Source organism: Malus sylvestris, chromosome 15 (assembly GCF_916048215.2).
Source record: "Malus sylvestris chromosome 15, drMalSylv7.2, whole genome shotgun sequence".
NCBI classification, from domain to species: domain Eukaryota; kingdom Viridiplantae; phylum Streptophyta; class Magnoliopsida; order Rosales; family Rosaceae; genus Malus; species Malus sylvestris.
Window position 1 is genome coordinate 3,848,254 of NC_062274.1, and position 242,648 is coordinate 4,090,901.

General features: G+C 37.4%; 21 protein-coding genes, 10 long non-coding RNA genes and 2 pseudogenes across 75 annotated transcripts; 14 read left to right on the forward strand and 19 right to left on the reverse strand.

Moving 5' to 3' along the window:
• Positions 1 to 2,667: 2,667 nt before the first annotated feature.
• LOC126601585 (glutaredoxin-C6-like) lies at positions 2,668 to 3,898 on the forward strand. The gene is made up of 2 exons (XM_050268313.1): positions 2,668 to 3,240; positions 3,388 to 3,898. The coding sequence occupies exons 1-2, from the start codon at positions 2,794 to 2,796 to the stop codon at positions 3,394 to 3,396; spliced, it is 456 nt and encodes a 151-aa protein (XP_050124270.1). The 5' UTR covers positions 2,668 to 2,793; the 3' UTR covers positions 3,397 to 3,898.
• Positions 3,899 to 8,122: 4,224 nt separating this feature from the next.
• On the reverse strand, positions 8,123 to 11,824 carry LOC126605671 (probable ADP,ATP carrier protein At5g56450). Its single transcript, XM_050273089.1, has 3 exons — positions 11,677 to 11,824; positions 11,086 to 11,446; positions 8,123 to 9,054 (listed from the first exon to the last, which is right to left on the reverse strand). The coding sequence occupies exons 1-3, from the start codon at positions 11,721 to 11,723 to the stop codon at positions 8,422 to 8,424; spliced, it is 1,041 nt and encodes a 346-aa protein (XP_050129046.1). The 5' UTR covers positions 11,724 to 11,824; the 3' UTR covers positions 8,123 to 8,421.
• LOC126605672 (uncharacterized) lies at positions 10,602 to 12,810 on the forward strand. Of its 2 annotated transcripts, none has more exons than XR_007617022.1 (2): positions 10,602 to 10,820; positions 11,647 to 12,810. It is a non-coding gene; the product is annotated as an uncharacterized LOC126605672 (long non-coding RNA). The 2 variants fall into 2 exon arrangements; XR_007617023.1 differs by lacking the exon at positions 10,602 to 10,820 and adding an exon at positions 11,336 to 11,474.
• A 1,666-nt stretch (positions 12,811 to 14,476) lies between these two features.
• On the forward strand, positions 14,477 to 17,876 carry LOC126604991 (protein indeterminate-domain 7-like). Its single transcript, XM_050272339.1, has 4 exons — positions 14,477 to 14,814; positions 14,951 to 15,412; positions 15,704 to 16,100; positions 16,669 to 17,876. The coding sequence occupies exons 2-4, from the start codon at positions 15,208 to 15,210 to the stop codon at positions 17,663 to 17,665; spliced, it is 1,599 nt and encodes a 532-aa protein (XP_050128296.1). The 5' UTR covers positions 14,477 to 14,814; positions 14,951 to 15,207; the 3' UTR covers positions 17,666 to 17,876.
• A 5,540-nt stretch (positions 17,877 to 23,416) lies between these two features.
• On the forward strand, positions 23,417 to 38,982 carry LOC126601711 (ATP-dependent zinc metalloprotease FTSH 4, mitochondrial-like). 4 transcript variants are annotated; one of them, XM_050268460.1, is made up of 8 exons: positions 23,441 to 23,517; positions 34,598 to 34,718; positions 35,535 to 35,625; positions 35,793 to 36,056; positions 36,370 to 36,606; positions 36,711 to 36,835; positions 37,241 to 37,717; positions 37,848 to 38,982. In XM_050268460.1, exons 2-8 carry the CDS (start codon positions 34,692 to 34,694, stop codon positions 38,775 to 38,777), a joined length of 2,151 nt encoding a protein of 716 aa, XP_050124417.1. In that variant the 5' UTR covers positions 23,441 to 23,517; positions 34,598 to 34,691; the 3' UTR covers positions 38,778 to 38,982. The 4 variants fall into 4 exon arrangements, with proteins under 4 accessions (XP_050124414.1, XP_050124416.1, XP_050124415.1 ...); XM_050268457.1 differs by lacking the exons at positions 34,598 to 34,718; positions 35,535 to 35,625; positions 35,793 to 36,056; ... (2 more) ...; positions 37,241 to 37,717; positions 37,848 to 38,982 and adding exons at positions 24,396 to 24,486; positions 24,689 to 24,952; positions 25,270 to 25,506; ... (1 more) ...; positions 26,124 to 26,600; positions 26,915 to 28,154 and having other exon boundaries at positions 23,417 to 23,637; XM_050268459.1 differs by lacking the exons at positions 34,598 to 34,718; positions 35,535 to 35,625 and adding an exon at positions 24,396 to 24,486 and having other exon boundaries at positions 23,421 to 23,637.
• LOC126601715 (uncharacterized) lies at positions 28,432 to 30,507 on the forward strand. Of its 2 annotated transcripts, none has more exons than XM_050268463.1 (7): positions 28,432 to 28,590; positions 28,878 to 28,996; positions 29,244 to 29,326; positions 29,412 to 29,533; positions 29,635 to 29,799; positions 29,951 to 30,044; positions 30,142 to 30,507. In XM_050268463.1, exons 1-7 carry the CDS (start codon positions 28,551 to 28,553, stop codon positions 30,389 to 30,391), a joined length of 873 nt encoding a protein of 290 aa, XP_050124420.1. In that variant the 5' UTR covers positions 28,432 to 28,550; the 3' UTR covers positions 30,392 to 30,507. The 2 variants fall into 2 exon arrangements, with proteins under 2 accessions (XP_050124420.1, XP_050124419.1); XM_050268462.1 differs by having other exon boundaries at positions 28,442 to 28,590; positions 28,858 to 28,996.
• On the reverse strand, positions 30,491 to 32,801 carry LOC126601713 (UDP-sulfoquinovose synthase, chloroplastic). The gene is made up of 3 exons (XM_050268461.1): positions 32,672 to 32,801; positions 31,171 to 32,250; positions 30,491 to 31,064 (listed from the first exon to the last, which is right to left on the reverse strand). The coding sequence occupies exons 2-3, from the start codon at positions 32,218 to 32,220 to the stop codon at positions 30,663 to 30,665; spliced, it is 1,452 nt and encodes a 483-aa protein (XP_050124418.1). The 5' UTR covers positions 32,221 to 32,250; positions 32,672 to 32,801; the 3' UTR covers positions 30,491 to 30,662.
• A 295-nt stretch (positions 38,983 to 39,277) lies between the features above and the next one.
• On the forward strand, positions 39,278 to 41,464 carry LOC126601714 (acyl-lipid (9-3)-desaturase-like; annotated as a pseudogene).
• A 5,068-nt stretch (positions 41,465 to 46,532) lies between these two features.
• On the reverse strand, positions 46,533 to 48,964 carry LOC126601143 (uncharacterized). The gene is made up of 3 exons (XM_050267807.1): positions 48,362 to 48,964; positions 46,952 to 47,548; positions 46,533 to 46,536 (listed from the first exon to the last, which is right to left on the reverse strand). The coding sequence occupies exons 2-3, from the start codon at positions 47,542 to 47,544 to the stop codon at positions 46,533 to 46,535; spliced, it is 597 nt and encodes a 198-aa protein (XP_050123764.1). The 5' UTR covers positions 47,545 to 47,548; positions 48,362 to 48,964.
• An 8,362-nt stretch (positions 48,965 to 57,326) lies between these two features.
• Positions 57,327 to 59,346, forward strand: LOC126604842 (LOB domain-containing protein 22-like). Of its 2 annotated transcripts, none has more exons than XM_050272158.1 (2): positions 57,327 to 57,988; positions 58,443 to 59,346. In XM_050272158.1, exons 1-2 carry the CDS (start codon positions 57,450 to 57,452, stop codon positions 58,486 to 58,488), a joined length of 585 nt encoding a protein of 194 aa, XP_050128115.1. In that variant the 5' UTR covers positions 57,327 to 57,449; the 3' UTR covers positions 58,489 to 59,346. The 2 variants fall into 2 exon arrangements, with proteins under 2 accessions (XP_050128115.1, XP_050128116.1); XM_050272159.1 differs by having other exon boundaries at positions 58,855 to 59,346.
• Positions 59,347 to 59,371: 25 nt separating this feature from the next.
• Positions 59,372 to 61,713, reverse strand: LOC126604841 (probable leucine-rich repeat receptor-like protein kinase At1g68400). The gene has a single exon (XM_050272156.1). The coding sequence runs from the start codon at positions 61,462 to 61,464 to the stop codon at positions 59,500 to 59,502; it is 1,965 nt and encodes a 654-aa protein (XP_050128113.1). The 5' UTR covers positions 61,465 to 61,713; the 3' UTR covers positions 59,372 to 59,499.
• Positions 61,714 to 65,388: 3,675 nt separating this feature from the next.
• On the reverse strand, positions 65,389 to 66,575 carry LOC126605670 (NDR1/HIN1-like protein 13). Its single transcript, XM_050273088.1, has one exon. It carries the CDS (start codon positions 66,445 to 66,447, stop codon positions 65,653 to 65,655), a length of 795 nt encoding a protein of 264 aa, XP_050129045.1. The 5' UTR covers positions 66,448 to 66,575; the 3' UTR covers positions 65,389 to 65,652.
• A 2,785-nt stretch (positions 66,576 to 69,360) lies between these two features.
• Positions 69,361 to 71,749, reverse strand: LOC126606048 (uncharacterized). The gene is made up of 7 exons (XM_050273515.1): positions 71,454 to 71,749; positions 71,276 to 71,375; positions 71,043 to 71,163; positions 70,531 to 70,652; positions 70,320 to 70,441; positions 69,788 to 69,947; positions 69,361 to 69,618 (listed from the first exon to the last, which is right to left on the reverse strand). Exons 1-7 carry the CDS (start codon positions 71,608 to 71,610, stop codon positions 69,591 to 69,593), a joined length of 810 nt encoding a protein of 269 aa, XP_050129472.1. The 5' UTR covers positions 71,611 to 71,749; the 3' UTR covers positions 69,361 to 69,590.
• A 5,198-nt stretch (positions 71,750 to 76,947) lies between these two features.
• Positions 76,948 to 78,236, reverse strand: LOC126604401 (pathogen-associated molecular patterns-induced protein A70-like). Its single transcript, XM_050271645.1, has one exon. It carries the CDS (start codon positions 78,083 to 78,085, stop codon positions 77,165 to 77,167), a length of 921 nt encoding a protein of 306 aa, XP_050127602.1. The 5' UTR covers positions 78,086 to 78,236; the 3' UTR covers positions 76,948 to 77,164.
• Positions 78,237 to 80,324: 2,088 nt separating this feature from the next.
• On the reverse strand, positions 80,325 to 80,975 carry LOC126601163 (uncharacterized; annotated as a pseudogene).
• A 3,041-nt stretch (positions 80,976 to 84,016) lies between these two features.
• Positions 84,017 to 88,541, reverse strand: LOC126603742 (glutamate receptor 2.7-like). The gene is made up of 5 exons (XM_050270700.1): positions 88,244 to 88,541; positions 85,864 to 87,194; positions 85,454 to 85,769; positions 84,912 to 85,318; positions 84,017 to 84,820 (listed from the first exon to the last, which is right to left on the reverse strand). The coding sequence occupies exons 1-5, from the start codon at positions 88,539 to 88,541 to the stop codon at positions 84,209 to 84,211; spliced, it is 2,964 nt and encodes a 987-aa protein (XP_050126657.1). The 3' UTR covers positions 84,017 to 84,208.
• Positions 88,542 to 91,467: 2,926 nt separating this feature from the next.
• LOC126603753 (uncharacterized) lies at positions 91,468 to 93,449 on the reverse strand. Its single transcript, XR_007616393.1, has 3 exons — positions 92,900 to 93,449; positions 91,856 to 92,360; positions 91,468 to 91,686 (listed from the first exon to the last, which is right to left on the reverse strand). It is a non-coding gene; the product is annotated as an uncharacterized LOC126603753 (long non-coding RNA).
• A 2,812-nt stretch (positions 93,450 to 96,261) lies between these two features.
• LOC126601167 (glutamate receptor 2.7-like) lies at positions 96,262 to 97,957 on the reverse strand. The gene is made up of 3 exons (XM_050267840.1): positions 97,502 to 97,957; positions 96,764 to 97,384; positions 96,262 to 96,546 (listed from the first exon to the last, which is right to left on the reverse strand). Exons 1-3 carry the CDS (start codon positions 97,955 to 97,957, stop codon positions 96,262 to 96,264), a joined length of 1,362 nt encoding a protein of 453 aa, XP_050123797.1.
• Positions 97,958 to 110,373: 12,416 nt separating this feature from the next.
• On the reverse strand, positions 110,374 to 115,572 carry LOC126603747 (uncharacterized). 7 transcript variants are annotated; one of them, XM_050270710.1, is made up of 10 exons: positions 115,358 to 115,571; positions 114,987 to 115,105; positions 114,847 to 114,869; positions 114,529 to 114,644; positions 113,861 to 113,956; positions 113,235 to 113,313; positions 112,198 to 112,270; positions 111,553 to 111,737; positions 110,977 to 111,040; positions 110,374 to 110,421 (listed from the first exon to the last, which is right to left on the reverse strand). In XM_050270710.1, the coding sequence occupies exons 4-9, from the start codon at positions 114,553 to 114,555 to the stop codon at positions 111,003 to 111,005; spliced, it is 498 nt and encodes a 165-aa protein (XP_050126667.1). In that variant the 5' UTR covers positions 114,556 to 114,644; positions 114,847 to 114,869; positions 114,987 to 115,105; positions 115,358 to 115,571; the 3' UTR covers positions 110,374 to 110,421; positions 110,977 to 111,002. The 7 variants fall into 7 exon arrangements, 5 of the variants coding, with proteins under 5 accessions (XP_050126667.1, XP_050126666.1, XP_050126668.1 ...); XR_007616366.1 differs by having other exon boundaries at positions 110,380 to 110,421; positions 111,530 to 111,737; positions 115,358 to 115,572; XM_050270709.1 differs by lacking the exon at positions 110,374 to 110,421 and adding an exon at positions 110,428 to 110,508.
• Positions 115,573 to 115,926: 354 nt separating this feature from the next.
• Positions 115,927 to 119,170, reverse strand: LOC126603748 (uncharacterized). Of its 3 annotated transcripts, none has more exons than XR_007616370.1 (6): positions 118,766 to 119,170; positions 118,584 to 118,632; positions 117,945 to 117,993; positions 116,969 to 117,031; positions 116,594 to 116,751; positions 115,927 to 116,205 (listed from the first exon to the last, which is right to left on the reverse strand). It is a non-coding gene; the product is annotated as an uncharacterized LOC126603748 (long non-coding RNA). The 3 variants fall into 3 exon arrangements; XR_007616369.1 differs by having other exon boundaries at positions 118,728 to 119,145; XR_007616368.1 differs by having other exon boundaries at positions 118,724 to 119,145.
• An 881-nt stretch (positions 119,171 to 120,051) lies between these two features.
• Positions 120,052 to 176,932, reverse strand: LOC126603741 (glutamate receptor 2.8-like). Of its 6 annotated transcripts, none has more exons than XM_050270697.1 (6): positions 176,635 to 176,764; positions 124,296 to 124,428; positions 121,979 to 123,309; positions 121,562 to 121,877; positions 121,003 to 121,421; positions 120,052 to 120,911 (listed from the first exon to the last, which is right to left on the reverse strand). In XM_050270697.1, the coding sequence occupies exons 3-6, from the start codon at positions 123,251 to 123,253 to the stop codon at positions 120,303 to 120,305; spliced, it is 2,619 nt and encodes an 872-aa protein (XP_050126654.1). In that variant the 5' UTR covers positions 123,254 to 123,309; positions 124,296 to 124,428; positions 176,635 to 176,764; the 3' UTR covers positions 120,052 to 120,302. The 6 variants fall into 6 exon arrangements, with proteins under 6 accessions (XP_050126654.1, XP_050126653.1, XP_050126649.1 ...); XM_050270699.1 differs by lacking the exons at positions 120,052 to 120,911; positions 121,003 to 121,421; positions 121,562 to 121,877; positions 121,979 to 123,309; positions 124,296 to 124,428 and adding exons at positions 172,177 to 173,036; positions 173,128 to 173,546; positions 173,687 to 174,002; positions 174,104 to 175,434; positions 176,421 to 176,563 and having other exon boundaries at positions 176,635 to 176,780; XM_050270698.1 differs by lacking the exons at positions 120,052 to 120,911; positions 121,003 to 121,421; positions 121,562 to 121,877; positions 121,979 to 123,309; positions 124,296 to 124,428 and adding exons at positions 172,177 to 173,036; positions 173,128 to 173,546; positions 173,687 to 174,002; positions 174,104 to 175,434; positions 176,421 to 176,553 and having other exon boundaries at positions 176,635 to 176,773.
• Positions 124,651 to 132,092, forward strand: LOC126603756 (uncharacterized). Its single transcript, XR_007616395.1, has 2 exons — positions 124,651 to 124,794; positions 131,331 to 132,092. It is a non-coding gene; the product is annotated as an uncharacterized LOC126603756 (long non-coding RNA).
• On the reverse strand, positions 126,804 to 129,459 carry LOC126603757 (uncharacterized). Its single transcript, XR_007616396.1, has 2 exons — positions 129,390 to 129,459; positions 126,804 to 127,704 (listed from the first exon to the last, which is right to left on the reverse strand). It is a non-coding gene; the product is annotated as an uncharacterized LOC126603757 (long non-coding RNA).
• Positions 137,227 to 142,487, reverse strand: LOC126603751 (uncharacterized). 3 transcript variants are annotated; one of them, XR_007616377.1, is made up of 10 exons: positions 141,977 to 142,487; positions 141,477 to 141,502; positions 141,318 to 141,347; positions 141,045 to 141,096; positions 140,800 to 140,947; positions 139,882 to 139,980; positions 139,658 to 139,726; positions 138,745 to 138,834; positions 138,303 to 138,370; positions 137,227 to 137,451 (listed from the first exon to the last, which is right to left on the reverse strand). It is a non-coding gene; the product is annotated as an uncharacterized LOC126603751 (long non-coding RNA). The 3 variants fall into 3 exon arrangements; XR_007616376.1 differs by having other exon boundaries at positions 141,318 to 141,362; XR_007616375.1 differs by lacking the exons at positions 140,800 to 140,947; positions 141,045 to 141,096 and having other exon boundaries at positions 141,318 to 141,362; positions 141,977 to 142,485.
• On the forward strand, positions 151,325 to 154,378 carry LOC126603743 (zinc transporter 4, chloroplastic-like). 2 transcript variants are annotated; one of them, XM_050270702.1, is made up of 4 exons: positions 151,325 to 151,616; positions 151,688 to 151,745; positions 151,908 to 152,638; positions 153,633 to 154,378. In XM_050270702.1, exons 1-4 carry the CDS (start codon positions 151,602 to 151,604, stop codon positions 154,086 to 154,088), a joined length of 1,260 nt encoding a protein of 419 aa, XP_050126659.1. In that variant the 5' UTR covers positions 151,325 to 151,601; the 3' UTR covers positions 154,089 to 154,378. The 2 variants fall into 2 exon arrangements, with proteins under 2 accessions (XP_050126659.1, XP_050126658.1); XM_050270701.1 differs by having other exon boundaries at positions 151,325 to 151,745; positions 151,922 to 152,638.
• On the forward strand, positions 155,025 to 211,716 carry LOC126603745 (probable beta-1,3-galactosyltransferase 12). Of its 4 annotated transcripts, none has more exons than XM_050270705.1 (8): positions 155,025 to 155,363; positions 207,477 to 207,863; positions 208,135 to 208,287; positions 208,386 to 208,468; positions 208,555 to 208,654; positions 208,762 to 208,875; positions 209,051 to 209,193; positions 209,811 to 211,716. In XM_050270705.1, the coding sequence occupies exons 1-8, from the start codon at positions 155,314 to 155,316 to the stop codon at positions 209,897 to 209,899; spliced, it is 1,119 nt and encodes a 372-aa protein (XP_050126662.1). In that variant the 5' UTR covers positions 155,025 to 155,313; the 3' UTR covers positions 209,900 to 211,716. The 4 variants fall into 4 exon arrangements, 3 of the variants coding, with proteins under 3 accessions (XP_050126662.1, XP_050126663.1, XP_050126664.1); XM_050270706.1 differs by having other exon boundaries at positions 207,483 to 207,863; XR_007616365.1 differs by lacking the exons at positions 207,477 to 207,863; positions 208,135 to 208,287; positions 208,386 to 208,468; ... (1 more) ...; positions 208,762 to 208,875; positions 209,051 to 209,193 and adding exons at positions 156,010 to 156,162; positions 156,261 to 156,343; positions 156,430 to 156,529; ... (1 more) ...; positions 156,926 to 157,068; positions 157,686 to 157,904 and having other exon boundaries at positions 155,026 to 155,738; positions 210,031 to 211,716.
• On the reverse strand, positions 168,078 to 171,295 carry LOC126603750 (uncharacterized). 4 transcript variants are annotated; one of them, XR_007616374.1, is made up of 6 exons: positions 170,891 to 171,295; positions 170,709 to 170,757; positions 170,070 to 170,118; positions 169,094 to 169,156; positions 168,719 to 168,876; positions 168,078 to 168,330 (listed from the first exon to the last, which is right to left on the reverse strand). It is a non-coding gene; the product is annotated as an uncharacterized LOC126603750 (long non-coding RNA). The 4 variants fall into 4 exon arrangements; XR_007616373.1 differs by having other exon boundaries at positions 170,853 to 171,270; XR_007616372.1 differs by having other exon boundaries at positions 168,719 to 168,858; positions 170,849 to 171,270.
• Positions 176,776 to 184,217, forward strand: LOC126603754 (uncharacterized). Its single transcript, XR_007616394.1, has 2 exons — positions 176,776 to 176,919; positions 183,456 to 184,217. It is a non-coding gene; the product is annotated as an uncharacterized LOC126603754 (long non-coding RNA).
• LOC126603758 (uncharacterized) lies at positions 178,929 to 181,584 on the reverse strand. The gene is made up of 2 exons (XR_007616397.1): positions 181,515 to 181,584; positions 178,929 to 179,829 (listed from the first exon to the last, which is right to left on the reverse strand). It is a non-coding gene; the product is annotated as an uncharacterized LOC126603758 (long non-coding RNA).
• On the reverse strand, positions 188,059 to 194,615 carry LOC126603752 (uncharacterized). Of its 15 annotated transcripts, none has more exons than XR_007616388.1 (12): positions 194,102 to 194,615; positions 193,602 to 193,627; positions 193,443 to 193,487; positions 193,170 to 193,221; positions 192,925 to 193,072; positions 192,007 to 192,105; positions 191,783 to 191,851; positions 190,870 to 190,959; positions 190,428 to 190,495; positions 189,520 to 189,576; positions 188,916 to 189,043; positions 188,059 to 188,314 (listed from the first exon to the last, which is right to left on the reverse strand). It is a non-coding gene; the product is annotated as an uncharacterized LOC126603752 (long non-coding RNA). The 15 variants fall into 15 exon arrangements; XR_007616384.1 differs by having other exon boundaries at positions 188,059 to 188,585; XR_007616386.1 differs by lacking the exon at positions 188,916 to 189,043 and having other exon boundaries at positions 194,102 to 194,613.
• Positions 203,450 to 206,503, forward strand: LOC126603744 (zinc transporter 4, chloroplastic-like). Of its 2 annotated transcripts, XM_050270704.1 has the most exons (4): positions 203,450 to 203,741; positions 203,813 to 203,870; positions 204,033 to 204,763; positions 205,758 to 206,503. In XM_050270704.1, the coding sequence occupies exons 1-4, from the start codon at positions 203,727 to 203,729 to the stop codon at positions 206,211 to 206,213; spliced, it is 1,260 nt and encodes a 419-aa protein (XP_050126661.1). In that variant the 5' UTR covers positions 203,450 to 203,726; the 3' UTR covers positions 206,214 to 206,503. The 2 variants fall into 2 exon arrangements, with proteins under 2 accessions (XP_050126661.1, XP_050126660.1); XM_050270703.1 differs by having other exon boundaries at positions 203,450 to 203,870; positions 204,047 to 204,763.
• Positions 211,717 to 220,718: 9,002 nt separating the features above from the next.
• On the forward strand, positions 220,719 to 222,976 carry LOC126603746 (putative GATA transcription factor 22). The gene is made up of 3 exons (XM_050270708.1): positions 220,719 to 221,249; positions 221,704 to 222,165; positions 222,373 to 222,976. The coding sequence occupies exons 1-3, from the start codon at positions 221,004 to 221,006 to the stop codon at positions 222,733 to 222,735; spliced, it is 1,071 nt and encodes a 356-aa protein (XP_050126665.1). The 5' UTR covers positions 220,719 to 221,003; the 3' UTR covers positions 222,736 to 222,976.
• Positions 222,977 to 225,393: 2,417 nt separating this feature from the next.
• LOC126603740 (glycine dehydrogenase (decarboxylating), mitochondrial) lies at positions 225,394 to 240,692 on the forward strand. 2 transcript variants are annotated; one of them, XM_050270691.1, is made up of 15 exons: positions 225,394 to 227,194; positions 227,346 to 227,591; positions 227,703 to 227,780; positions 227,870 to 227,970; positions 228,057 to 228,252; positions 228,385 to 228,510; positions 228,665 to 228,850; positions 228,955 to 229,068; positions 229,198 to 229,350; positions 229,503 to 229,691; positions 229,799 to 229,876; positions 229,961 to 230,086; positions 230,172 to 230,270; positions 230,359 to 230,476; positions 240,589 to 240,692. In XM_050270691.1, exons 1-15 carry the CDS (start codon positions 225,944 to 225,946, stop codon positions 240,675 to 240,677), a joined length of 3,150 nt encoding a protein of 1,049 aa, XP_050126648.1. In that variant the 5' UTR covers positions 225,394 to 225,943; the 3' UTR covers positions 240,678 to 240,692. The 2 variants fall into 2 exon arrangements, with proteins under 2 accessions (XP_050126648.1, XP_050126647.1); XM_050270690.1 differs by lacking the exon at positions 240,589 to 240,692 and adding an exon at positions 230,606 to 230,908 and having other exon boundaries at positions 225,398 to 227,194.
• Positions 240,693 to 242,648: the final 1,956 nt, after the last annotated feature.

Here is a 242,648-nt window from a genome sequence, read left to right on the forward strand (position 1 = left end):
TACATATCATACCATGTCAATAATAGAATAACAATGTGAAAATCGTATCCCTAAGTATTTATGTCTAGTTGATGAACCCCATACTGCCATGCATGCGTCATTAAGAATCATTCCATAAAAGATTTTGTGAACCACACCCGAACATATATTTCTCTTCAAGCCTCTTAATCACATGGCCAAATATTTATTAACCTGTAATCTTAATTATCTTTTACCAAAATATATCTTTTAAGGTATATATAGGAAGTGAATTGTTATTAGCACTCCAAAAATCTCATTCTACACTCCAAACTTTCTATATTTGGAAAGAAAAATACGCTTGTGAGGAGTGTAAAATGAGATTTTTGGAGTGCCAATAACACTTCTCTATAGGAAAACTCCATTAAGATAGTCAATGGTTGGTTTCCATCCTTTGTAATTTTGGTTTCAATGTGACATTATTTATATAATTAATTACATGGAGCCCCTTGTTTTATTCAGAGAAAATTTCATCGCGAATAACCCGAGAAGAGTTGAATTCTCCCTTGTTTTATTTAAGAGAAAATCTTACAATAGATGAAAAGAGAGAAGCTAAATTCCTTGTTATAACTTGACTTTTAAGGGAATTTGCTACTCAGTTAAAGTCCAATAATTTAGAATACTGGGTAGTCTAGTTTTATATCCATTCAATTGACAAATAAGCAAAAATATTATTTACTCAATTTTTTGAACCGTTCATTTTATGTATCTAACTTATTGAAGGGCTGAGGATTATCTCCGGATCCTCTTTGTAAGGAACTAGAAATCTTCACATCATGTCCGTTCATCGTACATCGTACGATTAGTTTTTGTTAGATACTATTTGTGTTTAATTTTAAATAATAAAATTAAAAAAGATTTATGACTGCATAATACATAATAAACGGTTAAGATGTAAGGATCCCTATAATTCTTACAATTTGAATTCGGATTGGATCCAAATCCTTATTGAAGAAAATCATTGTTACTCACCTAGTTGAGAGGGGAATCTACTTCATCAACCTGCCAGTTTTCTGTTTAATCAAACCTCAAAATAAAGTGATAAAGAATCTCTCAAACACTTAATTTATACATTATATAACTAATCACTTTAATGTATTATATTATTTCACAAACCGCCCTAGAAAAGTCGGATCTTCTTGGTCGAACTTGCGTTTAGGGTTTAAGAAAAGAGAGAGTGGGCCCTTGCAACTTGAGATGCATCCCTTAACTCAATCTTGAAAACCATATGGCAGACACCATAGTTATTACCACCATCAACGGTGCACCTCTCACAACTCCAAGATCTCACGATTCATTTATGGGTGGGTCCCCTGTTCCACAACATAGCCACCCCCGCATTAGCTACACACCACGTGGATCCCCACCATTGGCCGGGGCCATGCAACCCAAAAGTAGCATAGGCCCTGCCCGTCTATCTCAACAAAGCCCACAATCTCCATGCCTGAAGGAAATTAAAAGACGACGCCACGTGTCCGCAGGGGAACGTCACGATGACGACGAAAGTGTGGTCCGGATCCGATGATTATGTCATGGGGGAGCGGGTCCCGCCCCACTACCCTCTCGCTCACATTAGTCCACGTCGGCTGACCCGGCCCTTTTATCGCTAGGGTAGGGCCCTGCCGGGAAGGGAAGGGAGGGGCTTTAGCTCTTTGTTACGTCAAGGTTCAATCTTTACCGTTCCACGTCGAAGTCAATGTGACGTCACCATCATTTACTACGATGACCATCTGATTACCCCCCCCCCCCCCATGTGACTGCTCCCACGCATTCCACCGGCAAATATCCAGTATTTCCGAGCTACCGTATTTTTTCGTTTAAAGATTCCCACGCGCTTGCTAACCTCGTGCACCAAAGCCTTCCAATCATTCATTCACTCTTCCTCTTTTCGGTTCATTTTTCTAATCATGTTGGATCTCTTTCAAGCCCAACTCAACATTAGTTGGTTTTGAGTTCGGTTTGGTCATAAGTAGTAACAATTACGCTTATGAAAAATCGTTTAGCTGCATTTGTAGTGCATTTAATTAATAATACAATATCTTTTATGAATCGTCGACTTATTTTTCAACAAGCATGCTGTCAGAGTTTTGAGACACTTCCCCTATCTGAGAGCTTACAATTTGATGCCCACCCGATGGATTGATAGGATTGTTTCACACCCTTGGTTATGAATAAAACAAAATAAATATGCGAATGTCATGATCAATAATAGGAGAACATCACCATGGCAACTATATCAAAACAACGATAAAATGCTTCTTCACTTAAATACTTTATTTATAAATTAAGATTATGAAGTGAAAATTAAGACTTAAACGAAGGAGAGAATTGGATTAGGGATTACAAATTTTGAGTTTTAACGATAAGGACAAAATAAAGGATAAAGTGAATAGTAATATGATTAACTTTTTAATGTAAAAATATGATTTTTCTTTAAAATGAATAGTACAAGGAGTTTTTCGTTAAAATTATCTAGAAATAATGAAAGTGTAGAAGAGCGCGTGGGTGTGAAAATGTTCACAACCTTCGATCCCAAAGAACCTATGTAACACAGTACTTTGTGATGTAAGCAAGCACACCTCCTAGGCTCCCTCCCCCCCCCCCCCCCCTCTCTCTCCTTTTATATTTATAAAACCCCCCTCTCTCTCACACCCACCACTTACCCTTCCCACCTCAATTTTCCCTTTGCCCCCCGTTGACATCATATTTCCTCACCACCTCTCTCCATTTCTCCCTCAATTCACCACCGCTCATATTCCTCTGGATTCCCCGGAGATGCAAGGCCTACGGCGTTGCTCCAACGACGTCGTCCACCTCGGCCTATCCCCCGCCCCGACCCCGCCCTCCCCACCCCCTCCCCCTCCCCCTCCCCCAAACCATTCTTCTTCCACCCTCTCCATCGACGTCGCCGAGTCCGCTGAGACCCGCATCCGCCGCCTCATCTCTGAGCACCCCGTCATCATCTTCAGCCGAAACTCCTGCTGCATGTGCCATGTCATGAAGAAGCTCCTCGCCACCATTGGCGTCCACCCCACCGTCATCGAATTGGACGATGACGAGATCGCTGCTCTCCCCCACGACGACCAAGAACAACAACAGGCTTGTAATACTCCGCCCGCCGTCTTCATCGGAGGCACGTGCGTCGGCGGCCTCGAGTCCCTAGTCGCCCTCCACCTCAGCGGCCACCTCGTCCCTAAACTCGTCCAAGTCGGTGCCCTCTGGGTATGACTACTCCTCCCACTACATAAAAAAACAAAAACAAAAATGAAAATCTCCATCTCTATCAGTCTCTGTTTTATAATTTTATTATTGTAATTATTGGCCATGAACATGTGCTAATTACTATTATCAATATTTTTCCAAAATTAGGAGAAATAGAGAGCTTGTTTTCAAGATTTGTAGTAGGATGAAGCACAAGATCTCGATGTGACAGTATTCACACAAATATGTTATATCAGAACATGATTAGTTTGAAATAACGTCACAATAACTTCATTCAGAAGGAAGTTGATAATCTCTCTTTCAGTGTCGTATACGGGAGATGTTTACTAAATTACGTACATCGATCGCTTCTGATCCACGTTCGACGACTTCTATCTGGATTCTAAACAGTCTCTCTCTAGCCAGTAGCCTGGTCCCAGTGTGGGGTCTTTGATGATAAATTAGCAATTATTGGAGCATCAGGACCGTCCGATGTGTGGACTTCCTGGTTAGGTATGTAGCTCTCTCGATCTCTGTCTAGCTCATAGCTCTCTGTGGGTTCTGGCAATGGAATGTGATTGTATAATTGTTGTCGTTTCTTAATATTATAGATTGTAAATTTTGTCGTTTTTTTTACTTAAGATAAAAAAGGAGGTTAATTAATTTAAGAGATTTTATATTTGGTTTGTGGGTCCTCACTTGCGATTATTGAGCAATCCTGGCCGTTGAATTTTAGTATATTCTTTTGTTCCCAAGTGAAAAGTAGTCGGATCTAGACGACTGGTCGTAGTAGTAGTTGTTGTTTTGGGCATCAATGTCATGATCTTAACCAAGAGATTTTTATACTACTTGTAGAGTGTGACAATAGGCTCTGGCAATCAGTATTTTAAATTATAATTTTAGGGAAATTTGTGTTTTTTCTTCTCGAGTAACTGAATGATTCACTAAACTGTGATAAGAAGATTCAAACTCGGAACGAGGGGGTAAAATATTGTTCTAATTAAAGACTAAATGAACCATACTTGGGGAAGTTAATGTTAATTTTGATAAAATAAGTAAAAGAAATAGATCTTAAACCGGAAAAGTAACATTAAAACGCATGTTGTTCAGTTCTGTTAAAAGTATTGAATCGTAAACTGATATTTTAGTTCAATTCTTTCTCTTCTAAAATATTTCTCGTTTGAGAAAGAGAAAAAAAAAAAAGACAGCTAAATTTCACCTGAGATCGAAGGCAAGGACAAATGATAATTTGTCACCATGCACGAGGCAGTGTTCAATTTGGCGGTGTCATCGTGGTTGCTTCTTCAACCACCCGACAACCCATTTCACCATCACTGCACACATCATAATAAATACCTATTTAGCTCAGCATACGTACCGACTCCTTTGTTACCATGCAATTATATGTTATAAAATTGCATTTTAATTTAGATTGTAATTGTTGCAAGTACATATCACACATCATAATTTTATACATTTTGGTACGAACCCAACTTCTTGAAAGCATCGTAAGAGATTAAGATGAGTGAACTCGTAAATCTAGCAGCTACATCTGCGATTGCGTACAAAGAGAATACGCATTATTAGAAAAAAATTGTTTGTATTTTGTTTAGCATATAGTTAGATTAGTTTATAATGCGTATTCTCTTAATATTCCCTTTTACAATGTTATTTTGTACTGACATTGAATTTAGAGCTATTTTGAGAATTCTCTAAGAGCAGTTCCTCCGAATACCCAATTGCAAATTATTGCCTAAAAAAAAGAAGGGAGTTTCACAACCCATATGAAAAGGTCAGGCAATTGGTGAGCTCAATTGTGCCGGACTACCCAGTTCGGCAATTCTTGCCCAACCGCGTGTGCCCGAGTTGGATCTGATGTCATGCTGACGTTAGCCACAATAAATATCTAAACTCGTCGTAGCCCGCCATTGTACCTATTCTAGGGGCTCCTCGTCGCCCTAGCTTGCCATTGATTCCCACTTGTCATCGTCAATCAAATAGAGAAAATAATTTTTTTAAAACCAATTGCTTGAACGATACATTTAACGGGACGAAGATGCACTCAGTCAATCACTATCTCTAAAACAATAATTGCCTATTGTCCAATTACCTGAGCAATTATTGCACGAAGGGGTAGAACTGCTTTATAGTGAAAACCAAGGAAAATGAATTTTTCTCTCTCCTTACAAGGCGAAGAGAGACTTTTATACAATATAAATATTACTAATGATAATAGTCTAAATGCACTGCTATGTAAAAATAAAAATTATGCTATATACTCATTTCTTTTTACTTTTTATACATTTTTTTATAATTTTTGGATATCAGATTGAATGAATTTAAGAGAATAAAAAAACATAAATCAATGAGAGGATGTGTATAAAGTAAAATGCATTTGTAAAATAACACCACCCTAAAACAATAATGAGACATGATTGACTTAAGATATCGCTCCAATTGCCATATATTCACATTTCGATAATGAGAGCACATTCTGAAAATAAGTAGGAGATGCACCAATACCTGTTTTAAGAGCATCTCCATGAGAGATGCAAAAGAATTTGAAATATAAAATCTCCATCTTAGACGGAAAATATAAACAAAAACCTAACTTCACATCTTTTATTTGACAGTGAATCCACCAACCAAATAAAGAAAATAATAAAATATCAAATTTACATACTTCCTATTAGAGTAAAACTTGTGGATAAAGCTATAAAAAATATAAAATGGGATAGCAAATATAAAACTTCCATCTCCCTATCAGAGATGCTCTGAATCATTAACAACACACCAGCACAAGAAAATATTACCAAAAAATGCGTGTGATTATCATAATTAAGCAACATAATTGATTCTAATTTGATGAAGAGCTTGTGGTTACCACGAGAGGCTCGTCAATCTTTTCCAAATTTAGGAAAGAATGATGAGATGTTGAACGGTGATAAATTAAGGGTTAGAAACCCAACCCCACGTCGCATCAACCCACCTGGGACCCGGTTTCTCCTTTGTCTTTGGAAAAGACAAGTAGTATTAGTGACGGTGATGAGAGCAAAACCATTAGCTACCACAAAACCCACAATTGCCACAGTCCAAGTGTGCGTGTCCACCTCTTATTCCTTCTATTAATCGTTGATACTACGTGGCAGACATGCAGTGGGCTTCATTGACTCCATTGGCATGGCTGGACCCCCCTCCGTGTAGAATCTTACAGCCTCACGTCACAAGAATCTCCCTTGTGATTCCCTTATAAATTTAAACGCTAAGGAACTCTCAACTCTTTATCGTAAATTTTTATGTCTAAATTAAAAAATATTGTGAAAAAAAAAGAGTTTGTGAGTACGAAGAGTTTCATTTAAAAAAAATCTTCATAGCATTGCTTGAAATACATGAGGGAAAAAAAATTATAAACATAAATTTTTAATGGAATTATTGGGCAACATAGAGTGATAGTTCCTTGTTGGTAGGGTATTAAGTTACACTTTGCCCTAGTTTAAAGTGGCAAAAGTCACTTTAGTGCAACACTTTAGTTTTATGATTCATTTTTCGACAATTAGCATGAATGATTAATTTTTAAAATTTCAGTTACTTGAATAATTATTTTTAGCAATGATGATATATTAATAGTATATTGATGATTCAACGATGATATAATAACACGTAATGATGATAAAATGATAAAATAATGAACACCGATCATTTATGTAACCAATGTCCAAAATTGATCATTTATGCTAATTGCCCTTCATTTTTCTGTAATTGTGATTTCGTACTTGCACTCAAAAAAACTTCGGGGCGTCTCTATGACTATGATAACTTTCACACTGAATATAATTAACGATAACCATATATGAACCTAAGCGTGACTTTAAAGTTTACTTTGAAATCAATTGGGTGCCTTTATATAAGTTTTTTTTTTCTTTATATTTCGACTTCATTTCCTAAACCCTTCCCTTGGTATAAAAATATCAATGTATTAAAAAAATAAGTTTTTATTTATTTATTTAAAACAAATGATATTATCTAGGGGGATGGGTTAAGCCTCACACAATGGGCTACCAATGATGTGGTTCAATTTTGCTTTTGACGAGAATCAAACTTAAGATCTCTTGTAAATGAAGAAGAATACCTCTAGACCGTTATATTAAGTGGCAATATTTTAAAAGAAGTTAAAGATGCATAAAATAAATGAATTGGTGATATAAAATTCAGATTAAAAGTCAAATAATATCAAAATATACAGAAAATCTGTTTTGGAGAGGCCCACTGAGTAGGACCTGCCCTCTATTTCCGATGCCCTCTCCGTGCCCTCATGTTTTGTGTGGTCACGGTTAAGCCACATCAACGTTTTATATTGTTTTTTTTTTATAGATATAATAAGACAAAAATAAATAGTAATATAAAATGTTGACGTGGCTTAACCGTGACCACATAAATAGGAGGGTACAAGAAGGACACCGGAAGTGAAGGGACAATCCTTGTCCCACTGAGTAAGCCTCGTACTGTCCCACAGGTAAAGCCTCCACCAGACAGTTTAGTGAGTGGTGACGCCAACATCAGGCATTACCTACCTACTAATTAGTTCTTAATTATCGTTTTTAATAATTTATCGAAGTCTTTCATTTGATTTCATTGAACATCAAAAGGAAGTACACTTACTGCAAGGGAATCACAAGGAAATGAACACAAAAAGTTCGAGCATATGAGTTTTACCTAGTGAATGACTGCTCGTCATTAAAAGCTGTTAAAGAGTTTGGATCTCATTGGGAGATTCAACTCTCATTTACGAAAGCCGTCAATGAGTCCGGACCTCAATGTGAGATCAAACGCTCATGTACGATGGCTATGAGGCATCAAGTAGAGCATATGCTGATTGTCCTTGTGGATATTCGCAATAAAAATGTAAGAAGGCAACACCAACAAAAGTTGATGATGTCGAAATACTTTTGGATCCAGGCATTTGCCAACATTCCCACCCTTCTATTTTTTCAACAAAAAAAAATCAGTGAGTAAATTGCCAGAGCCTCAAAAAGCTTAGGTGGCAAAGATGAATGTCATCACTGCGTGTTAAAAAATGACAATATCGAACTCATCTGTACTTTACAAAATATTTCCTGCTGTAATTTCCCATTTTGCTGTCGTTCTAGTCCTAAATCTCTAATCTTTTGTTAAAGAGTGAGCGACGGGAAAAGTGATTTGGTGCTATAAACCACCCCAATTCATGAACTTCTTGACCTCGTCGTACAAAACCAAGATGGCAGCAGCGCCGGTACTCCTAAACACATTCGAAACTGCACCACGATAAAATGAAGTCACCCCTTCTCTCCTATATATCTTCCTCCAGCAGTCCAAAGTGTTATCATACATCCGCTGTTCCAGTCCAGACTGCATCATCATCCGCCTCCGAACTGTGTCAAGTGGATATGACAACAACCCAGCAGATGTTGTGACTGCCTGAGCCACTACCCAACGCTGCCACAATGGCAAATCACGTCGAGAGTCTTCTGATAAAATTTCCTTCATCGTATCAAAGCCTCCAAAGTAAAGCCCCCGGTGAATGACCATTCCCTGTAAAGAGGCTGGAAGCCCTCTGTAAACCCCTTGAATCCCGTCCTTTTGGCGAATGGTAGACAAGAAATGGTATATTCCTCGAAATTGACGGATTTCAGTTCTTCCAATGTCAGCAGCCAGGCGGGTATGTGCAATATCAAGCGGGTATATTATGATCAATGTTGTACAACCAGCAGCAGCTCCAGCCATGAAATTTGCAGATGGACCAGCCAAAAAATGACCATCTTGAGAGTGTCCACTTCTTAATACGTTCCTATAAAGGTCCTGTTACAGAAATTAATTATATGGATAATGCCCTGGGATATCATAATGAAAACTTAAGAACTATTCCATCAACCACCGTAGCAAGTAACAACTAGAACGGCAGACATCAACTTTATTGTGTTAAATTCAAAATGTTGTTGGGAGCTTTATTCATCGACTTTGATTTAAAATAACTCATTTAAATGAACATTTGGATAAAATATTAACTTTTAACAAGTAGGTACGGACTGACTAATCCAAAGATAACCACATCTTTCATATCTACTGATGCTACTTATACCATCTGATCAGGGCATAATGCTTATCTATGTTACTCTCCTATAATCAACTGTGTCAATACTTTCTGCTTTCCTCTCTTTACATATGACAATAATATTACCAAGACACATACTATGCCATTGGGGACGTGGGTCAAGAAATCCAGACAGATGGGTTTAGTGTGGTTAAGCTTCTAAACTTCATGATTTCTTCGGGTTACATTTCAGACACACTTTTCCTTTTATAATTTCCCTTTTCAGGCTAAACAAGTTATGGCAAACTACAACCCAAGATCACAGCACTTACAGTGTCATAAGTTGAGACCACTTCTTAGCGGGGGGCCAGCTTCCTTGTATTCTTATTTACCACATCAAAGAGAATCCCACATTTTTAGGCTTTCTGCTATAAATCTTGGTTATTGTTGACAACCCTTTTCAGACGCTTACAAACACTTGCTGCATGGTCATGTCATATAATTTTAAACATTTTTCAAAAGGCCTAGTGCCTTGATCTCTCTTTCTTCAATGCTATCTTCACCTCCCTGTTATTGTCAATCTCTCTAATTTCCTTACAAACTAATGCAACCTAAAATTCTACTTTTCTTTCCTCTTTTCTAAATAATGCAACCAAAATCTACTTTCTTTTTCCTCTAAACCTGTTTTGACGATTAAATTTCTACCAACAAAGGCCCGGTACAATCCTTGGCAACAACCCACATTCTGCTCGTCATCCAATATGGATGTGTTAGCATCTCAAAATATATTAACCGTGTCACTCAAATGGTTTTGTAAGGTCCGTGCATTTTAGTTCTATCTAGCTCACCCTGCACAGTGTTAGTTACTAGTTCAACTAGTTGTTCGGTTCTTGGAATGAAATTCCACCATTATCAATGTTGACATGCTAATTCTGATCCCAGAACTAATTAAACCATGCTAAACAGTGACCTAAAGATCATCCATAAAGTAGGTGAACCAGAAAGACACCGGAAGCATCCATGCTTAGTGAACAAAATCCCACATCTACACTCGGCTTACTCTCAATCAGATGTCTCCAAACATTATCTCATAAAACAAACGAAACCATAATGTAATATTCCACACCCGACAAAAAGCATCTCGGCAATGGTTTAGTGGTTGCTTAGCAGGCACACGCTTATAACAATCAAGGAATCAGGTTCTCCCCTTTTCTCTCTCCCCCTTTCTTTCTCCACTTAAAAATTCCACCTAATAACTAGCAGCAAAGTATACAAAGGAAGCGCTGCAACAATATGGATTCTTTTGAGAAAAAAAACAGATATTTGAACGCTGCATTTGCTAACAAGCTCAATCACTCACCTAATGAGCTTCAGGAATAAAATCTTGTTTCCTATAACTGCAAACAAAGCCTATTCAAGTTCATACAGCCCGAAAACAAGCTGCATTACCGCTCAACATGAAATATCAACGAATTTCCCAAGTACTTCATCGTAACATACTAGCGAATGGAGCCAAAGGTAAATCAATCCAAAGGTAATCTTGCATACAGAACTTTAAAATGTTCCGATAAGAACACTATTTCTTTCATCCTTACTATTATTTTCGCTTTTTCGTACTAAAACTGGGTTAGATTCTAACCAATCCAAAGATAAATCAAACCCATTGGCAACAAACAGTTCCCAACCAATTAAGAGAAAAATCCAACCTTTTAAGAGAACAATCCAAAGGGACCAAAACCCAGAACACAAACATCCAAATATTGAAAGCAGAAGAAATCAAAGAACTGAAAGAACATTACCTTGAGGGAGAAATTGAGAGCGACCGAAGGGTAGTATCGGAGGACGCTGCTGCCGTTGCCTCTCCAAAGAGACAGTATGCCTTCTTCCCTGACCGTCCGGGCGATGCAATCCACCATCCCCTTGAACTTCGTCCTTCCACCGCCGAGAATGGCCAGGTTGCTCTCCTGGGTCTGCAGCAAAAGCTTGGCTCTCTCGATTGGGGCCACAATCGTGTGCACGACGCTGCCCATCACTGCCCCGGCCATCAGATCACGGTGGAAGTTGGTCAGCCAATCCGGCGGCTGTGACTTCGACGCTTTCGCTTCTGGGTCGTCGTCATCTTTGCTCATTCTCTGCGGGAAACCCCTCCTCTCCCTATCTCTGCGGAAAATGGAAGAAGATGGAAATGGTGGGAAATTGAGTAGACCGATTACCCATTTAATACATATATTAATCAATGAATCAAAGAGATTAAATTAAACCCAAATCCCAATTTCCCCAAAAGATCAAAGCTTTATTGTTGATTAAACAGATTAATCAGATAATTAATTAAAGATTGCTTCTTTGTTTCTGCTTATTAGATGCTGGAGAAAACGGAATACGCGCTGCACCTTCCGAAGTATCGACGAGGGCTTTGGAGGTTGGATACATCATACATGCACCCCAGGATTGATCGTTAAGTATGAATTTTGTTTTGCCACGTATGCTCTGACCTCTGATGATCAATGCTTGTTTTTTTTATTATCATTTGCCGCCCATCTTTCATCGTTAGAGTCCCATGCCGAGTCAGAGCTGCAAAGTTCAATACGTAAGAGAAACAAAAACTAAAAGAGAGATTGAATCCGAATAAGACTTACATGAAACGAAAACGTTGTTCGACATACTCATTTAATATAAGCTATGTCTTGGATGCATTGGATAGGCGGACAAGTTTATCAATTCGGTTACAACTTTGACATTTCCAGTTAAGAAGAAGATTTTAGTCAAAAGAGGTACAAGATGGTGTTTCACTTTTTCAAGATTGTTTAAATTTGTGTGTCATTTGCGTGAAAGAAAATGCAAGTTGGCCATTTACAAACCGTGCATTTTGCGAAAGCTTGTGGTCCTTTTCTTTTGAGAAAAAAAGCTTGTGCACGTAGACACAAGTAATTTCTCAGTGTGATGTCACATTGATAGACTATTTAATACTGTAAAATTCATAAAACATCATATGTCGTTTGTACATAATATATCAGTTATATCGTCTATTTCTACTAACACGTGAATAATAAACATCAGGAGTCAATAACGCTCTCTCAAAAGCTAATCCATGTACATGACACAACTTAGGAATTAAAGCCCAAGTATAAGCTAACCCATGATCGATAAGGCCCATTTGAATTTGTTTCCTTCATGGACTTTTAACTTGGATGAACTAAGAGGGCCATTAAGTCTTGGCACCAAGTTAACTAGGCCGACCTCCAACCCGACCCATGTGATTAAAACCCAAATCCGAAATTTTCCCATTTTTTTCCAACAAAAACAGTAAGAACTGAAGCGCGTTATTTGTCTGAATTGAAACCAGCAGAGCTGCAGGAGGGACAGGATTACATGTAGGGAATCTTGAAGGAAGACCCCTACCAAAAAGTGGACGGTGAAGTTGAAACTGACAAATGAATGCAAACAAACTTATCTTAATTTACTCTGCAAATCCAAATTTGGATGTTCCCACATGAAATGAAGAAATATCTATTCGTTTGAAGCTTGTTCTTCTTCCTCTTTCTAATAAAGTGTTCTTATATTAACTCTGTGTTCCAAGGAAAATGTGAGGTCGACACCATCTGACCTTAAAATTGTTAATCTACATGTAGCTAAATTCATGTTCGTGGAACTAACAAAGCAACAGGGATTCGAATTAATCTACATCTATCTATTCTACGTAAGATCTTAGAACTCTTAACATTGTAAAATATAGAGTAGAACCTTAACATTCAAGTCATTCATGTTTATGGAACCAACAAAGTAGCGACAACTAGAATCGGTTCATATTTGTGTGTACAATAAACCTAACACTTATAGCATTGTTAACCGTAGATCATGATACTAACATACCAGTTATTTATGTTTGTGGAACTAACAAAGCAGGAACGACCGGAGTTAGCCCAAATCTATTTGCACAAGGGGTGTGATATCCACACACCCTATTTTACTTCTCACACATCTTTTTAATTTTTGACCGTCGGATCGGATGAATTGAAGAAGATCAACGGACAAAAATTACCAAGGGGTGTGTGAGAAGTAAAATGAGGTGTGTGAATAGCACACCACTTTGCACAATCATCCTATTCCTATCACTCCTAATATATTATATTATAAAACATAACGACAACGTACGAGTCATCTAGCTAGCCATCTACATGTATATTACTGAGCTGCGCGCGCGCACACAAAATAAACTATTAAACGATGGTGGGTTGTGTTGTGCGAGCACTTGGGACCGGCCAACATATACCCTTTCTTAATTTGTTGCCCTATTCATTTTGCAGGCCAACAAAATGTCAGAATAAAACTAGCTAGCAATAAGCTATAAATAATATTTTAATATTGGAATTGGATTACTAAAATAATAATAGGTTAGGGGATAGTATAAGAATGAGGACTGTTTTCCCATAAGCATGTCTCTGCTCGGGAGGTGGATTGTTTGCCCTCCCATTTTCATACTTTTTATATCCCTTCTTATTTTGTGTGGTCACGGTTAAGTTACTTAAATATTTTATATTCTTATTATTTTTTGTTTTATTATTTTTATAAAAAAATAAATATAAAATGTTGACGTGATTTAACCGTGATCATACAAACAGAAAAAGATGAAAAAAAGTATGAAAATTGGATGACAGACAATCCACCTCCCTCTGCTGGAATGAATATCCAATCCCTCTGCTGGAATGAATATCCAATCATGCTTATATATTTAAATGATGTGGTCGCAGATGCACAGATCAAAGTTAAAAAGGTTTTGCATTATTTTTCCTTTCTCTTTTACCCATGATGTTAAAAGGGCATAATCAACTTCTTATCATCTCTCTCTCTCTCTCTCTCTCTCTCTCTCTCTAGTGTGCTGTGTGAAATCTAGCTCTCTTTTCACTTGGTTGCTTTATTTCTACTCTTTATGGGAAGGGAAAGGTTGGGTTATTTGAATAAAAAGAAACTTAAAAAGCTTATAAAATACAATTTAATTTGTAATGATGATTTTATTTGTACACACAAAATTGACATCCTTTTTAGCTAGTTGGCAGCCTGAAACATTTTTGAATATATAGGTGAATCTTATACATGTGTGTTGTTAAAGTGTCAGTTTTGTATTTTCAAATATTGATTTTGAAAAGATGGATAAAATTAAATTATTAAAGAAGTAATTTGAGGGACTGGGAAGAGAACAAAGGAAAAGACAGAAAGTGCACGTCAGAACAAGCCTGTGGTTGGGCTGTGGTGGTGGATGGGTGGAGAGCTCCAAAGGGAATCCCTTCTCATCCCTCTCTCTCTCTCTCTCACTATTCTTCTCTCCCTCTCTCTCTCTCTCTCTCTCTCTCTCTCTCATGCAAGACATACACATGTCTTACAATTAAGCTTTCTGTTTATGACACAAAATTACTTGTTCCAAATTACCACATAGGGTTTTTTCTTGAATTTTTCTTGGTGTTTGTCTGCAACTCCACTCTCACCAGCAAACCGAAGTGGCTCTTGCAGACATAAATTTAATCAAGAGAAAGGTTGGTGCTAATATTCTATGCTAGCTAGCTACTGGAAAAGTTCATGATTCTGATTTTCCTTTAAACTTAATTTATATGTAGCTCCTTTTTTTCTTATTAATTCTGTCTTTTGATTACTGCTTGAATTTTCTTGAAGGGTTTGAAGTTAGAGAGAAGATAAATCATGAAGGCTAGCTAGGGAAAACAGAATATTGGTGGGATTTGTGTGAAGCTGAATTCATCTGTTCACATTCTTTTACATATATATAATTCTTTTCTGAACTAGGGTTTGCAGTCAGATCTAAATCCTGTCACAGATGCGAAAGTTGAGATCTGTTGCTCAATTCGTTCATGAAACTGTATACAAACAATTGATGTCATCATATCCTATAATTTAAAGCAAAGGGTGTTTTAATGATGAATAAAGGTTTGATGGTGGATGAGAATATGTCAAATCTGACTTGTGCTTCTGGTGATTTAAGCGCTTCTAACTCAAGCATCAGAAATGAGTCATCTTCTGCTGGCACAGTCTACCCTCATCCCGCATCCTCAGCACAAATTCAGCAGCAGCAAGCACCGCCACCGCCAAAGAAGAAGAGAAATCTCCCAGGCAACCCAGGTCTCACCAAATCAAAATTAATTAATAACCAACATTGACACAGAGAAATGATATGACTTCTGCACACCTATTTTCTCCCTTCTACACATCTTTCTGCACATCCTGTTTATTCATGTCCCTTGAGAATTGTGTAATTCAAACACCAACTATGAATAAACATGAGTGTACAAGAGGATTAAAGGGTGTGAGAAAATCACATCCTTCTATGTACTTACATATCATGCATGTTAATTTAATTGGTTTTTCTTGTTTAATTTTGGTTTTATATTTTAAAATTTTAATTTTGAGCAGACCCCGATGCTGAAGTAATAGCCTTGTCTCCAAAATCACTGATGGCAACGAATAGATTCGTGTGTGAGATTTGCAACAAAGGGTTTCAAAGAGAGCAAAACCTTCAGCTTCATAGAAGAGGGCACAATCTGCCATGGAAGCTAAAGCAAAGGACGGGCAAGGAGGTGAGGAAGAAGGTGTACCTGTGCCCGGAACCAACATGTGTCCACCATGAACCATCAAGGGCTCTTGGGGACTTGACTGGGATCAAGAAGCACTTCTCTAGAAAGCACGGTGAGAAAAAGTGGAAGTGTGAGAAATGCTCAAAGCGGTATGCAGTTCAGTCGGACTGGAAAGCTCACTCCAAAGTCTGTGGCACAAGGGAGTATAGATGTGATTGTGGAACCCTTTTCTCTAGGTAAGAGCATTATAGGTAATTAATTATTAAAATAGCACTACCAGAGAAAGATTATAACTACATTAACTAGTTTTTAAGAATCAACAACTTAGGATTAATATACTTTAGAATTAATATCCATACGTAAGTTATTAATCGATCGGGTATCAATTGATATATATTGTCATTTAAATTATGAGTTACATGTTCAAGAATATCAAATACTGTAGATTAATAGTCAGTACCTAACAATCCATAACCTTGATACTGCACAACCTTTGTGAAATGAGGAGGAGAGAGAAAATCATATGGTAATTAGCTTTTGATGAGTTGTGTTGGTTTACATATATAAAGCGATTAGTGTAAGAACCTTTAATGTGTTTCACGCTTACACACATCTGCTACTGTCTTTTGTCCTCAAAAAACAAAAAGAACGAAAATACAAAAAGGTCCATATGTGAGAGAGAGAGAGAGAGAGAGAGAGAGAGGACAACACTGTTTAGGTTACTTTTTTATGGTTGTTTTTTCCTTGCTCTTTTTGTTTTCTTGTGGTTTTTTTTTATTTATGATGGGGTAACTCTGCACACAGGAGGGACAGTTTCATCACACACAGAGCCTTTTGTGATGCTTTAGCACAAGAGAACAATACAAGCTCTGCAGCTGCCAGATCGGTAATGCCCGCCTCAATAAACCCACTTCTCTCCTCACTCCCCCAACTCCATAGCCATGGCCTCCAAGTTCAATCAGCTGTCAAGAGAGAACAGGATCAGCATCAGCAGCAGCTCCTTCCTCCGTGGCTTTCATTCTTGCCAGAAGGCGGCGAAGCGGCCAGCCTCCCTACTATGAACCTCTCCGCCTCGCCATTATTCTCCACCTCTTCATTCCAGCAATATTATTCTTTTGACCAAAACCCTAACCCTAGCAGCTCTTCTACTGCCCTACTCCCTGATAACTTCCAACTTCAACAAAACACCGCTTCCCCTCACATGTCAGCCACTGCCTTGCTTCAGAAGGCATCGGAAATGGGTGCGACCATCAGCAAAACCTCCCCTTCCCCATATTTTCTCAAACCACCCACCCACCAATCCTACCTAGCTCACCAAGCTCACATGTCCAACGAAACTTCGCGTGACCAAGCAATACTATTGGATGATGGGTTTGGAAACAATGAGAGTAAATCTTCACTCTTCCATGATATGATGATGATGAGTAGCTCTCATGGTTTTGGTCATGATCATCATCAAGTCTCGTCGTCGTCGTTTGGAGATCATCAGCAGCAGCAGCAGGCTTTCAATGGAATTATGGTCGACGGTAATTTTGTCGAGATTAATAATAATAATCCTCCAAATAATTATAATAAACCGAGAAGTACTGACAACAACAACAACAACGAGGGTTTGACGAGAGATTTCTTGGGACTTAGAGCGCCATTTTCATCAGCAGCAGCATCGCATGGCGGCCATGGTGATTTATTCAGTATTGATATGGCGGGGCTCGACCATCACCACCATGTGAGTACTTCTTCTCCAGCTGCTTATAACAATGGACAGCAAAATGATCAGAACCAAAAATCGTGGCAAGGTTAGTTTGGTCATTTTCAGCATGTAGTCATTAATTTTCCTTCCCTGTAGAGAGAGAGAGACAGCAGTTACAAACTTACCATGTCTGAGGAATTCTTGAATATTCTGGTTAATAGGCTGTTTGAATGGTGCTCCAATCTTGCACTATTCACCTTCCTTTTTCTTGCTTTATTATTTTGAATATTTGGTCTTTTTATAATAGTTTTCTGCTTTTTTATATTTTACTTTGCAATCAGTATGGTTACAAGCCACCGACAATGATATATTCCAACTTCGAGCAAATAATTGATTGTAGTGTGACGTGGTGGTCTACAATGATACGTGAGATTATTTTTGCTCAAGATGATTTAAGATTCTGATCACGATTGAAAACTCATTTAAAATAAGTAAAAGTGTTTAGGATCATCAAAAGTGTATTTGATCATGTTTGAGAAAAAAAATTAAAATTGTTTTTGTATTAAAAAACACTTTGAAATGCATTCTGAATGAAACACCTTCTATGTTCGTCTTTAATAAAACACTTCGAGTGTTTGTTCAAGAAGCACATGCACTTTAAAAATAAAATAAAAAGATTTGCAGTTCTGAGTTTTTTTTATTTTTTTATTTAACAAATCCGGTTCTAAGTTTTAAAGAATCACTTTCAAAGTTTTAAAGAGTAATTCTCTGATTCACCGTTTGTAACTATGTCAATTTTCACGATGAACTTTTTATTTTGAGCAATACCTCATTGAACTTATAAATAGCTAAATCTCTCCTTACTCCTAAATTTCCTTACATCTCTTTATTTTTCCGTCCATATTTGCCATGGGGCTAGCAAGTGAGCCACTAACGAGATGATCACATGCTTGCCGCATGGCAAATATTAACAGAGACACGGATACAATGTAGAAAAATTAAAAGTAGGGGAATAATTGGCTACTGATAAAACGTTTTGGAAGTAATTAGTTAAATTAAAAGTTCAAAGTAGAGATTGACAACGGGTTACAAATTTTCAAGAATAAATCGGCGAATTACTCTATTCCAAATTACTTTAATTTATTAGAGGCAAATTGATCAAACTTGAGTGCAAATGTTATCAACTAACAAAATCCGCATAGCTGATTGCATTGAGCGACTAAGTACTCTAACTTTTAATGTATATATCTGATCAAGGCGTAACAAAACCTAATCAATAATTACTGTTATTAGTTACCTTTTCGTATCCGTAATCACAACCTATATATGCACGCACACATGCACACGAATTTGTTTCAGAATTTGTGATGTATCCAGATCATTGACTCAAGGAAGTATAAACTTAATTACTGACCAGACAAAGTATTTGATGTCTCAGAAATTATAATAATTAAAAGCCTATGAAGGCGCGGAGAGAAAGATTCGAGAGTACAGTACTGCTTCACTGAACATTGATGTGGTCGTATCATATACATCAAAGCTTTTTCTTTCTGTAATATGCTATATCTGATTTATATGTGGATGTTCAACGCAAAAAGTAGATGCTTTGTGCACAATGTGCAGTGCAGCTGCTCCATAGCTCTCTCGTGTTCGTTTCAATCCCGAGGCGGTGACTGTGAGAAAATAAAAGCAACGTTGAAACCCCACCCAGGTAGCGTCGACCATGTTCATGCTACGACTAAGTTTAATAGAAAAGCTTAATAATACTTATGCATGGTACTTCATGTTCTTTTTGGAAAAGCACCCACTCATGAAGTACTTGTCGGGTGCGTTTGTTGCATCGGACTGTTTCGGACTGGACTAGCTGCAGGGACTAAGCTGGACTGGCTTAAACTAGACTAAGCTGGACTAACTTAGTGAAGCGTTTGGTGCAGTGTCGGACTAAGAAGCAGGATAATGAAAATAGTATTGTTCACCAGATTTGTGTTTGCTTATACTAGAACTACATTATTGTTCTATTTTAATAGCTCAAAAACCTATGCCCAACGCCCTAAAATTTTTGCCATTGTGTAATAGAGTAATGCTACAAATCTCATGATCTGGGTTAATTGGAGCATATTTTTGCCATGTATATTATGAATCTTAAAAAAAGAGGACAATTGTTTTGTTTTTAATACCTGCTAATATAAATGAAAAGATAAATACATATCCTAATTCAAATGAAATTGGGCTTGGTGTATAAAACGGTTTTACCACTTATTTTCCCTCCAATATTTTGTCTAGTTACAAAAACAATCTCAATTCTGTTAGAACACAGAGCAGGCTCCACAAGTATTCCAAGTTTAAACAAGAAAACAAGAAACAAATCAAGAGGTACAAAAAGGGCCAAAAAATTTCATCGAGCTACATGTGTTTTTATTTTTGTTTTTCTTTTACAAAAGTCATATTACGGGAGGGAGATACACAAACAAAGAACCTCGAATGTGAGGGTAAACTGGCTTAACCACTATTAACGGAGGCAGTACAACTAGAAGTCCCTTGCATCTCCATTTTCTTTAGATTGAAATGTTTTTGGGATTAACCCAAAAAACTCACATGGATTTCTACCCATATGTTATTTTAAACGGAATTTTTTTTGGGGATTGGACCAAATTAATATTGTTATAAATATTTGTTACAGGGGGACAAAGCATCAATTGTTGGGGGTGCCATAAACTTTGTGAAGGAGTTAGAGCAGATTTTTTAGTCCATGAACAGCAACAAGAGGAGCAAGCAACAGCCTTTGGCTGACTTCTTCACTTTCTCACAATTTTCACCTTCCCACCATGTTATTCTTTCTATTTGAATGAAATCCCTTATCAAGTAAACATGTTCTTGTACTGTCAACACAACAACATCGTAAATACGCCAATCCTTTGTCAACTTCACAACATCAACTATGGAAATGGTACATTAAATTGCAATCTTAAGGTAGCAATCATAATGCATATAGACTTCACTATGAACAAACAGTTTGTATGATAAAAACCACAAGAAGACCGCCTCCTTTATTGAAATTGCTATCTAGGAAAAAAAACTTGTAGTTCAAACTTATTCATCGGAAACATAGCATTCAATAGGAAAAGAAGCTATTGTCATCCAATTAAACATAGTTCAAACTTGTAGTACACTCCTTTGAAGATATTGTCATCCAATTAAACACGTAGGACACTGGAATTGGGGATCTTTACCACCTAATTAAAGAAGTGTATTTCTAAAGTTAAATTAAATTCATACGATCAAATATCAAACAACCATGAAGTTTTACAAAATGGTGGGTCCTTTTTTATATTGCCTAAACAGTTTGGTTTTTCTATAATATCACAGAAGTCATATTCACAGAGATGCAACGCAAACTTTCACACATCCAAGGACTACATTCAATAGATCCATGTCGAAAATTGATCTATGGGTTTAGGAATTATACCTTCTTCTAGACTTGAGGGTTTTCAGTCGTTTGTTACTTGTTTTCCCTTGGGTTCTAAGCACTGGCCACTTCCGTTTATGCTCCTCTTCTCTGCAACCAACAACCACAGAATATTGCAGTTCAGCATCAACCCCACACGGTACAAAACATTCACATTGTAATATCATGGTTGGGCATTGACAGGACATATGGAATTTCTTCCTGCCTATCTCCAATGCCATTCAAACAAGGTGGTCAGAGGAGGGTAAAAGGAAATCAAAAAATGCAGAAACAAAACCAAACAGAGGATACGACTTCGAACATAACCACAAACCAGATTCTTTCATCACTTGTCACGTGAGATATAGCAAGGCTTAGTTGTAAAGCCATGGTCGCAAGGCTTAATTATAAAGCCATCATAGTTAACATGTAGTATTTTCCTGTGAATTAACAGGGTTGTGAGTGTTTTTTATTCACTTTAAAAGGAGGGGTGGGCGGGAAGTGGGTATATGAATCCAAATGCATTTAGGATGCATGCTAGTTAACCCTTCTGCCATATAGAAAGTCCAAAGTATGAAAGGACACGAAATTTTCAGATTAGCTGCTTATAAGAACAACTATGGAAATTCATTGGGTGCACGTTATAACTCGACTTGTATGCAATTGCTCTCACTTTCACATACTTCCCAGTGGCACAAAAGTAGAGTAAATTTTATGCCAATTAAAAATGTCTAATTCATGGCCCATGCACCAGCAAAGACAATCCTTTCACTAGTCATCTCTCCTTGTTATTAGAAGAAATCTTTACGCCTCTCCCAAAGAATCAAACAAACAAATAAAATGAGACCAAAGACGAAAATTCTTGCAAAAGTTTCTCTAAAAGCTGAATGAAGATATTCAGATTTTCCACTGTAATCCAAACTCCATAAGCCCTATAAAATAGGTCAGGATTTTAATGTCAAACATGCCTGGTAATACAGATCTCCTTATATATGCCTTTAGATTAACACCTAATTTTCTCATAATCTCATATAAAGAGTGCATAACAAAAATTTCTTCAGCTCACATAAATTCTCATCCAAACAATTCACAAACATCCAACCCTACATGAAATTTAATAAAATAAAAAAGAGAAACTAGTAAAGATTCGTGAACCAAGAACATAAAAACGAAAAACCACACAGATTTATGCTAACATAACAGAGATAGAAGTATGTGTTCCTTCTGCAAAAGAAACTTGTCGATTTTATGGCCAAGCATGGTTTCTGAGTTTGGATTTGAAAGAAAAGTTGAAATATGAAAACCCCAAATTCTAATTTCAATTTGACCCAAACATCAAAACCCTAATTTGTTCAAGTGCAGAGGTCTATGATTGAAAATTTCTCAAACCCAAAACAACAAAATCAAATAAAGCTCAATAACATCACGATCTGCAAAACAAATTGAAGAAATAAATCGAAGTTTCGAAGTTTACCTGACAACTCCGAGCATATAAGGGCGAGCAGATGCGGATGAGGGAAAGACGCAGAGATGATGGTGAGGACGACGACGATGAAGGAGCAAGCAAGGATGACGATGAGGGAAGACGCAGACGCAGATAAGACCAGTGACTCTCTCGCGGTTCTCTCTATCAGAACGACGAAAGGCTTACGAGTCCGCCCGAAATTGTGGATCCCCGTTAAGAACGCATAAGGAGGTCTTTAATCCGAGCGAGTCCGACCTAAGCTCATTAAACCTAATCCTGGAGCAGACCAAACAACGTGCTACAGTCTAGTCCAATCCAATCCTGCCTAATCCGGTCAAACAAACGGGCCCCTCAAGTGTTTCTTCAAAAAAGCACTTTCAAAATGCTTGGTACAGGAGAAGGCCATTGTTGTGGGTTCTTTTCTTCCTTTTCCTTCCCCTTGGGCCTTGGCCGCATGTTACTTGATGACTGATGATTTGAGTTGGGCCGACGCAATTGACCCATTTATATTGGGCCGTTGGTTCAATCACTATTAGATAACATGTAGTGTCACTGTCAATCACAACAAAAATAACCTAATGTAGATTGGCCTATGACATTTTGGATTCTAGACTCCCATAATGTATAGTGTTAAAAAGCCGAATGCTCTTAATAACTCGAACTATAAATACTTTGTCCTAAGCTCGTTATGCGTATGTAAAGCAAGAATAAAATGATCAACTTAACCCAGTCACACTTCTTGAGCTTGTTGTTTGTTAAATTGAGAGTCCTCAGATTCAACTATTATAAATGACGAGTTATTATAATAATTAACTCGTTATGTGACTTAATCGGAGTACTTTCCATACCTTCAAGTCCACTCTTCCAAGGGTAAAATGGGGATCTAGATATCCGTTCCACCGAGGACAATATGGACAGTTTATCTCTAATCATGCTCCTGGGACCTTCGTAATCTCTCTCCTGAAACCTCTATCTTCCAAAGCTCCGCGCTTTCCCCCGTTTTCCTTCTCATTTTCTTGCCATCAAAACACCACCGCGAGCTTACGGACCGACCTATCAACGCCTCCGGAGTTTTGAGTTAGAGAGAAAAAGGCGCGGTGGATTTAGAGAGAGGAACAATCAGACATTTTGGCCTTCGAGCAAGAGATGGCTTTGAGGCGCCTGATCACTCAGGTCGGTTGAATCTCTCGGCTGGGGTTCCAAGTGTGTGAATTTATGCAGTTTTCAGCTTTTTATATGCGATAGAATGGTTTTCCCAATGAAATAGTTTGTTTCTTTTAACTCGATCCCGAAAACCCTTATTCCTGTATTTTGATTGCTTAGGAATTTGATCGTTAGGTTAATTTCTGTAACCATTTTGTTCATATTTGCGGCGTTGCGGTATACGGTTTTGTTTCGGTTTGAGTTTTATGGGTTTACACCAAGGAGATGCTTACATTGTCAAGACGTTGGAAACTTGTAATTTAGATGTTAAAATCTGTACCAATTGGGAACCCAATGCGAGATGGACCTTTTGAGCTCATTACGAAAATTTGATGTTATCTGAATTTTTGGTTTTGTCTTAGTTTGTTTCTTGTTTCGGCAAATGAACGGAGAGTTATTTGAAAGGTCCTTCTAGGCGGTTCAAAGGCGGATTATTAGCGGTCGAGGTTGCGTTGCTTCTTTTTGATAGGAGTGTGTGTAGTTGTATTTTAAGGGTTGGGAGGAGGAAAATGGGTATACTATTATCAAAATCCCTCCCTTACCATTGTTGAGAACTTGCAATCAATGCCTTAATGAATGCTGTGCTCGAGGTTGTTTTTCCAATTAAGTTTTAATTTCCTATCTCAAAGAGAAAAAGGATGCAACCAAGTTAAATTTTAATTGCCTTCTTAGACATACTTCTGTTGTTTCGTTGGGCTCTTTTTAACTCCATGTTATTTCTTCAACAGGTTTCAAGGCATCGATCAGAGTTGGGACAACTGACAAAAGTGGTTGCCAGAACTTATCATCCAACCAACAGGTTCGGAGGAGGTGCCGGAGGTATCACAAATTAAAAATGGTTTGATTTGTATATATTTTTTTCGTTCATTTCAAACTTCCAAAGAAATATGTTTCTTGTTTATTATCTTGTCAATTTGTTCCTTTAGGTACCTCATTGTTTAGGCTATGAATGAAAGACAGAATACTCTTCTCCATTATCTTCACTTATAGAAATGATCGCTTACTTTTAAACCTTATGCAGGGAACAAGTTTTTCAGTGCTCAAGAAAGGTTCAAGTCGAGCTATGTTGGCAATTTCGCTCGTAGAGTACGCGATACCGATGAAGCTAGTGAAATTTCCTATCTAAAAGAACTTTACAATCGGAGTGATTATGAAGCAGTGATAAGAGCATTTGAAAGTCAACCATCATTACATTCTAACCCTTCAGCACTTTCTGAATATGTGAAAGCATTAGTAAGAGTTGGCAGGCTGGACGAGAGTGAGTTACTCAAGACATTGCAGAGAGGTGGGTAATGGAACATGGTTATGTTTCCTTTTTAATTGTTTATACCAAAATTATACCATATTTCGTCTTTATCTTGTAGACTTGTCTAAAGTGTGCTAAGCTTATGGATGAAGTAGAGTTTATAAAAGTGGATTGGATGATGGTGTTTTAGTACCCTGCTTTTTTACAATTAAATTCCCTTTCTTTTTGTGTTATAGGGATCCTGAACTTCTGTTGTATTTTCTGTATGAATAATGTTATGCTTACTACATATTTTTTAGAGTTTTTTCACCTTGATCTGACTTATAAATTTGAGCTCTATTCTACAAGTTTTGTAGGTGTTGCTAACTCTGCAAGGGAGGAAGAAAGCATTGCCGGCTTCTCAGTTCTCAGGAATTTTGGAAAATCAACAAAAGAAGGTATTCTTGGAACTGCAAGTGCTCCTATTCATATGGTGGCTACAGAAGGAGGTCAGTTTAAAGAGCAGCTGTGGCGTACAATTCGCACAATCGCACTGGCCTTCCTTATGATATCTGGTATTGGAGCACTCATTGAGGATAAAGGAATAAGCAAAGGTATTACGATCTCCTGGTGCTTTAGACTCCCCTGCCCATTGATACATGCATTCTAAATGATGAATGTTTTCCTTTTAATTTTCCATTTCCACTTTTCAGGACTCGGACTAAATGAGGAGGTTCAACCTAGCATGGAATCAAACACAAAATTTAGCGATGTTAAGGGTGTTGATGAGGCTAAATCCGAGTTAGAGGAAATTGTTCACTATCTTCGGGATCCTAAGGTTGTATCAACATTATGTATGGAAGAATATGTAATATGAAGACCTTTTACTATCACCCTATGCCCCCTGATTTCTGGGATGGGGGCAATATCATTACTATTTAATCCAAAATAAGGTGATGATTTTGGAGGTGACCTATTAGCGCAAAGGGCTTGAAAAGGTCTCGATTCACTCGACAAAATTTCCCTGTCATTTGCATTGTGTTCCTTTAAATCAATCCAAGAATACAATCTTGAATACCTTGATCCTGTGGAGAACTAACATTAGTTTAGCTGGAGATGGATGATATGCCAAATCCATCCTTAATAGTGCCATTTGTGTCCCATGCTTGCACTCTCTTTATCTCTTTGTAATTGTAGGGCATGCCCCTTAATGCGATTTCCCTTGGTGCAGCGTTTTACTCGTCTAGGTGGAAAGCTCCCAAAAGGTGTTTTACTTGTTGGTCCACCTGGCACAGGAAAAACCATGTTAGCAAGAGCCATTGCTGGAGAAGCAGGGGTTCCTTTCTTTTCATGCAGTGGCAGTGAGTTTGAAGAGATGTATGTTGGTGTTGGGGCTCGAAGGGTGAGGGATCTTTTCTCAGCTGCAAAGAAGCGGTCACCTTGTATAATATTCATTGATGAGATAGACGCAATAGGAGGAAGCCGAAATCCAAAGGATATGCAGTACATGAAAATGACCCTTAATCAGTTACTTGTTGAACTTGATGGTTTTAAACAAAATGAAGGGATTATTGTCATTGCTGCTACTAATTTCCCAGAGTCTCTGGACAAGGCATTGGTGAGACCTGGACGGTTTGATCGGCATATTGTTGTTCCTAATCCTGACGTTGAAGGGCGAAGGCAGATTATGGAAGCCCACATGTCGAAGGTAATCCTTTTATGATGGTTTTTTGTAACTCCACCTTGAATTGGAAGGGTCTTTGGTCACAACCATCTTCTGCAATGGCTTCTTCCATTACACATCAAATGGAACATAATATGTTTGGGCCTTATGGTGTATGGGCATATTTTGGCTGTCATTGTTTTTGTTCTTCTTTTATATATCTTACATTATACGACTTTGTTCTGTAAGTTGTATTTTAGATTATACGACTTTGTTTTGTAAGTTGTATTTTAGATTGATGCAGCAGATTCTTTAGAACTAGAAGTCACTCCAAGACTAATCAAGATGTTCTTTGACAGGTTCTGAAGGCCAATGACGTCGATTTGAGTATTATTGCTAGAGGAACTCCAGGGTTCTCCGGAGCTGATCTTGCGAACTTGATCAACGTTGCTGCTCTGAAGGCTGCCATGGACGGTTCTAAAGCAGTGAATATGGCTGATCTTGAATATGCAAAAGACAAGATTATGATGGGAAGCGAACGCAAGTCAGCCGTTATATCTGATGAGTCAAGAAAGCTAACAGCTTTTCATGAGGGTGGGCATGCACTTGTAGCAATCCACACTGATGGTGCTCTTCCAGTTCACAAGGCAACAATAGTTCCTAGGGGTATGGCGCTTGGCATGGTTGCCCTGCTGCCCGAGAAGGACCAGACAAGTGTCTCGCGGAAACAGATGCTTGCAGAGCTCGACGTTTGTATGGGGGGGCGTGTTGCAGAAGAGCTCATCTTTGGAGAAAGTGAAGTCACTTCCGGTGCATCAAATGATCTCTGGAAAGCAACTTCGGTGGCTAGAGCAATGGTTACAAAGTACGGTATGAGCAAACAAGTTGGTCTCGTCAGTCATGATTACGACGACAACGGTAGTAGCATGAGCACAGAAACTAGGTTGCTCATCGAAGAAGAAGTGAAGTACTTATTGGAAAGGGCATACAACAATGCAAAAACCATCCTCACCGAACACAGCAAGGAACACCACGCCCTTGCTAATGCTTTAATAGAGAAGGAAACACTCACCGGAACCCAGATAAAGTCCTTGCTTGCACAAGTAAACTCCCAGCAGCAGCAGCAGCAGCAGCAACCGCAGCAACCGCACCAGCAAGTAGTTGCAGCGAAGAGCGACTCACAGTCTAAGCCAGTACCGCCCTCCACCCCCAACGCGGCTGCTTCTGCCGCAGCCGCTGCATCCGCTGCTGCAGCTGCCGCAACTGCTGCAGCCAAGTCCACAGGTATTGCACCCGTCGGATCCTAGCACGGGCCAGGTTGATGAGTCGCTTTATCCGTGTCAATGTTAGTAAAGTTTTACTGTCACCAGGCTCTCTGTTCGGGTACCGAATTACGCTGCTGCCACTGGGGTACAATTTGTGCATCTCCGTAGTCAGATTGACTGGGAATTTAGAAGAGTTTGAAATGCGATGAGTCAGTGTAGGAGTAATAATTAGAAGGCACGGGAGAACGTCCCTTTGCCTATTTTTTATTTTTCATCCTCTCGGATGGTTGTTGTTTATACGATAAACAATAATGGATTCCTGAATTTTTCTCAATTTTTATTCCAACTTTTCATTATTAATTCTAAGACGCTGGCAAACCGATAAAAAACCGTGAGCGTCGTCACACACCCCATTTTACTTTTCATATATCATTATAATTTTCGACCGTCAAATCGAATGAATTGAAGAAAATCAACAGATAGAAATTAACAAGACGCACCCCTTTTTTTTTACTTGACATTATTTTAATGTACAATAATTATAATCGAAATCATTTATTATTTTTACCAACTTGAGAAAAATTCTTTCAATTTAAAAGTAAGGTAGTTCTGTTAATCATCAAAATGTTATTTTGAGTTGCACCGAGTTAGGTCCCCTATGCATAAAGATTGTCGTCGCACTTCTCGATGGTCGGTCCGAAACCTGAATCGTCCTCCGCCTCTCTAATCCATGTCGGTAGCTCGCCCGCCTCCGCATCAGAAGCAACCAGGTAAATCTGATAAATTTCCCTTCCCAGAATTTAAGTCCCTTCTTTTTGCAGAGATTTTCCAAAATTTCCTGGCCATAGATGCTAAAAGAAACAATCTTTTTGCAAACCCAGTTCATAAAATTCTCAAATTTATCGTCTTTTGAGTGATCAAAACTAATTTATTTTAATCTCCATAATATACTAATTTTTATGTTCTGTTTTATGGTCTGGATGTCGATATGTTCTAGCTTAATTATGTTCATAACAGGTTCCGTGTGTTCCTTTAAGTTTTCGAATTCTGTCGGCAGTTATTCGACAGCGCAGGGTTGTTGTAGAAAACAATCATGGGGAGAAGCTTGTCGGGATATTACATGAGACGGGTTCGAAGGAGCTCGTTGTGGTGTGCCATGGCATACACTCTTCAAAGGTTGTTATTGGCTACGACAAACAAACTATGTCTTGGTAAATTGTATGGCTGAAAGATCCGGAAATTTGAAACATTTATTCATTAGTCACTCGATTAAGAACAGGTTTTAACCAGTCGGAATCTATCTGTTTTGTGTTACCTTCGCGACTGTAAGCATGTGTATTATCTTGTTTGTGCACTAAATGTTATCTGTTCGAAGATGGTGGGATGGATGGTTGAATTTACAGTCTTTTTGTGTTATCTCTAGGAACGCATTCCTATGGTGAACATTGCCGCTGTGTTAGAAAACGATGGTATAAGCGCTTTCCGCTTTGACTTCGCTGGAAATGGGTAAGCTGTTTACTGATTGTTATGCCATACCTCGTAGGGGCAACATATGTAGTTATAAGAAGTTTATATTTATTCATACCTCTAGGGAAAGTGAAGGTTTTTTTCAATATGGTCACTATCGAAGAGAAGCTGATGATATACGCGCTGTAGTTCAATACTTTCGTGGGAAGGATTATGTAGTAACTGCAGTTGTTGGTCACAGTAAAGGTCTGTCTATAATTTTGCTCTTTTAGAACCAAACTGTGACTTGAGAAACAAAAGGAGGAATGGAAAGATGTTTGAAGTTACTGCTGACATGTTTCTTGCAGGGGGGAATGCAGTGATCTTGTATGCTGCAAAATACAGTGATGTTCATGCAGTTGTAAATATTTCTGGCCGATTTGATCTGGAAAGAGGCATGGAAGGTCGCTTAGGTAAAGATTTTCAACAGAGAATCAAGCAAGATGGATTTATTGACGTTAAGAACAGAAGAGGTAAGCTATCATATGCAGTTATTCTTGTTTTCCATAAACATCAGCTGTCCTGCATTAGTCGTTCTTTCAACAGTGTGGAATTTACAAGTCCTTCGTTTACAAACTCATTTGTCTATTTAAAGTTTGCATCTGCGTATCTACTTGTTAATAGGTACATTTCAGTATCGTGTCACCGAAGAAAGTTTGATAGAGCGTCTAACAACTGATATGCGTGCAGCCTGCCAATCGATTAATCAAAATTGCTGGTCAGTGATTGCAATTTGCCTCATAGATTACTTCTCCAATCTTATGCTAATGATTATCCATAAAAATTCATTTGATTACACTTTGCATTATCTGCAGGGTTTTGACAGTTCATGGATCAAATGATAAAATTGTTCCTTTTGAAGATGCTTTTGAGTTTGACAAGATTATACCTAATCACAAAGTATCGATCGTGGAAGGAGCTGATCACGAATACACTTTACACCAAAACGAGCTGGCTTCGATCGTGTTGGACTTCATTAAGGAAGATTTTCACCAGGACATGGATCTGTCTAAGCAATCACCATCTAGCACAAGAGCCGATAAATCTCTCGATTCACGATTGTGATCTTAACCTCATTGTCGTAAGTTGTAAATCTTTCTGGTTTAGAATGTCAAAATCTTCTGACAAATTGGCGAATCGTTATCAAAGTAATACAAGTATCAATGTTTAAACATCGAAAATTTATTATTTGTTAGCAATTGAAAGTGACTGCAACGAGCAATCATTGACAAGTAGTAGCAGAAGTAACCTACTAACTAACAACAGAGGTGATACAGATCGATAACGTCCTCATTACTTATACAACTACTAATCACATATACACTAAACCACTCAACTATGCTGTGACAGTCTTCGGCTTGGCCCCCATTTTTCTCCAAGATACACTGGGCATTATCTGCTTTGTGTCGACGCGATCCTTGTACCTAACAGCAAAATTGAGCAATGAATCCAAAAGAGAGTCCGAAAGAAGGTGCGGTTTCAGTCCCAATTCAATAAGTTTAGTGTGTTTAGCGTTGTAGTAGTGCGCCTCGGCTTCAACTCTAGGGTTTGGGACAGAGGTGGTTAGCACATCAATTCCGAGCTTCTCTCCAGCTTTGGTAACAAGTGCGGCAAGTTGATTGACGGAAAACTGCTCAGTAAATTGATTGAAGACCCTAAACTCACCGGCCTTTGCTGGGTTTGCGATGGCAATTTCAACACACTGAACTGTGTCTCGTATGTCAAGATATCCCCTGGTCTGGAAGATCAAAGTTCATAAATATTAGTACATGGGAATTGGGAAGTAATGCAATGCGACTTCTTTGATGCACTCGAAAAGAAAGCTTTGTATTGAACGATTTTACCTGACCCCCTTTGCCATACACGGTAAGTGGATGACCGACAGCAGCCTGCACGCAGAACCGGTTTAATGCAGTTCCAAAAACTCCATCATAATCAAACCTGTTATTGAGCTCTTCATGCATCTCGGTTTCATCCGTTCTCACTCCATATACCACTCCTTGATTTAGATCAGTGGCTCTAATCCCCCAAGCCTTGCAAGTGAAGGCTATATTATTCGAATCGTGAACCTTGCTCAAATGGTAGAAAGAGCTCGCTTGCTTCGGGTAGGGCAAAGTATCTGTTCTCCCGTTATGAGTAATTGTAATGAAACCCTCCTCAATGTCAATATTTGGAGTCCCATATTCTCCCATGGTCCCGAGCTTCACGAGATGACACTCCTCTCTGAACTCTTTTATAGCAAAGAGAACATTCAGAGTTCCAATCACGTTGTTATTCTGCGTGAATACTGCTCTGGACCGATCAATCATGGAGTAAGGGGCAGACCGCTGTTCCCCGAAATGAACAACAGAATCAGGTTCAAATGACTTGAAGGCTTCTGACAAGAACTCGAAATCACAAACATCACCAATGTAGAGCTCAATGGACTTTCCAGTGAGAGCTTTCCAACAACGGATACGATCATGGATAGAGGCGATTGGAGTCAGGGAACCAAGACCGAGCTGGTGGTCAAAGAGACGGCGCACAAGGCTATCAACAATGGCAACCTCATAACCTTTCTTGGATAGGTGAAGGGCTGTGGCCCAACCACAGTAGCCATCTCCACCAATGACCATCACCCGCTGTGGTTTGGAAGCTCCGCCTGAACTCTCATTAGCGCCGTAGCTCGGTTCATTTGGGGCTTCCCTACTTGCAGAGAGTGTGGTTGCACGCACCGTGCAAGTACCACTCTGTGACCTCTCCCCTTGCAGGATGATCCTCCCAAATGGGGTTTTGGAAGTCTGAAAAGTTAAAGAGGAAGGAAATGCGACCGAGTGTTGGATCAATGGTTTGGTGTATGGTTTGCCACCAGAGGAGAATTTTAGAGAGCAGGAAGTTGAAAGCAAATGAGCCATCAATGTTCGCTTCCTCTTACTCACAAATACCTGCAAAGAACGATCCAAAATGTTCAAATCCTTCATTTGTTTTTTCAGACAAGACGATATATATTCGAAACTCCTCTAATCTACGGGAGAAGGATTCGAACTTGGGTGCATACCGCGACATTAAAAAGTCCGTCCATTTAAATCCTTAGTAAGTTTCATGTAGTGATTTCATAACAGCAAAACAAAGAACATATTTCCAATGAAGCAAACACCCAATAATCTTTTGCGGAAAATATTCACACAGAAAGCAGATTTCTTTAGACACCCAATACACTTCTAACAAATTTAAACTCTAAAGCTTTCTCTTCAGATAAAGAACCAAATTAAACCAGCTTAAAACTCAGGGGAAACACAGAAGAAATACAACAGCAGATAAAATAAAAAATAAAAAAGAAAAAGAAATATTAGAGTGAGTTCTTACTGTGACAGGATCAGCAGAGAGTGCAGGAAATAAGCGATGAAAGAAAGAGTGAAGACTTTGTGTTTGGTGTGTTGGGGGATTTAGGGCGAGGAAGGAGAAGAATCAAAAGCAGTAGGCAGAGGAATATCCCTCTTATCCATTCTCCAAAATGGGCTCGCCTGACCCGAAATACAAACCAGTCCATAACAAGAAAAGCCCATTTCAATGCTTAAGTGAGCTCATCCATTTGTTTACAAGGGTTGATTTGAATGCAAACCATAAACCATAAACATTGGGTTTATCTTCCACGAGGCTACTATCTTTCAAGACTTAGTGAAAAATTTCATCTTCAATGAGCCAGAAAATGAGACTAGATCCACCACTTGGGTCAACATCTTTCTTTCTTGGGTAGAATAAAATTGGGTTACATCTAGCCCAAAAAAACAATAGATCCCACAAAAAAAAAAAAAAAGTAGCAACTCATGTGAGCAAAATATCATCACTCTTCATCCACTTGCGGATACACTTATACTTTTTTTTTATCCCTTTTTTATATTGTTTTTGCTTACGTATTTTTCTTGCTATTTGGCTAACTAATGGTTGCTTTAAATTTAATAAGAATTCAAATTTCAAATCGATTTAATGTTCACGGGCATTGGTGGGTGAAAATTTAAAATAATTTTTTTCAAAATTGTATGATACTAGTTTACCAATTGGTGCTATGTAAATTGTTGCGTTGTACGTGAAATTTTTTTTATTTCAGATGGCAACAGATGAGATTGAGATAAAAGAATCTAATCCAACAAACAGTTCATAAGTGATGAAATCTAATTTGTCCAAATCTGAACTTTTTTAGGTTGAAAGGTTTATAAAAAAATTTTAAGATAACATGTCCAAAAATCAAATTAAGAAAATTTAACACACAAAAAAATTTATCGCATAATCAAATTACCACATAAATAAATATATATAGCCCCATACAAGTAGGCCTGGCATTTTGGACCCAACCCGTTAACCCGACCCGACCCAACCCGTTAATATTTGTATTGGGTGGATGCTTAACGGGTCGGGTCACTAACGGGTGAACCCGTTAACAACCCGTTAAATAACGGGTCACTTTGGGTCAACCCGTTAGACCCGTTAGGACCCGTTAACACCCGTTAGCACCCGTTAGTTGAGGATATTTTAGTAATTTTAGTAAAGTCTTAATAACAAAAAATAAACTTTATACAAAAAAAAAAAAATAATAATTGTTAACGGGTGTTAACGGGTGAAACGGGTGACCCGTTAGCTTAACGGGTCGGGTTCGGGTGACCCGTTAGCTTAACGGGTTGGGTTCGGGTGATCCGTTAACTTAACGGGTCGGATTCAACCCGACCCAAACCCAATAAACCCGACCCGTTTACAGGTCTACATACAAGGTCTGAAAAAAATAACCTCTCATTTAAAAAAAAATTCTTTTATAAAACCTAAAAAATTCCTCAAAATATAAATGCCTATATCCACCATTTTTCTAATTCCATGTAAAACCCGTCACAGGAGCTGCTCTTTCATTTCTTTTATTTTTATGTGCAGATTTGCCACGGGGCTAGCAAGTGAGAACTAACGAGAGTGATCACGTGCTTGTCGCGTGACAAGTACGAACGGACTATGAATTCCCAGGCAAAAGGTTCGGTGTCCATCCATGGAACTCGCAAAATATCCATCCCTCCAAGGGCAATGTGGAACTCCAAATATTAATATCCACCCCTCCAAGGGTAAAAGCGGGCTGTAGATATCCGTCACGCCGAGGGCAATATGGACGTTTCACCTCTAATCATGCTCCTAGGAGGCTAGGACGCCAGTAATCTCTCTCCTCAAACCTCTATCTTCCAAAGCTCCGGTCTTTCCCCCGTTTTCCTTCTCATTTCTCGCCATCCAAACACCACCGCGAGCTTACGGACCGACCCATCAACGCCTCCGGAGTTTTCAGTTAGAGAGAGAAAGGCGCGGTGGATTTAGAGCGAGAATCAATCAGACATTGTTGGTCTTCGAGCAAGAGATGGCTTTGAGGCACCTGATCACTCAGGTCGGTTGAATCTCTCAGCTGGGGGTTCCCAAGTCTGGGAATTTATGCAGTTTTCAGCTTTTTATATGCGATAGAATTGTTTTCCCAGTGAAATAGTGTGTTTCTTTTAACTTGATCTCGAAAACCTTAATTCCTTGATCTCGAAAACCTTAATTCCTGTGTTTTGATTGCTTAGGAATTTGGTCGTTAGGTTAATTTCTGTAACCATTTTGTTCATATTTGCGGTGTTGCGGTATATGGGTTTGTTTCGCTCTGAGTTTTATGGGTTTACATTACAACAAGGAGATGCTTACATTGCGAAGACGTTGGAAATTTGTAATTTAGATGTTAGAATCCGTACCAATTGGGAACCCAATTGGAGATGGACCTGTTGAGCTCGTTATGAAAATTATCTGAATTTTCGTTTTCTCTTAGTTTGTTTCTTGTATCCGCAAATGAACGGAGAGTTAGTTGAAAGCTCCTCGTAGGTGGTCCAAAGGCCGATTATGATCGGTCGAGGTTGCGTTGTTTCTTTTCAATAGGACCATTTGTAGTTGTATTTTAAGGGTTGGAAGTTGGGTCACCTCTTTTGGTCTTAAAAAGAAAGGAGTTTGATATTTTTGTTGGAAGGAGGAAAATGGGTATACTATTATCCAAGTCTCTCCCTTTTCACTGTTGATAGCTTGCAGTCGATGCCTTAATGAATGCTGTGCTCGAGGTTGTTTTTCCAATTACGTTTTAGTTTTCTATGGAACCATTTAAATTTTAATTGCGTTCTTAGACATACTTCTGTTGTTTCTTTGGGTTATTTTTAACTCCATGTTCTTTCTTTAACAGGTTTCAAGGCATCGATCAGAGTTGGGACAACTGACAAAAGTGGTTACCAGAACTTATCATCCTACCAACAGGTTAGGAGGAGGTGCCGGAGGTATGACGTATTCAAAACTTGATTTTTATATATCTTTTGTTCTTCATTTCGAACTTGCAAAGAAATATGTTCCTTTAGGTACTTCATTGTTTAGGCTTTAAGACAGAATACTCTTCTCCATTATCTTCACTTATAGAAATGATTGCTTTCTTTTAAACCTTATGCAGGGAATAAGTTTTTAAGTACTCAAGAAAGATTCAAGTCCAGTTATGTTGCCAATTTCGGCCGTAGAGTACGCGATACCGATGAAGCGAGTGAAATTTCCTATCTAAAAGAACTTTACCATCGGAGTGATTATGAAGCAGTGATAAGAGCATTTGAAAGTCAACCTTCATTACATTCTAACCCTTCAGCACTTTCTGAATATGTGAAAGCATTAGTGAGAGTTGGCAGGCTGGATGACAGTGGGTTACTCAAGACATTGCAGAGAGGTGGGTAATGGAACAGGGTTATGTTTCTTTTTTAATTGTTTCTACAAAATTACACCCTAGTTGGTCTTTATCTTGTAGACTTGTCTAATTTGTGCTAAGGTTATGGTTGAAGTAGGGTTTATAAAAGTTTAATTGGATGACCGGTTCTTTAGTACCCTGCTTTTTACAATTAAATTCCCTTTTTGTTGTGTTATAGGGATCCTGAACTTCTGTTGAATTTTCTGCAAACAATGTTATGCTTGGTAAATATTTTTTTAGTTTTTTCACCTTGACCTGGCTTATAAATTTGAGCTATCCTCTACAAATTCTGTAGGTGTTGCTAACTCTGCAAGGGAAGAAGAAAGCATTGCCAGCTTCTCAGTTCTCAAGAATTTTGGAAAAACAACGAAAGAAGGTATTCTTGGAACTGCAAGTGCTCCTATTCATATGGTGGCTACAGAAGGAGGTCAGTTTAAAGAGCAGCTGTGGCGTACAATTCGCTCTATCGCACTGGCCTTTCTTTTGATATCTGGTATAGGAGCACTCATTGAGGATAAAGGAATAAGCAAAGGTATTAGTATCTCTTGGTGCTTTAGACTCTTCTGTCAATTGATTAAGATGCTTTCTAAAAATGATGAAAGTTTTTCCTTTTAATTTTCTATTTCCACATTTCAGGACTCGGACTAAATGAGGAGGTTCAACCTATTGTGGAATCAAGCACAAAATTTAGTGATGTAAAGGGTGTTGATGAGGCTAAATCTGAGTTAGAGGAAATTGTTCACTATCTTCGAGATCCTAAGGTAAATGCATCAACCTTATGTATAGAAGAATATGGAATATGAAGACCTTTTAGTCATCACCCTATACCCCCTGATTTCTGGAATGGGGGAAATATAATTGCTATTTCATCCAACATAAGGTGGTGATTTTGGAAGTAAACTGTTAGCGTAAAGGGCTTGAAATGGTCTCAATTCACTCGAAAAAATTTCCCCTCGTTGCATTGTGTTCCTTTAAATCAATTCGAGAGTACAATCTTGATTACCTTGATCTTGTGGTGTACTAACTATAGTTTAGCTGGAGATGGATGATCTTCCAAATCCATCCTGATTGGTGCCATTTGTTTCCCGTGCTTGCACTTTTTTTATCTTTTATTAATCTATTCTAATTGTAGGGCATGCGCCTTAATGCGATTTCCCTCGGTGCAGCGTTTCACTCGTCTAGGTGGCAAGCTCCCAAAAGGTGTTTTGCTTGTTGGTCCACCTGGCACTGGGAAAACCATGTTAGCAAGAGCCATTGCTGGAGAAGCTGGGGTACCTTTCTTTTCATGCAGCGGCAGTGAGTTTGAAGAGATGTTTGTTGGTGTAGGGGCTCGAAGGGTGAGGGATCTTTTCTCGGCTGCAAAGAAGCAATCACCTTGTATAATATTCATTGATGAGATAGACGTAATAGGAGGAAGCCGAAACCCAATGGATCAGAAGTACATGAAGATGACCCTCAATCAGTTACTTGTCGAACTTGATGGTTTTAAACAAAATGAAGGGATTATTGTCATTGCTGCTACTAATTTCCCAGAGTCTCTGGACAAGGCATTGGTGAGACCTGGGCGGTTTGATCGGCACATTGTTGTCCCTAATCCTGATGTTGAAGGGCGAAGGCAGATTATGGAAGCCCACATGTCGAAGGTAATCTTTGTATGATAGATTTTATTAGACTCCACCAAGAATTGTACTGTAAGTTGTATTTTAGATTGGTGCAGCAGATTCTTTAGAACTAGAAGTCACTCCAAGACTAAATAATACGTTCTTTCGACAGGTTCTGAAGGCCAATGACGTTGATTTGAGTATTATTGCCAGAGGAACTCCGGGGTTCTCCGGAGCTGATCTTGCGAACTTGATCAACATTGCTGCTCTGAAAGCTGCCATGGACGGTGCTAAAGCAGTGAACATGGCTGATCTTGAATATGCAAAAGACAAAATTATGATGGGAAGCGAACGCAAGTCAGCTGTTATATCTGATGAGTCAAGAAAGGTAACAGCTTTTCATGAGGGTGGCCATGCACTTGTAGCAATCCACACTGATGGTGCTCATCCAGTTCACAAGGCAACAATAGTTCCTAGGGGTATGGCACTTGGCATGGTTATGCAGCTACCCGACAAGGACCAGACAAGTGTCTCCCGGAAACAGATGCTTGCACGGCTCGACGTTTGTATGGGGGGGCGTGTTGCAGAAGAGCTCATTTTTGGAGAAAGTGAAGTTACTTCGGGTGCATCAAATGATCTCCAGCAAGCAACTTCGCTTGCTAGAGCAATGGTTACAAAGTACGGCATGAGCAAACAAGTTGGGCTCGTCAGTCACAATTACGACGACAATGGTAAGAGCATGAGCACAGAAACTAGGCTGCTCATCGAAGAAGAAGTGAAGTACTTATTGGAAAGGGCATACGACAATGCAAAAACCATCCTCACCGAACACAGCAAGGAACATCACGCCCTTGCTAATGCTTTACTGGAGGAGGAAACACTCACCGGAACTCAGATCAAATCCTTGCTCGCACAAGTAAGCTCCCAGCAACAGCAGCAACCGTACCAGCAAGTAGTTGCAGCGAAGAGCAACTCGCAGTCTAAGCCAGTGCCACCCTCCACCCCCAACGCAGCTGCATCTGCTGCTGCGGCTGCATCCGCCGCTGCTGCTGCCGCAACTGCTGCGGCCAAGTCAACAGGTATTGCTCCAGTTGGATCTTAGAACGGGACAGGTTGATGAGTCGCGGGCATCTATTTATCCGTGTCAATGTTCATATAGTAAAATTTTACTCTCAGCAGCCTTTTTGTTCGGGTACCGTATTACGTTGCTGCATTGAGGTATAATTTGTGTATCTCCGTAGTCAGAATAACCGGGAATGTAGACGAGTTCGAAATGCAATGAGTCAGTGTAGGAGTAATAACTCAAAGGCACTGGGGAACATCCCTTGTCTATTTTTTATTTTCACCCTCTCTGATGGGCTTTGAGTTTGACAAGATAATATACCTAATCGGATTAGGGTTTAGGAGAAGTGAAAAGATTTCGAAACTTTTACAATAATTTAAGGAGTTTGAACTTAGAGCGCATGAGCAGAAACTCATACTCTATTCACTAGGAGATTAGAGCACATGCCTATTATTTCTCCCTGTTCTTTCTCACTTGTATCCCAAGTCGCATCTACAAGCTCTCCCAGACTCCCTCACCAACCTCTCCCTCCGGGGCTCCTTCTCCTCCTTCCTTGCCGCCAGCCGCACCGCCCAAGAGGTACGCCACCCGAAATCCTCCTATGAACTCTCACACTTTCCTTTCCCGTCCATTTGCAGTGGTTCTCGACTCTCCTAAGCTCATTCCCAAAGGAGGAATGTAAGCATTATCTAAGATTTCTTTTCAATGTTACAGTCAAACAATCGAGTCGACTCAACACCGCCATTTATATTATGAATTAGTAATATATATATAAAATCATATCCGTATTAGAACATGATTCACTGAGTAAAATTACATGATGGTGTGCCCGACAGATTGCAAGATCTCTCTATTTTAATTATCTCATGTAAAGTTACATAGTGGTTTCAAGATACTGTTAATTTGACATTTCCGTTTCATCCGATAAACAAAAGATTTATACTTTTGTAAGTGTCTTCATAAATTACAGAGCAGCATCGGAAAATTTAAACCCCAACATGCAGTAATCATCGATCATAGAAAAGTCTCTTCCTTTGGGAAAACCCAGAAAGGAAGAGTTCAGTGGGGAAGTGAAGAATTCGAATCGAAAAACCTCTGTTTTTTCCTCTCATATCTCTCCAATGGCGGCATAGTCAAAGAAGTACATTTCCCAGGATAAACTCAGCACCCACAACAAGCCTGGAGATCTATGGATCTCAATACAGGGCAAGATCTACAACGTCTCCGATTGGACCAACCACCATCCCGGCGGCGAGCCCGTTGCTCAGCCTCGCCGGCCAAGACGTCAAGGACGCGTTCGTCGCTTACCACCCCGGGTCGGCGTTGCAGCACCTCGACCAGTTCTTCACCGGATTCCAGCTCGAAAGCTATTCTGTTTCCGAATGGGGCTTTTCGAAAACAGGGTACACGGCGTTCATTTCTCTGTGTTTCTGGTGGCAATGCTGTTTACTCTGAGAGTCTACGGCGTCTTGTGCTCTGATAGCTGTTGGGTTCATCTGGGTTCCGGTAGATTGATGGGTTTTCTCTGGATTCAAAGCGGGTGGCTCGGCCACGATTCTGGTCACTACCAGATCATCAGCAGCAAAAGGCTCAACAGATTCGCCCAGATCCTCACCGGAAACTGCCTTGCCGGCATCAGCATTGCGTGCTGGAAGCGCAACCACAACGCCCACCACATTGCTATCAACAGCCTCGAACTCGATCCGGATCTCCAGCACATGCCGTTTTTCGCTGTGAATTCGAAACTGTTCACCTCCCTCACCTCTTATTACTACGACAGGAAGATGAGTTTCGATGCTTTTACCAGGTTCTTGGTTAGTTACCAGCACTGGACTTTTTACCCTGTCATGTGTCTTGCTAGATTTAACCTTTTTGCTCAGTCATTTTTACTTTTATCTTCCAAAAGATTGAGGGTAAATAATAGAATTCTAGAAATTTTGGGCTTTTGGTATTTTGGATTTGGTATCCTCTGCTGGTTTCTTACCTGCCCAATAGGAGGGAGAGAGTAATGTTCGTTGTGGCAAGCTTTTCTGTCACTGGAGTCCAACATGTTCAGTTCTGCTTGAACCATTTCTCTTCAAGTGTTTATGTCGGTACGCCAACGGGGAACGATTGGTGCGAAACCCAGACGAATGGTTCGCTCAAAATAGTCTGCCCGTCGTGGATGGACTGGTTCCACGGCGGATTGCAGTTTCAGATCGAGCACCATTTGTTTCCGCGGTTGCCGTTGCCCCGAGGCAACCTTAGGAAAATTGCCCCCCTTGTCAAGGCACTCTGCGAGAAGCACAACCTGCCTTACACAAGTGTGTCATTCTACAAGGCCAATGAACTCACCGTCGGGACACTGCGCACGGCAGCGTTGCAGGCTCGCGATCTAGCTAGCCCGGTTCCGAAGAACCTAGTTTGGGAAGCTATGCACTCTGTTGGCTGAGATGAGATGAAGATCTGTGAATGTGATGCTTTTTTCGGAGGTTTCTGATGGTGTGGTTATTTGTGCCTAATGACAATGATGTTGGTGTTGTTAGAGGGGTATGGTAACTTAATTTTGATTGATATCTATGGGGGTGTTGTGCCTAAGGACAACAATAATGTGATGCCTTGTGTGTGTGTGTCATAAAGTGCCTTGATTTCAGTTGGAACAAAATAATCATCATTTTAGGTTTGCTTCCAAAATTCTTGTTTATATATTGATTCAAAAATGTTATTTTACACTCTTTTTAAACGCATATGATATTTATGTTGTCAAACTATAAATCTAAATAATGATTTAGCGTTCTCATTTCACGATTGACTGCATCCTTAGCACTAGTCATGCATCTTTGATAGAATCAAGTTCAAACAATCAGGAAGGAAAAATAATCACTTGATTTATTTAATCTGACAACATAAGTATGGCAAAAGAACTTTTTCAAACCTACCCGAAATACAAAATAAACAAACGCACTAACAAAAAAGGGCTTTATTCATCCATGTAAAATTCAAGAAATGAACTTCCATTTTCCAAATTCATATGTTTTTTGGGGTCTAATTTCATAATTCAAAAAATGCCACAACCACGCTCCACGTAGACTATAACTAACTCCCACGTTTCTGGATTTTCTCCCAACACCGACAAACCCTACTCTCTCTCTCTCTCTCTCTCTCTCTCTCTCTCTCTCTCTCTCTCTCTCTCTCTACTGAAATTTCTCTTCCCTCCCTCAAAATTCTCCGATCACTTCTCAAACCGATAAAAGAGCCTAAAAAAATCCCGATGAAGAAGTCCCCAAGTTGCGCCGCTTGTAAACACCAGCGTAAAAAATGCCCAGAGGAATGTGTGTGTTGTGGTCTATTTTATCTGACAGAGGGACTAGGGCCGGCGGCAGAGACAGAGAGGAGAGAGATGTGTGTTTGTAGAATTGTAGGGGAATGTGTGTGTTGTTATCCCTCCTACATTGTGCCTTTATTTATAGTAGTAAAGGGAGAGAAGATATTCCTTATTCTCCAAGTAATACAAGTTGTAATAGGAAAGGATAACTAGAATCAAATCTTATCTAGGATTTACACAATCATACTTAAACTAGGAATGTTTACAACACTCCCCCTTGAGTGGGTAAATACTCAAGGTAGATTCAGCATCATGCAGAAGTTGAGGAAGTCGACTCGTTGGCACTGATTCCAAGGAACAACGCTTATTCTCAATAAGGTAGGAACTTGCATAAGTAGTAAGTCTCACTAAAAAACCCTAAGGCTATGGCAAAAACCCAAGTAGGGACAAAATCCATAGTCTAAGGAAAAATGCGTGAGAAATGCAAAGTCAAAAGAAACGTCTACAGGACGTCATCAGGGATATGACCAGCCCAAGGTGGGTGCCTCGTTAAAACCTAGTTAGGTAGCAAAAACCCAGTGGGAAAAATGCTCCTAATCGTAGGGAAAAAGAGTACATTAAGATCAAGCAAGTATCTAGAAGATACTCCCCCTGAGTTTGACATAATTCCACAGAGAAATAGCAAAGTTACAACTCAGAAAGTTTACGCATACCAATTCCATGAACAAGCTTCTGAAACGTCGCCTTCGGTAGTGATTTGGTGAAGAGGTCGGCCAGATTGTCTTGTGATCGGATTTGCGTGACTTCAATCTTCTGATGCTCTTGTTGTTGATGTGTAAAGAAGAACTTCGGCGCAATATGCTTGGTGTTGTCTCCTTTGATGTAACCCTTCTTGAGTTGTTCGATGCAAGCTGCGTTGTCTTCAAAAATCATCGTCGGGGCATTAACGGCGGGATGAAGATCACAGGAGCTTCGAATATGGCCCACTACTGCTCTCAACCAAAAGCATTCCCGAGTTGCTTCATGTAAGGCGAGAATTTCAGCATGGTTAGACGAAGTGGCAACTAAGGTCTGTTTAGTTGACCTCCAAGATATTGCGGTGCCTCCAACGGTAAAGACATAACCCGTTTGAGAACGCGCCTTGTGCGGATCAGATAAGTATCCAGCGTCGGCATAACCAACAAGGCGAGAATCAACCCGATGAGCATAGGGTGCGGCATCACTCGAGGATTCGTAGGGATAGAATAAGCCCAAATCCGTAGTACCCTTAAGGTAACGGAAGATGTCTTTCACGCCAGTCCAATGTCTGCGTGTTGGTGCATTGCTGTATCTTGCCAAAAGATTAACAGCGAAGGAGATGTCGGGTCTAGTGCATTGAGCTAAGTACAATAAAGCGCCTATCGCACTTAGATAAGGAACTTCAGGCTCCAAAATCTCTTCATCATCCTCCTTCGGACGGAAGGGATCTCGCTTTGCATCTAGCGTACGAACGACCATAGGAGTACTCGAAGGCTTCGCTTTATCCTCATTAAAACGGCGCAACACCTTCTGGGTGTAGTTCGATTGATGTACTAGGATTTCATCCGAACAATGCTCTATCTCGAGGCCGAGACAATATCGAGTCTTACCTAGATCTTTCATCTCAAATTCCGACTTCAGGTGCGAAGCAGTTCTCGCGAGCTCTTCAGGAGTTCCGATGAGATTCATGTCATCGACATATACTGCAACAATCGCAAATCCGGAATATGACTTCTTAATGAACACACAAGGGCATAGTTCGTTATTCACATATCCCTGACTAGTCAAATACTCACTTAAACGGTTATACCACATTCTTCCGGATTGTTTCAAACCGTATAGTGAACGCCTCAGCCGAATTGAGAGCGTGTTCCGGGGTTTGGAAATATTTGAACCAGTCAATGTAAGTCCTTCGGGAACTTTCATATAAATTTCCGTATCAAGATCCCCATAGAGATACGCGGTTACTACGTCCATCAGCTGCATATCCAGTTTTTCGGAAACTACCAAACTGATAAGGTATCGAAAAGTAATCACATCCATAACGGGTGAGTAAGTTTCGTCATAGTCAATCCCGGGGCGTTGTGAGAAACCTTGTGCTACAAGACGAGCTTTGTAACGCACAATTTCGTTCTTCTCATTAGGCTTCCGAACGAAAACCCACTTGTAGCCAACGGGCTTCACATGTGGAGGAGTAGGAACTACAGGTCCAAACACCTTACGTTTCGCAAGTGAATCAAGTTCGACTTGGATTGCTTGTTTCCAGTTTGACCAATCAGCTCTACGTCGACATTCATCAACGGAACGCGGTTCAATGTCATCGCTCAACATGATCTCAGTAGCTACTGCAAATGCTAATGCATCGTCGACAATCATCTCATTTCTACGCCACACATCATCTAAGCTAGCATAATAGACCGAAATCTCATGATTCTCGGGAGGAGGATTCGTCTCTTCAAGGACGCTTCCATAATCTAGAATTTCCTCATGAGTTGGGTAAAATGAGTAAGCGATAGTCGGATTCACGGTAGGCTCTTCAGGACCTTGTGCCGTGGTTTTCCTCTTCCGGGGGTGTGAATCCTTTGAACCAAGGGGTCTGCCACGCTTTTGTGTAGGGGCAGATGATTGGCTAGCCGCTAATGTACGTGGATCACCAGAATTGGCGTCCCGGGCTTCCAGGAGGGTAGTCCGTCGTACATTTGGTACATCCATCTTTGCAGGCATATTCGCAGCTGGAATATGTGATCTTGTCACGCGCGCTAGATCGGTGAAAGCATCTGGCATGCTCTGAGCTATGCTCTGGAGATCTAATATGCGCTGCACTTCAGCTTCAGACTGAGCGGTGCGGGGATCTAAATGAGACAAAGTGGGAGTCGTCCACGATAATTCGCGTCGTTCATTAGGAACGTTGACGTTCTTATCTCCCCCTAACGACGGGAAGACTGTCTCATAGAAGTGACAATCCGCGAAACGAGCGGTAAACAGATCGCCTGTCAAAGGTTCTAAGTAACGAATAATCGAAGGAGAATCATATCCGACATAGATTCCCATCCTTCGCTGAGGCCCCATTTTTGTACGTAAGGGCGGCGAGATCGGCACATAGACCGCACAACCAAAAACGCGCAGATGCGATATGTCGGGTTCGCATCCGGTGACCAACTGAAGGGCACTAAATGGTTGTGTCGCAACAGGCCTCAGGCGGACCAACTTTGCTGCGTGCAATATTGCATGGCCCCAAGCAGCGATCGGGAGCTTGGTACGTATGACCAACGATCGAGCAATCATTTGTAAACGCTTAATGAAAGCCTCTGCCAGGCCGTTCTGGGTGTGAACATGGGGTACAGGATGTTCAACTTCAACCCCAACCGACATGCAATAGTCATCAAAAGTTTTAGATGTGAATTCTCCAGCATTATCCAATCGAATAGATTTGATCGGATAATCAGGGTGGTGAGCCCTGAGCTTGATAACCTGAGCCAACAGTTTGGAGAATGCAGCGTTCCTTGTGGACAACAAGCACACGTGTGACCAACGTGTAGAAGCGTCAACCAAAACCATAAAATATCTAAATGGTCCGCAGGGAGGTTGAATCGGTCCACAAATGTCCCCCTGAATTCGTTGTAGAAAGATGAGAGGATTCGAACGAATCTTGTCATAAGAAGGCTTAGTAATAAGCTTTCCCATAGAACATGTTTGGCATGCAATTTCATGGATCGAACCTAAGCTTCGGGTTAGTGGATGCCCGTGTGAAGTTTTGAGGATACGGCGCATCGCTATTCGTCCAGGATGTCCCAAACGATCATGCCAAAGTGTAATTTCGTGCGCGGTCCCTGTGGTAGGGCCGGCCACATAGTGGCATTCTATGGGGCGTATGGTCGTAGTATACAGACCACTCGGGTTACGCTCCATCTTCTCTAGAATACGCTTCTGGCCATATTCGTAGGAAGTTACGCACAGAAATTGAACTCCGTTTTCTACGTGGGTTTCAGCGTGGTAATTGTTATCTCTAATGTCCTTGAAACTTAGTAACGTTCTTCCGGAACGTGGAGAATAGAGTGCCTCAGCAATGGTCAAGATTGTACCATTGGACAACATTATACGTGCCTTACCGTATCCTTCGATCAGGTTGGATGGGCCTGAGAGGGTTGTCAGAGGTGCATTCTTAGGTACGAAGTTAGTGAAATAGATGCGTTCACGCAAAACAGTATGCGTGGTTGCACTATCTGCCAGACAACTAACTTTCCCACTAGTCATACCTAGAATGAAAAATTAATTTGAATCGGTCACATGCATAAAAGTTTATAAAAACAAGTATCAATTCAAAATAATTTCATTTATTCAAGGAAAAAACTTAATATCCAAAATAAATCGCCAACTAATAATCCAAAACATAAAGGAAAATTGTTCAAAATCAACCAAAAAACAAGGTGGGGTTCGGCCACAAGGTGGAATTTGGCCCCAATTATCTTATTTTAACTGAAAAATAAGTCTATGTCTAAGATTCTAATCTTCCATAGGAGTGGTATCCTCCTGAAAGTCAGAAACCTCCATCTTTGTAGTCTCCGGTTCGTCCACTTGCAGGAAGTTTGATTCAAACTTCGTACGACGAGAATGATATGCATCCACAACCTTCTTGGGAGCACGGCAAATACGGGACCAATGGTCCTTGGAACCACAACGATAGCACATATCGTCATTCATTGTGGCATGTGCTTTGCCCTTATTCTTGAAGTTCGGGGCCTTGAGAGCGAGGTTTGGGCGCTTCTGGGCTTTGTTTCCTCCCATGGATGGGCCTTGGCTCTGTTGACCTTGGTGGGATGGCTTCTGGCCGCCCTTACCACGCGTCTTTTGGCGTTTTGGGTGCTGATTTGTGCTATAATGTGCTTCAGGCACAGCAGTAGCCCCAGTAGGTCGAGCTTGATGATTCTTCATCAACAGCTGGTTCTGCTTTTCAGCAAGAAGTAAAACAGAGATCAAATCCGAGAACTTAGTGAACTTCTGAGCTCTATATTGTTGCTGCAGGACAATATTAGAAGCAGAGAAGGTCGAGTAGGTCTTCTCCAGGAGATCCTCTTCAGTTAAAGTTTCATTGCAAAACTTGAGAAGTGATCGGATTCGACAAACTTCAGAATTATATTCATTCACAGACTTAAAGTCTTGGAAGCGCAAGTGCTGCCAGTCGTGTCTTGCTTCAGGCAAGAATATGTCCTTTTGGTGATCGAAACGATCAGCCAAAACGACCCATAATGCACGTGGATCCTCCTCAGCAAGGTACTCAGTTTGTAGAGCGTCATGGATATGTCTTCGGATGAAGATCATAGCAGTGGCTTTTTCAGCTTCGCCAACAGGTGCATCCGTTGCTTCTTCAATAGCAGGACGCAAGTTCTTTGCAGTGAGGTGGAGTTTCACATCTTGAACCCACTTGAGGTAGTTCCTTCCAGAAACCTCCAAAGCGGTGAAGTCGAGTTTGTTCAAATTCGACATGTTCCTATCACAAAATGGATGAACAAGATGTGGTTAGTGTAATGGAGAAAAATCAATCCATTCATATAGGAGTAGAACATACAGGTTCTAATAGACATGTATTGGTTTAATTTTGCATGAAAAACTTCGGGTTTTCATGGGTGATATATTTAAGTGAAAACTTCGGGTTTTCTAACAAGGCATGTTTAGAAGAAACTTCGGGTTTCAAAGTAATTATGAACTTCAGGTTCATATATTCCTGCAGGCAAACACAAATATATATGCAAACAAATATGCAAAGAATATATGCAGAGATATTGTATAATGATAAGTGAATTAATTTATTTTTGGTCTTCGGGGCCAAGTTAAAGTGTGGGTGAAAATATAAAAACCCATATTTAAAAAAAAAATATTAAATAATAAAATCTCGGGGCCTAAAAATATAGGCCAAGAACCCTCGGGTGGGATTACAGGCCCACGGGGTGAGAAGAGGGGAATGGGCTGCTGTGTTCAGCCCTAAAATATTTTTTTTTTTTCGTTTTTTTTTTTTTTTTTTTTTTTGTATTCAATTATATTATATGCATGTATAATTTTAATGAATCACATATTTACGTTGATGCATATGCAAATAATAGTTTCAATGCATGTACATATGTAGGATTCAATTCATGACAAATATCAAATTCACATAATTGTAGCAATTTTGATTATGAAGCATACACAATTTATGTAGAATCTAAAATACGTTAAACGTAAAGTTGGGTCATGCATCATGGTGAATGTTCATGCTATCAGGGCTTGCAAAATATCGAGTTAAAAGCCGTTGTTTGGAAAGAACCTGATTGCGTGATGATATGGATGAACTGGTTTGATGCAGAAAAAATCTCCAACGTCAGATTCCTAAACGCAGCGGTAGGAGCGTGCTGATAACGTGTTGTGGTCTATTTTATCTGACAGAGGGACTAGGGCCGGCGGCAGAGAGAGAGAGGAGAGAGATGTGTGTTTGTAGAATTGTAGGGGAATGTGTGTGTTGTTATCCCTCTTACATTGTGCCTTTATTTATAGTAGTAAAGGGAGAGAAGATATTCCTTCTTCTCCAAGTAATACAAGTTGTAATAGGAAAGGATAACTAGAATCAAATCTTATCTAGGATTTACACAATCATACTTAAACTAGGAATGTTTACAACACTCCCCCTTGAGTGTGTAAATACTCAAGGTAGATTCAGCATCATGCAGAAGTTGAGGAAGTCGACTCGTTGGCACTGATTCCAAGGAACAACGCTTATTCTCAATAAGGTAGGAACTTGCATAAGTAGTAAGTCTCACTAAAAACCCTAAGGCTATGGCAAAAACCCAAGTAGGGACAAAATCCATAGTCTAAGGAAAAATGCGTGAGAAATGCAAAGTCAAAAGAAACGTCTACAGGACGTCATCAGGGATATGACCAGCCCAAAGTGGGTGCCTCGTTAAAACCTAGTTAGGTAGCAAAAACCCAGTGGGAAAAATGCTCCTAATCGTAGGGAAAAAGAGTACATTAAGATCAAGCAAGTATCTAGAAGATACTCCCCCTGAGTTTGACATAATTCCACAGAGAAATAGCAAAGTTACAACTCAGAAAGTTTACGCATACCAATTCCATGAACAACCTTCTGAAACGTCGCATTCGATAGTGATTTGGTGAAGAGGTCGGCCAGATTGTCTTGTGATCGGATTTGCGTAACTTCAATCTTCTGATGCTCTTGTTGTTGATGTGTAAAGAAGAACTTCGGCGCAATATGCTTGGTGTTGTCTCCTTTGATGTAACCCTTCTTGAGCTGTTCGATGCAAGCTGCGTTGTCTTCAAAAATCATCGTCGGGGCATTAACGGCGGGATGAAGATCACAGGAGCTTCGAATATGGCCCACTACTGCTCTCAACCAAAAGCATTCCCGAGTTGCTTCATGTAAGGCGAGAATTTCAGCATGGTTAGACGAAGTGGCAACTAAGGTCTGTTTAGTTGACCTCCAAGATATTGCGGTGCCTCCAACGGTAAAGACATAACCCGTTTGAGAACGCGCCTTGTGCGGATCAGATAAGTATCCAGCGTCGGCATAACCAACAAGGCGAGAATCAACCCGATGAGCATAGGGTGCGGCATCACTCGAGGATTCGTAGGGATAGAATAAGCCCAAATCCGTAGTACCCTTAAGGTAACGGAAGATGTCTTTCACGCCAGTCCAATGTCTGCGTGTTGGTGCATTGCTGTATCTTGCCAAAAGATTAATAGGGAAGGAGATGTCGGGTCTAGTGCATTGAGCTAAGTACAATAAAGCGCCTATCGCACTTAGATAAGGAACTTCAGGCTCCAAAATCTCTTCATCATCCTCATTCGGACGGAAGGGATCTCGCTTTGCATCTAGCGTACGAACGACCATAGGAGTACTCGAAGGCTTCGCTTTATCCTCATTAAAACGGCGCAACACCTTCTGGGTGTAGTTCGATTGATGTACTAGGATTCCATCCGAACAATGCTCTATCTCGAGACCGAGACAGTATCGAGTCTTACCTAGATCTTTCATCTTAAATTCCGACTTCAGGTGCGAAGCAGTTCTCGCGAGCTCTTCAGGAGTTCTGATGAGATTCATGTCATCGACATATACTGCAACAATCGTAAATCCAGAATGTGACTTCTTAATGAACACACAAGGGCATAGTTCGTTATTCACATATCCCTGACTAGTCAAATACTCACTTAAACGGTTATACCACATTCTTCCGGATTGTTTCAAACCGTATAGTGAACGCCTCAGCCGAATTGAGAGCGTGTTCCGGGGTTTGGAAATATTTGAACCAGTCAATGTAAGTCCTTCGGGAACTTTCATATAAATTTCCGTATCAAGATCCCCATAGAGATACGCGGTTACTACGTCCATCAGCTGCATATCCAGTTTTTCGGAAACTACCAAACTGATAAGGTATCGAAAAGTAATCACATCCATAACGGGTGAGTAAGTTTCGTTATAGTCAATCCCGGGGCGTTGTGAGAAACCTTGTGCTACAAGACGAGCTTTGTAACGTACAATTTCGTTCTTCTCATTAGGCTTCCGAACGAAAACCCACTTGTAGCCAACGGGCTTCACATGTGAAGGAGTAGGAACTACAGGTCCAAACACCTTACGTTTCACAAGTGAATCAAGTTCGACTTGGATTGCTTGTTTCCAGTTTGACCAATCAGCTCTACGTCGACATTCATCAACGGAACGCGGTTCAATGTCATCGCTCAACATGATCTCAGTAGCTACTGCAAATGCTAATGCATCGTCGACAATCATCTCATTTCTACGCCACACATCATCTAAGCTAGCATAATAGACCGAAATCTCACGATTCTCGGGAGGAGGATTCGTCTCTTCAAGGACGCTTCCATAATCTAGAATTTCCTCATGAGTTGGGTAAAATGAGTAAGCGATAGTCGGATTCACGGTAGGCTCTTCAGGACCTTGTGCCGTGGTTTTCCTCTTCCGGGGGTGTGAATCCTTTGAACCAAGGGGTCTGCCACGCTTTTGTGTAGGGCAGATGATTGGCTAGCCGCTAATGTACGTGGATTACCAGAATTGGCGTCCCGGGCTTCCAGGAGGGTAGTCCGTCGTACATTTGGTACATCCATCTTTGCAGGCGTATTCGCAGCTGGAATATGTGATTTTGTCACGCGCGCTAGATCGGTGAAAGCATCTGGCATGCTCTGAGCTATGCTCTGGAGATCTAATATGCGCTGCACTTCAGCTTCAGACTGAGCGGTGCGGGGATCTAAATGAGACAAAGTGGGAGTCGTCCACGATAATTCGCGTCGTTCATTAGGAACGTTGACGTTCTTATCTCCCCCTAACGACGGGAAGACTGTCTCATAGAAGTGACAATCCGCGAAACGAGCGGTAAACAGATCGCCTGTCAAAGGTTCTAAGTAACGAATAATCGAAGGAGAATCATATCCGACATAGATTCACATCCTTCGCTGAGGCCCCATTTTTGTACGTAAGGGCGGCGAGATCGGCACATAGACCGCACAACCAAAAACGCGCAGATGCGATATGTCGGGTTCGCATCCGGTGACCAACTGAAGGGCACTAAATGGTTGTGTCGCAACAGGCCTCAGACGGACCAACTTTGCTGCGTGCAATATTGCATGGCCCCAAGCAGCGATCGGGAGCTTGGTACGTATGACCAACGATCGAGCAATCATTTGTAAACGCTTAATGAAAGCCTCTGCCAGGCCGTTCTGGGTGTGAACATGGGGTACAGGATGTTCAACTTCAACCCCAACCGACATGCAATAGTCATCAAAAGTTTTAGATGTGAATTCTCCAGCATTATCCAATCGAATAGATTTGATCGGATAATCAGGGTGGTGAGCCCTGAGCTTGATAACCTGAGCCAACAGTTTGGAGAATGCAGCGTTCCTTGTGGACAACAAGCACACGTGTGACCAACGTGTAGAAGCGTCAACCAAAACCATAAAATATCTAAATGGTCCGCAGGGAGGTTGAATCGGTCCACAAATGTCCCCCTGAATCCGTTGTAGAAAAATGGGAGGATTCGAACGAATCTTGTCATAAGAAGGCTTAGTAATAAGCTTTTCCATAGAACATGTTTGGCATGCAATTTCATGGATCGAACCTAAGCTTCGGGTTAGTGGATGCCCGTGTGAAGTTTTGAGGATACGGCGCATCGTTATTCGTCCAGGATGTCCCAAACGATCATGCCAAAGTGTAATTTCGTGCGCGGTCCCTGTGGTAGGGCCGGCCACATAGTGGCATTCTATGGGGCGTATGGTCGTAGTATACAGACCACTCGGGTTACGCTCCATCTTCTCTAAAATACGCTTCTGGCCATATTCGTAGGAAGTTACGCACAGAAATTCAACTCCGTTTTCTACGTGGGTTTCAGCGTGGTAATTGTTATCTCTAATGTCCTTGAAACTTAGTAACGTTCTTCCGGAACGTGGAGAATAGAGTGCCTCAGCAATGGTCAAGATTGTACCATTGGACAACATTATACGTGCCTTACCGTATCATTCGATCAGGTTGGATGGGCCTGAGAGGGTTGTCAGAGGTGCATTCTTAGGTACGAAGTTAGTGAAATAGATGCGTTCACGCAAAACAGTATGCGTGGTTGCACTATCTGCCAGACAACTAACTTTCCCACTAGTCATACCTAGAATGAAAAATTAATTTGAATCGGTCACATGCATAAAAGTTTATAAAAACAAGTATCAATTCAAAATAATTTCATTTATTCAAGGAAAAAACTTAATATCCAAAATAAATCGCCAACAAATAATCCAAAACATAAAGGAAAATTGTTCAAAATCAACCAAAAAACAAGGTGGGGTTCGGCCACAAGGTGGAATTCGGCCCCAATTGTCTTATTTTAACTGAAAAATAAGTCTATGTCTAAGATTCTAATCTTCCATAGGAGTGGTATCCTCCTGAAAATCAGAAACCTCCATCTTTGTAGTCTCCGGTTCGTCCATTTGCAGGAAGTTTGATTCAAACTTCGTATGACGAGAATTATATGCATCCACAACCTTCTTGGGAGCACGGCAAATACGGGACCAATGGTCCTTGGAACCACAACGATAGCACATATCGTCATTCATTGTGGCAGGTGCTTTGCCCTTATTCTTGAAGTTCGGGGCCTTGGGAGCGAGGTTTGGGCGCTTCTGGGCTTTGTTTCCTCCCTTGGATGGGCCTTGGCTCTGTTGACCTTGGTGGGATGGCTTCTGGCCGCCCTTACCACGCCTCTTTTGGCGTTTTGGGTGCTGATTAGTGCTATAATGTGCTTCAGGCACAGCAGTAGCCCCAGTAGGTCGAGCTTGATGATTCTTCATCAACAGCTGGTTCTGCTTTTCAGCAAGAAGTAAAACAGAGATCAAATCCGAGAACTTAGTGAACTTCTGAGCTATATATTGTTGCTGCAGGACAATATTAGAAGCAGAGAAGGTAGAGTAGGTCTTCTCCAGGAGATCCTCTTCAGTCAAAGTTTCATTGCAAAACTTGAGAAATGATCGGATTCGACAAACTTCAGAATTATATTCATTCACAGACTTAAAGTCTTGGAAGCGCAAGTGCTGCCAGTCGTGTCTTGCTTCAGGCAAGAATATGTCATTTTGGTGATCGAAACGATCAGCCAAAGCGACCCATAATGCACGTGGATCCTCCTCAGCAAGGTACTCAGTTTGTAGAGCGTCATGGATATGTCTTCGGATGAAGATCATAGCAGTGGCTTTTTCAGCTTCGCCAACAGGTTTATCTGTTGCTTCTTCAATAGCAGGACGCAAGTTCTTTGCAGTGAGGTGGAGCTTCACATCTTGAACCCACTTGAGGTAGTTCCTTCCAGAAACCTCCAAAGCGGTGAAGTCGAGTTTGTTCAAATTCGACATGGTCCTATCAAAATAGATGGACAAGATGTGGTTAGTGTAATGGAGAAAAATCAATCCATTCACATAGGAGTAGAACATACAGGTTCTAATAGACATGTATTGGTTTAATTTTGCATGAAAAACTTCGGGTTTTCATGGGTGATATATTTAAGTGAAAACTTCGGGTTTTTAAACAAGGCATGTGTATAAGAAACTTCGGGTTTCAAAGTAATTATGAACTTCAGGTTCATATATTCCTGCAGGCAAACACAAATATATATGCAAACAAATATGCAAAGAATATATGCAGAAATATTGTATAATGATAAGTGAATTAATTTATTTTTGGTCTTCGGGGCCAAATTAAAATGTGGGTGAAAATATAAAAACCCATATTATTTTAAAAAAAATTAAATAATAAAATCTCGGGGCCTAAAAATATAGGCCAAGAACCCTCGGGTGGGATTACAGGCCCACGGGGTGAGAAGAGGGGAATGGGCTGCTGTGTGCAGCCCTAAATTTTATTTATATTTTTTCGTTTTTTTTTTTTTTTTTTTTTTTGTATTCAATTATATTATATGCATGTATAATTTTAATGAATCACATATTTACGTTGATGCATATGCAAATAATAGTTTCAATGCATGTACATATGTAGGATTCAATTCATGACAAATATCAAATTCACATAATTGTAGCAATTTTGATTATGAAGCATACACAATTTATGTAGAATCTAAAATACGTTAAACGTAAAGTTGGGTCATGCATCATGGTGAATGTTCATGCTATCAGGGCTTGCAAAATATCGAGTTAAAAACCGTTGTTTGGAAAGAACCTGATTGCGTGATGATATGGATGAACTGGTTTGATGCAGAAAAAATTTCCAACGTCAGATTCCTAAGCGCAGCGGTAGGAGCGTGCTGATAACGTGTTGTGGTCTATTTTATCTGACAGAGGGACTAGGGCCGGCGGCAGAGAGAGAGAGGAGAGAGATGTGTGTTTGTAGAATTGTAGGGGAATGTGTGTGTTGTTATCCCTCCTACATTGTGCCTTTATTTATAGTAGTAAAGGGAGAGAAGATATTCCTTCTTCTCCAAGTAATACAAGTTGTAATAGGAAAGGATAACTAGAATCAAATCTTATCTAGGATTTACACAATCATGCTTAAACTAGGAATGTTTACAACAGTTTATATATTGATTCAAAAATGTTATTTTACACTCTTTTTAAACGCATATGATATTTATGTTGTCAAACTATAAATCTAAATAATGATTTAGCGTTCTCATTTCACGATTGACTGCATCCTTAGCACTAGTCATGCATCTTTGATAGAATCAAGTTCAAACAATCAGGAAGGAAAAATAATCACTTGATTTATTTAATCTGACAACATAAGTATGGCAAAAGAACTTTTTCAAACCTACCCGAAATACAAAATAAACAAACGCACTAACAAAAAAGGGCTTTATTCATCGGGTGCATTTTTGCTCACCCACATTAACTATAGGGTATGCTCACCACCATTTTCAATGCTTGACATGTGTAATCCATACTAACTCTAGTTAAGCCTTATTTTTTTTATTTTTTTTGCTTTAATTAATAGGAGAGAGAATCCTATTTTTACTCATTTACTTCCATATATATCCTTTCTTTTTTAATATTCTATTAAAACTTAAAAATCCCCTTTTTGAATACAAACAGACGCAAGTCTGCGCTACCATCTTCTAGGTTTTCATCTGCTACGCTACTGGGTTTTCCATCTGCTAAGGTATGCAATTCCCCTTTTTTTTTCTTTTTTTTTTTTAGGATTATTATAGCCTATTACTTATTACATTGATAGTTGTAAAATTCACCTTTCACCCTATGAGAGTAATTGTCCAACCCAACCGGCAAGTAAGGATGGGCATTGAAATACTTTAAGTTATGTTCCATCATGGACCTGACGGGATTAGGAATTCAAAATAAAATTGACATACCTGGTAGGGTAATGATGTCATTGAAATAACACTTGTTTTAGATGAAACTCGGCAAAATAAAATTGTACAAAAAGCTAGTCCAAAAAGTGGGCAGTACTTTGAGATGAAACTCATCAATATCCAACAAAATACAATTGTTTGATATGAAACTCATCAAAATAAAATTGTACAAAGCTAGTAGGATGAATATTCTTCACTTCAAAGGATGTCGTTCCAAACAAAATTCTCTAAATTGTATTACAACTTGATCTAAGATGTTGATGGATTTGAAAAATTCAGTTCAGGAGTGGTTCTCAGAGGTATTGGTTGAATGTTTGATGTTGATGGATTTGAAAATTTTAGTTGAAAAGTGGTTCCCAGAGGTATTGGTTGAATGTTTTCCTGCAAATTAATAAAAAGAAAAAAATTACTTATGAAACTAGAGAACAAAAATATAGTACACTATATATATAGTACATTAAGTGTAGATACAAACCCCATGATTCATAAATGAGTAATTGGACATCATGGGACTTATATCTTGAAATCCAAGTTGGTGATTTTGAATCCCTTGAACTGGCAGATTTTGAATCCCTTGAACACAAGGAACAATTGGAAATCCATAAGGAAAATGTGTGACTTGACTTATGGGTGCCATATTGAATTGGTTTTGACTTGGGATTCCAATATGTCCCTAGATACCAATTCCAATTGATCCATCAGAAATATACTAAAACAATGCTAATGAACAAAAATATAAATAAATAAATAAAACATTCATGACAAAAATTTGCTAAACTTTAAACCTGAGTTTGTGCATATAGGGACATGATGGAACATAACTTAAAGTATTTCAATGCCCATCCTTACTTGCCGGTTGGGTTGGACAATTACTCTCATAGGGTGAAAGGTGAATTTTACAACTGTCAATGTAATAAGTAATAGGCTATAATAATCCTAAAAAAAAAAAAAAAAAAAAAAAAAGGGGAATTGCATACCTTAGCAGATGGAAAACCCAGTAGCGTAGCAGATGAAAACCTAGAAGATGGTAGCGCAGACTTGCGTCTGTTTGTATTCAAAAAGGGGATTTTTAAGTTTTAATAGAATATTAAAAAAGAAAGGATATATATGGAAGTAAATGAGTAAAAATAGGATTCTCTCTCCTATTAATTAAAGTAACAAAAAAAAAAAAAAATAAGGCTTAACTAGAGTTAGTATGGATTACACATGTCAAGCATTGAAATGGGTGGTGAGCATACCCTATAGTTAATGTGGGTGAGCAAAAATGCACCCTTATTCATCCATGTAAAATTCAAGAAATGAACTTCCATTTTCCAAATTCATATGTTTTTTGGGGTCTAATTTCATAATTCAAAAAATGCCACAACCACGCTCCACGTAGACTATAACTAACTCCCACGTCTCTGGATTTTCTCCCAACACCGACAAACCCTACTCTCTCTCTCTCTCTCTCTCTCTCTCTCTCTCTCTACTGAAATTTCTCTTCCCTCCCTCAAAATTCTCCGATCACTTCTCAAACCGATAAAAGAGCCTAAAAAAATCCCGATGAAGAAGTCCCCTAGTTGCGCCGCTTGTAAACACCAGCGTAAAAAATGCCCAGAGGACTGCCCCTTGGCCCCCTACTTCCCCTCCAACCGCCCCACAAACTTCCACAACGCACTCAAACTGTTCGGCGTCAGTAGACTCACCAAACTCGTCACCGACCTCCCTCCCCAACTCCGAACCCCCGCCATATCCACCATCTTCGTCGAAGCCGACCACCGCGCAAAAGACCCTGTTGGCGGCTGCCACGCTGTCGTCCGCTCGCTGCTCTGGTCCATCAACAAGCACCAGGCCGAACTCGACCGCGTGCGCTACCAACTCGAATTGTGCCGCGGCGGCGGCAATGTTATGCCGATGGTTATGCCGATGGCGCAGAGTCTGAGGGACTTTAAGTTCAATGTGGGTGCGGGAAATGTGTACGATCAGACGCAGTTTCATCAGGTGCAGAAGAACGTTTTTCAAGAACAAGAAGAACAAGGCAATGTTGGTGGAGGAGTTGTTCCGCAGCCTCACGAAGAACAGAGCAATGTGTTTGATATAAGGTCTGACTGAAACTTTTCGATAAAATTTCGCAACTTTCGAGTTCTTGCCATTCAAATTGGTTTGTTAAGTAGGAATATAATAAAATTTGGTAATTCGTTCAAGAACACAGCAATGTTGTCGAATAACTTTGTTTCATCAAGAACTGAGCAATGTGTTTGATTTAAGCCCTGACCGAAACTTTTCGATAAATTTTCAAAACTTCTAAGTTTTAAACCAGAGACATTGATTTTTTAAGTAGGATAAAAAAATTCCCACTTGAACAAAGATTGGTAATTTGTTCAAAGAACACAGCAACGTTGTTGAAGAACTCGTTTTTGTCAAGAACAGAGCAATGTGTTTGATATCAAGAACCAGAAAATTCCCACTTGAAGTAAAAATTGCCAACTTAACCGCCATTGATGAATTTTGAAGTTTTTATTTTGTTTTGCTCGTCGTTTGTTTGAATTTTTTCAGGGATGAAGATTTGGTAGAACAAGATTACAACCCAATTCAGTATTAAGGAGTTAGAAATTGTAAAGGAGGAATGAGATTATCCTGCATTGTTATTTTTGCTACAATTCAGTTTAGATTTGTGTTTAACTTTTTTTGGTACATCAGAGAGAAGAAGAAAAAATTAAAAACGAAGGAGAACCGTCAAGTACGGGCTCTGATACCATGAAAGAATTGACGAAGACTGCCATTGATAAAGAACTGTCCTTTGTGAATCGAAACAAATGAGCTCGTTCGATACATACTTTGGCTAGACTCAGCTCTATGTATACAAGCTAAACAAATTTAATTAAACTTAATACAACTGATTAGTCTAACTAATCGGAACAGTATTTGACAAACTCTATTGACCTTGAGGTGCTGCTGGCATGGCTAGAGCCTAGAGGAGCAATCTGATGCGGAGGCAAGTATACTATCAACAAGTACATCGTGGTTAGCCTCTTTCCGGTGAGCATGATCGAGTAAGGGGATCGGTGAGGATGGGTGGAGTAAGGGGCTCGGCTCGTGAGGTCTTGGTTAAGACCATTTTATCTCCTTCTGGTAAATCATGGATTCGATAAATTTCCCCAAGCATTACTTACTCTCATTCTTCTTCGAAGAACTCTAGTGACAATATGTTCATCACCATAGAAGAAGGAAAGGAAGCCACTAAGTGATGGGCAAGACCTTGCATCATATGCCTTTTTATAGTGTTCTCCGATCGTCGAATTTGGTTTATGTTTAGAAATGTAATTAAAACGGATCCACGGAGAAGATATTGTCTCTTGCGTTTTGCATCTGCAAAGATTTGAAATTTATTTTCATATCTGATTGTCATAATATCGATCATCTTGTAACTAGTTGACTTTGTGATACAGCTAATTAAAGTTCAGCAGGTCTTGAGTTCGACTCGCTTGTTAGAAATTTAAACCAATCACAAGTCTTTTTATTCAAATGATTCAATGCAATGCTTATGAGAGTACAAAACATTTAACACAATATGCATTAAATTAAGCACAATGAAGCTTTTGGAATGAAATCATTAAGTGCTTGCAGAACGTGAATGTGAAGGTGAAGAAGAATCAGAAGTGAGCTCATCTAAAATAAACTTAGCACCATCTTCTCTAACACCCTTGTTCCAAATATTTTCGATCATCCGATGCACAACGCCGATCGTCGGGCGATCTTTAGGCAACGGAGTAACACAGAGCAACCCCACCTCCAAAAGAGCCCACATTTCGCCCTCCATCGCTCTATCCCCCAACAGCTCAAAATCCAACACTTCCCAAGTATTGCACTCTTTCTGCATCGCGGTCTTAACCCACTCCACCAGATTCGTCTCTCCTTCTTCCGCCGCCATCCTCCCCGTCAAAATCTCCAACAGAACCACCCCAATGCTATAAACATCGCATTTCTGCGTGAACTTTCTCGGAGTTTTATTATTGGACACCATCAATTCAGGAGCTCTGTATGCACTTGTTGATGATGAAAACGGAGCAGGGAGGAGCTGCTGGAGGCCGACGTCGGCCAGGCAGGCGTTTCCGGTTCGATCCACCAATATGTTCGACGAAGTGAGGTTTCCGTGAAAGAGCTTGGATTTGCTGCAGCCGTGGAGGAAGGCCAGTCCCTCTGCAGACCCCGCAGCAAGCTTCAATCTTGCGGCCCAAGCAAGCGGCGTTCTTCCGGGTCCTCGGTTTCCATGCAGCGCGGAATGCAAGCTTCCCTCGGGGAATAAATCGTAGACCAAAAGCAGCTCATGGTTGGAATTGTGGTAGGCTCTGAGGGCGGCGATGTTGGGGTGCCTCAGCCCGCCAATCTGCCCCAAAAACCCATCGATTTCCTTCCCACCATTTCTCCTCTCCCTCACCCTCTTCACCACCACCTTGTGTCCGCCGTCCGTCACGACTTTGAAAGTGGTCCCCACGCTCCCCTTACCCAGCATCTCCGCCGATGCCTTCAGCAGATCCCCAACCTTGTCGGAGCCCCGGTACCCTTCAAATACAACCATGTCTTCGCTTTCTCTGGGCCCACCTACAGGCCCGTTCACATTAGACTGGGCCAATTGGACTCCAGTTGTACTTTTCTTCTTCGTTAACTCTCCGGGCCCGTATTGCTTGCTCACGAAACCGTGTCCGTTGGCTGTCTCGCTGTGGGTCCCGCGACTTTTGATGCGCCGATACCACGTGGCGGCCACTAGTATCACTAACAGAGTAGCAGCTGCGCCGACAATACTGATCGCGAGCAGCGCGGCGTTACTCAAAACGCTGTCGTGTCGGTTCCGGGATTGTATGGAAAAGTTAGCGGCCGTTGGATCGGAGCATTTGTACGGCAATGGGTTGCCGCAGAGATGCTCGTTTCCGGCGAACGACGTGGCGCCGAATTTGGACAGCCACGTTGGAATTTTGCCCGAGATGTTGTTGTGCGAAACATTGAAGTCCGAAATCGATGCAGAAATCGAGTCGGCGGAGGCGAGTTTGCCGGTGAACGAGTTGGACTCCAGGCGGAGAGTTAGCAAGTGAGGCAGCTGAGCCAACTCGGTGAGTGGGATTTCGCCGGAGAATTGGTTGTGCGATAAGTCGAGCCGCCTGAGGTGGCGGAGGCGGGAGATTCCGGCTGGAAGGGCTCCGTCGAAGCGGTTGTGGGAGAGGTACAGGTGGTTGAGGTTGTGCCACGCGGAGAGGTTGAGGGAGGAGGAGAGGCGGTTGCGGTTGAGGCTGAGGAGCTTGAGGTGGGCGAGTTGGGTGAGTTGCTGAGCCGAGCCGGTCAGGTTGAGGTTCTCCAGAACGATTCGGGTAACTCGGCGTTTCGCCGGATCGCAAGTGACGCCAAACCAAGAGCCGGAGCAGGGGTCGGAGGAGGCGACCCAGGAGGAGAGCGAATTGAAGGTGTCGGCGGAGGATTTGAATGCCAGCAGGGCGGTGGTTTCTGGGTTAGAGAGAGAAAGAGAGAAGAAGAGTGAGAAAAGGAAGGGTGAGAGAAAATGAAAATTCTTCTGCGTCTGCAACATTTTCCGTTTATTTTCACTCAGATTCTGGAGAAAGTTGCGGAAGAAGAAATAAAAGAAAGGGAGAAACAGAAGAGGGGCATGTAGAATATTGGCAATTACCGCCAGTAACTAGCCGTTGAGACGGGATTAAAAAGACGTTGGGTAAACGATAAGTAGTTGACTCCCCTTGCCTTGTCGATTTGGCTTCCCTCAAAAGACTTCCAAAGTTCACCAAAAAAAGACTGTTCCAATACGAGCGTATTTATCGTCGTTGAATAAGTTTAAATTTTAACATTTGTATCTATTACACATATCTTAAAACATTATAGTTGGTTTATGGCACTCACAATCATACTCATGTTCTAACAAAATAACTATCAAACGAAGCGTTGTGTGAAATTGATGCACATGATAGTCCTATATTCTAATGCGAAACATCCAGATAACGTAATCAACACTGCTTGCTACACAAGTTTTTTCCTAACGTGTAAGTGGGGTAAAATATGGACAATAAATAGGGGTTAATTTGTGGGTGGTGTTTTTTTGTTTTTGTTTTTGCAATAACACGTTTATGGAGGTGGACTAGGACTATGAGCTGCAAGGGAGGCTGGTGGCCACTGCCAGTAAGTATTGAAGGAGACAACTTAATATGTTTCCATTTTCGTTATACTATAATTGTGTCTACTTATGACAACCATGAGTGTGGGGGGATGTCTTTTGCATTACGAGTATTGTTGATTAAGGAATTACTTATGAGTATTATTCACTGATATGATTTCTACCTATGGAATATTGCGTGATTCCAAATCTTAAAAACTTACTGTAGAATTGTTCGTTTACTCTAATATATTTGTCGTATGATCTCGTAGATAGACTAATACGAGCCATATTTGGCATGTAAGTATCTTATCCACTTTAAAGGAAACAACCCTAAATCATTCTGATTCAATTGTTTTAAATGTAACATATCTCGTTAATCAGACATAAAATTAACCACCATGCTAATACATTCTCGAATACAAATAATCGCTCATGTCTTACATAATGTATCTACAATATAATCAAGGGTAAATTACACAAAACTATCTCAACTATGTGTCGAATCACAATCTCATATACCTTATATTTTAAACATTGCAATGTCATACTTTACCTTATGAATTCGTTGCAATGTCAGATCTTCGTTAAAATTTATATCAATTTTTCTGTTAAGCGATGACATGGCATGTGCGGTGTCCGCTCCTTTGCCAACTGAAATAAAAAATTAATTAAATATGATCTAAATTTTCTGTTATCCCCTTTAATAAGATCTAAATCCAAATCGCGGGAGTATGGACCCACCAGTATCAAATGCCCATGGGATCCTGTCCGGCCCAATTTGGCGTCTTTGTATTGGCGTGGCCCAGCCCTAGTAGCCGACGGTCAAAGAATTGTCAGTTTTTAAATATATTTTAGGGAAAGGGATTCTTATCGTATCCCTTCCTTCTAATCCATCAAGTCCGAAGATTCGGATTGTTGAAATTTGATCCAACGGTTAAAGTTATTATAACTTTTAAAATAGACTCTTATTTGTAGCCGTTGGATCAAATTTCAACGGTTCAAATCCTCGAACTTGGTGGATTAGGAGGAAGGCATCTTTCCATTTTTTGGAAGGGGAATATTTAATGGGTTGGCACTTTTAAGGCATCCTAATTATAAGGTAATCTCAGGAAATTTAATAGGGTTAGCACTCGGCCGGCCGCTACGGTTTGATCTTTTTCAGTAGACCCCACCATGATTGTAGTAATCACGTTTATACTTGCAGAACAAGTCTGTCTACTTACCAAAATGTAATCATATTATTATTCTTATTATTACCCACGAAATGAAAAAGCGTAGATTCTTCTCCCTTGGTGATCATATCTTGCTTCATGTCATATTCGGAAGGATCAGTCATGTATTTAGAGAGACAAACTTTCTAACATATGCTATTATTATTTTCGTTATTAACTCAAAGTCGAGCGAACAATGGAACTCTAGTACGCAACCTCGAATTGAAGCTTACCGTCTTTCCGCTCATGTTCGTATTAGGTTTTTTTCTTACGAGACGATTTATTAGGTGTTTCTAAGCCTCGTGCCATCCGTAACCCAGATGTTTTGTTAAGGTGCCAAACGTAAAACGACGAAAAGCAGTGTGTTTAGTAAAAAGAAAAGGGAGACTAAGCCTAAAGAGTAAAAAAGCTTCTGACTGAAATTCCAACTGCCCCCGCAAACCCAGACCAACAAAGACACACCACAAACCATGTGCACCCGAATTTAATCCCATCTATTGTCTTTCGCCATCATGCCTTGCACACTTACAAGTCCCCCAACAGGGCAATTACTTTATCATTTTATTTTTTTAATGTCCATTTCTTTTTTCTTTTCTTTTTTTGTTTCACTTATTTTACGTTTACATTGTGCTCTTTAATGTAACAAAAAGATAATTATCATTATGTGCTCTTGTAAGTGCAATTTATTCGTTATGTATATGTCATTTGATCAATTGCATACATGAGAGTGAATTAATCTGACTTTACATGCATGTAAAACTCAAAAAACATGAACGATCAGAATCTGCTCGCGCCCGAGGGTGCTGCGGTCGCTTACCACTCCCTTCCCTGTGTTTATTTATTTGAGGGTAGAAGAGAAGGTGTGCATTAGATTTGCAGCACCAGAGCACGATGTGCCGTGTTGGTTTTTCTTCATTAAACAAAGACACATTTGCAGGTAAACAATTATCTTTTTCACCAAAAGATGTAGCGCCCCTTAGATTTGTAGCACCACAAAAGCCAGTGACACGGTGAGAGCGGCGTGAGCTTATTGAATGCCAAACCCTAACAACTAGGGTTTTATTATATAATAACTCCGGACCTCCAAACTCAGTTTTCAAGTGAAGGACTCAATCAAAACAGTTCAATACGGAAGTTCATCGTAATTAGTAAAGACAGCCACTAAATTCACCACCCCACTTTTTTCATCGGATCACTAGAAAATTTCTCCGGGTTTTGTGTTTTTCTTTTTGAGCGGTGCTGATCACATACTTATTTTTTAGTTCACTGAATATGTGGAGGTATAAAGAAGTGTGTAGATACTGATAGTACCACCCTTAGGGTGCGTTTGGTACGCAGACGGGACGGGACGGGACGGGACGGGACGGGACGGGACGGGACGGAACGGGACGGGACGGAACGAAGGTGTAATTTTTGAAAAATACATGGGGTATATTTGTCTTAAAATGGTAAAACAGTGTGTTCCACAGACGTGGAACAAACCCGTTCCAGGGGGGAGGTGGAACGCAAAAACACCCAAAATCTGTCCCGTGGAACAGCCCGTTCCACCCATTTTTGACGTACCAAACGCGGGACGGAACGCCTCGTCCCGTTCCGTCCCGTCCCACGTACCAAACGCACCCTTACTTTTTTCTACCTAAATGCACACACAATTTAGTATTTTACCCAATAAAAAGCAATTTTCCAGGTATTTTGTTCTCAACATTGTTTGATAGGATACATAAATGCAGGCGAAGTGATTTCCGCACTCTTTCTTATTCTGCACTCATTTCTTTATTTGTAGCATTAGGATTCCAGATCAAAGAACATGAGAGAGGTACGAAGACGAGCTAATTACGAGAATGCACAAGGAGAATCATTATATATTTTCGGTTCTGTTTTTCTTGGATGTACTTAACCAATTACGCCTAATTAGGAGAAATTTCAGAGTGTAACCGAGAGAAATTGTACAGTGTAACCGAGCTGTATACCAATGTTTTGCTTTAATTAGGGCATTCTAGTGATGCTCTGTTCATTGGTCTTCTCTGAAAACTATGCAGGGCGGAGTGACTTGTTGCACTCGGCCAAGTGCCACCACAATTGGAAGACAAATTACAGACAAATTAATCAACAGTAATAATAACGTAGCAGAAAATAGAAAGTAATATGAGAATTAATTGCCATAAAAAAAAAACAAATTCATCACTTACAATCACCAAAGTACATATATATATATATATAAAAAGAGATGGATTCAAATTTAAACCCCCAAATTTGCACTTAAATCCTACTTAATTTTTCTTGTGATCACCATTTTTTTGATCATTATCCTCCTTCTCAAAAGTTTATAAATCCCCGCTCGAAAAACCAATGATTAAATTAAAAAAATATGCAATTAAAATAATGAAAGGAAATTTAATTAAAAGGTCCATTTCCAGATCCTGATCCGAAGATCAACCTTGCACTTGGAGTTGGAAACGGCAGCCACCGACGGTGACTTACCTTTTGGTACAACCCCTTTGATTCCTTGACACGTAACCCTAATCCCCACCTTCTTGCTACTCAGCTTCCCCATCGACACCTTCACTTTGGTGTCCATCTCCAGCTTCAGCGCCACCCCGCTCTGCTTCTTCAGATCCGATCTCAGCGACTTCACCGACTCGACGTCGAGATCCTGCGACGTCGACAGGACGGAGCGGAAGAAGGTGCTGTTCTTCGTGCCGCTGGTGAACGCCGGGATCGACCCGTTTGCGATTTGGACGTCTCTGGTAGTGGAGAGGAACAGTTTGAACGGCTGGTAGGAGAAGGTGAGGTGGTTGTTAGGGTTTTTGGAGGAGAGGGTGAGGTTGAAGAGCGTGGCGAGGTGCGAGGTGGAAAAGTCGGGGGTGGTGGTGAGGTTGAGCTTCGCAATGCGGACGGAGGTGAGGGTGAACTCGGGGCGGTGGGGGCGGTAGAGGATGTAGACCGCGGCGCCGGCTATTGCGGCGAGGAGTGCGAGGGCTATGAGGATAAGGAATGACCAGAAGCAGCAGCAACAGCATAAATTGCGGTTGCTCCGGCGGTGGCGGCGGTGTTGGTACTGGGGTTGCGGGCGGTAGGGTTGTCTGAGTTGGGGTTTGGTGCTTGGTGGGTTGGCTGCGGTACCCGTGGTTGTTGCGGCGGCGGCGGCGCCGTTGGTGGTGGGTTTGGAAGATGGGTAGACTCGGTCTGTCATGGTGAGAAATGGGTTGGATTTGGATTTGAGAGAGAAGGTCCTGGATTGTTGTGGACACTGTGAGGTTTTAGAGAGAGAAGAAGATGGAGGAGTGAGAAGGATGAGAACGGAATGAAAATGGAGGACCCAAAAAAAGGTGGGGCCGGGGGGGTGGGGGATGCTTCCACCTCACACAATGTCAAGAGGGATGGATCTTTCATGTGAATTTCTACGAGAGATTATCCTGCATCATTATACAAATAGTGAAATATGTATGTTAAAAAGTTAATAATTTAAAAAATAAAATTTTCATCATTTACATAAAAACATATGATGTACCATTTATATTCTTGTCATAATAAAAAAATTCTCGAATTTCTATGCCTGTAAATATTAGTAATCACTATTCACTAATCACTTCCACCAAGCTTACCAACTAAAGCCTCCAATATTTTTTTTTCCTTTTTCAAAAGGAGAACCAACTGGTTGAAGCCAGTCCGTAATGGTTAAAGCCTCCAATAATTAATTTCCAAAAACAAATTAAGCTTACTAATTTGGATTGAGATGTGATCTAGTTTGAATGGTCCACATGTGATGGAGTGAATTGTGAGAAATGTGGGGTCCAGGTCCAAGTCCAAGTCCAAACCTTCTTTTAAATTTCCATTTTGCTGTTGGTTTCTATTTTTCCTTTATATTTTTTGAGGCCTTACTTCCTTAAAAATTTGACATAATGGCAATTGCTATATTTTCATTAACATACAACATACAACATACAACATACATAGGGTAGGTGGTAAGAAACCACAAAATCACGCTTTAATGAGCACCTAATATTTCTTACGCGCAGAATTGATTCGTAATCTGAAAGTAAGAAAAGAAAACAAATCTGAATATTTAATGGCGGATTATTAGCAACATTTACGTGTGGGATGATCATAACTATTCATGCTCATAAGAGAGCTCTAGATGAAGCATTTGATTAAGCATCTCACGAAAGCAGAAGCTAAAGCAGCAACTTGAGAATCTTCAAACGCTAAAGTTTCATCTTTACTCATAAGTATGAACGACCGATGTCAACCTAAACACACACTAAAAAGCAGACGTGTGCATAAACAGAAAATTAATGTATAGAAATTATGGTATTTCAACATTAAATTAGATTTTTTTTTTCTTGGTTGGTGAAAGATGAACTTTTATTTTGTTTTTGATATTGGGAAGTATACGAGACGGGGAAAGCAAGGCTCATTAAATTTAAAGCACCTCCACTTTAGGTAAGAGATTAACAATATTTTTAATCTAATCATGAGTTTGATGGTAATTAGTTAACCAATCAGAGTCAGTGTGGCTCAGTGGTTGCATTCACTTTACTCCTAAGTCAGTCAATTAACAATGCTGCTGCTCTCGAGGTTGCAAGATCCTCTCATTTTTTTCATTAACAATCATTATCTCTTAATCTTTTTCTTAATATGAGTGTGGCAATAAACCTTGTGCCCACCAAACTTCCATGGTCAAGTTTCTTATAGCTTTTTGAACCCGGCTGTGTTTGCCGATCGACAGGTTGTATCACCTCCCGAAAATCGAGATCTCGTTTCTAAAGCCGCCTTTATCTAAGAGAAGTTTTCGAGGTTACGTTTTTTAAGCAATGCGGAATGAAAATGTAACGTTATTGAGTATGTAGTAGAGGGTCGATGGAAATTCAATATCGAGAGCCGTGTAATTCTTATTGATGATTAGAATCATCAAGATTCTCAATTTTTTAAATACAAGCGATTTTACCACTTTAAATTATATTACAGAAGAGGAGGAAGGAATTTGAACCCAAGACCATCCACCGCATGTGCAAGATTTCCATTTAAAAAATGGTTGAAGTTGGAAGTCGAAATTGACTTAACCGTAATTTTATTTTGATTAAGCAACAAAATGGGGGAAAGAAATGATAAATGCAGGTTAGGGCAGTTAACAAGGACATTATCTCAGCTCACTTGCTCTCTAGTCCAAATTTGTCCCGTAGGTTAGAGTTGATTAGAATATCGGTTTGTTTTGAGGTGTATAATCGTTCTCGTTCTCTTTCTCTTCAGTTTGGGCTTTGTCAAGGGAAGGAGAAGTTTCATGCTGATGGGTCCACCAACTTTGGATTTTTGGGTTGAAATGGGAATGTGTTTTGGGCTGCCTTCATCCAGTGCATAAACAATAATTATAAAATATGAAAAATAATACAGTTTCTCTAAAAACTAAATGTTCATATGAATGCTTCAACATGCAATTTTGAGACAACGGCTCGGAGCAAAAGACATGGAGTACATAGAGCTAACAGAAGAGTTGACGCAAAACCGAGCGCAATGACGTTTTAGAATTCATGCAGCTAATCCTAATTAATGAGATGAGGCTTTGTTATTGTTATTATATGAATGCTAGAACAATGATCACATGATATAAAAATATGCATTTGTTCTTTGATGCACATGTATGCATATGACTAAGCACAATTGTCCAAAAGAACCATATTATACATGTGAAGGAATTTGTGCCATACATGTGCTACAAAGGTGATATCTGTAACTTCAATTATTCCCTCTGATACTTTACTAAAGAAAATAAACCCACATTATCAGCAATATGGAAGAGAAAACTCCAACTCGAACAAAATTCATGGTGTAATCTTCATTGGCCTGTCTATAATTAACCCAGACGACGAATATATCTACCCTGCAGATAATAACTGTACTAAAATGCCGGGTTTATATCATTAGTAACCGGTAAGCTGTCGTTGCAGTGCAGTTACAAAAGAGGTTCTAACTTCTGTAATCACGTGAGTCAAAGTCCGGCTAAACTACGCCCTCTTAACCTCTTTTGGTTTTCCCTATATTCTGGCGGCCGATGGGCGATCACCACGTCACAGCCACCAGGAGAGAAAAGTTCATTAAAGGGAAGAAGGAAGGGGAAGGCACATGATTGACTAATATCATTAATAGTTTGCATTCGGAGAATAAATTCATTCAACTGAAATTGATTAATCTAATTGCTCAATGGCAGAGACAAGTTTTTACTGAAACTTGGGAGTACAACAGATCACACTTTACCTCTAATGACTCCGCATTTACAGAATTTTCGAGCATCTGCTGGGACGCTGCACAGACAATGACATCATCTCTGCCTTGCCTCTTTCATGAACATTCTTTAAAGGCGCCTATTCTGTTATCAAGCCCACTAATATGTAAGAGAAAGAAATGTGTTCCAGATCATACTATAACAAGAAATCAACACTTCAAAACAGGAACATTTGCCAAACAATTTAACCTTTCATTTCACGCAGATCATAATATAACGGGAAATTTCACTAAGATGCAAAAAACTAGAGTACCTTTGACATTTAATGTTTCTATTCATGAGCATGATACTGAGCAGAACAGGGACCATCACTAAACACAAATGCCCCAACGAGTGTCCACTGATAATGAAACGATTTGCATGGTAGATTTTGCCATCGGCAACGGATTCAAATTTGGCGAGAAGGTAAACCCCTGTAAAGAATAGCATTTATGCTTTGCAGATAGGAATGTTCATTGGTGGAATGCTTAAACGATATATTAAACGTCAAACTTTTACATTTGAAATCCAGACTATCCATTGTGAAAGTTACTTTTATATCTAGGTGGAAATTTTCCTTTACCAAGAAAAAATGGGGCAAAGAAAAATATTTCCCCCTGTATATGCTTGCTACGATATTCTACTTTCACAAAAGAAAAGGTTCAAAACGTAATAGTAAAAACTGTTGCTTTGTACTGTATTTAATTGTGCAGGAGGCGGTAAATAGACTAATTAACAAGTAAATAGACTAATTAACAATCATACTATTTTTACTCAAGAAATAAAGATTAATGAACATGGCCTACCAGCGGCCCAAAGCCAATATCTTGAGTGAGTATATTTAGGTGGGAACACAAATGACATTGCTGGAATTGCCATACATGGAATCAACTGGAACATCATGGACAACCTGATATCATTATACGTTCTGCAAAGAAACTCATCCATATATCCACTATAAGAGTTTAGCACAAGAACATAGAGGGGAAAACACAAAACTTGAAGCACAACACTAACCTGTCATATGCAATGCTAAGAAAAGCAATGAAAAGGAGTGCAAACAGACAGCTCAAACCGATCCGCTCTCCTACTCTCTCCACTATAAAACTAGAGAAAAGAGAGGAGTATGCAATCATCATCTGCAATTCAGAATCTATCTTCAACAATTAAAATAAACAAAGTGAAACAGATTGTGCATGACTAGGATCCAGACACTTTGTTAATGACAAAATCATGGACCTTAATAATTGATTTTACTTTCCTTCCTTCACGGTCTTTCACGAAAGGGGTCAATGGCGCAACACAGGTTCAAGATTAAGGACAACATACGCTACTTTCGACATTCATGGACAAACCTTCAACTCGGGGTACATTTCAGGGACCAATGTAACAAACTTACAATTAAGTCATCAAAATAAAAACTTACGTTTACTGAAACTCTCAATCGTTTCAACAAACAAATAACCAGGGCAAATGTCACTAATTAATGGCTAAAACCGAGAGCTCTTGAGAAGGATTGAATTACTAACCGGCAAGGTGTCCCAAGTTACTCTACTATCATCAGGCTTCAAATGATAATAAGCAGACCCAAATGCCAGCCCTGCCATTCCAGCATAGAATAGTGCCCAACCCCAAACCTCACCCGGCAAACTAAAACCAGTTTCCAAACAACACCAACCAAAAAGTCAAAACTCCATTGAAATCAATGCAACAAACAAAATCAGTGCATGAAGTACTATATAATCCAGAGAGTGCAAAAAACCTGATGTTAAAAAGCCCCCCTTGCACGCAGAGCACAAAACCCAGAACACCAACAACCAAAAATGGGAAATTTGTGATCACATTCAAGGTACTGGGCACTCCTGTGAAAAACCCAGATCATAAAATCAATCAAAACATAAATTTCAGTAAGACAATGAGAGAACGATAAGAAATTTTACCCACAAAATTGCGCATGTCAGCGTAGAGATGGTGTTTGGGAGAGTGAGAAATCTTGGGAGTGACCAGCATTAACAAAACCCAACACAGAAGCGCCCCTCCCCATATCCGCCGTCTCTTCCCTCTGATTGCAAGCTGCTGAGTTGCCATCCACACCATCCCTCTCTCTCTCTCTCTCTCTCTCTCTCTTTCTAAAGTTCACTCACTCACTGCCTGGTGGGCGGTGGTGGTGTAAAAAAGCCCCTTTTGAAATGGAATCGTTTTTTTTTTTTTGTCAAAGTTGAAATGGAATCGTTGGGTCGTTTGTTCTGTTTATCTTGTTGTGGTTTGGCTATAAAGGTCAGACGTGTCAGGATCGTAAATACACCCACGCGGTACAGATGTTGGTAATCAATGGTGTATGATTGACTGTGATATAGCAATAAATGACAGTCATGTACAAATCAAACGCAGTCGCGCTTCTTTACTTCGGGGCCCGTTTGTTTTACTTTTCCCCTGTCAAATCCAAGTTTTAATTGCTTTTTTAAAGAGGAATTTTGGTCTGTCTACAATATCCACACATCCTTTTTTACTCCTCACACAGCACTTATTGATTTATATTATTTGATCTTCTTCAATTCATTCAATCCAGCGGCCGAAAATTAAGAGAATGTGTGAGAAGTAAAAAATGGTGTGTGGATAGCACACCCCTAGAACAAAAGGAAAACTAATGAAAAATGTTTTGAAAACTTTGAATTTTAACGATAAAAAACAAAATAAAGGGTAAAGTGAATAGTATCATGATTGGTTTTTTAGTGTAAAAATATAGTTTTTCATTAAAATGAACAGTATCAGAAACGTTTTGTTAAAGTTCCCTAAAACAAAAGGTCATTTGGGATGAGTAACAATATGGCATATGATTTTAAAAATTGGCCAAATCTTGTTGGTAAATCTTACAATGCCCCTCCTTTGTTGAGAGAAATTTTGGTATGATTGACTGTTAAAATAGTTTTCACTAAGATTCGGTCATAAAATACAAAAGTCACATCCTTTTACTAGAGACGCATCATAATTCTTACATATTAAAACTATACAGTACCAGACACGAGATAAATTTTTCAAAAAATAAGGTTTTTTTATTGAATAAGCCAATTCATTTGGAACCTTGCAGATCCACTCTTTTTCCTATTCAAATATCAGCTTGTATTTTCATATCGAGAATTCTTTGCGGATAAAGAGATATAGTCAAAGTGTTTCTACGTAAGTCTATTTTCGTTTTGACCATATTGAACTATCAAGTTAATAGATTGTTTGTTTGCAAAAATACCGTGTCAGTATTCAAGTGCTGCGATAAACAGAAGAACCAGCCCTAGCTGTTGATCCCTAACTTTGGCTTGGGGTCGGTGGCAATGTCATTTCCTCTTCCCTCTTCTCGCTCCCCTCTCTTCAGCTGGTTCCCAATCCCCTCTTGGGTGGTTGCTTCCTGAGTTGTATCTCAACTTTCCTGAGCTCTATCCCAGATTGAATATAATATCTTCTTTTCTATTTTAAATTTTGTTTTGTTATTAGCAATCCAAACTCGACTTGTTCATTTTTAAAGTCATTTTTTCTTCTTACTCAACTGTCCACCATTGAGTTTTATTATTTAGCAAGTGAATATTTGTTTTTTAAATTCAGAGAGTAATTGTTCATTTTGTTATGAATAAAATATTTGACAACATTTTTTTTAACTGTTTAAAATATAAATTTTCTTCAATGGTCTCGTGTCTAGACTACTGAATAGCACAAAAAATAAAATGTCGTTATTCAGTTGATGAAATTTTTTTTTCTTTTCATTACGGATTTAATAGATAAAATTTTTAAATACTTAATAATTCGGACCACTAAAAATGAACCGTGTTTTTCACAGAGGACTTAAAAAGTCCACACGAGGACTAAGTTACGGTTGAAATGCATCCGCCAGAATCCCTTGTTTTCTAGTTTGCAACGAGGACATACGCTAGGGTGGAAATGCACACAAGAAAACACAACCCTTTGTTTCCATATGCGTAGCACGAGAACAAGACAAAGCATAAAAAGCAACACCAATTTACCTTTCACCAATCCCCTCACCTCACCGTGTTACGAACATTGAACGGTCCACGTTAATCCATTTTTCCTAGTGGACATGATGTTTATTCAACGTAAAACGTGCATTTGTCAAACCCTATCAAATAATATCCCCTTTGGATTATCCCTAAACCGTTCTCATCTGTAGATATTTATTTCTGAGAGACGTTTCTAGCGTCCAAGAAAAACATATCTTCAGTGACACGCTCAAGTTAGATGTATATATATTTTCAACGACAGATAAATATCCAAATGATTATGTTTAAGATCATGATAATCATGTAACGCTGTGCGCAAAATTTAAAATGAATATCTTCATATGATTTGCTTTGGTAATTATGTTTGACATTATGTGGTGTGGGAAGATGCATGCTTCTGGAAGCGTTGTGTCATTTTCCATACAACACATATATACTGCAGTGATAAATTGAATCCGACACCGCCATCAGACTGACTCACGGCAGAAACTTATCATTTTCAATGAAGAGGCAATCAATCAGGCGGCAATGCATATAATATTCCCACAGCTTTTGCTTAATCGGAAAAATACCACTCCCTTGTTTCACACAAGGTAGCAACTTATAACTAAGTTTCAGAAATGCTTTTAAATAAACGAAAACAAATGGAAATGATTTGAAAATCTTGAGTTTTAACGATGAAGATGAAATAAATGATAAAATGAATAGTACAAGAATTGACTTTTTAGTGTAAAAATGTGGTTTTTCGTTAAAATGAACAGTACCGGAAGCTTTTCGTTAAAGTTACCTAAGAAATAATTGAAAGCATTTTTACAAGATTAATTATGCTTTTTTTTATTAGAAAATACTTCAAGCATTTTTTCTAAATTTACTAATATTTTATTAAGAATTAGTTTCGAAAAATATTTTTACCTAAATATTTTCACTTATTTTAAAAAGGCTTCCAAACAAACTATCACCTTCCAGGTAAATAAAATATTTACTTTTTTATATTAATTTTTAATTTTATGGTTTTGATTAAGTATTTAAACAATTTGGTTATTCAATTAATAATTAATCATCAAGTTGAGCATCTTAGTAGACCTCGATAAAAACCATTTGCAAAAGTTGTTTGAGTTGGTGTAAGACTCAAAGGCATCTATGTGTTCCAAATTACAATTATTCAATTATTGTATTGAGCTACAAGATCTACTTGTGACATTGCTTTGCTTCCACAACAATTATAGCATCATCATCCTCCTTTTATTTTGTTTAATTTCCAATTATCAAATTCCTCACAATCCCCCCAATGTCAAACTATTAAACTTTACACTGTAGTGGTAGATATTTAACGAGAAGAGGTCTCGAGTTCGATCATACAAATTTGAAAATGATATACATTTGTAATGAATTCAATACACAGTTATTGTTGACCATGAGTTCGTTATTAGTTTAACGCATCTTGAATAGTAATCTAGTGATTAACAATAGAGATTAACAGTAAAAATGGAGATGAGAAAGGATAATTTGGGAATTAGATCCCATCTGGATCCACTTTGTGGAGATCCTAGGGATTACCACATTTTAACCATTTATCATGTATCGTGTGGTTATAAATTACTTGACTTTTTTTTATTTAAAATTAATCACAAATAGCATCTGACGAAAATTGACCGTACGATATACGATAAACGGTTAGGATGTGGAAATCCTTAAGATCCCGATAAAATGAATCCGTAGAAGATCCTCTTCCGCTAATTTGGACCTATTGTCGCTCAAAGTGATTAAGTGAAGATTAAAAAGTTTTTACCCTCTAATGTGGGCCCTCCCTTTGATGACTCGCATTCAAAACGTGAATACAAAACCTTGATAATATGAGGACCAGAACCGAAGGACTGAAAAGAGATTTAATGTAGGAAGTTTTAACGAAAATTTTCGGTATTGTTCACTTTAATGAAAAATCATATTTTTACACTAAAAAGTTAATCATGGTACTATTCACTTTACCTTGAAAAATCATATTTTTACACTAAAAAGTCAATTATGGTACTATTCATTTTACCCTTTATTTTGTCCTTATCGTTAAAACTCAAAGTTTTCAAGTCATTTTCATTAGTTTTCCTTTTAATATAAGGTACATATCATTAAAGGATTTAACTTTGCTGTTGCTTACACCTAATTCATGCTGAACACGTGTTCAAATTTTGATTTAAAACATTAAAATTTAAACATGTGTCCAGCCAAAATTAAGTGTAAGCAGCAACTGCTGTTGAATTTGCAGCAGCCAAGTCCAGTTCATCATTAAAATCCTCAATTTGGTAGCAAACTCCGGCAAATTATACATCCACATATTATCTTAATTTTGGAAAAACCAAGACGAGGATATGTATTGCATAGTACCAAAGGAAACGCAATCCCCCCCACGTGCAACACAACCAAACACCTAAATTTGCGGATATAAGCACAAAGGACGAAAGCCATATTAAACTAAAGAGAAATCGAGCTTGAGAATACTTTTAATTAATTGAGTTATAAATTTTTTAAGTATTTCAATATAAGATAATAAAGTCTTTCTCTGTTATTTTATTTATGGATTACGTTCGAGTTAAACCAGTTAGCCATTAGTTTAAGAGTCTACCATATTTACTATCTATTCGTACTATTATTTGTGTTATTTTTTAATAGAGGCAAATATCTTCCAACACATGAGTAATATTTTTGCTAGTTTAATGGTGTTTGTCCCCACATTGTTGAAGTCCGTCTCAAGTTAGCAAAGATGATATATATTTACGATGAGTTTGATACGTAATTATGGATAGTCTCGTTACAATTGTGTCGCCTTATTGTAGCACTGCTTGTACCATTTTAAAAGTGTGAGTAAATATCTTATTGTATGTAAAAAGAGAAGTGAATAAAGTGTAATAAAATTATCAAAACTAATTTCACGACACAATCTGGTAAGGGAAAGATGATTAACACAAAGCTTCGTGTGACGTTCTTAACAACTCGAGCAACATACTCCATGCGACAATCAGAACCGTTTAGGTTATAAATTGTTTTTTATAGTCAATACCATACCAAATGCCAGCTACCACTCCTTCCACCACACCCCAAAACCCACATGGGCTACATCGAAGTGGAAGGTTAGAAAACTAACCAGATATTTTCAACCAATTTTTTCTTTAACAACGCCAAATTAATCAACAGTCTGGAAAATGAACAAAGATTAATCATTGCGTTTAAAAATCAACCGGTTGAAGATTGTTCAAAATACCTGGTAGGCTGGATTTTCGAAAACAAATATTTTCATCACCAAATTTGCATGGAAAATAGTTAGAACTCCGGAATTTCTTCTTACATATAAATCACAGTTACGTACTAACTGCGAATTAATCTGAGCCATACAAGCTCTAACGCTGCTGCAAATAGGATTTTACCAAATACCCTCAAATCGCAGAAAATGAAGTCTTCCCACAATGTTATTTGGTAACACTATGGTGGAACCAGATGACGTCACAAAGGGCAAATATGTGAACAAATAGTACAAACACAAAGCAGCAGAGTAGTGAGCAGATCTACGTTACATCCATTAGACCCCAACCCACCCCCAAAATTAACCAAAATTAAAAAACCCACCCAATCCCAGAAAATAATTAAAATTTTCCCCCTCACTTCTCGCTCCCTCTTGTAATCATGCCCTTGTACCTTATGATCGAATCCAACCGCTGCAACTTCAGCTGGTTCTTGAACTTGTTGATGAAATCATCCGCCTTCGCATCCACCTCATCATCGTCCTCCGCCGCCTTCGCCACCTTCCTCTCCCTCATCGTCGCCGGCCGGCGAATCTCGGCGACGTCATCCTCTTGAAAGTGAGCGAAAGCAGACTTGGAGCTTGCAGACTTCTTCATCTTCTTCGGGAGCTTGGCGGGCACCTCGCCGGACGCCGGCTTGGTGTCCGACTTGGTCCGGCTCACATGGTGGTCCTGCAACGGCTTCAGCTGACTGAAAACCTCCTCCAGACTGCTCTGTGTATCACCTGCTTCTGAAAAATCTGGAGTTTCTGGTTCTGGGTGTTCGTGTTCTTCAAAAAGGTCGTCATCTGGGAACTCGTCGTGCTTCGGAGCTTGCTCGAAGTTGGATTCCGGCTCATGGGTTTTGTGCGGAGGGGCAGCGGCGGCGGGGGGCTGAGATGGGTAGAAATTGATGGACTTGAGCCGCTGCAGCAGAGAAGGGGATCTGGTCAATGGGGGCTGTTCGAGCTCGTGGGTGTGCTTAAAAGCGTAATGGGTAGCCTCAGTAGTTTCTGGGTGTTGCTCGAAAGTGCCGGCGTGTGGCTCCGGGGATCTGTACTGGTAGAGGTTGATGGATTTGAGCCTCTGCAGCATAGATGGAGATCTGGCGAGGCCTCCGCCTTGGTGGTTGTTCTGGTGCTGCTGCGGGTCCTGCTGTTTCTGGGTGGAGCCCAAGTTTGAAGCAATGGCGATGGTGCCAATCATGACATTGAGGAGGAGGAAGAGGACAGTTGGAGTGAACCAGCTGTTTATGGAAGCCCAAATAGAAGGCAGGGATGTAACAGATTCTTCAAACATGGCTGACAGTGTTTAGAGAGAGAGAGAGAGATGTGAAAAATGGGGAGAGGAAGAAGAAGGGCAGAAATAGAAAGCTTCTGTGTGCTTCCATGTCTCCTTTTTATTTGGGTGGGATATTTTCATCATCCTGTGCAGGTTTCTTGGTATTTTGTGTAGAAATTTTATTTGTTGAATTTTTAATTTTCATTTTTCATGATCTCGAGGCACGCGTCGCTGAGTGATGGGTTTGCGTGTGGGAAACAGACAGAAAAGAAGCGGTGGTTGGGACAAAAATGCGAGCTTGTGGTTGGATTAAACAGAGGGTTAGCGATTAATTATTTGCAATTCGGTTGTGGAAAACAATTTATTAACACTAAGAAATTTTGAGTTTGATTTACTTTTTTTCAATATCGTTTATATGAAGAAGAAAAAATTATCATTTAGTACTATATATTCTAGTAGTATTTTTTTTACTTGTAAGTAAGTTATTTTAAGTTTGATTATCGCTAAAGGCGAATTTGAGTCACATTATTGCTATCCAATTGTGAGGCTAAGCTCATCTTCTCCTTTTTAGCGTAAGTAATATATTTTGATAAAAAAAAAAGAGTTGGAGAGAGTGTTCGTTCTTTGCACATGAAGTTCTAAGTTTGATTTTAGATCCAATAGGCAGCTAAAGCATTTGCTTGTGCACATGAAATGACGCGAATGAGAACCAAGGGACCGTGGAGATAACTTGATAATCACTCAACCAAGAGTAACAAATTCGTTTGAAGTCGCTAATCGTGGATTCAATACGACCAAGTTTCACACTTGATTTTAAGGAGAAAAAAACTCACTCTCTTTTTAGATTGATTATAATTCACTTAATTGACTACCTTAAAGATACATTTGGAGCCCTTTAAATAGGGAGATACGTACTCATTTGATACAAGAGATAATGAAAACTAAGGATAAGGTTAGAGAGATTAAATTTGTAAACAAAATGATTTGTCATCAATAAAAATAAGTATGTTTATCAATACTTAAGTAATAAACCAATTATAAACTTCTATATCTTTTAGTTTCCAAAATTTAATCTATATAACATTACTCTAAAACTAAAGAAAGCAACTTGTAGTTGCAAATTACAATGCAACCTAATTAAAAGAGCTTTAATCATACTCTCACCAGCCATTTATTCTCAGACACTACATCATGAAACGACGCGTTTATAATGCTCTTATTACCCTTAGTCAAGGGTTATCTCCAATCTTCATAGATAGTGGCGTACAATTGGAAGTGGAGTGGAGTTTTCCTTATACCAAATTTATGTAGAAAGAGAACAACAGTTGGGTTGTAGGATGTTCTTCTTCCATGCAAACAGTTGGGTTCGATTTTGCATGTCTAAAATGTACCAATACACACGACGTGATAAACCAATATCTGGATTCCACATTACAATCCGTAATTTAATATTCGAAAACTTGAAAATTAACTAGATTGATTGAGTGCAGTTTCTCTCGTACCAATCCATTCCTTCTCATGTTTTAGCTTTCACGACTCATTATCACCTCTCAGAGTTTCGGTTTCAAGTACACAAACATGTTGACCATTCACAACTCTGGTAAGTGATTACAGGAATACTTTCAATGGGACCTATGAGGACTCACATGTGGTATAAAGTATAGGGGCAATCAAATTGAAACATAAAGATAGTGGAAGTATTTGTAGTATAAATTAAGGTGTATTTTAAAACATTTTTGCCGAAAATAGGGGCAACATGGGCAATGGCCATGGCCGGGGTTGTCTATTAAATTTCGAATGTCAACACACAGCATGGTAACATGCTGGCTAACATGGCCCTCCCTCCTCTTCTTCCGTTCTCCATTATTACCAAGCTTCCACCACCACCACCACCTTTTCTTTTGTTCACTCCAAAAACAGTCGGCAGAAGGCCACCATAATACAAATGGGCTCGCTTCTCATTGGACTGGCCCAACTTGTTAGAAGCCCGATGGACTCGGTTCATGTGGAGCCCAAATACAAAACTTCCTTCACATCATTTTTCACTAGTGAGTGCTTGAGATTTAACTGATTGTTCCAAATAGTTGTACCAATACAACAACTCGTGGTTTTTAATTTATGTCATCTCCAACCGAATGATGGTTAGATGGTTCGTTTTAGCCCTCTGGTCCTCCAAGAAATCAATATATTAATGAATAGTGCATGACCATATTTCTTTCCATCTCAAACTGAGGGCTAAAGGGTCATAGGGCTCGTTTTAGCTCTGTCACAAAAAACCATATCCAACCGAGGGTCAAACATAATTTATTATTTACTACAACAACTTAAATTTAAAAACTACTACAACTTATATTTAAAAACTACAACTTAAATTTAAAAACTACATTAACTTAAATTTAAAAACTACAACAACTTAAATTTAATATCCACAATCAACATCATCTTCACCATCTACCATTGTAGGAGTATAGTCAGAGGTAAACAACTGCCGCCGGGTCGTAATATCTTTTTTTTCCCCATTAAAATAGGCCTTACTCATTGGAGTGTAATTCAAAGTGTTCCTTTCCATATTCTTATTATCCATCTCTTCTTGTATTTGTTTGGCCCGTTCTTCATGCCTACGGTTCATTTCTTCCCGGACAATGGCATTTTGCTTCGCCATTAATCGCAATGAGGCCGCCACTTCCTGTTTAGCGGTGTAATCATCATTTGCCTTGCCCTTTTCCTTCAACCTTCGGGTCTTGTTTCATCCCATAGCCCTAGGTATGGAACCTTCACTAGAAGACGGATTTTCTTCCCTTGTTTGTTGAATGGTAGGAGATCCATCTTCATCCATATCTACAGCTGAGGATGCAGTTTCGAACACCGGCATAGGACCTACTCTATGTTGAGGTGGATCTTCAAATAACACCCACCCTTTACAAATTTCCCAACAACCGTGAAACTCAAAGGGTTTCGAGCTGCCTTCCGTATACACTTCCTCCGCTTGGCGTACCTAGAAAATATAATTACAAAAATTAAAGGAAATTAATTTATGAAATTAAATGTAATATAATTAAATATTTAAAATAAATTATGAAAGCACTTACTTCATCGAAGTAATTAGCGCCGCTTTCATGTCTACTTGCAGCTGATAATAGTGTTTGATGTCATTTGTTTAAACTTGGCTGAAGATGTTTCTTCGATCTTGAAGAACAACTCTCATGGTTTCATATATTCGGTGGAGTGGTGCCTTCGTAGAACTCTAAGTATTTTTTGGACACACAAGTCCAAACACCTTCACTTGTTTGAGAACTCCCCCTCACATTATCTTCCGACACTCATTTATAAGCCCTGCAAAGAGCTTCATCTTCTTTTTGGGTCCAAACCCTACCTTTCATTGCAGACGATGCCATCTGAAAATTATTGAAAAACTTGAAGGAAATATTTTTGGAAGAGGTAAGAAAATATGAGAATTAAAATGGTTTAGGAATGGTGAAAATTTTGTGAGGAATGGTTTAGGTATTTATAGGAAAAAATGAGAATTAAAAAAAAAATTTGGCCGGGACAAAAAAAAAATTCAAAAAGCAATGGTAACTGACGCCATCTAGTTGTTGGAGATTCAAAAATAGAGCTCTGCCCAGGTCCAACTGGCTGGCTCATTTGGGCCGCCCGATTGGCCCTTTGGCCTTTTTTTGTCTAGTGGGGCCCACGAGCCCTTTGGCTTGGCCTTCGGTTGGAGACCGTTTTCGGGCTATTTTCAGCCATTTGGACCCTTCGGTTTGAGATGACGCGTTTATAAAGCTCTTATTACCTTTAGTCAAGGGTTATCTCCAATCTTTGTAGATAGTGGCGTACAATTGAAGTGGAGTGGAGTTTTCCTTGTACCAAATTTATGTAGAAAGAGAACAACAGTTGGGTTGTAGGATGTTCTTCTTCCATGCAAACAGTTGGGTTCGATTTTGCATGTCTAAAATGTACCAATACACACGAAGTGATAAACCAATATATGGATTCCACATTACAATCCGTAATTTAGTACCCGAAAACTTGAAAATTAGCTAGATTGATTGAGTGCAATCTCTCTCATACCAATTCATTCCCTCTCATGTTTTAGCTTTCACAGCTCATTACCACATTTCAAAGTCTCAATTTCAAGTACGCAAACATGTTGACCATTCGCAACTCTGGTAAGTGATTACTGATTGGAATACTTTCACTGGGACTTATGAGGACTCACATGTGGTATAAAGTATATGGGCAATCAAATTGAAATATAAAGATAGTGAAAGTATTTGTAGTATAAATTAAGGTGTATTTTAAAACATTTTTGCCTAACAGTTCTGTAGGTGTGACTCTGCTTGGTTAATCCGTGTTAGGGGGTCACTACCTACCTGATTATCTTGACCCTGCTTGGTTAATCTGCATTGGGGGTCACTAGTGGTCCTGCTTGATTAATCCACATTGGGGGACCATCCTATATATGGATCGTGCTTGGTTAATCCACGTTGGGCGATCCTTATGGCCATGTATGCTTAGGAGTGATCATGCTTGGTTAATCCTCATTGGGTGATCACTTCCTAACAGTTGTAGAAGTGACTCTGCTTAGTTAATCGGCATTGGGGGGGTCACTGCCTACTTGGTTACTTTCTCAGGGTTGACTTTGCTTGGTTAATTCGCTTTGGGGGGCCACTTCCTGTTTGGTTACTTATGTAGGCTTCGGCCAATAAGTGTCCGTCTAGCCCTAGTTTTTAATGTACATATGAAAGATGGCTTTTGAGAATCTTGTGGTTTGAATTAGAAAAGCCGTTGGATGTTTGGGTGACTCTTTCAGAGTTTTCAGCAACTTGATTAAGATTTCATAAAGCATGATTCTATATTTGATGTTTATAGATTGTGATCGATGATATGTTTTTATTGAATATCACATACTTGTATTATTGTCACTCACCCGAGCTTCACAACTTATCCGAGTGTTTGATTTGCCCAGTGTGCCATCTCCATGATGTAGGCATTGATTATACATATCACAGGTCTGGGTAGATTACGAGAAACCGCTTGATATTTTGGTCCCGTTGAGTGGTCTGGAACCCGATGTTCTTGGATTCTGTTGAGTGGTCCGAAATCCTTGCCTTTACTCATTTCCATAAGGTTAATCTAGAACCCTAGACTCAAGTAAGTGGGAATTACCCACAATAGACCTTGTGAATCTAAATTAGATTTACCATGTTTATTACACATAATCCAAGTAGGGAATTATATAGAGTTCCTTAATTAAATTCGTAAAATGATATGTTATTGCATTGATTGATTAACGTAGTTAAATGTTAAGATCATGCATCTTTGATTCATGAATTGATTAATTGACGGGATTGTGGAATGACGTTGGATATGATTGTATTAATATGATTAGACTCATTGATCAATGTGGCTTGAGATTAATATTGTTCTTTAATATGTTACATGCTATGAATTGCGATTTTATGTGGGAAACATGGTGATTTATGTGATGGATGAAGTGGAAATGTTAAGTGTCATATGAGATTGATATGTAGCCTTGAACCTAGTAATTTCATGCTTGTCAAGTTCTAATAATTGATTGATGAAAGCTATGATATTCTACTTAAAAGTACAGTGATAAAAGTCAAGTGTAGTGTTTGGGAATTACGAATGGTTTGATCTCTGTTTAGGATACATATGCAGTCTAACAAGGAGGTTAAATGTAGCTATAAAGTATACGACAAATTACTAGGCGATTCGATTATCGAGTTATGCTTTGACATATCCCAGAGGCGGGGTAGGTTAGAGATGTGGGTATTTGGTGACGTCACGTGTCGATTCTGAATGAATGTCGGGATCGGGATGTGACAATTGGAGTGCAGATGTGCAGTGAAATTTTTGGCGACTAATGTAGTATCTAGTCGAAGAGTTTTCAAAATGTTAGGCGGAGATTCAGGGAGAACATAGTCCTGCAGAGAACTTATCTCCGGCTGCATATAAATTCTCGCAAGTGGCGGGTGAGGGAAGACATCAATCTCTTCAACTCCCTTTGCATGTCATAAATCATCAATTAAGATAAGAAAAACAATATAGGGAGAATATATATTTACAAAATAATTTACTCTGAATCAATAGCTTTCTTGGGCAATACTAATTTAGGGTTTAGGTCTGTCTCTCATAGCTTGGGGAGGAAGTTAATTCAATACCATATTCATGAGTACTTTTGTCTTGGGTTGCTTGACCATTGGGATTCAGATCGCCACCATGCACGGAAGAATTAGGAGTTCCCACCAGCACTTGATGAACAATGTGCGGTCCAGCGGGGTCGGAAAAGCTTGATGATGACCTTGGGGGACAGCTGCTGTTTGGTGAAGATTCAGCCGCAGCTATACCATAATCACTATCTTGCAGCGTGCTCTTCTTAGAAGTATCAGAAGTGAGGTCTTTTCCGTAATAATATACTCTTAATATTTCATGAATTCTTGTCCGAAATGAGGCTTCGGAATCTGCGCGTGTCAAGATGTGGCTATGCTCATAGAGGAACATAGCCGTAAATATGAGGATAGCTAGTGATGAAGCAACACCAGCAAGGATGAAGAGGCCCCAAAAGCTATCAAGACTAAGAGTGTTGGAACTTTCCACGGGGTTGGAGTTTGAACAGCTTTCGTTTTTCTTGAACCACTTATCTTCGATGGCCTTCATTTTATTACTCTCGTGCACTTTAGTGATTGCTGTTGAAAAATCACGCGTGAGAAGCGAACCTTTCTGAAAGACCTGCAGGTAAGCCAAAGGAAAAAAAGCTCACACCAGAAAACATGTACTAGTTAAAGGAGAGAAGCCCATAAAGAGAAACAAGTGAACTTACAAATGCAAAGCCATCGCCTTTAAATGTTGGCTCGACAATGGTATATTTTGAGCAATAAGTTGAAACAAAAAGTTTCAAGTAGGGCGTTTCATCAAAAGCAGCAGAAATACCTCCGTTTTCATTCCCCTTGTGAAGAAGTTCATCCAATTCTTCTTCATATTTATAGGTCCTAAATTTATCATCCTGAAATCCTAGCTGTTTCAGAATTCCATAAATAAAAGAACCTGTTTTGAAGCCAACATAGTCCCCATTCCTCATGAGATGCTGACAATCAGTAACCACTGGTTTGAGCTGTTGGACTGTTAAAAATGACGTTAAACTAGCTGCATAGCCTTGAGTGAGTATGAGGACAACAAAGCACCAGATGATCACTACAAACCTAGCCAAGTTGCTCACTACTCGCTCCCCTGATTAAAAATTCAAAAGAAAACCCATTAACCATTTGTATTTACTTGTTTAAGACTGGATTCACAGAGTACATATCGATTTGTTCTAAAAATATTAATTACCAGTAAAGTGTAATTAATCATGACAAAACTTACGATGTGCAAAAACCATGGTTGAGAAGGAGAACCACATACTTGTGCCAATTTGGTGATGTGCACGCCCCTGAAAGTCTTTGTTTTTTGGGTGTTCAAGAAACCAGACCACAAAACCAATGAAAATAAAAAAGGAGCCGCTGGTTACCCAAAGGTCCCAACTCAAAGGCTTCAAGAACACCCAGGTGTTTTTCGCAGCATTGTTTCCTGTCATAGGCACGACCATTGATACCCCAGATTCTATATATGGCAATGTAAAGTCAACAAACAAGGATCTATTTGCTCTAATGGTAAAATCTCCGACTGCAGCGTCATAGTTCTGTCAAGTAAAAAGGCCAAAGTTTCAATTGAAAAGTTTTGCTAAATCAAGAATGTAATCTGAAATAAAGAAAGCTTAGAATAGGAGTTTTTACCCTGAGAAATACTTGATAGATCAAATCACTGTAACTACCAGCTTTCTTACCATCAGGCCTTGCAAAGGGATGAAACTCATAAGGAACAGAGTACGGCAATTCTTCTATTACCGCAGTAAAGATATCTATGCAGTATCCAGTGACCTTGGTTGTATTAGTGCTTGGATCATGTTTCACACTTACAAATTCGTCAAACCCTTCCTTCACCGGGACTCCAATTCTTAAGATCCCATTCGAACTAATCTGCCAACCCCTTGGAACCGAGGTGGTGTCTCCAGGCCATATAATAGGTCCAAGACTGGCATTAGAAGTAGAGTGTCTGCTTGTATTTTTGTCCGATTTAATGTTTCTTACAAGTCCATTTTTGGGTGTCCAATATCCAATCCCTCTTTGCCCATTATCATTCACATTAACTACCTGAAAAGTTGATGATTGTAGTTGCCTATTAATAAGGCTGAAATCTCCTGAAAGACCTCGGAATCTTGTACCTGATAGTTCTCGGACAAGTTCAGTACGACTTTGAGAGACCTCTAATCTCTCCGAACCAGTGGAATTGCCAGAATCGTTCATCTTCTGGAAGTGGAAGTTTGTTGTTCCAACCTTCTCAACTGCCATGGCTAGTGCCCAAGCGGCATCATACGCCCACAATCCAAAAATATCCAATTTAACCCTCGGGATAGTTGGATTGTCTTGTCGAAATTTTGATTGCCATCTAGCTCTAAAACTTTCAAGCTCTTTTGTAATGGGAACGTAAGTCTTCAAACCCAACACCCCTTGCATGTTATCTAGGTCGATAGAAGGATTTGAGGAAGTAAAACAGTTAGTCAACCCATTTGTCATTATCCAAACATAGCCTTCATCCATCATGCCAATGTCATTTGCTTTTGAGAAAAACCGAGAGCCAAGATAAGGGGACATATGCACTATGAAGACCCTGGTTCGCATTGACATCAACTTCCGAAGCTCTGCAACAATTTCCTCATCCGTGGCGATTGAAGGAATGAAACTCCAGTAGGGCACACGAACATCAACTGCTTGCAAAGCAGTAGTCAGGTAAGGTATTACTTCCTTTCCGAACTCATTGTCAACACTGATGGGCACTGCTTCAGTCCAACCAAAGGCCTGGATGACACTACTAATGGCTTTAACTTGGGATGAGTCATTCTGCGCAATTCGGAAAAAGTATGAACCCTGAAGAGAAGGGCTTGTTGCGGAAAATGATATTATGGGCACCTGAGCTTTATTTCCAAGCTTAATTACAAAGCTGGCTTGCATTGATGATTCTAACCCTATGATGGCTTGCACTTTCTCATTTTTAATCAAGTCTAGAGCTGTTTCAAAGGTGAAAAATGGAAATTAATTAAACTCTGATGCAACTTCAGCTAGAAATAAGCATTTCTAGAAAATTATAATGGTTGAACACGATATAAATCCAACCCTACCAGATCCAAACAAACTTGGTTCTACCCAACTAAGCCTAACCGACCAGGGTCACTTGGATGAGCCACGTTGGAGCAATTTTAGAAAGCAAACAAAATTAAAGATATATGAATTGAAGAAGAAGAAGAACAGCACGCACTTGTTAGTTAACAAAACTCGAAATTTGATAGCATATATATAAAAAAGGTATTATAACAGTTCATTTATGTTATAACAACAAACTTATATAAAACATCAACAATAAAATTATTGAGAAAAGTTGTAGAAAACTGACAAACTTGGAGATTGAGGCTTGCCCGAATGCAATGTTCTAATGAAAATCTTGACGAAAACTGACAAACTTTTTTTTTTTTTTTTTTGAAATGCAAAGATAGCTTGTATGAACTGAAAAAGATTTGACGGCTGCCAAAAAGCAGTAGCAAGCCAAAAGGCAGCCACTTCAACAAAACAACACTTCTTAACAACATTCCTCGGACGCAAGTGGCCTTTTACTACAGTGGTGGAAAAGTATTGAACCATTGCATGACGTGATTCAAACCCCGTTAATGGCTATTCTAACATCTAATCTGACAAATCTTTTGTTTGACAAATAAACAAAAAAAAAAAAAAAACAACATTCCTCAGACACAACACTTAATAGAAGAAGAAACTGCCACCGGTTAAATTTTTTTTCATTCAATATTGAAAATTAAATAATTAATATTTAAATTTCCCACAAGCCATACCGGCTCATCCTTGGTCGTGCTGAGCAGAAGCTTGTGACAGATCACATACATTTAACATCTCCAAGTGAAAGTACCGAAACACACCAAATAACATGGAAGACCCCGACCATTTGAACCAATTGGGAATCAACACCTTTAATATTCTAATAGATAGTGAAACATATTTAAGAGAAGAAAAAAGAACACACAAAAAAGAGAAGAGGTAGAGAAAGAACCTGCAGTAGCTGCAACAACATCATCTTCTGCAGAGTCCCTTTTGTGTAGGACCAGCCTCGTATTGTAGCCTGCATGAGAGGCGTAGAAGTCGGCGAGGGCCATGTCAATGCAGCTCATCCCCATTTTCCCAGACCAGGTATTCAAGTCAAGAACGACTCCCACATGTACTGGGATTAATGTTGTGTTTTGTGCCACGATGAAGAAAATCCTAGAGAATAGGAAGTGAAGAAAGACGAGGTTGATCGTAGGATTTTTGGTCATGTTTGAATAGTCTCTCTTGGAAGGTATGGAATTCATGGCCGGCAGGTGAGGGAGACTAGGAAACTTATTTATAAGATGATAGGATTTTGAATATAACAACAGTCAATTTGAATATTCAAACGAAGAAGAAGTGTCCCGTACTGGTGAATCGCTGACTGCTGATGAGGAGGTATTTCAAAGAAATTTCCTATTCATTCCTAAGAAACAAGCTGGTATGTGATGTAAATTTAAACTAACCTAAATAATAGATTAATTTAAACCAAATTGAACTTGCAAGCGCACGAATCAATTGTAGAAATAAACGCAAATACGAGGTCGATCCCACAGAGATTGCTTTTAATAACAATTCAACCAGTTGATTACGTGAAACTTAACTTAACTAAGGAACGAATGATTGCTCAATTGATTATGAAAAATAATTGAAACTTCTAATTAGACTAAGAATATGAAATAACGACAACACACAACAAAAGAAAGTTGAAAAGAAATTAATGTGATGAAAGCCTAAGGTTATGAATCCACCAAAAACAATCCTATTCCCTTTCCTTCAAGCCAATTACTATCCAATTACCATGCCAATATTTAAGGTTGTTCTTTCTAAGATATGAATTGATCCTTGGTCAGACATCAACTCGTGTGCTTATACATGAAAACTATATCCTATTGGTTAGGCATACAGTTAAACACATACAAACCCATTAAACACAGAAGAATTATGTCAACCAAGCAGGACTAGTTTGATATTGGTTATCCTCACTAGTTTGTCTACTCTTCCTAATCTTAGTTCCAATAAACCTAATTGATATTGGTCATCCTCTCAGATTTATCTAATTATCTAGAAACAAGTTCACAATGATGGCCAATCACAAGAACATGTAAATCTAGAATAGATTAAGCACAAAGATTGAGAACTAAACATGGCATGTAATCAAATAATAATCAACAAGATACTTCGGGAATAATCATGTCATGGCTTCATCATAAACCTTAGAAAAGTAAATTAGTTCCACATAGTCATCCACAAAATCACAAAAAAAATCATGGAAGAAAATACAACCCGAAAAAGACTGGTACCACACGCTAAGAATCCTTTATGCCCCTCCTTCGACTTTTTCCTCCTCCCCCCCTAGATAGCCTTTGGTACTCTATTTATTCTAATACTATCCTAAAAAATCTGATAAAAACTATCCTCAAGGAAAACAAACTCCTAAGTAATTAATGAAACAAATTAGGAAAGAGTCCCTCTTGACTTGGGAAACACGGCATCTGACTTGCACGCCAGATTTGGGGTCGATTTATCTTTTGAAAAATTCTGTAAAAATATGGGAAACGTAGATTTATCTCTTATCTTTCCAGGCATATATCGCACGTCACTAGGAAAAATCAGGAAAGCCTCCAAATCTTCATTCTCCCATAGCTGTGCAATTCTGACGGGAAAGTTACTTCTGCGGGATTGATTTGTAAAACTGGAACGTTTGACTCCATGAAAAATTACGAAATTTGGACACAATGATCTTCCACCTCTTAGCCTCCTTCTCCAATTGTCCTTGCATCAAAACTCCTCCGAAAAGTCGAATTATCATAAAAAATGTCCTGCATGCGCAGATTGACAGAAACAGAGAAAAGGAAAGTAATAAGGCTCTTTTAAGACCAATTCTTTAACAAAACTTAGGGAGAAATAACCTGAAAATGTGATAAATAATGCACCTATCAGTATGGTTTTTCATAATTCGAATACAAGAAAGAATTGAGTAAAGCAGTATTTACCTCAGAAGAAAAATAAGTAATGGTGGTGTGAGTCAATGACAGTTTTGCCACAGCTAGATTGATCCATTCGTGTTGAATAAATGGCATCCATCAGCACATTTGAATTTGATTCAATGAACCTTCTTCCAAATTAAAGCAGGAGACTTGGTTTATACTCTATACTCTAATGGTATTTTTATACTATGTAGTTTTCTTGTACTGGTTTTTTAGATGGAAAGTCAAGGTTGAGGTTTCGTCACAAACCCAATTGACAATATGAAGTAGTCCAACTCCTTAAACTCCCTTGAATGGGCTTGCTTAACTTTCCACGTAGGACATTTCTTCACAAAGTAAATTAATGCAACTTCTGGGTTTTGCTCAAACAGTTATAATTGGCAAATGGTTAAAATTTTAGAAAAGTTTGACCAAATCTGGTAAAGAAGAAGAGTAAGATGAAGACAAGAAAAACAGGGTTGAACATAGAATTATTGGTCATGTTCGTATGCTCTTTTGAATGGTTTGGAATAAATTGATGGTGTCGACCATAAGGAAGTTTCCCCTTAACACTGAGTCACTAGCTGTTGATCAGGAGCGAATTCTTAAGAAACAAGCGTGTATGGTTTTTCGTTTTGTATACAGGAAGAGAATTAACGAACACAGTATTTTTATTTGACTAAACTCTTCAGTTTGGTCCTAACAATGAAAATTGATAAATATAATTGACTTTGACCACCTCACATCAAATGTGGTATTTCCGTCTGAATTTAATCGATAATTTTGTTTGTGTGTTGATGTGGCACATATACAGTCTCACAAGACTAATAATGTGGTGGATGTAGTGAGTCAACAATAGAATTTCACCCTAGCTACATCCACCGCTTCAGTTCCTCGAGTCTTGACTCTTGACCTCAAAAAATATCAAAGGTCAGTAGCACGTCAGCATCTTAAGTAAACATCCACTCCTGTCATGCATCAGTCCGTACGTTCGAATTCAATTCCAACCCCAAATTAGCAGGAGACTTGGTCTTCTGAATTAAATTAATAGCGTAGTCTATACTCCATAGTGGTATTTTTACAGTAGTTTTTTCGTGCGTAGTTTATACTCCATAGTGATATTTTTACATTGGTAGTTTTTTCGTGCTTGTTTCTAAGAGGGAAAGAAAGAAGGATGAAAACCCTTGATTACAGTATCTGAGAGGTAAATGCAACTTCTGGGTTTTGCTCTAAGAGTTTTGTAATTGTATAATTGGCGACGGTAAAAAAATTTGATTAACTGGTATCAACAGAATGTCACCTAAAAAAAGTTACCTCCAATGAAGCTTCTTCTTTGTGATCCATGGAGATTGTAGCTTTATTTTTTCAAGTAAATCTCTGGGGCTGGCCAGAACTTTCAATTCACACTTTCTCCAAAAAGAAAAAACCAATTTCATTTTTTCTTTCGGGTGCCATGTATGAATTAAACAGGGGTGTGCTCTCCACACACTCTTTGTTAATTTCTGTCCGTTGATCTTTTTCAATTCATTTGATCCGACGGTCAAAAATTAAAAGGATGTGTGAGAAGTAAAAAAAGATGTATGGATATCACATTCCATTAAACAAGTCACTTATCGTAGCTCTAGCATACCGACATTTGTGAATTCTTGATGAATACCAAAATCTTGTCTCTTTCAAGCAATTCTCGATGGGATCGTTCCAAGAAACTCTAGACGTCAGTGAAAATCAAATCAAATTCAAAGGTCAGCTTCCTGAATCTGTTGCCAACTGCACAAAATTAGTGGTTTTAAACCTTGGATACAATCAGATAACGGATACCATCCCCTGCTTCTTGAATCTTGAAGAACGTTTGTTCTCATTCTGCGATCCAATAAATTATACCGAGGCATTGGATGTCCGGATACCCAATGCAGTTGAATGTTAAATGGAAGCGATTTGAATTCAGGCAATGGGATTAATTGGGATGTTCTCAGTGTTGAAATTGGATATGTTGTTGGCCTTGAAGTTGTCATTTGGCTCACTCGTGTTTTGCAAGGGATGGAGGAACTGGTATTACCAAGCTTTGGAGAACCTATTCTTTCTGAAAAGCTTCAGGTTCATGCATGGAGATGAAAGCTGCTAAATTTAAAACCAACAAACAGCAAGCTTAAAGGGGGTGTATTCAATTGAGAATGTGAGAGATTTTAAAGGATTTATAAATCCATGGATTTTTATGTAGTTTAATTGATTTATAAAGATTTCATATAAAATTTTGATTCAATTTCCTTGAAATCTCATGGGAAGAGGTGAGATTTGTAGATACTTAAAATACATTACGAAATCTCTTCAATTCCCTCTAATTCCTCAACTTTCTCAAATTCTTTAAAATCAATTTCTAATTGAATACATCTGGAATGTTATAAACTTCTTTAAAATTATAATTGAATACACCCAGATTTCTAAGGATTTTAATAAACTATCTTAAAATTCTAATTAAATACACCTAAAATTTCAGAGAATCACTTGAAATCCTGATTGAATACCCATAGATTCATTAAAAGAATTAAAACCCCTCAAAATCCCAATTGAATATACCCCTATAAATCTGTTGGTAGTAAAAATTTAAAACACACAGCGTCTTACAAAGTAATGATATGTAAGTAACATTAGCATACCTCCAACGAAGATTCTTCTTCATGATCCATGGATATTGTAGCTTCCAGGGGCCTGAAAGAGTAATTTTCTGGAACGGTCATACAATAATCTTATTTAGCTTACCTCATCAGAAGAAGATAAGAGCAGGGAGAGATTTTGAAGCACATCAAAATCAGCGAATTGTGAAGTTACAGGATCCCATGTGCGAAATAATGTCTTTGTCAATTGGGGAGCTTTGATGAAAAAGATGGCATTCTTAAGCTGCAATATTTGAACACTGAATTTAAGGGCCGAAATTCTAACATTCCCTTCGTAGAAACAATCAATCACCTCCAGATGGCGAAGGGATGATCCACCAACAATGTCGAAGTGGGGTGGAGTCAAATAGACATTGAAAGGATTTTAAACGACTTGGTTTAAGTGAAAGAATATAAGGTGATACCAGGCTTTCCAGATTTCAGCTTCTCTTTTCCACGACTCCATCCAAAACTGTACCCAATACATGGCGGGTAAGAAGAAGATAAGGAATATATCCATGCGGCTAGCTGCCAATTTTCATTCCACCCGTTGGATTTGGAATGCAGATAGGGCAAAAAGGGCATGCGGCCTTTCAGGCCTTGAACCTCTTCAATGGGTCTGTCAGCCACTACACAAACCAACATCGAATCTCACGTTGGGCCCAAAAAACCCAAAACTAACTCAGTGGTAGAGTTGTAAATGTAGCAAAATCGAGTCATGAAAGAGAAAGGGGGTGCCCCAAACCCCAGCACAACACAGATTTGGTGGCAGCAATGTGTAAATAAAGCGAAATCAAGGGGCACAATTTTGACTGTAGCTAAGCTACTATTACATAAATTTGACGTAGTTTCTTTTTTGTTATGTCTGTCATGGCTGCATCAACCAATACCGTGCCCTCCTCGTGGAGCCATAACTCCATTATAATCCACCATCCACAGACCCATCTTACACAGTAGGAGTGCAAAATGGATAGTAAAGCCTGATTGCTTCCATGAATATTTCCTTCAAATTCCAAGAAAAAACAGTGACTCCATTTCCTTCACCCTTAAACCAAAAATTTCCCAATTGATATGGACACCCACATACCATTTTAGATTTTAAAGCAAAGTTTATTAATCCGTTTTAGAATTTAACTACTTCAGCTCCTCAAAGCAGAAGCAGTTTAAGCAGCAAGAATAGCAGGGTAACTACTGCATTTCCCAGGCTATTGTTGTTAAGTGATAGTAATAAAAGCCCAGGTCTGGGGTTCAAAAGGTGGTCAAATTAAGTTCACCCTCCTCGGGTGGGAGGGGAAGAATGTGGGACCAACACCCACTAAGATTATCTTACATGTGCAATAAATATGATTATAAATTTCATTACGCGTCAACATTCAACAATTAGAGAATATTAAGTATAAAAGAAATTGAAGAGATGAAAAAAAAAATTGATTAGCTTGACTCACCCAAATCAAACTCACATAAGAGAATATTAAGTTTAAAGAGACAACTTTTAAGTTTCAAGGGGCAAATTGAGATCAAAATCAAGTTTCAGGCAACAACGTAAAGTGAATTTTGAATTTCAAGGAGTGAAGTTGTGACTTTTGAGTTATAGGGAGTAAAATGAGATTAAAAAATTGAGTTCCAAGAGGCGTGGCTAAAAATAAATCATCTTTCTTCTAGCATATGGAATTTGGGGTCACTTAAAATTCAAGAAATGTAGTTGAGATTACTCAACACACTCATATTCCATTGCTGATTATTATATGATGAGTGGGTTGATGTATCTAATTATTGAAAGACACGTACATTAATCGAAAATATATTTGCATTTCTCTCTCTCATTTATCACCTGACATAGACACGTGATAAGTTAGAAGGAAATGTTCCCAATTATGCTAAGTTTTTTTTTTCTTTCTAAATATTGACGCAATAATCAATAGTTTTCTTGGGCAACAATCTATTCTAATTTAGGGTTTAGGTATGTCTCTCATCACTTGGGAAGGAAGTTAACTCAATACCATATTCATGAGTACCACTGTCTTGGGTTGCTTGACCATTGGGACTCCGATCACCACCATGCACGGAAGAATTAGGAGTTTCCACCAGCTCTTGATGAACAATGTGCGGTCCAGTGGCGTCGGGAGAGCTTGATGATGACTTAGGGGGACATTTGCTGTTTGCTGAAGATTCAGCCGCAACTATACCATGATCACTATTTTGCAGCGTGCTATTCTTAGAAGGGAATTTTAACGAAAAGCACCCGGTACTATTCACTTTAACGAAAAACCATATTTTTACACTCAAAAGTCAATCATGGTACTATTCACTTTACCCTTTATTTTGTCCTTATCATTAAAACTCAAAGTTTTCAAGCCCTTTTCATTAGTTTTCCTTTCTTAGAAGTATCTGAAGTGAGGTCATTTCCATAATATACTCCTAATATTTCATGAATTCTTGTCCAAAATGAGGCTTCTGAATCTGCGCGTGTCAAGATGTGGCCATGCTCATACAGGAACATAGCTGTAAATACGAGGATAGCTAGTGATGAAGCAACACCAGCAACGATGAAGAGGCCCCTAAAGCTATCAAGACTAAGAGTGTTGGAACTTTCCATGGTGTTGGAGTTTGAACAACTTTCATTTTTCTTGAACCACTTATCTTCGATGGCCTCCATTTTACCTCCCTCGCTCACTTTAGTGATTGCTGTTGAAAAATCACACGTGAGAAGCAAACCTTTTTGAAAGACCTGAGGTAACCCAAAGAAAAAAAATCCAACGTCGGAAAACATGTATTAATTGGAGGAGAGAAGCCCACACAGAGAAACAAGGGTAACTTACAAATGCAAACCCATCAGAGTTGAATGTTGGTGTAACAAGGGTACATTCTGAGCAATATGTTGCAATAAAAGGTTTCATGTAGGGAGTTTCATCAAAAGCCGCAGAAATACCTCCATTTTCGTTCCCGTTGCGAAGAAGTTTCTCCAATTCTTCTCTAGAATGATAGGGCTTGAGTTTATCGTCCTATCCTACTCGCTTCAGAATCCCATAAATAAAGGAACCTCTTACGTAACCAACCTTGTCCCCATTTTTTATGAGAAGGTTTACATCAGTAACGACTGGTTGAAGCTGTTGGATTGTTAACATTGATGTTAAACTGGCTGTATAATTTTGTGTTAGTACAAGAACAACAAAGTACCATATAATCACTACAAATCTAGCCAAGTTGCTCAATACTTGCTCCCCTGTTTCAAATATTTCAAAAGAATACAGATATGGCATCAATATGTCATCAAATATGTAAACAAGATTGTTTCTAAAAAACGATAACTCATGTAGGGAACTTATGATGTGCGAAAACCATGGTTGAGAAGTTGAGAAGGAGAACTAAACGCTTGTGCCAATTTGGTGACGCGGAGACCCCTGAAAGTCTTTGTTTATTGGATGTTCAAGAAACCAGACCACATAACCAATGAATATGAAAAAACAGGCACTAGTTGCCCAAAGGTCCCAAGTCAAAGGCTTCAGGAACACCCATGTGTTTTTGGCACCTGTATTTCCTTTGAAAGGCACGACCATCGATACCCCTGCTTCTGTGTATGGCAATGTAAAGTCAACAAACAAAGATTTATTTCCTCTAATGGTAATATCTCCAACTGCAGCATCATATTTCTGTCAAGTAAAATTGCTAATGTTTTAACATTTGAATCGATGTTTTTCACTAGAATAAAAATATGAAGTAATAAGGGGAAAAAATAAAGCTTAGAATAAGAGTTTTTACCCCAAGAATTACTTGATTGAGCAAATAATTGTAACTAGCTCTCGTACCATCAAGCCTTGTAAAGGGATGAAACTCATAAGGAACAGAGTACGGCAATACTTATATTACCGCAGTAAAGACGTCAATGCAGTATCCAGTGATATTGGTTGTATTAGTGCTTGGATCATGTTTCACACTTACAAGTTCGTCATATGCTCCCTTCACCGGGACTCCAATTCTTAAGGTCCCATTCGCACTAATCTGCCAACCCCTTGGAACCGAGGTGGTGTCTTCAGGCCATATAAAAGGTCCAAGACTGGCATTAGAAGTAAAGTGTCTGCTTGTATTTTTGTCCGATTTAATGTTTCTTACAAGTCCAGTTTTGGGTGTCCAATATCCAATCCCTCTTTCCCCATTATCATTCACATTAACTACCTGAAAAGTTGATGATTGTAGTTGCTTATTAATAAGGCTGAAATCTCCCAAAAGACCTTGGAATCTTGTACCTGATAGTTCTCGGACAAGTTCAGTACCACTTTGAGAGACCTCTAATCTCTTTGAACCAGTGGAATTGCCAGAATTGTTAATCTTCTGGACGCGGAAGTTTGTTATTCCAACCTTCTCAGCAGCCATGGCTAGTGCCCAAGCGGCATCGTATGCCCACAATCCAAAAACATCCAGTTTAACACTAGGGATAGTTGGATTGTCTTGTTGGAATTTTGTTTGCCATCTAGCTCTAAAACTTTCAAGCTATTTTGTAATGGGAACATAATTTTTTAAACCCAACACCCCTTGCATGTCATCTATGTCGACATAAGAACTCGAGGAAATTAAACCGTTAGTCATCCCATTTGTCAGTATCCAAACATAGCCTTCATCCATCATGCCAAAGTCTTTTGCTTTAGAGAAAAACCGAGAGCCAAGATATGGGGACATATGCACTATGAAGACCCTGGTTCTCATTGACATCAACTTGCGAAGCTCTGCAACAATTTCCTCATCAGTGGAGATTGAAGGAATGGAACTCCAGTAGGGCACACGAGCACCAACTGATTGCAAAGCAGTAGTCAGGTAAGGTATTACTCCTTTTCCGAACTCATTGTCAACGCTGATGGGCACTGCTTCACTCCAACCAAAGGCTTGGATGATACTACTAATGGCTTTAACTTGAGATGAGTCATTTTGTGCAATTCGGAAAAAGTATGAACCTTGAAAAGAAGGGCTTGTTGCGGAAAATGAGATTATGGGCACCTGAGCTTTATCTCCAAGCTCAATTACAAAGCTGGCTTGCATTGATGATTCTAACCCTATGATGGCTTGCATTTTCTCATTTTTTTTATCAAGTCTAGAGCTGCTTCAAAGGTGAAAAATGGAAATTAATTAAACTCTGATGTAACTTCGAATACAAATAAGCATTTCTAGACATTTATAATGGTTGATCACGAACCAAATCCTACCCAACCAGATCCAAACAAACTTGGTTCTACCCAACTAAGCCTAACTGACTATGGTCAATTGTATGGGCCATGTTGAAGCAATTTCAGAAAGAAAAAAAAAATTAAAGATATATGAATTGAAGAAAAACAAGAACAGCTCTTATTTGTTACTTGTTGGTTGTAACAAAACTCAAAATTTGATAGCATACGTTATATCAAACAAAGAAGTATTAAAACAGTTCATATATGTCATGATGACAAACTTATATAAAACATTAACAACAAAATTATTGAATAAAGTTGTAGAAAACTGACAAATTTGGAGATGAGGCTTGCACAGATGCAATGTCGTAAAGATAAACTTGGAGAAATTGACAAACTTTTTCTTTTGAAATGCAACGATAGCTTGTATGAATAGAAAGATTCTACGGCAGCCCAAAGGCATCCACTGCAACAGAAGTTACAAAACAACACTTTTTAACAACATTCCTCGGACACAGCACATAGAGAAGAAACTGCCACCGGTTAAACTTTATACATTCAAACAACAACAACAACAAAGCCTTTTCCCACTAAGTGGGGTCGGCTATATGAATCCTAGAACGCCATTGCGCTCGGTTTTGTGTTATGTCCTCCGTTAGATCCAAGTACTCCAAGTCTTTTCTTAGAGTCTCTTCCAAAGTTGTCCTAGGTCTTCCTCTACCCCTTCGGCCCTGAACCTCTGTCCCATAGTCACATCTTCGAACCGGAGCGTCAGTCGGCTTTCTTTGCACATGTTCAAAATCACCGGAGCCGATTTTCTCTCATATTTCCTACAATTTCGGCTACTCCTACTTTACCTCGGATATCCTCATTCCCAATCTTATCCTTTCTCGTGTGCCCACACATCCCACGAAGCATCCTCATCTCCGCTACACCCATTTTGTGTACGTGTTGATGCTTCACCACCCAACATTCTGTGCCATACAACATCGCTAGCCTTATTGCCGTCCTATAAAATTTTCCCTTGAACTTCAGTGGCCTACGACGGTCACACAACACACCGGATGCACTCTTTCCATCCAGCTCGTATTGTATGGTTGAGATCTCCATCTAATTCTCCGTTCTCTTGCAAGATAGATCCTAGGTAGCGAAAACGATCGCTTTTTGTGATCTTCGCTAGATTGCTCCGGTCATTAGTGTGGATAAGTATATAAATTGATAGAGATAGGAAAGCAAACACAAGATGTACGTGGTTCACCCAGATTGGCTACGTCCACGGAATAGAAGAGTTCTCATTAATTGTGAAGGGTTTACACAAGTACATAGGTTCAAGCTCTCATTTAGTGAGTACAAGTGAATGATTTAGTACAAATGACATTAGGAAATATTGTGGGAGAATGATCTCGTAATCACGAAACTTCTAAGTATCGGAGTGTGGTGTCGTCTTGACTTGCCTTATCTGTCTCATAGGTAGATGTGGCATCTTCTCTGGAAGTACTCTTCCTCCATCCAGGGGTGGTATCTTTAACTGGTGGAGATGCACAAGGTAATGTATCAATTTCACTTGAAGCTTACTTGTAGTTTCAGGCTTGGTCAAGCGCGATACAAACCATGTAGTAAGAGTCCCCCAAGTCGCCGAGCTAGAGGGTCTGCTGAAAGAGGTGACAGACAAGGTAAGCAATCAGAGCTCCGACTGATTGTTCACCTTCTCCCCATCTTGCAGCAGCATGAAGGATAAAGAGAAGAAAAATGAGAAGAGATGATATGAGATACTTTTGCTTTTGAAGAAGTAACTTTCCACAGGCTTATTCTTGAACTGAGCTGGAGGGTTTTCTGGTTTCCTCCAGAGTATAAGGCCGACTGAAGAATTTGAGGGTCAAAACAAGTCCATCAAATCTAGAGTACGTTCCACCCTGCTGATATGGGATACTTTTGCTTTTGACAGAGTAATGAATGTATCGGCACGTGTGCTGTTACGCTTGTCTCCACATGCTTCCTTGTATCCTTCGCACTTGCCCTATCTGTTCCTCAAGCAGATGCGGAATCTTCCCTGGAAACATAAGATGTTGAAGATGAGTACTCGAGAGCAATGCCAGGTAAGTAATCAGGTAAGGGGTTCCAGGCAGTCAGTTCCTGGCTGGAAGCTTGATTCCAAGTGCTGACTGATTGCTCTCTTTCTCCTTGTCTTGCAGGTAAAAACAAGGCCAAAAGAAAAGACAGGGAAAAAGCATGATATGGGATACTCTTGCTTTTAACCCTGATGATATGAGATATTCTTGCTCTAGTATAGCTTGTTTGCAGAGGTATTATCGGGGGGAAAGAAAGCTGAATATTTCGAAAGGCTTCGTTGGGAGTGCCCTCTCAGTGATGAAGGGTTGAGCATTTTTGCAGGTCTGCCTGTCCGTTGGGGATGGAGGTCGACATATATAGGAGTCTCCCTAACAACAAGTAGTAATGCTATTCCTTTACCCTGCTTGGTCATATCACGGTAGTGGGAGCTGCCGGTTTCACATGTTTTAACTCTGTCAGAGCACTTTGAAAAAGTGGTTTGTGGTATCTGGCTCTCGAGATTCGGAGAACGATGCCTCTTCGATTTTTGAGAAAGCAATCATGCTGGGGGTATGACTCTCGAGATTCGGAGAGCAGTGTCTCTTCGATTTTTGAGGAAGTAATCATGTTGGGAGTCTGGCTCTCGAGATTCGGAGGGCGGTGCCTCTTCGATTTTGGAGCAAGCAATCTTGTTGGGAGTGTTGTCTCGAATGTGAGTAAAGGTTGGGCATGTTTGCTAGTCTACCTTGCCACGAAGCACAAAGGTTGACACACAGGGACTTTCCAATTATCCAGCAATGGTACTGTTCCTTTACCCTCTCTTCGATTTTGAGAAAGTAGTCATGTTGGGAGTCTGGCTCTCGAGATTCGGAGGACGGTGCCTCTTCGATTTTGGAGCAAGCAATCTTATTGGGAGTGTTTTCTCGAATGTGAGTAAAGGTTGGGCATGTTTGCTAGTCTACCTTGCCACGAAGCACAGAGGTTGACACACAGGGACTTTCCAATTATCCAGCAGTGGTACTGTTCCTTTACAGTTGTGGGTAATAATATGGTAGCTAGACCTTCAAAATTTATGTGTCTAAACTTTTGTTAGTGCTGTTTCTTTGCTATTCTTTTACCTTTCTTGGTCAGAGCGATGTAGTGGGAGCTGCAAGCTTCACGTGCTCAACTTTGGCAGAGAACTTTGGCAAAGTTATTTGTGGTACCCATGAGCTATTGTTGCGTGTGGGAAGTGGGTGATTGAACAGTAAGATTCATGTGCTTTCTACTTCACCAGAAGTCTTCGACAGAATGCCCATAATTTCTGCAAAGCTGAGTGTGCGTGTGACAGGTGCTGACAAGGCTAGAAAAGTAGGTGCCTCTTCGATTTCTGAGATCGGCCCTCGTGGTCTCTGAGCAGCCCAGCTTTTGAGAAAGCGAACGCCTCTTCGATTGATTCGGAGAACGATGCCTCATCGATTTTTGAGAAAGCAATCATGTTGGGGGTCTGGCTCTCGAGATTCGGGGAGCAGTGTCTCTTCGATTTTTGAGAAAATAATCATGTTGGGAGTCTGGCTCTCGAGATTCGGAGGGCGGTGCCTCTTCGATTTTGGAGCAAGCAATCTTGTTGGGAGTGTTTTCTCGAATGTGAGTAAAGGTTGGGCATGTTTGCTAGTCTACCTTGCCACGAAGCACAAAGGTTGACACACAGGGACTTTCCAATTATCCAGCAATGGTACTGTTCCTTTACCCTCTCTTCGATTTTTAAGAAAGTAGTCATGTTGAGAGTCTGGCTCTCGAGATTCGGAGGACGGTGCCTCTTCGATTTTGGAGCAAGCAATCTTATTGGGAGTGTTTTCTCGAATGTGAGTAAAGGTTGGGCATGTTTGCTAGTCTACCTTGCCACGAAGCACAAAGGTTGACACACAGGGACTTTCCAATTATCCAGCAGTGGTACTGTTCCTTTACCCTTGTGGGTAATAATATGGTAGCTAGACCTTCAAAATTTATGGGTCTAAACTTTGTTAGTGCTGTTTCTTTGCTATTCTTTTACCCTTCTTGGTCAGAGCGATGTAGTGGGAGCTGCAAGCTTCACGTGCTCAACTTTGGCAGAGAACTTTGGCAAAGTTATCTGTGGTACCCATGAGCTATTGTTGCGTGTGGGAAGTGGGTGATTGAACAGTAAGATTCATGTGTTTTCTACTTCCCCAGAAGTCTTTGACAGAATGCCCATAATTTCCGCAAAACTGAGTGCGTGTGACAGGTGCTGACAAGGCTGGAAAAGGCTGGAAAAGTAGGTGCCTCTTCGATTTCTGAGATCGGCCCTCGTGGTCTCTGGGGAGCCCAGCTTTTGAGAAAGCGAGCGCATCTTCGATTTTTTAGATCGGCCTTCGTGGTCTATGAGCAGCCCAACTTTTGAGAAAGCAAACGCCTCTTCGATTTCTGAGATCAACCCTCGTGATCTCTAAGCAGCCCAGCTTTTGAGAAAGCAAACGCCTCTTCGATTTCTGAGCAGGCGCCTCTTCGATTTCTGAAGCTTCGTCGAGTGCAGATTTTTATAGGGGCTGGCATTAAGTTCCAAAGCACACCTGAATCTCCACCAGTAGAAGCTTCATTCTTGCACTTCTAAGATCTTGATTTGTCCGACCTCTTATCTCTTCAACACCTTTGAAAATGTCTGGCCCCTCCGACCGTCGTTTTGACTTGAACCTTGTTGAAGAGGCAGCCCCGCCTTCTCCAGACAACATATGGCGCCCATCCTTCGTCTCCCCTACTGGTCCTCTTACCGTTGGGGATTCCGTGATGAAGAATGATATGACCGCTGCGGTGGTGGCCAGGAACCTTCTCACTCCCAAAGATAACAGACTACTTTCCAAACGGTCTGATGAGTTAGCTGTTAAGGATTCGCTGGCTCTCAGTGTTCAGTGTGCAGGTTCTGTGTCTAATATGGCCCAACGCCTATTTGCTCGAACCCGCCAAGTTGAATCATTGGCGGCTGAAGTGATGAGTCTCAAACAGGAGATTAGAGGGCTCAAGCATGAGAATAAACAGTTGCACCGGCTCGCACATGACTATGCTACAAACATGAAGAGGAAGCTTGACCAGATGAAGGAAACTGATGGTCAGGTTTTACTTGATCATCAGAGATTTGTGGGTTTGTTCCAAAGGCATTTATTGCCTTCGTCTTCTGGGGCTGTACCGCGTAATGAAGCTCCAAATGATCAACCTCTGATGCCTCCTCCTTCTAGGGTTCTGTCCAGTACTGAGGCTCCAAATGATCCCCCTCCGGTGCCTTCTCTTTCTGGGGCTCTACCGACTGCTGAGACTTCTCCTAAGCAACCTTGTGTGCTTATTTTGACTCATGTATATGTACATATTTGTAGCTTATCGGGGATATCAATAAATAAGCTTTCCTTCATTTCAACGTATTGTGTTAAATACACCAAAGCCTTCTTCGCTAAGTTCTTTGAATTTTCTTTTGTTAAAGCTTGTATGTTGAAGCTTTCTGAGTGGAGCATGTAGGTTGGGGTAGTGTTCCCTTAATTTCCCGAGTGAGGAAAACTTCTCGGTTGGAGACTTGGAAAATCCAAGTCACTGAGTGGGATCGGCTATATGAATCTTAGAACGCCATTGTGCTCGATCCTGTGTCATGTCCTTCGTTAGATCCAAGTACTCTAAGTCTTTTCTTAGAGTCTCTTCCAAAGTTTTCCTAGGTCTTCCTCTACCCCTTCGGCCCTGAACCTCTGTCCCATAGTCGCATCTTCTAATCGGAACGTCAGTAGGCCTTCTTTGCACATGTCCAAACCACCGTAACCGATTTTCTCTCATCTTTCCTTCAATTTCGGCTACTCCTACTTTACCCCGGATATCCTCATTCCTAATCTTATCCTTTCTCGTGTGCCCACACATCCAACGAAGCATCCTCATCTCCGCTACACCCATTTTGTGTACGTGTTGATGTTTCACCGCCCAACATTCTGTGCCATACAGCATCGCCGGCCTTATTGCCGTCCTATAAAATTTTCCCTTGAGCTTCAGTGGCATACGGCGGTCACACAACACGCCGGATGCACTCTTCCACTTCATCCATCCAGCTTGTATTCTATGGTTGAGATCTCCATCTAATTCTCCGTTCTTTTGCAAGATAGATCCTAGGTAACGAAAACGGTCGCTCTTTGGTATTTCTTGATCTCCGATCCTCACCCCTAACTCGTTTTGGCCTCCATTTGCACTGAACTTGCACTCCATATATTCTGTCTTTGATCGGCTTAGGCGAAGACCTTTAGATTCCAACACTTCTCTCCAAAGGTTAAGCTTTGCATTTACCCCTTCCTGAGTTTCATCTATCAACACTATATCGTCTGCGAAAAGCATACACCAAGGAATATCATCTTGAATATGTCGTGTTAACTCATCCATTACCAACGCAAAAAGGTAAGGACTTAAGGATGAGCCTTGATGTAATCCTACAGTTATGGGAAAGCTTTCGGTTTGTCCTTCATGAGTTCTTACGGCAGTCTTTGCTCCTTCATACATATCCTTTATAGCTTGGATATATGCTACTCGTACTCCTTTCTTCTCTAAAATCCTCCAAAGAATGTCTCTTGGGACCCTATCATACGCTTTTTCCAAATCTATAAAGACCATGTGTAAATCCTTTTTCCCATCTCTATATCTTTCCATCAATCTTCGTAAGAGATAGATTGCCTCCATGGTTGAGCGCCCTGGCATGAACCCGAATTGGTTGTCCGAAACCCGTGTCTCTTGCCTCAATCTATGCTCAATGACTCTCTCCCAGAGCTTCATTGTATGACTTATTAGCTTAATACCCCTATAGTTCATGCAATTTTGTACGTCGCCCTTATTCTTGTAGATAGGCACCAAAGTGCTCATTCGCCACTCATTTGGCATCTTCTTCGTTTTCAAAATCCTATTGAAAAGGTCAGTGAGCCATGTTATACCTGTCTCTCCCAAAAGTTTCCACACTTCGATTGGTATATCGTCTGGGCCTATTGCTTTTTTATGCTTCATCTTCTTCAAAGCTACAACCACTTCTTCCTTCCGGATTCGACGATAAAAATAGTAGTTTCTACACTCTTCTGAGTTACTCAACTCCCCTAAAGAAGCACTCATTTCATGTCCTTCATTGAAAAGATTATGAAAATAACATCTCCATCTGTCTTTAACCGCGTTCTCTGTAGCAAGAACCTTTCCATCCTCATCCTTGATGCACCTCACTTGGTTTAGGTCCCTTGTCTTCTTTTCCCTTGCTCTAGATAGTTTATAGATATCCAACTCTCCTTCTTTGGTATCTAGTCGTTTATACATATCGTCGTAAGCCGCTAACTTAGCTTCTCTGACAGCTTTCTTCGCCTCTTGCTTCGCTTTTCTATACCTTTCACCATTTTCATCAGTCCTCTCCTTGTATAAGGCTTTACAACATTCCTTCTTAGCCTTCACCTTTGTTTGTACCTCCTCATTCCACCACCAAGATTCCTTTTGGTGTGGGGCAAAGCCCTTGGACTCTCCTAATACCTCTTTTGCTACTTTTCGGATACAACTAGCCATGGAATCCCACATTTGGCTAGCTTCCCCCTCTCTATCCCACACACATTGGGTGATTACCTTCTCTTTGAAAATGGCTTGTTTTTCTTCTTTTAGATTCCACCATCTAGTCCTTGGGCACTTCCAAGTCTTGTTCTTTTGTCTTACTCTTTTGATATGTACATCCATCACCAACAAGCGATGTTGATTAGCCACGCTCTCTCCTGGTATAACTTTGCAATCCTTACAAGTTATACGATCCCCTTTCCTCATTAGAAGAAAATCTATTTGTGTTTTTGACGACCCACTCTTGTAGGTGATCACATGTTCTTCTCTCTTCTTAAAGAAGGTGTTGGCTAAGAAGAGATCATATGCCATTGCAAAATCCAAGATAGCTTCCCCATCCTCGTTTCTCTCCCCAAAACCATGGCCACCATGAAAACCTCCATAGTTGCCTGTCTCCCTGCCCACGTGTCCATTTAAATCTCCTCCTATAAATAACTTCTCCGTCTGAGCAATTCCTTGCACCAAGTCTCCAAGATCTTCCCAAAATTTCTCCTTCGAACTCGTATCCAACCCTACTTGAGGTGCGTACGCACTAATCACATTGATAAGTTCTTGTCCTATTACAATCTTGATTGCCATGATTCTATCTCCTACCCTCTTGACATCTACAACATCTTGTACCAAGGTCTTGTCCACGATGATGCCAACACCGTTTCTCGTTCTATTTGTGCCCGAATACCAAAGTTTAAACCCTGAGTTTTCTAGATCCTTTGCCTTACTACCAACCCACTTAGTTTCTTGTAGGCACATAATATTTATCTTTCTCCTCACCATAACTTCCACTACTTCCATAGATTTTCCCGTTAAGGTTCCTATATTCCACGTTCCTAAACGCATTTTGCTCTCTTGAACTCTACCCTTCTGTCCTAGCTTTTTCACCCTCCCCCGTCTAATAGGATCAAAGTACTTCTTTTGTGTGTCCCGGGTAAAGTTGGTAGGAGCATATGCTCCCAAACAACTTTGAGTGGAGTCGTTCGAAAAGAAGTTTCTATGGCCCCCTTGCTCATTTAACACTGCATCCGGGTGCCGATGGAGATACAGCGACCCTTGCTCACTTATCACTGTGCTCAGGCCACACAGCGCGCCACTTACGGGTGACGTCCTAGCTTTAGCGCGATTTTGTTCTGGATTCATTTTCATAAGGATTCGACGTGATCATGGAGTGCCGGCTGTCGACTACCTGACGCCCTCCCCCTCCTCCTTTATCCGGGCTTGGGACCGGCCATGTAAGACATAGGCGGAGTTTTAAACTTTATACATTCAATATTGAAAATTAAATAGAATAATATTTAAATCTCCCACAAGCCATACCGGCTCATCCTTGGTCATGCTGAGCGACTACACGAAGGTCGTGACAGATCACAGACATTTATCATATATCCAAGTGCACCAAATAACGTGGAAGACCCCAATTGTGACCATTTGAACCAATTGGGGAATCAACACCCTTAATATTCTAATAGTTATTGAAACATATTTGAGTGAAGCAAAAAGAAAAGACAAAAACGAGAAGAGGTAGAGAAAACCTGCAGTAGCTGCAACAACATCTTCTGCAGAGTCCCTTTTGTGTAGGACCAGCCTAGTATTGTAGCCAGCATGAGAGGCGTAGAAGTCGGAGAGGGCCATGTCGATGCAGCTCAGCCCCATTTTCCCAGGCCAGGTATCCAAATCAAGAATCACTCCCACGTGTACTGGGATTAATGTTGTGTTTTGTGCCACGACGAAGAAAATCCTAGAGAGTAGGAAGAGAAGAAAGACGGTGTTGATCGTAGGAATTTTGGTCATGTTTGAATACTCTCTTGGAAGGTTTGAAATTCTTGGCCTGGGGTGAGGGAGGCGAAGAAACTTATTTAAAAGATGGTAGACAGTAGGATGATAAACAGTCAATTTGAATCGCTGACTGCTGATGAGGAGGTAGTGAAGCTGTCCAACACCGCTTTTGGCGGTAAAGCTGGGGGTATAATATATATCATATCTCACTCTCCATCATCTGTGTCTTATGGCCATAGACATCTATACCCGTGGTGTGCAGATGCGCTGTATGATAACCCACTAGGTAAGTACCAAAAACATGTCTCAAAACTCGTATTAAAACACCGAAGTTCAAAAGCTCTAAGTCACATTTCATAAATCCATGATAAGTCACATTCGTAAATCCATAGAATTCCATATATGAAAATCCTAGTAATTCATATCCGTTCGTAAAACGTAATTCCGATAAATTATAAATATTTCATAAACCATAAAATATAGAATTCTATAAAGCATATTATAAAATATATTCACATCATGAGATATAAAATGCATCATAGGCTAATATTTTATAAAAATATATATAAGTTATGAAGGGGTCCACTCACATATTTTATTGCCCGAGACTTGCTTGAACTAACGAGGATGATGTCGCTTCCTGCCAACACGCTTAAACACAATTAGAGACCTTTTAGTAAAACTATACCTAAACGATAAAATTTGGGAAAACAGACAGCGAATTTGGATTCAGCAAGTCGGAAAAATTAAGGAGGGACCTCGGGTTTTCCCCCACGCGCCGCCGCAAGTGGCGGCCCACCGTCCCGACTCGCTGGAAAATTCAACAATTTCCAAAAATTCTCAAATTTTATAGGAATGAAGATTTCGATGGGAGGAACAACTTTCATACCTGGGCAGTGGTCCATTTCGGCCGGGAATCACCCCAATTCACCATTTATTTGCCTGAAACTCTAGAATTAGGTGTTCCCAATTGATGTCTAAACGAACGTCGACGCCTCATCCAATGCTTGGGCCTTGTTCCTGGGGTTGTGGAAAGTCTATTGGGGGTGATGATCGATGGTGGTGGCTTCAAAAACGGCGGATTGCTGCCGTGGGTGCCCTCGAAGCCATTGATGCGAAACCCACGAAACTTGGGCCTAGAATCCACCGATTAACAGATGAAAATGGAGTAGGGGAGGTTGTGGGATGGTTTCCAGGTGGTAGGTGGCTTTGGATTGCCGGAAAACCTGCTTGAAAAGGCGTCGAAAACTATGGTGAGGGTTCAGGTCGGGTCGCGCAGGAAACGGGTAGAAGGATTTGGTGCCTTACTCTTCTATCCTTTCCCCTCCTTTCTCTCCTCCCATTGGTCCTCTCTCTTCCTCTTTCCCCGATTGGCTAGCACTCCCCCTTTTTTCTCTCATTTATCTTCTTTCTCATCCATCCATCTTTCTTCTTTCTCTTCTCAACCTTCCATCCTAGCCACACATGTGGCCTAAAAAATTTTTTCCAGCAAAATCTGGAGCCTTCCAGATTATGGTCAATTAACCATTTTGTCCTCAACTTTAATCGTTAATAATTCCTTTGTTATAACTACAAATTACGTTCCATTTGTGCCCGCGCGTTTGTAGCGACGAGTACTACGAGTATCGCCAAGAAAATGGATATTACGTGACACAACAAGACAGTCAAATAAAATCAACGCATTTTCCTTGAAGGGTATTTTCGTAATTTCACATTTTAAAATTGTAAAAACCGAAATATTTGGGGACGGGTCATTACAGTTTTAAGTAATGCTAGAGAGACTAAATTTCTAAACTAAATTTTACAAAATAAATGATGTAATTGTTGATTGGATTATCACTTAAGTATTGATTAATATGCTTATTTCCTATTGGTGATCCGAATGTATGCGACTTGAGTTCCCATCCTTTCGAATTCTTTAACTTTTGTTTATCTCTATTTTTGTATTTCATTTAACCATTTATGCATTCTTTAATGGTTAGGGTTTGGTTTTATGTCGTCCTTGATGCCTTGTGTTTTTTTTATTAATAAACATTCAATCAGTTTGTGATTATCATTTGACATGCATATATAAAGAAATATTTAAAGTCTTTTGCATAACAACACATATAAAGAACTTAACATAGATTTAACCCTATATGACAGTCTCTTGATAAGAAGCTCATATTACTTACGGTGCAAGTTTATAATCTAACAATAACATCATTCAATCTTTCTGTTGGTTTTAACTAATAGAGCACACTAGAAATATGGCCCGCGCGTTGATGCGGGGTTAGTAACTGTGTAAAAAAAACATATTTCGAAGCTATAAGAGATTATTAAAGAAGGTTCATGTATATTAACACTGAAAGATGTTTGAGCTTTTTGAAAGAAGTTTAACATGAAACGCATAAATTGGGTAAATGCAGCTCTTGGAATCCTTTGAACCACTCTATGAATAGTATGACCTGTGAGTGATTGATAGTGTAACAAAAATTAGTAAAAGAGAGTGTAAGAGTTTTATATATGAAACTATATTATTGGAACCACTTTATGGAAAGCTGTAGTGCTAAGATATACTCGGTTATAGTTTCAAAACTAATAAAAGAATGCAAGACATAATATATACACAGAAAAGTAAAAACTATTTAGTTTGAAAGATACGAACGATTCAGCTTGCAGAAAATGTGGAGAGTGATTGAGAAAATGGATCATTAAATTAACTGTTTTTCCTTTCCTTCCATTTGCTCGCTGCATAAACAGTAGAGCAGCTCTTGTTTTTCAGTTTTTTTAATGTTAGGAAAAATTCCACTTCATTATACATGCATATTATTTTCTTAGTTCATATATGAATTTGACATTATCTCTTTCAACCAGCAACCAAAATCACTTCTCAAAGAGATTATAAATAGAAGAGAGTGGAAGCTTACCCAAAGCCAATTGTTACTCTCTCCATTTTCTTATTTTTAGACCCAAGAATCTCTGCAGTTAAAGGTCAGAGTTGGGTTCCATTGGTCTTTCAAAATATCCAGACAAATTGCTCCATTTTGACTACTAATATTAGGGTGCCTTCAACATATGAGATACATACACACAAAAAAACATTATTAGTGATCCAGATGCATATCGTTTCTCTGAGTATTCCAATTCAGCAGTCCCTAGAATCTTACACAGTGGCACCTGGCTGTTTCTCCTACTTTACAAACTGTTTTTTTTTTTCTTTAAAGCACATTCTGCTGATAAATATATTCTTCACAAAAATTATGTAATACAATTGTACATTAAGTGCTAATAATCTTCATAAAATGGCTATTTACATTTCTTCACAACTTGAGTGATCTCTCAAATAAATGATGGATGAGGTTATAGTTTATCCGTACTTTCACATTTACATTTGCCCACAATTTAAGTGTTATATTTAAACTCCAAACAATGCATAGGTTATCATGCAGTTACATCATTATACTAAAATTCACATCCAATAAGAGTATAAATACACCTAATTGGTAATATCTTGAGAGAGAGAGAGAGAGATACCTGGCAATGGGTCGATTTGCAATGAACTAAAGAACTCGACTTTTTCTTATGATTACATCACCACCTTCAAGAAATACATCAATCAGTAAAATATGAAGTGACAACACAAAAGAAAATCACAGATAAGGTTCTCATTAGCGGTGAAATTATTAGTATTGCACTAAAATATTTAGTGATAAGGAGATAATGATTTAAACAATATTATCTCAATCATCATTCTGATAAAGAGAATATGTTCCAGATCACTATTACAAATTATAAATGTGAACGGTATATTTCTCACCTTGCGAAAATATAAAAATGTATATACATTTTTACATATTCACATGAATATAAATGCGGGATTAAAAATTATATGAGATATTTTATAGCTTCAATTTTCATAAATAATGTTGAGTGAAAACAGAGAATTATGAATGGCAATTCAATTTATATGTATTATCATGAACGGAACAAATTTGGATACCAAGAGAAAAATCTATTCTTTCAAAGTGCAAAGAAGAAGATAATTGTTCATTCAAAAAGTTGGACTAATGATAACTGCATAACTTACAAATGCAGTATTGAGAGGTATACCAGTCAAACAAAGCTTGCTACATGCTGCTAAACAATGTTGAATGTAAAGCTTGGATACCAAACTTGTTCCTAGCTTGAGGTGTTTCCAAAGAAGGAAAATTTGACCTTTTGTTGTAATAAATTCCAGAGAGTGTCTTGGACAGTTGTGAATACAACTGCAAAATGTTGGACAGTTGTGAATACAACTGCAAAATGTAATAAAGACAGTTAGGCAATGATTCAAAAAAAAAAAAAAAAAAAAAAAAGATGCATAAAAAGTTCAAAATTGAGTTTTGGGAGAGAGTGGAGAGAGAGAGAGGTGGTAATTCGACTTGTGAAATTCACAAATCAAACATTTAAATAAAGTTCAATCAAAATTTAGAACAAAATGTTAATTAGAAATATGTTAAAATGGAAGTAAAAAAGATTGAAACTTGCCTAATGTGATGTGTACAACTTTACCATCTGTTTGTGAAAAATATACTGCTGTGACATATCATATGTTGATCTTACCTTCTTGGAAGTGATATTAGTTGTTGATTGCCAGGTAGCTAAAATATTTACAATATTTTAAATTATGAGACAAATTATTCTATCAAAGTTGTGTGATAAAAAATAATTTATACTTCTATATTGACGCAAGTTATGATTTTAATTTGCATATACCTTGGTGGAGTTATTCTGTGTATGAGTTTCTTGCATTCATCATCCATGTTATGTGAAAAGCTGGTTCCAAGTTCTACAAAAAGTCACAAAGAAATGAAATATAAAATTGGACCAAAAGGAAATTTGAAAAAACAGAAGGAAGTAAATATTATTTCAGTCATTTTCCGATCTTTGAATTGGAATGACACATAACATATGACTAAAAATATGACTAAAACTTTCTAATTAAAGTCTTAACTATTTTATAAATTTTTATCAGCCAATACTGGAAAATGAATGTAAGTAATGCTGAAGGAGGCAAACAATAAAAGTCGAAGTAACATGTAAAACCCAAAACGTTAAAAACATGGCATACCTTTTTCAAGGACAAAAAATATCAATTTTTTTCCATGCAAAAATAAATATCTCAACAAATCAGTGCTTCATTTGGTATTCTTCTTTCCAGTTTCATATCAAAATCTATTTACATCCCTATGTTCTATAAAGAACAATTGATATGTAAAAATTATCTTATTTACATCCATGTAGTTACAATACACATTAAAAATATCTTGTTTTCTAGGTCCCAACTTTTCACATTGTTGTTCAGTACTTCACTCTTCTTTGCAGCAAAGAAATGCTTTTCTTGTACCATGCATAGGATTTTTTGAAATGGATTAAAACTAACATGCGATATAGAACTTCTGTGTTTCACTTACTTATTGATTGGGTTACAATCTCAGCATGAGAAACTCATTCCATGATTTGAAAAACATGGAAGAATTGTATAGCTAGAGTAGACAATCTAACCTATGATTTTTGAAATACAAAGTAGGATAAATTTGCTATATGGAGATCCCACAACAGAACCAACTTATAAATATTCTAAACTCTCATCCAAAATTCAAACTTACTACAATTTGAAGTAAAATTTAAACCATGCAATAGTCGAATTTAATAACTCAACAATATTAATATTCTCAAGAGAAAAAAAAAAGCACAAAAAATGAAACCCCATATAAAAAAATCCAACACTTTGTACAGAACATAGGCTTTACCTTTCTTCAAGAACTGCAATTGAAATTGTAGCAGTTGCGTTTGTTGGGTGGTGGGAGTCATTTCGCTGTGCAAGAGTTGCTGAAAATTTACCAAAATTTTAATAAGATAAAGAACAAAAATAGTAATCACAAAACTCAAATTTAAAGAATAGTTTTGTAGCTCCTAAATTTTCTAGAGAATACAAACACTCTTGCCTATCTCAGATGGCTATAACTCATGAATCCAAATCTCATTGAATCCTCAAAATTTTAATAAGATAAAGAACAAAAATAGTAATCACAAAACTCAAATTTAAAGAATAGTTTTGTAGCTCCTAAATTTTTTCTACAGAATGCAAACACTCTTGCCTATCTCAGATGGCTATAACTCATGAATCCAAATCTCATTGAATCAAGCCTATTCTCTTAAACCAAACATGAAATTGTTTCATGATCTGCAACTAATATGATTTACAACTAAAAAAAAAAATTAATCAACTCGAATCAAATACAAATCCAAGTCAATTTAAACTTACCAAGCATAACAGAACAAATCATAGATAAACAATCAATCAAACAGAACTGAATGAGATTTAGCTGCTTCAAAAATTTCACATTAAACCCAGTTATAAAGCACAAAATCCTACCCAAAAATGAAAACAGAGATAAAACAAAGCAAAAATCGAACAAAAGGGGATGGGTACCTCTGTTTTTGACTCGAGATCTCTGCGTGCTTTGAATTTCTGCATACAAAATATATTACTTCTGTAACACTTGACACAATTTCGAAGGTCTTTAATAGCTCAACTCTTCGTATCAATTGATTTTTATGATAACATCCTGGGTTGGTATAAAATAAGATTCATGTTTGCTTATGATTATTTTTTTTTAAATTCCCAAGCAAGAGGATTAGTAATGGTAAAGCTAAAGTTTGGGGATCCACGTGTGATTTGGCTTTTGATGTTCAAATGAAGGAGAATGAACTTGTCAATGTAAGTTGGTAAATATTTGATAGAGTAAAAACTATGTTTAGCCACAAAATACTACCATGTAGTCAGATGGAAGCATTAAGGATTAATTTTCATTAATAGTATTCGATCTATTTGCAGACATTTTGTATGAAATCCTTTTTGGGTGGTTAGTCAGATCAATTAGGGATTAAATTTAACTAAAATGGTAACACATTTTAAATAAAATGATAATACAATTCAATATCCTACTCTTTGAATTGGAGATTAAGTAGAAAATATTACCCACATATTCATAATTATGCATGAAAAGTAGAAATTCGAAAAGCAAAAACTAAATCACTTACATGGCAGGTCTTCAGCAAGAATAGCATTGCTGCAACCAAAATTGATACCAATAAACCATATGAATCTTATTGATTATGAGTACCAATTCTCTGGATTGGGCATTGCGGGGTAAGATCTGCACTTGTGGGTAAAATCAAATTAGGTTGTATTTAATCACAGGCGCACCAGAAAATTATAAGACTAAAAAAATTATAAAACCCTAAGATGAATTTAAGCAAAACTCAGATCAAGATTCTAAGTGGATTTATCAAGAATAATATTAATCAGAAATTAACACTGAAAATAAATAAAAATAAAAAGAATTGAAATTTTCATACCTTTAAGTTTCAACGTTTTTACTCTGGAATCCAAGCAAAACCCAGATCAGATTCTAAGTGGGTTTCTCACAAATAATAATTTAATCAGAAATTAACACTGAAAATAAATCAAAAACACAAAAAAATTGAAATTTTCGTACCTCTAAGTTTTTGGGTTTTTACTGTGAATCCAATTGAGAACTAAGGGCGGAAATTGCTGGAGGAGAAGACAAAGAGGGAGGCAGCATGGGTTTTGGCGATGAATGGAAAAGCACGTCAACTTCCAAAAAAAAAAAGGGAAATCTAATGATCAAATTCAAGAAATATTTAATCTCACAAAATTTTAAGCCAATCAGTTACGCGGCCAAATCAAATTCTATGAAATTCTAGCAAGATACAACCCCAATAGAACACTAATGAACGATAAAAAAAATACGAAATATCAACAACCAAATTCGGTAAAATAACAAACCACGGCGAAAAATCAAATATTTGGCTCCTGGGTAGTTGAGAAGAAGTGAGATTTAATTACCTGTTCAAGGCTAGAGAAATTGGGTGCACGATTAGACGGCAAGGAGATCGCAAAGCAAAGACCAAAAAGATGAGGAAGCAGAGATCGAAAAGATCAGGAAGCAGAGATGGAAGAGATCGCGAGGAGGAGTGTAGGACGCATGATCGAAATCACCAACCCGTTGCGGAGCAGCTGAGAATTCTGTAGTTTAAGGTTTCTAGTGTTTTCGGAAGAAGTCGAGAGATTTCTACCGGAAACCATGGTCAAAACCGTAATTTTACTGTGGAAAACGCAAAAGAACCTAGACTTGAAGAGCAGCTGAAGGGTAAAAACGGAAAACACTGACGAATGAACAGTAAGAAGAAAAGAGAAAGGAAGCACGGATGAATGGTCCAAACGAAATAAACAAAGCAAGCAGGGTTAAAATCGGTATCACACTGCTCTATGAACAGTGTTTCAGTTATGTTTCTCTTTTAGTATATACTAGCACTCATGCCCGCGCGATGCTGCGGGTTCATCAATAGTGACATCATTTTGTCAGTAGGACATGACATTTTAATTACATCATAGAAAATGATAGAAGACAAAAATTGTAAAAATGAAGTTGATCAGAAGATTAATAGCAATAAACTACTCATTATTCGAAATATAAATGAAAGTTGTCATTCACATGATCCAAATGGTAGTTAATGCAGAGGACAAAACAGAAGGAAACAAATGTTATAGCAGTATAAGTTGAATAATTGCAGCAAGCAAACAAATAGAAGACTCAAAAACTGGAAATGAAAGCAGGTAACATTGAGTTTTTATAACCGAAAAGGGACCTCATTTAAGCAGCTCCACAGCAGCATTTATACTTGGATGATGAGCTGCAAAAACAGAAAAGAAAACACAAATTAAACTAAAAATATAGAATTTAACACTAATCCAAGGATTAAATATTAAATATCAAATATAAAGTCATTAGAATTAGAAATCCAAGCAATAAGCAAATCACAATACCAATTTGATTTTATATGAGAAGAAAGAATATGTATAAATTGAATATCAAATATGTATATATAGACTAACCTAAATAGAAACAGTCAAATTAAAAATTAAGATCAAAAGATTGATCACACACTCTATTCATCTAAATAAACCTAAGGGTTATTATTTAGCATGGAAAAAAAAACATGATAGAACAAAGTGTTATTTCTAGCGTTAATTACCCTTGTTACCAGTCTTAATTAATACAAATGAATAACAACCGCTCACCATTTCATCAAGTAACACAGAGTGCAGAGCTGTGTATGTTTGAACAGCTCCGGTAATCGACGAATTCCATATCCTGCAAATTCGGACTCTTATCTTCGCCACCCTTATATACGACTGTAATTTATCGAAAGGAGACGGAGCTACATTTTCCATTTACCCTGGTCAAACAAAGCATAAATTTTTTAATTTCTCTTTCATTCTTTATTTATTATTCCCTATTTTCTCTACTCTAATTTAAACACCAGATTCATCCAAAAACATAAATTTTTTAATCATTATTCCCTATTTTGTGCCCTCTAAGTTAAACATCAGATTTACCCACGAAAAGAAAATAAGCAAAAATAAGTGGAAAAAAAAAGAAGAAGAATGACATACCTAAAGTAGAACCAGCGCGAAAATGGCAACACAACACCTGGGAAAAACGAACAACACCGTTTCCTGAAAACACAAAACAGAACTAAATCATGCACCCATAATAACAATGACGACACACAAACGAAAGAAAGACGAAGCATCGGTTGCAAAAACGCTAAAGAAAGAAGCAGAAAAAGCAAAGGAAAAAGTGGGGAAAGAAAGAGATGAAAATGAAAGAAATAGGGAGAAACCCTCTCAACAAAAGGCCCCCGATGATCAACACGTGGAAGACAAAAAGCAGAGCAAAACCAAAAACTAAAATATCCAAAGGTAAAATGGGAGCGGGCTTTCTCATAATTTTTAATAATTGATTTTTATGTATTCAAAATTTTTTATAATTTTTTATTGTATTATGTGCCACAAAACATGTGGCCTGGTTTAACTTACTTTTTTAAATATTTTTGTTTGTTTTATCACCCATTTTTTAATTATTATTTTATCTTTTTGTGTGCCACATGCTGCAGGAGACTCGGCGTGGAAGACAAAAAGCAGTGCAAAACCAAAAAATAAAATAACCAAAAGGATAAGCAATGGGATACAGGTGGGCTTCTCACAATTTTTAATAATTGTTTTGTCCATGCATCCAATTTTTTTATAATATTTTAATGTAAGCATCCAAAATTAAATTAGTATAAAGAAAGTAAGAAACAATATTAAGCCTTTCATAACTCTTTTTTGCCCAACCGCACCATCAGTTCTGATACAATCAAATTAATCTCCTACCGACCAACTTATTTGTCAAATTCTATTCATTGGAAAAAACTACCTGACTCTATCATTAAATCAAAACTCCCAAACCCAATTCAATCCCTTATCACAACTCACAACATAAGCTAATTAAAAATTTAAGGCCAAAAAAATGTTCAAATTTTAACATTTTAAAATTGAAAAAAAAAAAAACTAAACCCTCAAATATAAATCATTATGTAAATCTCACCCTCAAATGTTTTAAAATCAAAGAAGCTATCCAAGATGTTGTGGTCCCTCTGCAAATGCAACCTGCAAACAAATCAAACAACAACAAAACCAAACGTTAAAGAATAAAGCTAAAAAACCATAGCACAAAAACCGTAAATTGTTCCTGTTAAAATCGAAAGTTGAATTACCAACACCAAGATCTGGATGGAGAAACTTCATAAACATGACGCACAAAAATTACAAAATTCATTGTGGAAAAGGGTCAATTTATGCAAATTATAAAAACCCACAAAAATTACTACAATTTTCTATAGCGACATCAAATCGACAGTGAATGCTCATGAGTGGGAAGAGAGGGATACGACAAAAAAATTGAGAAAGGGAAAAAATCCAAATGAATAAAACCTATCAATTTGAGAGAAACAAATAAAAAAATTGCAAAAGAAATGTTAACTTGGCTTTGTTTTGTTAGTCAAACATCCGCAGACTGTCCATCATCCAAGCTTCCCATATATATTATAAAAATTCAAAAATTAGATGGACTCAAATTTTCTTCAATCTCACTGAGCATAAAAAATCCAACAAATGAGAATATGCATGTTTGTTTATGGATGTACACATATGTTTATACATGTACTGGTACTATAGAGAGAGATACCCATTAGCTGCTGAACAGTGAACATATATCTTCTGGGTTCTTCCTTTACCTACACAAAAAATAAATAAAAAATTAAAAACCCACAAACCAAAAACTAAAAAAAAAAAAAAAAAAAAAAAAAAACTTTCAATTCACTCAACGAACTCAAGTATAGGTAGAAAGATCGTCACGTGAGGATCAACTTTCTCTCTTGGGCCGAGACCAAATTCCGGCGGGATTGGGCGGAATGAGCAAACCTCCTCCAAAAAACAGTCACTGTTCTAGGCTCCAATCTTTGAGCACAATTGACTTTGAGGTGTGGGTGTCATATCAGATGGAAGAGGGCTCTGATACGAATCTATAGGCTCCGACCTTGCGCGATTTCGTTGCCGTATGAAAAAGTTAAGATGAAATGAAGTTTTTGGAGTGGAAAAATTAAGGAGGAGGAGAGGAAGAACAGCAGTGCAGTTGTTGATCTGCATCCAGGGAGCAAAAGGGGAAAGCAGAAATCAGGAAAGCAAACCGACGGAGAAAAGCTTGGGTACAGTGAAGGAGGAGACAGGACTTTTAGAGAAAATGAAGAATCTTTTAGAGAGAGAATGACAGAAGCAGAAAAGACCGAGCGAGAGTTGAAGATCGGCGTGGAAGACGAAAAGCAAAGCAGAGACCCGAGATGAAAGACGCGTGGCCAAAATGGGCAAAACAGACTTTCTACTGTAGAAAAGCCAAAAGAGCACGGAAAAAACCAAGGGCATTTCCGCCCTTTTACTATTGCTGAACAGTGCCGGGTTCAACTGAGTTTTAGTAAATATAATATAATTTGACATAACAAATAACTCATTTCAAAGAGCCTAATGCCTACTGAAGGTGTTTAAAGACATTTTTAAACTGACAAAGAGTTATAAGCTTCACAGGAGGAATTGTGGCACCAACACATGCACAAGCCGGAGCATTGGAGTGCAGTTGTGCAGTGAAAATTTTAGCGACTAATGTAGTATCTAGTCAAAGAGTTTTCAAAATGTTAGGCGGAGATTCAGGGAGAACATAGCCTTGCAGAGAACTTGTCTCCGGCTGCATATAAATTCTTGCAAGTGGCGGGTGAGGGAAGACATCAATCTCTTCAACCCCCTTTGCATGTCATAAACCATCAATTAAGATAAGAAAAACAATATAGGGAGAATATATATTTACAAAATAATTTACTCTGAATCAATAGCTTTCTTGGGCAATAGTCTATTCTAATTTAGGATTTAGGTCTGTCTCTCATCATTTGGGGAGGAAGTTAACTCAATACCATATTCATGAGTACTACTGTCTTGGGTTGCCGTTGCTTGACCAAGATCACCACCATGCACGGAAGAATTAGGAGTTCCCACCAGCTCTTGATGAACAATGTGCGGTCCAGCACAGTCGGGAGAGCTTGGTGATGACCTTGTATTTAGGACAAAGAGGGAGAGAGGCCAGCGGCAAGAGAGAGAAGAGAGAGAAGTAATTCTGAGGTGTGTTGTATCATCTCATTGTGTTTTTATTTATAGTAGTAGGATAGGTTAAACCATTACCCTAATAAGATTACAACTCTAATTGGAATTTAACTACTAAAGTGAATATACAAAGATATTCCTATATACACTAGCATTTACTAAATCACAATCCTAATACAGTAGGACTGCAACACGGAGAATATATATTAACACAACAACTAATAGTTTTCTTGGTCAATGGTCGATTCTAATTTAGGGTTTAGTTCTGTCGCTCACCATTTGGGGAGGAAGTTAACTCAATACCATATTCATGAGTACTACTGTCTTGGGTTGCTTGACCATTGGGACTCAGATCACCACCATGCACAGAAGAATTAGGAGTTCCCACCAGCTCTTGATAACCAATGTGCAGTCCAGTGGGGTCGAGAGAGCTTGATGATGACCTTGGGGGATATCTGCTGTTTGGTGAAGATTCAGCCGCAGCTATACCATGATCACTATCTTGCAGCGTGCTCTTCCTAGAAATATCCAAAGTCAAGTCTTTTCCATAATATACTTTTAATATTTCATGAATTCTTGTCCAAAATGAGGCTTCTGTATCTGCGCGTATCAAGATGTGGCCATGCTCATAGAGGAACATAGCTATAAATATGAGGATAGCTAGTGATGAAACAACACCAGCAACGATGAAAAGGCCCCAAAAGCTATCAAGACCAAGAGTGTTGGAACTTCCCACGGTGTCGGAGTTTGAACAACTTTCATTTTTCTTGAACCACTTTTCTTCGATGGCCTTCATTTTATCTCCCTCGTGCACTTGAGTGAGTGCATCTGAAAAATCACGCGTGAGAAGCGAACCTTCTTGAAAGACCTACATGTAACCCAACGAAAAAAAATCCTTACATCAGAAAACATGTACTAGTTAGAGGAGAGAAGCCCAGAAAGAGAACAAGTGGACTTACAAATGCAAAACCAGCAGTTTTGAATGTTAACTTGAATGTTGGCTCGACAATGGTATATTTTGAACAATAAGTTGCAACAAAAAGTTTCATGTAGGGCGTTTCATCAAAAGCAGCAGAAATACCTCCGTTTTCATTCCCGTCTTGAAGAAGTTTATGCAATTCTTCTCTAGAATAATAGGCCCTAAGTTTATCATCCTGAAATCCTACTTGCTTCAGAATCCCGTAAATAAAAGAACGTCGTAGGTAGCCAACCTTGTCCCCATTCTTAATGAGCGTGTTTACATCAGTGACGGTTGGTTGGAGCTGCTGGACTGTTAATATTGACGTTAAACTGGCAGTATAACTTTGCGTTAGTATGAGAACAACAAAGCACCATACGATCACTACAAATCTAGCCAAGTTGCTCAGCACTAGCTCCCCTGTTTCAAAAGTTGAAAACATATATGGCATTAATGAGTCATCGAAAAAACAGTTGCTTTGCTTAGTTCATATAGTGCATATCAATTGTTTCTACAGCATCAGTGATCACTAAAGAATGATTAACATGATGGGAACTTACGATGTATGAAAAACATGGTTGAGAAGGAGAACCAAAAGCTTGTGCCAATTTGGTGATGTGGAGGCCCCTGAAAGTCTCTGTTTTTTGGGTGTTCAAGAAACCAGACCACAAAACCAATGAAAATAAAAAAGCAGCAGCTGGTTACCCAAAGGTCCCAGGTCAAAGGCTTCAAGAACACCCATGTGTTTTTCGCACCATTGTTTCCTTTGACAGGCACAACCATTGATACCCCCGCTTCTGTGTACGGCAATGTAAAGTCAACATACAAGGATCTATTTGCTCTAATGGTAATATCTCCAACTAAAGCATCATATTTCTGTCAAGTAAAAGTGCTAATGTTTAAATAATGTCAATAGAATAAACTGTAAAATAATAGGGGGAAAAAGAAAGAAGAACTCGTAGAATAAGAGGTTTTACCCCGAGAGCTACTTGATTGAACATATCATTGTAACTTCCAGCTCTTTCACCATTAGGCTTTGCAAAGGGACAAAACTCAAAAGGAGCTGGGTATGGTAATGCCTCTATTACAGCGGTAAAGACATCTATGCAATATCCAGTGACTTTAGTTGTGCCAGTTCTAGAATCATACGTTACATTTACCAATTCATCATACATTAGCTTCGCCGGGACTAGAACCTTTAAGGTCCCATTCGTACTAATCTGCCAACCCCTTGGAACCGAGGTGGTGTCTCCAGGCCATATAATAGGTCCAAGACTGGCATTAGAATTAGAGTGTCTGCTTGTATTTCTGTTCGATTTAATGTTTCTTACGAGTCCATTTTTGGCTGTCCAATATCCAATACCTCTTTCCCCATTATCGTTCACATTGACTATCTGAAAAGTAGATGATTGTAGTTGCCTATTAATCAAACAGAAATATCCTGAAATACCTCTGAATCTTGTACCTGATAATTCTCGGACAAGTTCAGGACCACTTTGAGAGACCTCTAATCTCTCCAAACCAGTGGAATTGCCAAAATCTTTCATCTTCTGGAAGTGGAAGTTTGTTGTTCCAACCTTCTCAACTGCCATGGCTAGTGCCCAAGCAGCATCATACGCCCACAATCCAAAAATATCTAATTTAACACTAGGGATAGTTGGATTGTCTTGTCGAAATTTTGTTTGCCATCTAGCTCTAAAACTTTCAAGCTCCCTTGTAATGGGAACATAAGTCTTTAAACCCAACACCCCTTGCATGTTGTCTATGTCGACAGAAGAACTCGAGGAAATAAAACTGTTAGTCATCCCATTTGTCATTATCCAAACATAGCCTTCACCCATCATGCCAAAGTCTTTTGCTTTTGAGAAAAACTGAGAGCCAATATAAGGTGACATATGCACTATGAAGACCCTGGTTCGCATTGACATCAACTTGCGAAGCTCTGCAACAATTTCCTCATCCGTGGCAGTTGAAGGAATGAAACTCCAGTAGGGCACACGAGTACCAACTCCTTGCAAAGCAGTAGTCAGGTAAGGTATTACTCCCTTTCCGAACTCATTGTCAACACTGATGGGCACTGCTTCAGTCCAACCAAAGGCCTGGATGACACTACTAATGGCTTTAACTTGGGATGAGTCATTCTGCGCAATTCGGAAAAAGTATGAACCGTGAAGAGAAGGGCTTGTTGCGGAAAATGATATTATGGGCACCTGAGCTTTGTCTCCAAGCTCAATTACAAAGCTGGCTTGCATTGATGATTCTAACCCTATGATGGCTTGCACTTTCTCATTTTTTATCAAGTCTATAGCTGTTTCAAAGGTGACAAATGGAAATTAATTAAACTCTGATGTAATTTCAGCTAAAAATAAGCATTTCTGGAAAATTATAATGGTTGATCACGATACAAATCCAACCCAACCAGATCCAAACAAACTTGGTTCTACCCAACTAAGCCTAACTGACCAGGGTCACTTGGATGAGCCACGTTGGAGCAATTTTAGAAAACAAACAAAATTAAAGATATATGAATTGAAGAAGAACAAGAACAACATGCACTTGTTAGTTAATGAAACTTGAAATTTGATAGCATATATATATATATAAAGAAGTATTATAACAGTTCATTTATTATGTTATAAAAACAAGCTTATGTAAAACATCAACAACAAAATTATTGAGTAAAGTTGTAGAAAACTAATTTGGAGATTGAGGCTTGCCCGGATGCAATGTTCTAATGAAAAACTTGGAGAAAACTGACAAACTTTTTTTTTTTTTTTTGAAATGCAAAGATAGCTTGTATGAACAGAAAAAGATTTGACGGCAACCAAAAAACAGTAGCAAGCCAAAAGGTAGCCACTTCAACAAAACAACACTTCTTAACAACATTCCTCATACGCAAGTGGCCAGTGAAAATGTGTTGAGCCTTTGCATGACGATGTGACTTCAAACCTTGCTATTGGCTAATCTAACATCTAAAAGGTCGTACCCAGTGCATAAGGCTCCCGCTTTACGCAGGGTCTGGGAGAGGTGAATGTCGGCTAGCCTTACCCCCATTTATGGAGAGACTGCTCCCAAGTCTCGAACCCGAGACCTACCGCTCATGGGCGAAGGCACTTGTCATCGCATCAAGTGCGACCTCTGGCTAATCTAACATCTAATCTGACAAAATCTATTGTTTGACCATAAAAAAAAAAAAACATTCTTAATAGAAGAAGAAACTGCCACCGGTTAAATTTTTTTTCATTCAATAACAAAAATTAAATAATTAATATTTAAATTTCCCACAAGCCATACCGGCTCATCCTTGGTCGAGCTGAGCAGAAGGTTGTGACAGATCACAGACATTTAGCATCTCCAAGTGAAAGTACCGAACCACACCAAATAACATGGAAGACCCCGACCATTTGAACCAATTGGGAATCAACACCTTTAATATTCTAATAGATAGTGAAACATATTTAAGAGAAGAAAAAAAACACACAAAAAAGATAAGAGGTAGAGAAAGAACCTGCAGTAGCTGCAACAACAACATCTTCTGCGGAGTCCCTTTTGTGTAGGACCAGCCTGGTTTTGTAGCCTGCATGAGAGGCGTAGAAGTCGGCGAGGGCCATGTCAATGCAGCTCATCCCCACTTTCCCATACCCGGTGTCCAAGTCAAGAACCACTCCCACATGTACTGGGATTAATGTTGTGTTTTGTGCCCCGACGAAGAAAATCTTAAAGAAAAGGAAGAAAAGAAAGACGGGTTCGATCATAGGGTTTTTTGTCATGTTTGAATACTCTCTCTTGGACGGTCTGGAATTCATAGCCGGGGGTGAGGGACACCAAGAAACTTATTTATAAGATGATAGTTAGTAGAATTTTCAATATAACAACAGTCCATTTGAATATTCAACCAAAGAAGAAGTGTCCCCTACTGCTGAATCGCTGACTTCTGATGAGGAGGTATTTCAAAGAAATTTCCCATTGACTTCTGATGAGGAGGTATTTCAAAGAAATTTCCCATTACTTAAGTCGAAAGTAGGGGGGAAGGTGGCACTGAGTGAATTTCAGTTTATTTACAAAATTGCCACCGGGTTGATTTCAGCCCAAATTTCGCTTTATTTACAAGATTGCCACTGCGCTTAAGAACGGTTTTTCATCTGGACTTGGAGTCGGTGAGAGAGAGGGAAGGGGGACAGAAGGGTTTTCGGCATGGAGGTATGGGTTTAGGGAGAAAGAGTAAGGGACAAGTATGGGGTAGGCTGATTTCACTGCTCTGCAAATTTCCTGGTCGGACCAAAACTTCAGACCTGAAACCACCCCAACGAAGGTAAACAAAAAAACAGAGGAAAATCCAGTAATTAATTTGTGTATGGTTTTCTTTTTTTCTTCTTCTTCTATTTATGGTAAATACAAAATATTGAACAGTTGATTGTGGTTGGTGAGTTGATCTAGGTTTTGTTGATTGCTGGAATTTTGGTAGTAGTGCTCCAGATTTACTTGCTCATGGTCTTCTCGTTGCTTTACTGTGAAAAGAAAAGATGGATAATTTAGTGCCAACTGTACTTAATTCAATGGAGATTTGCTAGGTTTTTAATACGATTAGGTTAATTGAATGAGTTTTGTTCAGAGTTTGGATGAGTTATTGTGAAAAGAAAAGATAGATAATTGTTAAACCCGATAACTGTGAATAACTGGCCGAATGTATTGGATTTGAATACAAAAATTTGGATATATTTTGGGTATGGGAAAAACCGTGATTATTATTCGATTATGGTTTTGGATATGGTTATAGGGATCCCCAATCCGTTCCATTTCCAAATCCAAACAAAAAAAAAATATTATATATAATATTAAAGTATTAAAATATATTTATTATTTATTGAATCCATTACCTTGACAATACAAAAATTACATTGTGTGAGTTGCATTTTGTGGAAAAGTTCAAAAGTTTTAATACGAATCAAAATCTATGAGAATTCAATGATACTTATGAGAAATATCAAAGATCAAACCAACATAATCAACGTTTAGCTTTAATTTTTATGCTTCACAAGATAAAATTATTAAATCATTTATCAAATATTTAATGACGAAATTAATATTTACTAAATTATCATGCGTTAATTGAATAAATATTTTTTTTTTATTGACGAAGATGGATATAATAATTAACCAATGAGAAATCCGTTAACCAGTCGGTATGGTTATGAATAATACCCGATGATTAATTTGTGGTTATGGATATGATTAGTTTTCATGGTTATGGGATGAATATAACATTTCTGTCCCCAAATCGAACTGTTGTCATCTCTAATATACATATACAATCTTTGTTCCATAAGGAAACAAATAAAGGACACAAACAATATCCTACCTAATAAATGACTCCTAATATTTACAATATTTTACATTCATTTTTTCCTTTAAACACCGACTCACGTTTTACAGTTTCATCCTCATTCCTAAGAAAGCGTGTATGGTTTTTCATAATTTGCATATAGGAAGAAAATTAACTAACACAATATTTTGATTTGACCAAACTCTTCAGTTTGGTCCTTAACAATGAAAATCGATAAATATAATTGACCTTGACCACCGCACATCAAATGTGATCTTTCCGTTTGAATTTAGTAAATAATTTTGTTTGTGTGTTGATGTGGCACACATACAGTCTCACAAGTATAATAATGTGGTGGATGTAGTGAGTTTTTCACCTAGCTACATCCACCACTTCGGCTCCTCGAGTCTTGACCCTAAAAATATCAAAGGTCAGTAGCACCTCAGCATCTTAAGTCTAATAATTTGGGAGACTTGGTCTTTTGAATTAATTAATCAATAGTGTAGTTTATACTCCTTAGTGATATTTTTACACTAGTAGTATTTTCGTACTTGTTTCTCAGAGGGAAAGAAAGAAGGAAGAAAACCCTTGATCACAGTATCAGAAGGGTAATTGCAACTTCTGGATTTTGCTCCAAGAGTTTTGTAATTGCATAATTGACGACGGTAAAAAAATTTGATTAACTGGTATCAACACAACGTCACCTAAAAAAAGTTACCTCCAATGAAGCTTCTTCTCTGTGATCCATGGAGATTGTAGCTTCATTTTTTCAAGTGAATCTCTTGGGCTGGCCAGAACTTTCAATTCACACTTTCTCCAAAAAGAAAAAACCAATTTCATTTTTTCCTTCTGGTGCCATGTATGAATTAAACAAGTCACTTACTATAGCTTTAGCATACCGACTGACATTGGTGAATTCTGGATAAATACCAAAATCGTGTCTCTTTCAAGCAATTCTCAATGGGATCGTTCCAAGAAACTCTAGACGTCAGGGGAAATCAAATCAAATTCAAAGGTCAGCTTCCTGAATCTGTTGCCAACTGCACAAAATTAGTGGTTTTAAACCTTGGATACAATCAGATAACGGAAGCCATCCCCTGCTTCTTGAAGAACTTTGTTCTCATTCTGCGATCCAATAAATTATACCGAGGCATTGGATGTCCAGATACCCAATGCAGTTGAATGTTAAATGGAAGCGATTTGAATTCAGGCAATGAGATTAATTGGGATGTTCTCAGTGTTGAAATTGGATATGTTGTTGGCCTTGAAGTTGTCATTTGGCTCACTCGTGTTTTGCAGGGGATGGAGGAACTGGTATTACCAAGCTTTGGAGAACGTTTTCTTTCTGAAAAGCTTCAGGTTCATGCATGGATATGAAAGCTGCTAAATTTAAAACCAACAAACCGCAAGCTTAAGAGCTGGTTTGGTATTGCTGTGCTTTGAAAAAAAGCTGTTGTGAGAATAAGCGGCTGTGAAATAAATCAGCAGAGTGTTTGGTAAACTTTTTTGTAAAAGTGCTTTTGATAGTGGGTCTTTTCATTAAAGAAGCACTGTAGCTCCGTGTGCTTTGAAAAAAAACCAGTTTTCCAAAGCTACAAATAGCAGCTTTAACTTTTTCCTTTGATTTCAGCTTATTCTCACAGCAGCTTCCAAAATAAGCCATTTTTTTTCAGTTTACCAAACGCTTAAAACCCTCACAGCTTTTTTTCATGGATGTTTTTTTTTTAATCACCTCACTCTCAAACCACCCCTAAATCTATTGGTAGTAAAAATTTGGGTAAATTACAAAAAACTACCTCAACTATTGGTGTCATGACATTTTCATACCTCATCTTTTAAAATTGACAATGTCATACCTCATCTTACGAATTTGTGTCAATATCAGACCTCCGTCGGTTTTTCAATTAATTTTTCTGTTAAATGCTGACATGAAGACGATAACCATTTTTCATTAAAAATTTAATAAAATATTATTAAAAACTAAAAAAAAATCATTTAATATTAAAAATAAAATAAAAAAGAAACCCTCAGTTCTTCCCTTCCCCCTTCTTCTCTCTTTCTTCTCCTCCATCATCTTCTTCCCCCTCTTTCTCTCTCTCTCGCCCCTCTCTCTTCTCCGTCTCTGCGCACCTACATCCCCAAAACCCAGAAACCTTACCACCCGTCCCTCCCCCCCCCCAACCTTCCTCCACCACCCTCTTTCTCTCATTTCTCTCTCTCTCGCCTCTTTCTCCTCTCTCTCTCTCTCTCTCTGGGCACCTGCATCCCCAAAATCCCAAAACCTAGAAAACCTTCCCACCTGTCCCCCCCCAACCTTCCTCCACCACCCCCTTCTCCCCACTTGTCAAATCAGGCCCTGCATCCTCGATCTTGTCCCAGACCCGACGGACCCGCTGCAAAAAAACAAAACAAAAAACAAAATCTGGGTTTTTCTCGTCGCCTCGCCAATCTTGTCCCAGGCCCGACGGACCCGCTACAAAAAAAAAAAACAAAAAAAAAACACAAAATCTGGGTTTTTTTGGTCCAAATTTTTTTTAAATAAAAAGGTGAAGAATGGACAAAGGAAGAAGGTGAAGAATGAAGGTGAAGGTGAGAGAGATAGGAAAGAGAGGTGAAGATGAGAGAGATAGGAAAGAGAGGTGAAGGTGAGAGAGATAGGAGAGAGAGAGAGAGATGGAACGCAGGGGAGAAAGGGAAGAAAGGGAGAGATGGGTTCAGATCAGTAAGGAGGAGAGAAAGGGAGAGAATTATTGGGGGTGGGTCCCATATGTTTTAAAATAAAAGTATTAAAATAATTTATTAATATTTAATTAATATTTTTATCTACTTGGCTAGGAAGTGGATCCCGTCTTAAGCCACGTCAACATTTAACAGAAAAATTAACAGAAAATTTGACGGATGTCTGACATTGGCACAAATTCGTAAGATGAGGTATGACATTGTCACTTTTAAAAGATTAGGTATGAAAGTGTTGTTCAATCCATAATTGAGGTAGTTTTATGTAATTTACCCTAAAAATTTACAGAGTCTTACAAAGTAATGATATGTAAGTAACATTAGCATACCTCCAACGAAGATTCTTCTTCATGATCCATAGATATTGGAGCTTCCAGGGTCCTGAAAGAGTAATTTTCTGGAACGGTCATACAATAATCTTATTTAGCTTACCTCATCAGAAAAAGATAAGAGAAGCACATAAAAACCAGCGAATTGTGAAGTTACAGGATCCCATGTACGGAATAATGTCTTTGTCAATTGGGGAGCATTGATGAAAAAGATGGCATTCTTAATTTGAACACAGTGAATTTAAGGGCCGAAATTCTAATATTCTCTTCGTAAAAACAATCAATCATCTCCAGATGGCGAAGGGATGATCCACCAACAATGTCGAAGTGGGGTGGAGTCAAATAGACATTGAAAGGATTTTAAACGACTTGGTTTAAGAGAGAGATTTTAGAGTTATGTAAAATTCTGCAAAGTCTATATGGATTTGAAAGGATATAAAAATAAAAAATAAAAAAAAAGACTCAAGATACAAACTTTCATGGATTTGAAAGGATTTTAGAAGACTCTTATACATAAATTTGAGGTAGTTTCTTTTTTGTTATCTCTGTCATGGCTGCATCAACCAATACCGTGCCCTCCTCGTGGAACCATAACTCCATTATAATCCACTGTCTACAAACCCATCTTACACAGTAGGAGTGCAAAATGGATAGTAAAGCCTGATTGCTTCCATGAATATTTCCTTCAAATTCCAAGAAAAAACAGTGACTCCATTTCCTTCACCCTTAAACCCAAAATTTCCCAGTTGATATGGACATCCACAGACCATTTTAGATTTTAAAGCAAAGTTTATTAATCCGTTTCAGAATTTAACTACTTCAGCTCCTCAAAGCAGAAGCAGTTTAAGCAGCAAGAATAGCAGGGTAACTACCACATTTCCCAGGCTGTTGTGGTTAAGTGATAGTAATAAAAGCCCAGTTATGGGGTTCAAAATATGGTCAAAGTTCACCCGCCTCGGGTGGGAGGGGAAGAAGAAGATGAACAATCATCTTCTCCTTTAATTTGTCTATTGTTTCAATTTTGTTAGACTTAATTTTAGGGAGTTTTAATCAATCACTCATAGTACTGTTCACTTTTAACGTTGATGACATTTTTACTGAAGTCATTCTTAGTACTATTCACTTACAATATTTTTTTGTCATTTTAGTTAAAACTCAAAGTTTTCAAGCCTTTTTTTTATTAGTTTTCCTTTAATTTTAGTGAATTGTTATTAGCACTCCAAAAATCTCATTCTACACTTCTCACAAGTGTATTTTTCTTTCTAATTATGGAAAGTTTGGAGTGCCAAATAAGATTTTTGAAGTACTAATAACGATTCCCTAATTTTATCCTTTTTATGTGCGGAAAGACTTGTCTAACTCTGTAGTTTTAATTGCATTCTAACGCTTTGTCTAATCTTTCTTGGCTTATTTTTAACTACCATTCCTAAAATATATGTGGGATCAACACTCACTAAGACTATGTTACATGTGCAATAAATATGATTATAAATTTCATTATGCGTTAACATTCAACAATTAGAGAAAATTAAGTTTTAAAGGAAATTGAATAGATGAAAAAAAAAATTGATTAGCCTGACTCGTCCAAATCAAACCCACATAAGAAATTAATAGATCTAAGGCAATGGAGAGCAAATTTTGAGTTGTAAAGAGATAACTTTCAAGTTTCAAGGGGCAAACTGAGATCAAAATCGAGTTCCCGGTGGCAAAATGAAGTGACTTTTGAGTTTTAAAGAATAAAGTGATGACTTTTGAATTACAGGGACTAAAAAGAGATTAAAAAATCGAGTTCCAAGATGCGTGGCTAAAAATAAGTCATCTTTCTTCTAGCATATGGAATTTGGGGTGCCCCGACGAAGAAAATCCTAAAGAATAGGAAGAAAAGAAAGACGAGTTTGATCATAGGGTTTTTTGTCATGTTTGAAAACTCTCTCTTGGAAGGTTTGGAATTCATGGCCGGGGGTGAGGGAGACTAGGAAACTTATTTATAAGATGATAGTCAGTAGGATTTTTAATATAACGACAATCAATTTGAATATTCAAACGAAGAAGAAGTGTCCCCTACTGCTGACTCGCTGACTGCTGATGAGGAGGTATTTCAAAGAAATTTCCTATTCATTCCTAAGAAACAAGTAGGTATGGTTTTTCATAATTCGAATACAAGAAAGAATTGAGTAAAGCAGCATGGTAAAGAAGAAGAGTAAGATGAAGACAAGAAAAACAGGGTTGATCATAGAATTCTTGGTCATGTTCGTATGCTCCTTTGAATGGTTTGGAATAAATTGATGGTGTCGACCATAAGGAAGTTTCCCCCTACCACTGAGTCACTAGCTGCTAATCAAGAGGGAATTTGAAGAAGTTTCATCCTCATTCTTAAGAAACAAGCGTGTATGGTTTTTCGTTTTATATACAGGAAGAGATTTTCCTATTCATTCCTAAGAAACAAGCTGGTATGGTTTTTCATAATTCGAATACAAGAAAGAATTGAGTAAAGAAGTATCTACCTCAGAAGAAAAATAAGTAATGGTGGACACAGTGAATCAAGACAGTTTTGCCACAGCTACATTGATCCATTCGTGTTGAAGAAATGGCATCCATCAGCGGATTTGAATTTGATTCAATGAACCTTCTTCTAAACTAAGGCAGGAGACTTGGTTTATACTCTATACTCTAATGATGTTTTTATACTAAGTAGTTTTCTTGTACTTGTTTTTAAGATGGAAAGTCAAGGTTGACGTTCCACCACAAAACCAATTGACAATATGAAGTAGTCCAACTCCTTAAACTCCCGTGAATGGGTTTGCTTAACTTTCGACGTAGAACATTTCTTCACAAAGTAAATTAATGCAACTTCTAGGTTTTACTCAAAAAGTTATAATTGGCAAATGGTTAAATTTTTTGAAAGGTTTGACCAAACCTGGTAAAGAAGAAGAGTAAGATGAAGACAAGAAAAACAGGGTTGATCATAGAATTCTTAGTCATGTTCGTATGCTCTTTTGAATGGTTTGGAATAAATTGATGGTGTTGACCATAAGGAAGTTTCCCCTTACCACTGAGTCACTAGCTGCTGATCAAGAGGGAATTCGAAGAAATTTCATCCTCATTCCTAAGAAACAAGCGTGTCTGGTTTTTCGGGGCAAATCCCGATTGAGATTTCCCGCTTGACAAGGTTGATTGTTCTTGATCTTTCTGAAAGTCACTTAAAACTTGAGAACCCCAATTTAAGCATGATGGTGAGAATTCTCCCCGAGCTTGAAGTGTTATATCTTGGATTCTTGATCGGGTATACATATCAAGGAGTGACTGGTGCCAAGTGTTAGAGATTTCAATAATAAATATATAAATTATATATATACACACACACTAGCCTTCATGCACGCGCGTGCAGAAGGCATTTTTTGAATCACGGCGTACTACGCGCGACTTGCATATTTTAAATGTATTTATATGCGTAAATTGACAAAAGGAAAGTCAAATATTTGAAGTAAATGAATCATTTAAGATCATGCCAGAAGTAAACTCTCATAAACCAATTAAAGCAGCTGAATTCACATAATAAAATCGGTCTCTATAGAATTTACATTAAGAATAGAGAATATAATATTTAATAAACAATTAATTAAATCACATTATTACTAGTCATTGTGAGGCCAAGCTCACCTCCTCCCCTTTAGTGTAGATAATATCGTATGTTAAAAAAAATTGACAATTAATTTAATCACATTATTATTCATGTGCGAAATACCTTTTTTATAACCAGCATTACACGCTTCTTAAGATGTTTTGAACGTGCTTAAAAATAGAGAAAATAATATTTAATAAACAATTGATCGAATCACATTATTGCTAGCCTATTGTGAGGTTAAGCCCACCCCCAAAAGGGTTTTTATCGGTAAGATGCAATGATGTGAAAAAATTCTTGAAAACTTGTAGGTTTGTGCAACCCAGCTATTAGGCTGAAAGAGCTTCATGAGATGAGATGGGCTCCATTTCGAAATGGCGAGGTGTTCTAAAGTTTGATAAATTTTGTCATTGACATTACGGTTTAAGATTTTTCCTCTTTGTTATTAAAAAAATGAAAAAAATCCATTCTAATCCTTGTCTAAGATTACTTTTTGAATAAAACCTTGTTTAAGATTAAAAACTAATTCTAATCATTGGCATTTAATTGTAATTTAATAGAGTTTTTTGTTTGTAGGTTATATATTGATTCCCATAAATAATAAAAATGTTATTTATCATTAATAGTTATTACTAAGTTTCCATAATAAGAAAAATCATATATTATCATATATTTTTTAGTGTGTGTGATTTTGTCCTTATATATGTATATGCATATACGTACGTACATACGTATGTTTAGATACTATAATTAAGTACCGATACATTAATACCGAAAATGATATACCGATACATTCGTATTGAAACTTACGAACCGATATTTCTATACCTATGAGTAAAATAAGATACCTAAAGTTAATGGTAATGTACTGATATATTCATACCGATACTTCCATACCTATGAATAAAATAAGGTACCGAAAGTTATGTATAAATTATTTTTGTTTTGTTGTTGAATTTTTTTTAATAATAAGAATTTGAATTTTGAATAAATTTGTATATATTAATATGATTGGAGCACCAAAAAAAACATTAATTATGGATGAGTAAAGAGTTTCGAATGGTAAGTTTAAAAATAAGAAATGTGTTATAATTACTTAAATATGGTAAGCTTTAAAAATAGGGATTAATATTGGATTTTGAAAACCATTCAGGTTAAAATCTAAAAATAATCTTATTGAAGCCCTAAAATCTAAAAGCCTCTTATAAAAACTCAAATTACAGTTACATAGAGTACGAATTTGTCAATTCGATATATTATTATTATGATTGAGTTAATGTTTGTTTTAGCGGAAATTACCAACACCTTAAATATGATCACGAATTTGTTCTGGTATGAATGAAGGTTCGTGATCATTGCCCTACTCGGATATAGTTGGCCCAAAAAATCATTAACTTAATCATGTTTTACGAATCTTTTACGTCTAAATTGCTTTCATTGACTCATTACCAATTTTTTTACGTGTGGGAGTGGAACTTACATGCTAAATACGAGACACTAGCAAGATTATTACATAAGCTGTATTAAATTGAGATTTTAAAAGATTTAATGGAGTTATAAATTCTCACCAAATCTCAAGGTAAGTAGGTGAAGGATCCTTTTAAAAATGGAGTTTTAACAAAAAGGGTTTGGTATTATTCATTCTTAATCATAAGGACATTTTATGTATGAAAAGTCTATAATAGATCAAACTCTTTTCTTTATTTACTCTTATGCCATTACATGCGGACCACAACGATGTTGACATTTCTGTCTGGAAATACATTATGATGCTATTCATCTTATGCTAATTTACAGCTAGTTCTTCAAGCTTCCATCATGTTGTCGATGTTATGCAGCTCTTCTTCTGACAAATTATTCCAATACTGTTCATCACCTTCTACTAGCTCCGCATCTCTTTCTCTATCTTCTTCCACCTTGTAATATATTTCCGCTGTTTCTTCTTTGAAATTTTGGAGCTTCCAATAAAACTGATGACTGATTCTTGTCTTGCTGTAAATATACATCTCTTCTTCTTCTGCTACTAGTACCATATCATACCTAAAATCTTCAAACTCATCTAAAGCAAACATTTGGATCTCTCTAAATTTTAAAATATCTTTGTATGAAGGAGTCCACCTATGTGAGGAGATAGGGTTCAGTCTAAAGGACTCTTCATTGATCATGGCTATATGCCTAGCTTTCTCCTTATGCATGTGTACATACCAATCTGGAGGACTACTAATAAAACTTATGCAAATTTCTTTCCACCTTTCTAGATAATCTTCTGCTACTTTAATAAGCTTTTCAGGAAATTATTCTAGTTGAGAAATACGGTTAATAAATATTTTATCGAGATAACCAAACTCTAATAGTAAGACAGGGGTAACTTCTACCTCATTATGCTTTTTGTGATGCTCATAACTAAAATGCCATGATTTAAAATCTCTCATGTCAATCCTGGCTATAGCTATGCTAACCTCTGGTTTACAAATACAATTCTCTGTACTATCACAAAGACATGGATGATACATCTTTGTAATAATATCCATCCCTGGTTTTTGATCAAAGATGGACTGATACAAGGCACATTGTAATTGTAATTGTAACTGTTTCATGGATTGTGATGCTTTGCTCAGGATCTCATTTTGCATATCTGTTGGCATTATTCTTAGTTTTGCCTTTGAAATTTCTTCTAATAAAACATCGTCTAATATTAAGTCTGAAGATATATTCCTAAGAAAACTTTCATATTTTTCTTGTTTTTCTTTGTCACTCAGAACCTGATGCTGCTTATTACTTTGATGTTGCTCCATTTCAACGTCTTCTTCTAAGAGCTCAATCTTAATTTCTTCTATGGGCTCATTAGCCTCTTGTTCTATAGGTTCAACTAGCAGGAATGCCCGCGCTTTGCTGCGGGTTTTCAAACTATAACCAACAACATACATGAAAATATCCACAGAAAAATTAAATGAAAATCCTGTTGCAATACAATCGCATTCTTAAATGCAGCAATTTAGACAACCCACGTTTTACCTAAGCAACACTCACAAAACCACAAACAATCCCAGAAAAGTTACTGACTTTAGAATTAATTCAAGTATATTAGGAGCACGTTTGCACTCAATACAGGGAACCAATGGAAAGCAAATCCATAGCTCTTCTAACTTTTCTATTTGAAATTTGTGGGCAATAAAAGCTGTCAACAAAATAAAACAAAATTTTCACAAATTATCAAAATAAAATTCAACAACAAATTGCCAATGTCCGACTCATCATAAACAATCAAAATTAAAAGCAGGAAAGACTGAGAGTAGTGTATCAGGCCGATGTCCAACTCGTCATGGAGAGCTTCAGTCATTGATTCTGACAACTCGGCTAAAAGAGCTTTGAGAGAAAAATAGGCATTATCGCAACTATCTTTTGAGAAGTGAATTTCACATCCACAACTAAAATTTCAAAACCCACCACTGAAGCACCATATGGAAACAACAAAGAAGAAATTTAGTCAACTTTTCCATGAAAATCCACCCATAGACTATTTGTGCATTCCTTAAACAAAGTTATTTTCTAATCATTAGTATCCTAACCAAAGCAATTTCCAACTTCAACATTCAAAACGAAAACATACAGAGTTTATATTAATCACTCAAAGTGATGTTTATATTTTGTACCACTACTGATTAACCTTAATACATACATTTCGAGGTCCTCACTAACACTTGAAACCTCTTGGACACATAAAGCTGCAAAATACAAATAAGTAAATTGCTTTGAAAAATATATTAGGATGATATTACCTTCCCAATCACAGCTCATTTGCATCTTGCCAAAATTGTCAGACTCGGATTTAAAAAAATTTGACATTGTATTGCTAAGACCACCAATTGGCTAGATTAAAAAGCATTCCTTTCCCAAAACCTTTGAACTGTTCAGAGTCCAAATTCCAGAAAACAAATGCTAATCAATAACAATCAATGTTGGGTAATCACTGAAATTAAAGTCCAGAATTTACTAATGTCAAACTTATAGCCAAAGGAGCAATCAATTTACTGAACTCCAAAGAAAAATCTTCACAGAAAGTATCTAATTTCCAAAAGCTTTTTCATTCATAATTTGAAATAATTCAAAATTGCAAGCAAGAAAACTCTCCAATTTGAAAAAGCTCTGCAAGGTCATGAAATTGCCCATGAATATCGCCACAAATTGTCACTGGCCCTTTCACATGCATGCAAATAAATAATAATAAGTGTCTACCCATATAGTTTAAAAGATCTACACCAGTGTTACCAGTTCAAAATGAAGGACAATAATAACGCTTTTTTCCCATACAAAATGAAATAACAGTGAAATATGTAATGTAATACAAATATAATAAGAGACTAAAGAGACCAAAATTTACACCTGAACATTGCTTTCTCCCATTAGAATTTCCTTGGCTTTCTCACATAACATTCTCACCTACAGTGAAGCAATGAAGAAATGATGATGTATATGATGATGTATAGATAGACGGTTCTGAAACCAAAAGACAGGAGATAACTTCTTCTCTCTTTTTTTATTTTTTTTAAAATAGAAAACATAATATAACTTAAAAGATGCTTAAACAAACCATTCTGGCATACAGCCAAGTTCGATACTGAGGTAAAAGTCCCATATTATACTTTAGTACATTTCACATAGTTTTGTATAAGACAATTCACTTTGAAAAATGCAACTGCCTTATCTTAAAGTGGCAATGCAACTGCCTTATCTATAGTCAATCGCTAAAATATTTATAGGAATCCAATCCATTTTTTAAATAAATGAGAAGCATGCTATAAGACAATTTGGTTCTTCACCTAATCAGTTCAAAGTTCCCTCGCCAAAATGCGTTCTTCAACTGAAATAGATTTATCCCCTCTTTTTATGCCATATCCAACTAATTTCATGTCATTCCGAAAATGGCCTATTTACCATTTCCCGCAAGATACAAATTATAGATCTTGTAGTAAATTTAGACAAAGTAAGGCATTTGATTTAAAATCACAATAAACAGAACCAGCATTACATCACTACAAACACAAATAAAAGTAACTTGTTGTAGTCAATTAGGCTATATGATCTTTGCTTGCGGCATCTCTAACTATTCGGTTAGCGTCTTTCACTTAATGAATCATGTGTTTTTCAAAGCATTACTAATATACAATTGAAAATCACGGAAAGAACGAAAAATGAACATTTCACAACGAAGAACTAATTTCTAATTATTTAAAAATTAGTCATCAAATTTCATAAATAAATAAACCCAAAAGAATGCAAAAAATTGGAACCTTTGGGTGAGCAAGTAATGTCTCGTATCAAAATCCTTTCTCCCTCCGGCGAAAGCTCTGTGCTGCCACTGCACCCAACCATGAATCAGAGAAGAAGCAGAGGATTGAGCATGGAGTGGAGAGAGTTCCACTGAGAGAGAGAAAGAACAGAGTGTGTGCATCTAACAATTTAAGCATGATCTGATGGATTTTTAAGAATGAAATTTCAGAAATGAAAATGAAGGGGGGCATTTGGAGGAATGGGCAGAAGAAGAGAAGCAGCTGAGACAGAGAAGCGTGGACAGAATAACATGATAAACTTTATCTTGGTCTGGAACGTGAAAAACTATCTAGCAACACAATTTGTCAAGAGATGTAAGTTCTATATATATATATATATATATATATATATATATCAACTTGTCATATTTCATAAAACTAAAAGCATGGCAATTTATGGAACCTTAGCTGCCATTTGTCATATCCGGCAGCTGCTTCAGCCACCCCCACTGGAATCCAGGGTTAAGTGCATTTCATTCGAAAATCCATCACTCTGAAAAACGAAAACAAAAAATCAATTCAAACCCATCATATCCAACAACCCAAATATTATAATAATCTAATCAAACAATAAACAATTAGAGATGAAGCTCTATTACCATAAAGAAATCAGGGGTTGTCTGGTATAAGCTAGCTAAAGCTTCATCAAATATATAGAGAATGATCAAACAATTACCAGACAGAATTTGTGGCTTGTTTGGTAGAACTAATTGAAGCTTCATCCACTATATAAAGGATCACCAAAGAACTAAAAAAAGTGGTAATATGTTGTTATAATTGAATCATAATTCGAGTCTTACTCCAAGATGGACGGCGTGGCAACTTTAATTCATGAAATTAGGAATATATAGAGTCAAATAAAATTGGATAAACCAAAATTCTTGATAGATCAACTATGAGGGCTATATATAGTCATGTCACACTTTGGATTATATGTAGAGAAGTGAGAACCAAAATTTATGAAGACACAAAGACTTCAGATACGAAGACACAAACTTTAGATACAAAGAGAATAAGAAAACAAAACAACTTGACACTATTTCTTTCTTGTATTATGAAGCAGTAGATTGCCACATGCTAAAATGTTAAATCTGCTTGGATATGGAATGTGCAAACACAAAAACATGGACTCCATACTTTGGCCTACCAAATACTCTTTGTGGATGCTTACCCCAGAATTGTCTGCATGAATTTTTTCCTTTTTTCAAGCCATGCTTTATCGATAGCCTATCGTATTTCGTATTCTCAATGTGTCTTTAGATTGTGAAACATACCCATCTTATTAAACTATAATTCTTATTTCACTTTAGTGATACCTCAAACTTTCAAATGCTGCTTTAGCTTCATCACTCCTTTTTCAATGGATTTTCTTCAGGTCTCCTGGCCTATAAAATACAGAATAGGAATGTGAAATATAAAAGTTACAACCACTAAAAAAACAGAGTATACTTTTAGACAACATGTTCAAACACCCAAATATAATTGATATCTTCCAAAAAAAAGAAAATGCCTCTCGATTAGATTTCTTTCATTCACTAACCTTCTCCTTGACAGACTTCTAAGATAGAACCAAAAAGGAAAACCAGTCACAACTGGAGCAAGGAGTGGGGAAGCAGGCAGAGAGAAGTGGGAATTATACCTGGAAATAACAAAAAAACCCAGCGAGTACAACAATCTGTGAACACCATGCTTGGCAAGGGTAGAAATTTCATTAAATATTGAGATGAACATGATAAGATTCATATGCAAAATAAAAACAAAATACAGTATACTACAGTTCATAAAAACTTGCACTCAACTCCCAGTTCATAAAAACATAGAAAGAAAGTGTATTGGTTTGGTATAACTGAATAACCATGCACAATAATGAGCTCATACTCATTGAGAGACGTTCAAACATGATTGTACAAATCATATATAAGAAGAAATACTCTACGCATATACTTTGAGCAACAGAAATTATACTAAAAAATAGAAATTATTATTGATTAAGCCCACCAAAGTTTCTCAATCACTTCGAATGTCAACTCATTGTTTGCAAAAGATATACAAAATAGTATATTAGTTGGGTTACAAAGAGTAATCACTCTTACAATGATTCTCACATGTTGAAAGATGGACAACCAGATTGTTGCACGTGCAAAAAACATGATTATACGAATCATATATAAGAGAAAGTACTATATAGCCATATAGGTATACTTCAAAGTAACAAACTTTATACAAAAACTCGAAATTATTATAGAGTAAGGACAACTATATTATACAATCAACTTTGAAGTGTTATCCATTGGTAAATTTTCAGTATTAATTCTATTGGATTATCCATAAGAAATTCAGAATCCAAAACTGCATCAATTGTTAGTTCAGAGTTCAAACCAACAGCCACTCTGCTTATGTGGTCTAGACCCAAACCATACAGTACAAAATTGAAAACTCCATAAAAATGATCCCTCACTTTTTTTCAGAGGAACTATCCCATTTGAGCTCCGGATCTACCACATTTGTGCAGTGTAACCCCTCTATATCTGGAGCTGGCCCGCAAAGAAGCCAGTGCTCTGCCGACGTAGTATGTGCAGTAATTCTTCCTTAATCAAATTCTTCATCTATTCATTCATTAGAAAAAAAGATTACAACCCAAACCCACCGCCATTTTAAATTAATCAAAATTAGGTTAACCAAGAAACGTATGCATCATCCAACCTGTTTTTAATCATCCTCGTAATCACTGAGGTTTTAATTGATATCATCCAACCTGTTTCATTCATTTAAAAAAAAAAAAGGATTAAAACCCAAATCCTCCCCCCCCCCCCCAATATGACACTCCTCTGACCCTGATCTCAGCTCGACTGTAGGCTCTAATTCAGCCAACCCAATTTAAGAACAATAATACATACAATTCCCACAGTAATCAAATTATCTAAATCCCCAAACAGCAAGAAAATCCAAGCAAAACAACCGAGGAAGTCTTTTTACCCAGCCGAGCATGAACTGTGTCAAATCCACCTATATGTCAAAACCCTGTACATAAGTTTCATAAAAAATAAAAAAAACCAAATAGAAAATCATGACAAAAAATTGGATTAATTGACACTAATCCAAGTCAATGAAATAGCCAAGGTCAAGAATCCATACCCGAATACACTTGTTTCCCACAGTTCCTGCACCCAATAAAAAATCTATAAATCGTAATTATACCAAATTTGGACGGATGTATTTGCATCTTGCATTCAAATTCCAAAAATCAACTCAAAAGAAAATAACCCATAAAAAATTAAATTTAACTAAGCAAACCCAAATTAAGTAAATCAAAGACTTCCAGATATAATGTGAAATATATAAAAAAAATTTCCCTTACCAGAAACCAAGAACCCTAATCTGATCAATGCCCGATTAAAAAGATTAAAAAGAACCAACCAATCAAAACTTCCAGACCGATTGCAGTGGCGGACTGCAAACGAAGTTGCAGGCCTCCTTATATTTAATTTTCTTTTGCCTAGCGGGAGAAATGGAGGCTCTGGGATTGTTGGGGAGATGATCGACCCCCATAATTTTCTTTTTGTTTCGGGTTTCGACCTAAAACCCTAATTTGAACCAAAATGCATAGAAAGAAGAACATCGGATCTACTACTAACCTTTGTTCTAATCATTCTCTTTGAACTCGTTCTCCAAAGCTTTATCGATCATGTCGACGAAGCTGCCTTCTATGGGCTTGGAGAGCGAGACACTGGACTCGGTGGGCGTTGGCGTTAAGGAGGAGATCTGAGTTAGTGACCGAGTCGTCAGCAGCAACATTCCCTACTCCTCACCCTCCCTCCCTCTCTCTCTGTCGCTCTGTCTCTCTGTCTCCCTCACCCTGTCTCCCTCCATCCTATCTCTATCTCTATCTGAGAGGCATGGTCTCCCATCCCCGAAACCCTCACCGAATGACAACACTCTCTCTCCATCTCCCTCTCTTCTGTCCCTCTGTTTGCGCTAAGCCATCCAATCCGTCCAAAACCATACGGACAAAATTACCCTCCTAACTTTTGATAATTACCTTCCAACCCAGCCATAGATATGATGGTAGTGATGTAAATAAAGCAAAATCGAGGGTCAATATTTTGACTGTAGCTAAGCTACAGTCAATTCACTCCTCAATTTTAGAATAGATAATAACCTCTTTTCCTTTATTCTTATGCTGATCAATTTCTAGACCTATTTTTAATTCTCTTTTGAAGGTGTCACTTGCCTTTTGCTGCATTCTAAGAGATTGGAGTTCTTGGTTCATTTTGGTAAACTTACCAAGTAATGACTCATGGTCCCTAGAGATGACTTGAAGGTTGTGCTCAAGAGAATGAATATGTTGCTGGTTTTGGTGGAAATTAAAATTAAAGCTATCAAACTCTTGTTCTAAGGCTCTAATTAATTTTTCATGACCTAACCTCATGCTTGGCTGCTTAATTTGGGTATTCCAAAGATTATCTAAGAGAACCTGCTGCCTATCAGAAAGCCCTGGTACCTTTGACCTGTATCTCAGAGTTGGATTTCTGATTCCTTCAACAATATTGCCATTAAAGTTGAACGTGGGTACTGGTGGTGATGCTGGTCTGCTCATGCTATTTTGAAATCCACTGAATGGTGGAGGTTGATGGTGCATCATCATGCCATTGAAAGAAACTTTTCTGTCTTGCGGCTTTGTGCTATTTGCTGATGATGGTCCACGATATTCCATACATGTTCAACAAATTAATCTTGATAAGATATCAACTAATGTATTGTCATTACCTTTTATATGTTCAAAAATTGGTTTAAAACCATTTCCTGTAATTGAATCAACAAAATTAACTCATCTTCGTGCTGCCTGTTTATTAGCATGTATTTTGTTATAATGAGAAACTATATTTTGACAATCTGTTCTAATCGTAAATACTTCATTATGTAAAAATAAAGAAAATGCTTCAAGTGAATTAATTATCCCTAAAATTTCTAAATCTGTTGATGGTAATCTTGACTGTACATCACTAAACTTTCCTGAGGAATATCTACAAACTTGTTCGTCAGATTTTGGAGACTCCCTATGCCTTTTCTGATATAGTATACCTGCCCATCCTAATGATGAAGCATCTGTTTCGACTATCTTGTAACTATCATCTAATGGTAATGTTAATGGCTTAAGTTTAGTAATTTCTTCTTTTATTTTTTGAACTAATTTAATATCTTCACTATTAAAATATTTTTGTCCAATTTTGCTAGTTTTACTATGTAATACTGCTATTTTTCTTCCTAAATTAGGGATAAAATTTCTTGCATAATTTAGCAATCCTAAAAATGCTTGTAACTGTTTCTTATCTTCTAATTTATCTGGAAATTCTAACACATTTTTAGCTATATGATCTTGTAATTGGATTGTACCTGACTTGATATACATTCCTAAAAATTCTATATCTTGCTTTTCTAATGCTATTTTATTTTTGCTAATTACAATTCCATTATTAATAAATTCTTGTAATACTATCTCTAAATGCTTCCTATGTTCATTTTTATTTTTACTATGTACTAAAATATCATCTACATAAACACTACAAAAATTATCATATTTCTTGAAAATTTGGTCCATCTTTCTTTGAAAGATCGATGGAGCATTTTTAAGTCCAAATAGCATAACGAGCCACTCAAAATGTCTTTCTGGACAAGTAAAGGTTGTCCACTCAATTGATTCTTCTGCTAATCTTATTTGCCAAAAACCTGATTTACAATCAAATTTGCTAAAATATTTACTCTCTTGAATTTTGTTTATAAGCTCATCCTTATTTGGTAATTTATAACTATCTTCGTATGTATTATCATTTAATCTCTTATAATTATAAACTATTTTAGCCTTACCTCTTTTTAATTCCGAATGTTTTCTTACAATAAATGCTGCTGATCTATGTCTAGACTTAGATGGTCTAATTACTTTTAAATTTAACAACTCTTTTATTTGCTGCTCAAACTCTTGTTTATCTATTAGACTACAAGGCATATCAGCCGTCTCAATGGTTAAATCTGGGTTAATTATATCTAATTTTGCTAGTATTTTATTTTTGCTCCAATGTAACTGTGGGTCTTCTCCTATAACCTTAGTTTGTTCTGCTAATTGTAACAATTCTTCTAAATTCTTTGGTCTATCTAACCGTAATATTTCTATGCAGGTTCCTTCTTCTAAAATCGGGTATTCATGTTCAAAAATGTCTTCATCAAACTCTTCTACGTTATTATGCTCATCATTTTCTTTTGAGTTTTCTAAATGATAACTATCTTGACCACTAGTCTCTTCTATACTTATGTTTTTGTATACTTCTACAGTATTACTTTGATCAATTATTGTAATGCCTCTTTTGAAAAATGTTATGTTAGGGTTCATAAATAAAAAACCTTGCAAACTTTTCAAAAAGTTTAATCCTAAAATAAATGGATATGATCCTACTGGTGAAACAAATGTTAATGGTAAATTAAATTGTTGTTTTTCTACTTTAATAAACTTATTATTTATACAATGTGTTAAGTAAACTGGTCTCTCATCAAATTGTGTTATTCTTACTGGTTTTGCTAATTTTTGTGTATATTTTTCTGGTACTAACTCTTCTCTTATGGCACTCTTTGCACTCTCTGTATCTATCATAGCTATGATTTGTATCTTATGTTCTTTTGCTAATTCTATTTCGCAATTTATAGTGATTAAAGAACTAGTTTTTGGTTTTTCTATACTATAAACAATATTTCCTAATATTTCAGATTCTGCTAAATTAACTTCTAATAACCTATTACTATAACATTTTTCACATAATATTGAGTATGTATTGTAATATTTATTTGCAACTAATTTATTACACTTATGACATTTTTCTGGTCAACCTAAATTAATGTATTTATATTCTTCTTCATGTTGTTCTTCTATGAATGCACACATATATTCTTCTAGATCACTATTTGTACTACTTGAATCTTCCGAGTCTGAATCTATCATGTTAATACTCTCTATACTATAAATACTCTCATTATCACTTAAATTATCTAAACTGTATATTGACTGAATATCATCATCTTCTTCTAACTTAAACAACTTCATCAAATGTACTTTTTCTTTCGACTGTTTACCTAATTTTGGACATTTAGGTCTAATATGTCCAGCTTCTCCACATGAATAACATTTACAACTACTCTTATCTTTTGGTGCTTTATATTTCCTAATCCAAGGTCTGCCACTTCTTTTTCTAAATTGTTTTGGAATATATGTTCTTTTCCTATATGTTCTTGAAGGTCTTATACTGAAATTCTTATGTTGTTTGTAGGGTTTATATGACTTATATTTCTTTTTGTATATTTTCTTATGCTTATTTTTCTTATGGCAACCATACTGTTGTGGTAAATCTATATTTTTACAACTCATGTAAAATTGCTTCCTAATTTGTCTCTTAGCCTTTATTTGATTACACTCTTGTCTAAGTATATAATATACATGTTGAATTTTAGGTCCTATAGCAATATCATTTTTCTTCGAATGCTTTTGCCATTTATTCCAAATCTTTTCTGCTATTGGTCCTTTTATTTTTGTCATATAAGTATCTAATAAATTAATATCACTAATTCTACATGTTCTTCCTAAATATTTAAAGAAATATGTGATATACTCAGCTATATACTGTAAATCGCAAATTTGTAATTGTTCTAAATTTCTGATTGCTCTTATTTGTTCTTGTTCACTTCTGCCATCTAACCTATTATGATCTAAAAACTCTTGTTTAATCAAAGTAACAAAACCATCAATATTAAAATGTGTTTTAGCTACCTGATGTTGTTCTGAATTTTGAACTTTCCATGATTGGAAATAATCAAAAACTAAACCATCCAAAGTATGTTCAAAGTAATCTAACATGTTTTGTGAATTACTAAAATCTAACATTAATGTTGCATGTACGCAGCCTTTTTCCCATCTCTCAATCATTCTTTCCCAATCTTGTGGATCTACATTATCTAAATTTAATATATTACCAGCTATATTAATTTGTTCTAACCCTCTCAAATATGGAATCCTATTTTTTCTAGGTTTTATCATACTTTCTTCCATATAGTCTACTTTTGCTTTTTCATTATATTGTTCATTTGTTGGTCTTAAAAATTGTTGATCTGTTCTGCTTGCGTGTCCTGGATTTTCTACTCCTGATGTATTACTTTCTTCTGCTGGATTACATTCTGCTTTCAATTCTAATAAATTATTATATTCTTTCGATCCTAAAATGTGTTCTACTCCTATTTCTAAGATTAAATTTTTTATTTCTTCGTCTGAAATTTTATGTAGTCTTAAATCATATGTCTTATATTTTTCCAAATATTGTTCTTCATCTAAATGATCAATATCTTCTATAAGTTTATCTACAATATGATCAAAATTTTGCTCAACTAAATTAATATCTAAATTATCAAAAGCCATATGTATACTCTCATTTTCAATTTCACTCTCATCCTCTTCTATTTTTTCTAGTTGCTTATAATTACTAAACCTAATTGTTGCTTGACCTGTACTAGTTTCATATATTTGTACTTTATCTGGTTGTCTATTTGGTGCTACTTGTAAATTAGGCAATGTCCACTGAGTTCCTTCTAAAAAGCTATTATCTACGGGTTTTGCTTCTATCATATTTACATGTTTACTGCCAAATGTTTGAACTAAATTTTGAAACTTTAAATTAAACTTATGATTGTATCTATCAGACACTTTACCTATATACATTAAGCTAATACACAAATTTTTATATTCTCCTTTCATATTATAATTTTTTGTCCTTATGCTCACTTTAATATATTTACTAAATTCATTAATCGTCATAACATAATTTGGAATACAACCTATAACTGCTAAGTTTGAACTTAAGTCTACTTCAGCTGTTGCTATTGCTGCTTGTTGGTGATTATCTCATCTATCATCATATATGTATACTAAATCTTTTGTACCTACTTGTGCTCTGGTTAATCCTGCTATTCCAATTAATATTGTTCTTATATGAATCTGACTAAAATGTGATTTTCTCAAATGAGTAACTGCTTCTTTACTAATTAGATTAAGTGTGACTTCTTTATCAATACAGCTAACTTCATGTTGACTGATGCTGCTTACAATTCTACTTCTGTTTTCAAATAAACCTAATTGATACAAGTTATATTTATTTTTCTGTGTTCTCTCAAAACCTCTTCGAATGAATTCTTGTGCTTCTTCTTCATTTGGATAAATATCTTTCTCTCTAACTACTTATTTTCCTTTTTTCCTAAAGAGTTCCATTTTCTATTATCAAAAGGATTTAGCTTAGGTCTTCTATTATTATTTGCACTCAAAGTTAAATTTTCTAATTTATCTATCAAGGATGGTGGAAGTGATGAAGATGCGTTATGTAAAACTTGGTTTATTTCTGCTATTTGTTCTTCAACTTGATCTAATTTTTCAGCTAAACTTAAAACTAATTGGATAATCAAATTATTTTGCCTAATGGGAATATTACTACTGGATACTTGTGTTGAAAAATCTGTTAATCCTACTGGTTCTTTATCTAATTTACTAATTTCTTTCAAAGCTTGAATATATTTTCTGCTAGTTTTAGAATCTGTCATTAAACTAATAATTTATCTATTTTATTATGCAACTTATCTACTTGTTCACTTAACTCTTTTTGTACTAGTTGAGTTTTTTGAACTTCTGATTTTAGCTGTTCAACTATTTCTAATGGTCTAAATTCTACTTGCTTCGGCTTACTATCTATAAGATCAACAAGCTCTTTTATCTCACTTTTGCTAGGAAACCTTTGAATATTTCTATTATTATCTTCTAACTGAGATGTAATATAGTCTAAATTTTGTCTAATTATTTTTATGGAGTTTTTCTGGAAATGTTCTAACAACTGGTTTAACAAATGATTATGCTTATTATTTTCTAATTTTATATTTTCTGCTTGACTAATAATAAGATCTACAATAGTATTGGCTTGTGAATTTTCTTCACTGTGCAAAATATGATTATGCTTTCTTGATGGAAAATAACAAACTAAACTATTTTGGTCTAAAGTTATTTTTCTTTTTTGAGGTTCACTAATTTCTAAATTAAGATAATCTATCATAAATTATAGTCTACCTTTCTCTAGGGTTACGGCTAACTGGTTTCTTAAAAACTCTCTTTCTTCTCTCAATGTCTCTAAAACTTGATCTGTTGTTCTTTTTGCTTCTAAAACTTTATGCTGCAATTCTGTGTTATTATATTTACGAATAAATGAAGGATGTTCAAGATATCCAAGATAAAACTTTTGCTTCTTCAAAGTACTAATAATTCTTTTGGATATATATGCTAATCTTCTCTTTATGCTAGTTATAGTTGGATGTCTGGGACAATAAATACCTGGTAATTGTGGTTGACAGGGTCTACAGGGACAATAATATCTGTTGTTCATATACAATCAACAAATATGATATCAGTTGTATCTACGACTTCTATCCTTAAGGTACTTTACTATTATAATTATACTATTAAAATGTTAAACTGGGCTCTGATACCAAATTCGCAACGCATGCTCGGTTAAATAGTCGGATGACCATTATAACAACTAGACATAGAACCTTGCACATGGAACTCGACATGTTTCAGCATGACGGTCACTCACAGTACAAGTATAAGGCCTTAACGGCTGAACTCAGAGGTACGAAGAACTCAGAGGTACCCTGGTTGATGTCCAGTTATTTGTATGGCAAGCATTCAACTATAACAGAGTACTCGAACATAGTATAATCGTCAGTTTAACAGGTTAATAATATAACCACAATAGTGTTTCCCTATTTTGGACTAGAAGTCTAATTAAACAAACACACTAAAGAAGGAAAAGAAAACTTACTTAAGACTTGGAGATTGCTTGAATATGTACACTTGAACTTTTATTGATATATGGAATGTTTACAGAGATGGTTGTTTACAAGAAAGTGATTACAAAGAAGTGTTTACAAGGATGCTATGAAGGCTACGAATGCTTGGGTGTATGAAGTGAGTATGATGTTTTCAGATGTTGAGAAAAATGTGTGTTCTGTATGGAAGGAAAGACTCCCTTATATACAAAATCTAATTCTTCAAAGATAAAATAACATTTCATCTATTTACAATTTTCTGAATAGTGACAGCACACTGTTTCTGAAAGCTGGCTATCTTGTCTTTGCTTGAATGTCATGTGAATTTATGTTGTCTTGGTTGCTGCAGTGTTTGCCACATTTTCTTTTGCATGTGAATTTGTATTGTCTTGGTTGTTGCATGTTTGCCACATATTCTTTTGCATGCAAATGTTTTCTGAAAATGTCAATCTCCTTTTTCTTCTTTTGGATATATCCACTTGAACTTTGCAGAAAACTGACCCAATCTTGTACATATGTGTGAAGGGTAGGATTGGCATTTTTGAAAAAAATTGTCCTTATGATTAAAAGTAAAGTTTTGGTTAGTTTTCCATTTTAAAAATCTACCAAAATTCATAACATTTAAAAACCTTTTTGTTGCAATCAGAATAAGAATGTGATTGTGTAAATCCTAAGGAATCTGGGAATGTATCTTATATTCCTATTAGAATTAGATTACCAATTAAATGTTGTAATCCTAAAGGGAAAGGTTTTACCCTTCCTACTACTATAAATAAAGGCAGAATAGGGTGAATCAAACACACCTCACAATTATATCAATCTCTCTTCTCTCTAATAGTGGCCGGCCCCCTCTCTCTAAACCCTAGATCGTTCAATCAAATAGACCTACAACACTTTTCAAATATTTACTATAAAAAAAAAACTTTTTAACGTCCAGACATGGAGCAGAACAATACATATCATTATACAAATATACAATTGGAGGGACATTTGAAAAAAAAAAAAATTCCTCCAATTTTATAATAACATGTGTTGTTTCGCCCTATATCCTGAGCACACTGAAAAATCTCACAAATTTGTGATTGACTTCACCCGAAATTTATGAATTTTCAGACTTTACTTGTAACACCTTTCTAATGCTTGTATATATATTGTATCGAGACTCTCAAATTCTCAATTAGTCTTGTGTAATTTGAAAGCTAATGTGCATATGTAACAAAGAATTTTTTTTTGTCTAAGTGGGTAACTGGTAAGTTCCAAACGCAAAACTCAAAATAAAAATTCAAGCAAAACAAAGTCGTTTTGTACATACAACAATATTCTATGCTTACCAGTGAGAGATATAAACTTAGGCTACATAATAAGCGAGCAGTTATAATTAGATATTGAACCTACCGACAAAGTAAGTTTGATCATAAAACCTCTAAAGGTTTTGACTCAAATAAAAAATGTGACTACAATGACACGCAGAATACGTGCAGGAAAAGAGCCCAAAATTGTTTAATAATATAGTCCTAAACAAAAAGGTGACAAAAACACTTTATCATTTGAGCATTATAATCAAAACTGTTCATTATTTTTATCATTATTTAAAAATCATATCAGCAAAAAATTATTCAATTGAAAGATCCGTACATGGTAAACCAATTAACGGTCTTGATAACAAGCACATTTCTTATGATGAACCATGTATTTGTTTTGTGCATATTAATAGTTAAAAGATCTTCAAATTGAGTAATTTTTTGCATATATCATATTTAGGCGATAATAAAGAAAATGAACGATTTCGGTTATCATGTTTGTATAATAAGAATTCATAAATCGTAAGTAGAATAACAAGTGAACGATTGTAATTATGATATTTATATGATAAAAGTTCATGAATCGTAACTGAAATAACAGTAAGTCTCCAAAAAGACACAAGCCGGAACCTGTTTTCCCCACAAGCCTAAATCGTTCACGAATCATCTCACAGACTCACACTCATCTATATATAGCAACTCACCATCTTTTTAATTTACTTTTACCTTCCAAAAATGTGCGATAAATGTCGACACTCTCCCGCGCGCTCGTACTTTAGCACGAAGTCGCGACCCCAACCCCTCCACCTCTCTCGCGCTCCCTCCCTTTCGTCCAAAAGTGACGACAGTCTCTCTCTCTCTCCCCCTCCATCTCCTCTCTCTGTAATATTTGTATATATATCTCTCTCTCCCAACACGCCATGACCGAACTCGTCTCCTCCGCCTGATCGAAAGAAATAAACTCTATCGGGATTCGTGTTCGGCAATCAGATCATCAGTTTTCACAAGATTCTATCTTTTATAAAACCCAGGAAAACAAAACCCACATACTACTATTCCCATGTTGTTCATTGAGGTTCTCTCTCTCTCTCTCGATTTCCCCGTTTCTCTGCAATTCTCTGATTCAAACGCTGCGTTTTTGTGTAGGATCTCTGGCCCTTGCTCTGCCCTCCAGCTTTCCTGGAAAAGTCTCGGCTTTTCAAAGGTAATTACTAATTAATTTCATCTTCCACTCCGAAAATCCCAATTGGGATTTCTGAAATCGAATTAAATTAATATTAAACCCTAATTAACAAATTAAAGAACAAGAACAAGTCTCGATTTTCTAAAATCTGTTTTGTTTTTGCAATTCTGTTGCTCAAAACAGAGTCCCTTTTGCAGTCCATGTCCCACACGAGCTGCGAGAGCGCGGAGCTCGAGGCCTGCCGCGACGAGCCGGCGGCGCTCGTCCTCAAGCTAATCGCTGTCGCCTCGATTCTCGTCGCAGGAGTCGTCGGAGTCGCAATTCCCCTAGTCGGTAGGAACCGCAGCTTTCTTCGCACCGACGGCAGCCTCTTCGTCTCCGCCAAGGCCTTCGCCGCCGGCGTAATTCTTGCCACCGGGTTCGTCCACATGCTTTCGGGCGGGTCAGACGCCCTGAACAACCCCTGCCTACCCGAATTCCCCTGGACCAAGTTCCCCTTCTCCGGTTTTTTCGCCATGATGGCCTCGCTTGCCACGTTGCTCGTTGACTTTGTTGGGAGCCAGTATTACGAGAGGAAACAGAGGAAGGCACGGCCCGCCGAGAACCAGGTACGCGTCGGGTCGGATGACCCGGAGATTGTGGCGCGTGTGGGTCCGGGGCAGCCGGCGAAAGAGTGGAATGGGATTGTGTTTGGGGAAGAGAAAGGCGGAGGGATGCACATTGTGGGGATGCATGCGCACGCGGCGCACCATAGACACAGCCACGCGCATGGGCAGGCAGCATGTGATGGGCACGTGACGAGGGAACCCGAACAGGGCCACGGGCACGATTCGCACGGACACGGGCACGGACATTCTCACGGGTTCGGGGATGATGACGAGGATGGTGGTGTTCGGCACGTCGTCGTTTCCCAGGTATTACGGCCTTTACATTTGTTTGCGCGTAAATTATTGCTCTTTAATGTGGCGCTGAAAAGAATGTAGCTTTTTTAACTTGTGTGGCTTAGGGTGTTTCGCTTGTCTACTTCGCACAGTAAAGGCAAGTGCATTTTTATTCGCCAGAATGTCAATTTAATTTCGAGATTCATGTAATTTCGAGGTTTATATTTATCTATTATATAAATTTTGAAATTTAAATCTATTAAAAGGTAATAAATAAGACAGTGAACTTCAGTAGAATGAGTAATAACATTTTGTAAAGGTTACGTGTCATTTTGCCACGTGTCATGTGAAACCATCTACTAATCTTGGTCGAGTGGGCCTACTCATGGTAATGGTGTTCTTGGAGGTCAAAGACTCAAAACATGAACTGAAAGGTATTAACCTTTGTGGTTATGGTGACACATTCACTATTTGGATTGATTTGGGCAAGTTCTCTCTCTAATTTAAGGGCCATGAATCAATCGCATTTACTGAGCTAATCTTAGTAATGAATGTCTACTTGTATGTGCAACTGATTTTAGTAATGTTCTTTATTTAAAAGTATGAACACTTAAAAAAGAAAGCGAAATAATAAAAATAAGAACGGGATCTCGAATATAAAAGTTAATCTCATTAAGTTGATTAAACCTCTCAAACTTTTTCATGCCGATGGCATCCATGTGGAAGGATATGGGCAGTTGAGATTGGAATTGTCTGGTCCGGGTTTTAATTTCTTTCCTCTGTTGTCTCTAATAATATGAACAAAAGTTTTGTTTAACATAGCATTGTGCTAAATTACTAAACATATATATATATATATATATGCATCTGAAATATTATGTCGTCATACTATCTTTGAGTATGAGTTATTGAAATTTCATCTTGTTTATTAAATGTTAGGATCAGTTGCGCTCGTTGACTAATCTAGACATTCATGCTTGTGGGTGAGTTGTTAGTATAGAGGTGTTATATATTGTTTTTTGTGCAGATTTTGGAACTTGGGATTGTATCACATTCAGTGATCATAGGCTTATCACTGGGAGTTTCAGAGAGCCCATGCACCATAAGACCCTTGGTTGCAGCATTGTCATTCCATCAGTTCTTTGAAGGTTTTGCACTCGGAGGCTGCATATCTCAAGCACAATTCAAGACCCTATCAGCAACCCTAATGGTCTGCTTTTTTGCCGTCACAACTCCGCTCGGGATAGGCGTTGGGACTGCCATTTCCTCATTCTACAACCCGTACAGTCCGGGAGCTTTGGTCGCAGAAGGCATCTTGGATTCCATGTCGGCCGGAATTCTGGTGTACATGGCCTTGGTTGACCTAATTGCTGCTGATTTTCTAAGTAAGAGGATGAGATGCGATTTCAGGCTCCAAGTTGTATCTTATTGCTGTCTCTTTGTTGGAGCGGGATTGATGTCATTACTTGCAATTTGGGCTTAAGTAGTTTCTTTGTTTTTTGGTTGGTTAATGTTTTAGTAATCCAAGTGAAATTTTGAAATTCTTTCCACTTGGTTTCTGTGATAGGGAAGAGAGGTGAGAGATTAAGAGGGGGATTTTCCTACATGCTTGCAGATTAGTTGTAGTCTTTCTAATTGTTACGGCTCAAATGTAATATAGAATCTCTATGACCTTTCTCAAAAAAACAAGAAAACAAAACAAAGTGTCTCTAATGCAATTCTTCTCCACCCTTTCAGGGCTGAGAAGAAAATTTATAGAGGCATTTCAGCCTAGGCATTATCGTGTGATTCATCAATACTACGGATCGAACCTATAACATGTCGTATGAAATACGAGTCTGGAATTCATCCCAACAACTAGGCCACCATCTACTATTGAAAATTGATTTTATGTATTTAATTTTCAGTCCAAACTACATCCACTAATCTAATGATTCTTAAAACAATTTAACTTATCTTTTTTTCAATTAATTAACTTTAGAAAACTGGCTAAGATAAATACACAAATCACAATGGCTAGAATTGATGAAAACTTAGTATTCACAAATTTGTGTATCTATCATTTTTAGCCGGTTTTTAATTATGTTCCGTGTGATACGTACAACTCATATCAATAACATGTTGATTCTATTATGTCATTGATACATCATCAAGAATATCATGTTAAGCTTGTATTTTGTAAAAAGACATTTTGCACCTGGAATTCATGTGAATAATATGCCATTGATACATCATCAACAGAAAAAACAAACGAAAACCAATGAAAATGATTTGAAAACTTTGACTTTGAATAATAATGACAAAATAAATGGTAAAATAAATAGTACAAAATTTGAATTTTTAGTATAAAAATGTAACTTTTCATTAAAAACTACGAACTTTTCGTTAAAACTTCCAAAAAAAAAAACAACCGTCTTGCGCAGAGAACTCTGGAAGAAGAAACTGAAAAATGGAAAGCCAGTTGGAGTTGGTAATGAAAAACCAAAACTGATAGAAAGAAAAGTAAATGAAAAAAACCCCAAAAAGAAGGAAGGCAAAGGGAAACTGAAAGGGACTTGAATGGTGACTTCCAACCTCAAATTTCTTTCAACTCACCGAAAGTTTCAGACTTTGCAACTGAACAATAGATTGCGACTTGAGTCTCACTCTTCACCCTCTAACCCTGAGATCTAGGAAACCTCACTTACAAACTGTTCCAAGTGATTAAAATGCCACTCTTTTTCCACCGCCAATCTTCTCTCCCCACCGCCACCGCCACCTCCCCCTCCTACCCCTCCAAGCTCCTCAAGCCCCTAAAGCCCCATCCTGCCCCTGTCCCCACCCGCACTCCCCTGCCCATTATCGTCTTTTCACTCGTCTCCCTCTTCATCGGCCTTGCCGGAACCATCTTCGCCATCGCCGCCTTCCGCCGCCCTACCCCCATTCCCATTTTCCGATGCGGCAAATCGGACGACACTTTCGGGGGGTTCTACTCTCTGTCGAAGTCTCGGCAGGCCGGGGATAAAAATGGTGGCTTGGTTGATCGGCCCAAGCTTCTTGGGCTCGTCGGAATTCAGACCGGGTTCGGCTCGGCCAATCGCCGTGCAGCGTTGCGGAACACTTGGTTTCCTTCCGACCCAGATGGCCTTTTGAGGTAAATTTCAGTTTTTTGCAGTATAGTTACTAAATTTTGCAGTTTATCTGATTGGTTTCGATCAAATTTTGTCAAGTTACTAAATTTATAGTTTATGTACACTTGTTTGATATCACTTCTGGGTTTTGTATGATCAATTGCTGGGGTTGATCTTGATTAATTTAATGATTTTGATTAGCTTAACTAAGATTAAGATCAACAATCTGGCTCTGATTGAAATGTCTTTTAGCTCCTTTTATTGGGAGAGTAAATTTATGCCTTTACCTTGTAGGTTGGAACAAGCTACTGGTTTAGCATTTAGGTTCGTTATTGGGCGATCGAAAGACTCAAAGAAGATGGCAGAGCTTCAGAAAGAGATCGATAAGTACAGGGACTTTTTGGTTATTGATATCAATGAAGAATATCCAAACCTTCCATGGAAAACGTAAGATTTGTCGGTTTTATTGAAGTTTTTGTCACGTTGATGATGGATTTGTGTTCTTGGCAGTTCATGTCATATTGCTTTCTCACGCTGTTTCGCAGGTTGGCGTTTTTCAAATCAGGATTTCAACTTTTCGAAGCAGATTACTACGTCAAAGCCAATGATGACATTTATTTGCGTCCAGGTATATTATAGTGCCTGACTATATGCTGTCATGAAGCCGTGAATATGAATACATTGGAATTTACTGGTGTTTCCATAATTTTCCAGATCGACTAGCAACACTTCTAGCCAAGGAACGAACACATCCACAAACCTACATTGGATGCATGAAGAAAGGACCAGTAGTCACTGACCCTAAAATGAAATGGTTTGTTGGTTTTCAACTTGTTATCCCAGAGTGTTTACCTTTGTGCTCGGTTTACATTTTTTTGTAATAATCCATCCATCTGTTATTCATCAATTATGTCCGTTCAGGTATGAGAAATCAGGACATCTAATCGGGAATGAATACTTTCAGCATGCTTTTGGTCCTATTTATGTTCTGTCTGCAGAGGTGGTAGCATCATTGGCAGTCGCTAGAAATAGCAGGTCAGCCACCTGTTTTTATTCGTGTTTTCTTTATGTCAGTCTTTGCCTCGTTTCAAAAAAAAATTATATATTGATATTTAGAACCCCCATGTGAAATATGGCTTAGGCTTTAGTTTTAGCTTCTCAATCCCTATGGACGTCCCTTTGTTTGATAGATGTATTTCCCGTCTTTCAGTTTGAGAATGTTTAGCAATGAGGACGTCATGGTTGGATCATGGATGCTTGCTATGAATGTCAATCACGAGGATAATCGGGCATTATGTGACCCTCGCTGCACACCTACATCCGTTGCAGTCTGGGACATCCCAAAATGTTCAGGTACTTTATCCAACAGATCATATCGTTACAGTCACAGATATAAAATAAAAAAATTTAAAAAAAATATATATATATATATATATATATATAAAATAAAAACCTCCTAGTTATACTGTAAATTTGAAAGACCAATTGTTGATTTCTGGTATGATCATGTACATAGACAGAGGCTTATGTTATCCTTTAATGAGAAAACTGGTGCAATAATTCTTCTTTCCGTCGAATATGGTCCATACCCTTTGGCTTGAGTCATAGATTAATATAATACTTAAACCTTCGAAAAAATATAATGTGATATGTGAAGTAATCTCTCGAATGCTCTTTAAATAGGATTATTGGCCAGTTTCCTTACAAAGAAACTTTACCTAGATCTCTTGATCTGGGGCCTTTGTGATAAGAAATACCAGACTCGAATCTTGGATATAGCGAATGAAAAGCACTAAATGTCTTGTTTACCAAAGAATTTGATTGTTCAAATAATAATGTCTGATAGTTTTGAACAGACCACCTGGCTTCTTCTATGTGTACTGTGTTGAATTAGTCAACATAGAAGTGTTTTGAAAAGGGGTTTTATCGGTAAGATGCAGTGATGTGAAAAAATTCTTGAAAACTTGTAGGTTTGTGCAACCCAGCTATTAGGCTGAAAGAGCTTCATGCGATGAGAATGTGCTCCAAAAGTCCGACTCTGCTTCCTGATGACGGATAATGAACTATGGCACAGTGCCCTCCAATGCCGGTAATAGAGGAAGATCAGTTGGCTCCATTGACAGAATCTCGTTTCTTAGAAGATAAAATGAAGTCACCTGGAGCCAGCTATGGAGAACTTACTCTCAAAAGTATTTATCCATTCATCGGTTATTGTTGTACAAGTGACGTATTATTAACTGAGCATTTTTCCTAGCCCTCTTCGACTTAGGCAAATCTAAATGTAATCTTCGATTCCACTGAATATGTACAATACCAGTAATACAAGAAATACATGAATATACCAGTGCTAAATTTGTGCAGAAGACATGGATTTGAAGACTGATATGTTGGTGTTGCAATTGTCCTGTAACTTTGTCCAGGTTCTATTTTATAACATATAGAAGTTGACACTATTGATTTTGTCATCGAAACTCGAAATGATACCATTTTCTCTCAAAAACAGAACTCTAGCTATAACATTAGAACACGAGAAATGTTATGATCAGTTGCTCGCGTGATTACTCTTGGTTGTTCTTGCTTTGTGAGTCTCATAATTGTGAATGACTAAAATCACCTCCACTATCGCACTTTAGTTTCACAAGCATAATTGCCGAGAACAACCCCTACGGTCGTGCGACTGATATCACGACTGTGATAGCTTGACCAACTTGATGATCACTCCCAAAGGTAACATGCCTCTACATCGAAGTTTTTCTCAGTGAGAAATGACAATCCCGTCCACTTTGGAAGGGCTTGTCCCTTTTATACGACATCCACCTCCACTGTTTGAAGTCGTCCAACTACCCCAAACACGGACCATCGGATCCGTTTACAAAAAAGGTCAAGAGAAAATCAACGGTTGTACACAGGACAAGTGATACATGTCAGCCGCACAGAATCACGAATCCTTCTCTTACTCCCAAATCTGACTCCGATTCCTCAGTTTCAGTTACGACTTCACCCGACATAAATACGCTCACGTCAAGTCATCACCTCGGGTCCACGTCTTCCTACGTGGCACAGTCCTGCCAGCATGGTACGTGCTTTACTCCCCCATTTATAATCCACTTGTTTTCGCTTTTTCACGCACATACTCTGCTCTCTCTCATCAGAGTCCCAGCGCATGGAAGCAGCTGCCCCAAAGTCTCCTCCGCCGGAGTCTGCCATCTCCGTCAAGATCGCCGGAAAGTTGCCGGAGCTCATTGACGAGCTCTTGCCGGAGATTCCCATTAAAGAAGAGTTGATTGAGGAGGTCATGCAAGAGCTCTACAAGGAGATAACCGCCGGTACCACCACCACTACAGCTACTTCTGATTGCACCAAACCATCTTCACCGGCGGCGACATTTCCGACGCCGTCTCTGGTGGTCGGGAATGGGAAGAGCGATAGCTGCGGGGCGTCGGTTTCTGACTCGGCGTCAACGGTGATGGCCGGCGTCGAGTTTGTCAGGCCCGCCAGAAAAACCGGGGGTTCGCCGGAGAATGGGGCGTGTACGAGTGAATGCGGGTGGAGTAATAATGGGATGGTAGTTGGGAAGGAAGGAATGGACGGCTGTGATCATGCAGGGGAGGTTGATGATGAATGGCTGGAGAGAGTGCTGATGAGCACGTGGGGCCCGGTAGATCTTGATCCATGGCTCTGATGATCAATTGGATGTTTTGTTGTTGTAGAAAGTGTCCGTACATATCAAATTAATAGCTTGAATAGAGAGTTTTATTAAGAGTAGAAAGGAAGCTTCAAGACTCAAAATAGTAAAAAACTAGTCTTATTTATGAAATGTAAGTGTTTGGATCCAAATTTACACAATCGGTCTATTTAATCAAGAACGTTGAGTAAGCATAGTTCTCAATCGTCGGATGGAAAAGTGAAAATATTTTTGTTAAAAGATAATATTATGGTTTTTATCATAATAATCTTTTAATACGAATTATCTGCATCTTTTTAAACCGAGTAAACTGTCATTTAACCCCCTGAACTATCACGTGAGTTTTAATTTCCCCCATGAACTATTTTTTCAGCCAATTGACCCCCTAAACTATGTTAAAGTGGCCAATTAACCCCTACCGTTAAGTATCTTTAATTCCATCCAATTTTCTGTTAGAAAGTGTCATGTGCTTGGCACATGACCACCTTTTTACATTTTATGTCTAAATCTTTACAAAGAAAACATATAAAACAAATATTAAAAAAAAAAAACATACAAACCCTAAACTTAATCATTCAAAATAATAGAAAAGGTAAGGCTTTTTATATTAACACCCCATAAAATGTTGAATGCACCCCCCATATTAAAATTTAATATTAAATGACTTATTTATGTAATGACAATTTTGACCTTATTAGGTTTAAAAAAAATTATAAATACACCCCAAATCACTTTTAGCGTATTATTTATCTTTTCAACTATCAAAACCCTCTCATCCTCCATTGTTGAACAAAACCCTAACCAATGAAATTACAAACATGTTGATTGAGAAAAATTGTTTTTGACGAATGAAACACGAAATCGATGTTTTTGAAGCTTCACATGAGGTAAGACTTCACATTTTTCATTGTTTTAGTGATTTCGATGACATCGATAATTATTTAATCTTGCGTTTGCTACATTATTTAAACTTATATATTCATATTCATATTCATATTCATCTTTTAGGGTTTATATTGAAAAATAATGCAGCAAACGCAAGATTAAATAATTATCGATGTCATCGAAATCACTAAAACAATGAAAAATGTGAAGTCTTACCTCATGTGAAGCTTCAGAAACATCGATTTCGTGTTTCATTCGTCAAAAACAATTTTTCTCAATCAACATGTTTGTAGTTTCATTGGTTAGGATTTTGTTCAACAATGGAGGATGAGAGGGTTTTGATAGTTGAGAAGATAAATAATACGCTAAAAGTGATTTTGGGTGTATTTATAATTTTTTTTTTAAACCTAATAAGGTCAAAATTGTCATTGCATAGTGGAGTAAATAAGTCATTTAATATTAAATTTTAATATGGGGTGCATTCAACATTTTGTGGGGTGTTAATATAAAAAACCTTACCTTTTCTATTATTTTAAATGATTAAGTTTAGGGTTTGTAAGTTTTTTTTTTTAATATTTGTTTTATATGTTTTCTTTGTAAAGTTTTAGACATAAAATGTAAAAAGGTGGTCATGTGCCAAGCACATTACACTTTCTAACAGAAAATTGGATGGAGTTAAAGATACTTAACGGTAGGGGGTTAATTTGCCACTTTAACATAGTTTAGGGGGTCAATTGGCTAAAAAACTAGTTCATGGGGGAAATTGAAACTCACGTGATAGTTCAGGGGGTTAAATGACAGTTTACTCTTTTAAACCAAATAAATGGGATGCAAATCATAACCTCAACGTAGAGGCAAGCAGAACAATCCAAGTTAATTTGGATTTGTTAGCAGTGTATTATGTGAATTAGAGCAGCTTGGCTTGGACTTTTCACGTGGCATAACATGGATCTGCAAGTTTTGGATAATGGTGAATAGAAAACCTAAGTAGGTTAGGTTGTTTAATGGATGTTGTCAGACGGATAGGCTTTTGGATGGGTGATGGGTTAGGTTTTTATTAGCTTTGAAAAGTCAACCATTTGAAGATAGGTTTTAAGCTTATGCCACGGATCAGTTTGAGTTTTAGTTGGACTCTACAATTATCTAGCAGTGTCAAGCAAATATCAACCTTATAAATACAAGGCGATATGCAACGTAAAAGAGGACCTCCAACTCAACACACAAACTGCCTTGCGCAAACCCTCGCTCTACGCGAAACCTTTCAAACATCTTGAGATTTTTTATTTTCTTTTTTTCGCCAACACGTCTTCAGTTTGGATAAACAGCACTGTGAAGGCAACCGGCGAACATCTTTAGTTTGGATAAACAACACTGTTTCCGTAAAATTAGCCGACCGTGAATCACCTTCAGTTTGGATAAACAGCACTGCGACAGGGCCTACTGGTTATCTATCCAAGTCTCGATCGAGAAGGATTTTCGAATCCTTATTGGCAGAGATCATCTCATTAGCCTTCTCGGCGAAGTGAGGTGTTACAAGTTACTACATTCGGCACATTGAAAGCCGAATTTGATATTGAACTTCGCAGAGCTAGCAACCTTGTCTTCAAGCTCTAGAACCCGAAGGCCGAGACGTGTTCCTTCCTCGGCCACAGTCGCAAGATTAAGAAGTCAGCAGCGCACCCAACGCAACATCAACAAATTTTACTTCTCGACCGAGCTCGGCCGACGAGTTGGCACGCCCCGCACACAACCGAATGACGTAGTTAGCTTATTAATTACTCGGCTTGCGCACCACGTAGGCTTGGTAGTTTTTAGAGTCAACAGTAAGTCAAGTCAGTTGGCCCGTAATAATACGTTCTGATTGTGCCGTCGTAAATTATAGCAGTTGAAGAAAATAGTAATCTTATTAAGATATAGTCTTACCTGCAATAATGCATTCTGGTTGTGCCATCGTAAATTATAGCAGTTGAAGAAAATAGTAATCTAATTAAGATATAGTCTTACTCTGTTTTCATGTGGATGTTGTGTGTGAAATTGTGGTGAATCTGATGTCTAAACCCCAACTTTAATTTCTCTTTTTTTCTTTGCTTTTTTTTTTTTTTTTTTTTTTTTTTTTTTTTTTTTTTTTTTACTTTTCTTTTCCTTTTCCTCTCCTTTTGTCAAAGTATCAGTCCCTACCCATTTTCTTGAAATGAAGAGTTCATCAATTTTCCTTTTTGTTTGAATTAAGCAAACACTTGAACATAATCATGGTTTGTGTGGCATTTTGCGTTTATGGCATTAGCAAGTTGAAAATTTTATAGGGAATTTTAATGAAAAACTCCCGGTATTGTTCACTTTAACGAAAAATCATATTTTCAAACTCAAAAGTCAATCTTGATACTATTCACTTTACCTTTTATTTTTTTCTTATCGTTAAAACTCAAAGTTTTCAAATATTTTTAATTAGTTTTCCTAATTTTTTATAAGCACTTGAAAGAAGAATCCATCATTTTATCATCTTTATCCGTTGGCATAGTCTTCAGTGCAACTTTCTTACGAAAAAGACTTACATCAAACAGATTCATCGTCACCTGATATTTTGATTTAATAAAGCATTGTTATATGTAACTTTTCATCCACATGACATTGAATTATTAGATTGGAATGCCACAACAATGATGAATCCGTTACATATAAATTGCTCTCATTCTTTAAGAAATGTCAACAATGATACACAGTTTCGTCCCCTGTTTTACCTTCTAACTTATTAATTTTTCTTATTAATTTTTAAAAACAAAATTTAAGTATATGAAAGTAAAAAAGAGAAAAGAAATCACGAAAATCATTTTCTAAGAGCATTTGCCTTCAAAGAGGGTAGCAACCCAATCAGCAAATTAAAAAAATAGCAACTGACAGTTATCAAATTGGTCTAGCAATATATTTTATTCAAAATATTGTTTAATAAAATGTTTGAAGATAAAATTTGGACCGACAAGATAAGTTAAGCTTAAGATATTAATATTTTAAAGTGAGAAATTAAGTTTGAAGAGTTGGTTGAAGAGTGAGCTAGAATGACAAATTTTTAAAGTAACGTAAACGTGCCAAATGAAAAAGCAGATTATACTTTTAAAAAAAAAATTGCTATCTTCTTTGGAGATGCTAAGTAAAAATGTACGAGTCCACGGATCACTGTCTATATTATCTAGCATATGGTCGCATCTTGAATTCATGTTTCAGAGACTCACAGTACTAAGTACTTATGAAATTGCTTCGGTACATATGTAAGGTTGACGCACTGTCCTATATAGCATGCCAATAGGCCAGCACTCTTCACCTAAATTGCTGCCAGAGATGTAGGCACAACACAAATTGAATTCAAGGAGTGTGTGAATAGCATTTTCCTACAAATATAACCCCTGTTTTCTGCACCATAAAAAATGAACCCAATGCAATGAAGAACAGGAGTAATTGTGGCTTTTCTTTCCTTAGGCTTTTGGCTTTGCAGTCCTTAGACAGTAGAATCTTTGCTATATGTGTCAATTATCCTTATCAGTCTCTCTCTGCATAGCTAACCTAGCCTTGAGTACTCTTCAAGTGTTGGACCGCCCTCGAGAAGGACTTTTGTTGTGGCGGTATTTCAAGTTAATTCATGCACTATTCTGTGACAGAATTAAAACGCATGACGATGACGGCATGTGATTGGATTGAAATATACAATAGCATAGTAAAGCTTTCTCCTCCAAAACACTCAATTTCAGTCATATAATTGAGTTTAAGTCCCCTTTTTTGTGTCAGCAAGTGTTCTGGTTAAGTTTGGAAGTGAATTAAACTCTACTTGAAACTGAGAAAGTTCATGCACTGTTGTCTGAGAAAGTTAAAATGTATAGCAGTACGTGATTAAATTGAAATGATTTAGACGAACATCTCAGTTGTAATAAGTTTGTCTCATCCAAAACACTCAATTTTGGTCTTAAATCCCCTCTTTTTTAGTCAGCAATTATTCTGCTTAATTAAGATTTGGATGAGAGTTAAACTCAATTTCAACTGATGAATTTCACTCTCAAAAGTGAAGCAAGAACAAAACAAATAGACCAAATCGTTCAATAAATATTAACTATTCCAAGCTACCCTCCGAAATAAATCGATGTGTCTTGTCTTCCGCGTGTTCGCATGTGGATGGTAATTGATTTTCAAAGGAGGAAAAAAAGGACCACCAGATGTGGCTTGGGACCTTGGGTATAGCAAGTTCAAACTACAGTTCGGCTACTTAATGTCTTTCTTCCTCGTAACAAAATAGACGGTGTAATCAGTTGTATATATATTAAAAGATTACAACCGAGCTGATAACTTATTAGTCTGAAAGACTCGTCGTGAACAACAAAATATCTACAAACCCCTTAATTGACACCAAAGAGTGTGCTAAACTCCGATCACGAAGTCTTTCTCCTTTCCTCCATGTCCTTATATGTATGCATTGAATGATATACATCTACAAGTTCGAATTTCTCTCTGTATTTAAAAACACAAAATGTTTTATTTTCTAGCCAAGTATTGGAGAAGAACTTGCATGAAATATGTTGCAATGTGCTTAAGTTTTTTTCTACATGTCATTTCATTATTATACCAGAAGGTCACAATAGCGATAAACGCGTTTCATGCAAGTTATTCCCAATGTAATGAGATATTGAGATTATATAATTTGAAAAGGACGTGAGAGAGCAAACCCCAAATATTATATACGCTGTGAACTTTTTGATGGAAAATCTGGAAATAATTATGCAGAAAGCTTTAGGAGTTTCCAAGCAAGTACGCACAGAAGCTACTACTATTACAACCTCTATCTGCTTTCTGCACTGCTGTTATTAATTAAAATTATTATTGGAGATTTGGTTTGGTGATGGTTTACTCTAAAGACAGACGTAGTCAGTAATGGTCGCTGTCATCTTATAGGTGCAGGACCATCGGACCATATGATGGTCCTTCTCCTTCCTTCCTTTCCTATTTTTTTCATGTTTAGGCTTTTGGGGTAATTGAGGACACTGAGGACTGAGGAGGGTCCCAAAATTAGATAAACTTTTGTCTTTGCGTTTAGAGTGGTCTCCAAGCAATTTCCATGTTTAGAGCTCAAGAGTAAAACCATATTTATGGTCTCTGAATCTTGGTAATGGTTTCAGTTTAAGAAACCGTACTACGATCTTATGAGTATTGGCCCAATCTTGGTTAGGTTTTTGTGTGAATGAAGGCACAGTATGGGCCAGGAAATAAAATTGAACCCATTCTTTGAGATCCAAATGCACCTTTGCCAGTTAACACCCTACTGAGGATAACGAATTGTAAGGTTGTAGATGAATATATATTATGTGGTCTGATGAGCTACCACACGGTTTAAGCCGAAAAACAGCGATGCATTGCATGCCCACCAAGCAAGGACACAGTAGCGTCGTGTCACGTAACTCAGACTGACCCCCCAATTTCAGAACCAAGAGTTTGATGACAACTACATTCCTACATAAAACCATCCCCACATAAAACCATCCCCATATTTTGTTTGCATGCTAATTCCTATATATTAAGATCGAGTGAGATATATATACAAATATATATGTATATTACCTAGATCTGTACATAGCCCATATCATGACAAATTAATAAATTAATCAACTTACGTAGCATGCTTCTTGATCTCATAAATTCATGAATCATAACCAAATTAATATTATCTTTAAGTGAAAATTATGCATTTTTTTCTGGTCTGAGAGATCGATCATTGATGTGCCAACGTTGTTAACATGTTGATTTTCTAAGATCACGATCACGTATTGTTGTTGATTAGGTATTTCATGGTCGTGATTTACGATTCTAGCTAGCTGGTTAGTATCATCTGTATTCTTCTTCTCTTAGTGATTGATATATGATGGTTATGGTTGAGGAAAAGAAGTAAGCCGTACTATAGGAATTGACAACTAATTGTGTGAACAGGATAATTTCATAGGAGGAAAATGGTGTGATTGAGATTCAAGTGGCTCAGATGGTTAGTTGTTGAGAACTTGAGAGCATCTGTGTTGATGCACAAAACTGGAGGGGTCTTGGAACAACGTAAATCCGACCGTGAATCTGCAAGAAAGTAAATAACACAAGATGTATCGTGGTTCACCCCAAGGTTTGGGCTACGTTCACACTGATATTGTATTTCTGAGGGGATTGTAAGGGAGAGAGTGTGAAGATCCTCATGGCCTAGCAATTGGCCTCTGAGGATGAGAGTGAGGCCTCCCCAATTGTGAGGGTGATAGGTCATTTTATAGAATAAGGGCTCCTCGCTTATTACATATTTGCCCCTTCCTTTATTACATAATTACATTTGAGTCCCCCGAGTATTTATACGAGATCTAAATATGGAGGCCCTAAGTATGGTATAAACAATCTGTATCAAGGATGGAAGTCTAGCATACGTTCTCGACCTTATGTTTGAATGAAGAACCGTTACCTACCCAAAAACTTTAGAACTAAATTGTTAAAAATGCACAACAATATATAGTACCGATGTATTACTCAAGCACTATAAAACTGGTACTGAAGACTACACATGCACTACAAACACGGTAAACAAAGAACCTTTGAATGACATCTTTCTGAGAATCATTTGAAGTTTTCTCAATTGGCTTTTTCAAATCCCTCTATCAAATTTTTGTACTTCATTCCTAACAAATTTATACTAAGTTTCATGGAACTTTAAAATGTGTCTCATCCAAACACACGATTTTAAGAATATTTACATTCTTTGCCAATTAATTTTGACTTTAATATTCGCAATATTCTAACAGTATACAATAAGGGTTTTTAAAAAAAACATTCATGCAAAACGGGGTAATTTTTTTTTTCCTGTCCGTGAGTAGATTTTGAGTTTATGCTGGTTTTCTTAACAAATTTATTGATTCGAGCTTAGCCAAAACAATATGTTGCTAACTGTAGAACAAACCTCATCAGGTGGGTATTGTGCATGCTCGCAGCTAGCTTAGATATAAAAGGGGCGCCCTGTCCCGCGCCAGTGTACGTATAAACCAATGTAATCTATAAGAGGCAGCAAAGATTTTTATCTGACGATGTATTGGTGAAAAGGAATTGGAAACGGACAAGAATTAACAAAAATCTTGTGAGACGACTGAATAAATGACTATAAAGAAATTGCCTTCATATATTCTTCAGATTAAGTAATCATTGCTTGCACCGTTTGACCTGATCATCAGTGTGAGAAAAAGAATAGGAGAGAGAGAGAGAGAGAAGGAAATCAGGAAGCAGAGATCGAAAAGATCAGGAAGCAGAGATGGAAGAGATCGCGAGGAGGAGTGTAGGACGCATGATCGAAATCACCAACCCGTTGCGGAGCAGCTGAGAATTCTGTAGTTTAAGGTTTCTAGTGTTTTCGGAAGAAGTCGAGAGATTTCTACCGGAAACCATGGTCAAAACCGTAATTTTACTGTGGAAAACGCAAAAGAACCTAGACTTGAAGAGCAGCTGAAGGGTAAAAACGGAAAACACTGACGAATGAACAGTAAGAAGAAAAGAGAAAGGAAGCACGGATGAATGGTCCAAACGAAATAAACAAAGCAAGCAGGGTTAAAATCGGTATCACACTGCTCTATGAACAGTGTTTCAGTTATGTTTCTCTTTTAGTATATACTAGCACTCATGCCCGCGCGATGCTGCGGGTTCATCAATAGTGACATCATTTTGTCAGTAGGACATGACATTTTAATTACATCATAGAAAATGATAGAAGACAAAAATTGTAAAAATGAAGTTGATCAGAAGATTAATAGCAATAAACTACTCATTATTCGAAATATAAATGAAAGTTGTCATTCACATGATCCAAATGGTAGTTAATGCAGAGGACAAAACAGAAGGAAACAAATGTTATAGCAGTATAAGTTGAATAATTGCAGCAAGCAAACAAATAGAAGACTCAAAAACTGGAAATGAAAGCAGGTAACATTGAGTTTTTATAACCGAAAAGGGACCTCATTTAAGCAGCTCCACAGCAGCATTTATACTTGGATGATGAGCTGCAAAAACAGAAAAGAAAACACAAATTAAACTAAAAATATAGAATTTAACACTAATCCAAGGATTAAATATTAAATATCAAATATAAAGTCATTAGAATTAGAAATCCAAGCAATAAGCAAATCACAATACCAATTTGATTTTATATGAGAAGAAAGAATATGTATAAATTGAATATCAAATATGTATATATAGACTAACCTAAATAGAAACAGTCAAATTAAAAATTAAGATCAAAAGATTGATCACACACTCTATTCATCTAAATAAACCTAAGGGTTATTATTTAGCATGGAAAAAAAAACATGATAGAACAAAGTGTTATTTCTAGCGTTAATTACCCTTGTTACCAGTCTTAATTAATACAAATGAATAACAACCGCTCACCATTTCATCAAGTAACACAGAGTGCAGAGCTGTGTATGTTTGAACAGCTCCGGTAATCGACGAATTCCATATCCTGCAAATTCGGACTCTTATCTTCGCCACCCTTATATACGACTGTAATTTATCGAAAGGAGACGGAGCTACATTTTCCATTTACCCTGGTCAAACAAAGCATAAATTTTTTAATTTCTCTTTCATTCTTTATTTATTATTCCCTATTTTCTCTACTCTAATTTAAACACCAGATTCATCCAAAAACATAAATTTTTTAATCATTATTCCCTATTTTGTGCCCTCTAAGTTAAACATCAGATTTACCCACGAAAAGAAAATAAGCAAAAATAAGTGGAAAAAAAAAGAAGAAGAATGACATACCTAAAGTAGAACCAGCGCGAAAATGGCAACACAACACCTGGGAAAAACGAACAACACCGTTTCCTGAAAACACAAAACAGAACTAAATCATGCACCCATAATAACAATGACGACACACAAACGAAAGAAAGACGAAGCATCGGTTGCAAAAACGCTAAAGAAAGAAGCAGAAAAAGCAAAGGAAAAAGTGGGGAAAGAAAGAGATGAAAATGAAAGAAATAGGGAGAAACCCTCTCAACAAAAGGCCCCCGATGATCAACACGTGGAAGACAAAAAGCAGAGCAAAACCAAAAACTAAAATATCCAAAGGTAAAATGGGAGCGGGCTTTCTCATAATTTTTAATAATTGATTTTTATGTATTCAAAATTTTTTATAATTTTTTATTGTATTATGTGCCACAAAACATGTGGCCTGGTTTAACTTACTTTTTTAAATATTTTTGTTTGTTTTATCACCCATTTTTTAATTATTATTTTATCTTTTTGTGTGCCACATGCTGCAGGAGACTCGGCGTGGAAGACAAAAAGCAGTGCAAAACCAAAAAATAAAATAACCAAAAGGATAAGCAATGGGATACAGGTGGGCTTCTCACAATTTTTAATAATTGTTTTGTCCATGCATCCAATTTTTTTATAATATTTTAATGTAAGCATCCAAAATTAAATTAGTATAAAGAAAGTAAGAAACAATATTAAGCCTTTCATAACTCTTTTTTGCCCAACCGCACCATCAGTTCTGATACAATCAAATTAATCTCCTACCGACCAACTTATTTGTCAAATTCTATTCATTGGAAAAAACTACCTGACTCTATCATTAAATCAAAACTCCCAAACCCAATTCAATCCCTTATCACAACTCACAACATAAGCTAATTAAAAATTTAAGGCCAAAAAAATGTTCAAATTTTAACATTTTAAAATTGAAAAAAAAAAAAACTAAACCCTCAAATATAAATCATTATGTAAATCTCACCCTCAAATGTTTTAAAATCAAAGAAGCTATCCAAGATGTTGTGGTCCCTCTGCAAATGCAACCTGCAAACAAATCAAACAACAACAAAACCAAACGTTAAAGAATAAAGCTAAAAAACCATAGCACAAAAACCGTAAATTGTTCCTGTTAAAATCGAAAGTTGAATTACCAACACCAAGATCTGGATGGAGAAACTTCATAAACATGACGCACAAAAATTACAAAATTCATTGTGGAAAAGGGTCAATTTATGCAAATTATAAAAACCCACAAAAATTACTACAATTTTCTATAGCGACATCAAATCGACAGTGAATGCTCATGAGTGGGAAGAGAGGGATACGACAAAAAAATTGAGAAAGGGAAAAAATCCAAATGAATAAAACCTATCAATTTGAGAGAAACAAATAAAAAAATTGCAAAAGAAATGTTAACTTGGCTTTGTTTTGTTAGTCAAACATCCGCAGACTGTCCATCATCCAAGCTTCCCATATATATTATAAAAATTCAAAAATTAGATGGACTCAAATTTTCTTCAATCTCACTGAGCATAAAAAATCCAACAAATGAGAATATGCATGTTTGTTTATGGATGTACACATATGTTTATACATGTACTGGTACTATAGAGAGAGATACCCATTAGCTGCTGAACAGTGAACATATATCTTCTGGGTTCTTCCTTTACCTACACAAAAAATAAATAAAAAATTAAAAACCCACAAACCAAAAACTAAAAAAAAAAAAAAAAAAAAAAAAAAACTTTCAATTCACTCAACGAACTCAAGTATAGGTAGAAAGATCGTCACGTGAGGATCAACTTTCTCTCTTGGGCCGAGACCAAATTCCGGCGGGATTGGGCGGAATGAGCAAACCTCCTCCAAAAAACAGTCACTGTTCTAGGCTCCAATCTTTGAGCACAATTGACTTTGAGGTGTGGGTGTCATATCAGATGGAAGAGGGCTCTGATACGAATCTATAGGCTCCGACCTTGCGCGATTTCGTTGCCGTATGAAAAAGTTAAGATGAAATGAAGTTTTTGGAGTGGAAAAATTAAGGAGGAGGAGAGGAAGAACAGCAGTGCAGTTGTTGATCTGCATCCAGGGAGCAAAAGGGGAAAGCAGAAATCAGGAAAGCAAACCGACGGAGAAAAGCTTGGGTACAGTGAAGGAGGAGACAGGACTTTTAGAGAAAATGAAGAATCTTTTAGAGAGAGAATGACAGAAGCAGAAAAGACCGAGCGAGAGTTGAAGATCGGCGTGGAAGACGAAAAGCAAAGCAGAGACCCGAGATGAAAGACGCGTGGCCAAAATGGGCAAAACAGACTTTCTACTGTAGAAAAGCCAAAAGAGCACGGAAAAAACCAAGGGCATTTCCGCCCTTTTACTATTGCTGAACAGTGCCGGGTTCAACTGAGTTTTAGTAAATATAATATAATTTGACATAACAAATAACTCATTTCAAAGAGCCTAATGCCTACTGAAGGTGTTTAAAGACATTTTTAAACTGACAAAGAGTTATAAGCTTCACAGGAGGAATTGTGGCACCAACACATGCACAAGCCGGAGCATTGGAGTGCAGTTGTGCAGTGAAAATTTTAGCGACTAATGTAGTATCTAGTCAAAGAGTTTTCAAAATGTTAGGCGGAGATTCAGGGAGAACATAGCCTTGCAGAGAACTTGTCTCCGGCTGCATATAAATTCTTGCAAGTGGCGGGTGAGGGAAGACATCAATCTCTTCAACCCCCTTTGCATGTCATAAACCATCAATTAAGATAAGAAAAACAATATAGGGAGAATATATATTTACAAAATAATTTACTCTGAATCAATAGCTTTCTTGGGCAATAGTCTATTCTAATTTAGGATTTAGGTCTGTCTCTCATCATTTGGGGAGGAAGTTAACTCAATACCATATTCATGAGTACTACTGTCTTGGGTTGCCGTTGCTTGACCAAGATCACCACCATGCACGGAAGAATTAGGAGTTCCCACCAGCTCTTGATGAACAATGTGCGGTCCAGCACAGTCGGGAGAGCTTGGTGATGACCTTGTATTTAGGACAAAGAGGGAGAGAGGCCAGCGGCAAGAGAGAGAAGAGAGAGAAGTAATTCTGAGGTGTGTTGTATCATCTCATTGTGTTTTTATTTATAGTAGTAGGATAGGTTAAACCATTACCCTAATAAGATTACAACTCTAATTGGAATTTAACTACTAAAGTGAATATACAAAGATATTCCTATATACACTAGCATTTACTAAATCACAATCCTAATACAGTAGGACTGCAACACGGAGAATATATATTAACACAACAACTAATAGTTTTCTTGGTCAATGGTCGATTCTAATTTAGGGTTTAGTTCTGTCGCTCACCATTTGGGGAGGAAGTTAACTCAATACCATATTCATGAGTACTACTGTCTTGGGTTGCTTGACCATTGGGACTCAGATCACCACCATGCACAGAAGAATTAGGAGTTCCCACCAGCTCTTGATAACCAATGTGCAGTCCAGTGGGGTCGAGAGAGCTTGATGATGACCTTGGGGGATATCTGCTGTTTGGTGAAGATTCAGCCGCAGCTATACCATGATCACTATCTTGCAGCGTGCTCTTCCTAGAAATATCCAAAGTCAAGTCTTTTCCATAATATACTTTTAATATTTCATGAATTCTTGTCCAAAATGAGGCTTCTGTATCTGCGCGTATCAAGATGTGGCCATGCTCATAGAGGAACATAGCTATAAATATGAGGATAGCTAGTGATGAAACAACACCAGCAACGATGAAAAGGCCCCAAAAGCTATCAAGACCAAGAGTGTTGGAACTTCCCACGGTGTCGGAGTTTGAACAACTTTCATTTTTCTTGAACCACTTTTCTTCGATGGCCTTCATTTTATCTCCCTCGTGCACTTGAGTGAGTGCATCTGAAAAATCACGCGTGAGAAGCGAACCTTCTTGAAAGACCTACATGTAACCCAACGAAAAAAAATCCTTACATCAGAAAACATGTACTAGTTAGAGGAGAGAAGCCCAGAAAGAGAACAAGTGGACTTACAAATGCAAAACCAGCAGTTTTGAATGTTAACTTGAATGTTGGCTCGACAATGGTATATTTTGAACAATAAGTTGCAACAAAAAGTTTCATGTAGGGCGTTTCATCAAAAGCAGCAGAAATACCTCCGTTTTCATTCCCGTCTTGAAGAAGTTTATGCAATTCTTCTCTAGAATAATAGGCCCTAAGTTTATCATCCTGAAATCCTACTTGCTTCAGAATCCCGTAAATAAAAGAACGTCGTAGGTAGCCAACCTTGTCCCCATTCTTAATGAGCGTGTTTACATCAGTGACGGTTGGTTGGAGCTGCTGGACTGTTAATATTGACGTTAAACTGGCAGTATAACTTTGCGTTAGTATGAGAACAACAAAGCACCATACGATCACTACAAATCTAGCCAAGTTGCTCAGCACTAGCTCCCCTGTTTCAAAAGTTGAAAACATATATGGCATTAATGAGTCATCGAAAAAACAGTTGCTTTGCTTAGTTCATATAGTGCATATCAATTGTTTCTACAGCATCAGTGATCACTAAAGAATGATTAACATGATGGGAACTTACGATGTATGAAAAACATGGTTGAGAAGGAGAACCAAAAGCTTGTGCCAATTTGGTGATGTGGAGGCCCCTGAAAGTCTCTGTTTTTTGGGTGTTCAAGAAACCAGACCACAAAACCAATGAAAATAAAAAAGCAGCAGCTGGTTACCCAAAGGTCCCAGGTCAAAGGCTTCAAGAACACCCATGTGTTTTTCGCACCATTGTTTCCTTTGACAGGCACAACCATTGATACCCCCGCTTCTGTGTACGGCAATGTAAAGTCAACATACAAGGATCTATTTGCTCTAATGGTAATATCTCCAACTAAAGCATCATATTTCTGTCAAGTAAAAGTGCTAATGTTTAAATAATGTCAATAGAATAAACTGTAAAATAATAGGGGGAAAAAGAAAGAAGAACTCGTAGAATAAGAGGTTTTACCCCGAGAGCTACTTGATTGAACATATCATTGTAACTTCCAGCTCTTTCACCATTAGGCTTTGCAAAGGGACAAAACTCAAAAGGAGCTGGGTATGGTAATGCCTCTATTACAGCGGTAAAGACATCTATGCAATATCCAGTGACTTTAGTTGTGCCAGTTCTAGAATCATACGTTACATTTACCAATTCATCATACATTAGCTTCGCCGGGACTAGAACCTTTAAGGTCCCATTCGTACTAATCTGCCAACCCCTTGGAACCGAGGTGGTGTCTCCAGGCCATATAATAGGTCCAAGACTGGCATTAGAATTAGAGTGTCTGCTTGTATTTCTGTTCGATTTAATGTTTCTTACGAGTCCATTTTTGGCTGTCCAATATCCAATACCTCTTTCCCCATTATCGTTCACATTGACTATCTGAAAAGTAGATGATTGTAGTTGCCTATTAATCAAACAGAAATATCCTGAAATACCTCTGAATCTTGTACCTGATAATTCTCGGACAAGTTCAGGACCACTTTGAGAGACCTCTAATCTCTCCAAACCAGTGGAATTGCCAAAATCTTTCATCTTCTGGAAGTGGAAGTTTGTTGTTCCAACCTTCTCAACTGCCATGGCTAGTGCCCAAGCAGCATCATACGCCCACAATCCAAAAATATCTAATTTAACACTAGGGATAGTTGGATTGTCTTGTCGAAATTTTGTTTGCCATCTAGCTCTAAAACTTTCAAGCTCCCTTGTAATGGGAACATAAGTCTTTAAACCCAACACCCCTTGCATGTTGTCTATGTCGACAGAAGAACTCGAGGAAATAAAACTGTTAGTCATCCCATTTGTCATTATCCAAACATAGCCTTCACCCATCATGCCAAAGTCTTTTGCTTTTGAGAAAAACTGAGAGCCAATATAAGGTGACATATGCACTATGAAGACCCTGGTTCGCATTGACATCAACTTGCGAAGCTCTGCAACAATTTCCTCATCCGTGGCAGTTGAAGGAATGAAACTCCAGTAGGGCACACGAGTACCAACTCCTTGCAAAGCAGTAGTCAGGTAAGGTATTACTCCCTTTCCGAACTCATTGTCAACACTGATGGGCACTGCTTCAGTCCAACCAAAGGCCTGGATGACACTACTAATGGCTTTAACTTGGGATGAGTCATTCTGCGCAATTCGGAAAAAGTATGAACCGTGAAGAGAAGGGCTTGTTGCGGAAAATGATATTATGGGCACCTGAGCTTTGTCTCCAAGCTCAATTACAAAGCTGGCTTGCATTGATGATTCTAACCCTATGATGGCTTGCACTTTCTCATTTTTTATCAAGTCTATAGCTGTTTCAAAGGTGACAAATGGAAATTAATTAAACTCTGATGTAATTTCAGCTAAAAATAAGCATTTCTGGAAAATTATAATGGTTGATCACGATACAAATCCAACCCAACCAGATCCAAACAAACTTGGTTCTACCCAACTAAGCCTAACTGACCAGGGTCACTTGGATGAGCCACGTTGGAGCAATTTTAGAAAACAAACAAAATTAAAGATATATGAATTGAAGAAGAACAAGAACAACATGCACTTGTTAGTTAATGAAACTTGAAATTTGATAGCATATATATATATATAAAGAAGTATTATAACAGTTCATTTATTATGTTATAAAAACAAGCTTATGTAAAACATCAACAACAAAATTATTGAGTAAAGTTGTAGAAAACTAATTTGGAGATTGAGGCTTGCCCGGATGCAATGTTCTAATGAAAAACTTGGAGAAAACTGACAAACTTTTTTTTTTTTTTTTGAAATGCAAAGATAGCTTGTATGAACAGAAAAAGATTTGACGGCAACCAAAAAACAGTAGCAAGCCAAAAGGTAGCCACTTCAACAAAACAACACTTCTTAACAACATTCCTCATACGCAAGTGGCCAGTGAAAATGTGTTGAGCCTTTGCATGACGATGTGACTTCAAACCTTGCTATTGGCTAATCTAACATCTAAAAGGTCGTACCCAGTGCATAAGGCTCCCGCTTTACGCAGGGTCTGGGAGAGGTGAATGTCGGCTAGCCTTACCCCCATTTATGGAGAGACTGCTCCCAAGTCTCGAACCCGAGACCTACCGCTCATGGGCGAAGGCACTTGTCATCGCATCAAGTGCGACCTCTGGCTAATCTAACATCTAATCTGACAAAATCTATTGTTTGACCATAAAAAAAAAAAAACATTCTTAATAGAAGAAGAAACTGCCACCGGTTAAATTTTTTTTCATTCAATAACAAAAATTAAATAATTAATATTTAAATTTCCCACAAGCCATACCGGCTCATCCTTGGTCGAGCTGAGCAGAAGGTTGTGACAGATCACAGACATTTAGCATCTCCAAGTGAAAGTACCGAACCACACCAAATAACATGGAAGACCCCGACCATTTGAACCAATTGGGAATCAACACCTTTAATATTCTAATAGATAGTGAAACATATTTAAGAGAAGAAAAAAAACACACAAAAAAGATAAGAGGTAGAGAAAGAACCTGCAGTAGCTGCAACAACAACATCTTCTGCGGAGTCCCTTTTGTGTAGGACCAGCCTGGTTTTGTAGCCTGCATGAGAGGCGTAGAAGTCGGCGAGGGCCATGTCAATGCAGCTCATCCCCACTTTCCCATACCCGGTGTCCAAGTCAAGAACCACTCCCACATGTACTGGGATTAATGTTGTGTTTTGTGCCCCGACGAAGAAAATCTTAAAGAAAAGGAAGAAAAGAAAGACGGGTTCGATCATAGGGTTTTTTGTCATGTTTGAATACTCTCTCTTGGACGGTCTGGAATTCATAGCCGGGGGTGAGGGACACCAAGAAACTTATTTATAAGATGATAGTTAGTAGAATTTTCAATATAACAACAGTCCATTTGAATATTCAACCAAAGAAGAAGTGTCCCCTACTGCTGAATCGCTGACTTCTGATGAGGAGGTATTTCAAAGAAATTTCCCATTGACTTCTGATGAGGAGGTATTTCAAAGAAATTTCCCATTACTTAAGTCGAAAGTAGGGGGGAAGGTGGCACTGAGTGAATTTCAGTTTATTTACAAAATTGCCACCGGGTTGATTTCAGCCCAAATTTCGCTTTATTTACAAGATTGCCACTGCGCTTAAGAACGGTTTTTCATCTGGACTTGGAGTCGGTGAGAGAGAGGGAAGGGGGACAGAAGGGTTTTCGGCATGGAGGTATGGGTTTAGGGAGAAAGAGTAAGGGACAAGTATGGGGTAGGCTGATTTCACTGCTCTGCAAATTTCCTGGTCGGACCAAAACTTCAGACCTGAAACCACCCCAACGAAGGTAAACAAAAAAACAGAGGAAAATCCAGTAATTAATTTGTGTATGGTTTTCTTTTTTTCTTCTTCTTCTATTTATGGTAAATACAAAATATTGAACAGTTGATTGTGGTTGGTGAGTTGATCTAGGTTTTGTTGATTGCTGGAATTTTGGTAGTAGTGCTCCAGATTTACTTGCTCATGGTCTTCTCGTTGCTTTACTGTGAAAAGAAAAGATGGATAATTTAGTGCCAACTGTACTTAATTCAATGGAGATTTGCTAGGTTTTTAATACGATTAGGTTAATTGAATGAGTTTTGTTCAGAGTTTGGATGAGTTATTGTGAAAAGAAAAGATAGATAATTGTTAAACCCGATAACTGTGAATAACTGGCCGAATGTATTGGATTTGAATACAAAAATTTGGATATATTTTGGGTATGGGAAAAACCGTGATTATTATTCGATTATGGTTTTGGATATGGTTATAGGGATCCCCAATCCGTTCCATTTCCAAATCCAAACAAAAAAAAAATATTATATATAATATTAAAGTATTAAAATATATTTATTATTTATTGAATCCATTACCTTGACAATACAAAAATTACATTGTGTGAGTTGCATTTTGTGGAAAAGTTCAAAAGTTTTAATACGAATCAAAATCTATGAGAATTCAATGATACTTATGAGAAATATCAAAGATCAAACCAACATAATCAACGTTTAGCTTTAATTTTTATGCTTCACAAGATAAAATTATTAAATCATTTATCAAATATTTAATGACGAAATTAATATTTACTAAATTATCATGCGTTAATTGAATAAATATTTTTTTTTTATTGACGAAGATGGATATAATAATTAACCAATGAGAAATCCGTTAACCAGTCGGTATGGTTATGAATAATACCCGATGATTAATTTGTGGTTATGGATATGATTAGTTTTCATGGTTATGGGATGAATATAACATTTCTGTCCCCAAATCGAACTGTTGTCATCTCTAATATACATATACAATCTTTGTTCCATAAGGAAACAAATAAAGGACACAAACAATATCCTACCTAATAAATGACTCCTAATATTTACAATATTTTACATTCATTTTTTCCTTTAAACACCGACTCACGTTTTACAGTTTCATCCTCATTCCTAAGAAAGCGTGTATGGTTTTTCATAATTTGCATATAGGAAGAAAATTAACTAACACAATATTTTGATTTGACCAAACTCTTCAGTTTGGTCCTTAACAATGAAAATCGATAAATATAATTGACCTTGACCACCGCACATCAAATGTGATCTTTCCGTTTGAATTTAGTAAATAATTTTGTTTGTGTGTTGATGTGGCACACATACAGTCTCACAAGTATAATAATGTGGTGGATGTAGTGAGTTTTTCACCTAGCTACATCCACCACTTCGGCTCCTCGAGTCTTGACCCTAAAAATATCAAAGGTCAGTAGCACCTCAGCATCTTAAGTCTAATAATTTGGGAGACTTGGTCTTTTGAATTAATTAATCAATAGTGTAGTTTATACTCCTTAGTGATATTTTTACACTAGTAGTATTTTCGTACTTGTTTCTCAGAGGGAAAGAAAGAAGGAAGAAAACCCTTGATCACAGTATCAGAAGGGTAATTGCAACTTCTGGATTTTGCTCCAAGAGTTTTGTAATTGCATAATTGACGACGGTAAAAAAATTTGATTAACTGGTATCAACACAACGTCACCTAAAAAAAGTTACCTCCAATGAAGCTTCTTCTCTGTGATCCATGGAGATTGTAGCTTCATTTTTTCAAGTGAATCTCTTGGGCTGGCCAGAACTTTCAATTCACACTTTCTCCAAAAAGAAAAAACCAATTTCATTTTTTCCTTCTGGTGCCATGTATGAATTAAACAAGTCACTTACTATAGCTTTAGCATACCGACTGACATTGGTGAATTCTGGATAAATACCAAAATCGTGTCTCTTTCAAGCAATTCTCAATGGGATCGTTCCAAGAAACTCTAGACGTCAGGGGAAATCAAATCAAATTCAAAGGTCAGCTTCCTGAATCTGTTGCCAACTGCACAAAATTAGTGGTTTTAAACCTTGGATACAATCAGATAACGGAAGCCATCCCCTGCTTCTTGAAGAACTTTGTTCTCATTCTGCGATCCAATAAATTATACCGAGGCATTGGATGTCCAGATACCCAATGCAGTTGAATGTTAAATGGAAGCGATTTGAATTCAGGCAATGAGATTAATTGGGATGTTCTCAGTGTTGAAATTGGATATGTTGTTGGCCTTGAAGTTGTCATTTGGCTCACTCGTGTTTTGCAGGGGATGGAGGAACTGGTATTACCAAGCTTTGGAGAACGTTTTCTTTCTGAAAAGCTTCAGGTTCATGCATGGATATGAAAGCTGCTAAATTTAAAACCAACAAACCGCAAGCTTAAGAGCTGGTTTGGTATTGCTGTGCTTTGAAAAAAAGCTGTTGTGAGAATAAGCGGCTGTGAAATAAATCAGCAGAGTGTTTGGTAAACTTTTTTGTAAAAGTGCTTTTGATAGTGGGTCTTTTCATTAAAGAAGCACTGTAGCTCCGTGTGCTTTGAAAAAAAACCAGTTTTCCAAAGCTACAAATAGCAGCTTTAACTTTTTCCTTTGATTTCAGCTTATTCTCACAGCAGCTTCCAAAATAAGCCATTTTTTTTCAGTTTACCAAACGCTTAAAACCCTCACAGCTTTTTTTCATGGATGTTTTTTTTTTAATCACCTCACTCTCAAACCACCCCTAAATCTATTGGTAGTAAAAATTTGGGTAAATTACAAAAAACTACCTCAACTATTGGTGTCATGACATTTTCATACCTCATCTTTTAAAATTGACAATGTCATACCTCATCTTACGAATTTGTGTCAATATCAGACCTCCGTCGGTTTTTCAATTAATTTTTCTGTTAAATGCTGACATGAAGACGATAACCATTTTTCATTAAAAATTTAATAAAATATTATTAAAAACTAAAAAAAAATCATTTAATATTAAAAATAAAATAAAAAAGAAACCCTCAGTTCTTCCCTTCCCCCTTCTTCTCTCTTTCTTCTCCTCCATCATCTTCTTCCCCCTCTTTCTCTCTCTCTCGCCCCTCTCTCTTCTCCGTCTCTGCGCACCTACATCCCCAAAACCCAGAAACCTTACCACCCGTCCCTCCCCCCCCCCAACCTTCCTCCACCACCCTCTTTCTCTCATTTCTCTCTCTCTCGCCTCTTTCTCCTCTCTCTCTCTCTCTCTCTGGGCACCTGCATCCCCAAAATCCCAAAACCTAGAAAACCTTCCCACCTGTCCCCCCCCAACCTTCCTCCACCACCCCCTTCTCCCCACTTGTCAAATCAGGCCCTGCATCCTCGATCTTGTCCCAGACCCGACGGACCCGCTGCAAAAAAACAAAACAAAAAACAAAATCTGGGTTTTTCTCGTCGCCTCGCCAATCTTGTCCCAGGCCCGACGGACCCGCTACAAAAAAAAAAAACAAAAAAAAAACACAAAATCTGGGTTTTTTTGGTCCAAATTTTTTTTAAATAAAAAGGTGAAGAATGGACAAAGGAAGAAGGTGAAGAATGAAGGTGAAGGTGAGAGAGATAGGAAAGAGAGGTGAAGATGAGAGAGATAGGAAAGAGAGGTGAAGGTGAGAGAGATAGGAGAGAGAGAGAGAGATGGAACGCAGGGGAGAAAGGGAAGAAAGGGAGAGATGGGTTCAGATCAGTAAGGAGGAGAGAAAGGGAGAGAATTATTGGGGGTGGGTCCCATATGTTTTAAAATAAAAGTATTAAAATAATTTATTAATATTTAATTAATATTTTTATCTACTTGGCTAGGAAGTGGATCCCGTCTTAAGCCACGTCAACATTTAACAGAAAAATTAACAGAAAATTTGACGGATGTCTGACATTGGCACAAATTCGTAAGATGAGGTATGACATTGTCACTTTTAAAAGATTAGGTATGAAAGTGTTGTTCAATCCATAATTGAGGTAGTTTTATGTAATTTACCCTAAAAATTTACAGAGTCTTACAAAGTAATGATATGTAAGTAACATTAGCATACCTCCAACGAAGATTCTTCTTCATGATCCATAGATATTGGAGCTTCCAGGGTCCTGAAAGAGTAATTTTCTGGAACGGTCATACAATAATCTTATTTAGCTTACCTCATCAGAAAAAGATAAGAGAAGCACATAAAAACCAGCGAATTGTGAAGTTACAGGATCCCATGTACGGAATAATGTCTTTGTCAATTGGGGAGCATTGATGAAAAAGATGGCATTCTTAATTTGAACACAGTGAATTTAAGGGCCGAAATTCTAATATTCTCTTCGTAAAAACAATCAATCATCTCCAGATGGCGAAGGGATGATCCACCAACAATGTCGAAGTGGGGTGGAGTCAAATAGACATTGAAAGGATTTTAAACGACTTGGTTTAAGAGAGAGATTTTAGAGTTATGTAAAATTCTGCAAAGTCTATATGGATTTGAAAGGATATAAAAATAAAAAATAAAAAAAAAGACTCAAGATACAAACTTTCATGGATTTGAAAGGATTTTAGAAGACTCTTATACATAAATTTGAGGTAGTTTCTTTTTTGTTATCTCTGTCATGGCTGCATCAACCAATACCGTGCCCTCCTCGTGGAACCATAACTCCATTATAATCCACTGTCTACAAACCCATCTTACACAGTAGGAGTGCAAAATGGATAGTAAAGCCTGATTGCTTCCATGAATATTTCCTTCAAATTCCAAGAAAAAACAGTGACTCCATTTCCTTCACCCTTAAACCCAAAATTTCCCAGTTGATATGGACATCCACAGACCATTTTAGATTTTAAAGCAAAGTTTATTAATCCGTTTCAGAATTTAACTACTTCAGCTCCTCAAAGCAGAAGCAGTTTAAGCAGCAAGAATAGCAGGGTAACTACCACATTTCCCAGGCTGTTGTGGTTAAGTGATAGTAATAAAAGCCCAGTTATGGGGTTCAAAATATGGTCAAAGTTCACCCGCCTCGGGTGGGAGGGGAAGAAGAAGATGAACAATCATCTTCTCCTTTAATTTGTCTATTGTTTCAATTTTGTTAGACTTAATTTTAGGGAGTTTTAATCAATCACTCATAGTACTGTTCACTTTTAACGTTGATGACATTTTTACTGAAGTCATTCTTAGTACTATTCACTTACAATATTTTTTTGTCATTTTAGTTAAAACTCAAAGTTTTCAAGCCTTTTTTTTATTAGTTTTCCTTTAATTTTAGTGAATTGTTATTAGCACTCCAAAAATCTCATTCTACACTTCTCACAAGTGTATTTTTCTTTCTAATTATGGAAAGTTTGGAGTGCCAAATAAGATTTTTGAAGTACTAATAACGATTCCCTAATTTTATCCTTTTTATGTGCGGAAAGACTTGTCTAACTCTGTAGTTTTAATTGCATTCTAACGCTTTGTCTAATCTTTCTTGGCTTATTTTTAACTACCATTCCTAAAATATATGTGGGATCAACACTCACTAAGACTATGTTACATGTGCAATAAATATGATTATAAATTTCATTATGCGTTAACATTCAACAATTAGAGAAAATTAAGTTTTAAAGGAAATTGAATAGATGAAAAAAAAAATTGATTAGCCTGACTCGTCCAAATCAAACCCACATAAGAAATTAATAGATCTAAGGCAATGGAGAGCAAATTTTGAGTTGTAAAGAGATAACTTTCAAGTTTCAAGGGGCAAACTGAGATCAAAATCGAGTTCCCGGTGGCAAAATGAAGTGACTTTTGAGTTTTAAAGAATAAAGTGATGACTTTTGAATTACAGGGACTAAAAAGAGATTAAAAAATCGAGTTCCAAGATGCGTGGCTAAAAATAAGTCATCTTTCTTCTAGCATATGGAATTTGGGGTGCCCCGACGAAGAAAATCCTAAAGAATAGGAAGAAAAGAAAGACGAGTTTGATCATAGGGTTTTTTGTCATGTTTGAAAACTCTCTCTTGGAAGGTTTGGAATTCATGGCCGGGGGTGAGGGAGACTAGGAAACTTATTTATAAGATGATAGTCAGTAGGATTTTTAATATAACGACAATCAATTTGAATATTCAAACGAAGAAGAAGTGTCCCCTACTGCTGACTCGCTGACTGCTGATGAGGAGGTATTTCAAAGAAATTTCCTATTCATTCCTAAGAAACAAGTAGGTATGGTTTTTCATAATTCGAATACAAGAAAGAATTGAGTAAAGCAGCATGGTAAAGAAGAAGAGTAAGATGAAGACAAGAAAAACAGGGTTGATCATAGAATTCTTGGTCATGTTCGTATGCTCCTTTGAATGGTTTGGAATAAATTGATGGTGTCGACCATAAGGAAGTTTCCCCCTACCACTGAGTCACTAGCTGCTAATCAAGAGGGAATTTGAAGAAGTTTCATCCTCATTCTTAAGAAACAAGCGTGTATGGTTTTTCGTTTTATATACAGGAAGAGATTTTCCTATTCATTCCTAAGAAACAAGCTGGTATGGTTTTTCATAATTCGAATACAAGAAAGAATTGAGTAAAGAAGTATCTACCTCAGAAGAAAAATAAGTAATGGTGGACACAGTGAATCAAGACAGTTTTGCCACAGCTACATTGATCCATTCGTGTTGAAGAAATGGCATCCATCAGCGGATTTGAATTTGATTCAATGAACCTTCTTCTAAACTAAGGCAGGAGACTTGGTTTATACTCTATACTCTAATGATGTTTTTATACTAAGTAGTTTTCTTGTACTTGTTTTTAAGATGGAAAGTCAAGGTTGACGTTCCACCACAAAACCAATTGACAATATGAAGTAGTCCAACTCCTTAAACTCCCGTGAATGGGTTTGCTTAACTTTCGACGTAGAACATTTCTTCACAAAGTAAATTAATGCAACTTCTAGGTTTTACTCAAAAAGTTATAATTGGCAAATGGTTAAATTTTTTGAAAGGTTTGACCAAACCTGGTAAAGAAGAAGAGTAAGATGAAGACAAGAAAAACAGGGTTGATCATAGAATTCTTAGTCATGTTCGTATGCTCTTTTGAATGGTTTGGAATAAATTGATGGTGTTGACCATAAGGAAGTTTCCCCTTACCACTGAGTCACTAGCTGCTGATCAAGAGGGAATTCGAAGAAATTTCATCCTCATTCCTAAGAAACAAGCGTGTCTGGTTTTTCGGGGCAAATCCCGATTGAGATTTCCCGCTTGACAAGGTTGATTGTTCTTGATCTTTCTGAAAGTCACTTAAAACTTGAGAACCCCAATTTAAGCATGATGGTGAGAATTCTCCCCGAGCTTGAAGTGTTATATCTTGGATTCTTGATCGGGTATACATATCAAGGAGTGACTGGTGCCAAGTGTTAGAGATTTCAATAATAAATATATAAATTATATATATACACACACACTAGCCTTCATGCACGCGCGTGCAGAAGGCATTTTTTGAATCACGGCGTACTACGCGCGACTTGCATATTTTAAATGTATTTATATGCGTAAATTGACAAAAGGAAAGTCAAATATTTGAAGTAAATGAATCATTTAAGATCATGCCAGAAGTAAACTCTCATAAACCAATTAAAGCAGCTGAATTCACATAATAAAATCGGTCTCTATAGAATTTACATTAAGAATAGAGAATATAATATTTAATAAACAATTAATTAAATCACATTATTACTAGTCATTGTGAGGCCAAGCTCACCTCCTCCCCTTTAGTGTAGATAATATCGTATGTTAAAAAAAATTGACAATTAATTTAATCACATTATTATTCATGTGCGAAATACCTTTTTTATAACCAGCATTACACGCTTCTTAAGATGTTTTGAACGTGCTTAAAAATAGAGAAAATAATATTTAATAAACAATTGATCGAATCACATTATTGCTAGCCTATTGTGAGGTTAAGCCCACCCCCAAAAGGGTTTTTATCGGTAAGATGCAATGATGTGAAAAAATTCTTGAAAACTTGTAGGTTTGTGCAACCCAGCTATTAGGCTGAAAGAGCTTCATGAGATGAGATGGGCTCCATTTCGAAATGGCGAGGTGTTCTAAAGTTTGATAAATTTTGTCATTGACATTACGGTTTAAGATTTTTCCTCTTTGTTATTAAAAAAATGAAAAAAATCCATTCTAATCCTTGTCTAAGATTACTTTTTGAATAAAACCTTGTTTAAGATTAAAAACTAATTCTAATCATTGGCATTTAATTGTAATTTAATAGAGTTTTTTGTTTGTAGGTTATATATTGATTCCCATAAATAATAAAAATGTTATTTATCATTAATAGTTATTACTAAGTTTCCATAATAAGAAAAATCATATATTATCATATATTTTTTAGTGTGTGTGATTTTGTCCTTATATATGTATATGCATATACGTACGTACATACGTATGTTTAGATACTATAATTAAGTACCGATACATTAATACCGAAAATGATATACCGATACATTCGTATTGAAACTTACGAACCGATATTTCTATACCTATGAGTAAAATAAGATACCTAAAGTTAATGGTAATGTACTGATATATTCATACCGATACTTCCATACCTATGAATAAAATAAGGTACCGAAAGTTATGTATAAATTATTTTTGTTTTGTTGTTGAATTTTTTTTAATAATAAGAATTTGAATTTTGAATAAATTTGTATATATTAATATGATTGGAGCACCAAAAAAAACATTAATTATGGATGAGTAAAGAGTTTCGAATGGTAAGTTTAAAAATAAGAAATGTGTTATAATTACTTAAATATGGTAAGCTTTAAAAATAGGGATTAATATTGGATTTTGAAAACCATTCAGGTTAAAATCTAAAAATAATCTTATTGAAGCCCTAAAATCTAAAAGCCTCTTATAAAAACTCAAATTACAGTTACATAGAGTACGAATTTGTCAATTCGATATATTATTATTATGATTGAGTTAATGTTTGTTTTAGCGGAAATTACCAACACCTTAAATATGATCACGAATTTGTTCTGGTATGAATGAAGGTTCGTGATCATTGCCCTACTCGGATATAGTTGGCCCAAAAAATCATTAACTTAATCATGTTTTACGAATCTTTTACGTCTAAATTGCTTTCATTGACTCATTACCAATTTTTTTACGTGTGGGAGTGGAACTTACATGCTAAATACGAGACACTAGCAAGATTATTACATAAGCTGTATTAAATTGAGATTTTAAAAGATTTAATGGAGTTATAAATTCTCACCAAATCTCAAGGTAAGTAGGTGAAGGATCCTTTTAAAAATGGAGTTTTAACAAAAAGGGTTTGGTATTATTCATTCTTAATCATAAGGACATTTTATGTATGAAAAGTCTATAATAGATCAAACTCTTTTCTTTATTTACTCTTATGCCATTACATGCGGACCACAACGATGTTGACATTTCTGTCTGGAAATACATTATGATGCTATTCATCTTATGCTAATTTACAGCTAGTTCTTCAAGCTTCCATCATGTTGTCGATGTTATGCAGCTCTTCTTCTGACAAATTATTCCAATACTGTTCATCACCTTCTACTAGCTCCGCATCTCTTTCTCTATCTTCTTCCACCTTGTAATATATTTCCGCTGTTTCTTCTTTGAAATTTTGGAGCTTCCAATAAAACTGATGACTGATTCTTGTCTTGCTGTAAATATACATCTCTTCTTCTTCTGCTACTAGTACCATATCATACCTAAAATCTTCAAACTCATCTAAAGCAAACATTTGGATCTCTCTAAATTTTAAAATATCTTTGTATGAAGGAGTCCACCTATGTGAGGAGATAGGGTTCAGTCTAAAGGACTCTTCATTGATCATGGCTATATGCCTAGCTTTCTCCTTATGCATGTGTACATACCAATCTGGAGGACTACTAATAAAACTTATGCAAATTTCTTTCCACCTTTCTAGATAATCTTCTGCTACTTTAATAAGCTTTTCAGGAAATTATTCTAGTTGAGAAATACGGTTAATAAATATTTTATCGAGATAACCAAACTCTAATAGTAAGACAGGGGTAACTTCTACCTCATTATGCTTTTTGTGATGCTCATAACTAAAATGCCATGATTTAAAATCTCTCATGTCAATCCTGGCTATAGCTATGCTAACCTCTGGTTTACAAATACAATTCTCTGTACTATCACAAAGACATGGATGATACATCTTTGTAATAATATCCATCCCTGGTTTTTGATCAAAGATGGACTGATACAAGGCACATTGTAATTGTAATTGTAACTGTTTCATGGATTGTGATGCTTTGCTCAGGATCTCATTTTGCATATCTGTTGGCATTATTCTTAGTTTTGCCTTTGAAATTTCTTCTAATAAAACATCGTCTAATATTAAGTCTGAAGATATATTCCTAAGAAAACTTTCATATTTTTCTTGTTTTTCTTTGTCACTCAGAACCTGATGCTGCTTATTACTTTGATGTTGCTCCATTTCAACGTCTTCTTCTAAGAGCTCAATCTTAATTTCTTCTATGGGCTCATTAGCCTCTTGTTCTATAGGTTCAACTAGCAGGAATGCCCGCGCTTTGCTGCGGGTTTTCAAACTATAACCAACAACATACATGAAAATATCCACAGAAAAATTAAATGAAAATCCTGTTGCAATACAATCGCATTCTTAAATGCAGCAATTTAGACAACCCACGTTTTACCTAAGCAACACTCACAAAACCACAAACAATCCCAGAAAAGTTACTGACTTTAGAATTAATTCAAGTATATTAGGAGCACGTTTGCACTCAATACAGGGAACCAATGGAAAGCAAATCCATAGCTCTTCTAACTTTTCTATTTGAAATTTGTGGGCAATAAAAGCTGTCAACAAAATAAAACAAAATTTTCACAAATTATCAAAATAAAATTCAACAACAAATTGCCAATGTCCGACTCATCATAAACAATCAAAATTAAAAGCAGGAAAGACTGAGAGTAGTGTATCAGGCCGATGTCCAACTCGTCATGGAGAGCTTCAGTCATTGATTCTGACAACTCGGCTAAAAGAGCTTTGAGAGAAAAATAGGCATTATCGCAACTATCTTTTGAGAAGTGAATTTCACATCCACAACTAAAATTTCAAAACCCACCACTGAAGCACCATATGGAAACAACAAAGAAGAAATTTAGTCAACTTTTCCATGAAAATCCACCCATAGACTATTTGTGCATTCCTTAAACAAAGTTATTTTCTAATCATTAGTATCCTAACCAAAGCAATTTCCAACTTCAACATTCAAAACGAAAACATACAGAGTTTATATTAATCACTCAAAGTGATGTTTATATTTTGTACCACTACTGATTAACCTTAATACATACATTTCGAGGTCCTCACTAACACTTGAAACCTCTTGGACACATAAAGCTGCAAAATACAAATAAGTAAATTGCTTTGAAAAATATATTAGGATGATATTACCTTCCCAATCACAGCTCATTTGCATCTTGCCAAAATTGTCAGACTCGGATTTAAAAAAATTTGACATTGTATTGCTAAGACCACCAATTGGCTAGATTAAAAAGCATTCCTTTCCCAAAACCTTTGAACTGTTCAGAGTCCAAATTCCAGAAAACAAATGCTAATCAATAACAATCAATGTTGGGTAATCACTGAAATTAAAGTCCAGAATTTACTAATGTCAAACTTATAGCCAAAGGAGCAATCAATTTACTGAACTCCAAAGAAAAATCTTCACAGAAAGTATCTAATTTCCAAAAGCTTTTTCATTCATAATTTGAAATAATTCAAAATTGCAAGCAAGAAAACTCTCCAATTTGAAAAAGCTCTGCAAGGTCATGAAATTGCCCATGAATATCGCCACAAATTGTCACTGGCCCTTTCACATGCATGCAAATAAATAATAATAAGTGTCTACCCATATAGTTTAAAAGATCTACACCAGTGTTACCAGTTCAAAATGAAGGACAATAATAACGCTTTTTTCCCATACAAAATGAAATAACAGTGAAATATGTAATGTAATACAAATATAATAAGAGACTAAAGAGACCAAAATTTACACCTGAACATTGCTTTCTCCCATTAGAATTTCCTTGGCTTTCTCACATAACATTCTCACCTACAGTGAAGCAATGAAGAAATGATGATGTATATGATGATGTATAGATAGACGGTTCTGAAACCAAAAGACAGGAGATAACTTCTTCTCTCTTTTTTTATTTTTTTTAAAATAGAAAACATAATATAACTTAAAAGATGCTTAAACAAACCATTCTGGCATACAGCCAAGTTCGATACTGAGGTAAAAGTCCCATATTATACTTTAGTACATTTCACATAGTTTTGTATAAGACAATTCACTTTGAAAAATGCAACTGCCTTATCTTAAAGTGGCAATGCAACTGCCTTATCTATAGTCAATCGCTAAAATATTTATAGGAATCCAATCCATTTTTTAAATAAATGAGAAGCATGCTATAAGACAATTTGGTTCTTCACCTAATCAGTTCAAAGTTCCCTCGCCAAAATGCGTTCTTCAACTGAAATAGATTTATCCCCTCTTTTTATGCCATATCCAACTAATTTCATGTCATTCCGAAAATGGCCTATTTACCATTTCCCGCAAGATACAAATTATAGATCTTGTAGTAAATTTAGACAAAGTAAGGCATTTGATTTAAAATCACAATAAACAGAACCAGCATTACATCACTACAAACACAAATAAAAGTAACTTGTTGTAGTCAATTAGGCTATATGATCTTTGCTTGCGGCATCTCTAACTATTCGGTTAGCGTCTTTCACTTAATGAATCATGTGTTTTTCAAAGCATTACTAATATACAATTGAAAATCACGGAAAGAACGAAAAATGAACATTTCACAACGAAGAACTAATTTCTAATTATTTAAAAATTAGTCATCAAATTTCATAAATAAATAAACCCAAAAGAATGCAAAAAATTGGAACCTTTGGGTGAGCAAGTAATGTCTCGTATCAAAATCCTTTCTCCCTCCGGCGAAAGCTCTGTGCTGCCACTGCACCCAACCATGAATCAGAGAAGAAGCAGAGGATTGAGCATGGAGTGGAGAGAGTTCCACTGAGAGAGAGAAAGAACAGAGTGTGTGCATCTAACAATTTAAGCATGATCTGATGGATTTTTAAGAATGAAATTTCAGAAATGAAAATGAAGGGGGGCATTTGGAGGAATGGGCAGAAGAAGAGAAGCAGCTGAGACAGAGAAGCGTGGACAGAATAACATGATAAACTTTATCTTGGTCTGGAACGTGAAAAACTATCTAGCAACACAATTTGTCAAGAGATGTAAGTTCTATATATATATATATATATATATATATATATATCAACTTGTCATATTTCATAAAACTAAAAGCATGGCAATTTATGGAACCTTAGCTGCCATTTGTCATATCCGGCAGCTGCTTCAGCCACCCCCACTGGAATCCAGGGTTAAGTGCATTTCATTCGAAAATCCATCACTCTGAAAAACGAAAACAAAAAATCAATTCAAACCCATCATATCCAACAACCCAAATATTATAATAATCTAATCAAACAATAAACAATTAGAGATGAAGCTCTATTACCATAAAGAAATCAGGGGTTGTCTGGTATAAGCTAGCTAAAGCTTCATCAAATATATAGAGAATGATCAAACAATTACCAGACAGAATTTGTGGCTTGTTTGGTAGAACTAATTGAAGCTTCATCCACTATATAAAGGATCACCAAAGAACTAAAAAAAGTGGTAATATGTTGTTATAATTGAATCATAATTCGAGTCTTACTCCAAGATGGACGGCGTGGCAACTTTAATTCATGAAATTAGGAATATATAGAGTCAAATAAAATTGGATAAACCAAAATTCTTGATAGATCAACTATGAGGGCTATATATAGTCATGTCACACTTTGGATTATATGTAGAGAAGTGAGAACCAAAATTTATGAAGACACAAAGACTTCAGATACGAAGACACAAACTTTAGATACAAAGAGAATAAGAAAACAAAACAACTTGACACTATTTCTTTCTTGTATTATGAAGCAGTAGATTGCCACATGCTAAAATGTTAAATCTGCTTGGATATGGAATGTGCAAACACAAAAACATGGACTCCATACTTTGGCCTACCAAATACTCTTTGTGGATGCTTACCCCAGAATTGTCTGCATGAATTTTTTCCTTTTTTCAAGCCATGCTTTATCGATAGCCTATCGTATTTCGTATTCTCAATGTGTCTTTAGATTGTGAAACATACCCATCTTATTAAACTATAATTCTTATTTCACTTTAGTGATACCTCAAACTTTCAAATGCTGCTTTAGCTTCATCACTCCTTTTTCAATGGATTTTCTTCAGGTCTCCTGGCCTATAAAATACAGAATAGGAATGTGAAATATAAAAGTTACAACCACTAAAAAAACAGAGTATACTTTTAGACAACATGTTCAAACACCCAAATATAATTGATATCTTCCAAAAAAAAGAAAATGCCTCTCGATTAGATTTCTTTCATTCACTAACCTTCTCCTTGACAGACTTCTAAGATAGAACCAAAAAGGAAAACCAGTCACAACTGGAGCAAGGAGTGGGGAAGCAGGCAGAGAGAAGTGGGAATTATACCTGGAAATAACAAAAAAACCCAGCGAGTACAACAATCTGTGAACACCATGCTTGGCAAGGGTAGAAATTTCATTAAATATTGAGATGAACATGATAAGATTCATATGCAAAATAAAAACAAAATACAGTATACTACAGTTCATAAAAACTTGCACTCAACTCCCAGTTCATAAAAACATAGAAAGAAAGTGTATTGGTTTGGTATAACTGAATAACCATGCACAATAATGAGCTCATACTCATTGAGAGACGTTCAAACATGATTGTACAAATCATATATAAGAAGAAATACTCTACGCATATACTTTGAGCAACAGAAATTATACTAAAAAATAGAAATTATTATTGATTAAGCCCACCAAAGTTTCTCAATCACTTCGAATGTCAACTCATTGTTTGCAAAAGATATACAAAATAGTATATTAGTTGGGTTACAAAGAGTAATCACTCTTACAATGATTCTCACATGTTGAAAGATGGACAACCAGATTGTTGCACGTGCAAAAAACATGATTATACGAATCATATATAAGAGAAAGTACTATATAGCCATATAGGTATACTTCAAAGTAACAAACTTTATACAAAAACTCGAAATTATTATAGAGTAAGGACAACTATATTATACAATCAACTTTGAAGTGTTATCCATTGGTAAATTTTCAGTATTAATTCTATTGGATTATCCATAAGAAATTCAGAATCCAAAACTGCATCAATTGTTAGTTCAGAGTTCAAACCAACAGCCACTCTGCTTATGTGGTCTAGACCCAAACCATACAGTACAAAATTGAAAACTCCATAAAAATGATCCCTCACTTTTTTTCAGAGGAACTATCCCATTTGAGCTCCGGATCTACCACATTTGTGCAGTGTAACCCCTCTATATCTGGAGCTGGCCCGCAAAGAAGCCAGTGCTCTGCCGACGTAGTATGTGCAGTAATTCTTCCTTAATCAAATTCTTCATCTATTCATTCATTAGAAAAAAAGATTACAACCCAAACCCACCGCCATTTTAAATTAATCAAAATTAGGTTAACCAAGAAACGTATGCATCATCCAACCTGTTTTTAATCATCCTCGTAATCACTGAGGTTTTAATTGATATCATCCAACCTGTTTCATTCATTTAAAAAAAAAAAAGGATTAAAACCCAAATCCTCCCCCCCCCCCCCAATATGACACTCCTCTGACCCTGATCTCAGCTCGACTGTAGGCTCTAATTCAGCCAACCCAATTTAAGAACAATAATACATACAATTCCCACAGTAATCAAATTATCTAAATCCCCAAACAGCAAGAAAATCCAAGCAAAACAACCGAGGAAGTCTTTTTACCCAGCCGAGCATGAACTGTGTCAAATCCACCTATATGTCAAAACCCTGTACATAAGTTTCATAAAAAATAAAAAAAACCAAATAGAAAATCATGACAAAAAATTGGATTAATTGACACTAATCCAAGTCAATGAAATAGCCAAGGTCAAGAATCCATACCCGAATACACTTGTTTCCCACAGTTCCTGCACCCAATAAAAAATCTATAAATCGTAATTATACCAAATTTGGACGGATGTATTTGCATCTTGCATTCAAATTCCAAAAATCAACTCAAAAGAAAATAACCCATAAAAAATTAAATTTAACTAAGCAAACCCAAATTAAGTAAATCAAAGACTTCCAGATATAATGTGAAATATATAAAAAAAATTTCCCTTACCAGAAACCAAGAACCCTAATCTGATCAATGCCCGATTAAAAAGATTAAAAAGAACCAACCAATCAAAACTTCCAGACCGATTGCAGTGGCGGACTGCAAACGAAGTTGCAGGCCTCCTTATATTTAATTTTCTTTTGCCTAGCGGGAGAAATGGAGGCTCTGGGATTGTTGGGGAGATGATCGACCCCCATAATTTTCTTTTTGTTTCGGGTTTCGACCTAAAACCCTAATTTGAACCAAAATGCATAGAAAGAAGAACATCGGATCTACTACTAACCTTTGTTCTAATCATTCTCTTTGAACTCGTTCTCCAAAGCTTTATCGATCATGTCGACGAAGCTGCCTTCTATGGGCTTGGAGAGCGAGACACTGGACTCGGTGGGCGTTGGCGTTAAGGAGGAGATCTGAGTTAGTGACCGAGTCGTCAGCAGCAACATTCCCTACTCCTCACCCTCCCTCCCTCTCTCTCTGTCGCTCTGTCTCTCTGTCTCCCTCACCCTGTCTCCCTCCATCCTATCTCTATCTCTATCTGAGAGGCATGGTCTCCCATCCCCGAAACCCTCACCGAATGACAACACTCTCTCTCCATCTCCCTCTCTTCTGTCCCTCTGTTTGCGCTAAGCCATCCAATCCGTCCAAAACCATACGGACAAAATTACCCTCCTAACTTTTGATAATTACCTTCCAACCCAGCCATAGATATGATGGTAGTGATGTAAATAAAGCAAAATCGAGGGTCAATATTTTGACTGTAGCTAAGCTACAGTCAATTCACTCCTCAATTTTAGAATAGATAATAACCTCTTTTCCTTTATTCTTATGCTGATCAATTTCTAGACCTATTTTTAATTCTCTTTTGAAGGTGTCACTTGCCTTTTGCTGCATTCTAAGAGATTGGAGTTCTTGGTTCATTTTGGTAAACTTACCAAGTAATGACTCATGGTCCCTAGAGATGACTTGAAGGTTGTGCTCAAGAGAATGAATATGTTGCTGGTTTTGGTGGAAATTAAAATTAAAGCTATCAAACTCTTGTTCTAAGGCTCTAATTAATTTTTCATGACCTAACCTCATGCTTGGCTGCTTAATTTGGGTATTCCAAAGATTATCTAAGAGAACCTGCTGCCTATCAGAAAGCCCTGGTACCTTTGACCTGTATCTCAGAGTTGGATTTCTGATTCCTTCAACAATATTGCCATTAAAGTTGAACGTGGGTACTGGTGGTGATGCTGGTCTGCTCATGCTATTTTGAAATCCACTGAATGGTGGAGGTTGATGGTGCATCATCATGCCATTGAAAGAAACTTTTCTGTCTTGCGGCTTTGTGCTATTTGCTGATGATGGTCCACGATATTCCATACATGTTCAACAAATTAATCTTGATAAGATATCAACTAATGTATTGTCATTACCTTTTATATGTTCAAAAATTGGTTTAAAACCATTTCCTGTAATTGAATCAACAAAATTAACTCATCTTCGTGCTGCCTGTTTATTAGCATGTATTTTGTTATAATGAGAAACTATATTTTGACAATCTGTTCTAATCGTAAATACTTCATTATGTAAAAATAAAGAAAATGCTTCAAGTGAATTAATTATCCCTAAAATTTCTAAATCTGTTGATGGTAATCTTGACTGTACATCACTAAACTTTCCTGAGGAATATCTACAAACTTGTTCGTCAGATTTTGGAGACTCCCTATGCCTTTTCTGATATAGTATACCTGCCCATCCTAATGATGAAGCATCTGTTTCGACTATCTTGTAACTATCATCTAATGGTAATGTTAATGGCTTAAGTTTAGTAATTTCTTCTTTTATTTTTTGAACTAATTTAATATCTTCACTATTAAAATATTTTTGTCCAATTTTGCTAGTTTTACTATGTAATACTGCTATTTTTCTTCCTAAATTAGGGATAAAATTTCTTGCATAATTTAGCAATCCTAAAAATGCTTGTAACTGTTTCTTATCTTCTAATTTATCTGGAAATTCTAACACATTTTTAGCTATATGATCTTGTAATTGGATTGTACCTGACTTGATATACATTCCTAAAAATTCTATATCTTGCTTTTCTAATGCTATTTTATTTTTGCTAATTACAATTCCATTATTAATAAATTCTTGTAATACTATCTCTAAATGCTTCCTATGTTCATTTTTATTTTTACTATGTACTAAAATATCATCTACATAAACACTACAAAAATTATCATATTTCTTGAAAATTTGGTCCATCTTTCTTTGAAAGATCGATGGAGCATTTTTAAGTCCAAATAGCATAACGAGCCACTCAAAATGTCTTTCTGGACAAGTAAAGGTTGTCCACTCAATTGATTCTTCTGCTAATCTTATTTGCCAAAAACCTGATTTACAATCAAATTTGCTAAAATATTTACTCTCTTGAATTTTGTTTATAAGCTCATCCTTATTTGGTAATTTATAACTATCTTCGTATGTATTATCATTTAATCTCTTATAATTATAAACTATTTTAGCCTTACCTCTTTTTAATTCCGAATGTTTTCTTACAATAAATGCTGCTGATCTATGTCTAGACTTAGATGGTCTAATTACTTTTAAATTTAACAACTCTTTTATTTGCTGCTCAAACTCTTGTTTATCTATTAGACTACAAGGCATATCAGCCGTCTCAATGGTTAAATCTGGGTTAATTATATCTAATTTTGCTAGTATTTTATTTTTGCTCCAATGTAACTGTGGGTCTTCTCCTATAACCTTAGTTTGTTCTGCTAATTGTAACAATTCTTCTAAATTCTTTGGTCTATCTAACCGTAATATTTCTATGCAGGTTCCTTCTTCTAAAATCGGGTATTCATGTTCAAAAATGTCTTCATCAAACTCTTCTACGTTATTATGCTCATCATTTTCTTTTGAGTTTTCTAAATGATAACTATCTTGACCACTAGTCTCTTCTATACTTATGTTTTTGTATACTTCTACAGTATTACTTTGATCAATTATTGTAATGCCTCTTTTGAAAAATGTTATGTTAGGGTTCATAAATAAAAAACCTTGCAAACTTTTCAAAAAGTTTAATCCTAAAATAAATGGATATGATCCTACTGGTGAAACAAATGTTAATGGTAAATTAAATTGTTGTTTTTCTACTTTAATAAACTTATTATTTATACAATGTGTTAAGTAAACTGGTCTCTCATCAAATTGTGTTATTCTTACTGGTTTTGCTAATTTTTGTGTATATTTTTCTGGTACTAACTCTTCTCTTATGGCACTCTTTGCACTCTCTGTATCTATCATAGCTATGATTTGTATCTTATGTTCTTTTGCTAATTCTATTTCGCAATTTATAGTGATTAAAGAACTAGTTTTTGGTTTTTCTATACTATAAACAATATTTCCTAATATTTCAGATTCTGCTAAATTAACTTCTAATAACCTATTACTATAACATTTTTCACATAATATTGAGTATGTATTGTAATATTTATTTGCAACTAATTTATTACACTTATGACATTTTTCTGGTCAACCTAAATTAATGTATTTATATTCTTCTTCATGTTGTTCTTCTATGAATGCACACATATATTCTTCTAGATCACTATTTGTACTACTTGAATCTTCCGAGTCTGAATCTATCATGTTAATACTCTCTATACTATAAATACTCTCATTATCACTTAAATTATCTAAACTGTATATTGACTGAATATCATCATCTTCTTCTAACTTAAACAACTTCATCAAATGTACTTTTTCTTTCGACTGTTTACCTAATTTTGGACATTTAGGTCTAATATGTCCAGCTTCTCCACATGAATAACATTTACAACTACTCTTATCTTTTGGTGCTTTATATTTCCTAATCCAAGGTCTGCCACTTCTTTTTCTAAATTGTTTTGGAATATATGTTCTTTTCCTATATGTTCTTGAAGGTCTTATACTGAAATTCTTATGTTGTTTGTAGGGTTTATATGACTTATATTTCTTTTTGTATATTTTCTTATGCTTATTTTTCTTATGGCAACCATACTGTTGTGGTAAATCTATATTTTTACAACTCATGTAAAATTGCTTCCTAATTTGTCTCTTAGCCTTTATTTGATTACACTCTTGTCTAAGTATATAATATACATGTTGAATTTTAGGTCCTATAGCAATATCATTTTTCTTCGAATGCTTTTGCCATTTATTCCAAATCTTTTCTGCTATTGGTCCTTTTATTTTTGTCATATAAGTATCTAATAAATTAATATCACTAATTCTACATGTTCTTCCTAAATATTTAAAGAAATATGTGATATACTCAGCTATATACTGTAAATCGCAAATTTGTAATTGTTCTAAATTTCTGATTGCTCTTATTTGTTCTTGTTCACTTCTGCCATCTAACCTATTATGATCTAAAAACTCTTGTTTAATCAAAGTAACAAAACCATCAATATTAAAATGTGTTTTAGCTACCTGATGTTGTTCTGAATTTTGAACTTTCCATGATTGGAAATAATCAAAAACTAAACCATCCAAAGTATGTTCAAAGTAATCTAACATGTTTTGTGAATTACTAAAATCTAACATTAATGTTGCATGTACGCAGCCTTTTTCCCATCTCTCAATCATTCTTTCCCAATCTTGTGGATCTACATTATCTAAATTTAATATATTACCAGCTATATTAATTTGTTCTAACCCTCTCAAATATGGAATCCTATTTTTTCTAGGTTTTATCATACTTTCTTCCATATAGTCTACTTTTGCTTTTTCATTATATTGTTCATTTGTTGGTCTTAAAAATTGTTGATCTGTTCTGCTTGCGTGTCCTGGATTTTCTACTCCTGATGTATTACTTTCTTCTGCTGGATTACATTCTGCTTTCAATTCTAATAAATTATTATATTCTTTCGATCCTAAAATGTGTTCTACTCCTATTTCTAAGATTAAATTTTTTATTTCTTCGTCTGAAATTTTATGTAGTCTTAAATCATATGTCTTATATTTTTCCAAATATTGTTCTTCATCTAAATGATCAATATCTTCTATAAGTTTATCTACAATATGATCAAAATTTTGCTCAACTAAATTAATATCTAAATTATCAAAAGCCATATGTATACTCTCATTTTCAATTTCACTCTCATCCTCTTCTATTTTTTCTAGTTGCTTATAATTACTAAACCTAATTGTTGCTTGACCTGTACTAGTTTCATATATTTGTACTTTATCTGGTTGTCTATTTGGTGCTACTTGTAAATTAGGCAATGTCCACTGAGTTCCTTCTAAAAAGCTATTATCTACGGGTTTTGCTTCTATCATATTTACATGTTTACTGCCAAATGTTTGAACTAAATTTTGAAACTTTAAATTAAACTTATGATTGTATCTATCAGACACTTTACCTATATACATTAAGCTAATACACAAATTTTTATATTCTCCTTTCATATTATAATTTTTTGTCCTTATGCTCACTTTAATATATTTACTAAATTCATTAATCGTCATAACATAATTTGGAATACAACCTATAACTGCTAAGTTTGAACTTAAGTCTACTTCAGCTGTTGCTATTGCTGCTTGTTGGTGATTATCTCATCTATCATCATATATGTATACTAAATCTTTTGTACCTACTTGTGCTCTGGTTAATCCTGCTATTCCAATTAATATTGTTCTTATATGAATCTGACTAAAATGTGATTTTCTCAAATGAGTAACTGCTTCTTTACTAATTAGATTAAGTGTGACTTCTTTATCAATACAGCTAACTTCATGTTGACTGATGCTGCTTACAATTCTACTTCTGTTTTCAAATAAACCTAATTGATACAAGTTATATTTATTTTTCTGTGTTCTCTCAAAACCTCTTCGAATGAATTCTTGTGCTTCTTCTTCATTTGGATAAATATCTTTCTCTCTAACTACTTATTTTCCTTTTTTCCTAAAGAGTTCCATTTTCTATTATCAAAAGGATTTAGCTTAGGTCTTCTATTATTATTTGCACTCAAAGTTAAATTTTCTAATTTATCTATCAAGGATGGTGGAAGTGATGAAGATGCGTTATGTAAAACTTGGTTTATTTCTGCTATTTGTTCTTCAACTTGATCTAATTTTTCAGCTAAACTTAAAACTAATTGGATAATCAAATTATTTTGCCTAATGGGAATATTACTACTGGATACTTGTGTTGAAAAATCTGTTAATCCTACTGGTTCTTTATCTAATTTACTAATTTCTTTCAAAGCTTGAATATATTTTCTGCTAGTTTTAGAATCTGTCATTAAACTAATAATTTATCTATTTTATTATGCAACTTATCTACTTGTTCACTTAACTCTTTTTGTACTAGTTGAGTTTTTTGAACTTCTGATTTTAGCTGTTCAACTATTTCTAATGGTCTAAATTCTACTTGCTTCGGCTTACTATCTATAAGATCAACAAGCTCTTTTATCTCACTTTTGCTAGGAAACCTTTGAATATTTCTATTATTATCTTCTAACTGAGATGTAATATAGTCTAAATTTTGTCTAATTATTTTTATGGAGTTTTTCTGGAAATGTTCTAACAACTGGTTTAACAAATGATTATGCTTATTATTTTCTAATTTTATATTTTCTGCTTGACTAATAATAAGATCTACAATAGTATTGGCTTGTGAATTTTCTTCACTGTGCAAAATATGATTATGCTTTCTTGATGGAAAATAACAAACTAAACTATTTTGGTCTAAAGTTATTTTTCTTTTTTGAGGTTCACTAATTTCTAAATTAAGATAATCTATCATAAATTATAGTCTACCTTTCTCTAGGGTTACGGCTAACTGGTTTCTTAAAAACTCTCTTTCTTCTCTCAATGTCTCTAAAACTTGATCTGTTGTTCTTTTTGCTTCTAAAACTTTATGCTGCAATTCTGTGTTATTATATTTACGAATAAATGAAGGATGTTCAAGATATCCAAGATAAAACTTTTGCTTCTTCAAAGTACTAATAATTCTTTTGGATATATATGCTAATCTTCTCTTTATGCTAGTTATAGTTGGATGTCTGGGACAATAAATACCTGGTAATTGTGGTTGACAGGGTCTACAGGGACAATAATATCTGTTGTTCATATACAATCAACAAATATGATATCAGTTGTATCTACGACTTCTATCCTTAAGGTACTTTACTATTATAATTATACTATTAAAATGTTAAACTGGGCTCTGATACCAAATTCGCAACGCATGCTCGGTTAAATAGTCGGATGACCATTATAACAACTAGACATAGAACCTTGCACATGGAACTCGACATGTTTCAGCATGACGGTCACTCACAGTACAAGTATAAGGCCTTAACGGCTGAACTCAGAGGTACGAAGAACTCAGAGGTACCCTGGTTGATGTCCAGTTATTTGTATGGCAAGCATTCAACTATAACAGAGTACTCGAACATAGTATAATCGTCAGTTTAACAGGTTAATAATATAACCACAATAGTGTTTCCCTATTTTGGACTAGAAGTCTAATTAAACAAACACACTAAAGAAGGAAAAGAAAACTTACTTAAGACTTGGAGATTGCTTGAATATGTACACTTGAACTTTTATTGATATATGGAATGTTTACAGAGATGGTTGTTTACAAGAAAGTGATTACAAAGAAGTGTTTACAAGGATGCTATGAAGGCTACGAATGCTTGGGTGTATGAAGTGAGTATGATGTTTTCAGATGTTGAGAAAAATGTGTGTTCTGTATGGAAGGAAAGACTCCCTTATATACAAAATCTAATTCTTCAAAGATAAAATAACATTTCATCTATTTACAATTTTCTGAATAGTGACAGCACACTGTTTCTGAAAGCTGGCTATCTTGTCTTTGCTTGAATGTCATGTGAATTTATGTTGTCTTGGTTGCTGCAGTGTTTGCCACATTTTCTTTTGCATGTGAATTTGTATTGTCTTGGTTGTTGCATGTTTGCCACATATTCTTTTGCATGCAAATGTTTTCTGAAAATGTCAATCTCCTTTTTCTTCTTTTGGATATATCCACTTGAACTTTGCAGAAAACTGACCCAATCTTGTACATATGTGTGAAGGGTAGGATTGGCATTTTTGAAAAAAATTGTCCTTATGATTAAAAGTAAAGTTTTGGTTAGTTTTCCATTTTAAAAATCTACCAAAATTCATAACATTTAAAAACCTTTTTGTTGCAATCAGAATAAGAATGTGATTGTGTAAATCCTAAGGAATCTGGGAATGTATCTTATATTCCTATTAGAATTAGATTACCAATTAAATGTTGTAATCCTAAAGGGAAAGGTTTTACCCTTCCTACTACTATAAATAAAGGCAGAATAGGGTGAATCAAACACACCTCACAATTATATCAATCTCTCTTCTCTCTAATAGTGGCCGGCCCCCTCTCTCTAAACCCTAGATCGTTCAATCAAATAGACCTACAACACTTTTCAAATATTTACTATAAAAAAAAAACTTTTTAACGTCCAGACATGGAGCAGAACAATACATATCATTATACAAATATACAATTGGAGGGACATTTGAAAAAAAAAAAAATTCCTCCAATTTTATAATAACATGTGTTGTTTCGCCCTATATCCTGAGCACACTGAAAAATCTCACAAATTTGTGATTGACTTCACCCGAAATTTATGAATTTTCAGACTTTACTTGTAACACCTTTCTAATGCTTGTATATATATTGTATCGAGACTCTCAAATTCTCAATTAGTCTTGTGTAATTTGAAAGCTAATGTGCATATGTAACAAAGAATTTTTTTTTGTCTAAGTGGGTAACTGGTAAGTTCCAAACGCAAAACTCAAAATAAAAATTCAAGCAAAACAAAGTCGTTTTGTACATACAACAATATTCTATGCTTACCAGTGAGAGATATAAACTTAGGCTACATAATAAGCGAGCAGTTATAATTAGATATTGAACCTACCGACAAAGTAAGTTTGATCATAAAACCTCTAAAGGTTTTGACTCAAATAAAAAATGTGACTACAATGACACGCAGAATACGTGCAGGAAAAGAGCCCAAAATTGTTTAATAATATAGTCCTAAACAAAAAGGTGACAAAAACACTTTATCATTTGAGCATTATAATCAAAACTGTTCATTATTTTTATCATTATTTAAAAATCATATCAGCAAAAAATTATTCAATTGAAAGATCCGTACATGGTAAACCAATTAACGGTCTTGATAACAAGCACATTTCTTATGATGAACCATGTATTTGTTTTGTGCATATTAATAGTTAAAAGATCTTCAAATTGAGTAATTTTTTGCATATATCATATTTAGGCGATAATAAAGAAAATGAACGATTTCGGTTATCATGTTTGTATAATAAGAATTCATAAATCGTAAGTAGAATAACAAGTGAACGATTGTAATTATGATATTTATATGATAAAAGTTCATGAATCGTAACTGAAATAACAGTAAGTCTCCAAAAAGACACAAGCCGGAACCTGTTTTCCCCACAAGCCTAAATCGTTCACGAATCATCTCACAGACTCACACTCATCTATATATAGCAACTCACCATCTTTTTAATTTACTTTTACCTTCCAAAAATGTGCGATAAATGTCGACACTCTCCCGCGCGCTCGTACTTTAGCACGAAGTCGCGACCCCAACCCCTCCACCTCTCTCGCGCTCCCTCCCTTTCGTCCAAAAGTGACGACAGTCTCTCTCTCTCTCCCCCTCCATCTCCTCTCTCTGTAATATTTGTATATATATCTCTCTCTCCCAACACGCCATGACCGAACTCGTCTCCTCCGCCTGATCGAAAGAAATAAACTCTATCGGGATTCGTGTTCGGCAATCAGATCATCAGTTTTCACAAGATTCTATCTTTTATAAAACCCAGGAAAACAAAACCCACATACTACTATTCCCATGTTGTTCATTGAGGTTCTCTCTCTCTCTCTCGATTTCCCCGTTTCTCTGCAATTCTCTGATTCAAACGCTGCGTTTTTGTGTAGGATCTCTGGCCCTTGCTCTGCCCTCCAGCTTTCCTGGAAAAGTCTCGGCTTTTCAAAGGTAATTACTAATTAATTTCATCTTCCACTCCGAAAATCCCAATTGGGATTTCTGAAATCGAATTAAATTAATATTAAACCCTAATTAACAAATTAAAGAACAAGAACAAGTCTCGATTTTCTAAAATCTGTTTTGTTTTTGCAATTCTGTTGCTCAAAACAGAGTCCCTTTTGCAGTCCATGTCCCACACGAGCTGCGAGAGCGCGGAGCTCGAGGCCTGCCGCGACGAGCCGGCGGCGCTCGTCCTCAAGCTAATCGCTGTCGCCTCGATTCTCGTCGCAGGAGTCGTCGGAGTCGCAATTCCCCTAGTCGGTAGGAACCGCAGCTTTCTTCGCACCGACGGCAGCCTCTTCGTCTCCGCCAAGGCCTTCGCCGCCGGCGTAATTCTTGCCACCGGGTTCGTCCACATGCTTTCGGGCGGGTCAGACGCCCTGAACAACCCCTGCCTACCCGAATTCCCCTGGACCAAGTTCCCCTTCTCCGGTTTTTTCGCCATGATGGCCTCGCTTGCCACGTTGCTCGTTGACTTTGTTGGGAGCCAGTATTACGAGAGGAAACAGAGGAAGGCACGGCCCGCCGAGAACCAGGTACGCGTCGGGTCGGATGACCCGGAGATTGTGGCGCGTGTGGGTCCGGGGCAGCCGGCGAAAGAGTGGAATGGGATTGTGTTTGGGGAAGAGAAAGGCGGAGGGATGCACATTGTGGGGATGCATGCGCACGCGGCGCACCATAGACACAGCCACGCGCATGGGCAGGCAGCATGTGATGGGCACGTGACGAGGGAACCCGAACAGGGCCACGGGCACGATTCGCACGGACACGGGCACGGACATTCTCACGGGTTCGGGGATGATGACGAGGATGGTGGTGTTCGGCACGTCGTCGTTTCCCAGGTATTACGGCCTTTACATTTGTTTGCGCGTAAATTATTGCTCTTTAATGTGGCGCTGAAAAGAATGTAGCTTTTTTAACTTGTGTGGCTTAGGGTGTTTCGCTTGTCTACTTCGCACAGTAAAGGCAAGTGCATTTTTATTCGCCAGAATGTCAATTTAATTTCGAGATTCATGTAATTTCGAGGTTTATATTTATCTATTATATAAATTTTGAAATTTAAATCTATTAAAAGGTAATAAATAAGACAGTGAACTTCAGTAGAATGAGTAATAACATTTTGTAAAGGTTACGTGTCATTTTGCCACGTGTCATGTGAAACCATCTACTAATCTTGGTCGAGTGGGCCTACTCATGGTAATGGTGTTCTTGGAGGTCAAAGACTCAAAACATGAACTGAAAGGTATTAACCTTTGTGGTTATGGTGACACATTCACTATTTGGATTGATTTGGGCAAGTTCTCTCTCTAATTTAAGGGCCATGAATCAATCGCATTTACTGAGCTAATCTTAGTAATGAATGTCTACTTGTATGTGCAACTGATTTTAGTAATGTTCTTTATTTAAAAGTATGAACACTTAAAAAAGAAAGCGAAATAATAAAAATAAGAACGGGATCTCGAATATAAAAGTTAATCTCATTAAGTTGATTAAACCTCTCAAACTTTTTCATGCCGATGGCATCCATGTGGAAGGATATGGGCAGTTGAGATTGGAATTGTCTGGTCCGGGTTTTAATTTCTTTCCTCTGTTGTCTCTAATAATATGAACAAAAGTTTTGTTTAACATAGCATTGTGCTAAATTACTAAACATATATATATATATATATATGCATCTGAAATATTATGTCGTCATACTATCTTTGAGTATGAGTTATTGAAATTTCATCTTGTTTATTAAATGTTAGGATCAGTTGCGCTCGTTGACTAATCTAGACATTCATGCTTGTGGGTGAGTTGTTAGTATAGAGGTGTTATATATTGTTTTTTGTGCAGATTTTGGAACTTGGGATTGTATCACATTCAGTGATCATAGGCTTATCACTGGGAGTTTCAGAGAGCCCATGCACCATAAGACCCTTGGTTGCAGCATTGTCATTCCATCAGTTCTTTGAAGGTTTTGCACTCGGAGGCTGCATATCTCAAGCACAATTCAAGACCCTATCAGCAACCCTAATGGTCTGCTTTTTTGCCGTCACAACTCCGCTCGGGATAGGCGTTGGGACTGCCATTTCCTCATTCTACAACCCGTACAGTCCGGGAGCTTTGGTCGCAGAAGGCATCTTGGATTCCATGTCGGCCGGAATTCTGGTGTACATGGCCTTGGTTGACCTAATTGCTGCTGATTTTCTAAGTAAGAGGATGAGATGCGATTTCAGGCTCCAAGTTGTATCTTATTGCTGTCTCTTTGTTGGAGCGGGATTGATGTCATTACTTGCAATTTGGGCTTAAGTAGTTTCTTTGTTTTTTGGTTGGTTAATGTTTTAGTAATCCAAGTGAAATTTTGAAATTCTTTCCACTTGGTTTCTGTGATAGGGAAGAGAGGTGAGAGATTAAGAGGGGGATTTTCCTACATGCTTGCAGATTAGTTGTAGTCTTTCTAATTGTTACGGCTCAAATGTAATATAGAATCTCTATGACCTTTCTCAAAAAAACAAGAAAACAAAACAAAGTGTCTCTAATGCAATTCTTCTCCACCCTTTCAGGGCTGAGAAGAAAATTTATAGAGGCATTTCAGCCTAGGCATTATCGTGTGATTCATCAATACTACGGATCGAACCTATAACATGTCGTATGAAATACGAGTCTGGAATTCATCCCAACAACTAGGCCACCATCTACTATTGAAAATTGATTTTATGTATTTAATTTTCAGTCCAAACTACATCCACTAATCTAATGATTCTTAAAACAATTTAACTTATCTTTTTTTCAATTAATTAACTTTAGAAAACTGGCTAAGATAAATACACAAATCACAATGGCTAGAATTGATGAAAACTTAGTATTCACAAATTTGTGTATCTATCATTTTTAGCCGGTTTTTAATTATGTTCCGTGTGATACGTACAACTCATATCAATAACATGTTGATTCTATTATGTCATTGATACATCATCAAGAATATCATGTTAAGCTTGTATTTTGTAAAAAGACATTTTGCACCTGGAATTCATGTGAATAATATGCCATTGATACATCATCAACAGAAAAAACAAACGAAAACCAATGAAAATGATTTGAAAACTTTGACTTTGAATAATAATGACAAAATAAATGGTAAAATAAATAGTACAAAATTTGAATTTTTAGTATAAAAATGTAACTTTTCATTAAAAACTACGAACTTTTCGTTAAAACTTCCAAAAAAAAAAACAACCGTCTTGCGCAGAGAACTCTGGAAGAAGAAACTGAAAAATGGAAAGCCAGTTGGAGTTGGTAATGAAAAACCAAAACTGATAGAAAGAAAAGTAAATGAAAAAAACCCCAAAAAGAAGGAAGGCAAAGGGAAACTGAAAGGGACTTGAATGGTGACTTCCAACCTCAAATTTCTTTCAACTCACCGAAAGTTTCAGACTTTGCAACTGAACAATAGATTGCGACTTGAGTCTCACTCTTCACCCTCTAACCCTGAGATCTAGGAAACCTCACTTACAAACTGTTCCAAGTGATTAAAATGCCACTCTTTTTCCACCGCCAATCTTCTCTCCCCACCGCCACCGCCACCTCCCCCTCCTACCCCTCCAAGCTCCTCAAGCCCCTAAAGCCCCATCCTGCCCCTGTCCCCACCCGCACTCCCCTGCCCATTATCGTCTTTTCACTCGTCTCCCTCTTCATCGGCCTTGCCGGAACCATCTTCGCCATCGCCGCCTTCCGCCGCCCTACCCCCATTCCCATTTTCCGATGCGGCAAATCGGACGACACTTTCGGGGGGTTCTACTCTCTGTCGAAGTCTCGGCAGGCCGGGGATAAAAATGGTGGCTTGGTTGATCGGCCCAAGCTTCTTGGGCTCGTCGGAATTCAGACCGGGTTCGGCTCGGCCAATCGCCGTGCAGCGTTGCGGAACACTTGGTTTCCTTCCGACCCAGATGGCCTTTTGAGGTAAATTTCAGTTTTTTGCAGTATAGTTACTAAATTTTGCAGTTTATCTGATTGGTTTCGATCAAATTTTGTCAAGTTACTAAATTTATAGTTTATGTACACTTGTTTGATATCACTTCTGGGTTTTGTATGATCAATTGCTGGGGTTGATCTTGATTAATTTAATGATTTTGATTAGCTTAACTAAGATTAAGATCAACAATCTGGCTCTGATTGAAATGTCTTTTAGCTCCTTTTATTGGGAGAGTAAATTTATGCCTTTACCTTGTAGGTTGGAACAAGCTACTGGTTTAGCATTTAGGTTCGTTATTGGGCGATCGAAAGACTCAAAGAAGATGGCAGAGCTTCAGAAAGAGATCGATAAGTACAGGGACTTTTTGGTTATTGATATCAATGAAGAATATCCAAACCTTCCATGGAAAACGTAAGATTTGTCGGTTTTATTGAAGTTTTTGTCACGTTGATGATGGATTTGTGTTCTTGGCAGTTCATGTCATATTGCTTTCTCACGCTGTTTCGCAGGTTGGCGTTTTTCAAATCAGGATTTCAACTTTTCGAAGCAGATTACTACGTCAAAGCCAATGATGACATTTATTTGCGTCCAGGTATATTATAGTGCCTGACTATATGCTGTCATGAAGCCGTGAATATGAATACATTGGAATTTACTGGTGTTTCCATAATTTTCCAGATCGACTAGCAACACTTCTAGCCAAGGAACGAACACATCCACAAACCTACATTGGATGCATGAAGAAAGGACCAGTAGTCACTGACCCTAAAATGAAATGGTTTGTTGGTTTTCAACTTGTTATCCCAGAGTGTTTACCTTTGTGCTCGGTTTACATTTTTTTGTAATAATCCATCCATCTGTTATTCATCAATTATGTCCGTTCAGGTATGAGAAATCAGGACATCTAATCGGGAATGAATACTTTCAGCATGCTTTTGGTCCTATTTATGTTCTGTCTGCAGAGGTGGTAGCATCATTGGCAGTCGCTAGAAATAGCAGGTCAGCCACCTGTTTTTATTCGTGTTTTCTTTATGTCAGTCTTTGCCTCGTTTCAAAAAAAAATTATATATTGATATTTAGAACCCCCATGTGAAATATGGCTTAGGCTTTAGTTTTAGCTTCTCAATCCCTATGGACGTCCCTTTGTTTGATAGATGTATTTCCCGTCTTTCAGTTTGAGAATGTTTAGCAATGAGGACGTCATGGTTGGATCATGGATGCTTGCTATGAATGTCAATCACGAGGATAATCGGGCATTATGTGACCCTCGCTGCACACCTACATCCGTTGCAGTCTGGGACATCCCAAAATGTTCAGGTACTTTATCCAACAGATCATATCGTTACAGTCACAGATATAAAATAAAAAAATTTAAAAAAAATATATATATATATATATATATATATAAAATAAAAACCTCCTAGTTATACTGTAAATTTGAAAGACCAATTGTTGATTTCTGGTATGATCATGTACATAGACAGAGGCTTATGTTATCCTTTAATGAGAAAACTGGTGCAATAATTCTTCTTTCCGTCGAATATGGTCCATACCCTTTGGCTTGAGTCATAGATTAATATAATACTTAAACCTTCGAAAAAATATAATGTGATATGTGAAGTAATCTCTCGAATGCTCTTTAAATAGGATTATTGGCCAGTTTCCTTACAAAGAAACTTTACCTAGATCTCTTGATCTGGGGCCTTTGTGATAAGAAATACCAGACTCGAATCTTGGATATAGCGAATGAAAAGCACTAAATGTCTTGTTTACCAAAGAATTTGATTGTTCAAATAATAATGTCTGATAGTTTTGAACAGACCACCTGGCTTCTTCTATGTGTACTGTGTTGAATTAGTCAACATAGAAGTGTTTTGAAAAGGGGTTTTATCGGTAAGATGCAGTGATGTGAAAAAATTCTTGAAAACTTGTAGGTTTGTGCAACCCAGCTATTAGGCTGAAAGAGCTTCATGCGATGAGAATGTGCTCCAAAAGTCCGACTCTGCTTCCTGATGACGGATAATGAACTATGGCACAGTGCCCTCCAATGCCGGTAATAGAGGAAGATCAGTTGGCTCCATTGACAGAATCTCGTTTCTTAGAAGATAAAATGAAGTCACCTGGAGCCAGCTATGGAGAACTTACTCTCAAAAGTATTTATCCATTCATCGGTTATTGTTGTACAAGTGACGTATTATTAACTGAGCATTTTTCCTAGCCCTCTTCGACTTAGGCAAATCTAAATGTAATCTTCGATTCCACTGAATATGTACAATACCAGTAATACAAGAAATACATGAATATACCAGTGCTAAATTTGTGCAGAAGACATGGATTTGAAGACTGATATGTTGGTGTTGCAATTGTCCTGTAACTTTGTCCAGGTTCTATTTTATAACATATAGAAGTTGACACTATTGATTTTGTCATCGAAACTCGAAATGATACCATTTTCTCTCAAAAACAGAACTCTAGCTATAACATTAGAACACGAGAAATGTTATGATCAGTTGCTCGCGTGATTACTCTTGGTTGTTCTTGCTTTGTGAGTCTCATAATTGTGAATGACTAAAATCACCTCCACTATCGCACTTTAGTTTCACAAGCATAATTGCCGAGAACAACCCCTACGGTCGTGCGACTGATATCACGACTGTGATAGCTTGACCAACTTGATGATCACTCCCAAAGGTAACATGCCTCTACATCGAAGTTTTTCTCAGTGAGAAATGACAATCCCGTCCACTTTGGAAGGGCTTGTCCCTTTTATACGACATCCACCTCCACTGTTTGAAGTCGTCCAACTACCCCAAACACGGACCATCGGATCCGTTTACAAAAAAGGTCAAGAGAAAATCAACGGTTGTACACAGGACAAGTGATACATGTCAGCCGCACAGAATCACGAATCCTTCTCTTACTCCCAAATCTGACTCCGATTCCTCAGTTTCAGTTACGACTTCACCCGACATAAATACGCTCACGTCAAGTCATCACCTCGGGTCCACGTCTTCCTACGTGGCACAGTCCTGCCAGCATGGTACGTGCTTTACTCCCCCATTTATAATCCACTTGTTTTCGCTTTTTCACGCACATACTCTGCTCTCTCTCATCAGAGTCCCAGCGCATGGAAGCAGCTGCCCCAAAGTCTCCTCCGCCGGAGTCTGCCATCTCCGTCAAGATCGCCGGAAAGTTGCCGGAGCTCATTGACGAGCTCTTGCCGGAGATTCCCATTAAAGAAGAGTTGATTGAGGAGGTCATGCAAGAGCTCTACAAGGAGATAACCGCCGGTACCACCACCACTACAGCTACTTCTGATTGCACCAAACCATCTTCACCGGCGGCGACATTTCCGACGCCGTCTCTGGTGGTCGGGAATGGGAAGAGCGATAGCTGCGGGGCGTCGGTTTCTGACTCGGCGTCAACGGTGATGGCCGGCGTCGAGTTTGTCAGGCCCGCCAGAAAAACCGGGGGTTCGCCGGAGAATGGGGCGTGTACGAGTGAATGCGGGTGGAGTAATAATGGGATGGTAGTTGGGAAGGAAGGAATGGACGGCTGTGATCATGCAGGGGAGGTTGATGATGAATGGCTGGAGAGAGTGCTGATGAGCACGTGGGGCCCGGTAGATCTTGATCCATGGCTCTGATGATCAATTGGATGTTTTGTTGTTGTAGAAAGTGTCCGTACATATCAAATTAATAGCTTGAATAGAGAGTTTTATTAAGAGTAGAAAGGAAGCTTCAAGACTCAAAATAGTAAAAAACTAGTCTTATTTATGAAATGTAAGTGTTTGGATCCAAATTTACACAATCGGTCTATTTAATCAAGAACGTTGAGTAAGCATAGTTCTCAATCGTCGGATGGAAAAGTGAAAATATTTTTGTTAAAAGATAATATTATGGTTTTTATCATAATAATCTTTTAATACGAATTATCTGCATCTTTTTAAACCGAGTAAACTGTCATTTAACCCCCTGAACTATCACGTGAGTTTTAATTTCCCCCATGAACTATTTTTTCAGCCAATTGACCCCCTAAACTATGTTAAAGTGGCCAATTAACCCCTACCGTTAAGTATCTTTAATTCCATCCAATTTTCTGTTAGAAAGTGTCATGTGCTTGGCACATGACCACCTTTTTACATTTTATGTCTAAATCTTTACAAAGAAAACATATAAAACAAATATTAAAAAAAAAAAACATACAAACCCTAAACTTAATCATTCAAAATAATAGAAAAGGTAAGGCTTTTTATATTAACACCCCATAAAATGTTGAATGCACCCCCCATATTAAAATTTAATATTAAATGACTTATTTATGTAATGACAATTTTGACCTTATTAGGTTTAAAAAAAATTATAAATACACCCCAAATCACTTTTAGCGTATTATTTATCTTTTCAACTATCAAAACCCTCTCATCCTCCATTGTTGAACAAAACCCTAACCAATGAAATTACAAACATGTTGATTGAGAAAAATTGTTTTTGACGAATGAAACACGAAATCGATGTTTTTGAAGCTTCACATGAGGTAAGACTTCACATTTTTCATTGTTTTAGTGATTTCGATGACATCGATAATTATTTAATCTTGCGTTTGCTACATTATTTAAACTTATATATTCATATTCATATTCATATTCATCTTTTAGGGTTTATATTGAAAAATAATGCAGCAAACGCAAGATTAAATAATTATCGATGTCATCGAAATCACTAAAACAATGAAAAATGTGAAGTCTTACCTCATGTGAAGCTTCAGAAACATCGATTTCGTGTTTCATTCGTCAAAAACAATTTTTCTCAATCAACATGTTTGTAGTTTCATTGGTTAGGATTTTGTTCAACAATGGAGGATGAGAGGGTTTTGATAGTTGAGAAGATAAATAATACGCTAAAAGTGATTTTGGGTGTATTTATAATTTTTTTTTTAAACCTAATAAGGTCAAAATTGTCATTGCATAGTGGAGTAAATAAGTCATTTAATATTAAATTTTAATATGGGGTGCATTCAACATTTTGTGGGGTGTTAATATAAAAAACCTTACCTTTTCTATTATTTTAAATGATTAAGTTTAGGGTTTGTAAGTTTTTTTTTTTAATATTTGTTTTATATGTTTTCTTTGTAAAGTTTTAGACATAAAATGTAAAAAGGTGGTCATGTGCCAAGCACATTACACTTTCTAACAGAAAATTGGATGGAGTTAAAGATACTTAACGGTAGGGGGTTAATTTGCCACTTTAACATAGTTTAGGGGGTCAATTGGCTAAAAAACTAGTTCATGGGGGAAATTGAAACTCACGTGATAGTTCAGGGGGTTAAATGACAGTTTACTCTTTTAAACCAAATAAATGGGATGCAAATCATAACCTCAACGTAGAGGCAAGCAGAACAATCCAAGTTAATTTGGATTTGTTAGCAGTGTATTATGTGAATTAGAGCAGCTTGGCTTGGACTTTTCACGTGGCATAACATGGATCTGCAAGTTTTGGATAATGGTGAATAGAAAACCTAAGTAGGTTAGGTTGTTTAATGGATGTTGTCAGACGGATAGGCTTTTGGATGGGTGATGGGTTAGGTTTTTATTAGCTTTGAAAAGTCAACCATTTGAAGATAGGTTTTAAGCTTATGCCACGGATCAGTTTGAGTTTTAGTTGGACTCTACAATTATCTAGCAGTGTCAAGCAAATATCAACCTTATAAATACAAGGCGATATGCAACGTAAAAGAGGACCTCCAACTCAACACACAAACTGCCTTGCGCAAACCCTCGCTCTACGCGAAACCTTTCAAACATCTTGAGATTTTTTATTTTCTTTTTTTCGCCAACACGTCTTCAGTTTGGATAAACAGCACTGTGAAGGCAACCGGCGAACATCTTTAGTTTGGATAAACAACACTGTTTCCGTAAAATTAGCCGACCGTGAATCACCTTCAGTTTGGATAAACAGCACTGCGACAGGGCCTACTGGTTATCTATCCAAGTCTCGATCGAGAAGGATTTTCGAATCCTTATTGGCAGAGATCATCTCATTAGCCTTCTCGGCGAAGTGAGGTGTTACAAGTTACTACATTCGGCACATTGAAAGCCGAATTTGATATTGAACTTCGCAGAGCTAGCAGCCTTGTCTTCAAGCTCTAGAACCCGAAGGCCGAGACGTGTTCCTTCCTCGGCCACAGTCGCAAGATTAAGAAGTCAGCAGCGCACCCAACGCAACATCAACAAATTTTACTTCTCGACCGAGCTCGGCCGACGAGTTGGCACGCCCCGCACACAACCGAATGACGTAGTTAGCTTATTAATTACTCGGCTTGCGCACCACGTAGGCTTGGTAGTTTTTAGAGTCAACAGTAAGTCAAGTCAGTTGGCCCGTAATAATACGTTCTGATTGTGCCGTCGTAAATTATAGCAGTTGAAGAAAATAGTAATCTTATTAAGATATAGTCTTACCTGCAATAATGCATTCTGGTTGTGCCATCGTAAATTATAGCAGTTGAAGAAAATAGTAATCTAATTAAGATATAGTCTTACTCTGTTTTCATGTGGATGTTGTGTGTGAAATTGTGGTGAATCTGATGTCTAAACCCCAACTTTAATTTCTCTTTTTTTCTTTGCTTTTTTTTTTTTTTTTTTTTTTTTTTTTTTTTTTTTTTTTTTTACTTTTCTTTTCCTTTTCCTCTCCTTTTGTCAAAGTATCAGTCCCTACCCATTTTCTTGAAATGAAGAGTTCATCAATTTTCCTTTTTGTTTGAATTAAGCAAACACTTGAACATAATCATGGTTTGTGTGGCATTTTGCGTTTATGGCATTAGCAAGTTGAAAATTTTATAGGGAATTTTAATGAAAAACTCCCGGTATTGTTCACTTTAACGAAAAATCATATTTTCAAACTCAAAAGTCAATCTTGATACTATTCACTTTACCTTTTATTTTTTTCTTATCGTTAAAACTCAAAGTTTTCAAATATTTTTAATTAGTTTTCCTAATTTTTTATAAGCACTTGAAAGAAGAATCCATCATTTTATCATCTTTATCCGTTGGCATAGTCTTCAGTGCAACTTTCTTACGAAAAAGACTTACATCAAACAGATTCATCGTCACCTGATATTTTGATTTAATAAAGCATTGTTATATGTAACTTTTCATCCACATGACATTGAATTATTAGATTGGAATGCCACAACAATGATGAATCCGTTACATATAAATTGCTCTCATTCTTTAAGAAATGTCAACAATGATACACAGTTTCGTCCCCTGTTTTACCTTCTAACTTATTAATTTTTCTTATTAATTTTTAAAAACAAAATTTAAGTATATGAAAGTAAAAAAGAGAAAAGAAATCACGAAAATCATTTTCTAAGAGCATTTGCCTTCAAAGAGGGTAGCAACCCAATCAGCAAATTAAAAAAATAGCAACTGACAGTTATCAAATTGGTCTAGCAATATATTTTATTCAAAATATTGTTTAATAAAATGTTTGAAGATAAAATTTGGACCGACAAGATAAGTTAAGCTTAAGATATTAATATTTTAAAGTGAGAAATTAAGTTTGAAGAGTTGGTTGAAGAGTGAGCTAGAATGACAAATTTTTAAAGTAACGTAAACGTGCCAAATGAAAAAGCAGATTATACTTTTAAAAAAAAAATTGCTATCTTCTTTGGAGATGCTAAGTAAAAATGTACGAGTCCACGGATCACTGTCTATATTATCTAGCATATGGTCGCATCTTGAATTCATGTTTCAGAGACTCACAGTACTAAGTACTTATGAAATTGCTTCGGTACATATGTAAGGTTGACGCACTGTCCTATATAGCATGCCAATAGGCCAGCACTCTTCACCTAAATTGCTGCCAGAGATGTAGGCACAACACAAATTGAATTCAAGGAGTGTGTGAATAGCATTTTCCTACAAATATAACCCCTGTTTTCTGCACCATAAAAAATGAACCCAATGCAATGAAGAACAGGAGTAATTGTGGCTTTTCTTTCCTTAGGCTTTTGGCTTTGCAGTCCTTAGACAGTAGAATCTTTGCTATATGTGTCAATTATCCTTATCAGTCTCTCTCTGCATAGCTAACCTAGCCTTGAGTACTCTTCAAGTGTTGGACCGCCCTCGAGAAGGACTTTTGTTGTGGCGGTATTTCAAGTTAATTCATGCACTATTCTGTGACAGAATTAAAACGCATGACGATGACGGCATGTGATTGGATTGAAATATACAATAGCATAGTAAAGCTTTCTCCTCCAAAACACTCAATTTCAGTCATATAATTGAGTTTAAGTCCCCTTTTTTGTGTCAGCAAGTGTTCTGGTTAAGTTTGGAAGTGAATTAAACTCTACTTGAAACTGAGAAAGTTCATGCACTGTTGTCTGAGAAAGTTAAAATGTATAGCAGTACGTGATTAAATTGAAATGATTTAGACGAACATCTCAGTTGTAATAAGTTTGTCTCATCCAAAACACTCAATTTTGGTCTTAAATCCCCTCTTTTTTAGTCAGCAATTATTCTGCTTAATTAAGATTTGGATGAGAGTTAAACTCAATTTCAACTGATGAATTTCACTCTCAAAAGTGAAGCAAGAACAAAACAAATAGACCAAATCGTTCAATAAATATTAACTATTCCAAGCTACCCTCCGAAATAAATCGATGTGTCTTGTCTTCCGCGTGTTCGCATGTGGATGGTAATTGATTTTCAAAGGAGGAAAAAAAGGACCACCAGATGTGGCTTGGGACCTTGGGTATAGCAAGTTCAAACTACAGTTCGGCTACTTAATGTCTTTCTTCCTCGTAACAAAATAGACGGTGTAATCAGTTGTATATATATTAAAAGATTACAACCGAGCTGATAACTTATTAGTCTGAAAGACTCGTCGTGAACAACAAAATATCTACAAACCCCTTAATTGACACCAAAGAGTGTGCTAAACTCCGATCACGAAGTCTTTCTCCTTTCCTCCATGTCCTTATATGTATGCATTGAATGATATACATCTACAAGTTCGAATTTCTCTCTGTATTTAAAAACACAAAATGTTTTATTTTCTAGCCAAGTATTGGAGAAGAACTTGCATGAAATATGTTGCAATGTGCTTAAGTTTTTTTCTACATGTCATTTCATTATTATACCAGAAGGTCACAATAGCGATAAACGCGTTTCATGCAAGTTATTCCCAATGTAATGAGATATTGAGATTATATAATTTGAAAAGGACGTGAGAGAGCAAACCCCAAATATTATATACGCTGTGAACTTTTTGATGGAAAATCTGGAAATAATTATGCAGAAAGCTTTAGGAGTTTCCAAGCAAGTACGCACAGAAGCTACTACTATTACAACCTCTATCTGCTTTCTGCACTGCTGTTATTAATTAAAATTATTATTGGAGATTTGGTTTGGTGATGGTTTACTCTAAAGACAGACGTAGTCAGTAATGGTCGCTGTCATCTTATAGGTGCAGGACCATCGGACCATATGATGGTCCTTCTCCTTCCTTCCTTTCCTATTTTTTTCATGTTTAGGCTTTTGGGGTAATTGAGGACACTGAGGACTGAGGAGGGTCCCAAAATTAGATAAACTTTTGTCTTTGCGTTTAGAGTGGTCTCCAAGCAATTTCCATGTTTAGAGCTCAAGAGTAAAACCATATTTATGGTCTCTGAATCTTGGTAATGGTTTCAGTTTAAGAAACCGTACTACGATCTTATGAGTATTGGCCCAATCTTGGTTAGGTTTTTGTGTGAATGAAGGCACAGTATGGGCCAGGAAATAAAATTGAACCCATTCTTTGAGATCCAAATGCACCTTTGCCAGTTAACACCCTACTGAGGATAACGAATTGTAAGGTTGTAGATGAATATATATTATGTGGTCTGATGAGCTACCACACGGTTTAAGCCGAAAAACAGCGATGCATTGCATGCCCACCAAGCAAGGACACAGTAGCGTCGTGTCACGTAACTCAGACTGACCCCCCAATTTCAGAACCAAGAGTTTGATGACAACTACATTCCTACATAAAACCATCCCCACATAAAACCATCCCCATATTTTGTTTGCATGCTAATTCCTATATATTAAGATCGAGTGAGATATATATACAAATATATATGTATATTACCTAGATCTGTACATAGCCCATATCATGACAAATTAATAAATTAATCAACTTACGTAGCATGCTTCTTGATCTCATAAATTCATGAATCATAACCAAATTAATATTATCTTTAAGTGAAAATTATGCATTTTTTTCTGGTCTGAGAGATCGATCATTGATGTGCCAACGTTGTTAACATGTTGATTTTCTAAGATCACGATCACGTATTGTTGTTGATTAGGTATTTCATGGTCGTGATTTACGATTCTAGCTAGCTGGTTAGTATCATCTGTATTCTTCTTCTCTTAGTGATTGATATATGATGGTTATGGTTGAGGAAAAGAAGTAAGCCGTACTATAGGAATTGACAACTAATTGTGTGAACAGGATAATTTCATAGGAGGAAAATGGTGTGATTGAGATTCAAGTGGCTCAGATGGTTAGTTGTTGAGAACTTGAGAGCATCTGTGTTGATGCACAAAACTGGAGGGGTCTTGGAACAACGTAAATCCGACCGTGAATCTGCAAGAAAGTAAATAACACAAGATGTATCGTGGTTCACCCCAAGGTTTGGGCTACGTTCACACTGATATTGTATTTCTGAGGGGATTGTAAGGGAGAGAGTGTGAAGATCCTCATGGCCTAGCAATTGGCCTCTGAGGATGAGAGTGAGGCCTCCCCAATTGTGAGGGTGATAGGTCATTTTATAGAATAAGGGCTCCTCGCTTATTACATATTTGCCCCTTCCTTTATTACATAATTACATTTGAGTCCCCCGAGTATTTATACGAGATCTAAATATGGAGGCCCTAAGTATGGTATAAACAATCTGTATCAAGGATGGAAGTCTAGCATACGTTCTCGACCTTATGTTTGAATGAAGAACCGTTACCTACCCAAAAACTTTAGAACTAAATTGTTAAAAATGCACAACAATATATAGTACCGATGTATTACTCAAGCACTATAAAACTGGTACTGAAGACTACACATGCACTACAAACACGGTAAACAAAGAACCTTTGAATGACATCTTTCTGAGAATCATTTGAAGTTTTCTCAATTGGCTTTTTCAAATCCCTCTATCAAATTTTTGTACTTCATTCCTAACAAATTTATACTAAGTTTCATGGAACTTTAAAATGTGTCTCATCCAAACACACGATTTTAAGAATATTTACATTCTTTGCCAATTAATTTTGACTTTAATATTCGCAATATTCTAACAGTATACAATAAGGGTTTTTAAAAAAAACATTCATGCAAAACGGGGTAATTTTTTTTTTCCTGTCCGTGAGTAGATTTTGAGTTTATGCTGGTTTTCTTAACAAATTTATTGATTCGAGCTTAGCCAAAACAATATGTTGCTAACTGTAGAACAAACCTCATCAGGTGGGTATTGTGCATGCTCGCAGCTAGCTTAGATATAAAAGGGGCGCCCTGTCCCGCGCCAGTGTACGTATAAACCAATGTAATCTATAAGAGGCAGCAAAGATTTTTATCTGACGATGTATTGGTGAAAAGGAATTGGAAACGGACAAGAATTAACAAAAATCTTGTGAGACGACTGAATAAATGACTATAAAGAAATTGCCTTCATATATTCTTCAGATTAAGTAATCATTGCTTGCACCGTTTGACCTGATCATCAGTGTGAGAAAAAGAATAGGAGAGAGAGAGAGAGAGAAGGAAATATAAAGATGATCAAGCAAAACGATTGTGTAAAATATATATGAATGGATATATAAAAATTAAAAGTACATTAATTTGTAAAGGTATTGCTGAAAGAGAGAAATGAAAATATCAGAATTTGAAGAGTAAAATCGAGGGTGATAGCAGGTGCGGCCCTGTGGGGAACTAAGAGAGAGAGAGAGAGGCGCTGTGTTACTGTCTGTTGCCTGTGCCAGCATTTGATGAGTTTTGGCAAGGCTAACTGGCTAAGGATGGGAGACGCTTCCATATGCAAATAGGCTATCCACATACATTACCATTCCATACCCGTCTCTTCATATATCTCTGCACAGTTTTCTAGATTTAATTTATCTAAGTATTAATTTATTCTTCAAACTATTTACTTTTGAATCTATATATCGATGGAAGTTGAAGTTTCACTTTGCTGTCGAGCATATAACTAGACTGCTATAGGATCTTTTCGGACAGAACCTTCCCAACCATTTTTTTTACTTTTGTGGAGTCCGAGGACCCGATAGGCTCCTTAAGACATTTCTACCAATTGGCAAAATGAGAAACTTTCGATGTGAGACCTTTCTACGTCCTCACATATCAGTTAGATTCAGTTGTAAACGCTCATAGTTTAAACACAAAATTGGATATCTTCTAGGTATTGCCGGATTGAGAAGATGATTACTTAAGATTGTATTATAAAATAGAAAAGGATTAAGATCTTATTATTTATTGGTGGTGACTTCTGGTGAGAGAATAATTGATACTTAGAAGATTAACAGTGCACAGAGGATTAACAGTGATGAGAATAGATACTTGAACCTCTAAAACCCTAGCTAAGACCCCACACACGCACACAACACGTACACGGACATGATAATATAGTTCTTTACGTGCGGTAAAAATTTACATGTTGTGAGTTGTATGTATGTATTTGGTGAAGTTTTTTTATCAAGTGGTATAAAATAGTGGGGGGTGAAAACTGCAGTAATGAATAAATAGGGTTTGTCATACATACTGTACAGGAGCGGCATTGCGAGCAGTAGCATTCAGCACCTCCTTTGTATTTGTCATTTTCTAGCCGCAGCTTGTTTATCTATCTATCTATCTGAGTCCTCTTGACATGAAGTCACGTGAATGCCTTTCAGCCTTCAGGACCCTCTCGATCTCTCTCTCCTCTTCTGGTTCTTGCCCTGAATATCTCAGGACCTTTTGATCAGCCTTTACCCTATCTCATATTGTCCTCCTTTGCTGGACACTCGACACACAACACCCTCCCCTCTGTCCCTCTCTATATCACTCTCCTTTCTTTCTCCAGATCTCTCTCCCTCCTATATGATGACTCCAGTCTATCTGAACCCACAACCCTCTCCTTTCTTCCATGTCGAGCAAGCAAACGATCAGGATCAACGCCTGAAACTTTTTATATCATCGTCATATCATAATCAAGCTGCAGCTTCATCATGTTCTTCTCTGATCTCATCATTTCCTACTTTCCTTGATTCCTTTGAAGATCAAAGAGCTGGGAGTTCTACTACTACTACTCATGGTCATGATCACTCACTTCAATATCATCACAAGGTAAGAAAACCTATATAGCTACGTACATATTTATAAATTTAACTATCTTCGTGTTTAATTTACTTTTAATTGAAATTTTAGTACTTGATCTTAACTATTTTTCAAATCTTCCCCTAATTGACTCTTCGCTCTTTAACAAGTCCATGATCAACTTGTAATACCCTAGTACTTTTGTGATCTTGTGATCTCATAATTAATTAATTTTGATGGGTTTTCTCGGATAAAACAAATGAATATTGCTACCATCTATATATAAGTAAGATTGATCTTTTGTCCAATACTCCAAATAAAAAAGGCACGTTTGTTCTCTAAGTTTAGTGTTTTATATTATTGTATGATTGTTCACATGTACGGCACACACCGACAGAACTCAATTGCTAATCAATTAGTAAGTAAATAAAGTACTTTGTATTATTATTTTTGTGAACTCAAATTGTCTTTCATTTTATCTCAGACTGATAATCACACGTGGGATTGTGGAACAAGTACTTATGATCAAGCATCCTCGCCATCTTCTTTAGTTCAGCCTCATGTGGTGGACGTTATAAGCACCAAGGACCTTAGATTAATGTCAGCATATGCTGATCATGAAAGGGAGATCAATGGTAGAGGAGGAGAGGTGGGTAAAAGTAATAATAATATTAGGCCAAGGGCAGTAAAATGGATGTCCTCCAAGATGAGGTTGATGCAAAAGATGACCAACCCGGATCTCGCGCTGGCCGGTACCACTAAAAATTATATACTTGCAGCTGCTGAGATTACTGAGCATAAATTCCAAGTTGTACAGTATCAAGAAAACAGTGATGAAACCAGCTTTTCCAGAAATAGCAACAATACTACTCCAGATGTTAGGGTTTGTTCTGATTGTAACACCAGCACAACCCCACTTTGGAGAAGCGGCCCTCGCGGTCCCAAGGTAAATTAAATAATGTACTTACTGTCTATAAAATATTCTATATTGTAAGACTGTAAATCTAGACCGCACATTCTCATATATATATAAACGTGGCTGATAGTTCAAAATTATAGTCTGACAGTAAGTAACAAGGCAAATATATGTTGGGTAGATATAATATGTTCATGAATCAAGTATTCAGCTGTGTGCATATGTGTGTTGTTGCAGTCACTATGCAATGCATGTGGAATCCGACAGAGGAAAGCTAGAAGAGCCATGGCAGAGGCTGCGGCTGCTGCTGCAAATGGGTTTGTAGTCGGCGCCACTGACACTTCATCTGCCAAGGGTAAGGTGGCCAACAAGGAGAAGAAACCGCGCGGAAGCCATAGTACTAATGTTACACGATGCAAGAACAAGAGCAAGCTCATTGTCACCGACAATGCATCAGTATCTCCCAACAACAAAATTAATAGTAATAATAATAAGATTTGTTTCAAAGGTTTGGGTTTTCAACGAGTGTTTCCTCAGGATGTTGCTGAAGCTGCAATCCTCCTAATGGAGCTGTCTTGTGGCCTAATCAATCACTCTTAATTTTCATATTCTATTACATTTTTGTTCTCCCTCATCTTTTAATATCGAGGATTTTGTTTTGTTTTCGTTCCTTTTATGTGGTTTTGCTAGAGTGTCGGTTGGAGTAATAAAACCAAAGAGTTACTTGAAGAACATTAATTTGCTGAAATTGTAACTGTAATTTATTTTACGCATTGGTAAACTGTCATCTATTGATTAATGGTGGAAATTAGCATATTTGAACGAGTAGTCAAGTTAATTAGAGCATTGAGTCTCTATCTTAATCCAAGTTTGAATATGGTTTTTTTTTTTTTATCAATTTAGATTAGATTAGATTAGTATACCACTTCTCTTAAAAACTAATGACATGTTACTTACAGGAATGAAATGAATGAAAATCATTTTGGATTTTTGAGTTTCATGTGCTTACTATTTCATATAGAATAAAAAAAATTATTTCATAATCCAATACTAAAAAAGTAGAAAACACTCCTTGTTTCTTCAAATCCTAAATTTCCAATTCTTGACTTCTCTCATTCCTAATAAGTAAATATTGTCATATCACTATTCTAAAAATCCCTGCCTAGCGCCGCCTAGTCCCGGCCTAGGCGCTAGGCGGTTAGTCACCGCCTCGATTAATGCTTAGGCGTTTGAAAATTTAGAAATGGTGAGGTGCCCGCCTAGACTGCCTAGGCACCCACCTAGCCCGCCTTGAAACACCTAGGTTGCGACTCATTTAGATAGAAAATAGATAACTTTCATATTGCATTATTTTTTTTTAATAAATTGTAAGAGAGTTGTTGAATACTTAAATGAATACACATTATATGCTTATTCCCTATGTTTTCATTATGTTTCAATATTTCATACTATATATGTCATTCTATTTTGTAATTTATGATGTAATTATATATATTTTAAGTATAAACAGACACTTATTTATAGGAATATATAATAGATTTATTTAAATCCGTCTAGTCTGCCTAAGCGCCCACCGAGTTGCTAGACCCCAACTCACCGCTTGACTAGCACCTAACGTATTTTAGAACCAAGTTCATTTGTAATGGACGGTGCTTATTGAAGATAAGAGAGTTAGAAAAGTGGGTCTAAAAGAAGGTTATGAAATTGAGCTCATGAGTGGATGTCATCAAATGAAATGAAACCTCTCGGCCCATGGTTCATGTAATCAAAGACGGTCAAAGATGATTCCACGGTAATTAAGGGATGCAGAAATGTTTCTGAGTCTTTCTAACACACATAATTTCACCACCAATTGATCCCTCTTTTCAATTAAAAAAAAAACAAAAAAAAACTGAGCCTAAAACATTACGACAGTGACCTCCCTTCCCTCGTACCAATTGTAAGAATTCCAAGGAGTTTACAAATGCACCTACCATTTGACTAAAACTAACTGCACATTCATCAATCTTATGTTGAAAATTAGATCTTGGATGTAACTTTCACATTTAGTCAATACATACTTTATTATCGTAAGGGGAGTAAGTTTTATTCCAGCAGCTGTAGAAAGTTTGCAACAATACAAGTTACATAGATGATGTGTATGTATTTATCAACAATTGGGTAATTGTGTCTAGTCTCAAATTTGAATAAGTAATTGAGTTAAAATCGTTTGACTATCATACCATCACTGATATTAAATATAGTTATAATTCGAGTAATTGTATAATTGTAACTGTCATGCAATTATTTAGAGCTGACAGTTCAACAAAATAGAGTAAAAAATTTTTAAATTAAAATTTTCCCTTATGTGTTTTATTATATCCAGCTTCCTACCATATAACGAGGATGTTGAAACAATGTCCTTTTTAGCCAAATTATTTAGTATTACAGTCTAATGATATTTCTTTTCACTTCTAAATAAGAGGTATTAAGTTCAATTCTCGTCAAATGCGAAGTTAAACCACATTATTATGTTAAGTCCATTACAAGATTTAGCCCACTTTCCCACCCGTTTTAGTGTAAATACTATCGTTTGTTAAAAATAAAAATAAAAAAGTTTAGATTCCAACGATGCCATTACATGCAAATTTTTTTTTTCCTTTTTTCTTCATTTCCAAAATTGCAAATCCTTTTTATTTCTATATTGTGATAAAATTGTCGATACCAAGCACTTTCCACGCATGCCACCGCAACCTAATTTTTACTCTGAAATGTACAGTGTGGATTCCTACTTCCCACTCCCCGGGGATTAAAAACTAGAAAGGTTAAGACCAAGTACTAGATTGTCAGCCACAGACATCTTTCTCCTCTCAAGGATGATCCACTGTTTTTTTTTACCCAAATTTACCACACCAACCCCACGCCACCAAATACAGTTGGCCCCACCAAAATGTAAATCTGGCAATTAATCACAAATTTGGAATTGGAATATTCAACCAAATTTCCGTTACCACAAATGTTCCATCATTGTTCATTTGCTTAGACCTAAGTGTGTTGGAAAAGTGTTGGAAAAATGTTGGGTGCAACTGTGTTACACATAAAAGTTAAAAAAACGATAAATACAGAAAAATATATTACATGATGATACTTAAATTTCGAGATTTTATTGTTAGACTGACGATCTAATCCTAATCTTAGATTAATTTTCAAATTTTATCTTATTGTGTGTGGGGTGATAAAGGAAGATAAGCCTAATGTGATAGAGAATCTGCCAACAAATTACAGAAAGATTCCCAGATTTTCAACTCCAAATCCAGCAGATATTCATCAAAAACTCCATTGGTTGGTGGGTGTTTTTTCTCCCTCGCCTCTCCTCCCTCAATACTATTGGAGAAACCCATTCATTCAGATCCATTGAAAATCAATCTCCTTTCCTCCAATCCCTTCCATACGTTGATGATTTTATGAACCATATTACCCTCCAAAATAATCCTGTCCTTTTCTCCGTAGGTGCCCAGTCACCCACCACCCACCACCCACCACCACCACCACCAGATCTTGAAACTCATCACATTTTTTCCATAAATTAATTATATTAAATATTCATATATTTATATATAGACAAAAGCCGCCACTGATTTCACTTGTCAAAAACAAACCCACATCCACCAACTTGTTCTCTCACTCCCTCCAATAATAACAGAGAAAGAGAAAAAGCAACAACCTTTGGAGGAAAAATTCATATTTTTACAAGTTATCTCACCAACCCAGTCTGCATTTCTATTTTCTGCTTTCTGGGTTTTTTTCAAACCAGTCGTTTTCAGCTTCCATGGAGCGCGCGAGGCGGCTGGCGAACCGGGCTTTCGTGAAGCGCTTGGTCTCGGAGGCGAAGCAGTTCCGCCAGAACGAGAGCTCTGTTCTGGGCTCCTCCACCTCCCCTGTTCTCTACGCGCCGTCGAGGTACGTCTCCTCACTCTCCCCATGCTCCTTGACGCGCTCGTGTCCCAGATCAGACTCGCTTCTCTCGAGAAACGTGTCCCACAATGCCGGGTTCCAAACACGGTCGATTTCCGTGGACGCATTGAAAAACAGCGACACTTTTCCCCGCCGCCATAACTCCGCCACGCCGGAGGAGCAGACCAAAATGGCGGAGTTATGCGGGTTCGATGCCCTTGATTCGCTGATCGACGCCACCGTGCCCAAATCGATTCGACTCGAATCGATGAAGTTTCAGAAATTCGATGAGGGGTTGACAGAGAGCCAGATGATTGAACACATGAAGAAGTTGGCCTCCAAAAACAAGATTTTCAAGAGTTTTATCGGGATGGGATATTACAACACTTATGTCCCACCTGTAATTTTGAGGAATATTATGGAAAATCCAGCTTGGTACACTCAGTACACTCCTTACCAGGCTGAGATTTCCCAGGGGAGGTTGGAATCTCTGCTCAATTTCCAAACTTTGATCACTGACCTCACCGGCCTTCCCATGTCGAATGCATCACTGCTGGACGAGGGGACCGCGGCCGCGGAGGCAATGGCGATGTGTAACAACATCCAAAAGGGAAAGAAGAAGACTTTTGTCATTGCCAACAACTGCCACCCCCAGACCATTGATATTTGCAAGACTAGAGCTGATGGTTTCGATCTTAAGGTTGTTACCGCCGATCTAAAGGATGTTGATTACAGTTCGGGTGATGTTTGTGGTGTGCTTGTTCAGTATCCGGGGACTGAGGGCGAGGTTTTGGACTATGGGGAGTTTATTAAGAATGCTCATGCCAATGGGGTTAAGGTTGTGATGGCATCTGATCTGTTGGCGTTGACAGTGTTGAAGCCGCCTGGTGAGTTTGGGGCGGATATTGTTGTTGGTTCTGCGCAGAGGTTTGGTGTTCCGATGGGGTATGGAGGTCCTCATGCGGCTTTCCTCGCCACCTCACAAGAGTACAAGAGGATGATGCCAGGGAGAATTATCGGTGTTAGTGTTGACTCCTCAGGGAAGCCTGCGTTGCGTATGGCGATGCAGACAAGGGAGCAGCATATCCGGAGGGACAAGGCTACCAGCAACATTTGCACTGCTCAGGTTGGATGCTATTCTTCATTTGATCTGTCTTATGATTTCCTTTCTAGGGTGAACTGTTGAAAGTTTGAAATTTCGATCCAATGATAGTAGCATTTATTTCAATTTGATTGACTGTGGCTTTGTTTGATTGGGTGTATTGTTTGTTTTATAGGCATTACTTGCAAACATGGCTGCTATGTATGCTGTATATCATGGACCCGAAGGCCTTAAAACCATTTCCCAAAGGGTTCATGGTCTTGCTGGGGCATTTGCAGTTGGATTGAAGAAGCTTGGAACAGTGGAAGTTCAGAGCCTTCCCTTCTTCGACACTGTGAAGGTTAAGGTTGCTGACGCACATGCAATTTCTGATGCTGCAAACAAGCTTGGATTAAATTTGAGAGTAGTAGACTCGAGCACTGTAAGTTTTTTTTATGTCCTCTTGCATCAGTTATTTGACTAAATGTTCTCTGAGGACGGAAAATGGAGTGCTTTTACTTCACGAGGTTACTGAATGTTAACTCCTTTTCAGATCACTGTTTCGTTTGACGAAACAACTACCTTGGAGGATGTTGACAAGCTTTTCAAAGCTTTTGCTTTGGGCAAGCCTGTAAGTTTTTCATATCTTTACCATAAAGTTGATAATTTCAATTTATTATAAAGTGCATCCATTTATTAAGAGCTTTGTTTAATTTTCAGGTGCCTTTCACTGCTGCATCTCTTGCGCCAGAAGTTCAGCCTGCAATTCCTTCTGGGTTAACAAGGGAGAGCACATTTCTTACCCATCCGATCTTCAACTCGTATGCCTCTTTCCAAATGATTTGAACTCTCACAGCCTATATTTGAAAACTAGACTGAGTTTTTTCATTTACTGTCTATCTATTAGGTATCATACCGAGCATGAGTTGCTACGATACATTCATAAGTTGCAATCGAAAGATCTGTCTCTATGCCACAGTATGATTCCCTTGGGATCCTGTACCATGAAATTGAATGCAACAACTGAAATGATGCCAGTGACATGGCCTAGTTTCACCGATATTCACCCTTTTGCTCCTACAGAACAGACTGAGGGTTATCAGGTAACTCAAAACGTTAACGTACAAATGAACTTAAAACAGTTACTTTTGTTCCCCTAAATTTCTTTTTGCTACATTACATTCCTTCATGCAAATAGAAATCTGATACTATATGTTGTAAAATAATAATTTCAGGAAATGTTCAGAGATTTGGGTGACCTATTATGTACCATCACTGGGTTTGATTCTTTCTCTTTGCAACCCAATGCCGGAGCTGCTGGAGAGTATGCTGGGCTGATGGTTATTCGGGCATATCATTTCGTAAGGAATCCTGAGTTTTGCTTTTTTGTTTTCCCTCTTTTTAACATGTGTTAGCAAGCGCTTTGCTGTTGAGCTTAAACAAACACTTTACCTTGAGGTCTTGGCCTAAAGATTTTATTCTTGCTACTAATCACGCTGAACCATCCCACTGTAGGCAAGAGGCGATCACCACCGCAATGTGTGTATTATTCCTGTTTCGGCACATGGTACCAATCCTGCTAGTGCTGCAATGTGTGGAATGAAGATTGTAACTATTGGAACTGATGCCAAGGGAAACATCAATATTCAAGAGCTAAAGAAGGCTGCTGAAGCAAACAAGGATAACCTATCAGCTCTTATGGTAAGCATCCTATGTCGGAAGAGATATCATTTGAAAAGATCAGATACGGATTTGTGTCATTTGAAAAAGATTGGATAATAATTTGACCATATTTCAAATTGCAGGTGACATATCCTTCAACTCATGGAGTGTATGAAGAAGGTATTGACGAGATATGCAAGATAATTCATGACAACGGAGGTCAAGTATACATGGACGGGGCTAACATGAATGCGCAGGTCTGTTTCTCCTTCTATCCATGCTTGATAGTTATGTACTTATAATTAACATTCAAATAGTTTCTTCCATGCAAACTTTTTTCTTTTGTTGGCGCGTGTTCCATCTGACGAAGCTTTTTGTTCTTGCAGGTTGGTCTGACAAGCCCAGGTTGGATTGGAGCTGACGTTTGCCATCTCAATCTTCACAAAACATTTTGCATTCCACACGGAGGTGGTGGCCCTGGCATGGGTCCTATTGGTGTGAAGAAGCACTTGGCACCCTTCTTACCATCCCATCCTGTGGTAACTACTCATTACATCGAAGCTTTCATGCAATTCTGCAAACTCAAGAAATAATTGATTAAGCTTTTCCATGAGAACAAAGTAATTCTGGTTTCAAAATTTTGGATTCCTTACATGCTGGATGTCTTAAGTTTTGTGCCATTGTACTGAAGGTATCTACCGGTGGCCTTCCTGCCCCCGACAAGTCTCAGCCACTTGGAACCATCTCTGCTGCACCTTGGGGCTCTGCACTTATTTTGCCAATCTCTTATACTTACATAGCCATGATGGGGTCCAAGGGACTCACCGATGCATCAAAGATAGCAATTCTGAATGCAAACTACATGGCCAAACGCTTGGAGGTTCCACTTAGCTCCTTCACTCTTGTTTTGCTTTACAATTTGAGGTTACGGTTATACTCTATGTTAAATTTCCTCTGTTTGCTCATTTAGTCTGTCACTTCTCACAGAATTACTACCCCATTCTTTTCCGTGGTGTCAATGGAACTGTTGCTCACGAATTCATTGTTGACTTGAGAGGATTTAAGGTATATTATTAACATTTGCCTCGATTTGTCCCCACTTTTTCAATCTTTCTAATTGAACTCTGCTGCTTCTTTTTTTCCTTGTAGAATACTGCTGGGGTAGAGCCTGAGGACGTCGCCAAGCGTCTTATGGACTATGGATTCCATGGACCTACAATGTCATGGCCAGTTCCTGGCACTCTCATGATCGAACCAACAGAAAGTGAAAGCAAGGTACACCTCGACAGAGATTTCATTTTAGTTTTTTCTCTGCTGTTTTTCTTCAGGTTAAAGTTATATTAATGTTTCTTGCTTTCAGGCTGAGTTAGACCGGTTTTGTGATGCTCTAATTTCCATCAGAGAAGAGATTGCTCAGATTGAGAAAGGAAAAGCCGATCTTCACAACAATGTCCTTAAGGTAAAATCTCAGTTCATCATCTCTCCTCTAAGACTATAAGTTACTCATTTTACATAAGTATAAAATGGTTTTTGAACTCCTTCTGCAGGGAGCTCCTCACCCGCCATCACTTCTCATGGGAGATGCATGGACAAAGCCATATTCCCGGGAATATGCAGCCTTCCCCGCTTCCTGGCTCCGTTCTGCCAAGTTCTGGCCTACTACAGGTATGCAATTTACACCAAAAATAAAGAAACTACAATGGCATGGACGTTGCTAAGTGTTTGCTGTACATTCATTTTGGTATTGTCTGATTGCCTTTATTGAAGATTGAATTTTGTTAACTATTGTATCAGGACGTGTTGACAATGTGTATGGTGACCGTAACCTTGTCTGCACCCTTCAACCGGAGGCGGTGGAGGAACAAGCAGCAGCCACTGCTTAGTCTCATCGGCTCAGTGATTTGAGCTCAACACAAAGTCTGATCCTGGATGTGTAATGAAATCATCATCAATTTCTTCTTCTTACTCCCACATTGTATATAACTTCTTCAATACAGCCCTTTGTATCTGGTGACATTTTCATTTCCTATTTACAACGATGACGATTATCTTTTCTAATAACATGTGTTGCTAATTGCAACTCATCAGATGTGGTAATTACCATTTCCCTTCATTAGGGATTTTTTTTGCCAGTTGATCATGGAAGTGCACGGACCTTCTTACACCTAAAGTTTGAATCTCTTTTTAGGTTTTAGGTATCCTCATGTCCAAAACATATTTTGAAAAAAAATCTGTGTATATTATTTAGCCTGTCACTATCAAACGAATGAGTTTTGAGAAGCTGACCTTTAATTTGACAGTATTTATTGTCAATTTGTGACATCTAGATTTTAGGAAGAATAACAAAATCATTGTTCCCTCACTTGAATTTTAAAAAGCACATTGCAAGAGCGTATGATAATCGATTTAATAACATTTGGTATCTACTTTGTTGGATGGCTTATGTTTAAATCACACGAATGCAAATACAATGTATTTGTACTTAGTTTAATACTCAAATGTGGCCCATTGTGACTTATGGTCATTCAATGTCCAGTTATAAAAATACTTTGTAGAAACCCTATCGTTTCATTAACTTTAGAATTAAGTCTACGAGTAACTTTAAAAGAATATCACTTTTTTTCTCGGGAAAATAAAGAACTTTAAATTGTAGATGTTTTTAATTGATGTTTATATATATATATATTTTTTTTTGTCGAACCTTAATCTAACTTGAATATGGTACATCTGAATCAACAACTAATAAACCTCGATTTCAAAAATCAATTCAAAGTACAAAAGAAAAAACAAATAATGAATATTAATCAAACAAGGCATTGCAGGCATGCAATCTACTACTTGTTGAAGTTCTTGAGCAACTGATCGAAGGTGTTGGCCGTACATGCAAGCTCAATTGGGCCGTCAATCTTTGCATCGAACACATCCGGCTCCGACTTCTTGACGAGTTGTTGGAGAGTTGGATTCAAGAGATACTTCAAAGGAACTTGATATAGCTTTCGTTCTTATCCAACGTACACATTGATAGAACCTTTGTTGGGGCGCTGGGACTTGCTTCAAGCTGTGTAACTTTTGCTGGAGTACTGGGACTTGCTCAATTTCTTGACGAACGTACTCGTCTTTTCTCGAAGACAGTTTGCAAGATTCATTGTTTCTACTTCTCCTAGACGACTAAACGAAGGGTCTTCTGAAAGTTAGGGTTTAGTGAGAATTGGAAAGATGAGAGACGAGAGCAGGGGTTTTTTGAAAGCTAGGGCTAGTTGGACGCGAAGATTGGAGACAAGAAATTGGAAGGCAAGAACTGAGAGGCTAAAGGTCTAGCAGTGTTTATATATAATCAATAAAAGCGGCAAGGGCTTCCAAATCCTAGTCCGCAAGGGTTTCCCAAAAATCATAATATTTGGAACAAAGTGATAAATAAAAAACAATATTGATTGTAGGAGTCTTGATCTCTTAGTTACTTGAGAACCAAGGATTTTTTGTCTTTAACATTCGGATTTGATATTAAAGGTTGAAATTAAAACACTAAAAACGCATCCAAATCCAATGATGGATCACCATGCATTCCTTGGTCAGTTTATATCTTAGATTTTAGGGTAATGTTAGGGAGACCAAATTTGGAGACTAAATTTGCAAACTAAATGACGTGTCACCAATAAGAATAAACACGTTTATCAACGTGTAAGTAATAAACAAATCATCAACTTCCATGTCGTTTAGTTTTCAAAATTTTGTCTACAAATTTAGTCTCCCTAACATTACTCTAGATTTTATAGTGGGGGTAAATTTCAATTTCTTGGAGGAATTTAAGGTACTCGTCTGGTTACTTTTAGTGACGATTGAGTTTCGTTGACTCTATTGCATAAGGACATGTTGACCACCAGAAGTGGTAGGGGAATAAGCGGCAGCCATCGCTTAAGTCTTCAGCCTGGTGCTTTGAGTTTGAGCTCAACACAAACACTACAACAAAACTGGGCACTGCACACAATAAATTATATGTGCCCTTTAATGCTAAGGGCACCAACATATGTGCTCATAGGTCAATGACAACAATGCAGCAACCATGTTTCTATTTGTGCCCTCTATGGGCGTTACCATTGATTAGAGGGCACAATACTGTTTTTGGTGCTCAATAATGTCAACACAAATAAAGGGCTTTTGTGCCTCCGTTCTGACAAGTTGTCAGATTTTCTTTCCCATCCATATTAACACAACTTTTATTATTGTGCCCAATAGGTTAAATATTAAAAAAAGAAGATAAATTCCAATATTACAAAATCAAATCAAATCAAATAGTAATACCATTGGTAAGAAATTATTCAGCTTGGTTTTACATGCACATCCAAAATGCCAATTAAATTATGGGTAGGGCTAAAACAAGCTTTTATGATTTAGTTCTACAAACAACCAATTCATACAGAGATTTAAACCAATAATTCCTAATACTATTGTATTTGAGTTTGTCGCAAGCCAAACAACCCTCAACAACCGCAGATAACCCAGTATTGACAGCCTCTGAAAAATGATCATGAGTAGGAAATATATCGAGCAGTAAAACACATAATCATATTAGATATCGTTGAAAAAAAAAAGGAACTATAAATTTAGATTACCAAGAAGCTCTTGAAAACTTTTACAGAGAGCAACAAGAAATGAGTATGTAATGGCTTCCAAACTTTCAAATCATGATTCTTTTTCTTTACCTGATGAGTTGTTCTATATCCTTCCTCCCACAGATTAATTGGTGTAATTCTGCTATGTATACATGCACTCACTTGTGATTGAAACATAAAGACTTTTGCCTGCCACATTAGTAACATTCTTATATGCATGTCAAGCAATCATCACACAAATTAGCACATAAAAAATTAGTTCAGAGTCCAATTGATTCTCTCTTTCAAATGTAAAGAACTAAATAGACAGATGCAGAATATCTCAAAATAGACCACTTCCTACAACGTTTAACAAACACGAATTTAGTCCAAAGTCCAACTAATGTGATTCTCACTCTTTCAAATGTAAAGAACTAAAGTAACAGATGTAGAATATCTCAAAATAGGTCACTTCCTACAACGTTTAACAAACAAAAATTTAAAGAACTTAGGAGATTAGTAGTCGGTCTGGAGTTTAATTGATAAAACACAAGTGTAATGTAAAAAAAATGTACACCTCGCCATGGGCATCAGAATTAACTGTAAGACATAATCAAACCTTATCTTAATCTGAAAGCGCAAAGCTTTTTATAATACCCAAGCCTGCAAGGTAAAGTAATCCCAACCCATGTAAGCACCAGTAAGCACACATCAAGAAAAACTCGAACTTTAGAAAGCTACAAAAAGGTCTACACATGGAGATGCACATGGGAATTAAAAAAACAAAAAAGGAGATTTGGTACAACTATCAAGCCCCAAATCATTATTGTGGATGTTTACAAATTTAAGATGCAGGCCCTGTCTGATAATTAAAACTCAAAAAATGTTTCGCATGTTCCAAATTTAGTGTAGTACCAAAAAGGTAGTGCAATATCTTTAATTTGGCAACTCAACATAACAATGTCAAGTATAATTGAGGAGATAAAGATATGTAGAGATGTACTTACACTGAGAGCGGAGCAATTAGAGACATGCACTTTACAGATTCAAATCTCCTATTCTTAGAATTAACATGCATTATACCCAAAGAATCAATGACCTCAAACAAATTAAACTACATATTCAGAAATAGAATAAAAAAAATTTGAACTCGGAATTGCAAAATTCATAAACACTTAACCTATCTTCCTATCAAAATTACTAAAAAATTCTCAAACCCTGTTTCCTATAACACCACAAACTTGCCAAATAAGTAAGAGTAAGGTAATATGAGGCAAATAATTCAAACTCAGACCTTGTTTAACCCATTCAAATAAAACTTATATTAAGAAACAATTTAAGAGATCTGATATCAACACACTTACCAAGAGTAAGGTAATAGGAGGCAAATAATTAAATCGAAAATTCAAAAATCAAAAACCAAATTAAACTAAAAATTACCCATTAACAAAATGGAAAAAACCAACCCATCGCTCTCAGAGTGACCACAACAAAATCTCAGGTCAAGTATGGACGGTGTGTCGTCGACTAGTCAAGCAAGAACATGCGAGTAGACGGCTAGTCTAAGCGAGTAGATCTTGAATCGACTACGAGCAAGCGGAGGTGAAGCTGTTGATGGAAGCATCGCCGAGACGACGAAGGAAGATCCATCCATTATTAAAGAAGGAAAGTCGAGATCTATGACCAGGAAGTGAGATGCGGCGAGAAACCTCCTCAAAATGAGCCAAAGAAGAATCGAGAAAGAGAAGGAACTAGAAAAATTTGGGAAAAAAAAGTACAGAGAGAGAGCCTAGGGTTTAAAGAGAGGCTCCATCTGATTAGGAATTGAGAATGGAGGTTGTGTCAAATTTCACATGCAAGTATAGAAAACAACTTAGAACATCGAAATGAATTAAACGTAGGTAGTTACAGACCTTACCTCAGTAGGGAAAACGATGAACTCGCCGGAACTCTCTCGGATTCGAGACGAAGCTCTGGTTCTCCGATTTGAGGTTAGAGTCTAAGTTCTGGGACTTTGGGTTCTAGTTCCGTGTTTGGTGTGAGGTTGGGATGAGGATGGTGGTGATTTGATGTTCGAAGTCGCCGGAGAACGTGGTGGCTGTGTTGCTCGGGAAGAAGCGAGCCAAGAGAGATAAGAGAAGGATGGAGGACAGAGAGAGAAGAGAGAAGAGGAACCGAGGGAGAAGAGAGACAAGTGTGGGGATGGCAAAAATAAGTGAGGGGAAAATGAGTGGGTTTGCACGGGGAAGAGAGACTCACACGTGGGTAGGTCCCACGACACACCACTCAAACATAAACAATATTAAAATAATTCAAATGCACAAATCCATAATGGAAAATACTTGGGTACTAAACAGTCAGTACCCAAAATACTAACCACATGAAGTGAACTAATGAGAACAAACCATATGTTACAACTTTAATTTATATGTGTGTAACCAAACACAATATTAACCTCACATCCAAACATCCCCTTTCTTCCTCAATGCCTCCCCCTTCCTGCCTCTCTCCTCCTTGCTTCTGCCATGGTCTTAGCGCCAGAAACCTTGTCCTTCCCAATGTTTCCGGTAACCTCGTCTCATCCGTCGGTGCCACACACTTCTCCTATATGTTTTTTTCTTTTCAGTTTTCTTCTTTCACTGCACTTGCATGCTCGACATGACTGTTTAGAGAGCTAATTAAGAAAGGATAATAATTGGGTCCTCACTAGGGAGCACCTAAGTTACCGATCATCTAATGTGGACCACTAAAATTAGAACATCTATCAAATAAAACTCTCCCCAAAATCCCACTATCTTTCTAACCAAACACACCATTTTTCTCTTTTACTAGTTTCCAAACATCCACCTTCTCTCTCACTAAGAACATAGCTGTCATACCTCCACCAACCACCTCCCTCCCCTTTCTCCCGAAGCCATGGCAGCTCTACCCCCAATTTTCACCAACCTATGATAGATCATATCCATCTTACCAACCTTATGAAGGAATTTTCACCCAGAAGAAAAATTACAAAGGAGGTTGAAATTATTTGGGAAAATTTGGGTTTATGTACTGCCATGAATTCCATGACGGAGAAGTCCAACGACGACGACTGAGTGCTGCCATGGCTTCCACGATAAAGATATGATGATTTTTGGGCAGGGTCGACAGAGAAAGGTTGGAGGAGAAGTGTGTGGCACCGACGGATGAGACGAGGTTACCGGAAGCGTTGGGGAGGACAAGGTTTTTGGCACTGAGACCATAGCAGAAGCAAGGAGAAAAGAGGCAAGAAAGGGGAGGCATTGAGGAAGAAAGGGGATGTTTGGATGTGAGGTTAATATTGTGTTTGGTTACACATATATAAATTAAAGTTGTAACAGATGGTTTGTTCTCATTGGTTCACTTCATGTGGTTAGTATTTTGGGTACTGACTGTTCAGTACCCAAGTATTGTCCATCCATAATTATGCCAACATGAGAGATACAGAGTTTGAGTGTGGGGAATGGGGATGGCAGAAAGAGAGTGAGGGGAAAATGAGGGGGTTTGCATGAGGAAGAGGGACTCACACGTGGATGGGTCCCACGGCACACCATTCAAACATAAACAATATTAAAACAATTCAAATGCACAAATACATAATTGTAACAATATATTCCTTTGCTATATGGGAAGTGGAATGATTTATTATTTATTACTATTTACTGGACACCATTTTTAAATTTGTGTCACAAAAAGGAAATTGGAATGAAGGCCTTGAGGTGTTTAAAAGTAGAGAACTCTCGAGTATTCGAGAGAGAAATTAGGGTAGAGGCGTTTGGGTTTGAAGTGGTGTTGCTAGGGTGATCAGAGAGAGAAGAGGTGGAGCGGCTGCTAGGGCTGAGAAACTACCAAATGGAGCTGCATATCACTTATACGTGCACGCCTTATGCCTTTCATTGCTTCCAAGTGATGAGTTCGAAACTAGGTGGTTTATGTCCCTTCTCTTTTCATTTTTCTTCTGCTACTTTTATTTTACATGCACAAAAAAAAAAAAAAAAACTAATAGAGAGAGCAAGAGGGGGGGAGGGCTTGAAAAGATTTTTTTATTTAAATATATTAAATTAGAGGGCACGAGAACTTTTATTGTGCTCTTGTATATTAATAAAAAAAATCTAATTTCTGACATGAAAAGGACATACACAAACTAGGTGGACATACACAAACTAGGCACAATAGTTTGGTGCTCAAAATTTTGTAGGCACATATAAACTTTTCTATTTTTCTTTTTTGGCACAAACTAATGTGCCCTTTGTTTAGAGGGCACATTTGAGATGGTTTTGGTGCTCATTGACATTTAAAAAGCACAAATATGTATTTGTGCTCAATGATAATAAAAAGGGCACAAATGAATTGTGTTCTTAGCCCATTTTTGTTGTACTGAAAGTCTTTGGTTATGGACCTGCTGTGATGGTCTAACAAAACATAAAATTTATTTTGTTGATTAATTCCTGTACTCTTCGCAAACAAGAGTCTAAAAGCTAAATGTAATCATGTTTGATCACTGTTATATAGTTTTCTGTTTGGTCATTCGATTATTATTACACTCCTACTAGAGTTTTCTTCGTATATTTATTTATTTTTAGTCATCACATCAAATAAACAAACGAAACGACGTGTAAGATTCAACATAGATTGGATAAGAAAATAATAATAATGTGTTGAATATAATTTCTTATCGGAGTGCACCATAGTTTTACATGATATAGTCCAAAAATCATAATATTTGAAACAAAACGAACACTTAAAAATAATGTTTGATTATAGACCATAACTTTGGAATAGACTCCGAGTTTATACACGAGCCTTGGCGTACGGAGAGTTTATGCACATCGTGACTTGTGGTCATTTATAATGTCCGGTTATAAAAATACTTTGTAAAATGATATTGTTTCTATTTAAAAAAGAAAGACAAATACACGCCATTGAAGAAGGTATCAGCTTCAGGTTAACTATATACTATGAGCAATTTTAAAAGAATCTCTCACTTTTTTCCTCAGAAAAATAAAGAACCTCAAATATTGTACATGTTGCCAACGTAATTAAGTATTTTAATTGATGTTTTCATATATATATATATAACCTTTCTGAACGTTAGTCTGACTTGAATACAGTACATCTGAATCAATAACTAAAAAACCTCAAATACAAAAATGAATTCAAAGTACAAAAGAATCAACAAATAATCAATATTAAACAAACAAGGCAGCGCGTGCATGCAATCTACTACTTTTTGAAGATCTTGAGCAACTGGTCGAAGGTGTTGGTCGTACATGCAAGCTCAATTGGCCCGTCAATCTTTGCATCGAACACATCCGACTCCGACTTCTTGATGAGTTGTTGGAGAGTTGGATTCAAGAGATACTTCAAAGGAACTTGATAAAGCTTTCGTTCTTGTCCGACGTACACATTGATATAACCTTTCTTGGGGAGCTGGGACTTGCTTAAAGCTGTGTAACTTTTCTTGGAGTACTGGGACTTGCTCAACTTCTTGAAGAACGTACTCGTCTTTTCTCGAACAATTCTTGCAAGATTCATTGTTTCTACTTCTCCTTGACGACTAAACGAAGGGTTTTCTGAAAGCTAGGGTTTAGTGAGAACTGCAAAGAGAAAAAACTGGGAGGTACGGATTGGAGGGACGAGAGGGAAAAGCTAGGGCTAGTTGGACGTGAAGATTGGAGACAAAAAAATTGGAAGTCTAGAACTGAGAGACTGAAGGTCTTGTGTTTATATATAATCAATAAAAGCGGCATGGGTTTCCAAATCCTAGTCTGCAAGGGTTTCCAAATTGGTCCAAAAAATCATAATATTCAGAACAAAATGATAAATAAGAAAATATTGATCATAGGAGTCTTGATCTCTTAGTTACTTGGGGTTCAAGGATTCATAGTCATTTATCTTTGGATTTGACATTAAGGGTTGAGATTAAAACACTAAAAACACATCTAAATTAAAGGATGGATGACCATGCGTTCCTCAACCCCTAGGTAAAAAATCTGGATAAGAATATGAACTCTCACTAGTGGGAGAGATTTTTCAGTGTGACCGGTACAAGGGGTGGTACACTACATGTTATTATACAAATTGAGTGATATGTGTGCTAAAAAGTTAATAACTTAAAAAATAAAATTTTCCCACCACTCCTGTTAAAACACGTGATGTACCACTTGTGTTTCCGTCACAACTAAAAATTTCTCCACTAGTGGTAGAGTTTACATCTTCGGTTTTCTAGTGGGCGTAAATTACAATTTATTGGAGGAGCTTCAGGTTTTTTATTACATTTAGTGACGGTTGAGATTCGTTCACTATATTGTATCACGTGTTGACAATGTGTGTGGTGACCCGCAACCTCTTCTGCACTGCACCCTTCAACAGGAGGCGGTGGAGGACAAGTGGCAGCCACCGGTTAAGTCTTCAGCTTGGTTCTTCGAGTTTGAGCTCAACCCTGAGTGTCGGGTTATGGACTAACAACGTCATTCTTATATATCCTGACACTGTCGTGATCGAACCATGAACAAACAGAAAGATTTTTCTTTTTTCCTACTGTGATGGTCTAACAAAAAATAAGATTTATTTTGTTGATTAATTCCTGGACTCTAGGTAAAAGACTCTAAAAACTCCAACTGTTATGTTTGATCAACTTTTATATTAAATAGTACTTTCTTTTTGGTCATTCCTTTTAGTACAGTTTTATTCTTAATGTATACCAAGTAATTAATGTTTCTTGCTTGCAGGCCGAGTTAGACAGGTTTTGTGATGCTCTAATTTCCATCAGAGAGATTTGCTCAGGTTGAGAAAGGAAAAGCCGATCTTCACAGCAATGTCCTTAAGGTAAAAGCTCTGTTCATCTCTCTCCTCCAAGATTATAAGTCAATTACTCATTAATCTACATAAGTATAAAATAGTTTTTGAACTCCTTCAGCAGGGAGCTCCTCACCCGCCATCCCTGCTCATCCATGCAGCTTTCCCCGCTTCCTGGCTCTGCTCTTCCAAGTTCTGGCCTGCTACATGTATGCAATTTACACCAAATAAAAAGAACTACGACGGCATGGAAGTTGCTAAGTGTTGCTTGTAAACACGGAAATTCCTAATTTCAATGTCTACATTGCTATACATTCATTTTGGTATTGTCTGCCTTTATTGACCATTGAATTCCGTTAACTATTGTATCAGGACGTGTTGACAATGTGTATGGTGACCGTAACCTTATCTGCACCCTTCAACCGGAGGCAGTGGAGGAACAAGCAGCAGCCACTGCTTAGTCTCTTCGGCTCGGTGCTTTAGCTCAAGACAAAGTCTGGTCATGGATGTTATGAAATCATCATCAATTTCTTCTTCTTACTCCCACTTTGTATATAATTTCTTCAACACAGCCCTTTATATCCGGTGACATTTTCATTTCCTCATTATGATGATGACGATTATCTTTCTAATAGCATGTGTTGCTAATTGCAACTCGGATGTTGTAATTATTATTTCCCTTCTTCAAAAGCGTTTGTTTTTTAGTTGATCACTGAAGTGCGCCAACGCTCTTGCACCTAAGTTTAAATCTCTTTTCTAGGTTAGATTAGTTTAAGCATCCTCTTGTTGAAACATATTTTGAAAAAAAAAATCTGTGTATATTAATTGGCCTGTCACTTTTGGAAAGAATAACAAAATCATTGTTCCCCTCACTTGGATTTTAAAAAGCACGTTGCAAGAGCGTTTGATGAGTTGGTCTAATGACAGTTACCACTTGGTTGGAAGTCTTACGATTAATTTACACGAATACGATAATATGATATATATTTGTACTGGGTTTAATTCTAAAATGCGAAGATGATATTTATTTGCTTTAGGAACGTTAATCTAACTTGACACGGTACATCTGAATGAATAACTAATAAACCTTGATTTCAAAAATTAATTCAAAGTACAAAAGAATGAACAAATAATCAATACTAATCAAACAAGGCATTGACTTTAATGATAAGGACAAAATAAAGGGTAAAGTGAATAGTACCAGGATTGACTTTTTAGTGTAAAAATATGGTTTTTCGTTAAAGTGAACAGTACCGGGTGCTTTTCGTTAAAGTTCCCTTTTTGAAATTCTTGAGCAACTGTTTGAAGGTGTTGGTCGTACATATGCAAGCTCAATTGGTCCGTCAATCTTTGCATCGAAAACATCCGGTTCCGACTTCTTGATGAGTTGTTGGAGAGTTGGATTCAAGAGTACTTCAAAGGAACTTGATATAGCTTTCGTTCTTGTCCAACGTACACATTGATATAATCTTTCTTGGGGGACTGGGACTTGCTTAAAGCTGTGTAACTTTTCTTGGAGTACTGGGACTTGCTCAGCTTCTTGACGAACGTACTCGTCTTTTCTCGAAGAATGTTTGCAAGATTCATTGTTTCTACTTCTCCTTGCCGTCAAGACGAAGGGTTTTCTGAAAGCTAGGGTTTAGTGAGAACTACTGGAAAGAGAAGAAACTGGAAGGTATGGATTGGAGGGAAGAGAAAGGAAAAAAGCTAGGGTTTTTTTTAAACTAGGCTTAAGTTGGACGTGAAGATTGGAGACAAGAAATTGGAAAGCAAGAACTGAGAGACTGAAGGTCTAGCAGCGTTTATATATAATCAATAAAAGCGGCAAGGGTTTCCAAAGGGAGATTTTATTTAAACTCATCTAACCTATTTCTACATCCAACTTAATATCTTTTTAAACCCAAATTTAATATCTAATATACCCCTTAAACCCAATTCAATATGTGGATTTATTTTTACACCCATTTGATTTTTAAAAGATTGAGAGACAGCCTGAAGGCCTTCCTGGTTCCTTGCCGGCCTCAACAAATTCAACACCTCACTTCTCTAACATCTTTGGAGATATATTCTATTAAGGGGGTGGAGTCTTTGCCATAATGGTTGGGTAGCCCTTACATCCATTGCACAACTGACGATTTGTCTTGCGAGAATCTGATGAATTTACCAAGTCTCCAAGCTATGCAACGCCTCACCAAATTACAATATCTCCTTATTTATGGATGTCATCCCCTTCTAAAGGAAAGATGCAGGAATGACAACGGCACAGATTGGCAACAAGAAGAAAAACCATGTTAAAATGAGAGAATTAATATCTGCAAGTAAGACTTTTTTGGGTTGCAGAATTTTTATTTGGACTTTTAGTTTGCGCCAATAGTGATGCCATGAAAAAATAGAGAGAAAGATGCAATTCAATAAAAAAAAGGTGAGCAGGA

Bases quoted from the DNA above. Each gene is read 5' to 3' on its own strand.
- LOC126603740 (XM_050270691.1), top strand. From the start codon at position 225,944: ATGGAGCGCGCGAGGCGGCTGGCGAACCGGGCTTTCGTGAAGCGCTTG. The intron at 228,253-228,384 runs GTAACTCAAAAC...TAATAATTTCAG, and splicing joins AACAGACTGAGGGTTATCAG to GAAATGTTCAGAGATTTGGG. The intron at 229,877-229,960 runs GTATATTATTAA...TTTTCCTTGTAG, and splicing joins TTGACTTGAGAGGATTTAAG to AATACTGCTGGGGTAGAGCC.
- LOC126601143 (XM_050267807.1), bottom strand. From the start codon at position 47,544: ATGTCGAATTTGAACAAACTCGACTTCACCGCTTTGGAGGTTTCTGGA.
- LOC126601715 (XM_050268462.1), top strand. From the start codon at position 28,508: ATGGTCGGTCCGAAACCTGAATCGTCCTCCGCCTCTCTAATCCATGTC. The intron at 29,534-29,634 runs GTCTGTCTATAA...TGTTTCTTGCAG, and splicing joins AGTTGTTGGTCACAGTAAAG to GGGGGAATGCAGTGATCTTG. The intron at 29,800-29,950 runs GTAAGCTATCAT...ACTTGTTAATAG, and splicing joins TGACGTTAAGAACAGAAGAG to GTACATTTCAGTATCGTGTC.
- LOC126604401 (XM_050271645.1), bottom strand. From the start codon at position 78,085: ATGTTTGAAGAATCTGTTACATCCCTGCCTTCTATTTGGGCTTCCATA.
- LOC126605670 (XM_050273088.1), bottom strand. From the start codon at position 66,447: ATGACAGACCGAGTCTACCCATCTTCCAAACCCACCACCAACGGCGCC.
- LOC126601713 (XM_050268461.1), bottom strand. From the start codon at position 32,220: ATGGCTCATTTGCTTTCAACTTCCTGCTCTCTAAAATTCTCCTCTGGT. The intron at 31,065-31,170 runs GTAAAATCGTTC...TTGATCTTCCAG, and splicing joins TGTATGGCAAAGGGGGTCAG to ACCAGGGGATATCTTGACAT.
- LOC126603741 (XM_050270692.1), bottom strand. From the start codon at position 124,807: ATGAATTCCAGACCGTCCAAGAGAGAGTATTCAAACATGACAAAAAAC. The intron at 121,878-121,978 runs GTAAAACCTCTT...TTTACTTGACAG, and splicing joins TCAATCAAGTAGCTCTCGGG to AAATATGATGCTTTAGTTGG. The intron at 120,912-121,002 runs GTAAGTCCACTT...GGTTACATGTAG, and splicing joins AAACTGCTGGTTTTGCATTT to GTCTTTCAAGAAGGTTCGCT.
- LOC126603744 (XM_050270703.1), top strand. From the start codon at position 203,727: ATGTTGTTCATTGAGGTTCTCTCTCTCTCTCTCGATTTCCCCGTTTCT. The intron at 203,871-204,046 runs GTAATTACTAAT...TCCCTTTTGCAG, and splicing joins AAAGTCTCGGCTTTTCAAAG to TCCATGTCCCACACGAGCTG. The intron at 204,764-205,757 runs GTATTACGGCCT...TTTTTTGTGCAG, and splicing joins GGCACGTCGTCGTTTCCCAG to ATTTTGGAACTTGGGATTGT.
- LOC126603746 (XM_050270708.1), top strand. From the start codon at position 221,004: ATGATGACTCCAGTCTATCTGAACCCACAACCCTCTCCTTTCTTCCAT. The intron at 221,250-221,703 runs GTAAGAAAACCT...ATTTTATCTCAG, and splicing joins CACTTCAATATCATCACAAG to ACTGATAATCACACGTGGGA. The intron at 222,166-222,372 runs GTAAATTAAATA...GTGTTGTTGCAG, and splicing joins GCGGCCCTCGCGGTCCCAAG to TCACTATGCAATGCATGTGG.
- LOC126604842 (XM_050272158.1), top strand. From the start codon at position 57,450: ATGAAGAAGTCCCCTAGTTGCGCCGCTTGTAAACACCAGCGTAAAAAA. The intron at 57,989-58,442 runs GTCTGACTGAAA...GAATTTTTTCAG, and splicing joins AGCAATGTGTTTGATATAAG to GGATGAAGATTTGGTAGAAC.
- LOC126603747 (XM_050270710.1), bottom strand. From the start codon at position 114,555: ATGCTATTCTTGCTGAAGACCTGCCAT. The intron at 113,314-113,860 runs GTAGGATTTTGT...GTAAATTTTCAG, and splicing joins ATCTCTGTTTTCATTTTTGG to CAACTCTTGCACAGCGAAAT. The intron at 112,271-113,234 runs GTAAAGCCTATG...GACTTTTTGTAG, and splicing joins ATTGCAGTTCTTGAAGAAAG to AACTTGGAACCAGCTTTTCA.
- LOC126604841 (XM_050272156.1), bottom strand. From the start codon at position 61,464: ATGTTGCAGACGCAGAAGAATTTTCATTTTCTCTCACCCTTCCTTTTC.
- LOC126601585 (XM_050268313.1), top strand. From the start codon at position 2,794: ATGCAAGGCCTACGGCGTTGCTCCAACGACGTCGTCCACCTCGGCCTA.
- LOC126603745 (XM_050270705.1), top strand. From the start codon at position 155,314: ATGCCACTCTTTTTCCACCGCCAATCTTCTCTCCCCACCGCCACCGCC. The intron at 208,469-208,554 runs GTATATTATAGT...ATAATTTTCCAG, and splicing joins TGACATTTATTTGCGTCCAG to ATCGACTAGCAACACTTCTA. The intron at 209,194-209,810 runs GTACTTTATCCA...GAAAACTTGTAG, and splicing joins GGACATCCCAAAATGTTCAG to GTTTGTGCAACCCAGCTATT.
- LOC126606048 (XM_050273515.1), bottom strand. From the start codon at position 71,610: ATGGTGTGGATGGCAACTCAGCAGCTTGCAATCAGAGGGAAGAGACGG. The intron at 71,164-71,275 runs GTTTTTTGCACT...AACTGGTTTTAG, and splicing joins GGGGGGCTTTTTAACATCAG to TTTGCCGGGTGAGGTTTGGG. The intron at 70,442-70,530 runs GTTAGTGTTGTG...GTTTCTTTGCAG, and splicing joins CTTAGCATTGCATATGACAG to AACGTATAATGATATCAGGT.
- LOC126604991 (XM_050272339.1), top strand. From the start codon at position 15,208: ATGATGAATAAAGGTTTGATGGTGGATGAGAATATGTCAAATCTGACT. The intron at 15,413-15,703 runs GTCTCACCAAAT...AATTTTGAGCAG, and splicing joins AAATCTCCCAGGCAACCCAG to ACCCCGATGCTGAAGTAATA. The intron at 16,101-16,668 runs GTAAGAGCATTA...CTCTGCACACAG, and splicing joins TGTGGAACCCTTTTCTCTAG to GAGGGACAGTTTCATCACAC.
- LOC126603743 (XM_050270701.1), top strand. From the start codon at position 151,602: ATGTTGTTCATTGAGGTTCTCTCTCTCTCTCTCGATTTCCCCGTTTCT. The intron at 151,746-151,921 runs GTAATTACTAAT...TCCCTTTTGCAG, and splicing joins AAAGTCTCGGCTTTTCAAAG to TCCATGTCCCACACGAGCTG. The intron at 152,639-153,632 runs GTATTACGGCCT...TTTTTTGTGCAG, and splicing joins GGCACGTCGTCGTTTCCCAG to ATTTTGGAACTTGGGATTGT.
- LOC126605671 (XM_050273089.1), bottom strand. From the start codon at position 11,723: ATGTATGATGTATCCAACCTCCAAAGCCCTCGTCGATACTTCGGAAG. The intron at 11,447-11,676 runs GTGCAGCGCGTA...CATTTTCCGCAG, and splicing joins CCTCGTCGATACTTCGGAAG to AGATAGGGAGAGGAGGGGTT. The intron at 9,055-11,085 runs GTAATGTTCTTT...TTTCTGTAACAG, and splicing joins CTCTCAATTTCTCCCTCAAG to GACCTTTATAGGAACGTATT.
- LOC126603742 (XM_050270700.1), bottom strand. From the start codon at position 88,541: ATGAATTCCATACCTTCCAAGAGAGACTATTCAAACATGACCAAAAAT. The intron at 85,319-85,453 runs GTAAGTTTTGTC...ATTTTTAATCAG, and splicing joins AACCATGGTTTTTGCACATC to GGGAGCGAGTAGTGAGCAAC. The intron at 84,821-84,911 runs GTAAGTTCACTT...GCTTACCTGCAG, and splicing joins AAGGCGATGGCTTTGCATTT to GTCTTTCAGAAAGGTTCGCT.
- LOC126601167 (XM_050267840.1), bottom strand. From the start codon at position 97,957: ATGCAAGCCATCATAGGGTTAGAATCATCAATGCAAGCCAGCTTTGTA. The intron at 97,385-97,501 runs GTTTGGATACTG...ATTACAAAATAG, and splicing joins GCATGATGGATGAAGGCTAT to CTTGAAAGTTTTAGAGCTAG. The intron at 96,547-96,763 runs GTAATATAAGTA...TTTACTTGACAG, and splicing joins GCATTGACGTCTTTACTGCG to AAATATGATGCTGCAGTTGG.
- LOC126601711 (XM_050268457.1), top strand. From the start codon at position 23,611: ATGGCTTTGAGGCGCCTGATCACTCAG. The intron at 24,487-24,688 runs GTATCACAAATT...AACCTTATGCAG, and splicing joins GTTCGGAGGAGGTGCCGGAG to GGAACAAGTTTTTCAGTGCT. The intron at 24,953-25,269 runs GTGGGTAATGGA...CAAGTTTTGTAG, and splicing joins ACTCAAGACATTGCAGAGAG to GTGTTGCTAACTCTGCAAGG.